General features: G+C 35.9%; 1 protein-coding gene across 4 annotated transcripts; it reads right to left on the bottom strand.

Moving 5' to 3' along the window:
* Positions 1-42,521: 42,521 nt before the first annotated feature.
* brat (tripartite motif-containing protein brain tumor) lies at positions 42,522-235,249 on the bottom strand. Of its 4 annotated transcripts, XM_028310338.1 has the most exons (5): positions 235,084-235,249; positions 234,791-234,892; positions 142,663-142,738; positions 64,201-64,286; positions 42,522-47,731 (listed from the first exon to the last, which is right to left on the bottom strand). In XM_028310338.1, the coding sequence occupies exon 5, from the start codon at positions 47,710-47,712 to the stop codon at positions 45,175-45,177; it is 2,538 nt and encodes an 845-aa protein (XP_028166139.1). In that variant the 5' UTR covers positions 47,713-47,731; positions 64,201-64,286; positions 142,663-142,738; positions 234,791-234,892; positions 235,084-235,249; the 3' UTR covers positions 42,522-45,174. The 4 variants fall into 4 exon arrangements, with proteins under 4 accessions (XP_028166139.1, XP_028166131.1, XP_028166148.1 ...); XM_028310330.1 differs by lacking the exon at positions 64,201-64,286; XM_028310347.1 differs by lacking the exons at positions 64,201-64,286; positions 142,663-142,738; positions 234,791-234,892; positions 235,084-235,249 and adding exons at positions 52,710-52,713; positions 54,831-54,837.
* Positions 235,250-264,079: the final 28,830 nt, after the last annotated feature.

Below are 264,079 nucleotides of genomic sequence, written 5' to 3'. Positions count from 1 at the left end.
ATCAGTCATGACCTACGGTTCCGAAACGTGGTCTCTCAGTATAGGAATTAAGAAGCTCCAAGTTGCACAAGGTGCTATGGAGAGTTACGCTCGGTGTTTCTTGACAAGATCAAATCAGAAACTAAACTAATGTCACTGACATAGCCCCATGAGGGGGCAGCAACTTTCTGGAGGTCACGTAACGGAAAGCGCAGCTTGAGTCGTCCACTCACAAGGTATACAGACGACCTCATAAAGGTAGCAGGAAGGCGCTGTATGACCGCTGCTACCAATCGGTCAACTGTCGAGGGATAGAGATGATTGAAATCAATACGATCATACGTATATTGGAGATGCGCTTCATTAGTCCACACGCAAATAAACAAAAGGCCATGCATGTCGCCCCGGGGCGTCGTGCCGACATCGCAAGCGGCCTTCGACCGGCAACGGCTATGTAGCCGACATTGTCGGGATGCAAATGACATTTCACAACCATGTCCTGCCAAATTGACTAACTACATTCAAGTATTAATGAAAGATTATTGATGTATCTGAGAACTCAATACTTTTCTTTTTATTTTCATACTTGTAAGCCTATTTTTGTGACTCGTTGTTACCACAAGCCCCAAGAGATTGTTCCCTACAAATAATTTTCCGATCTTAGGTATTTACAGTTATATCCTCTTTTCCTAAGTTAAGAACATTTTAAAATAGAAAATTATTTTGTCTGAGTAAAATATGAATTTCTCTAAGTTTGGCCTAAAGTAACCTGAAATGATCTGAAAGAAGCAACTGAAAAGGAAATTCATTGAGGCATCTAAATTTTTTTTAGTCCGATTGCCGCGGACTATACCTACAAGAATTTAATANTAAACAAATAAAGAAATTTTGACTTTGACTTTGAGCCTTCAGGCTATTAAGGGTTGCAGACCAGCTTTCGTAGCGAAATTACAAGCGCAAGATCATTTTGTTTCTTATAAAACTTAAACTTGGCTATATTCAATCATTAAGCTGCCCAAAAGTTCGCTACAAAAGACTGCTAAAGTATATTATAAGCAGTCGCTTACAGCTGCAGTCTGCAATGCTACATAAAATAAAATAATCATCGTCCAAAATACCTCAGTACCTAAAGAAGAAAATCTGCAATCAGTGTGTGTTACCAGTGATCAGTCATGACCTACGGTTCCGAAACGTGGTATCTCACTATAGGAATTAAGAAGCTTCAAGTTGCACAAGGTGCTATGGAGAGTTACGCTCGATGTTTCTTGACAAGATCAAATCAGAAACTAAACTAATGTCACTGACATAGCCCCAAGGATTAGCAAGCTGAAGTGGTGAGGGGGCAGCAACTTTCTGGAGGTCACGTAACGGAAAGCGCAGCTTGAGTCGTCCACTCACAAGGTATACAGACGACCTCATAAAGGTAGCAGAAAGGCACTGGATGCACGCTGCTACCAATCGGTCAACTGTCGAGGGATAGAGATGATTGAAATCAATACGATCATGCGTATGTTGGAGATGCGCATCATTAGTCCACACGCAAATAAACAAAAGGCCATGCATGTCGCCCCGGGGCGTCGTGCCGACATCGCAAGCGGCCTTCGACCGGCAACGGCTATGTAGCCGACATTGTCGGGATGCAAATGACATTTCACAACCATGTCCTGCCAAATTGACTAACTACATTCAAGTATTAATGAAAAATTATTGATGTATTTGAGAGCTCAATACTTTTCTTTTTATTTTCATACTTGTAAGCCTATTTTTGTGACTCGTTGTTACCACAAGCCCCAAAAGATTGTTCCCTACAAATAATTTTCCGATCTTAGGTATTTACAGTTATATCCTCTTTTCCTAAGTTGAGAACATTTTAAAATAGAAAATTATTTTGTCTGAGTAAAATATGAATTTCTCTAAGTTTGGCCTAAAGTAACCTGAAATGATCTGAAAGAAGCATCTGAAAAGGAAATTCATTGACGCGTCTAAAGTCCTAATTACCTACATAATATTTTGAATTTTTTTAGTCCGATTGCCGCGAACTATACCTACATAATTTAACTGGTAGATATCTATTAGACTGAGCATTAGTATTAAATAAGTACCAATATTCGACGGAACATCTAACTAAAAACGTGGCAACTTATAATTGACTAGCGGCCGCCCGCGAATTCGTACGCGTGGATCCCGTTTTACCCCCTTAGGGGTGGATTTTCGTAAAATCTTTCTTAGTAGATGCCTATGTCATAACATCTACCTGCATGCCAATTTTCAGCCCGACCCGTCCAGTGGTTTGGGCTGTGCGTTGATAGAGTCAGTCAGTTGGTCAATCACCTTTGAGTTATATATATTTAGATAGGTGCCATTTTACAATAAGCATTTATAGTAGTTTGATGTGCTCTCAACTGTATTTAAAGGTACTTCAAACCGGTCGATCAGTCTGAGACAAAGTACACCTACAATGTCGAAGTTTGATTTTCCACGATTCATTACGGAATAGCCCGGGGGCAAGTTTAATTGACTTCTGAGATTTTTAATTACAAACTCTGGATACACCGTCGTACTTTGTGTTTGAAGATTTTTACAATTGTGGAGGAAAGTTTTCATTCCAGAAGTAAGTTTCGCTGACACTTTTTTATTTCATTATCTACTTCGGTGAACTGAAATTAATGAGGGATGTTTAATTTAAAACAATGTTTTTGTCATCCTTCTCGTGTGGGTTGTACTTAATAGAGATCACAATACACTTAGGATGGGTTCCACCATCTTAATTTAACTTTGACAAACGTCAAAAATCTGTCAAACTCCATACAAAAAACACCGGTTATCGTTATAGTTACGGTTAAAGTTTGGTGGTGCAACTCAGCCTTAGACTTAAAGGTGCTCCCCTCACCTGAAGCATTTGCTTGTAATGTAACATGAGAGTATTACAGTGCGCAACCTATAATGTTACAGAGTCGAGCATTACATTGTGAAGGAAGAGAACCGAGCATTACAGAGCGCAACTTGATTACACAATGTGTACTATTTTGATACAGCTTGTACTCGTACCTAACAATCGAATTTGAAATTTTACATTGTAATGTAAAATACAATGTAGGCGAATGCTCCAGGTGATGCTCCTTAAACACGTAAGGTAGTAAGTATACCTGAAAAAGCTGTCGGTGATTCAATAAAGATTATTTTATTTTAATTATTATTTTATGTTAAACATGATTAAGCTCGATATCACCATAGGATGTCCACTGCTGATCATAGGATTTCCATAACGATCGGTTGGTAGTGACCTGCATCCAGCGCCTTCCTGCTACATTTATGAGGCCGTCGGTCCACCTTGTGGGTGGCACAAAATTATAAACAAGACCTAAGATCAAGGAAGTAACTGCGAACTAGTTAATCCTGATGTTAAACTTGTAGTAGGTACTTTCAAAATTACAGCAAACAAAGGGAAACAAAGGAATGTACCCAGAATCACCTACAATTATAATAGACGCGATTTTTTTCCATATTAATCGTTTGTTCCAAACTGCAGAATATTTGATTCATCCTTATTTTATGATTAAACACCCAGCTAAATTAAAAACATAACAAAACCCCGACATCTTTACCGTGAAATCCGTAAACGCAATTAAGTCTAAACTTCACTTAACACATCTCTTCCTGCTTGTGTAACAACGACCTTATTTCCTAGCGAATAAGGGCGATGATTCGAACAGTTGTGTTCGTTCGCAGACTCTTTGTTGTCTCGTGAGGGATGCATTTTGTTCTATTTGTCTCTGTCTGCGTGTCCGCGTGTGTGTGCGATCGATGCAATTAGGGTTGACAGTTTTGGAAAGGGTTAGATTGTTCAATAACTGAGAGTAGTTATAATACCTAGGCTAGGTTGCACCATTTTAATTTAACTTTAACAAACGTCAAGAATCTGTCAAACTCCATGCAAAAAACACCGGTTACCGTAAAAGTTACGGTTAAAGTTAGGTGGTGCAACTCAGCCTTAGTAATACGATAAAACGTAACGTTTACTTACTAAAATAATAAGTAAATAAGAAAATTTGCCGGAGCAAAATAAAAATAATTATTTAAATTGATAACAATTTATTGTAAGTGAGACACAAAAAATTTAAAAAGAAAAAAAAGGGATGGGTCGTTGGGCCGTTTGGTTGGTATGGATTAAAAATACTTAATAATACGGGATTAGCGCGCTAGTCACCACCACTCGGCTCAACCCCCTCCGCACCCGTCGGGCGCAGCAAGCGTCTGGCACTGCGGGACAGCCGGTGCCAAACACCTCCTATGAAGTAGGGTAGCCCTGGACCGTGGTGGACGGCCTCGGTAGTGTACATATCGGCCAGTCATGGTCGGGGAACGACTCTCAGGCACCATCGTCACCTTCAACGGAGGAAAAAATCCGGCGACAGCCGCTAAAGCAGGACACAGCGCAGAGCTCGCCACCGAGCACTGCCCAACCAAAATCTCGATCAAGTGTGGGTCCAAGTGTAGCACGTGGCAGTGGGTCCGCAAAATTACGGGGCTTCCGGATTTATTCCAAAATGCGTGCCCTGCCCGTTTATCATGGAATGGCACGGTTCAGACCTCTTGGAATCGGGACACTAGGACACCACGCACACCAGAACTTCCACTCGCGAGCACGCCAACCAAGCAAAAAAAAAATATTTTATTAATGGACTAATTATGTTTCCTGATTGTCTGAAATGTAGAAATGGATGTTTCAAAAAGTGTTCAATTGTAATTATGTGGTTAACTTTAACACTTGAATAGACAAGCTATGAAATTATATTGTTCATAACTAACAATAATAAAAATGACAGTCCAAATTACAAATTTCGCTTTACATCTCGGTTTTTTTTTCAGATTCAGCCTGAATCTCGTGATCTCATACAGCATAAGCCAAGTTAATATGGTAAGAAAATGACACACAACAAGATTTAATTGGATAAACACTTCGGGCGGCGGTCCGCCTCGAGTGCCAAGCATTAGGGGGTGACAACAGTCGCCCCACACTTAGCCCCCAGCTATTTATGGGGCCAAGCCATGCTACGCCGCCACTATACTCGTACGTAGTGTTTTGTCAAATTGAATTCCACAAAAACAGGAACCAGGAAATGTTCAAGCATTAGTGGCAACCCTAACTGCGTGCTATGCACTTATAAGATCGGCGCAACACAGATTAGGGCCCAGGGGAGCTATAGACTGGCAGACGGCTGCCTGAAGCCTGGTTTATTCAGGTTTTCTTGACCTGCGACTTTGAGAAAAGGCTTCAGTTACAGTCTATCTACATAGATCTAGAGATCTAGACAATGTAAAACCGCCATTTTGATTTGCTTTGGATTGAATTTCAAATATTTCGCGGTCGTGAAACTCATAAAGTAAAAATAATTGTTAATCTGTTAGTCATTTTAAACCATATCAATATTCAAATGTCTGAAATGTGTGTTCTAGTGTGTGGTAAATTGTAAATCATACGCCTCCTGTATAGGAGTGTGCCTCCTATTCAATGAAATAATTTATAAATTTATTTATTTAATTTATAAATGTCTGAAATAATAATACTAAAACAACGCGCATTGTTAAATGTATTTTACCAACAAAAAAAGTACATATTTTTCTCTATGAAAGCCTTTTATCGACACTTATGTTAAATACATAGTTAAAGGTTTTTGATTGTGATTCTTACGCCCTGCACACTATAGACTAATTTTTATGAGGAATCAGCAGACAAAAAGTATGTACTTAACCAAAAACTCTCAGCAGGCAATTAGTAACTCTATTATGCCCCTAATATAACCAAAACTGTTTGTAATAGCATAGTTAATACTTAAATCATGCAACGAGATCCCGTTTGGAAATCAACATAGACCCAGACGAGGTATGGATCGCTTTATGCTAATCTAAATTCAGTCCTCCTTTGAGATACTTCAACAGACGGACTTTCAGATGAGTCTTGAAGTTCCCGTTAACGTTAAGGAGTACTATTTTTCCTGATAGACCGAGAGAAACTTACGTAATCAATGTGTTTTGTAAAATTTTATTCCACGAAAGGAGTTATGAAATGATGAAACTAAGCGAATCTTTCATTAGGTTTCTTTTTAACTTAATGGGTTTCGTTTTAACTTAAATTGGTTGGTTGATTTGAAGGAATGTTAGTTTTGTATTAATAAACATTGCGCTACTTTTGTCAAAACTTTTTTTAAAGCTTAAAACGTTATTAAATCGAATTTCAGTTGAATTATACTAAAATGTAATTCTGTTTTTATTTCTTTATTGACTTTAATAACTTTGGCTTTAGTTTTATTTCTAGAGATGTCACAAAAATATTTATTTCAGTTATAGATTTTTTCAGTAATTTAATTTAGATTTGAAAATGTACCAAACAAGACTAAAGTCAAAAAGCGTCTGTTCTGTACCTACTTACTTGTAGTTATAAAAATCGCCCGTTCATCGAAAATGCACATCATAATCTGACAGTTTGGTGAATGAAAAGCGAATATAAATGAAAAAGCTTAAACTGCGCAACTCGATGGCGAGATAACATGTTGGTTTAAAACGTTGAGCATCCCGCTATATTCAAGTGTTTTGAGCTCATAATATGAAGCGAAAATAGCATACTTGAGTCTATACTCAAGTGAGCTTTTGCTCATGTTATGAAAATTGGCACAAAATAGCATAGGTACTCAAGTTCTTCACTTTCAATAAATTGTACACGAGTGTATTTTTAGGCTGGGTTGCACCATCTTACTTTAACTTTGACAAACGTCAAAAATCTGTCAAATTCCATACAAAAAATACCGGTTATCGTTATAGTTACGATCAAAGTTAGGTGGTGCAACTCAACCTTAAAATTGAGTGTCATAATTATGATAATTTAAAAAATGCAGGCCTCTTCTTTTAGGCAAATTCTCATGTCATCATCGTCATCAGGCCATGTAGCCTCTACTGCATGAACATGACCCTCTAATTTGCTAGAGGTAAATTAAAGGTTTGACCTACACTCCCCTGAAGGGTTCGGGGGCCTGATGTTCATAAATGTTAAACGTACATGTAATAGTCTCTATAACATTAACGACATTATACATACAGCAACATACATCGCACATAAAGTGCTCTGGTATTTACAGGTACATCAAGTTAAACGCAAATAAACTTTATCACAAAGCTTCAGGAATCTAAATATATAAAAGGAGAAACTGACTGACTGACTGACAGATCAACGCACAGCCTAAACGGCTAAACGTAGGCACTTGAAATTTGGAAGGGACGTAGCTTAGGTACCGTAGAGGTGCACTAAGAAAGGAATTCCCGAAATTCCCACGGGAACGGGAATTAGCGGGAAAAACGGGATTCACGCGTACGAAGTCGCGGGCGGCCGCTAGNTTCAGGAATGAGGAATAAAAACACGGTAGATCCTAGTGATTAAGTCAGAGGCTTTGCTCAGCACCGGATGCTATGGTAGTACAAAGACAGTTTCGTGGGGCCACTAAATACATTGATTAGACAGCATTATTGCAAGCAAAGATTAAGGCGTAATATATTATAAATAACTCATAATTATGTATTTATATTAAAACTAGCTTTCCGCCCGCGGCTTCGCCCGCGTGGAATTTTGACTGTCACAGAAAAACGTTATCGCGCGCGTCCCTGTTTCAAAAGCCGGGATAAAAACTATCCTATGTCCTTTCCCGGGACTCAAACTATCTGTATGCCAAATTTCATCAAAATCGGTTCAGTGGTTTAAGCGTGAAAGACAGACAGATAGAGTTACTTTCGTATTTATAATATTAGTATGGTATAGAATATAGATTGGTCGAACGATGAAGGGATCGGACTGACCGACTCGACGTCTGAGGAAGGCTGGTTCGAATACCGCCGCTTGACTATTGTGGTGAACCCACTCGTAATAGCATATTTAACTTGGTGCTTCTATCATCATCATTATAATCGTTTCAGCCACAGGTCCACTGTTGAACATAGACCTACCCCATTAGCTCTTTTTAGTTAAAATCTCTCTTTAGCAAGAATAACTTGTTTTATACTCACCATAAACTGTGACAGGTGTGCGCTCTTTGTAGTCTCAATAAAACAAGACCACCAGCCCGCAGCTACAGTGGAAACTGGTACTTAACGATCTACTTCCTCAGAATTGATTGCTCTCCCATCAGATATGTTACCATAAGCGACCCACACAAGCTCTCACTCGTGAGAATTCAACCGCCAACACTCTCATAATCTCATTAAGCCTTGGGTCACGAAGAGGTAGGTATCTCACATTCACACTCGTAGAGGTGTGGCCCCCAAAATGCCTCAAATTTTTACCAAACTGTTAGACTGACCGCCGACGCTATGGCCCGACATTATAGGCCGTTTCTTTTCGAGAAATAGTTGGGCCTATTGTCCAGAAAGGTAGTCCTAACTTCAGCTGCCCCTCAGGCATTCCTTTCAGGCCTTTGAAGTTTATTAAAGGCTATACGTGTGTCGCCCTAGGTTAAATATTGGGCAGCCAAATTCATGGCATAATAAGGCTATTTTCATTCATTTGTACCTAATTAGGGACCAGTAAAATGGAATGAAAAAATTACCTATTCTAAATGATAGCAATCTCTACATTGCTAATAGGAAACATCCGACTGCATCTACGAAGTACTACGGAATGTCTACGCCAGTCTAAACGACTACGTTCGCACTGGCTACGTCTGTAGTTTTACTACGAGATATCGTAGCATCAATTTTCTCACTTTATTCACCTTTTGTATTGTTACTTAGCTTTGTAATTAAAATTCAACGCTTAGTTGAAAGCACTTGACGTAATGCATATTTCACTTTGACTGTGTTTGAAACTAAAGTTTCTTAGTTAAATATTGATCATTCACTAGCCTTTTGCGAGCAAGAGTTGACCCTACTTAGAATTCCGTTGGTGCAAAAAGGACAAATGCGTCGTCAATAAAAGCACAGTATAATCTAAAAGTAACAATTAGTGTGCCATTTTATCGGTAAATTAATTACAATCACATAAGTATTTTTTAATAAAGTTGCTTTTTCAAAGAGCTTATTCATAGCTTTTTAATTCTTCTAGTCTATTATTTTATAATAGTAAATTCCATGTCTTCCTTCAAACTAATGAACTTAGACCTTCTCTATTGATTGATAGGTATCTATATTTATACGGAAACAAACATGTCACCAAATGATATGTCCATTAATATCCACAACACCTTTTCTATTTTTAACTCCCTTGATATATTTTATAGACGCTGACAGGTGATTTTTCATTTCCTCGTCATGCTTCCTTCTTATAATTGAATAAATATTGTTGACTTCATTTCATTGGCCTGGATACATAGTGTAAGCCTAGGCCTCTCACTAGCTAGGTGGACCGACGATCTGGTGAAGGTTGCGGGAGTAACTGGATGCGGGCAGCGAAAGACCAGTTGTTATGAAAATCCTTGTGGGATGCCTTTGTCCAACCGTAGACGACATTTGGCTGAAACAAACGAACATAAACATTGGTTATAGATCGTTTCATCCACGAAGACGCGCCCCACCATTCTTCCGCTAATGTTTGAATGTTATCGGTACACGCTAAGTCATCCATGAGTGCACACGCACACTACAATAATGACGCTCGGATTGCTCGGATCAAACTCCCCGCATCCCGCGCTTCCCTCGACCAAAAATTGGTGGGGCGCGTCTTCGTGGATGAAACGATCTTTATACGATGTTTTAGTACAAATTCAGTATAATATGTCAACTATTTTAAGCATATTTTGTAACAAATATTCCTTTTGTCTCTGTTTGTTTACCCCATTAAATAAATACCTATGTAAACAACAACAGAAACGTCTGCAGTTAACCCAAACAGCTGTTCTTACATCAGACCTCTATAATCGAAGACCTGCTCAATAACAATTACGTCATTAGTTACCGAACACCGCAGTTGTAACACAGATACAACAGTAGGCTTGCTCTTGTGACGTCATGGGTGGATAAATCTTTTTACTTGTCACTTGTCAGGCAGTTGCTTGATTATTAACAAGTATTCATTATAATTAGCTCATAAAGGTAGCAGGAAGGCGCTGGATGCAGACCGCTACCAACCGAGCGATATGGAAATCATTGGGGAAGGCCTATGTTCAGCAGTGGAAGTCCTGTGACTGAAATGATGATGATGATGATGATTCGTTAGTTTATGTTTGTGTCTTCTTTACAGGCCTGTGTTCAGCAGTATGGACGTCCTATGGCTGATATGATGATGATGATTTTCATGTAACTTGTTCTACGTAATGCTCACGGCGAGTGAGCATTTACATGTAAACTTTTTTCGTCAAGTATCCCATTAATAAAGTACTAACATTTTTTTCCCTGTTCAAAGATAGTGACCATAGTTTTAGGCTGTGGCTGAAACCTATGATTCTTTTCTGTATCATCATCATCATCATCATGTCAGCCATAGGACGTCCACTGCTGAACATAGGCCTCCCCTAATGCTTTCCACGTTGATCGATTGGTAGCGGCCTGCGTCCAGCGTATGCTTTTCTGTACCTATGCTGCTAACTATTTGTTATTTTTCTGCATGCCTACTGGTCCTGCCTACAAGTGTACAGTGCCCCAGTTTCAAAGGTAGGAAATTCACAAATTCTCGGAATTTAATTGTTTGCGAATATATACCTATAAACGGAGCTGTGTTTAGTTTGACAAATCCGCTCGTTAATTGGAAGGCGCGATCGCTTTGTTAAGCCCAAGATATGGTCACAGGCGACAGCGATTTTGGAAGAGTTTGGTGTCAAGTTCGATGGTTGTTTGAAGGCCCTAAAAAGAAAGAAATGAAAAACATTCAGATACATTATTAGATTAAAAGATGACAACAAGCCTAGGTAGGCAGGTCTATGAAACCGGAGGCTTAAACTGAAAACTTATGAAATTTTGTAGAAATAAAAAAAAAATAGTTTCTTAATGTAAAAAATAAAAATAAAATAGGCCTATTTATTTATTTAAGCTTTCATGCCATATAATTGGTCTACATACGGCGAACTTAATGCCATAAAGGCATTCTCTGCCAGTTTACCTTCGGGCCAAGCAGAAAAAAATCGTTTGGCGGTGCTAGAAATTAAAGGAAGAACAGAAATAAAATTTTCTACATGCATAAATAAATAGTTATCGCCTAAATTATGTATTTTTTTCTTTGTTGTTTTGTGTGTGTTGTGTTTAATAAACTGTTATTATTATTTCAGAAAAACAGCATATTATACTTTGCACGTCAAAAATTCACCCAGTATGTTTGTTCATGGACACATAGACCCGCTCTTTTCTCTTTAATGTGTGTGCTACCTTAACTAGCGGTTGGAGCCTCCTCAAATAATCGTTTTGCGTTTATAGCTCTCTGTTGAATTTCGATATATTTCGGTGGAGTTTAATGCGTATTTACTTTTATGAGTTATGTACGTCCGTTCGTCCGTAGCTCCAGACTATTGGAGTGTTGCCAGTACTGGGAGACGGAAAAACGACTGGCAACACTGGATGCAACTCGATAATGTCTGGATTCAATAATGGCCGCTTGATTTATAAGTTTTTCTGTTTCTTCTTTGGTGAATAAATCGATAAGTAGGTAAATAGATTGTTTTATTTCTTCACCCGATGAGCAATACCTTAGTAGGTATTGCTCAAATTTACTGACAAGTTGAATTAGTACCTACTACTCTAAGGCTAGTGCCTTAGAGTAGTAGGTACTTGGAGTAATTCAACTCAAAATTATGTACATTACTCCGTGTTTTTTATAGGAGTCAAATGAAGTTGTTACATCATTTCGTGCTGTAATTATTTTTAAGAATATCATCCTGTTATGTCCTTCTGCCTATTATTAGTCGTATAGCTCAAGCATTAGGGTGTTTTCTATCTACAATATATACTCATATGTATTTAAAAAAACATGTATTTAAGTATGTTTACATAAATAATAATAATAATAATAAATTATTAGTTTGGGACTAGAGACGCAGTGTAAAATCGTCGCTTGCCTCTCTAACTGACGTAAATGATATTTTGAAAAATTTTCAGTCGATTAGACAGCTCGATTCGTCTTGCAAAATTAATTATGATGGTGTAGATAACTCAGTTTCGAAAAAAATGTCAGATACGTCAGTTAGAGAGGCAAGCGACGAAATGTCCAATGATTTCCTTACATTTTAATCTCTATGTTATGTATCTATTTGTGGTGTCTCAATTTGTGTTGTCTTTTTTGTTTTAGGTACACAAATAATTTTGCTTATTATTAGAAACGTTAAATATTTTTGTTTTTTGTAAACCCTGTTACTTTGTCAAAACTGTTTACGTGACATTGGCGAAATCATGGTTCTCAAAACCAAGCCGTTGCCATAATAAAAGAAGAAGAAGAAGAAGATGTCCAATGATATTTATTAGGCAAAATTAGACAATACTTTTGTTTACGATTAAGTATAGTATAAAAAACCATGAGAAGCTCTACAATTGCTTTGAAATTCCACACAGCTCCTTCAGTCTAAAATAGACAAATGGTGCAATTAAGACACTGTTCGCAATTGCATCAGCGCGATAAAAAGGTTCGTAACTACAAAGAATAAGCTCTAGAGAAGGACAAAGAAAATAATTAGACAACCGCTCGCTGCGACACGACGGCGATGCACTTAGCCGGGTCATTTCTCGAGGCAAAAACGGTTATTATATCAAATGCAGACCGACCTGCTTGTGGTATTAGGGCTTGTTCCAGCAGAGACATCCCGTTATTCTCAGGATCATGTTTAGTGTACATATACAACTTTTAGCCCGACGGATTAGCAAGCTGAAGTGGCAATGGGCAGGGTACATAGTAGGCAGAACTGACGGCCGATGGGGCAGCAAGGTTCTGGAATGGAGGCCGCGTACCGGAAAATGCAGCGTGGGACGTCCACCCTGCATTTTCCGGTACGCGGGTACCACAAGGTGGACCGACGACATCATAAAAGTAGCAGGGAAGCGCTGGACGCAGGCCGCTACCAATCGATTAACATGGAAAGCATTGGGGGAGGCCTATGGCTGAAATGATGATGATGATGATACACGTTTTAATATTAACGTTCACATGAACATCCCACTTGCAGTGTCTCGCAAAAAAACGATCCGTTCACGGATGTGTACACGACAGTCCAGTTTTGCGGATTGTAAATGCTAATATTATCATTTTAGCATGGTTATGTAACCTATCAGAAGCTCTACAATTAAGCTCTATAGAGGATAAAGAAAATAATTAGACAACCGCTCGCTGCGACACGACGGCGATGCACTTAGCCGGGTCTTTTCTCGAGGCAAAAACGGTTATTATATCATTTAATATAGCAGGTCGGTCTGCATTTGACCGACCTGCTTGTGGTATTAGGGCTTGTTCCAGCAGACATCCCGTTTTTTGCAGGATCTGGTTTAGCAGTAAGTCTAACTGATCTCACTCGATTATTTCTAAACTATACAACATATCCAAAAACTAGTTACTGATACTGAAAGTGCTTCATGAGCTCTATCAAACGGTATCAATAAATACGTTACAAAATAAACAGGATCTATCCGAAAATTCAATGTTTCCAGCTTCCACCCTGTATGTATTTAAAATTATTGTTCACGCGAACATCCCGCTTGCAAAAAACCGAATCGTTCACGTGTGTTCACACGACACAGTCCAGTTTTGCAGATTGTAAATGCTAACTGTATTATCATTTTGGCATGGTTATGTAACCTATCAGAAGCTATAGAATTAAGCTCTATAGAAGACAAAGAAAATGATTAGACAACCGCTCGCTGCGACACGACGGCGATGCACTTAGCTGGGTCATTTCTCGAGGCAAAAACTGTTATTATATCAAATGCAGACCTGTTGTGGTATTTGTCGAAGGATAAACAGTTCTTGCCATAATTTAACGAATTAAAAATGCAGTAATGAAACGACAGGCACTTTACGCAAAATTATTTGGTGATATTACAGTCGATGTGCTCGATTTTCACACTAGAAGGGATGGCCGAAGTCAACCAATACCCATAAAGAACTAATACAAGTTATTAAGTAGGTATTAAAGACTTAGTAAGTATACTATCACTGATTTAGATACCTTCTACACCTTCTATCCATCATTCCCTCATACTTTAGAGCTGATATTACTACATATATCTGCAATTACATCATGTTAAAGGTATAAGCTGTATGTTTTTCAATTAAAGAAAATAAATAAATACACAATTATAGATATAATATCAATTCAAATCTACGATGTTTGACAACGAGGGGTTCTGATCCTGATGTTACTTTGAATAGCTACATCAACATATTTGTTGCAAAATAGTACCTATTAATACTGCATAAGACACCAATGTTAAACTTGATGTGCCTTTGTACATACGCTTCAAAAGGAGGCTTCAGCAGGGGTGAAGCCTCGTTACAAAGTATAAAGCTGATCCTACAGGGGCGTATTCATAACCCAGTCCATATTACTAAACACAAAAATTGCCGTAGAAGAAAATCTTATTTTCAAAATTTAGGAATTCGGTAGCTTTAGTTTGTACTTCTACTACTCTACTACTTGTGAAGATAACCTGTCTAGTCTTTTAAAGTTAATGGTACATATTTATTAGTTTAAGATGAATAACAATAGTGCATTAATTACGCAAAGCAATTATTTAGATCATTAATTAGGCAAATGCAATTATTTACAGACGACCGGTTTCAGGAGAATTCAATATCTATACCGCACATGACAACGGTTTGAAACGTTTATAAATGTAATTTTTAAGCGTTTATAAAATGTAAATGCATAAGCTAATCATCCTGATTTTGAAATCCGCTGCAAGTACCTAAGGTGGTGTCAGAAGCTAGCTTGTGTTATGAATAAGGTTCTCATAAATGTCGGGTTGCCGGAAGTAATTCTTGCGACACTACCCCATTCTTAGATAACATTAAATTTCCTCACAACAGAAAATTCAATCTCACATGCGCTTGGCATTTTATGATAGTTTAGTTCAGTATGAAATCTGCCTTTAAACTTTAAGATTTTATGTTACAAAGTAATGTAAAATAATAATAAATTAAATCGGTTTGTGAAAATTGATGTTAGTTTTGAATATTAAGGCTGAGTTGCATCACCTTACTTTAACGGTAACTATGACTATAACCGGTGCTTTTTTTATGGAGTTTGACAAATTTTTGACGTTTATCAAAGTTTAAGTAAGATTGTGTAACCCAGCCTAAGAGCTTAGAGTTCTCTCTTAAAACCTGCGTGTGTTTTAACAGCAAAATAAATGTAAATTATGCATTATTTATGCTTGCGTAAATTAAAAACAGGGTAATAAACATTATAATTATAGTATTTACCTAGCCTAAGTACCTATATGTATACTTGAACCGAGAAAAGTGGCTGACATTTGTCAATTAGGTTCATCCTCTGCTTTTCTTCAGCACTGTCCCACATTACTGTCCCATAGCAATTAATAGTTGTACCTACTATATTGCTGCGTAATAAGAGATCTAATGCCAATATGATAAAAATATTACTTTAAATATCGCCTGAAGCAATGTATTGTTGTTTACACAATAGTTATATTTCAGACAGAGACTTTGTAAATCTGTAAAGTCTGACAATACATAAGTATATAATTTTCTAAATAACTCATTTTTACTGAATAAATGCTTATTATTTATCTAACATCTCTATAATTTTCCCTCATTATACTCCAGTTAATTTTCAATTTTCTGGTAAGCTATTTATATGCTAATTTTAAATCTGACGTAATAGGTGCCTCACTCACCGAGTCGCCCCTAAAACGCTGAGTATTAAAATGGTGACAAGCTACCAACTAAAGTTGCTGTTAATCATGATTTTCACGAGCAAACGTAATGGCATATCTAGCTTTATTGTGGTACCTTATGTTGTTGGAGTAATTGTTAATTCGCAATGAAAATGTATAGTCTGATTATGTTAACTGTGCATTGAATATGGGGGTAATCTAGAACTACTGTGCCTATTATGTATTATGTAGATATTTATTTATTTATTTATTTATTTATTTATTTGTAATAGGTATACAAACAGTTTACAGTCTAGGCTTGTAAGATTCTATTTAGAAATTGTCCTATGAAGTTTGACTGTGTATTTTATATTCACTTTGGTATCACAAATAGACAGAGCTTTAGGAATGTATAAAATAGAATAATAATTATATTTTTGCTAGCTTAGTTAGCTTTGATGTAAAATAAGTAAAGAATATATTAGGCCCTTTGTATGTATTGAAGGTAGGTACATTAGCTATTGTCTACTCTACAGTTAATGTTTCATTCATTCTAGGACTAGTCCTAGAACCTCGATCGATTATATCAATGAAAATAAGATCAATATTAACTTAAATCTCATTCATTTATTTATCCACCCCTGCTACATATTTTCTAATGTACTAGTGTGTGTTTATAATACTATAAATATCGACCAATCACAAGCAATTTCGCTATTCACCTCTTCATACACCTGATTTGTCGAAGTACCTATAATTTTCTCCAAATCAAATAACATAGCCATCAAGCGACCCCTTCCAAGGTACTACACGGAGCTCAGCTAATTTCGTTCAAAAGTCGCCGACTGATTTATTGGGGCTTATCAAGACAAATTTGCTCCGCGGAGTTGTTAGATAAAATCTACTAAGTTATCGAATAGGCACTCGCTTCGTTGACTCTCGTGTGGTATACTTGCGAACGTTTACGGGAGGCGACTTTTGATTTCACGTTCAAGGTTGTTTTTTAAGAATATTTGCAATTTGTCTTTTGAGTTTGATAACACTTTTTTTATACATTACTTTGCAGGAACTATTGTAAAAGTTACGAACAGTTAATAACGCCCGTATTCACAAACATTACTATGAGGTCTCACAGAGTGCGTGGACGCGCAGGGTGACACATGAACCAATCACCACAGAGCTGCAGAGCTCTATTCAACGCTGTGCGTTCGATTTTCTGCTTCACTTAAGCAAGCTTCGTTTGTAAATACGGGCGTAATGTTTCAATTTACGCACATGTAACGACAGTTAAACAGCCATGCCACATATTTTGACTGAGGTGTGCGTGTATTAAGAAAGTTAGAAACTTAGCTCTAAGATCTGTGTGCTTGCTTACCATGAGTTTACGTTAGGCAAGCTCGTTAGCGAGTGCGTCAAAAAATCTATGAAGATTTTTGTTTTTGAAAGTAGCCGCTAGGGGCGGTGTAATAAGTTATACATGTCATGTCTTTTTTTTACGCAGTTCTACCACCTAATGTAAAGTCATGGTAAGCACACTCATAACTTTTTCATCATGCGTGCTATAAGTAGGTCACTGATTAAATGTAAATGTTTTTGTGGGATTCTTTATTTCTGATTAAGCCCGTAATTTAACTACCTAGATTAACAGATTTTAGTCCGATACAGCAAACATAAGTAGAAACGTGTCGAGGCGCGAACTTTGGCAATTATCAACTATCTCGTTAAGATCCCGATCGGCAGAATTCCCAAGTTTCGCGCAATATTTACTGAAATCGCAATTAACCAAGAAATAGTCGACTCCATTTCAAACTAATTTAGTTTTCGAATGCTCTTTCGGGGCCGTAATATAAAAGTTTTATATTGCAACCGCTGAGTTTGGATTCGATAAGTTTTTGATATAAGGTGTATTTAGAAGTTACATTACTTACTTGTCATAAAATCTTCAACTTGTCTAACTTTTGAAAGATAACAATAATGATACTTAGTTCTCAAAATGTTGTGATAGTAAAATTTCAACAAACTATAGTTTATAGTACTTTTCAGTAGTCATAGCAGTCATAGGTTCGACTCCACTTGAGGTCAAGCTTAATAATCTCAATTAAAATACTGCTAATGGCTTTAAATCCACAAAGATGAAGATCCCAGACAAAGAATCTTCTCTCATTTAAAAAAGTGTGCTACATATTAATATTTTAATGCAAATTCCGTCATGAATATTCATACGGTGCCAGTGCAATTAGACTGATGGACTTCCGAGCATTATGCTAAATCCGCTCCTTTATGCCAAAAATGTCACTACATTTTGGTACAAGTGCCGGGAAATTGGTATAAATTCTATGGCGAGTGGCAAAGGGTTAAGTTGTGAGTTGAAATATGACGTTCTTTGGTTGGTTCTTTTACTAAAATCTTGAATTTAACGTGTTCCTTGCGTTCCATTATTAATTAAAAAAAAATTAAATTTTCTGAAAAATCTTTTTATTGTTCATTCCGTTAGCGATCACGTTCTTTTAGCTAACGAATAACTTTTGATAAGATCGCTTCCACGGATGAAACGATTATAGCACTGTACCATTCAATTGCCTAGACATTTGAATACTAATTCACTCTAAATACCTACTGGTAAGTGGCTAATACGCAATCAAATATTGATATCTACCTGAACTGGCCAACAAATAGATAATCGCGTTAATGAATAGCTTAGATATTGATGCGCTTTCGATGGTGATCAATATATTCCATTACATTATGGTAAATCTGATATTATCAATTAGATGAACATTATATTAATCATGCTGTAGAATATAGAGTTTAAAATTACCTATGTGGTTTGTAACGTTTAAACTTAGGTAAGTAAAAAGCCTAGAGGAGGAAGAAAAGTTAAGCAATTCAAACTAGATCACTGACTTAGTTTTTGCTATACATTTTAACACATAAAACGGGACTATTCCTACCTCTCGTTCCCAATGGGAAGTTATGCGATGGGAACTTCCCATCGCTGCAACTCCTGTGTAGGATCTACAGCTTGACCGCCAATAAAAACCCAACCAGGAACCAATGAAGGTCAAGTCTGTCCCGGGGGAAAGTTAAACTGTCATTGAACGAAATTAATCAGAAGAACATACGAGTTCGAAGTTAAGGTTAGACTTTTTCGATTTTGACACACAAAGTCTAACACTAATGAATATGTATGTATGATGACATTAGATGTGATTTTTGCTTCCCTGACTGATTTTTCACAGATTTTTATTAATACTATCCGATCCATCTAGGTTTATTAATTAATCTAAGCGGCTAATAAGGTTTACCTATAGAAATAAAGATGATTTTCCACAACAAATGGAAAAGAGCCGAGTATATCCCGTAGCTTCAGAGGATTTACACGTACTTTTGTAAATATACAGAACTTTCTGTTATTGCTGAACATAGATAACACAGACACCCTGTATTATGTTGAGATGACAGATAGCTACTGTTCAAAACAGAGCTTTACGACTTCGAACATAAGTTCTTTTATAGCTGAAGTTCATCCAGAACTTCTTACATAACTAACGCCCGTATTCACAAACATTACTATGAGGTATCACAGTGCGCGTGGACGCACAGGGTGACACATGAACCAATCACAGTGTTCTATTCAACGCTGTGCGTTCGGTTTGCTGCTTCACTTAAGCAAGCATCGTTTGTGAATACGGGCGTTAATCATGTAACGTGAATTGCACAGGTTTGCTGGACGTCGTGACGTCAGACGTTTTGGAAAACATGTTGTGTAATCGATGTCCTTTTGATTTGACCTTTGTTTGCTCAAGAATAGATGCTATTTTAGGTTGAATACGTAAGCTTTTCATGGCTCAAGAATTTGCAACATTGTTACTATTGTAAGATTTTTCAAAATATTTGGCTTGTCGTAGAAATTCGAAGGTCTTTTAGTTTCTTGTACGCACGCAATAACAAAGTCCCAATATAGTCTCGGAATATTGCGTTGATTGGGAAAACAAAAAAATATAGCTGGGTAGGTATATCATAGATATATTTCAAAGAAAAATTTAATAATTGAATTTTTCTTAAGTTAACTCCCATCTCTGGTCTCTCACATTATTAGGTTAGTACATAGTACCTAACTAAAAGTTAAATTACCAAGCATTAAACATTTCTCTCAGAGCAATCAAAAAACTTCGACACTGAATTCCCAACATTGTTGTGATAAAAAAAAAGCAATATTACCATTACCTTTCGAAATCTACTCGCAAATAAACCCAAAACTGCCAGTCATAACAAACCGAAAATCAGGCTGCAAATTCGGCAACCCCTATCGACACCGTCGCCATTTATGTTTAATAACCCCATAGGGTGTGCACAAAAATCGATACGTCTGTCTGGGAGGGTCACCCTAAATCCCTCAGCCCTCCGAACCTCCGTATCTGCATTTGGATTGGATGCAAGCGTAATGGAAGTGCGTTGGGGCGCATGATCCGCACTCCCATTGCGTAGAGGTTAAGGTCAGATTATCGTAACGAAAGAATACACTGGCCCTGCTTAAGTATCACAATTTTAAAATTTTAAAATTTAAAATATATTTTCGAAATAATAAGGACTTGAAAAAGAGTGTAATTACTTTATTAAAGACTGTAAACCCTTGAAAAGGAGGCCGACAATAGTGACTGAGTTTCTTGCGCTGCTTCTTCTCAGCACCACCATTATTGTCCCAAAGCAGTGGTAGGGTTAATACTGGGACGTGTAAAAGTGCTTTTTAAAAGCCTATTTGCAAAAATAAAAGAGGTTTAAGAGTTTTTTATTAGTTTCAAAGAAAACTGGTAAAATTTGCTATAAAGCGTTTCTTATATTATTCTTATTTATTTAGCAGGCCAGTGTATGTAGGTATTGTAGGTATATTCGCTAGTTGCCGGCGGCTTTGTACATACACGTGCCGTGTTTTTAATAATACTGGATGTCTTGATTAGTTTAAAAAAAAAAATTAGGGTCTTTGTAGAGCATAATTGATTCTGGAATGAACGCTCGATTTCTTGCAAGAACTGTGAAGCACTTCTTTCATAAGAAGAAGAATTTCCATAAAAATTGCATTTGTCACTGTGCCGTGAGAATATCACTTTTCTTCAGTGCCTCTACCATGAGTTGCCATCGAAAACTTGTATTCGTATACTATAGTCGATAGAGTTTAAACGTGGATCGATGAAGTTTGCATTAAAATCATACCATGAGTTCAATTTCCGTATACTTTACTCGCTAGCGATAATTCGATGGTTTTGTGATGTTATGTTGGTGAGCATGTTAACGTATCCAACTTCACACTTTATGAATGGATGAATGAAAGAACGAATGCCGCTCCTTTCTAACTATATAGAAAAGATAGAGTAGGAAATAACAAAAATGTCAAAAATAACACTGCAAAATTTAAGTGTCCTAGAACAGTGCTTAAAGCTGAATTAACATGATGATTTTAAATTTGTTTTGTATATTTCTTGTCATTGCGACTTTGACGCAGCTGTTGTCATGACAACAGACAACAAAACATGTTTTGTTGAAGGATTATTGATGAATAATTTTCCACAAAAAAATGGATTTTAACCAGGATAGGAAAATGAGAACCTGCGCCTATCCGTTTAAACCGATTGTAGAATTTATGGAAAGGTAAGTTAAGTAAAAATAAACATACTATTTAGTGGAGGAATTTCGAAATTAAACGAATAANATTATAGACTACATTATGATTACATTACATACGGTTATCACGAAAACCTTTCGAGTTCAAATCGTTTGCGTATTCGAATCGAGATAAAAAGATTTAGTACGAAAACTGCAATAGCGCCCTTGTGAACGTATCGTAAAGTGAACTTAGTCATGAGAAATGGTTGCACGAAATTTATTTTGGGAATCAAAATTGACCCGTTATCCGTCGGTAGAGGTATAGATTTTTCATGTGGTGGCAAAACAAAATATTATTGGAAATTGCTTATTTAGAACTGTATCTATCTATTTAGAATTAGTATATTTCGTACATTCCGAAATCAAGTTTCGAGTAATTCGATCTCATACGCGCAATTGAAGACACCTACATTCAAGTGGTTGATAGGTGCTCTTAATATGTACAGTGATTGGTATCTACATTATAGGTATATACATACTAGGTATGTATTGAATAGATCTTGACAATGTAGTGTAGTAAAGAAACAAATTCTAAGTGCCCTTACACAGAATTTCTTGTACAATAGTTGCTGGGAATCACTCATATAAATCTATCACAACTAGACAATTAATCTGACCGACTAAGAGGTAATTATTTTTCCTAAATTACTCCCAAATTGCGAAATATTAAGAAACACAACATAATAATAGTATTTATTCGTTAAGACTATGAGCAGGTTAGTATAGTAATAGTGCTAAACATAGAGCCTTATTAATGGATTCCAGCGAAAATAGTTCACAGCAGTCCTATTGTTGTTGCAACCTTGATTAGGTCGTCGGTTCATCGGGTAGGTTGACTGCCCCCTACGCGCCGCAGTCTTGACCTTGAACCGTCGGGGTGAAGAGCTACGTGCAGTTTTACTCGTAGCTTACTTATCTATTGAGTTAGGTTCGAATCTGTTTTTGAACAAAATTTCTTTCTTACCAATTTCTGATCTAAATAACTTTTTCTTTTAACTCATAATAACAATTAAACTGTGTACATTATATGCGTTTTGTTGATCGTAAAAATCGCCTGTCAAATATTTTTTAGTTGGTAATCAATTTTGAACTGATTTGTGTCTTTAGCGCCAAATTAACTGATCTTGCTTGAATAATAATTTTAGGCTGAGTTGCACCACCTAACTTTAACTATAACCGGTGTTTTTTGCATGGAGTTTGACAGAATTTGTCGTTTGTCAAAGTTAAAGTGTCTACTAGGTATCACATAGAAAATTACCACGTTGTTAACGTTACAAATATGAGTTGCATCTGTTGCAAGATGAAAGACCTTCAAAATGCCTGTTATTCAATTTTAAAACTTTCGCTAAACTGTTTACCTTTTCGTCAACCTATTTCTTAAACCCATCAAACAGTTGAAGCTGTAATTCTGTCTAGTTTTTACTAAACATTACTCGTGCATCAAACTTTCAATTCAAAAGCGAGCAGACGCAAAACTACAGGCACATATAAAACCGACACGCCATCACTTTCACCCTAACAGAATAAACCGAACTGTATCAATATAACATCAATACAACGCTCGCCCCCAACACTACATACATCTAGCCAAAAATCAATAGCGGCAGACGAACCCCATGGATGGCCCGACTGTCCGTGCAAACATTAATGGTACATCTATTTCGGTGGTATCTAGGATGAGTAATGCTTACTCAATATGGTGAAATTTTGCCAGGTTGGATGACTAAGTAAAACATATTTAATTTTGGAGATATACATTTTTGTTTTTTGCTAATGATTACGAGCAAATGGAGACATAAAATGATATGAGCCAAATCTACACTAATATTATAAAGAGGAAAGATTTTGTTTGTTTAAGTGTTGAATGCTAGGCTTCGAAACTATTGAACCGATTTGAAAAAATCTTTCACTATTAGAATCCTACGTTACCTACTTATCCCTAGTGAATTAGGCTATAGAATATTTTCAAAAAGGTTTATAATAGAAATAGAAAAACCTTTATTTGACACGAAAACACAAATGAAAATTAACAAATAAAAGAAGAGAAAACCCAAAAAAGAAACACATTGAACACACAACATTACATTAAACAATGGTTATTTTGTCTCAATACTTACAAAATTTAATTAAGTCTGGACACAATNCATCTAGGTGTTTGACGAGCCAAAAATCAATAGCGGCAGACGAACCCCATGGATGGCCCGACTGTCCGTGCAAACATTAATGGTACATCTATTTCGGTGGTATCTAGGATGAGTAATGCTTACTCAATATGGTGAAATTTTCCAGGTTGGATGACTATGTAAAACTTATTCAATATGGTGAAATGTACCCAGGTAAAACATTTAATTTTGGAGATAGGTGCATATTTTTTATTTTTTTTGCAAATGATTACGAGCAAACAGAGACGTAAAATGATATGAGCCAAATTATAATGAAGGACAATCTACACTAATTTGAAAATTATAAATAACTTGAAAAAATCGAACTGCCTAAGGCGGGAATTGAACCCACGACCTTACGCTTGCAATTTTCAAATTAGTTTGAGATGCGACTCTTAACGCTAAAAATTTAATAACAATCTACACTAATATTATAAAGAGGAAAGATTTTGTTTATTTGTATTGAATAGGCTTCGAAACTATTGCAGCGATTTCAAAAATTCTTTCATCATTAGACTCCTCATTACCTACCTATCTCTGGTGAACATAGGCTATAGAATATTTTTAAAAAGGCAGTAAACCGCCTACTACTAAATACTTACAATCCTACTAATATTATAAATGCGAAAGTTTGTGTGGATGTTTGTTACTCTTTCACGCAAAAACGACAGGACGGATTTTGATGAAACTTTACAGTATTATTGTTTATAACCCAGAATAACATATAGGCTATAATTTATGACGGTCTGTGACAAACTAAATTTCACGCGGGTAAAACCGCGGGCAAAAGCTAATACTTAATTAGGTCTGAAAACAAANGACACAATCTAGAGCGGAATAAGTATGAAATATGTAGGACCAATGGCAAATTGAGTGACTTATTGAGAGTCTTGGAGAGTAACTTAAGTACCAATCCAGTATATTAAAATCTTGTAAGGTTTTTCAACCTTTCACGTAGACTACAATGTAGGGACTAGACTTTAATATGATGCCGATATTGATCTCTTGGTAAAAGTTATTTGAGCTTAGGAGCATATTTTAGGTCTTAAAATATAAAAGGGTGATTTTATTACTTTATTATTGGCTGTGATATATGAGAGGAATGAAAATTTGTTGAATTACAACACAAAGGATTATAATCTTTAAGGAAACTTAGCTTTTTATCTCTATTAATACATCCCTCGATTCAGAATATATTATTACATGTTTATGTATTTATGTAGGTACTCGTATTGAACAAACGTTTCGTCATTAAATACCTAAGCTAGATTAAATTTACAAAGCCCAGGCAGATGTTGCGTACTACGTTAAAGCGAAAATAATCTCGAGCAACGTACAAAGGGGGGAACACGCGCCGAAATATTGCATCGCATGGATCAAAGTAACAAATCCTGTTTGATTGACAGGCTGACCATCCCCCAATGTCCGACCCTCGCATTTAGTACATACATAAGCACTAACTAAAAACAAATTAAAAGGGATTCGTCTGCGAGGGGTCGAAAGCTCGAGATCAAAGCTTCGATGCGATGAAGTTATTAATTAGCTTGTCGGAGACACATCCATGGATATACCTACCTTTAGTATGCAGCAGGGATGCAAAGCTTACAGTATAATGACGTGCAGTATAATGTGGAGGGGGTTGTAAGTTTAAGACGAGAGACGGGAACCGTTAATACGGTAATAGAATAGGTATTTACAGTACCTTTTGGTTCGCTTACTGGACTTTACGTCAGAGGAAAAACATTTTGCAATCTGTGCAATAACATCATAATTTGTATTGGTTAGTATAAACTACTCAAAGATTTAAAAATCTTACAAACAGTAAAAACACTATGGGACGGTTTATTAATGAAGTTGAACTATTTGAGGTACTGAAATCAGATGCTGATAAAAGCATTTAAAGTACGTGATTTAAATTACCTAATACAAAACTGAGGTGATGAATTAAATAAAGTTAAAAAAGATTATTGTAACAAATTATGATGTTCTAAATTCATTCCTTCTTCTCTATCAAGAAACCATTCCTCCAAAAATCAATTAAGCGCTGCTGATTAAATAATGCAAAATAAGAACTGTCAAAAAGCGAAATGCGATTTATAAATGTCATTCGATGACAGAATATAATGCACGGTCTCTCACGCGTAACGTAATCATTTATCAAACACGCGTACAATCATTGAATCGCAACATGTACAATTAAGTGCGAAAATATCTGTAAATTTTTACTTCCGCACTTTTTTCACCTATGAAAAATGCAATCTTATTTTACTCATCAATTTATGTACTTAAAGGAATGAGAAAGTTTGTTGGTCTTTCCGGAAAAACTATTCAATAGACAGATTTTGATGAAACTTAATATGCAGTAGATAAAAATGAGCACTTCTTTTTTGAGAGTTTATGGATGATCGATAATTTTCCGAGCCCTCAGATTCTCGCGGCTGACCCACAGGATGACAGACCCAATTTAATCGTTCATGACATAAGTACTCCGTCATTTATACAAAGAAATGGGAAGTTGCAAGAAGAATTATAAGACGACCCATGACCGCAACTACGCAAGAGCTTGAGAAGAAGCGTTCACAACTTTATGATACCGACTGTACTGTGACACACACATAGGGCGAGTTCACATCGCATTAACCAGTAGACAGGGGGCGTCCCGGTCGATACTTTTCCCAGGGGAGCGCGGGACGGGGATCGATATTACGTTAGCGTCCACTGCTGGTACGAAGCTAAGGGGATCGTGGGGACGGGATTTAGAATTGGAATTGAGAATATCGAGTTTATTTTCCAATGATATTAAAACTTGCCTCGTGCAGGTTTAATGTGGACATGGACATATTTTTATTACTTGGTAACGGTAATTGAATGCATGCTGTACTTACGTTATGATTGAAATGGTTTAAAAATTGGACTCTCTCGAGTCAGCTGTTCTGGGTTCGATTCCCAGTTGGAATATAAACACACAGTGTGAACCCCAGTCTTTTACATCCAACTTGACAGAATACTTCGAATGTTACACAATGCAATCGATTGGTTTTATTTATGCACAATTTTATATTTTATGATGTTACCTCAAAGATAATGAAAATATGGAGTAAGTACTGTTTTACATGTTTTAGCTTTTTATGTCAATCCCTCAGTAAAATATAGGCAAATTATTGATTGCATACGCCTTCTTGATCCTCTAAAACGTCATAAGTCCTTCTGTTTGTCTTTAGTGTAGTAGTAGACTATTAGATTTATTCTTATTGTAAGTAAATAAGACTTAGGCTGACTTGCACCATCTTACTTTAACTTTAGCAAACGTCAAAAAACTTAGCCTTAAAGCAACATGAGTTGCGGCGTTATTCAAGGTTTTATTTTATTCATCATCATCATCATCATCTCAGCCATAGGACGTCCACTGCGGAACATGGGCCTCCCCCAATGCTTTCCATGTTGCCCGGTTGGTAACGGCCTGCGTCCAGCGCCATCCTGCTACCTTTATGATGTCGTCGGTCGGTTTATTTAATTAATTTATGGAATAAGGATATAAAAAGCGTGATATATGAAACTGTTAGCGGGTATTCAGTAAGCAGAGCCAGTTTACTGCGGTGTTATTTACGGCAGAAGCTCTCGTTACTGACGATAGGGATAAATGTCTTTTGATATAACGGCACACTTCGAACCAATCGCTAAGGCCCTGTTTTTTTATTCATAGTTAAAATAATTAATTGTTAAATTTTATATTAATAGTTTAATCAAGCTAACCATTGTTCGAAAAACATTTTTTCTGATACTTAACCATTTGTCATTTGACATCATCTGTTAAATTTGACTATTGGTTATTTTAACTACGAATCAAAAAACTGGGCTTAAGTCTTATTAACCTAAAAAATATTTATGGTATGAAAACTTCTGATATTTTTTACACCTAAATCGAACCACTACATTGCTCGAGGATAAAAATAACTTACCTTAATACTGATGCATGTTCTGATGAAATTTCTCTTTTCTTCCCCAGAGAATATGTCGAGAAATAGTTTCTTGCATATAACGAAACACACAACACTTTAAAGGAAATCATATGCTGTTTAGCTAGTTGATTTTATAATAGAAATATATTTATTCAAAATGTAATAACTCACATTAANCCAATGCTATCCGACTCCGTCTCCGAAGCCGCACTTGCACTAGGTTGGTTAGGCGGCGGCGTACGCTTGAGCGGCATCTTGTAGCACGAAGTACCAGGCGAGCAGAGCGTAGCGGGAGTAGGTGATTCACCCGATGCGGGCTGATGACGCAGCGCGGAGTACGCACTGGTTGGTCAGTGAAAGTCACTCCTCCGGGGGCGGGCAGCCAGCGGCGGTGGGCGGTGACACCGTAGCTGATGACTCAGAGCGGCAGCGTACCAGGCGCACAGTACGGTAAACAACTCTTCACAACTTATGCACTCCTATTTTTGCGCACGATTTAAATAGCGAGATTTTTACTAAATATTGAAATTAAAATTTAATAAGCTTTTGTGCACAAACACGTCTGAACTCCTCAGAGGTCCGGGGGGAAGAGCTTAGGTTAATATGCAGTAGATAATAATGAGCACTTCTTTTTTGAGAGAGATTGGATGATCGCTAATTTTTCCGTGTCCCCGGCTGACCCACAGGATGACTGGGTAGGTAGACCCAATTAAATCGTTCATGACATAAGTACTCCGTCATTTATACAAAGAAATGGGAAGTTGCAAGAAGAATTATAAGACGACATGACCGCAACTACGTAAGAACTACCGCCTCGGAAGAAAGCGTTCACAACTTTATGATACCGACTGTACTGTGACACACACATAGGGCGAGTTCACATCGCATTAACCAGTAGACAGGGGGCGTCCCGGTCGATACTTTTCCCAGGGGAGCGCGGGACGGGGATCGATATTACGTTAGCGTCCACTGCTGGTACGAAGCTAAGGGGATCGTGGGGACGGGATTTCGAATGGGAATTGAGAATATTGAGTTTATTTTCCAATGATATTAAAACTTGCGTCGTGCAGGTTTAATGTGGACATGGATATATTTTTATTACTTGGCAACGGTAATTGAATGCATGCTGTACTTACGTTATGAATAGTTTAACCATACTAGACGCTGACTCGATAGACTCCAATCTATGGAGTCTCGAGTCAGCGGTTCTGGGTTCGATTCCCAGTTGGAATATGCCAACACACAATGTGAAATCACTTCAGCATAGAATTTGACGGGTTGCGACCTCAGTTTTTACATCCAACTTGAGAGAATACTTCGAATGTTACACAATGCAATCGATTGGTTTTATTTATGCACAATTTTATGATGTTTCTTCAAATATAATGAAAATATGGAGTAAGTACTGTTTTACGTGTTTTAGCTTTTTATGTCAATCCCTCAGTAAAATATAGGCAAATTATTGATTGCATACGCCTTCTTGATCCTCTAAAACGTCATAAGTTTAGCCCCTTCTGTTTGTCTTAAAGTATAGTAGTAGACTATTAGATTTATTCTTATTGTAAGTAAATAAGACTTAGGCTGACTTGCACCATCTTACTTTAACTTTAGCAAACGTCAAAAAACTTAGCCTTAAAGCAACATGAGTTGCGGCGTTATTCAAGTGTTTATTTTATTCATCATAATCATCATCATCATCTCAGCCATAGGACGTCCACTGCGGAACATAGGCCTCCCCCAATGCTTTCCATGTTGCCCGGTTGGTAACGGCCTGCGTCCAGCGCCATCCTGCTACCTTTATGATGTCGTCGGTCGGTTTATTTAATTAATTTATGGAATAAGGATATAAAAAGCGTGATATATGAAACTGTTAGCGGGTATTCAGTAAGCAGAGCCAGTTTACTGAGGTGTTATTTACGGCAGAAGCTCTGGTTACTGACGATAGGGATAAATGTCTTCTGATATAACGGCACACTTCTAACCAATCGCTAAGGCCCAGATTTTTGATTCGCAGTTAAAATAATTAATTGTTAAATTTTGCTACTAATGGTTAAATATTAACGAAATGTAAACTAATAGTTAAAAATGTACTAAAAGTCAAGCTAACCATTGTTCGATAAACATTTTTTTCTGATACTTAACCACTTGTCATTTGACATCATCTGTTAAATTTGACTATTGGTTATTTTAACTACGAATCAAAAAACTGGGCTTAAGTCTTATTAACCTAAAAAATATTTATGGTATGAAATCTTCTGATATTTTTTACACCTAAATCGAACCACTACATTGCTCGAGGATAAAAATAACTTACCTTAATACCGATGGATGTTCTGATGAAATTTCTCTTTTCTTCCCCAAAGAAGAAGTTTCTTGCATATAACGAAACACACAAATCATACGCTGTTAATCTAGTTGATTTTATAATAGAATATATTTATTCAAAATGTAATAACTCACATTAAATACGGTACAGCACAGCTAACACGTCTTATCGCTCTGACAGTCGGTGAAAAAATTAGTGTATTCTTCTCAAATACTGGTTTCGAATTGTCATATGACGGATAGGTAAATTATTATTACCCTCAAATTTTAAAAATAAATGTATAGAAAAAACCTATTACTTTATTATTTATCGATATTAATATCCATGTTTTTTAATTCCCATTTTTTAAAATAATGCATTTTTAGATGTCAATAAAACACCTCAAATTATAATCACTTTTTATGAGATTTAAAATAAAAAAACAAGCAGAAAAGACCACAACAAGCACGGGAATCATATAAAACTCGAGGAAATAACGGTAAAAAAGTTCAAACACGTCATTATTATAACTGAAGTAGTCGATTTATACAGCCAGATAACTTAAATCTAACAGCTGACAAACGCAGGCCGCCCTCGAACAAGAAATGGGGTATTTCTCTTGCGGCCTCAACTTTTTTACCTGACCACACTGGCTGGTAGGTACTTATACTGATTTTTCTGGCATTGTTTCAATGGATTTACAATATTGTGCTGGTGAGAAGTATCTGAGTTTCTTTTAAATATTTTAATGGTATTACAAATACGTTTGGCAAAGTGATATGAGATAGGGATTCAAATGTCAAGTTTTAGATCCTTTTCAGTTGCATTTCAGTTTGGCCTGTTCACCTGTTGAGTTTTATTTCGGGATATTTATTTTTATTAGGCATAAAGGCTCGGTTGCACCAACTTACTTTTACTGTCATACTCCATACAAAAACACCGGTTATTATAGTCACGGTTAAAATAAGATGGTGCAACTCAGCCTAAGACTTAAATTGCAACTTCTAATACTTAACTAAACTTTATAGACATCATCTTGTTTCACCTCGTTTTGTTGAATTAATTATTAATTTACCATAATAGGCAATATAGCCATTGACCATACCATACCATATTGGACAAACGCAATTCAATATTTAAAATAGATTATAACTATAGCGCCATACTTTAAACCAACAAACGGAAATCTCAATTTGAAATATCGGAAGCGAAAACTCATACTACTTGAATATCTTGAAAATCATAAAATCAACTTCGTAGAAATGATGCGCGTAGTCCGTAGCNACGAAACACAATGTATTTTGCTTTTTAAGTTGATTGTACTTATTGTTTAATTTTTTTGGTACCAAATAAATGTTTTTTCTTTCTTTCTTAATACGTTTGGTAAAGTAAGGAGAAATATCTGAGTTTTTTTTTTAAAATATTTTAATATGTAGTATTGTAATACGTTTGATAAAGTGTAATGAGATAGGGATTTAAATGTCAAGTTTTAGATCCTTTTGCATTTCAGTTTGGCCTGTTGAGTTTTATTTCGGGATATTTATTTTCATTCAGTAAAAAAAGATAAATAATAATAAAGGCTGGGTGGCACCATTTTCTTTAACGTTAACAATAATCAAAAGTCTGTCATAGTCCATACAAAAACACCGGTTATTATAGTCAAGGTTAAAAGAAGATGGTGCAACTCAGCCTAAGACTTTAATTGCAACTTCTAATACTAAACTTTATAGACATCATCTTGTCTCACCTCGTTTTGTTGAATCCCAATCCCAACTTAATATTATAAATGCGAAAGTAACTCTGTCTGTCTGTCTGTCTGTCTGTCTGTCTGTCTGTTACGCTTTCCCGCTTAAACCTCGCAACCGATTTTGATGAAATTTGGCATAGAGATAGTTTGAGTCCCGGGAAAGAACATAGGATAGTTTTTATCCCGGTTTTTGAAACAGGGACGCGCGCGATAAAGTTTTTCTGTGACAGACAAAATTCCACGCGGGCGAAGCCGCGGGCGGAAAGCTAGTTATTTATAATTTACCAAAATAGGCATATTGGACAAACTCAATTCAATATCTATATATATAAAAATGAAACCCGTTTCGCGTTGTCACGGCATCACGTGTGAACGGCTGAACCGATTTCGATAATTCTTTTTTTTAAATGTTTGTGGAAGTCCAAGGATGGTTCTTACGGAAAAAAATATTAAGAAAATCTCTACGCTAAGGCGGTACGAAGTTCGCCGGGTCAGCTAGTTTAAAATAAACTATAAATATAGCGCCATATTTTAAACCAACAACAAACGGAAATCTCAATTTAAAATATCGGAAGCGAAAACTCATACTACTTGAATATCTTGAAAATCATAAAATCAACTTTGTAGAAATGATGCGCGTAGTCCGTAGCGCCGTAGCTGTAGTTCGTAGCGTTTCGTAGAGCATTCTGAACTTTACCGTTACGAAATAGAACCAGAAAGTCGTGAATGAATATAGGATTCTGTACTACGAAATTCATGAAACTTTGTGTGACGTAAAATGTATGTAGAATGAATAGTTTAGAAGATGAAATAATTCTGTTGGTAGCAGTTAAAATGTGCACCGTTTACGCCCGTATTCACAAACAGAAGCAGCAAATCGAACGCACAGCGTTGAATAGAGCTCTGTGATTGATCATAATCATAATCGTTTATTGCTTCATAAGTGTACATAGGTGATGATCTTAAACTTAGTCTCAACTTATGACCCTGTAAGGGTATTGCAAATCTTGTATCGTAGGTACATTACTAAATATTCTACAATAGTTAGTGATTCGTGTGTCATGTGTCACATTGTGCGTCCACGCGAACTGTGAGACCTCATAGTAATGTTTGTGAATACGGGCGTTAGTCTTGTCCTTGTATTATCAGTATACCTACTTAAGTTTTGGTACTTCTACCAATTTACTTACTTTCAGAATCTTTACCTTAGGCAATTGGAGTGTGAATTATTTTAAAACTTACTGTGCTTAAATCCTTTTGGGTCTGGTGACCCGGAAATCGAGCCCGGGACCAGTGTGTGTGCTTAGAACGAGTTTGCATTGAACGTTGTCGCTAGCGTGTCAAAAAAATCTATGAAGATTTTAGTTTTTGAAAGTATCCGCTAGGGATACATAATGACATTTTTTTACGCAATCGCTAGCAACGAACGTTTTGTGTAAACTCGCACTTAGCTCCCAGTAGGTACGGGACTATTCCCACTTCTCGTTCCCACCACTGCAACTCCTGTGTAGCCAGGATCTACAGCTTGACCGCCAATAAAAACCCAACCAGTGAAGGTCAAGTTAGCCCCCAGTAGTAAAACATAACGTAATTTTCAGATAGGAGATAATAGAATGATAATAGTTGGTTATCCTAACTATAGAACTGACATTTCGAGTAGCCCACTTAGGAATCGAACCTAAGCTTTAATAATTGAGTAGTTTAATATTAGAGTTACTTACGAACAAAAAGTTTTTCTCCACTCATCCACGGTGATGACGTAAGTCGCTGAGTGGTCGTGACACGCACGTGTCAAGTGCGTCACAACACAGCAACCGTAGGCCGTTTGTAGACATTGGTTTTTTCACCGGACGGCGGACCGTCAAAAAACGGATATCCTTTGCTGTCAATTTTCTCGCCGGACCTATGTCCGATGGATTTGTACACGTTCATTATAAAACTGCTAAAGCAGGCGAAAAGATCGGGCTGTACTTAGTCCGGTCAAAAAAACGGATGTTTACAAGCGGCCTCAAGTCGTCGCTTGTAAACATCCGTTTGACTTCAAGCATCTTCAAGGCTTGACGCCATATTCTTTGGTTCTATGCGCTTCGTGTTAAATTCTAGATGATTTTGTTTTTGCAAGAGACATTTATAAGGCTAATGTATCTATAACGTGTAAATAAAACGTTGAATTGTAAATATTTTCTTAATTTTATCTGATATTATTAATATTCATATTTGAGACGATGAATCATGTTTTATGCTGGTAAACTAAATTTACTTCTACTACATTGCTTACTATACTTATTTATTTAATTAATAATTATTTGAAACGTTGTCCTACGTCAGCATTTTAGTCAGAAAATGACTTGGCACTTTTTTAAAAATGATTTTTTTAAGTGTGATGTATAAAAATGGTGTAAGCAGGTATGTATTTGACATAAATTAGTGTATTTCTCAGTTTTTCAGTGCCTTTCCTAATTTTACTATAGTTTCAAACTATGATTTACCTTGTAGTGGGAGCATGTACTCGTATCAGGGGTAGTGCTAANAGTCCTATGAAATGAAACGCACACTTCAAACCAGTTTCTTTATTTCGTGTTCATCATTTTAATACAACATACAAGTAAATTTATCATCAGATATTTATCAATTCTTACGAGCTAACTTAAATAAGACCTGAATAACAAGTATGTATGTATGTAGGTATGAGTATTATTAATATGCCTGATCGATCCCTATACAATTAGTATCGAGAATCGTTATCGGTAAGTGTAAACCAACCCACACATAATGATTCAAAAACAACCTAACAAACTCTTTTAAAACCGTAAAGATAATGGAATGTTTTGATAAAGTAAAATTTGCTGTCAAAAAGTGACAAAAGCAGTGAAACCTTAACGCAAAATGACAATAGAACCGAAAAACACAAAATCACACGGAAAACTTAACCGACACAATGGAAGAAAAGTTAATCTCTCAACATTTTAGCCATTTCCTGAAAACAGACACGGGCGGAACGCGCGCTTTTATCTCAAAGACAAATGACTGTAACATCAAATTTTTCACTAACTGCAAAATAGACGCAGACGCACCAACTTTTTTGTTTTGAAGCCGGAAATCCAAAAGTTACTTAAACATTTTCCGTATTAAAACACTGCATGGACCGTACTTTCGGATACATTTTGATATAAGGCCATTTGATAGACTGTGTCTGTTTAAATGACGAATTTAGACCAATAACAAAAAAGTTGACATGACTGAAGTTTCATATAATATATTTCAAAATAAAACAATAGGTACACGGTCAATATCATTATTTCGACAACCATCAACTAACAGAGATTCTACTTATATTTCCATATATTTATTATTTTATATATAGAGAAAACGCCCAAAACGGGAAAGGTAAATTCAAAAGAACATAAAGTTACCTAAGCTAAGGGAAAATAATGACACAAAGTGTCAAACATAGTGACTAGAAAAGAGATATGGTCTCAGCAGCTGGGGAAACAAAAAGAATACACTAATATTAGAATCACGAAATAGTTACCAACTTAACTCATGTAACTACATACAAAGAAACTTAGGAACTAATCTAATCGAAACTTGGTTGACTAGTCCACAAACACACAATAAATTACTTAGAAATAAATAGCAATAAATTAGATGTAACAACGAAAACGCGTAAACACAGTTCGAAGATTTCAAGTATAAAAGACAAGATAGACAACTGTACACAAGATTCATAATGGTAGGTAATGCTGTAAGGTGATAAATCAGTTTATAATGAAAATGAAAAGTGGGTTGATGTATGAGTGTGCATTGAAGACTGAAACAGATGTATCAGTTTGTCTAGTTCGTCCGAGCTGTCGAATACAATCTAATGTAACATGAACACTAAACAACTAAATCGTTTACCACGATTCACAATGCATTTTGTTCGAGAAAGCTGAACCAGGGCTGCTAATGTCCCTCCCGCTGATTCAATGTACAAAATGACAAACACTTTCTTTTATATCCAGCAAATTTAACACCAATGGAATACAACATTTCATTTCAAACTGCAAAGTGGATCGTGACAAAGACATATTTTACCACACGTTTAATTTAAATTCCTACACAGATATAAACCTTAAATATCGATTAGCATTCAAGATCATTATGAAAAAATATATCATTGGAAATATTTTTCAACTTCTCTCCTTAATTTCAAACCTCCCAAGAACAACTTAATTATGCATGTGACAACCGATTTTTATAACTACATGTTTATCCCTAACAACACTTTGGCAACAAATAGCATTTTCTTTAAGTTTTTCTCCTTCAATTTCAACAGTAACGTCAACATCAATCAAGTCAACATTACCTTGATTCACCCAATCTTTTATCGAATTCGTTTTATCATCGTCTTTTAAGATAGAAGACATAGAAAAGTATCGACAGAAGATGAACAACGATGAGGTGACATCGACGTCAATCGCCAAATCGATATTCCCATCTCACAAATTTGGCTATCAAATTGATTTACTTAATAAAACACTACCCCAAATATCAATTTGACGACTAACACCTCCAAAGCAAACTGATAGTTTACCTAAAATGAGAAACAATTATCCAGGACATTTTTTTTTTCTTTTTTTTCTTTTACTGTGATCAGTCTTAAAATTGAGTCATACCATCTAACTAAGAAATGATGAACCCTTATTATTTACCTTAAATCATTGCTAGGCCACGACTAACATCGGAATTTGCGGTGAGGACTCGTTTGAACTGTATTTAGATAGTGGAAGTATAAACTATTTTAGGAGATATAAAAGGTAGTAAGTAAGAGTAGTAGGAGACGATTTTTATCTGTTTTTAAACATATCAGTATCGACGGAAACGTAGCTTTGAAATGATTCGCCGCTTTGGGTGAAGTCGATAGAGTTATATTTAATTTAGATTTCACATAATGTTGTTCTCATGTTTGTGCTTCATTCCTTTTCTGCAACTTCGTCATCAGTACCCACATTCGTATATTACAATAAAATGGAAAAGGGAACGTTTAACTGTCTAAGGAAAAGGCTTCTCCACTAGTAAGGCTCTCGGGGAAACTAATTTACACCATCCTTAATGCATACGTTATTGGTTTTAGAGTAATCAACATTGAATAGTTTTTCATTTTAATATTAATCTTAATACTAAAGAGTACAAAAAATAAAGGAAATATTATGAATATATGAAAAACAACAAGTTATCAGCGAAAACCATCGCATTTCATATAAGAACAACATTGTTTTTTCGTTACAGTAACATTAATTGTATTATCCACTCTTACGAAGTAACGGCGGGAAGGGCGCCGCGACGCCGCACTCTCGCCTCTCGCCTCGCGCCTCGCTCACGAGGCCTCCGACTCCTTTATTCACTACATATCGTGATTGTTTCCCTTCGATTTTCCTCAAAGTATCAAAAATATCTGCTAAAACAGCCCTTTCCCTTAGAGAAAATCTCGATAGAGTACATTTTGAACAGTCTCAAAGTAACTAATGAGTAGGTAACAATTATCAAACGTGTTAAAATGGGGATATGCACGAATCGAAATATTGAAATCAACAATTTATCATTATTAAGGACGTAGTTAAGCAATACCTACACAAAGAACTACAGCAACATCTAACCTAGTTACGATACAATAGTGAGATTATTAGCACTTACATTAAACAGTATGATAATGATTCATATTGAATGTGTAACACACGAGGAATCCTTACGTCTGTACAAAATTCAAATGAACTTACACTTCTTTAAAAAGGATTAACACATTCCTTCAATTTTTAAGGCCACGGCGCAAAATGGTGTTTCAGTAGATTATACAGTTAGATTACTGAATACAATTATGTTTTTAGGTGCCATTAAATCCTAAACGGGCCTTAATTAGGGTGCTCAAGCGAACGTGCTCGCTGCCAATACGTGTTCGAGTCTAAATCCAGATAAAGGTAGAAACCGCATCGATATGGCGGCTGGCCCAGCTCGGGAGCGGGCGTCTCTAGTGATCTTAACCTACGACTAAACTACTCTCAAAGAAAGCACTGCTTGAAATTGATTTTACATTTAAAACTACTTTCGTATGTAAAAAATATGGGTGACAGACTCACACTGTTCAAAGCTCAAGATGTGCCTTAACCACTAAACTAACATAGATAATGGCATATCTAAAAATACACACTACTCCGTATGCTAAGTAGGATATAATTTAAATTTACTCATCATAAGCATTGTGTTCTTCTTAAACCTGGCAGGATGGCGTTAAGTGTGTAAAATCGATTTCTGTGTGGACAATTTAAGCATCGTATAACTAATTTAGGTTTATTCTTACGTGCATACACATATTATAGTAACATTTAAGTATCTAAAAGCAATTCTTTTGCGACTAGCTCCATTCAGAAAGATTCCAAATAGTCGTTCCTCGTTCCTCCATCGTAACTTTCCTACCCATCATTGGTCTATCAAATTTTGTCTATCCCACCCCACTATGTGGTCGATATGTCGCATATCAGCCACAAAACAATTTCCTATTAAACCTTTTATCCTTCAACATGTGAATATCCAAACTGTCTTCAATATTGTCAGTTAGAGCCAAATAAATCACTTCCGAACAATCGTATAAACATCACTAACCATTGCCTATCTCTTTCCTTCAGCAATCATTTAATAATAAGCCTTACTTGATATGTCATTAGCTACACCATCGTTTATTCTATGCAGTTTCATTTGGAATCTTTCCTTGTATAAAATGATTATTAATAACTAAAATCACACATCTTAGTATACAATTATATCTAACACACAAATCAAAGACCGATCTATTCTGCGCAAACAGTTCATCTCTTTCTATTGCCCTCAAGTACCGATTTGGCAGAGTGGGATGCAAAGATTCAAAGAGTTGATCGAAGAGTTGATAGATGTTAATCGAAGCAAATATCGAAATATCAGAATACCAACATCGATTGCTGTGGTACAAGAAGACAAAGAAACGCATAGAATTACAGATATCATACCTATAGTCAATATTGCAATGCATGTTCCGAGCGAAGATCCGTGCCGAGAACCGAAGGGAAATCGTGCAAGAATAATGTATAAATAAATGTTTGATATTCAATTTGAATATTACAGTGTGAATATCATAAACAGACACCACATCATATGCCTTTAGCGGCATACTAAATCACGACAATCTGTAATTTTCCACAATTTATGTTTTGTATTCTTTTCAAGACATAGATCTGCTGTCGGAACACACACAAATATTAATTTAGCATAATTCATCATATCATTATAAAACACCTTACAAACTCCGAAACATCGCTATTTAAAAAAAATATCATCATTGAGAAAATAAATACTATTATTTGCAAACTTTTCAACTAACTTAAGCGATAGTAAAATATTTTTTACAATAAAATGTATCATAAATTCAAACGTGAGTCAAATTTAAACATTCAGCGTAGTATTATTTGAGGATGGATGGTTTGTGCTCATATGTGCTTTGTTACTTTCACCTACATTTACAACAATCACAATTTTAAACCCATGAAAAGAGTTAAACGAGTTCAACCGTTCCCTCTTTCACGAAATCAACGAATTTTAGCTTTCATTCATTACCAAACTCAACTTCAGTCATTGTTACAGTAAAATCATTGAATACATCTCTTTTAAGAAAAAATACATCAAAAATTAAGTGAAATACCAACGTTCTGTGCAATTCACTAAAATATTCAGTTAGCGAATCAATTAAATTCAACAATGACACAACATCGCCGCTAAAATACGATTTTATAAAAGCGATGGTAAAAAAATTTATAATTATCAAAATATGATACATCAATGTGAAAATCAATACAATTCCTGAGCAAATCGACGCGTGTGCGCGTGCGCCGGGTGTGCGCCGTGAAGCTATGTACATTCCGTACGGATCAACGTATCGTCAACATGACTTCTATAAAATTCAACGATGCTCTACTACGAATATAATAAGTGACCAAACTGGTAACCACATACAATCTGACAAGCTAACATTGATACATTAATTTCTACCTTGATGAATACATTAACAGGTGAATTTATTAACTGTCACAAAATTACCGATTTCAAACAATGTTAAAAGTAGACGTACAGCTATCGATATGGTTACTGTGAAACCTTATAATTCGATTCGAATCGGATCTGCCCGTTCGAATGTTTCTTTAACAACAATTCCTAGCCTCGTCTTATGTCCGATGCTCGCCCTAACAACATAGGCTCGTTCTAAATAACATCTTACTAATAACCTATCGTTGATTCGAAATTTCATTATAAAAATACACACTTTTTCACTCTACACTCACTCGGCTCTTCCTTTCCACACTGCAGTCCCCGGCATCCCTTAATCTAGTTAGTAAATGCTACTAACACCGTTAGTCTAAGATTATTTACATATTAGTTTTTATACACTTCCTGACAACCGATGTTCAAATAAAAATACCGAGAGAATTCCGATTGGGAATGATGGGACGAGGCGTAAAGCTGAATTTCATCAATGATCAGTTTCGACTACAATTTTGTTTGACAATGACACTTGGAAATACTAGATTAAGACAAAGATCATAAGTATTAAGGCTTTAAGGAAAACAGCAGCAGTTATTTTTAATATTAATGTAGTATTGATGGATGATATATGCGCAACTGACGTTAAACGAACAGCCGATGATGTTAAATTAGAAACTGAAAGAAACAATTTAGTAGTGTTGAATCTTAATTGTAGTCTTAGGAAAACAGCTGAGTATAAAATTATAAACAATTTGTAAGCCTAGCTTCTGCTTACATTACTAGTAGGTGCTAGAGTTAGTAGTAAAATGTTCCCTATAGTAATTGACTTGGAAATAGTGGTTTGGTTAGCGCATTTTTTAAAGTCCTTGGAAGCAGTGCTGCTGCTGTAAGGAAGGGAGACGGTATCCAAAGAATTTTAAAATTGCCATTATCAGCTACATTTTCGTAGAAAAGTAAAGCTTATTGGGATATTAACTTTACTTATTTTAGAATACAAATAGTCCTTAACTCGAAGTTTTATAGCCTACATTCATAAGAATATGTATTTTATGTAGATATTTTGCAATGTAACTGTGAGGTTGAAAAAAAAAACATGTTACCGCCTATATCACTGAGAACGAACGCCTTGCATCTTTGACTCTTTTGAATGCCAATGATACTCGTAAATGACTAGATTTTATATACAACATTTTAAAATTCTCATGATGATTCGTTCATTCTACAATTTGGATTTCGAATTTAATTAATCTTATCATGTTAAACACCTATTACTGAAACCATTTGATTCACTATTTCATTTAAGTTCATGCTTCATCAAATGGAAAACTAATGAGGTGGTTAAATTTGAACCATTTGAATTAGTTTACGTAGAAACGACCTAGTTTATTTGAATTAAATTTATCCTTTGAAGCTTAAATTTGAAAGTTATTAATAAGACTTGAGACCTTTTAGCACCTTTGTTTTATAAGATTAGAATTTTTAAGAATTTAAATGGTGAAAGAGTGTGTGGTGTAATTGAATTAAAGGTGTGTAAGTTGAACTCTGAACATTAAATGCTTTTCAATATTTTTAGTTGTTTTCTCAGTATACTAATAATAATAATGTTCACGTGCACTACCTTTGTGTGATTAAAAGTTTGATGCGATGGAGACACTAAAATGCATGGTCATTCTAATGTAACGTGTAATTTGGATATTGAAAAAGTTCTCAAATGCTCTTGGTCGATTTTGTGTAATACTTAATTAAATCTAAAGCAGTACTTACGTCTTCATGCCAACATTTGTTCCCAACACCAACTGTTGTGTGTAACTCTATGATGCACTCACACGCAAAACACACTAATGGTCCTACACCAAACTGGATACAAACAATTGTTTTACCTAAACAACGTCATTCTTTAAAAACAATGACGGATTTTGAGATTTTTATCTCGAAATACGTCATTCGCTTCAATAATGTTTCCGCTGTTTAGATAAAACGCTGTATTGTGCTACAGTAAACGACTCTACGGTTAGAGGTGACGCATTTCAAGATTTGTTCTCAAAGTGCGTCATTTTGACGAAGTCGAACCAACCGAAGTGCCGTTTACTGGTTTATGGTAATGAATATTGTAATAACTATTTCTGGATATTAATAGCATGTGTTTAAGTTACAATTGCAGGCAAATTGGAAATTGAAAACTGCGTAAGTAATTATTTTGGTACAATAAATATATTTGAGAGTGGAAGTAGGGTAAAATTTCAAAAATGGATTGCATACAAAATTTAAAGTAGATTCATTACCACAAACGAAATTTGAACAAAAATGCTATCGGCCATCATCACTATAGCAAAACCATGATGACCAATCTAAGGAAATCTACTAAGCACTATGCGGGCAAAAAAAAAAGAAAATCAAAATAAAACACACAGTAAAACTGTAATGAACTGGTATTATTATAAAAAAGCAATTATACAACAAAAATAATTCAAAACAAAACGATGTACCTACATTAATTTAAAGAACAATTGTTTATACAAATAATTAAAAAAATATAATAATTATAACAACAAACATCGACAAAATATATTTAAAGACAAAACATGTTTCAATTTATCAGTCAAGCTTTAGAAATGCAATTTTAAGAATGAAATGTTTTCGTACTGAAAATCATTTTTTCACTTACATATTATGCAAAAAACACAAAAATAATTAATTGTGAACGAAAATTAGTTTGTAATAATAATCATTATAATTGAACCTTAATTCGGGTTAAAATAAAAATAGCTAACTGTCAAATTCAAAATAAAATAAAATACACAGCATTACATAGGCGTGAATTGTGTTGTCATAATTTGCACATCTTATTATAGTAATTTTGATGAACTACACTATACTTAGTTTAAATATAATACGACGAAACGATCAATTAAGTAAAAGCGTATGTTTTTTACCAGGAATACTTCATCACGAAAAATTAAAACTAAGAATTAAAAGTCATTACGACTGATATAATTCATGGTGAAATTTTTCATATGAAGCTATCAATGTTTAAAACTAAATAAATGTTTACCCATATCTAGCGTGATCTCAGTTTTTTACGACAAATTGCAAACTGTAAGCTCATAATAATAGTGTATAAACAAATAAAAAGGTAAATCATAGGTGAACTCATTGGGTATCGGCGCATGCAATCGGACAAGGCAATTCGACGGAAAAAACTGAGAAAAAGCGGACTGTAAAACAGCAATTTGAATTAGCTTACGATCAATCAAGTCCAGTACCAGTGGATTAGGAGAAACACAACAAACATAGGCGCCTCAGGTATTTTCTAATTTACTAGGAACAGAGTGGCCTATAATAAAAATCATTGGTGATAAATCACTGAAATTTGGACTCTAAGACCCATTGTTGTTGTGATTCGCTTAATCCAGTGGGGTATCGATATTTAACTATTCGATCGAAGGCGCGTCAGGGCAAGTGGTGCATGCGCTGTGATATGCAAAGAACAGAAAATAACATGTGAAGAACGGTTACTCTTAAATGCTCTGGGACCGGTGCAGGACGTAACGCAATAATTTCATTCAAATTTTATCGAGTGACAACGATCTGGCATTCATGGACCTTGCACCGACACAACAATTGGAACCATCTAAGATATCCATCAGACTTATGATTAGAGTCGATAAATCAGAGTATGGTACATATTTACAAACAATACTAAATATCACTTATTAAATCACAACATGATTGTATGGCACTTGCAACGCAGGTATTGCATCCGTCCACAGCGCACGACACTCGCCCGACGCGACTTCAATGTTCAACGAGATAATTTATTTAGGAGCATAGGATTATCACCAATCGAAACATATAACCTAAACTAATGCAGATCAAAAATTAAGAAAACGACCCCCGACCCGCTTCGGTCGCATCAGATCTCTTTATTGTCATAGATTCAGCAAAAAATACTAAAAATCATTATTCACTAAGAAAACCAAAAACTAATGAAAATCGAACTAAAATAATTCTGCTAACACACACAAACACACGGTACTGAAATAAAAAAATAGTAGCATAATATTCATAGAATACGAAAAAAAATTAAATGATAAACATGCACCGTATTACTACTACCACTACAGAAATATGTTTCCATATAAAAATATCTTACCAGAATAACAAATTGTATAAAATTATTTTGTATACCAAGCGAGCTATAATACTCCCGTAAGTAGTGAATCGCGTTCAGATGCGGTGCCCTCAATATCTCATTCTAAAAATCTCAGAAACATAATCATTTATAAAAAAAGGCTAGCGAGACGACGATTTTCTAAAGTGCTCTACTAGTTACTACCGTATCCAATCACTTAAAATATTCAAATACTAGATTTGTATAAAAACGAATAATATTATTATCAACCAAATGTTACTAATCGTTACAACAACGTGGAAACTAAGGTCCGTGGGCTCTCAGTGACTAGGCGGTAATGACATCGATAAAAAAAGAAAACTGTCTTCCAACACAATTAACATAACTACAACCATTTCTATTAAACAGTAAGGTACATCATCTAAAATGCTTTATAATACTCAAGTTGCGGAGTTTACAAGAATGGCGGTAGTTCGGTTCAAAATTAATTGAGGTCTATAAAACATTTTGGATCACTCGCCACGTTGTGATGTTTCAAAACTCACTCAACTCCTCCAAGGATCCAGAAGAGCTGCTGTAAGGAACGCCGCAGTCAACTTTGTCATTGATAAAACCCCTAACATCACATTTCCCTAAAATTTTGTAACTACATTAAGAGGGGTAGTAACTAAAGATTGTCCATTATCAGCTCAATCAATTTAACACTTACCTAATAATAATGTAACAACTTCTTACTTAATTTCATAATCATATTTCAATCGACACAGAATAAGTGCTAATTAAAAACAGGAAGTGCCATTGTGCCGAAGAATAATCTTAAAACTAACAACAATACCGCTCGATGCTCTCTTATTACAATAAAATCACACGCTTAACGCCTAACAATTTTTAAGTAATAGTTAAAATATTGGTCCAACAAATGGGCTAAATAATACAAATGCCCTTAATATTCATCCCTAATTTAACGATGTGGGATATGAAAAAATATTATTCAATAGATTAAAAAATGATAAGGGTCGAGAACACCGTTCGCATGTTTGGGTCGATCCAACGGAATAATCTCTATCCTTTAAATAGGTACTCGAATAACAATGTCAATACTATCAACTAATCTCATTACAGTTTCATTTAGAAGTAATGCATACAGAGATCTCATGCCGAAAAATATGTAAAGAATTCCCATCGTTAGTCAATTTGATCACATCGAGACAGCCACAATCAATTAACACTTTCACTTACAAAAATTTTGAGTTTCCTTCACATTGGAATCGTCACTTGAACTACTCAAAAATTGACACATATGGCCAGAAGAACAGTCTGTCACTTTACTTGCGTTTCAAGTTGATCCTACGCTTGTACATCGGTCATTCCGATCTCCTGTGATCAGAGCGGGCGGCTCACATGCCTATGGGCGGCACTTGCACGTAGCGGTAGATGTAGAGCCGGTAGTCTTTGCTGGCCAGCACCACCGAGCCGTCGTCCATCAGCGCCACGTCGAAGCACTGCGCGTGCTTCACTTTGCTCTCCAAAGCGGACACCAATTGTCCGTCCTGCGTGAATATCGTCAAGTTGAAGTTGTTGTGGTTATCTGCGATAAGGATCTCTCCCGCGGCGTTAATGCCCACACCGATCGGGTAATTTGTCACTCCCTCGCCGCCAATCTGGCGCAGGTAAATGCCTTCGTAATTGAACACCTTAACGCAGTGCGCGCGGTTGTCGCTAATGAAGATCTCTTGCTTGTCATTAACGACGACGCCATTCGGGAATTCCAAGTGTTTTGAGCATCCGAATTTCTGCAATACGTTGCCAACTTGATCGAAGATGATAACGCGCATGACTTTGCACTCCACGACTACAATGCGACCTTTATTGTCGACCGTGACGCCTCGGGGGTGTTGCAGAATATTGGCGCCGAATTTGCGCACGAATTGTCCGTATTGGTTGTAAATCTGAATCTGGTGGGTCGGGGACCGCTCAGTGACGATGATGTCACCAGATGTGCGCACTACAGCCACTCGGTTGGGGTACAAGAGCTGCCCATCGCGTTTACCGCATTCCCCGAATTGGAATTTGAATCGACCCTCTTTGTCGAAAATCTGAATGCGATGGTTGTTAGTATCGGCCACAATTATATCGTTTTGAGCATTTACTGCGACACCGCTCGGTTCCGTAAACTGACCTTCCATCACTCCGAATTCACCAAATTTGCAGTGGTAAATCATTTTTTGGCGTTTGATCTGAGATTTTGGCGGAAATATGGCAGTGGAAATCAGTTTGTTTGTCAAGTCCAAGATAGGATCGGGGTGAGTGGCAGCCGTAAGCGAGTACGGATCGGTGGGCGCAGATGGGAACAGAGAGTCGCAACCACCGTTGGACCACTTTTCATAGGGATTGATTCCGTTCAAATTGATATCTCCAATAGCTGTAGAGAATGGTCCTAGACTGTTGGCACTGTTGAACCTCTTCGAGATTATGTTCGACTCAAATGGTGAGGTGGATTGGCTGGTGGGACCAAGAAGGCCATTTGTATATGGGCGGTCTAATACCCCGTTGAGGCTGGAAGGTAGGTGGATTCCACCATTAAGGCTTCCAGAACTGCCATTCACGCTACTGCTGCTAGATGATGAGCCGCCATTCAAGAGAGACCCATTCGTGGGACGAGCAATCGGGGGTTGCTTCGTTGGGCCTACATTAGCTTCTGAGCTTGAACGCACATATCCAAAAGTGTTTCGCACGCCGACTTGTATCGCTTGGTAGTTTGACACAAACTCTAGTTCGCAAGCAGTTTGCATGCTCTGCTCTGGGTTGGAACTCATCAGGGCTTGTAGTTTGGTGTCTAACAGTTTCCTGAACATTAAAATTTCAGCAATGTTGGCGCATTTAGTTAGTCGATCCACAAAATCGCAAGTCTGGTAAATCTTGTCGACAGTTTCCTGAGCTTTCTGTCCGACAACTGTCAAAGCGATCTGTTTTGTCGAGAAAACGCTCTCTAGTTCTTTGAGTAATTCTTGTTTACGCTCTTCGAGCATAGAGCGGTAGAATTGGAAGGTATCATTAATTTCATTTTGAGCTTTGTGGTACTGGACTTGTAATTTTCCAGCAGCGTGTTCAACAGTCTTGACTACATGCCTGATCTCGGTAGCGCGAGTCTTGGCTTCGGTTACAGCTTGTTGCATAAGCTCCATCTGTTTAGGTCCCGCGTCAGATAAATGTTCGCAGTCGTGCAATGCAGCGGGATGTTCAATAATAGTGCATTCTTTGCAGACGGGCACGGAGCAGGTGCGGCAGAAATATTTCAAGATGTCATTCTTGTGTCTCGGGCAGAAAGCGGTTTTGTCGCCGCTTGGTGTAAGGGTAGATCCGAGCATACCCTTGTCATCTTTGAGGTCCGTGAACGCGAGCACACGGTGGCCCTCGAAGCAATGCATGAATTGGTGGGCCATGACGCAGTTGGGACAGAGGAAGTTGGCGCAGTCAACGCAGCGAGCTACGGCGTCGGATTCCTTTGATTTACAGCCGGTGCAGCGGGCTGAAGGCGAGCTTGTTTGGCGAGCGCTCGGCAGAAGATCGGCGTCCTGCTCAACGGCCGCTGCTATCACAAGATTGGGTAGGAGCCCGTGTATGCCTGCAGGAGGCAGCTGGCTGTCAACGCGGCACGTGACGCAGGTAACTTTATCAGGGTGCGTTTGTTCCCTCTCCAGGCAGCCCCGGCAGAATGTATGGAAGCAGTTTAGTACTTTGGGGTCGGCGAATGTCTCTCGGCAAATTGCACAGGTGGTGTCGAGGCCGTCGAATTCACGGAGGTCACATACGGCGGAGTCACTCGCAGGAGGCGAGGAGCCGCTAAGGGTCAAGGGCGATAAGGAGCCACGCTCCAGCGAACCTATAGAGTTGGCACCGGGCAGCGACTCAAGGGACGGGGTGCGTGAGGCCATCTTCAGGAAACCGGCATCCCTGTAACAATACAAAAGAAATGTTAATATAAAGTAAGAAAGAAACAAAGACTTGTAAGTGAATGTGTTCGCATTAGTATGAATGTAACATAACATTTGTAATACGTCAGCATTTTCCCATTTCTCGAACCCCTGACCTAACATACAGTAGCGTTGCCATAAACATGATAAATAGACAAGCTTTGTTCAATATTTTCGGGGAATTTGTGAGCGACGGAGCATAACATCGGAAGGAGCGGCGAACGGAGAAAATATCAATAATGGCCGTCAGGCGGTTCGGGAACTGCACGCTAGGAATGTTTATATCGTGATGCAGTTTGAGCCAAGGGCACGGTTGCCATGGCTACGCATAGGGCGAATGTAAGGGGAACTTCGTATTCGAATTAGGGTGAGGGTGGAAATTTATTTTGACTCCCCCGTGTTTACTAATGCTACCTAAGGGGAGATATTTGCGAGGTGAATGCCCTTGTTTTATGGTAGTTTGAAATTACGTTTAGCAACAAGGTGAATATAATTGGACGGGCAGTACCTGATACTTTAAAAGGGGAAAACAATAAAACACACTTGAGACCCTTGTCCCCGTAAAATTAGCAGTTTCGAGCAATTAATGAGTTTCAATGTGTTAAATAAATAAATGCGATACATTTTTCTGTATATTGAATCCAGAAACCCTGACTTAGTCTCTTCAATTTTAATGAGACGAAATAACTTTGTTCCGGCTTTAATACAACCAGAAATAAAATTCGGAAAGTTCCTCTCTCAATAACAGGAGGGGATGACAAAAACTTTGCAACTCCAATTTCATTTAGTCCGTTTCAAACGTTTGCAATTTGGTTAAATCCTGTACAATGCATCACGGAGAGCGTATCTGTCTAATTCGAGCTGAGTGTAGAACAGCCATTTCACTTTGAAAGCAAAACTATCCGCTAAAATGGGATCTGTAGCTATATGTATAGCTGCGATTATTCACCGCCCGTCAACCACCCTCTTGTAGATATTTCGTTCCTTCCCTTAAATTCCTTTATCACTTTCGGCCAGCCTTTGTCACACAGTCGTTGCTGGAGAGTTATAATATGAGGATAATATCGTTTTGTTTTATAGATTTCACTGAATTTAGACTTCTAGACAAAATTTAAGCGTTTTCTTTAAAGCTTCGGACAAAGTGAACCACTTCATCATTCAAAACTATTTTGCTCTTTGAAAGTTTTTCTAGGAAAATTTTTGAGACAAGCATTTTGTACGAATTCTTCATATTTTCAATGCACGTTTAACAACAACCTAAAGTTGAGAATGTATTGGAACAATTCTTAACATTGCGGTAGGTCAACTTGCTTGTATTTAAATTTCGTTTCAGCCAAATGACGTCCACTGCTGGACAAACGCTTTCCCCAAGGATTTCCATAACTGCATGCCCATCAAAATTGTTTTCCTTGATAGAACTGCTAATCAATTTGAACTACGGAGCATCGCTTCTAAATCACGATGTAAGGGTGCATAGAATACCATGATCGATGCGAGCGCAATACATTACGGCGTCCCAAGCGACAGTGGGTAGTCGCATCGCGGATGCGTCGGTGCATACGAATTCGCCACATTGGGACTGCAGCTGCCTAATGAAGATCAGCCGGATTTGTGAGCGCTGCGGTTACTGCGTTCTGCGACGTAAATGATTCTGGTGGAACAAATGCTGGTGAGGGTTCGAAACTTAACACTGTTTTAAATGGGTGTTTTCTTGGGATTTCATTGTTATTGTACGAATATTTGTCTCCTTGTAAATTAAATAAATGAAGTTTGATTAAAAGATAAACCTAATAAGCTGAGTTTTAATGTTAGGTTACCTACAACTTAAGGATACAAATTAGCCGCTATTGGCGATGATGAATAGGCTGGATGAGTCTTAAGTGTTTGCACCAAAGCATAAGAAATATTTATATCAAATGTATTTTAGTGATCTGCAATTTCTTAACCTAACTAGGAATAAATACAAAGTATGTATGTCCCATCTGGAAAGCAAAGCTCCTCTCTACCATTGAATCGGTGGCGTTACTTGTTAATTAAAAATATTAGTGAAGGAGTCCTAAACTGATTTATGATTTAGCCCAGAAATAATGTATTTTCACATAAATGTCACATAAAAGGTGTTTCAGCAATCAAGTTACTAGTATTCGGGAGCGCTCGGCTAATGAAGATACGGATTGTTGCAGTGTGTGCGGTTACGTTTAATTCTGCCGCATGAAAGCGCCGGCTAAAAGGGGAATTAGTTAAACACGGTAGAGCCACTTTTCAATGGATATTGCCACACTATGTGGCTAAGGCCGAGTTGCACCATCTTACTTTAACTTTGACAAACGTAAAAAATCTGTCAAACTTGATACAAAAAGCACCGGTTATCGTTATTGTTACGGTTAAAATAAGGTGGTGCCACTTGGCCTAAGAGTTCTATTATTTTAACATAATATGGACTACTATGATCAGTACCAATATGGACCAAAATTGCTACATTTAAATAAGTCTGAAGAAAATTAAGAGTAAAGGCTTGATATAATGCAATTCGCAGTAGGTATCTGCTTGATTTATTGAAAAGATTTTTTGGTGAAATTCAGCCGATCATTTTTTCCCTACAAACTGATAAACACAAACATCTATGAGGTCTCACAGTGCGCGTGAACACACAGGGTCCCAAAAACCTATTCTTAGACACTACTTGAGTGGCGGAGTGACACACACGAACCAATTACAAAGCTTTATTAAACGCTGTGCATTCGACTTTGCATAGCGTTCACTTAAGCAAGCATCGTTTGTGAATATGGGTGTTAGTATCCCTTAATAGCCTTGATAATAAGGAGTGAACCCACTACAATGTATTGCATTGGCAGTCAACGGTAACCAAGTTTTCTACCTAAAAGCTTTTGCCTTTTCGTTTAGTTAATTAAGTTTTCCGCTTTGCATATGTTTATTCTTTTGCCTTTAATGTTTGCCTTCCATTGTGTGTAATTAAAAAAATGTGCAATGCTCTACTACGAGTATAAAGACATATAAAAGCATTTTCACGGTTTTTGCTGAGTGCGTGAGTTAAGCAATTATTAATGTGGTTCATTCCAAAAGTACGTTTATTCAAATACACTCCGTATTTTCAAAATGACAGCGCATATGGAACTGAAGCGTCGAAGGAAAAATCTGGAAATATCGTTAAATTTTCAGTAAAAACTACCATCAATTTCAACTTAAACGCTCCGAGAATACTGTTCAAATTAATTCCAAGCTGTATCTTACAGAAATTTGAAATTTCTAGTACATCGACAGTATGTTACGGAGACAGCAATCGGGAGTGTAGCGCATTTGCATCAACTGCGTTTAAAACTTTAAAGCTTCATACTTACTGCAAGCGAGGCTATATGAAACTACATAAAGAGATAAGCAAGACAAGTTATTCAACGATAACAATCAAAGTACCTACTTAATTATCATTTCAGAAGAAAGAAAAGATATTATCTATCTCAGAGTCATAAATCACTGAAAATAAACTTGCCGCTCTAATTTTCAGAAATTATTTTTCACTAGCTTTCCGCCCGCGGTTTCGCCCGCGTGGTATTTTGTCTGTCACAGAAAAACTTTATCACGCGCGTCCCTGGTTCATAAACCGGGATAAAAACTATCCTATGTCCTTTCCCGGGACTCAAACTATCTCTATGCCAAATTTCATCAAAATCGGTTCAGTGGTTTAGGCGTAAAAGCAAGACAGACAGACAGAGTTACTTTCGCATTTATAATATGTAGTAGCATCTTTTACAATATGTTCCAGATTGAAACGCATCAGTTTGTGTGTGAACTCAGCGGTTTGCAAGGTGATGTATGGAAGGCAGCATCGACTGGCACGGACTAAAGCACATCAAGCTAAACCCAGTGGTCTTATCTGGTTGTAATAAAGGCTATTTTGCAACAAAAATGGATACTCTGATGTGCTTTCGACTGTACAAGTACATATGTCAAGGCAAATACCATTTGACTTCGCTCGCGTATGCAGCGAATATGGCGGTAGTTTATGAAACCAAATATTATGAATGCATTGCGAGTCTGAATGGGACGATTTATTCAAGAGTATGGCAAAGATAGATGCGATTTTAGAAAGAGAAAAATATATAGTTCTTATATCCAATTCCTATTTCTATTGTATTTCCAACTTCATAGATAAAATAAGACAAACATAAAGGTAGGTTAGGTTAGGCAAAGTTACCTATTGTTAACAATAAATAAATACAATAGGCCAGAAATTGTATCAGTTTTTCTACCGTAACTCTATTAATTATGAATTTCAACTATAATTTCTTATTTAATATTACCTTCTGAATCTTGAGCTTATTATTATTTCATTCATAAAATGTCTAGTTATAACAAATTCATTAAACAATAAAGAAAAAGTTCTGTAGTTAACAACTAAATTGTTTCAATATTCTATAAACCATTGTTCTGTGGAATAACTTCGCGATCAATACTAAAGTCCGATAAAACGATCTTGATTAGAAACAGAAAGGCGAAGTTCGAAAGTAAATACAAATTTGGGTCCGTAAGTAATGACTATTGGTAATTTTACAAGGAAAACCCAATTTAAGTTAGGCATTTGTAGAGTGGGTAGCACTATAGTTGAAAATTGTATGGTATTGTGCCGACAAATCTCTGGGGAAGGTGGTCCCTTGGCGGGAACTGATCTAGCGAAAACTAGAAGCGATTAAATAATAAGTGCCTCTAGACTACGACGCTTTTTAAACCGATTTCGCTTTGATAACTGTTTCGTAATTAAAAGGATAAAGTGATAGACTCCTAGACTGCATCTCACTTAACACCAGGTGCCATTTCGGTCAAATAGCTGCCTTGTTATGCATAAAAAAGAGCTCGAATCAAAAATCAATGTTCACGAATTGTCTCCAGACACAGAGTAAAAAATAATGATGAAATATTCATAGCTGAACACAATCGCAGACGTTTCTTCGATAGCACTGCCTGTTAAATCGATATAAAAATAATTGTAAAAATTAAATCATTGCTTGATATATTTTCTCAAACTCGCATCATTGTGACCAAGAAATGACAGTTTTATGTAAATAGCTTTCAAGAAAGTTGCTTGATGCTTACAATGAGAAGATTGGTAGTCAAATTACTGATGTAGGTATAATAAAATACTTTATCGTAACTCAATATTTTTATTTTCTATCTAACTTTCTGTCTAATACATACAGTACATAAACATGAGCACAGAATAAAACATTAGCAAGCCAAGTCGCTTCCAGTATACCTAAGCCCCGGCATAGGCTCGTTTCGTTCGGACCCCATTAATTGCGATTGGGTCGAAGCAGATTACGGAACCCCGAAAGGTTTTCCGAACTGTGCTAAATCACCAACGGCTTTTAGCGAAAATACACCCCAAATGTACAGGGATAAAGTGCACATTTGTCCGTCTGCTGTCCTGACAATTGAAATGTAAAAGCCTTGCGGTCCTCAGCTACGCGGGAAGGTGGAGGCACAGCTAATAATGAACAGTCTGACCAGTTTGAACAGTTAATAGAAAAATATGCAAATAACAATGCGCCAAACAAAAGCTAAAGATCTGTCAGAATTTAACGTAAAAAGCGAGATTGATATAAGATAATATAAATAGGTAGGTACTCGTATAATGTACAGTAGGAACTGTACAGAACACACATTTATTTTGTATTAATTTACCTCAGGGAGGACCTGCGTGAGACGCAGAGGAACAATTTATGTATTTTTCTAAAACGTCAATCAAATAGATTTTTTAAACTTTTAAGTATTAAAGTAAAAGATTTAACAATCAGACCTCTACTGGCTCATCTCTAAACAGTTACTTTATGTGCGTAAAGGAATACATTCATTTTCGATCGTGTCTAACTGCTTTCGTCAGGCTGTGGTTAGAAGCTAAGACTGTTAGGAAGCTGTATGTAACTAATTCCGTACATTTCTCATTGGTTGCCGAAATAATTCATGCTGACCACTAATGTGGCGATCTTTGCACTGCCTCCATAGGATATTAATGAATACTAGTTTCTTAGATTGTATGAATTAGATGTATGGGAAGTAGGTACTTCTGGGTACATCTGGAATTCGAGCTAAATCTGCCATTGGCGTTTGATACAGTTTAGTAACGTCAAATGCAGGGACAACTAAAAGATATTTAATTACGTCAAAATGTTTAATTAATCTTCTCGAAATTATCAAGTCAATTATTGGACACCAAAATTTTCACAACACTACAGCAATATTGGTTTGAAGTTTTATTAAAATCGGTTCCGACCGAGCTTCCTTTTAAATTATTTACTTTTTCTCATACTTACCGATTTGGCGAAAACAAAAGCACACTTAAAAGTTAAAATTTGTTTTGTTCAAAGCTAAAAGGCAGAGCAAAATCAATCACTTGCATAAGAAAGGCTCGATTTCATTTATCCTAACAATGTTACACGAACTGTTACATTTTTGCCGAAATGAAGCTATTCCTACGGCAACAATGTAATAAAGTCCTCAACTATACGCAGAATTGTAGAGAAGGAAACGCGTCACGCGCAGGGAAAATGGCCGCCCCAATATATCAACACACACGTGGAAACGATTCGGACGTTTATTAGGGATGCGCGTGTATCGATGTTTTATCGAGTGACGACACAAAATATGGCGCGCGGAAATAAGTTTTGGCTTATCTCCCTACAGTGCCGGATGAAAAATAGGGGTGCGATAGTAACGTACTTTGTAACGGTTACAAAACGATGTAATATTGGATCGTCGTATAATCGATGATATTTAAACAGCTTTATTTTGGATGCTGTTCATGTACGCGATTGGACATCAAGCTGAACACTGACGAATCTTATGTAGTTAAAAGTAAAACTGTCTTTGATTGTGCTCAAATAAACAACTTGAGTAGTTGGCGACAACAGCCGTCATCAATGTTTTATTTATTTATCGACTTGGTAAAAAAGTTCCACTGATGCCTAATGAATTAATCACTATAATCATAATCTATTAGTCCTTGTGGTAAAACGATCGATAAAACGGTCTGCGTAACATCTACGAAAAGTAGCTGATATTTTTACCGATATCGATTGAAACAAACCATGTAAAAGGGCATCTCTAGCGTTTACCGGGAAGAAACGTTCACCTTCCGGGATCGGAATGGGAAGATGCGTTTCCTATTCCCAAATGGAAGATTACAACACGCGAACGTTTGAGCAAAGTTGAAGGGAAAAGTGCTAAGAAAGTCTGAATGTACATTTCTTTGCGTCATTCTGTAATGATTAACTGCTTAAGGGCAAGCGATTTTAGAACTTAGCTACAGATTTAAGTCACAAAAAAGAAATTAAATCAATTGGATGTATTTCATTTGAACTTTCTTTCAGAGGCCTCTTTAGTGAATAGTTTGATCGTCAATATTAATAACCCAATCAGTAAAGACTGAGTTAGCAAAACATGTGCGAAAAGTATAGCGAATTTCTTTTCGGATTTAACCCTTTCTTTGCGGCACGATAGTAAAGTTGTTACGACCCTCATGTGGCACCGACTTCTGTTGCAACTGCAACTTACTATCAACGTGTTGAACCTGACGCAAAAGTTGTTCATTTTCTATTGTAAGTTTATCACTAGGTAGCATTTTGAAATACATTTTCATGTTTTTTGTCAATAATATTGCATTAATGTAACTAAAGTACCTATGTTCATTAATCCGTTGTTTGGTGTATAAAGCTTGCTTAGTTTGGGACTAGATAGTGCAGTGTAAAAAAATATCCAAGAACACCCATTTCTGTTTTAGTTGCTAAGGAAAATGTGACATTGGATATATCATTTCATTTGTCAATTAGTGCTCCAAAGGAGTGAAACATAAAAGCAAGGCGCAATCTTCAGAGATAAACGAATAGAACAAAAGGGCCCTTGTCTATGAGAGGAAACAGATGGGGTGAGTCACTTAAGCCGGCAAGACGTGTGAGTGTTAAGAGAAATATATTTTAACTAGCTTTCCGCCCACGGCTTCGCCCGCGTTGAATTTTGTCTGTCACAGAAAAACTTTATCGCGCGCGTCCCTGTTTCAAGAACCGGGATAAAAACTATCCTATGTCCTTTCTCGGGACTCAAACTATCTCCATGCCAAATTTCATCAAAATCGGTTCAGTGGTTTAGGCGTGAAAGAGAGACAGACAGACAGACAGAGTTACTTTCGCATTTATAAAATTAGTATAGATAGTATAGATATAGCACTTGTTCGTGAAATCGTGATACACAGCCTTATATTAGAAAAACAGTTAAAATAGCAAAGTTCTAATGAAGCTGACTATTATCCACTCCAGCCAGGCCATGATATAATCTTATCGACAATTTCAGACGACAAAGATATGGGCTTATCGTGCCTTATCGATATAATGCCTTGAAAGTTTATTGTGGCATGCATCCTAGAACTATTGACCATATTAATAACCCCTTACTAATAAAAGTTACACGCGTGTTGAAAACTAGTCGAAAGTGACGTTTAGTATGAAAATGCCATTTTAAACTAGCGTTCAACGCGTGTGTAACTTTTTATCAAGCAGGAGGTAAGTAAGTAGGTATGACTATGTGTCAGATGACGAATTTTGACATGAAGTTTCTCAGTGAATTAAATTGTAAAACTGAAAGAGTAATCCAAACTTTTCTTTTTACAATAGATTACAATTTCCCACCACATCCAAACCTGTCCCTTTAAAGAGCCTTAAGTATATTTATCCCGGCCCTTCGTGACACGAGCAATCAAACACATCTGCCCAAAGGGCAAGGCCATTGTACATTATCCCTGGATACCTTTCTAGTAGGATTGTTACTATTTACATAGACGGAAGGTCGATTCGGACCTTATTGTCCTTTGTTGAAGGAGTAAAACTATCACACTGTTGTCATTTGCATCTATCTTTGTTCGTAGAAATGGGAACAACACTATTGATCTTACAAAGAGACAATATTTAAAAGAAAGACTATTTTTCCACACAGTGGCGGCGTAGCATGGGTTGGCACCAGGGGCGATCACCCCCCCGTCACAAGTCCTATGGCACCCCCCAGGACTTTGGGGTTACCTACCGATTCGAAGATTGAAAGACAATCGCACCCCCCATCCCCCTGTATCAATGCAAAGACCGCAGATTTGCCATGCAGATGTGCTAGTGAGTACTAATCTGCGCGACTTTTGTCACCCCCTGATGCTTGGCACCCGGGGCGCCGCCCCCCCCTTACGCCGCTACTGTTTCCACATGACTAAGTATGAAGAATAAAACTGAAAATAAACCAGAATTCTGAACAGTGTGGTGATGATGCCCAAAATTAAAGTACCTTACCTACCTCACATAATCATAATGAGTATAGCGTGGGTTAACTTCCTTCTTTTGCTCATAATGAGAACATTCTTACATCAACAGACAGCTAGTTATTTAAATTAAAAAAATAATTAATGGCAAATGACACTAGATTAAATCATTGACGTTGTTTTTATACAAAGATTTTTCGTCTTTTTTTGCAAACGATACTGGCAGTTACAGAATTTTATCTGGTTTTGTCATTTGCACCATAGACAATTTCGAGCGGATGAAGCCGTAACGTAATAGGCTTTGTTTCGTTAAAAACCGGCATTTTTGGACCATAATGTTTAATTCTAAGATGAAAATGGCGGTGAATTTTGGAGGGAATAAAGCTTTTTAAAATTCAGTGCTGGACTGGGACACATTTGGACTAATACCTCCGTTATCTTGCGTAACTATAATGTGAGAAATTTTCTGTGGGAGGTAAAGTAAATATTCGTGTACGTACATGAGACTGGGTGTTCAGTCTGATTACACTATAAGAGAGAGAGAGACAGATAGATACTCTTTGTTGCAAAAGACACTTAATATCACTACAAAATATATCACAATTTTTAACTCAATGTGCCACCGTTGGCACGCCACACAATACTAACATACGAGTACATTATTTTGAAACGTGTTCGTGTAAAAATATAGTATTGGATCGAATATTCACGTCTTTACATTTTAATGTAAGGTGAAATGGAAGTCTATTTGTTGTGTGATCGTCGGTGTTGCCACCCGTGCATTATTCAAAACAGGCCGCCACTCTTACATAGCTCAAATACAACAGCTAGTTCAAAATTAAACGAATCTAGCATGGTTTCATTACACAAACAATAGGCTTTAAAGTTTCAATATCCCAGCTTCCAGTTTCTATTAAGTTTCAACAAAAAGCTTAAGAGAAGCTTCTCTTGTCACGTGTCTACGTATTTAATATCAAACAGTGTCTACGTATTTAATACCAAGAAAGACAATCACATATTTTTAAATAATTTTATCCACAGAAAGTATTTCGGATTGTAAATTTTACTTATCAAGAACAGTAACTATACCACGTTTAGCTGGCTGTTACAACTGAAACTGCGGCTCTTGCAAAGTTAAAATTCATGAGGACATGTAGGACAGTGAGCACATATTTTTCACGGCTGGCAACATCTCCAGTTTTATGACGTCACGTATTAAGCTAATGCATCGTGGGAGTAGGATTTTTAATGTAAACAAAAAATTGCCTTCGTGTTTCCAGTTTCCCCCCTTTTTGGTTAATTTTTAGTATTCTGCGGGCTAGCGGTTACATATTCAGTAGATTTTTTTGTCGTTTCGCGGAATATTACCACGTATATACCGCGTATGTTTTATAATTAATGCCTTCAAAATAAATGAGAATGGGTATGACGTTGCGTTTGCTGTGGCATGAAAAATAATTTTAGATAGTCTGTATAGTGTACAATATCTATAAAATACAAGTACTTTACGAATGTTACACCCATGAACTTAATCTAAAATAATCGCCACGACAGGCTTTCTGCACGGAAGGAAAAAACGCAAAAAAAATATGATGAGAAATACTATTTCTTATTCTAAATCACGTGCACGAATGCATTAATATTCTTCAGGATGCATTCAAAGCTTTTTCATGTATTGCTTTGCCTCAAATAGATACAGAAATAGCGGTAAAAGTACTCCTAGAGTCTAGAGGTTCCAATTCGAATATTTTCATACAAAACTAAATAAATGCTATATTAAACGTCACGACGTCACGAGCCGCGCAATTCAGTCGTACAAAGCCTTAAGAATTTCATATTATATCTCTGAACATAAGAGAAATAGAAACAATATTTTCTCTCGCGTTTCTGTAAAGGCTTATTTAATTGAATTCTCTTGAAAACAGTACTTATTGTTGTTTTATTACGTTTGTTTGGAATTGGGTTTTAGTGCTGTGTACTTAGCGGTTAGAAAGCTGTTGTATAAGTATCTTTAAAACAAGTATTTTTACGTTTCCTAACATGTTAAACGTTTTTACTTTTTATAGTTAACATGATTACATGGTGCGATGCGACTGTCATTTGTCGACATGAAACATGTCAAATGACAAAAGCTTCGGCCCCTCAAGTTGCCACATGAAAAATGGCGTCTTTTCTCTCTAAAATGACGTTGCATTTCATCCACAATGTTCGCATTAATTTTTAGTCCAAAATACACCAAACTTCATCCCATCACGGAAGTAACTAAGCGTAGTAAATTTAACTAAGCACCCGTGTTTCCCCCCAAAAATTACGCTACATCTTCCCACAACACATCAAGGTTTTATTAAAACGTAAACTCCCCGATATCAACGTCAAATTCTGCGAACTTCCCCAAAACACCTCACCCCAAATGTATTCTTTAGACTTGCCTTAATCTTAAATATTGTATGACAAGATATAAAACTTGTTCAATAAACTCGAGGAATGCAAATCTTGCGTCCTATATAAATAAATAATGTATGAGGGAGACGCCCGCATCGACGACAGAGTAGTAAAGTGCGGTGGATTCATTTGATACTAAAACGCAATAAAATAAACAGCAGTTGCGTGGGTGTAAAGTGTGAAATGGATTGTGGCGACCTCTTATTGTGTTTTTATGTACAGCGTATAGATGGCGCTGTTTGGTTTTAGAGTCGCGGTAAATATTTCATCAGCACTTTTAAATTGAAAAGTGTAAAATTTTGATTCACAATAGGTTTTAGGTGGGCGTTTTCAAGGCGAGAGTGAATAGGCACTTACAAGGCAGATATGTACCATCCTAGACTGCATCTCACTTAACACCAGGTGCGATTGCGGTCAAATACCTGCCTTGTCTAGCATAAAAAAAAATAAAAAAAAAGTAATTTGTGGTTTAAGATTTTGAAATTCCTGACTTGTTAATTTCAATTTTTACAACCAGAAAGTTATTTAATGAAATTAATTCAAGTTATTCTAATAACATAGCCCAATTACCAAACTTTGCAAAATTGAAACAGGCACGTGACTCTAATCCATAATACACGAATATTCAAATCTCTTAAGCAATACCATGAAAGCAAGCAAAATTAACACTTTGACGTGATCTCAATTATGTACTTATGTTTGATATACATAATTAATGTGCCTTTACTATGCAAATTAAACACTCCAGGTCGACTTCATAACTAGCAGCTTCAATCGGGCCACAGGTCAAAGAGAACACTAACTAAATTAAGATAAGGTTGATTCTTGAATAATATTCCTTCTGTGTCTGATTTATTAAAGTAATAAAATTTATCTAAGTACCACATTCATTTACTATTAACTTATTGGAACGGTAACGGAAAGTCGGTGGTGAACAACTCTTGAAAGTCTTAAATACCAACTTACTTATTTTATTCAAAACAAATAATAATTAGCATAGCAAAAGGGATAATCTTAAGTTTTCTGTCACCTCTTTAGGTGACCAGTTATCCTCGTGTTTTAATACAAATCAATGCCTTTTATAGTTCGCTTCAAATAAATGGGTCGACTGTTCTATTTGGACTACGACCGGGATCTGAAGCGTGACGTCACTCATAGGCAACGCAAATCCTCAAGATCACAGGCAGTGAGTGACAACCCTAAGCAGTTTCATTAGGCCCGGCACTCCGAGGGATTCGCGATTAATATGTTAACTTGGATTCTGTGAACCGTACGATATATGTGTTACAATCCTGAAGTAACATTGAAAATGGATATGTAGTTTAGATATCGCAAAGATGATAAATCTACAGAAGGTATAAAAAACTAAACACTGCGGATTCATCGTTCGTTTCAGCCAAATGACGTCCCCTGGAAAATCCTTGGTGAGGCCTTTGTCCAGCAGTGAACGTCATTTGGCTGAAACGAACGACGTCCACTGCTGGACAAAGGCCTCCCCCAAGGATTTTCACAACGACCGGTCCTACGCTACCCGCGTCGAGGTACTTCCCGCGACCTCGCTAGATCGTCGGTCCATCTAGTGGGAGGTCTGCCCATACTACTTCTGGCCCGTGGTTCGAGAACTTTTCTGCCCCAACGGCCATCAGGCATCATAGACTTAGTTAGATTATTATTATGCTAATTAAGTATTATCCAAGTACGTGGCCTTATTTTTCAGACTCTTCAAATCATTGTGAATAACCATACTGAAATTAGTATAAATATTTGTTGAACGTAATGACTCAAAGTAGATAATTTTTCGTTGAAATGGGAATGATAAGTGATAGAAAAACACAATAAGGTATTAAAAACGTTTAAGCCCTTCCTAAAAAGAAATAAAGGTAACGGCAAGAAGCGTAAAGGGAAAAGAAACCCTTTGTCTTACAATAAGGGCAAATATAAAACTAATAATATACGAGGGTAGTCTTAACTAGCGAAACGCCTGCGGGTACATGAAATCGTGTTTCGCATACTCTTAAGGGTTGAATTCTGGAAAACCCTTTTTGACTTAGTTATGTAAGAAAAAGAATATCGAATTGCGAGAAGGATATAGTTTTATATCTCTTTTCCAACATATTTCGACGGCATATTGTTTACAATGAAATCTATGCCGTCGAATTGTGCAAGAGATGTACAGCTTTTACTGTACAGTTTCGACGATGCTGTTTACTGATTTTTTCTGTGGGTAAGTAAATATGAAGTTAAATTTTCAAAATTAAAGAAAATATTGTTTTTATTTCTATACCGGTAAACGAAGCATCCTTTTAAGCGTACAATGTGCCAGGAGACGAGACAACACTCTGCATAATTTAGATAAGTAAGTTGTAAGGTATGGTGTGAAGTAAAGGCAAATTAACGGAATGAAACAGGATCTTTATTTACAAAGTTTAACCAATGAAATGCTGCTTCTATTGGACATTCATAAAACTGTCCAAGCCGAATTATTTGGTCAAACTAACTTGACATTCTTCGCTCAGAATCACGCCACCCTTTAGCAGCCAACAATATCTCTTCTTATACAAATGGCGGTTCATAGACAATTATTTTCGTGGACGATCACATCACACGCCGTCACAAATTGCTGTCATTAAAATCTGGGATAGCTGGCAACATTGGTAATGGCGGATCCCTCTCAAATCAAATTGCTGGAACAGTTGTATTTAAGATGTACGTAATCAAGGCAATGTAATCAAGGCGTAATACTCGTCTAATTTAATTGTATGGAGATTTGGTGATATGTTGTATTTGATATTTGAGTTTAAATTTGGAATTTGCTGATTAACATGTAGATGATTACATGAATATTTCAGGAGTTATCATTGGATTTGCAAATAGAGGACCTTAGTGTGGAGTCTGGGTGAGGTGGACGAACCTTCGCTGGTTGGGTTTTATCAAGTCGAGTGCCTTACTGTTTGGTTTTATTATATTCAATACTCAATTCTTTATTGCATTATATCTAATTGTTATTTTATTTTGTACTTGCATCGAATAAATACTTCTTTCTTTCTTTCAAGCTGTAGATTCTGGCAACATTGTAAGTACTAGTTGCACTAATAGTCGGCCCCAATAGAAACTCGCAAGTGATCCGAAAGTTTGCTTAGGGATTATCAAGTGTTTTGAAAACTACCAATTCAAAAATTTCGCCAGATTTTATATGTACCTCTATGGTACACACTTGTAGAGAATTAGAAGCTGTACAATTACTTACTTAAATATTGATTAATAACACATTATTATACAAGTATGTAAATAAACGATACCAGTTTTATTGAAAATGAATCGGCGTTTTTAATTACATTTAAAATCAATTTATAGAAAGTGAATTTACTGTAACAGAATCACGCGATACGAATGAAAGTGGATGTATGTGATAACGGAATTAAGGCTTGAAATGTATGTTACTTTTTGAAGTGAATTTTACTGTCAATATAAGAATGTGAAGGCTCGTTTCAATATTTACGTTTTTATTTGTTTTCTTGTTACGTTTGGTAAATTCTGATACAATCATTCTTTCTTTTAAATAACAATGTTTAGGCTGAGTTGCACCACCTAACTTTGACCGTAACTATAACGATAACCGGTGATTTTTGTATGGAGTTTGACCGATTTAAAGTTAAAGTAAGATGCTGCAACCCAGCCTTAGTGTTTCTTCTTTCTTATAGATTTTATTGCCTGTCAATAAAATCTTTAAGAAATTGTAGTGTTCGTGATTCTAAACAACGACGTTTTTCTTTTGTTTTAAATTCTGGCGTAAAAAGCTGTATTTCGGTATGGATTCTTTACGAAACTTGTCTAAGTAGACATTGAAGAAAGCATTGTATGGTTACACATGAATCCCAAAGACAATACAAGTGTTCAAACAGGCACTGCTGCTACGTACGCTGCGTATTACGTGTTACAAACATACCGACAATTAGTTTAGTTATTATAGTCGCTAATTGGCTCTTTGTCAACAGCTAGTTGTTACATTTCTAATCTAAATCACGATGGAATTTGGAGTGTTTATAATACAATTACACGGTATTTGCTTTGAACGTAAATAAATACCTTGGAAGGCATCTCAATCTTTGAGAGAGATGAGGTATTTATGTAAACGAACGACTCCAATCTCAATTTGTAAAATAAATATTTCAAGGATTACAATTTCCAGTTATAAATAAAAGCAATTAGAACGTTTAGCGATGTCTTAGTGATTTTCACGGAACAATGAAGTTAGTTCTGAAATATTATATTCTATGAATTTAATGTAAAGCTCGTCTTGACTNACTTGGCCGCTTTGTCAGTTGAACTGACAGACTATGAAATTATTATGTACAGCCGCGCCAGTAAGTAGTTAGGTACATATTTTATTCCTAAGTAGCACTTATAAAAACGACTTACGCCCGTATTCATAAACATTACTATGAGATCTCACAGTGCGCGTGGACGCACAGGGTGACACACGAACCAATCACAGAGCTCTATTCATCGTTGTGCGTTCGATTTGCTGCTTCACTTAAGCAAGCATCGTTTGTGAATACGGGCGTTAAGATATACTTTGACCATTATTTTGTGAAATTAAATAAGTATTTCAATTAGTCTAGAACTTCATATCTATTTGAGTCTATGATTCGCCTTAAATTGACTTGTTAAAGTCAGTAAAATAATACACTAATTGGTACCTTTTACGAGTCCATATCTGTAAGTGCTATTATTATACCTCTGCCGGAATATATTCTTTTGAATCGCGCACTTCCAAGAAACTTACCTGAAACAAAAAGAAATCTCCATAAATATCAAACGGGAATAAAATATAAAATAGGTCGGTCGTCTAAAAGGTTTTATTAGACATTTTTTTACAGCATTTTTAAGGCGAATCAGCCTGGCACTAAAATTAGGCTGAGGAGTTATTAGAAAAACGGCAAGCATGATTGAATTTTTAAAGCTGGTTCCGTACCTATAAAATCAACGTATTATGGCCAGAATATCGCACTATATTTTTTATTGCAAAATAACGGTTATTAAACTAATAACAAAAGCTAAATAACTTTCGTTTTTATAAAGAAAAATCCCTCCCGGAAACACAAAAGGATGTTGACACTGAGTTTTGATGAGATATTAATTTGTGTTTTAGTTCTCTAGCCTGTCCTAAATTGGAAATTCGTAATTTTGTGGAAAATACCTGCTTCAAAGGACACTGTTAAGCCGTTGGCCCTATTTCTATTAAAATATTTGAGTTGTGACCTCCATTTTTATCTACATGACTAGAAAAACCTAAATAACAGATAAACACTTAAAAGAGTACGGAATAACGAACTCTTCAATTCTACACAGCCGCCTAAAGCCGCTAAAATCCCGCGAAAGATGGCTTAAGCTTCGTTGACATAAGGACCCTCCCAGAGAGTATCCTAAAAACGAAAATAAACCTTTTTAATGTGATATTCATCAGTATATTGAGTTAGTAATCTTTTATAGCACCGTAACGTTCAAGCCGAAGATTTTTTGAACTTTTTTTGAACAAGCCGACTTTGTTTTGTTTGAAATTAAAATTCCGACGGAGTCAGGAATAAATTCGTGTTTAATTAAGCTAAATAGTCTAATTAGGGGGATATTTTTGGGAGTTACGTTCGGGAATATGAAATGAAATTTGATTTTGCGTAATTGGGTTTTTTATTAACACCGTAACAGCCAGGCGGTGTAATGAGACACGTTTTTATGTGGAATGTGCAGATAATATCGTCGTTAACGGGTCTTAATAAGGTCTAATTGGGTATTTAAAACATCACACTTGAATAAAGTCATGATTTGAAGCGGATGAAAGGGACGACGTTATAAAAGATTAAAGCTTTATAGTGTTGTCTCTCTTTTATCCACGTGTAAGGGATATACAAATAAAAAGCGGCTACCTAATATTTTGCTTATATTTGGTTCCTTTTTCTGGGTATACTTGGCTAAGTATGAGTTTTCTTAGCCAAGTACTTACAAGTGTTTGTTGATATACTTGCATAAATTCCGTGTGTACACTGCTATTGGCGGGAGCTACTTCTCATAATTATCCTTCGTCCGTCCTTTAATTCCTTTCTAGCTATATTGTATAGAAAAGTGTAAAAGATCCTTCCATTTTGTAGACAGAGGCAACCAATAAGGTCGCAGCCCGGTCGGACCACAGACAAAAAACGACTACTCATTTCACAAGTCTGTGGCCCAAGGTGAGCGAAGAATCCGCGGGAATTTACAGTCGACACGTCAAGTTACACACTGCAGTATCTTATGCCGTTGTAATACGTGCTATTTTGCGACAAAAATGTAAAGTCTGATGTGCTGTTGTACCCACGGAATGTACGCTTCACATACCAAGTTTGTAGATGTTCGTTAATGTGAGTTTTCCCCGTTCTTTCCCCGGGGATGTGGGGGAGATGGGAACTTCGGAATGGGAAAATGAGTTATTGGGACACGTTGTTGGCTATTTCTGTTGCTTGCTCAAGAATTAGATTAATATTTTTATATAATAATAACAATTTTCGGTTTTCTTGCAAAAAATAGGCTTTTATTAAGAGAACAGAAGCACGTATAATTATATTACACCAATCCATGAAAGAAATAGAACTGTTATAAGAATGGACTGAAGCTAAAATAGATGTTAGCTTAGGCTACCAAAACTAAAATATAGAAACCGTGCGGAAAATGTATTAATTTATGGAAGACGCGACTTCAATTTATTGTACAAACAATATTTCACTCTTATTCAGAATAAATCTGCAAATTAAATTGTACGAAAAAGCTTTATTTAACAGTTCCGAATTCAAAACTAAGTTATCCAATAACGAAATAACGTTACGGTTCAAAACCTCGTTTATAATAACGTGATAGCACTTCTCATTACAGCATGATACTGGTTGAATGGAAACGTATTCTGAATTCAAATCGCGGCCGTTGCCATGGCAACCAGTGTGATTGCACACTCGCGCGCAACATCTGTGCGGTTTGAAGATTGGCACGAAAGATTAAACTGATTCTTACACATGTTATTGGATTACATTTATTGGTGTGAAATTCTGTTATCTATCTAGTTCGCGCCAATAGAAACAGATTTTTTTTTCAAGAAGTAAAACCGAGTAACTAACAGAGAACTGAATATGTACCTATCTGCTATCTTTGATTGTAAGTGGTTATAAGAGTATTAATTAACTAATTTTTTTTACAACATTGCTAGTGTTGTTGCTGTGTTTCTAACTGCTTAAAGTGACATGCGAAAAATAATATTTTGACTGGTATTAAGTGCTACTTTTTGACTTTAGTTTTTCAAGTTATAATCTTATGCAGTACCTACTTAGTATTGCAGAACTTACACAGAATAGTAGGTAACTCAGGCGACCAGTTCTAAATCGAGGTTTCGAAATAAATAGAGTAAGCAAACATGGCTGACTTAAGACTGGGTAACATTGTGAGGGTAAATTCTGAAAGCTGTGTAAAGCGCTTAGGATACCTTTACAAGAAATTATATAATAGGGCTGCCGCTTGCAAGCTTAACAAAGTTTTATGGAACCATTATTTTATTTAAAACTTTATTTTACGGGAACCACAGCACAAAAGGCGAACTTAACGCCACAGGGCATTATCTCCTAGCCAGTCTTGGTCTTTTTTCTTAAAAGTGAACTTTAGCTGTTCTGCATAAAGCAAAATAACTTTTGAAGCATTGGAATCAGTATTCAGTAGTAAGTGACGAAGTTTCAAGACACTTGACTTAAGTACCCCAGCACAGTATATTAATGAAGTTAGTATCGTATAAAACTTGAATATTTGCCAGCCCTGATATAATAAAATCTTTAATATCCGACCGAGGTGGAACACTGGCAATACAGAAACTACAGCGGTCTGTATTAAGACGGCATGAGTCGGATTAACATATTAATCAGAAGCTCCCTAGATGTTATATTCCGACTTTGACTGCCACAAAGTGGAGGCAACCCTGACGCGCAAATTTCACCCCAACTTGTACCAAGTTAAGACTCACCCAGGTACACAGGAGTTTAAATTAGTTATAAAACGAGACACGGACGTGAAGCAAATACTAATCCTAACTGTTTGTTTACGCTAGTTTAAGACAAAGTATTTCATACTTTTTTTTTCGGTATAACGGAAAAAATAAATAGCCCCCACGAAAAAGTCGTTAGTCATTCGAAAAAATCGCCTCACAGAATGACGCGAGTCGCCCAGCTGTTTCCGTCGGCACAGCTGATCGACCGGATATTGGCTGTTAGAGAGACGTCGACTATCTCTTTCACACACGCCGCGTCTGTTGCGGCTTTTAATTTCTCAGTCTTCAGCCTCTTAATGAGCGAGCTTCCTACAAAGCCGTTCCAATTTCGAAATAAGAAAAGAAAAAGCAAATTAAATTATCAAAGTTCGTTATTACGAATAATTTTCGCCGTTTCGTTCGCGTGATGGCAAACTCGAAGTGTTGTAGGCTGAATAATACAGTTCCCGTGCCGCAGATCTCGTGTTTGAAAAAGTGACTGGCTGGCACGCGATTTAAATGCGGCGTTCGAATTTTGAAGTTTAAAAACTGAATGCTTAGTTTAAATAAAGCGTTCTGGAATTCACAATTATCACGAATGCATTAATACTCGTACAAGCTGGTATGGACGGATAGCATTTCATTAGTTCTGTTTGAAGTTTGTTTGCGTTATTGTGCCCAGGTCGGTTATGATCATACAACTTTGGTCGTTATACTTTTGCAATAAGAACTAATATGGCGCACGGTAAGTTGTACAAACCCGGAACACAGGGATTTTAAGTGGGAAGTTTTGACAGCGGTTACAGGCTGCTGTTGGTGAAGTTAAGAAGTTTTAATATTTAATGGACAACAAAATGTTTTCAGTAATGAATTGATGTATATTTCGGCCATTCGAACAAAGAGGAACAAGTCGAGTTTGATGTTATTAAGGCCCGCTCCATAGACAACTGTTAATAAATTCCGAAATATCGCCGAAACTAATTAGAATTTTGTTGGGGAGTTTTGAATATTCTCTCGTTGCAAAGATTTCGTGAACATTGAAACGTGTTACACAGAAATGTGTTACACAGAAATGTTTTTCAATGTGAAAAATATAAAGCAAAAAGGTTTTAATAATGTCGTTAACAGTAGCAAAACTATAGCAATTACTTTGTGATTAAAATAGCAAGGTAAACACGTATAAAACGGAAAAATCATTAATAACAAACAATTAGAGGGGAACAGAATTTCTAATGGAAATTGTAGCGTTATTTTCATATTGTCACAGAACGAGAAATTACATGTTGAATGACCTAAGTGGTTCGCGGAAACAGGACATGCTACAATACCCAATAGAAAAAATAAAACGTCAGCGGTCGTTATGCAAATTTAGTTCTTAGTATATAAGTAATAGGGATTATTAGTGTTGCAATGGCGTGTGTTGCCATATCTTACTTTGAAGTAAAACACGGAATTATTCCCACGACGTTAATAAACGTGTTGCAATATTGTAACGACGATGTGAAATGAATTTCAACTCGCGTTACTCAACTTAATGTAATGGGAATATGGCAGTAAGAACTAAGCTATTTACTTACATTTTATGATTAAAAGACACAGAAGTGTCAAAGATTTACCTGACACTCGTATCGTATACAAACACCTACATTTCTTGTTTGTTTATTAGGTTGCCATTATTAGTTACTTATGTGGGTTTAGAATTATTAAAATTACTTTTAATTATCTTTTTATAACCTTATTTTAAAAAATCATATACATAAACACATTGCCTCACATGTTCAATTATTTTAGCATTACTATAATATCAACGGTGATTCGGTCGCGCGGTCGAATCGTCGAAATGTAAGTAATTAATTACTGTAAACGAATCCGTATTTCTTGGCATTGCAACATTATATCGTATGAACATCGCACGTGAGACGTGACACACTGACTTTTGCAATAATAACATGAACACCTTGTATGTAATTTGAATTGCCTATTAAAACTTGTGTTTAAATGATTACAAAAAATAACTCATCAAAATTGAACAAGTATTGCAAAATACAATCACGGAATCGTAAAATAAACAAAAAACGATCAGTCAACATTCTGCTCCCGATTATAAATTTTTAAAATATTCCTTTTTTCTAGAACACATTTCAAAAAAGAAAACGCATTGTATTTCGAAGGTAGAGTCGCGAAGGAAGTGCGAAGCGACGGTTGCGTGCATAGTGCGATTTTGTAAGTAATCTTTTGCACTAGCACCTGCATTGCAGACATTTGAGAAATAAGCGAAGATTGAAAAACCTAACCTATTTTTAAATTTAATAAAAATAAAATACAGTTCGAAACAGATCAGTAAAAAAAACCAAATTAATTTAAACAGATCACGTTTAAAAATGGAACGCTTCACTCTTTGGCGTTAAATATAACTAATTAAATCTAGCGGTCTTTATACATGACTCGCTAGAGAGGGGTACGTGCCACTTTAAATGTGACCAAATGTCAAATAGGCCAACATCGCCAACATTAAATTGCGAATTGGGCCAACATTTGTTAATGCCATTAAGACCCTCATCGGGTATCCCGATATGCATGATGTATGGTTAGATTCTAATGATTCGATTAAATTGAGGTCTCGAATTCTCGATTCTCTATAATTGGGCCCACATTAAATCTAATGTTGGCCTTCTAAAATGTATTTTATTAGATGCCTTACATTACATTAGATTTTGAATAACTATTTTTAATTATTTTTTTACATTATAAATTGAATAACTTTGTTAGCCAATTGAGCTTACCAAAATAAGTCATCAAAAATATTTGAAATCCTGTAATATTAAACAAAACTTTGTAACTGCATCTGTAAACAAAACCTTGTATCTGTGCGGCTGTTAAAATAGATTTTTCTCGTAAACCTCTATTTCCTAACACAACTAGAAACACCACGATAACACTAAGCTAAAACAGCAACAATTTGTTTAACAGTGGAATTACCGAGTTGGTAACTGCTCTCGTTATAACGTTAACGTTATTTTGCCCGACACTTAACTGGAGGCGCCTTTAAAGTTTAAAGTTGTTCGGGATTCAAGTTTTTACAGCGAGTAACCGTGGTGTATCTATTTCTTCTAATTACAGTGTCATAAGAGAAGTATCATTTTATTATCTAGTATTACATTCATTTATAGCATCGCTCATACTTTTAGATACAGAAAATGTCTCAGATTTTATAATACTTTAGTCTTTAATGAGACAATTTAGTGAATATTTTTGTATTAATAAAAAGAACAAAGGAAATTCAAATTTCCTTTTAAAATCTACATACATTCTTTACAGTGCATAAAGAACCCTGCAAATTAAATGGTATCTAACAAAAAGATCTCATGAATGTTCAACTTCAATTCTGCATTATGAAACACGAATCTGAATTGTCGATGTTATCTTTTAAACAACGATATAAAATAACGTTTTAACGATATAAAATACCATGTTAACGTTACTATCCACTCATTAAAAAGGTTTAACACTATTTTGTTTTTAGTGTCCACATTCAGGTGTTTTATTCAGATTTTATTGTTTTATTCATCCATATGGGTGAGTTTTGTTTGTGTTTATCAACAAAACTTTAACTTTACTGAATTAGTTAACGGTCGGGTAAGCAACTTAGTGATTGAAGTTTTAAGTTAGTTGATAATTAAGTAAATTGAACAATACTGAGTAGAACAAAGTTTTAGTTGTTACTTTATGTTTAGGGCGTTGTAATGTAAATAGGAGTTACGAAAAGGAGGTATCTAGCTTAATTAAAGAACTAATTTATAGCTAGAAGCATGTAAAATAATGTTTTTAATTTTTATACTCATTGGCACATGTGAAATAATTGCACTGCAAAAATCACTCTTATTTCGCGTGGTTTAAGAACGGACTCAAGATCGTCATCTTATTTAAGATGCTGTTCCAAATTTGAATGCACAGGGGTCAATTCTCAAACAAAAGCGAAACTAAACCAAGCAGAAAACAACTTTATCCCTTCATCCCAGTATTATTAGGTGACGTCATTGCGTGCACACGATACGTTTTCAACTTATGGAATTTCGAAGTTTCGAGTGCGTTTCGCGCGGAGGCCTTGTATTGTTCTTTCACGCCGTAAACTCGGTGACGTAAAAACGGATAGAAAAGTTTCAGTAACGTCAAATACGTGGACGTTGTCACGTGATGTGGACGTGTTTGGATGAGTTTTTGGAGAGCTACCAACCGGCACGGTTCTCATGTACGAGTAAAGTTGTAGAATGATGTATCAGTTATGTAATATAGTGAGAACTAGAATGGGTCGTCAACGTAATTTTTGTAATGTAACTAGACCGTTCTTTATCGTAGGAAGTCGATCCACGACTTAATTTCATATGGTTGGGTTTTTATTTGGTTGTCAAGCTGTAGATCCTGGCTACACAGGAGGTGCAGCAGTGGGAATAGTTCCGTAGCTGCTTTCATAGATTGGTTGACGTTATACGTTATTATAATATTTCATCGAATAAAAAAAAGTCATTAACACAAACTAATTACGGATAAAACCTATAAAAGCCTTTCAATAAATTCTCATTTCAAATTCTACTTAACTGTCCTTTATTGAAGTGCATTGTTGTATTGAATAACCATTTGCTGAACAAAAGTTGACTGAAGCGTGCTTAAGCATAATGCCGAACAATAGATTAGCCAAGCTTCAACTTGAACGATTAAACCAGTTTATCTGATAATGGACTCAGAACAGGGACATTCTGGCATGGGGTGCATAGCATAAATAATTTAGATAAGATTTAAAGTAAATAGTTAGGTACTTAACAGTACATATTTATGATGACCAACAGTTTTAAATAGTAGTTTTACATAAGATGACCATCTGTTTCGAAAATTGATTAATTGAAATAACACAGTTACTTTCTGAATTTCATTTTGACCTTATTTAGTTTTGAGTTGGTTGTTACTTTTTATTTTCTTTTATTTTTAAACTTTTTCTTTTGTGTTCATCATGATTGATTAACACTCTTTCGCCAATGAAACTCAACCAGTGTATGTTGAATGAGTAGTCCAGACTCTAGAAGGATAGCTAACTGTCTTGGGAGTTTGGGACCCGCAACAAATTTAGCCAAATATAAAAAAATAGTTTTTTTTTTTTTTNGCATTGTCTTTTGATAGTGTTCTGATAAAAGCATAATTTTAATGTTTCTAGCAAAACTTTTGTATCTTGAATCAAAGATAGAAAGGTGATTATTTTTTTCAAACATCTGCAATTCATAACATATCTGTCGAAAAAAAGGAATCTGAAAAAAGTCAACCCAAAAAAAAGATAAAAATGTTTAAAGCCTACTAGGTCATAAAATTTTAAATCACAAAATTAACTATATCTCCTAAACTAAGCACAATCGTATAATATACATGGGGATGATTTAGGTACACCTTGATGTAAGGAATCTAAATTTTTCTTTTAGACCTCACTGTTTTGGCCACCCTGTATACTCGATGGTACATGTGAAATAATTGCACTGCAAAAATTACTCTTATTTCGCGTGGTTTGAGAACGGACTCAAGATCGTCATCTTACTTAAGATGCTGTTCCAAATTTGAATGCACAGGGGTCAATTCTCAAACAAAAGCGAAATTAAATCAAACAGAAAACAATTTTATGCCTTCACTTCATCCAGTATTATTAGGTGACGTCTTCGCGTGCACACGATACGTTTTCAACTTATGGAATTTCGAAGTTTCGAGTGCGTTTCGCGTCGACCTCCCTTGTATTCTTCTTTCGCGCCGTAAACTCGGTGACGTAAAAACGGATGGAAAAGTTTCAGTAACGTCAAATACGTGGACGTTGTCACGTGATGTTGACTTGTTTGGATGAGTTTTTGGAGAGCTACTAACCGGCACGGTTCTCATGTACGAGTAAAGTTGTAGAATGACTTATCAGTTATGTAATATAGTGAGAACTAGAATAAGTCGTCAACGTAATTTTTGTAATGTAACTAGACCGTTCTTTATCGTAGGAACTCTACTACTTTATTATCCACTACTTTATTTCATATGGTTGGATTTTATATAGTGGTCAAGTTGTAGATCCTGGTTACACAGGAGGTGCGGCAGTAAGAACGAGAGGTAGGAATAGTCCCGTAGCTGCTTTCATAGATTACTCGACTTTTTACGTTATTATGATATTTCATCGAAAAAAAAAAGTCATTAACACATACTAATTACGGGTAAAACCTATAAAAGCCTTTCAATAAATTCTCATTTCAAATTCTACTTAACTGTCCTTTATTGAAGTGCATTGTTGTATTGAAAAACCATTTGCTGAACAAAAGTTGACTGAAGCGTGCTTAAGCATAATGCCGAACAATAGATTAGCCAAGCTTCAACTTGAACAATTAAACCAGTTTATCTGATAATGGACTCAGAACAGGGACATTCTGGCAAGGGGTGCATAGCATAAATAATTTAGATAAGATTTAAAGTAAATAGTTGCGTGGCATACATAACAGTATAGTAGTTGTACATAAGATGATTAACTGTTTCGAAAATTGATTGTACACAGTTACTTTCTTAATTTCATTTTGACCTTATTTAGTTTTGAGTTGGTTTAGTTGTAACTTTTTATTATCTTTTATTTTTAAATTTTTTCTTTTGTGTTAATTGTTAACACTCTTTCGCCAATGAAACCCAACCAGTGAAGGTTGAGAGTCCAGATAGGACAGCTAAACTGTCTTGAAACCCGCAATTTTAAACAGAAGAAAGGAATTTGAATAAATATCGACTGAAAGTACTTATTGCTACTCGTAGCTTTAAAAGAACGAAATTAATTAGAAATATGAATTCGAGAAGTAAATAGGTATCCTTCTAATAGTAGCTTACTAGCTTCAAAAGAACACGACAGCAAATATAACTTGGCATCATGAAAACAATGGTTCCAAAACACGTCCCGTATAGTTCATGTCCCTCGAACTTCAACTAAAGCCTCGGACACATGTGGCCGAACACAGATGCGGTCAGAAGTTGCCCGCATTATTCGCGGTCGCTCGCGCCAACTTTGTTTGATTTGTTTGCGGTGCACGGTCTCTATTCGTTGCAATGACGCTCGTGTGTTATAGGCCTAAGGTCTGATAATTTGAAATGAAAAAGAGGATAATTATTTGATTGCTTAATCACGACGGTTTGTTAATCAGTGATTAGAACTTGTGCTTTTATCACACTTTGCCTAAACAAATTTTAATCATACATTAATATCGCAAAGTATCTAATATGGCGTTATATTGGTTAGTCTTAAAAAATAAATTAGTAATTAAGTTACTTTTATAATTTTACTTACGTATTTTACTGGAATTACAAATGATTTTATACTTGATTTATTAAGTAACATTTGGTTTTCATTTAATTTAAAACTTTTTTGCTACCACCGGTTCGCGCCGCATTGGATCTTACGCTGCCGACCTTCCGCAAAAGATGTCGCAACTGGCTGCTTCAAGAGCAATCTCTGGCACTGGCTAATTATAAGTTCACATAGCAATTTGTAATTTTAGGAAATTGTAATTTTAAGTACCTATTAATATTTATTTACTTATGTATATCTTGGCTATGGCAGAATAACAGGGTTTGTGGGTCTCCTGCAATCACTGAGTCATAGACCTTTTTGTCTCTTATGATTTTTTGTATCTGTGAAAAACTGTAAATGAAACCTGTTTTGAGACAAATAAATACTTTCTATTCTATTCTATTCTATTCTATTTGACGTGTTAATTTTTGCCTTCCACTGCCTGTTAATGTAACATAACGTCTTATACAAGAGCAAATATAAATAAAACCCAGAAATAACCACGTACAAAGCGAAACCTCAATGTATAAAACACGTCCGATTGAATCCCATACAAAATATCACTGGCGGTAGAATACAAAGAATCACATATAATATCTATCCGCGAATTCCGAAGGATCCGATTGTTACAGAATTCCTTTGCCCAAGTTTTATACGACAGAAAGCTAATAAAATTGTACGAACTAGTCCGGACAATGCCATTTACAGAATTGCTCTTAACAGGCTGGTATTTTTACTAGCCCGATACCAAGGAACGAGATATTTGAAACTGTGACTGCGCCTTTTAAGGAACGGATTGAATAATTTGGTTGTAAAGCAACAAAGTTTACAAGGGTTTAATTGGAACGAAAAGAACGTGGTTTTTTAATCTGATATATCGCACTAATTGGGCGATACACTAGCAAATTGTTACCCAGTCATTCCCCCAAAACACTCAAATATACGCGTTGCTCGTACGTCCATAAATTCAACTTAGATCTTGACAGCCTTTTAAAACGTAGTATTGCCAGCTGTAAACCCAATGCTCAGCCCTGATACATTAACCGATTATTTTGCAGCAAGGGCTGACAGCGAGATATATAGCCTATAAAAAAATTCGTCACTGTCATTTCGCTTTAATCCAGGGTTTACGAATCTGACAAATGTTCTGACGCGTCAGCGATTAAGTCCGAAACAAACGTTCGAATGGACGCAAATTCGCCGATTTCTCTGGAAACGAATTGTATTTCAAAAGTTGCAACAGATAAATGCTTCGTGAATCAATTGGGAATCCAGTTTCGTAACCGAGCGATTTCGTAGAGAATCCAATCGTACAAAAACGCGAAGGATTCTTTTGTTGAATCTATTACGCGGGTGTACAGCTCGAAAAAAGCTCAATCAATCATCGGCGATCATCCATCAAACGCATTCAACAAGTAAAAACAAAACTGTTATCGCGCAGCCCTGGGCGAGTGTTGTTCACAATGGGGAAGCACCCTTGCTGGCAAGGTGCGTAAGCGAGTGTGCGTGCGCGTTGGATTTAAGGCAGTGTGAGTGCGTGAGCGCGCAGGGCTGGCAGATGCGGCGTTCGCACGCAGCTGCCGGCTTCCCCTTAAGCTGTAAATATAATACGGCACGCGCTGTGCTTTCACGTAATTATGCATTATTATTACGACCGCTTTTTCGAGCTTATTATTACAGGATTGTAATTTTTGTTTCGGATGCAGACGGACGCCATTGTGTTGGAGCGCCCCGATGCGTGACATACGCGGTCTGTGTTTATATCGCTACAATGAAAAGTAACGTACGACTTACATAATTATTATGCGAAAGCTGGCCATTTTCGCACATTTGCTTCCTGTCGCCGCTTTGTCTTTTTTATGTTGGGCGGGGTTATATTTTGTTCGGAATTACTACAGTCTTAGATCAAGATTGAAATCCTTTTAACGCTAATATAGCTTTTATAAGCATTATTGCGCCGCTCTTATCGCCTGATCCCGCGAAGTTATTTAGCAAGGTACATTTAACCTCAGAAATATGACCGTAAATACGAGTGGCCCGAACCCCAATATAAATTTAGTTAATGTACTACGCGGGTTGCGTGTTCCTTTTCTCCGTATGTCTATCTCTGTCTAAAATTAACGTCGGTAAGCCCCCAAAGTCTATTTCCACAAACAAGCATTGAAAAATGACCTGCCTGCCGGTCTTACGAGAATATATGTTATTTCATAGAGGTAAGAGAAATAACATAATATTCGTACGAGTGCGTAAACGTGTACACGATATATCAGCTGGCTTTGTTTTCTCAAAAATAATACGCTCTGAAAATACTACGTGACGGTGATATTGGAACTTTTCATTTGACGTCACTTTTTACTGTCATATTATTATACAAGTACATATTACATCGTTAGCTTAAGTCTCAAGCCTAGTAACTCCTAAAAAGCAATTCTATGATTCGGGATACTTATAATTTCTTCTTATAAAATAAGGGTTAAGCTATGGATGAGTTCAGAAATTAGTAAAAAATAAAATACAATTAAGAAAATTTTAAATTTTTGTTATGAGATTTGATATTTTAGCTAACGATATGTACGAGTATAAAATACGAGTATATGAATATGAATGTAATCAAATACCATTTTAGATATGTTAAGCTAAATATATCTGAAGGAGCCATGAAACCAAATTAGAGTAACGTTGATAGAGGGTTTGACAAATTACGTCTGAATTTCCTTTTAGCTAATGAATGTGACATTCAAGTGATACATTTTGTGTATAATTTCGGGCACGATTCCAACCCGGAGTTAATGCCTTTTTGGGGATGTCATTTTTCGTTAACATTATCGGGGAAATGCAATTTCATTTGGACACGTCACGAAAAAATGGCGGTTCATAATATCAGCCGTTTGTTTTGGGAACTGTTGAACAAAATAGAAGTTGTTTACTTGTTTTTTGTTAATAATATGACATAACTTTTAAATAAAAGAAACACTTAACACCTGTGCTTTAAAATAATATCCTCCTTTACAATTACGCGACATAAAATGATTATAAGAATTCAACACGAAAGTAAGTAAAATTGTTTTTATTATGTTAAAGGTATAATGGAATTGCTAAAAATATACACCTTGTGGAATAATGGCTTGTAGCTAAGAGCGTTCGAAAAACAGATAAATCGGTCTGGGGGTCTACTACCCTCATTATTGATATCCTTTTTCGTCTTTAGTATAAAGTATTTTCTTAAATAGAAAGTTTCGAGGTAATCTACTAAGAATTATCTATTTCTAAATTGCAATGGACACCGCATCAGATAATTTTTTTTATTGTGACCTTCTTTTCCCCCAAATTATTGTACCCAAGGGTCCTCATACCTTAAGACTGTCCTGCTCTGACTTCTACTAACCCAAGTGAGTGAGAAAGACGGATAGAGTAGAGGGTAGACCATCAGAGAATCCGTAACACAAGCGTTGCGTAATCGTATCGAAATACCCTGAGACATGCTTTTATCAACAACCCATTAGCGATCGGATCGAACGCGGCTCGTTAACGCGAGCGTACATTTTTAATGTAACGCGTATTGACACCTGTTTTATCTGATTATTTTTGAGTTTCAAATATTTATTTATTTTTAATGCAGTCTACACACCAAACCCGGCGACCCTACATATTGAGTTGTCGAATTTTGACATGTTCGTAGAAATTACAAGTCGTAGACTTGATTTTTTTAAAATAAAACCTGTAGCCCATACAGGGTAGAAACGATAAGATCGATATCTTGTATGGTTTAGAAATAATCGAGTGAGATCACTTATCGTTTCCACCCTGTATAGCAGACATCTAATTTACAAGTAATTGCAAGGTAAAATTAAAGTACGTACGACCTCCGTGGTCTTAAATACAAAACATAAAGGTCGTCTACAGGAGCCAACAGGTTGACATTATGTTCATTTTAATTATGTTTGGGTTTTCGTAAATTGTCACATGTTTAATATATTCGCAACGGAGTAGATGGCACGCATGCGAACGATTGACTTGCCCTCTAGACAAAATAATATTCGATATTCAAATTTTGGTATTATGTACGGAGGTAACAACGAGTTAACAACCTGCCGCAAAATTATAATTATCTTCAATTGATTTGGAACCTTAGTCTTATTCCGTGCCTTAGTTTGGTGACAGAAAATTCGCATTTACATTCTTACACGCGGCGTTACATTTTGGAAGTTTTAAGAATGACTTTAGATTTTGGTTATTTTTAAAGATTATTATTAATTTGTTATTACACAAATTACTAATACTCCTGTTAGCCCCTCGAACTAAGCTAAATATGCTTGTATCACGGGTGAGTTTATTCATGAATCAATAACTTTTCCATCCCAACAAATAGTAACATGATTTTGACAGTTTCAGAAAGATAACTTTTATTTTGTACTAGCACCTGATTTCATTAAACATCAATTAATACGAAATTAATAATGGTATAACAAGTTGATTGTAGCCAAGCTGAAATGGCGGCAACTAATCTAAGGTACTCGTAACAAATAGAAGAATGTTTGCTTAGAAAAAGCTAAAGCCTCGTCCTTCAAACAAACGAATAGCAAATGAAAGCCGGGCTTTTAAAAAATTCAAGCCTTAATTAACCGAAATAAAATGGATCTAATACCAAAGCTAGAACCTGTACTGTGCTACGGTCTAAGTAAGTACAGTAAGTACGTTGAATGTTCGAGAATACTATCTATAAGTTTGTGGAATAAGAGTTACAGAATAAAGCACTGAGAGGCATACTTTTTGATAACTTATTGAGTAGCTAAGCTTAAAAAAGCTATAGAATTAATTACACATTATAATGTAGTTTTATCAGTCAAAGAAACAAATTGTTCGCAATAAAATATGGTGTGTTAGAAACAGTACCTACTTTTCAATGGATTTTTAAAAGAGTTTAGATTTGCAGCAAACATTAAAACAAACATTTTTTATTTTATTTTAGCTGTTAGATTCTTCTAAAAACAAAATAATTGCGGTCGACTCGATAGAAAACCTTTACATCGAATTTCAATCGGTCTAAATCCGTTCAATCACAATCAAGGACCTCTATACTATACGATTGATTGCGGAGTCTAGTTAGCGCCATAGCTTCCGAGGGCCCTTCAAACTTGATAAAAACTTGGCGGTATTCGCATCACGCAACGCATATACCGGGGGGTTACCCCGAAAAACGTCCGAAGTTTCGAATGTTGCCATCTCTCTCACGCGAAGAACATCCCAGTGTGAGCAACGGTGACAGATAGAGCCGAATCTACTTTAACGTTTCGGAGTAGCCCTTCTGAGTTGACGAAACTACGAAAATAGAACGGGAAAATGATTTTCGACTTCCCCCCGTAGGAATGGGGGTGAATGGAATGTGAGAAATCATTATCGGTGCCATCGATAAAAGGGATAATCGATTTGAACGTAGTAATTTTGACAATCGTTTTTTTTTTTGTTTTCAAAATGTGTGACGACATATGTAGGTATACTCGTACATACATCCGTTGTCTGATACTCATAGCATACAAGCGTATCGTGTAAAATGTCTTTACTTATAATACTGACTTGATTTTACAAAATGTAATTCAAAATGAATCAAATATTTTTATAATCAAAATACATTGTCACGATATCAAATCTTCCTGGAATCAATATTATCCCTATATCATGTCTTTCTGGATAGCGTTTAATTTAATCAATTCCCAGAACGCCTGAATGAAGTGTATCAAAATAGCACGTTAATTTCAGCTAAAATTTTCATGAACATTAGGTTCTTAATACCAAATATCCGAGAACTGTTCATAAAATAATAGCTTTTGGATATTGAGTTATTATAATAAATATGTTACATTGACGTACAATATCACGGCATTCACGGCGCAACACGGTTCCGCTTCAATATTGGCATGATCAATCATATCCGAAAAACTATACAGGGTTACCTATAAAGTGTATCACAAATTAATGTGACAGTAGGCCAACAAGGCGCGGCTTTGGGCAGGCCTCTAATGATCACGTTTCAATCGATAATGTAAGTAAATTTGGCGAATCTATACTAATATCTATACTAATATTATAAATGCGAAAGTAACTCTGTCTGTCTGTCTGTCTGTCTCTCTTTGACGCCTAAACCACTGGACCGATTTTGATGAAATTTGACATAGAGATAGTTTGAGTCCCGGGAAAGGACATAGGATAGTATTTATCCCGGTATTTGAAACAGGGACGCGCGCGATAAAGTTTTTCTGTGACAGACAAAATTCCACGCGGGCGAAGCCGCGGGCAGAAAGCTAGTGTGTATATAAAGGAGGCTTGAGATACCGCAAAACGGTTTTACCCTGTATTAAACAAATAAGTGTTTGAGAAACTTTTGATAGGGCGCGCATAAATGCGTGAATTAAAAATTATACGACAAAGAATACGATTTTCAATGAACATAGCTATTTTTTTTGTGTCTGTATGTATTAAAAAAAAACCATAACACAATGATTTCTATATCTAATGCATAGCAAAGAGAGTAAACAGCAAAAAGGTAAACATTTCACAAAACAGCTTAAATTCCCCTGAAGCCTGTCTCCCATACAATAGGCTTTTCACCCACACAAAACATGTTAGCAGCAATGAAAAACCACTCCTAATTTGCATTAACTCCGTAGCCCGGACAATGCTCGTTCATATACGGATGCAAAAGAAATCCAATTCTACGTACCTATCAATTAAACCCTTAATTTGTACGCCGGAAGGGTGAAATGGCGCGAATTAAATTGTTTAATTTTCTCCCGCATCCGCCATTTTGAATCGGAATTGTCACTGTCAGTTTTAGCGCCTTTTTGGCGTTCAATTAGCTGAGGAAATGATTGAGTGTATTTTTAATTGGTGTTGTTTCATTGTTTGGGAAACTGGAAAAAGGTTGACAACTAAAAATGTTTCCCGATAACATCAGTACAGAAAACAGAGTTGGCGAAATCACATTTTTCTAATGCCAATGGCGATCGTATCCGCGTGTTACGCACAAAGAATCTCACAAAAACAAAGATTTTATTGCTTTGCCGACGCATTATATTTATCATCCACAACACAACGAACCCAAAGGATTATTTTATTACTCAATTCCAGTCCCTACCCTCGGTTTTATATAGAAAAATCTTCATTATATTTTTCGTTTCATTGTCTTATACAGGTGCGTGGTGAGTGCAAGCGAGAGAAGTGTATGCAGTAGTACATAGGGGATAGAGTGAGCAAATTGGTCGCGCGCACCCTTTAAAATTGCAGTGGCTTTGTATGGCACGTGTCTATAGGGTCAGTCTACAATGAAATGAGTCAGTTACAGAGGGGTGCCGCTGTCGCTTGGTGGAATAATAATTAATCGATAGTTGCAACAGACCATGGGCAGTCATTGAGCTGCTTTTTACTTATTTTAATACACCAACGACATAAAAAAATCCTAAGCCTTATTATTGATATACGAAACGCCCTGTATAACCAAATAATACTTGCATGGTCCCAAAACTATAAACATGAATGGTTGTCAGCCTCATCACACTGGATCATTCGATAAAAAAGGAGATAAAATTTAATGTGTTCTGTGCACTACGACAGCCGCCATTCAAATAATAATAGTATCATGCGATTTCGACAGATGGCGTCGAGTTCAAAGGATCTTTGTAATTCCAATCAATTCGATGCCGATGGAAACGCGACAGATGTACGGAATACGGGAATACCCCCTATAACACACATTGTAAGGGCAAAAATATATTATGTAAAAAGTACATAATTATTGTTTTCATCAATATAAAAAGATACACAAAGCAAAGGATTGTGTTTTATACGAACATTTATGAGCTTGCATAAATATCTCAAATCTAGTCTAATAAAGTTCAAGGGTCTATTTAATAGATGGCAACACTAGCTACGTTTAGTGTAGTTCTAAAAACGAATAATAGATGTCGGTAAACGCCACTTACCGAGACTAAAGAGACGTAACATATTTCTAGCAATCATGGCGTTTAATCAAGAGCAGGTCACGTGCGAGAGTGACGAGGGCCGAAGGCTAGGGGTTAGGTAGTTTACCCAGGGACAATACACAGAAAAATAGACTACTCCTGCCCTGTATACTCATTGAAATAAAGATCAAATCAGCAGTTAATGCGCTTGTGTGTTGACTGTACAACAATAGTCTATGGGAAATTGGGTAGTTTAAGTGTGGGAGTGTTTTATATGGAATTGTGTTATTACTTTGACGGTTAAAGGCAGTTTCGGAAGAGATATAGGGGTCGAAGTTTCTGTGCAGTTTTGGGACTGTAATAATTAAATAACGAACAGACGCGTTAGTTAATCTACAACAATTTAAAAAGCATCAATTACGTTTAGGAACTCGATAATAGATGGCGTTAGTTAATAATTAGCCCAATAAACTGATAACTGGACCTTAAATACCAGAAAATAGAGTTTGTTTTGAAACTATTCAGTACCGGACATAGTATTCAGGAGTTATAAGTCTATAATAGGATTACATGTAAGCTCTTCAGCTATAAATAAGACCTTCCATGGGAATAGAGGGCAAAATAGATTCCACACTGTTAAGTATCGGAAGGGACATTCATTTTCTGCCTACTTAAATTGCAGTGGGGTCCAAGGCATGCAAAAACCATTACTTTTATTGATACCATTGATAAAGTAGAGGAAAAATGGTGGTGACTTTAGTTCTACCATAGGTTTTTTTCCGGAATATCACAATGTTTTTCCTAGTGAAGAGAACTATGAAAAAGGAATACTATTTTTTGACTAAAAACTTTTCAAAGTGTTTCCAGATACTCAGTTTTCCTTAACATTTGGAAATTAATTGGTATTTATAAAAAATAAGATTCACTATTAAGAAACATAAGTGCTACGATACGACAAATGCCTGGATCCGAAGTCACAGAGTGCTGCCACCTATTATATTGCACGTCATTTTAAAAACCCTCATTGTGTACGTGTCTCAATGAAACTAAATTAAAATTGCTGCTTTTTCTTTTACTAGTTTAAGCTTAGCACACAAGGTTTTGTTTTCTATTGTCTCGTTTCACTGGAACACGACAGCTTAAATAGTGTTTTTTTGTTTTCTTTCCGAGCTCAATTAACAATGTGCTAAAAAGGTTGAAAATTTTATTAATAAACAACAGATTTTCTCTATTAAGCAATGAACACTGATCAACTCTTTAAAGACACATTTATTATTTTTTAGAATCAGTTTCATAATTGGGCCTGCCCCGGGCAAAGTTTTTTGGAGTTACGCCTTTGTAATTGAATTTAAAAATGTTCCGGCCGATTTCGAGATGGTTACTTACGAACACCGAAGTTGAAGGGAAATTGGTGACTTACCTGGAAAAAAAGAAATAATTTGTTAGACATTGAACTGCAAAATGTACTACATAAAATATTATAAACCAAACTCTTAGGCTGAGTTGCTTCATCTTATTTTAACTTTATAACAAACGTCAACAATCTTTCAAACTCCATACAAAAAGCACTGGTAATCGTCATAGTTACGGTTAAAGTTAGGTGGTGCAACTCAGCCTTAAGACTCTAGTGACTTAAAAATACAACGCTGATTTTATTTTATTAATATCAATAATATACTCCTAGACCGGCTAGATAAGTCATAGAAATAGAATTAATTAAAATATAAAGTTTTATTTCAAATAAAGAGAAAATAAACGAATATTATTGTGGATTGAAAGCGAAACCAACTTCATTGAAAACAAGTTAACTGCGTCGTATCCTATTAAGCTCTTGAAGCACTCAATAATTCCAATAACAAGACAAATAGAAAATTAATTAAACATTCCATCGAGGCGCGAATTATTTGCAGGAAAAATTAATTACTTTCCAAAGAATTTCCATTATGGCCGCCCGACATGAGCCGAGAAATTTCAAAACTGGGTTTACGTCATTATAGGAAAAAAGAATAGTGGGAATTATTCATAAGTAAGGTTTAGGAGCAATTATAGAAATTATACTTTTTTCATCAGATCAAGTGTGACTGTGAACTCTATGCTCTTATAATGTGAAGTTATTTTAGCTTATCTGTACTTTATGCAGGACTTTCAAATGAAGCGTGCGTTTGAATGCAGAGCTGGACAAAAAAGGACATAATATCTTCAGTTTAAAATATATTGAGGNTATTGAGCTCTTGTGACAGCTTTGTAATTTTGTTGCTCTTTACTTTTCCATTTCCACAAAGACGGGTCCTGCGCCGTTCGCATCCAGGCACTTCCCGCAACCTTCATCAGATCGTCGGTTCACCTAGTGGAAGGCCTGCCCACGCTACGTCTACGTTGGTACATATGTATATTGAAGCAATAAATACATAGATTTCTCGATTAAAATAATATGTTTTAGTTTTAAGAAACCACGTTTGATCGGTAAACCCATTAACATTAAAAGTGACCCCGTCCATTTACTAACAAGCTTTCCGATTCCGAATACTGGACCCTGAAATAGTTTCGGATAGCCAGTTTTTCTGGAAAATTGGCATTAAACAGTCTGGCTCTGGCAGCTTGCCAGACTCCAGGCTTCCTTGGCACTTAAAAGAAAAGGTAAAATAAGTTAGTACGTGGAAAATTTTCCATTGCAACCGCTTTGGGTGGTTGCTTTGTGCGGGTGCGATTGAATGAATGCTGGACCCAGTTTTAGCTTGCGGGGAAATACCGCAGCTTCTAGAAAAGAACAAGGGATGTTCTAAGTTTCATTGTTTTAGAAAATGGCGTTACTTTTCCGTAGTCAAAATAGATACTTGTACAAATAAATTGTAAAATATTATTTCTTACCGTAAATCACAAGTACCTTATTATAAAAAAGATGTTAAACGCCTGATGAACACTGGTTTTAAATTCCATACTTAATGTCACTATAAACTACAGATCTAGCGAGTTTGACGTTTTGTAATAAGACATAAAATTTTGTCCATAGTCCTGATAAAAAGAATAGTTTCAAGGTACTATCGCTATCACTGTACCATTAAATCCAAGGGCTATTAAATATCGACTGGCCATGTCGCATGCGTAATTTAATCAGGTCTAATTCTGTTCGGAAGCGGAGTCAAGCTCCGGTTATTTTCGCATCAAAATTCAAGCTCCATTCGAACGGGGACTTCGCAATTTCGTACCTTTAATAGTGATGTGTGGAGGGTGTTAATCGTTATCGATAAGGAAGGAAACTTGACGTAAAGTTAAGTATTTTTCAATTTAAAAACAAGTAAGGAGGTATTTACTATTAAGGTACAATCAGGTTCATATTAGTAAGTACATAAGAAGAACCCGTTTTTAGAAGTTTGGATGTTTATTAAGAATATTCTTAAAGCCCACGCTTTTGTCCAGCAGTAGACTGGACGGTACTAGTTTGAATCGACATTTACAGATATCATAGATTGATTAAAGTGACGTACCATCGACACTAAGGCTGGGTTGCACCATCTAACTTTAACTTTGACAAACGTCAAAAATCTGTCAAACTCCATACAAAAAGCACCGGTTATCGTCACAGTTACTGTCAAAGTAAGATGGTACAACCCACCCTAAAACTTTGTCATTCCATCCCTCGAAGGTTGAACCTTGGCGATCCCTTTTTTGGAACTATCCAATTGGGGATTATTTGGCGTCACATTCCAACTGTTTGCCGGCTTTCGACTGCCTTTGTTGGCAGTCTGATCCAATATTGGTTCAAACATGGCCAAGGACGGCACCGCGAAAGAAATAAAGTGTATTAGGTTTCATTATTCTTGGAAACTAATGCGGTATTTGATTTTATAGATCAGACATTGGAGCTAGCGATTTGAAGATAGCATCTGAATAAAAAAAATAGGACTACAACTTGTTGTTGTGCAAAATTATATCGCAAACTTCTCTCTGATATTTTATGATTCTATGACAAAAATCTTCCTATTACCATTAGGCGCTGCCACAATGGGCCTTACGCTCGTCTTCACAAACATTACTATGAGGTCTCACAAAACGCGTGGACGCAAAGGGTGACTCACGAACTAATCACAGAGCTCTATTCAACCCTGTGCATTCGATTTGCTGCTTCACTTAAGCAAGCATCGTTTGTGAATACGGGTGTTATAGGTACTACTATTATACTTAAGTATATCTGTGCAATGGGTAACGCTTCTCTAATATTTATAAATAGACTTCATTCCGTCGTAATACAATACATCATCTCATAACCAGATGTCACACCATTAAGACTTCCTTGTACGTCTCAAATTCTAAATTCCATTATAATCTGGACACCACTCAACACTAAGACCCGACGACACACTCAAAACTAGATCCAATTTCTGAATGGCTAAATTTCAATTTCAGATCAATCTCAAAACTCAGAACATATCATGTGTCGAGTTTAAATTGAGTTTCGTATCATAATACGGGTCGAAGTAACTCCATCCGGGCTCTGATGCGCGCCGTGACAAAATCTTATCGATATGATGACGACAAATGTATGGGCTTATCGCGTAAAATCGATAAAATTGGGTTATAAACGCTTATCGCGGCGCGCATCCTAGGCCTACAGGTGTGCTTTATTACGTGATAAAGACTAAACGGGTTACCCAAACATGCTAGTCTATATCAAGTGCTGGAATTGGCTAAAAGAAGTAGACAAAGCAAACGAGGAGGACGTGACATCGCGGCCACACCTGTTGAAGCGTAACCTAAATATACAACCCTACCACAGCATGAGGTTAGTCAGTATGTAAACAGTGGAATATGGGCAGTTTATGTCAGCCAGGCACTTAAGATTCTAATCTTGTAAAAGATTTGTTTTACAATGCTGCTGGACAAAGGTATCCCCCAAAGATTTCCACAATGACCGGTCCTGCACTGCCCGCATCCAGATTCTTCCCGTGATCTTCACCAGATCGTCGGTTCACCTAGTGGGAGGCTTGCCTACGCTACGTCTGTCTACAAAATCGAAAAGATCACTGGGCTAAAATCTGAATTTCAGTCAATTTAGACCCATTTAGAATGATTCTACTACTATTGTTTCGCACTGAAAATCTAAAAACATCGCAGACCGTATTTTAAAGTTTGATATTACTAGCTTTTCATCCTTTATTCATCCTGAATAACGTCAAGAAAACTCGACAGTTTGATAGACAAACAGCTGCTTTGTGCCGTATTTCTATTAGAATTAAAAACAATATTTGAATGTCAAAAGGACTCTTAAAATAACAACGTTACGTAAGTTACTCCGTACATTTATTTTATCAAATACACTACCATTTCAGACTAGAATTTTCTAGAACGTCACGGTGACACAGAGCCTGACAAGTCGGGTATTATATGAAGCTACCGCAGCATCTAATAGGAACCCTACTCAGGGACTTCAGGTGTGCTGTAATACTTAAGTAAATTCTTCTAACGAAGCGCAAATTTGCTCAAATATACGTGGCGTGTGAGCTTTTTGTCAGATGAAAGGGAATTTGCGTACGAAAAGGCTGAATGTTGAATAAGTGTAAATACTAGTTTTTATTGGAAAGCAAACATTATACCTATGTGCTGTCAGCCATTTTATCTTTAGTCTTGAAGAGTATAAACCTTGATATAAATGTGAGCAAAGGAGACGATAACCGAATTTTCAAACCAAGAACATTTCGTATCCATTGCTTAGAAGCCAGTGCTTCTTAAAAATATAAAATAACTTTCTTCCTTCCTTTTATACGTCTTAGATAGACTAAGATGTATAACCTGATATTTTCTATTCCCGCGGTATCCTTTCATGAGCTAACACATAAAAGATGAAATATTGCGATGCAGAGCTATAGAAGGACGCGCCTTTCATTTTCAAGGGAATCTAATCATCTGATAGGGAATTTGTTCACACGAAAATTGTGTTATTAGTAATTCGCTGATCCTACAGTTTTTTGGATGAGATTTTCTTGACTGAGGATTTCTAAATGACGCATTGATCTAATTTCTCATGTCTTCAATCTATACGCTTCATTCTTAGTACGTGATTTACGATTTCAGATCTTCAGACATTTGGTTTTAGAATAGAATATTGCTTATACGTTTGTTTAGTAATAACGTAGGTTACTTCTTTATATTGGGGTCGATAATACAAATTACTCGTTACTAGCTCACGATTAAACTGATTAACCCTTCGACCTCAATTTAAATGTGTAATTAACTAAAGTATGATCGACCATTGACGTCATGTTGTAACCGTAAACATGTGTTAGAAACCTGATTAGGTAATAGAAGATGAGACTGGGTTACTGTTTTTGCAATAAAATATTATTAATAACTATGGATTAAAGCTTTTTTTTGTTGTAAAACTGTCATCATTTCTGGCTTTCCGCTATAGCAAATTAGTTAATATATTTTGAACTTTATTTATTCTAAAACAAATGTAAATGTTTAATGACAAGAGCACCAAATATGGCGTTCCCGCCAAACAAGGTGTTGGCGGCAAACAAATGACACTTGTTGCCAGACGGGTAGGTATGGGCTTGCCCCATTTAGATAAAGGATAAAACAGATTACGAATACCTACTTCCTATACCCGTGCGTGTCACTTTGGTCAAATGAGTTTGCAAGCAAATAACCGAAATAAGTGGGATAAAGTGGAGATATCGATATCAGAACACCGTTTAATCGAATTAAATCGATCAATTTTAAAGAACCAAATCGATACTTTTAAAAATAACTCAGTTACTTAGTCAATACACGTATGGTTTAACAAAATATAAAACGCTGAACGACCTCTTTCGATGCTTTTAAAGAATCAAGGCGCAAGTCGACCGTGCAAATCGCATTATACTCCGCATATCACGGCCGGCGATCCAGTAGGGATACCGGCGATGGTAATACCGGTATACCGATATAGATCGGTATTTGGAAATAACGCGTTACTTTTATTATTCTTTTCCAGTGCGAAGCGCCAGCAGCTTCATGCAACAAATTTTTCAGCGTCTAAAATTCACTGAAAAATCTACGCTAAGCGTAAAGAATTCGGGAACATTGTAGAAAGGGTATTTAAAATCATTATGCAAGCGTCTAAATAGCTTTATTAACCGAACAACAAAAGGAGGAGGTTCTCATATTTAATTTTGTTGTTAAAAGCAAAAAGTTTTGACTATGATACATACGAAAATCTTAAATACCGATGAAATAACACAATTTAGTTGCAGAATAAGACAAAAGGCGGAACTATCGGGAAAGCATTGGAGATACATTACTTGCAGATTGGGTAGTAAAGAAAGATGGCGGAGGACGAACGAGGGTGCACAGACAGCGGAGAGAATCAAGGAAACGAAACGCGGCTCTTTAGCCTTCTTTTAGTATTTTTATGTACAATGTTAGAATTGACTGCACATTTTCATGGCAAAGTAGCACTTGTTACAACTTCATTAGGTTTAACTTGATGTGCTGGAGCTTGTGTAAGTATTAAGTAGTTTACTGTACAATTTATAGTATTAGGACTATTAGAAATTGGGACTCAAAAATGAGATAAATATTAACCTAACAGTGATTCACTAAAAGCTTTGGTCTTCAAAACTTAGGGCAGATTTTTCAACCGTCGGATATCTTATAACTAAATAATTCATTTTGACGTATTTACCATACAGAAACTGTCAATATGCCTATTTTTATTCTTAAGTTAAAAGTTATTCAATGAGTGGAAAAATGGATCAGCCCTTAGAAGTAAAAAAGTTACACAGTACCTTACCTACCTAAATTGTCAAGATAACTTTTTTAAGAAAACTTGATACTGGCCAGGTATTTTCTAAATACCAATACCGGCAAGGTATTTCCCCTCCGAGCCCTATTCTACGGCACCCGTGCGAGTACGAATTAAAATCGATGTTAAGTCGAGAGTGATTCGATTAAATGGTGCAGAAAACGGCCCAACTCGAGAATATATCGGTTTTCAGTTCGGTTATCCTGAAAACCGGTGGGGATTGAAAAACTTATATTGGAAATTCGAATTTATATTCAATGTTAGGTTAATTCGTTTCAATATTTCAATTGAACTATCACCCTTCTGTAAACATTTGAAACGTTGAAATATGCTTAAAAAGAGAGCTATGTGATACGAATAATTTGATTAATTAAAAAGTTTGTTTACTTGGAAGTCGTTTAATAAAACGCTCTTTTGACAAAAAGCGAGACCTATTAATAAATTGAGGAAAGGCAACACAAATCAAGTAGAAACTAAAATAACGCCCAATCCCAAATTATATTGTAAAACGAGTCGTATAAAAACAATGAAACAACGAATGGTGCTTAATTACGCAACGAAAACAGAGCACAATTTACGAAACGAACGTTTTAGAACTTTTGATTAAAACGGTAGCAGTTAACTCGACAGTAACGTTATAACAATAACGTGCTCGTTACCGTTACTTCCTATACTAAAATAAATATATCATGAGCTGCCTTTGATATTCTGCCGTAAAGTTTTAATTGAAAAAGGAATGGCAACTACACATTTAAATTCGAAAAAGGAAAAAGAAAAACCTAATTATAGTCTTTTTCACGTAAGATGATCCATATGACACTTCAAGGTTATCCATATTACGCATACTACATATGCATAATATTTTTGAAAAAATATTTGTATTTTATTAGCAATATAATAAAAAAAAAAACTTATTGTCTTGAAATAATATAGTAAAATCTGAGTTTATTGATTATATTTTAATTAAATACGATGTAAAAATATTTTTTTTAATGTACGCAATGTGTGAAACAGAATAAATTTAGTGCTGGGGTATTTGTTGTTTATCAAAATCGATTATTTCCGCGGTTCATTAATCGATTGCAGTGAATACTTAGTTATTAAAAACATCACAAAAATCAAGTATATTTTTCGATTGATGACTTTAATAAACGCATTGAAAATAAATTAATAGTTTTTAATTTAAAGAAACAGAACCAGTACTTTTTAGGAATCGTTTCTTTGAACACGAAGTCCATGGAATTTGAATATTATCAATAAAAAATTGTTACAATAATATTTGTAATTAAAAAAACATGTTTTTTGTTAAATAACACTTGTACAAAATATTTCTCTAAAAGTAGGTTTTACTAACTCTTAGAAAAAATTGATAGATAAATCGCTATGGTTTAGTTATGTAACATCTCTATAACTTTCAAACTCGAAACGTCATACGAATCATCTTAGGTGAAAAGGACTATAAATGTTGCAACCTACTTTTTTATTGCTTGCCAGTTCGATTATAAAGTTGTAAAACAAGCTTTTATGTCATTTTATGACTACCAAAATACGTTAAAAGCAAAAATATGTTTCAAAATTCAAATAAAACAGCATTATTTTCGTTTAAACAGCATAGGTATTCCCTTCAACCGTATCACCGCGCCGTTTCCTTCGGAAATCGAAAAAAGTAATTAATGAACTCCACAAACGTGTCGTACACGCGCGACTTCTTTTACTTGATCCCTGGCGGTTGAATTTGAAACTAAATGTTTGAATGTGGAGCATGTATTTGTAGGAGCAGTGGCGCCACAGAGGGGTCAAGTTGTGTTGGTTAGGGTGGCTCTGCTGGTTTACGGTCATGATTTAAATACTGCTTTTCCCGCCACACTTATCTGCCATCTGCGACGTGACGCGCCGACTAGGCACGCCCGTTTTGACGTAAATCGCGCTAGGTTTGTCCAAAATTATTTACGGAGTTGTTTAGGCTTTTTATCGTTTCCTTTTTGAGATAAGAAAGTTTTGAGAACACTAGCTTTATGTTTATTGCTGCGAAGATTAGCAAAGCGAAAACAATGTTTTATGAATGCAATTAGATGGTTTTGAAGACAAAAACCGGCTGGTTTGGCTTTTCTTTTTTTGTTTATTCATACATAATGTGTGTGACTCGAAAACTACTCAACTCCTATAAATAAATAGTGGAAACGATTCATTTCCTTAGTATCGTTATAGTAGTACAAAACAAAAAAAACCACTCACCTGAAAATTAAGTTTTATAAATAATGTAATGTAATAAAACCAAATAAATCGATTTATCGATTACTGTTATATTACTTACCAGGCAACACTAATAAAGCTTGGCTTGTGATTGTTTCATCAAAGCCAGCCCAATGAGGATCAGTACTGTTGTAGAAAATTAAATAAAACTAGTAACTACGTTNTGGTTTTGAAGACAAAAACCGGCTAGCTTGGGTTTTCTTCTTTATTTTATTTATACATGTGTGTGACTCAAAAATTACTCAACTCCTATAAATAAATAGTGAATGAATCGTTTCCTTACTATCAATTGACGTGTTCATTCTTACGTTAGATATGTAAAAAAAAAAACAATTCAATTTATTTGAAAATTATGTTTTATAAAAAGTAAATGTAAGGTAAAAATCAAACAAAACTGTTTATCATATCTAGGTGAGAGATATTATCGATTACTGTTATATTATTTACTTAACAGGCAACACTAATAAAGCTTGGCTTGTGATTGTTTCATCAAACCCAGCCCAATTGGAAGATTCGAAGAAACACTTTGGTTCAGTGGAAACTGCTAATTTCACAAAAGAAATGGGTTCATTCATAGGGAATAGCTTTTCGTTAGCTAAAACTAGTTATTGGAAGTTGTTTCGGATTTTCATTGAAAATGGTCGAGGAAAAAGTATCGTTTGCTGAAAAAATATTGTTCACAAACTGGATATTTTTTAATCCAGTTGTGTTACATTCTATTACTGCTCTCGAAAGCTCAGACTTTTTACTGGCGAACGAAATTAAGTTAAAACATAAAATCATGAAAAAAAAACAAGGGATAAGAAGAAGTCCTAATAGCGTTGTTACAGTAAAATAAAAAGAAACGTGTCAGCCCTGGGTATTTACGTGATCTGATGACAATCTCGTTTACGATACGAGTCGATTATAACGTTTCTGTCCAAGGCTTCCGACGAACGAATTATAATCGAGAAATTGGGAGTTGTTTAGGATTCGTAGAAAAATTGAAATTGCCGAGAGAAAATCGAAATATCGAGCGCTCTGAGAATAGCCCAACAAATTCCCGGGATTCACCGGATCGAGCGTGAAGAGATTTTTGGATATTTTTCAATGCTTCAACAAAGTGCTGACTAAATAAAAAAAAGTAAATATTTTGCTTCAAAATGTAAAAAAAAAATACACCAGTAAAAGACCGTACTTTTCAACGTTGCTAAAAAGGTTCCTACGTTTTCAATTCAAAAAACTATTTACACATCAAACTAAACAAAACATGCTTGTGCGTGTAACCGAAAAAGGCGGGTCGTTCTCAAACGAATTCACTTTCACGAAAACGGTAATGCAGTGACAAACGACAACGTAACGATACAATATCGCTGTTAAATATACTCGTGCACGGAACATGTTCATTTTTTACTCTTTATCAGAACGTTAAGTTACTAACACGAACACGGGTTTCCGGGGAAGTTATAACAATTTTCACAGTCAATGGACAAGCCTCCCCCATATCCGAAACGGGGTTGTGAATTAGTGTACGCCGGAGTTTTGTTAATCTGTATCGAATTGGTTCGACGAAATTCGAACAAACTTTTGAATTTGAATGAATTCCATGACAAATGAACGCTTTCAAATAATCAAGATTTTTTGAAGATTTTGAGAAAAATAACGCATCTGAAAATTTTCATTAATTTAAAAGGATATCAATAAAAGATTAGGTTAATTGTAACTACAATTTAATCACATAAGAAGCATAAACATCGTTGTGTTGCGCCTTAAATAAATAAACATTAAAAATTACTGGCACTTATTTTTTGCTCCTTAAACTAGCTACAGGAAAGTGCGTGTTCCTTTACATTACTCTGCATTAGCGTTAGTAGGTATAAGCCCGTTATTTATAGCATCTTATCTGGCTTTATAGCATAACCCCTAAAATATATTAATTAAAAAATGTTCAGAGGGGACGTTGGAAACTTGGAAATTTAAATACAATCCCCTTTAGTAGCTAAGCGCAAAATATAATAAACCATAAACCGACGAAATAAGGCTTTACTTTGTTTGTAAGTGGAGGCTTGGAGATAGGATTAATTTTTGAGAAGTCTTGTTAATTTTTGTTTACGATTATGACACTAAATTACGGCTATGTAGTTTTATGTGTATGAATAAACCCAACAAAAGCTGCAAAGAATAATTTACAAATATACATTTATTATGTACATAATTAACGACAGTTTGCTGTTATGTGCGTGTAGGAGTCGCTACTAAAAATGAATCAGTAGTTCATTCTTACAAAAGATTCAAGCCTGTCTCTACAATTGAAATACAATCTATCAGACTGTACGTACTACGTACACTATGTTTGATTTCAAATAGCGTTTTTAAATCTGATACTGATACTAGAATACTTACAAAATCGCCTGTACCCTCAATCGACGAGAGAACGATAAAAAAACGTTTCTGCATTGCCTCTTTTATTTTTATTTCCAGCCAGCAACAAAAAAGCTTAGAAGGAAATTCACTTGTTTCCAACCCACGTGAATGCGTCGAATTCTAAACCAACATTGTAAAACTTGACCAACGGTTGGCCCAAACTTCCGTATAAAGTTATTTATAAAAACACATTTTCTTTCATTGCTTTCCCCCACTGAAGCCGTCGGTTTATCGGGTTTTACAGCTTGGAATCACGTAAGCGCCATATTGTTAAAATTCGTCGCGTTCACGAATGACCTTATTGGGTGCCAGTTGGTTTACGGAACCTTATTCATGGCCAGATAGATGATAAGGAGTTGTAATTTTTCACAAATCCCAAGTGTTAAGGGAGTCGTAAAGCAGTCTTAAATCATGCAAGCAGTTGGTTTTAGAAAGTAGCAATCAATTTTTTTTCTATAAAATATTCGTTTTCATCTGTTGTATCGTTTATAGAAATAGTTGAACCCTATTGCTACATCTCAATTTTAACTATGAAGCTACTTTTTTCCTGCTACTTTAATTAAGTAATATTAAAAAGTTATTATAACTTAGATATCTCTTTTTTTGTTCAAATAACGTTATTGTCCCAAAACATTAGTCTAGCCAAGTGACAAAGCAGACTTGACATGTATTAAGTGACTAAACAAATGATGCATAAACGACACAAAGTGACAATTCTGGTGGATATTTATTTCTTTGTATCTCAGCCGCGAAGGCACTCGTCTCCAATGTAAAAGGCTATGTCAAACGACGCCTCGTCGGGTTACGAATGGGCGAGCAAATCGCACAGAAGCGAATCCTGAAAGCATTTCAGAATCACCCCGTAAGGGTTGCTATAACATGTTTTATAAATAACTCTGCGCCTTGCTTTAGGCGAACTTTGTATGTCATTTGCAACATTCATGTTAGATAGAGCTTAGATATTACTTGGCGGTCGATTTCGGTAGGCGAGACATTTCAGAATCACCCCGTAAGGGTTGCTATAACATGTTTTATAAATAACTCGGCGCCTTGCTTTAGGCGAACTTTGTATGTCATTTGCAACATTCATGTTAGATAGAGCTTAGATATTACTTGGCGGTCGATTTCGGTAGGCGAGACAATGAATTACTAGCAAAAACAATATTTTTGTACAATTTTTTTACTTTGTGACATTTCACGAAAATAAGCTACCGATTGTGAATTAGATCGGAAAAACTCTAGAGAAGTCAGTCGCCAGTTGAAAATAATTAGTAATATTAAGTAATAAGAAAATAATTTGAATATTCGATTGTGAAGCACAACCGAATTCCGAACAAGAAAACGGCGTCCTTTGATCATAAATAACAATTTTATCAAAATTGGAACCTCAGTATTTATACGAATTCTCAAAACAATTCTTTTCTTTATGGCGAAACCGTTATAATTGTGCGTATTTCAAAAGAGAATATCCCTCGATTTTTTACGATAAAACGACTGAGATTTGTTTGATGGAACGTAAATGTTTAAAAAAAAATAGGGTCCCATTTAATGAGCCCACTAAATTAACATGCCGACAATAAATGGTTATATAACCTTTAACAATAGACGTCAACGGTTCACTGCGCCATCTTAGAATCGGCCATTTTGACTTGAAGAAACTCCCAAAGGACAGGTCGGACCCTTGCGATTGTTCGAATTTCAAAATAGATGCACCTGATCGTGGGAAATCATAGACAAATAGGGTTCGAAATACAAAGTCTTGGGGTTACGTAGACTATGGAGGAATAGTTTAAAAGCTAACGGTAACCGTCATGGATACTATTAAGTTTTTTTACATGTCAACGCGTTGAGATTCTATTGTTGTATAATCTAATTTGTTTGCTTCTTTATTTGACATCAGTGTGGGAATATCAAGATGTTTTTTTTATTTCTCACACAACTTTCAGTGTAACTATTTTTAATACAGTAAAGTTGAGAGGGTCATTTTGATGTTGCGGTGTATTTGACCTTTTTGTAACTTCTTTTAATTTTAATTCATGTAACTAATTGTATTCTCGAGCAAGTGTGTGAAATACATAATCGAAAAAAGAGCCTATCTAACAGAACCTTTTCATTAATATGCCAGACAAGACAAAAAACAAACGCACAACCCAAACTACCTTCAAATAAAAGAACACCCTGCAACCTTGATCAGGGCGTCTGTAGGTGGTATAAGGTCGTTATACCGCGGTTATAACACCAAATTTTCACTATAAATCAGATTACAGGTTTATATTAATTTTAAAGCCAAAATTTAAATGCCCAATTAATAAATCCCGTAATGAAGGCATACCATTTCGATGTTTTCACAAATTGCCGCGGTAAATACCGCACAATATTGAAAGATGTGCGAAATAAAGAGAAATGAACGTATTAAATATTTTAAACGATTGCTGAATTGCCTTCAATTATATTAAGTTTTCGTATTTTAATCTGATAATATTGAGAAAGTATGAAAATATTTGCCATTATTTAAAATATAGAGGTTTTTAAGCTTAATTTTCTCGTATGATATTTTTTTTTCTATATTTGCGTTAATTACAGCATTGAGTATTTCAATTTTAAATCGAATAGGACGAATATTTTTTCACATAATTTTTCCATTTTCCTTATCGTTAATTTTAAAAATAAAAAGAAAATCAATTTATATTTTATTAAAAACAAAACATTTTAAGTCGTGGAGGCTACAAATATGTTTTCAAATATGTTTTAATACTCGCATCATTGCGAATTGCCTACAACCGTTACACTTACCTTAGCACATACCTACAATAATGTAATTACAAATTGACCTATACGAAGGCTACATGATTTAATAACGTAGGTAATTCGTTTAGATCAGAGATCGAGTTGTAACGAAGTTGTGTTAACTAACTTACCTCCAGGGCGTATATTAATGGTAAGCATCGCCCGTGGGCATGTTCCCATCTTAGCATCTTATATGAGTTGTAATACGTGCTATTTTTCAACAAAAATACTTATATAGTCGGACGTACTGCCACTGTGTACAGCTAAATGAAATAAGACAGTACGCAGTATTGCTATACAGTATCATATAGTATTACGCCCGTATTCACAAACGATGCTTGCTTATTAAGTGAAGCAGCAAATCGAACGCAGTGTCGAATAGCGCTATGTGATTGGTTCGTGTGTCACCCTGTGCGTCCACGCGCACTGTGAGACCTCATAGTAATGTTTGTGAATACGGGAGTTAATAAAGAAGAGTTGCAGCTTCTAGGAAAACAAAACTCAGTGCAGAATTGCAGACGAGATTGCGTAGGTATCTAGGTTTCTGGAACTAGATAGCTTTTATATGTGAAATATGTATGAGTCAAAACGAAAGACGATATTTGCACGTATTACGTTTGATTTTTGCAATAATCTAAGAAAATATTACGATCTAAATTGGCACACTAAGAACATTTTAATAAGCCTGAAGAAACAAGAATATCATGTTTCTATACCGTGTTATTTAAGTATACAATATCATAAGTTAGTACATAATTGTGAAATGTAATACATACTTTACGTTGGTAATCTAATAAGGCATACATAATTTCGCCATACATAAACGCCGCTATAATTAAACGTATTAAGCAATTCAATTATCAATAGGTGGCGCCACTTGTGCCGAGCAACTCGCCAGAGTGGCACGACTTGCGATACGTAGGCTTTTATATTTGGGATGTGGTATAATGTAAAAGGCAAAAGCGATTATAAAGTATATATAAATAAAAGTTAATAATAACTACACTCGGCATCAAATAAATCGCACCTCCCGCGACAAGCACTTATCAAACGTATGCATCCCCACTTCCCACCAACGTTAGTACCATTTGAAAGCCTAGTTCTAAATTTCATTTCATTAAAAGAAAGGTTTTTACCCCAAAAATGTGTCTTTACAAGGATCCAGAGTCACTTCTTCAAAAAATAGGTAGTTACGCTATAGCCATTTTTTATGACTATAAAACTGTTAAGTTAGGATTAATCGCTATCCATCTGTTAAAGAGGACACGTGAGATCTTTATTTGGTTTTATAACCATAAAAATTGGTCTAATTGATCCCAGAGGTGAGCCCAAAGTGAGATCTATTTTCAAGTCACATTAATGATATATGTTAATCATTTATTTAGGAATGAAACGTATTTTTCTTTAAGGATATTTATTGGGCTTTCAAATAACACCAATATTGTTGGGGTACCATAATTGTGTCAGAAGAAAATCTTTAAAGTTCGCGTCGCGGAAGGTGCGGTTTATTTGATGTTGAGTGTATTTTTTATTCGATTTTTTAAGTTTAAAAAGAAAACAGTTTATTTTGCATTTATACCATGAAGTTAAAATAGACATTATGGTTTTGATCTTGTAAAATCTGTAAGTTCTAAAATATTACTTTTTTTTTGTACAGAAAAAGAACTATTCTATGTATAGCTTATGAAGATTCGTGTTACGTCAAACATTCTTGTACGTAAATAAAATTTAAAAATCCATAATATTACGTTGTAAAAGATAAGAGACTATTAGCGTGTCTCATAATAAAAACCTAATTGAATTTAAAAAGCAACTATTACTATGTTTTTCTGTATCGAACTTAACGTACAAAATAGCTTCTACAAAATATTCTCTGCCTTAGGCTTGACAGCGAACTCTGAAACACCAGCCAGTCAATAATAGCCTTTATGGTCAGCCCACCCGCTAAGTTTCTACATTTGGCCCACACCCCCCACCTCTTCGTTAGGAAATGAACGTAATTAATTAGATTCATCGCAGTGGCATCTTCGAGCATTCGCGATGACTAATGGAGGTTTCAGCTTTGCCTTCTTTTGACCTAAACGACATGCCAGCGTGGCTTTCTTTAAACCTCTAAATGACTAAGATAGCTCCTTTTAATTTGAAAATTTTCATATAAAAGTTCAAAAATTTTCAGCAGGTTTCAAGGCACTTAATACGCTTCTCAAATATAGTAGGGTAAACTACCAATTAGGGACAACATATCGGCTAAGTACTGCTAATAAGAATATTAATAGTAGGGCAGACTATTACTTCGGGACACCATAATATGGGCTACTGCTGAAAAGTGGCGGAAAAGTAATGTCAATTTTTTTTTAATCACGTAAATACATACATCCACTTTAAATTTTAATCTATAATATTATAAATGCGAAAGTAACTCTGTCTGTCTTGCTTTCACGCCTAAGCCACTGAATCGATTTTGATGAAATTTGGCATAGAGATAGTTTGCGTCCCGGGACCTTTCCCGGAAAAAACTATCCTATGTCCTTACATAGGATAGTTTTTATCCCGGTTTTTGAAACGTGCGCGATAAAGTTTTTCTGTGACAGACAAAATTCCACGCGGGCGAAGCCGCGGGCGGAAAGCTAGTATTGAATATAGGTAGTTACAGTCGACATTAAACATACTTTTTTATAACATGCACCAATGCTTTTTCTTCTGTTAATCAATTAACGTTTTTGGTTAAAATAGTTGCAACTGAGAAGACCACACACAGATTCGTAACATCAGACGGGGCTCTTATCACAAAAATCTAAAGATAACACGACAACTCCAATATTATTACTATTAGCACGTTTACAAAGAGTCTTACCTGCTAAGAAAGTGAGCTTTTAAGCACAATAGAACTTGAAATTACCTCTCACAGGTAGGATTCGTCTTACCAATATACATTTGCAGCCGCTTTAGCGCTGATGCAAAGCGTTTAGGTTGAAATGCCGTTTCTGCAGCGGTTTGGTTAAGTTTGTCGAGATTGCAAGGGCACAACAATTGAATTTAAATTTTCATGGGAATAGTTGGGGGTTGTTTTAGCTTATATTGAGTTTGTGGTATGCATGGCTGAAGTTTGATTACCGTTTCTGATTTGGGAGTGCTGTCGACCTTATTGCTTTTACAGAGTTTACACTTGCAGATGACAGCACATCAGACAAGTAATTTTTGTTGCAAATTCGATTCTATCACAACTGCACAAGACCTTACAGTGTTTAACTTAACGTGCCGTCATCTCTACCTACATAAGAAGAGTTTACAGTTTACACCCGTGTACCTGGAAGACGTAGCGTGGGCAGGCCTCCTACTAGGTGGACCGACGATCTGGTGAAGGTCGCGGGAAGAATGTGGATGCGGGCAGCGCAGGACCGGGCATTATGGAAAGCCTTGGGAGAGGCCTTTGTCCTGCAGTGGACGTCATTTGGCTGAAACGAACGAACTAACGAACACCCGTGTACTTTAAGGCTGAGTTGCACCACCTAACTTTGACGGTAACTATAACGATAACCGGTATATTTTGTATGGAGTTTGACGTTTGTAAGTAAACTCAACAAACTTATCAAAGTAAGATGGTACAACCGAGCCTTAGTATACATTTCAAACAGCGTAATGGGCATTTACTTCAGTACTATAATAATTGCCAGTCACTCAGTTCCATACAAATAAAGCATTAAATACATTCATTCAACTCAGTTTAAAACTGGGAATCGATTCAAAAGCCTGAAATCGTCAGTCCACAGCGCCGTCGCCGAGCATTTGGCGAAGTCATTAATCAAATCAGAGCAAACTCCTAACTGAAATCTGAATGGTAAATCCAGTGGCTGAGGTGAGGTAAGGGATATGGTCATAAGCGGAGCAGGGAGCGGATTTTAAAGAGTTAGAAATGGCGATACTCGATAAATAGTTCAAATTGAAAAAAAAAAGGGTAAAAATAGTTATTTTCGTGAGTGAAAATTATTGATCTACAAAGCACCTTGATGCTCGAAAAAGTTTGGATTAAAATATTTAGAAATAAAAACAAAAGTGAAAAAAGTCATTGTTCTTTAAAATTGTATAAATTATGAAGATAAATGTTTACTACTTATTTAAATACATTTTACAACTATTTAATTTAATAATTTCATTATTTCAGTTAATTTTTTAGGGGTACGTCTTCTAAATAGTTTGAGAATCGCTGTTTTAAAATCACGATTTCACTACATCGATAAATACTAATACATAGACATGTCACTTTGTCATCTTGTTATGATAACAGTAAACAGTAAACCAATACATAATAGGTTTTTGTTTTTATTCCTTTATTCTCGGGTTGTATGAAAAAATACAAATATTTGTTTGTCTGGGTGTTCTAGGAACGAGAACAATGTATTCTTTTTTAGGAAAAACAGGTCCAACTTTTACTTTGACATTTTGGGAATCCCCATTTTGATCTCGAAAAAGAATGAACGATAGCATCAAGTTGAACATGTTATCTTACGAATTCGGTGTCGTTTTGCAATTTATTTTAATGTAGGTCTGCCTTTGACCTAACCTTGCAGGATAAAGAGGTCTAGGTACATACTAAATAAATAAAATACCAATTTAGGTACTCAGTAAGCAAGTGTGTAATAACAAACATGTTCCAAGCAAAGGATGGTAGCAGAAAGGCGCTGGACGCAGGCCGCTGCCGACCGGTCATTATGGAAGTCATTGGGGGAGGCCTATGTTCAGCAGTGAAGTCCTGTGGCTGAAATGATGATAATTAATGAGATCAAGTTTGGTCTTACAGAAATTGGTATCAAAATTAAATATTTTTTAAAAGTATACAATAAATTGTATAATCTCAAATCCTCACGTATAAAAGTCCAGACAAAACCTAAATCCACAATCTCAGAACGAGTGCTCGATGCGATCTCATTTCGACTATTATTGTACCTCGAACAAATTTTTACCAAAGTACGTTTATTCTGCTCTTCTAACGGGTCTAACACAATTGTACATTGTCGTTCTGTTTGTCCACTCTTATCCCAGACACAGCCTAGGTAAAACAGTAGGTATATCCTTAAAAAAATACCCCTTTAAAATCGTTTAAGTTTACGTTCTATGGAGTTAGAAATACAGTCGCAAAACTCGCAAATTATACGTGATATAAACTTTCCCTTTTCACTTTTTGGGACTCAGTATACGCACCGGTATTTAATCTCTATAAATAATTTTGTTTGGAGCGCTGGTCACTGGTCAGGCCTCAAGGAAAAGGGCTACCTTTTCAATTTTTTTCGCTGACATTTAAGAGCCAAATCTTGGTCAAAATTTAATAAAGACATCAAGTTTTACTACTGCCTTCTTAGACAGGGAATTAAAAAGAAAACCTGAATTGAACGTTAACCTATTTTTAATTCTTTCAAGACCCGATCGTTATGTGCCATCAAAACTGGCTGGTCTTTCTTAGCTTTGTACCGGTAGTCGGGAGAACCTGCTTAACTGAATTCCCCTTACATTACTTCAATAAACTCCAAATTGTTAGTTTTGTTGGCGACTGTACTTTGTTCCGAACAGCTTTTAGAGAAATTACCTACCAGCGTTAAGCTTGTCTGTACTACACAGTATTACTGAACTCACACAGTATACTTATTTACGTTGTATTTACTTAAGTATTGTTTACCTAATGTAACATTTAAACAAGTAAATAGGGCAAGAGTTCACATAATATAAAGTAGGCACGAGCATGAACACAAGTTTTAAGTACAATGGGAGTTTAATAATAATAATATTAATCATTGCACATTTTTACGCAGTGGTCGAACAAAGGGAAGCTATTATTATTTAATTTAATGTATTATTTCATAAAAATAGTACGTTAATAATTTATGTATAGTTATACATATTTCAGTATTAGCCCTCCATATAAAAAAAAATCTATTGTGCTCGAAAAATTACCACGTTTTTCAGTGTTTTTGTTTGTTGACTAACTATTTTATACATTATTGTTATTTATCACTAAACTAAACATATGTCGTACTAAAAGTAATGAAATCATAATTATTTTATGAATTTCAAACATTAACTAGCTCAGTTCAAGAGACACCATAAATTTCAATAAAACAAGAAACGATAAACACTCGACTATTCTCGAAAGACTATCCAAAACAAAAGAAAAGTAAAAAAAACAAGCTATCCCACAAATTGTTTACGAATTCACATACGTTAAACTTTACTCTCACTTATCTAAAAGCTCTTCCATTGAGGCAATAGAAGAGATAAGAAAAATGCCCGAAATAAGTCGTGGGAGGTGCCAAGTCGACCTCCGTGATCTTGGCAGTAAATTTGGAGGCTTGACAAGTGGCACAGCCCTTGTTTGGTAGCTTGAATTCAACGAAACCGAGGGTATTTCGACTTTCTGGCTGTTTACAGAACTAGCTAAAGGTCTAAAAAGTTCCCTCAAAGAAATAACGTGTAGTGTAAAATGTATAGAAAATATTTCACAACTTTATTCGTATATTTTTTCTCGCAAAGCAGCACATTTAATATTTGTAAATAAATTAAAACGTTTGGCCTTTTTTGTGGAACTGACCTACGTCAATGTAATTCTATGACGCTCCACGGAATTGTAGTTGTTATTAAAAACAACAATATTTTATACACCGCAATAAAGTATCAAAAAAGTATTTTTTTTAACAAAATTCAATTTTTAACCAAGGACATTTCATAACTCAGCATCCTCCATGAATTTTAAAATAACGAAAATATTTTACAAGTTGACATTTTCGTATGAGTAAATGCTAAAATAAACATAAATTCACAACAGAATTCTCGGCACAAAATTTTATTCCACCATTGTCAACGGGCCGGACCGGCTTAAAGCAAAATACAACAATAAAACTTGTACTCACCAAAGCAAACCCAATCCGTTCATTAAAAGTCAGTCTTCTATACAGAACTATTCTAACGAATTAAAAATTTAGAACACACAAAAATTTAAACTAGGAACACGCTTATTCTATTCGGAAACACTATTAAATTAAACAATTTGGACACAATGACTAGAATTCAAATCGAGCGCGAGTGCACAACCGTCCTCGCCAACGGCCGGATCATAACTGAGGGGTCAAGTTTTCGAAAAAAGTTGAAGCAGGCAAGGCGCCCATGGCCCATGCGTTACGGATGAGATGACTAACAAAAAAGAACCCTAAATATTATCGCCGAACGCGGTTCCCAAACTTTCAGCAACTTTTTCGAAGTCGAGGCGAATCAGCGAAATCAAGCCGATTTCGCTGATTCGCCTCGACTTCGAAAAAAATGTATATTTAAAACATGATCTCATTGAACTAACTAACTGGAACTGATATTGTTATTTTTTGTTTTCGTATCGATCCCACAAGTTTTCAAGGCGATCGGGCTCCGTTCGTTGTACTCAAATTTTATATCTTATACGGCTTAAGACTAAATTAGGTACTAGACAAAACAATTCCGTTTCTATGGACGTTAATGATGCCATTTTTATTCTACAGTCGTAACGTAACGAATAAGTGATGATAGCTTTATATGACTCATATTTCTATTTATACACACAATATAATAGTAAAAATCTATGCAGCGCTATCACTGCATACGAAATATTTCGTGTGTATGAACAAAGGCGGTTACTGATTGTCATTTATTATCTTCCAAATGATAAGCTATACTTTGATGTTTTTAATTTACACGTGCGAACAATTTAGGAATGACTAATTTGTTGATTTCTTGGTATGCAGAAAGGTCAGTGCCTTTGAGGAAAAAACCTGTACTATGACGTGGTTGACATTGAACAGGTCATTTAACGAAAATTTGCAGCTAACCTAACGAACTTTGGATTTAAAACGTGTTTAAATCATTTCAATCACTGGTAGTCGTATACCGATCATTACCAAGACAATTTGAATCCATAATTGACTTGCGTCATTTGATATCTCAATAAAAACGGTTGTAAATCAAATGGCAGCCTTAAATGCTATTACACCGGGCGACGGCTGTCTAGACTGAAAGTTAGACAAAGGCAATACCCAGGACGAGTTTGGAACTTACGGTGTTGTATGCATTCGATCAATGGAAATGCAATTAACTAATAAATTGGATAGTATGCTTATACTGCTGTCGAATGGGAAGTTTGAAATGGTATAATAATGTTTGCTTGATTTATTATTAGTAGCTGGAATTTTTTCGTCCTTTTGATAACTTAAATACTCCAGTAGGCCTAAGATGCGCGCCGCCATAAGCTGTTATCACGCCATTTTATCGATTTTGCCCATACATTTTGAGGTCGATAAAAGTTATCACGGCGCGCATTTTACGCCTACAGTACTGTTACGTCACTGACAAATGTTTATACGACTAGCATTCACATACAGAAGTAACAAAACATAAATAACTCTAAATGTGTCTTTTTAATAACTGCGGGGGATTTAAGACTAATTAAATATAGCAATAAAATAAAATTGTAATGTTATGTGTGTGCTCTGTGGTGCCGTAAATCATAGTTATAACGATTAATCATTATAAAGAAAAAAAACTTAAGTTTTCACGAAAATAAATACGCTTAAAGTATTACCAATGGAAAATATCAATTTTTTATGAAGACACTAAGTAGTCAGTGACTTGAACTTTCGACCGGACGATGAACTTTGTTATTATGAAATTTCCACTTTAATCTTATTTATTGCTTATTTTTCATGAACAATATTAGCGTTTTTGTTTTTACTTTACAACGGGTAGGTAAAGTAATTTTGAAGTTGTTTATGTAATACTGCGTAAATATATCTGATTTGACTAAGTGCATAACATATTTTATACCAGCTATCTTTGGAGTAAATAATGTCTAACCTCGTAACATTATTTTTTAGAATCCAGGGCCTTGCTTTTACCAGATAAGTAAAGTGAAACAGCATACAATTTTAAGTTGTTTATTTTTCAATGATAAATAAATCTTTTTTTGTGCCAATCATTTTTTCAATCAGCCCCTNCATCCCCCAAAAGTTTGAGTAGCAGTGGTTTCGGATTCGAGTTTTGCAGCTGCCGTGTCTGAACGTTTACACACGCATAGGGGGGACGTACTTGTGTGCGTGCGCACACATGTGTAACCATAGGGGTGTGCGTTTTGTTTTTTTGATTAACTGCTCGTTAGGAATTTTTGGTAATAGGAAACGGGATCGTGAGTGAAAAATTAAAAGAATTGGTTTCGTTATAATCATTTGTAAATGTTAAATTTTCGACACCGCAGGCAAAAATATGGTAATAACAAATTGAGCTACCTGGCCCGATTCCGTGACACCAATAATCGGAATATTAAGTTATAATAATAAAATATAAAAATGAATGTCTGTTAATCGTGCAATTTAGATGAAGGATTTTGAGGGTATCAGAGACAGATTATAGTAACTAAGTTTTATTAAGAATAAAATGAATAACATATATAATACTGCTGAGAACAGAATCCAATCCCAGCAGAGCCCCGGTAAAACTATATATGTATAGGTCTAGTGCTTAAAACTCAGTCAGTGCCTGAGGTATGGAAGTGGCAAGGGAGGGTGTTTTTTGTAACGTCAAATGTCAGCGAGACTTCAGATCTCTTTCACATTTTTTTTTATTTATTTATTTTCGTATAGTAGTACAAGGGTACATGATGCAATGAAAAAACGATGACCCCTGCAGAAGTATAAAACTGTGTCGCAGGGATCAACGCCCACCTCCAAGAAACAACACTTACATAATTTTATAAAGTACATCCAAATTAAGAAAAAAGCAAAAAAAATAACAATAAATAAAAATTTTACAAAAAAAAAGACTAAAAATCTACTAGGAACTAGTGAAGTTTAGTGAGTGTTAGTGTAGTGGGTGTAGAGTGTAGTGAATGTGTGTGTGTGTGTGTGTGGGTCTGAAAATTAGAACGATTGCTTGATAAGTGTTTCTGTTTCTTCGTATGATAAAGAGCATAATAATTAGATACATTTGAGTTTGCATTTGTAGGAAGGCAGAGGGTAAATATTTATTTTTTTATTTAGTTTATTATACAGCATGGAGCTTATATGATAAAAATGGTAAAAAAATTATATGTTCTGTATTGTCTCACACATGGTCTGATAAATAAAAATATCTTTATCTTTATCTTTATCTTTATGATCTGTCACGTCATAATATGTCAATTTCACCCCTCCCGTGCCGCTCCCAGACCTCAGGCACTTACCGACTTGAACGCTAGTCCTAGTCATGAATATAAAACAATTCTCCGAGATCTACACACGTATGTTCCAGTGCATTACTATGGAAAGATAAGCCATAATTTAATCGATAATAATGATATTAATATCACGGAAAGTTGAACTACCATTTAAGTAACGCTTATTATAATGGCGGATGGCGTGTTAACGTCCAATTTGAAAGGATTTTGAAGTTGAAATTGGGTCAAAATGTAACAAAGTATACCAGTTTTTGCATTGGCATGACAAGGAGGTGATATTATAGTAGTCGGCACACGAAACCTATCACAAAATGACAAAGGATTTTGCACTTTATTTCTTCAAAATAAAAGTCAAAATGATTGAGCATAAGTAGGTACATTATAATGTGATAGGTTGATATGCTGTACAATGGAGTTAATTCCAAGAAGCTCGGTCTAAGGGTTAATATGGAATTGAAACGGTTAACTTTTAAATTGCTTTTTGAAACAATGTTGTGGTAGCTTTCTCATCGGGTTGAATTTAACTACGTTTAACTACACATCAAGCAAGGTTTTGGTTTAAGGGGTAGATGTAAGTACGCCGCGTTAAAACTCATACCAAGTTACACCATAGTTGAACCCCGTTTTAAAGTGACGTTTAGTATGGAAATGTCTTTTAAACAGTGTTCAACTAGAATGAAACTTTTTAATAATAAGGGTTTGTTTATAAATAACATAAGGGGATGAAAGTTTGTACTTTGTACGGGATATTTAAGGTACAAAAAATACATATTTAACGTCCAAAAATACATATTATGTACATTCTTTTGATTTGCTTCTGGCAAGAAATAAGCGATTACCAGATTGAAAGTACCTAACAACGTCGCGAGCAAGAGCTAGTTAATGTTTAAAATGAAGGAATTATTCATATAGCAGACACGTCGCATAAAGATTTAGCCGCAAATTACTAGGAAATATGATTAAAATAACATTCGCATGAAGACAAATTGAAAATCCCACGTGGAAAATATCAACCACATTCTAGTAAAAACCGAGGATAAAATTAACTCATTCAAAAAGACAAAGACTTACAAGGATCCAGCGATAAAAACAATAGCTGCCATGTCACTTTACTTTGAGCAGTATTACTTATTTAACTTAAGTACGAGTATACCGCACCTGTCGATCCCCACAGTCCATTATCGACTTTAGACCGTTCCAATTAAGCTTAACTTTGCTTTGTATGCAAAACCACGCAGGTAATAGGTATAGATCTGCTATTGGAAAATAAGCTCTATAGTGGTTATAAAGTGGTCAGATAATTGCAAGCAGGTGCATCCATCATGGGACATTGTTGAGGTAGGCCGGATGACAATCACCTATAGTTTGTATTGTACGGGGTCATCGGCCGGGTCAATGACCTCACATATGGTATTTTTACGAGCATATAGAGTGACGTAGAGTAACTATGCTGACAACTTGAAGTCATGTTTAAAAATATCGTGTTTTTAAATTAGCTTTGTTCAGTTATGATTTATTACTCAAGTACTACCTTGAACAAGCGAGTGACGTAATTATTTAAAACTGTAGTTTCAATAACATTGAAAAGTGTTAAGTCACACCATCTTTTTCTTTTCACACTATACATTTCCGGTGCAAAATATTACCTATTACATGTATGTAGATTACATATAAAATATTAGCCCACTGCCCACGTCCAGTTGCAGTCTTTGGTAATTTCAAAGTAGGATCTTACTTTCAAAGACATCAATCAAACATCACTCGTTTAAAATTAGATAAAAGCCCAGTATTTTTTATTATTATCGCAAAATAGTAGCTGGTCTACAAATTAATTCGATGCCAGGAAGTTTCAAAAATATTTATGAATAAGAATTATAGTGACATAAGGCACAACAAATCATCAGTTTTAACATAGAAACTCATACTTTAATAATTAAAATATTCCATGTCTCTATTATAGGAACGCGAGCACTATTTCTATAACCTAGTTCCATGACGTTGTTATCTAGCCCATTATCAGGTAACAACCATATGACAAGCCCACAATCAGGGTTGTCACAACATTTCCCTGGTTATTGACCCCAAATAACGATAGAAACCAAGGGTTGTACAGCACACCACTTTTGTGGTTGGAATAGGAGCGATTTTTCAACAAAAAGGCGTAGTTTGATGTCGTATTCAATATGTTATTTCCTATGACAGTTCCACACGCGATGTCAATTGTGCATTATACCAACTGTCGAGTAAAAATACTGGATGATATTGAAATGAATCGATCACCCATAGAAACTTATGATCATTAATAATTAAGTGTCTTTTTGCTTTTACGTTACTTCTCCAAGAATATAAAATGGATACTTGTCGGAAGAAAAAGAGTCTAATTCAATAAATTTAAAAAAGTGATACCTTCACTTGAACTGCGTAGGTAGTTAGTAGAATCAATCCTTTTTGTTTGATCACTAACCAATGGAAACATTTAATTTTCAGATAGTTCCAGTTTATTTTGTAACCTGTTATTGGTATCATTTGAAAGAGCTCGTGAAGCGCTTTCAGGATCAGTAACCAGTTTTTCGATATATTGTATAGTTTAGAAATAATGGAGTGAGATCACTTATCGTTTCCACCCTGTATACTCGTACAAATTAAGCACATAATTTTAAAACGCTTTTACGCCAATAAAAACAATATATCTTCAACAAATACCTGGACCATAAACATACAGGTAGGTATTCACCCGGTCTATCGACAAAGCAGTTTGTCTATGTCTACGAGCTGGTTAGGGTTGGCGAGAATTTCCCTAATTCGAATTTCGAATTGCGGTCCCATTGTTCGAGTTTTCGTCCGACTGCGAATTTAAATTGATTGCGATGCGAATCATTTTGAGAATGTTTGGTTTTGTGTTTAAGATGAACGCTGGCTGATTAATTTAGACGTTGTGTTTTGAAAATTACTAAGAAATGTTATTGGAAATTATATATATTGATGTAAGTTCGCTTTAGCATAAATGCCTGGCCCTGGCTGCTAAAAACTACAGCAAACTGTATTTACAAAAGAGTTAAAATACAAATTATATTATCGAGCAGTTTAACTTCAGATGGAAGCGAAAGGTCGTGGGTTCGATTCCAGCTTTAGACAGTTCGATTTTTTCAAAATTAACTTGACAAATCTGACGTTCACAAAACAGCGCCACTTACAGAACTAATTAATTACTAACAGAAAAACACGTGTGACCATTTCCAGAACAAATTTTTGAACTTCAGACAGCCCTATTAAGGCGTTCGCAGTCGCTCCACAGACAGCGTTAGTGCTGCTATCTGGCGGAGGAAATTCGAAGATTTTCCTACGCTCCGCGGAAATGGAGTTAAGATCGAGTGGTTCTCAAGGGTTTTTGAGTCAAAGGTACGGAGTTGTAGACATTAGTCGACTGGAAGACGTATGTTTGCAGGAATTGGATGTCGGCGGTACTTCTGAGACGGATTTAGATGGAAATTGAGATTTAGAAAACTTTAGGGCTGAATCAAGTCCTTTTTTGAACTTCGTTCGTTCGTTCGTTTCAGCCGAAAGACGTCCACTGCTGGACAAAGGCCTCCCCCAAGGATTTCCACAAAGACCGGTCCTGCGCCGCTTGCATCCAGGTACTTCCCGCGACCTTCACCAGATCGTCGGTCCACCTAGTGGGAGGCCTTTTTTGAACTTACTATATTATTATAAGAATTGATTAGATTCCAATTTCTAGGTCACATGAAAAAAGTAGCTAAGTACCTACTACTGTTTGGATTTGAAGCAAAAAAATACGATTTTGGGTTTGTTCGATGCATCCCACCGCGCTCGACTATTGTGGTGAGCCCACTCGTAACACAAGCTTATTTAGCTTAACACGAGGGGCTAATGGGACTATTAGTAATTTCGGCAATATAAATTGCTAATAATCTTAAAAAAAAAAAGACTGGCACAAGGGTTCATAATCATCAGATAATTTAGTCTCCACTGCAACGATCGAAGGTGGACCGACGATCTGGTGAAGGTCACGGGAGGAACCTGGATGCGAGTGGCACAGGACCGGTCGTTATGAAAATCCTTGAGGCCTTTGTCCAGCAGTGGCCGTCATTTGTCTGAAACGAACGAACGAAGCAAAACCCTCTCTTTACCAGAGGCAAATGGAGGATTTGGTCTACACTCCTCAGCTGACCAGACGGGTTATTACTACTTAAACTCTATTATAAGAAGTCTTTAAAAGACACTTTAAGGCTAGTTAATAAAATACGTTGCAAAACTTACGTAAGGTGTGCGGTGTAGGCCTTCCGTTTAGTGTTGCGTTACGCTCATCGATACTGCAACACGATAGTTGCGCCACGTATCGATTGCGAGGATGTCGAGGTTAACTCAGTATCGATTAACTGTTTGTTTATTAACGTACCTATTTTATATTAGTACTCTGGCATTTGCAAGTTGGCCCGGTCGGGTCAGTTGAAAGACATCTTCCTGGATTATTTCACATCCATAACTTTATAAGCCGATTTCAGTGGCGCAATTGAAACAGCGGCCTTAACGTCTGAATCTTCTTCAATTTATACAATTATCTTCGAAAAAATAAGTCCTAAACTCGGCAGTGTCAATATTCCTCCATATTTTGAACTTTATTGACCTAAACAGTGAGGAAAATTGATCTTATGTAACTATCTGGAAAACTTGACAAAGTAGGTAATTTCATTTTATCCATAGATTGCAACATTATTATAAAAATAAATTCCGAAATTTTAAACATACTTATCTAGAGTAATGATCAAACAGCTCCACCGAAAAAGCGCAATCGCCACGATTCCTCTGCAATTAAGTCCGATCACTGGTCCAGAGTAACGATAACTTCATTCGAAAAACTTCGTTAAAACAGCGGAATTGTATCAGAAAACTTATTACTGACCTGTCATTAAGGTGCATCGCCACTAGGCGCATTGAATTCGAGCAATCGCTGACGAGCAAACGTTCTTGTCGGTGAGTTGGACGAGATAATTTGCTTTTGACAAAAGAAAATCATAATTTTGAATCAAAATGAAACTTTGAAGTTTAAGGCCATCAGAATAACAGGATGCCATTTTACATATTCGTTGGATAGCCTTTTTACCCGACTGCGCCAGAAGGACGTTTGTGTTTTCTAAGTTGTAGCAGAGTAAATACAAATACCTATATAGTCTTTCAATAATAACAAACAACTGTCTTTGTCAGTTTAATCCACCGAATCCTTGTTTTTGTCATTTTATTTTTCTTAATGAACTACAATTGAAAATTGAAATAACAAGTTTATATATTTTCGTGCGTCTACATGCACAAGTGTGTAACCGCGTTAAACTGAGTTGTGAAGGTAAACAAAAATCGAGTTATGTCCACGTTAAATCGTAATTTATTCGTTCACAATCAGCCCGTGCTCCGTACGCAATCGAATTTCGATGTCCAGAATATGAATTGCGGTATTGGAAAAGTAAATTAACATTGTCAGGGAAATGACAGCTCTAAGAGCCTCATGGCGAATGGAGGAGTGGAGTCGTTAATTTGGAAAATATCGTTGGAAATGTGAAGCGTGGTAAACAGGAAAATAATCTATACTGATATTATAAAAAGAAGATTTTGTATGTTTGATCGTGATAATCTCAGGAACTACTGGTCCGATTTAAAAAGTTAGTATTGTTTTGGATAGTCCATTTATCGAGGAAGGCTACTAGCTACATACCATCACGCTACGACCAATAGGAACAGAGCATTAACGAAGAATCTTGTGAAAACGGGAAAAAGTATAACGATTTTCACGCGTACGAAGTTGCGGGCACAGCTAAGTTTCAAATATTCGTGATTATTGTATCTACGATTATTAATTCAAGATTTAGTCGTTATAAGATCGCCATTGTTACCAAGGATACCAGCAATTTTCGGCACAAACATAAATTATTTTATTTTATCTGGACCCAAAGGCACGGTCATTCACAGCGCGGTTTATTGACCGTAACGATTTATCTTCATTTTCCTTAAGGTAAGAGACCCCCGAAAAAGGATCTTGGATCTGATACATCCGTCTCCCTCACCAGGGTCAAAAATTCCAGCAAGAGTGAGCGGGTCGGTTAGATATTTGGAAGTAATTAGGTGATCGTTAGTTCATTCACAAACTATTCGAATGTTTTCGTGGATTGGAACACATCTGTTAAGATAACTGTCAGGCTACTTGAAGCATCTGTCTGAAAGGTTTTTTACAAGCTAGACTGAAGTGGCGGGATCTATAACAGATGAATAAGTATGAATAATAATAATTGTAGTAAAAAGGCGATCCCATTCAGAATTAATCGGGTATTTTAAGAATTGGGTTGGCAAAACAAGGAGTTCTTAGCACTTAAGTTTCTAACTACATTATAAATAACTTGAAAAACCGAACTGCCCAGGGCGGGAATCGGTCATTTTTCTGTCTTATATCTGAGTTATAATCTGAAAACCTGCTCTGATTTCAGACAAAATCTTTAAATTCATTATGGCGCCCAACTAATTTCATTATACATATACCTATCTACTTACCTACTTAAATAAATACCTAATCAGTGTTCAAATACGATAAATCAAATCTTATTGAACCCTCCAGGTGTTTACCTGTTTAGTTTTTTATCACGAGGAAAGTTAGTTTCAAATGAAACGGTAGGCTTATTATCATGTGAACTCATTCGTTGTCCACTAACCTTGCCTACTAATTGGATTTGACCGAACATCCTTTACGGGTCGAGACATTTAAAGTAGTGTGACGTTGAGGAAAACGACATTGTTTTGTATGTTAATGTGCGTTTTATCAGTAATAACGTTCTCGGAACTATATTTAGTGGGCAAGTACTTAATTACTCGATGTCTGCGACCACGCGTGTTCTTTTGTTTCTAATTAGTTGCATATGAGTGAGGGAGATAGGTTACTCAAAGGTGAGTATAGACGAGAGCATTTACTTGTAACAGAATCACGAGCCGCTCTATGATATAAATAGTGTTCATCTTTTCACAAATCAAACGTCGTACTTTTTAGCTGTATTTCGTAAGAACGTTACATTACATAGAAATCCTCTAGCTAGTCTATACTCACCTTACGATTGGCAGAGAACTTTAGAACAATAGATAAAACAATAGTGAAGTAATCTGTCGGCAATTGGACATTTGTTGAAGACGATAGTGTCATGTATGTATTAGCTTTATTTAGAGGTACTTAGGATACTTAGGTAGTCACAAGACAGAAGTTACTTCAAATTATAAACTATAGATTTGATCAATAAACCGTTTAACAGGTGCCAATAGCGAATTGGACCAATCGCGAATTGAACTAATCGCGAATTTGTAATTTTTTCATGATTGGACCAATTGCGAATATCCTAAACGGTGGACAATGCGTAATTAATTATGGATCTACAATATTTTATAATCATTATAATACAATTATTTTTATAATAAACTCGGCTGTGGTAGGGCTGCGGCGTATTATAAATTGAATATACAAATTTTCGTTATTTAAATCAAGTACAAAAACATTTCGCATCCGAAAATTAAATCGCATCAAACAAAATGAAACCGTAATAATTATGTGGCCAAATTGCCACCGATTTAAACACCCTATATTGTTAGGGTTGAACATTAACTGGAATTCGCCATTTTGCATTTCGCGTGATAACAGCCGTCTCTATAACAAAGGAAAGTTGTAAATCTCCCTGATTGACAAAACAATTACTTAAATTAAAAACCGACACGCGATTGGTGAAAGAAAGACATAGAAGCTGCTTTATAAATTGAACATCACAAGTCAAAGATAATCTAAAGCTTGATTCGAACAAAGAAAGATGATGGCGCACGACAAACGTCCTATAAAGATAGGCTGTTTTTTTTTTGTGATAGGTGGCAGGAGAGATTGTTCCCTTTACTTAAAAGTTATGTCTCCAAACCTTCAAAAGTTCTCTTACCACCTTATACATTTTGATACGGCTTTAATTTTAGCAAACGAAGTGCTGAAGTTGACTGTTTTTGTTTGTTTTTATCAATTTATTGGTATTAGATATGTATTTGACATAATATCAAGCGTATGATCGGGAATGTACCTACCTAGGAGAAAATGTCCCAGCTCATGATTGGGAAAGATATCCGCACAATATTTTATACTGTTTTTTTTTTATTTTGGAAAAAATACAAATAAAAAGTGCCTGTCCAATCATGGGTGTTTCACTTCTACACGTTTTTCTTTCACATCACTGTATATGAATACACTGCCAGAAGGAATAACGGATGTTTAGACAAAAAGTAATAACGCCCTCGAACCCCACCGATCGCTTGCGTGTAATTTATTACTTTTTATTTATTTTGCTGACAACTAAAATGTAGTGGACTTGGAAACCATTTTGGAAGACCGCAATTTGCTTTGTTCAAACAGACAGATTTTGACAGCTCCTGTAGCGGTGAATTTAAGCAGTTCCGACAGTAGTAATTGTTAGCACTTTAAGTATAATTATATTCATACTGAAACTGTTTGTATTACTAATAGAAATAAATAATAGGTTAATATTTTTTGATGAATATGAAAAAAATGCTCTAATACAAGCGTAAACACACCAATATTTTAGCTTTTGTTACAAGAAAATGAATGGGCAGTCTCCGTTCTGAATAACAGCGTAGTTTCATAGCGTCAAATTGGAATACATACTCAATTTCTAGTTTAAACTTGAACCACACTATTTTTACCTTCAAATGCCGCTTAAGACTTGAACCTCAATGTATTAACCCTAAAATGACGCTACAATCTTCGACCTCCACTTTTATCCTAAAACATTAGTAATAAACCTTACATCACTACTTAACCTTCAAATGCCGCTACAATATTCTCTACATTATCATTCTCAAAACAACGAATTAACCCCCAAAAACCGGCTGAAACTGCATCCGTCTCGTGCATCGGAACGTAAACACCGGGGACGATCGATAAGGCGGGGTAAACACGGCGGTCGCCATGGCAACGGGAGATTTCGTCACTTCCGCCCCCGCCAGCCGCCGGGTGGCCATCGGTTAACACTTTCGCGGACGAAGGTTATGTATGGTTTTAATTTCGGAGAAATATGAGTACGATCGGCTGACTACACATGGCATATTTTGCGATGCAATATGTGCGGCGGATGCCAAATACAAAGAAAACTGTTTCTTTTTGAGTTGTATCTTGTATCATATGATTTGGCTTTAAGCAAGTAAGTCTGTTTCATTTCTCAAAATTATAAATAATTTGTACTCAAATAATTTTATTGTTAAAGCCAATTACATCTAATCTAATAAGTAAGTACCTACCTATGGTAAACTAAAAATGTAGATGAGATTTCGACTAATTAATTTCAATCAATCTTTGCACTTAGGATTAGTATTATAGCACTATCATCTTTGAATCAGTAGCCCTAGATGCTCACTACCTATATTTCCTATGTATGACTAGCTTTTGCCCGCGGCTTCACCCGCGTGAAATTTCGTTTGTCACAGATATACTATATTATTCTGGGTTATAAACAATAATACTGTAAAGTTTCATCAAAATCCGTTCAGTAGTTTTTGCGTGAAAGAGTAACAAACATCCAGAAATCCATACAAACTTTCGCATTTATAATATTAGTAGGAAGTAGGTTTATTAGGGATTCGTACAAAAATTACTCAGAAAATTCCAAAAAAAAACTGGGATTTTCCCAACACCCGCGTTAAGTTTGGTCCCTCACCGGTAGGGGCGCTGCCCGCAGGCTTTGCTGAAGCCATTGTGCTCTGAGCCTTGTTTATGCTCACAATGCACATGATAATGGCCAATCAGCCATAATCGGAAATTTAAATCATCATTACCTCTTCGTTTATGTTACGGATTGCTTTTTAACCTCTTTGGAAGATCGTGTACGTAGCGATTGATTTAAGTAGTTTACGATGGTACTATGTNTGAGGCGTTCGGGTGTTTAAATTCGAAAAGAAATCTACCGGATTTATCTTTTTTTTCGCTTCCCAAAGATGCTGAAAGGTATGTTGGCCATGTAGGTAATCAATAATTCTTAGGATAGTATAGGAACCTAACCTACCATGACTACTGCTCAGAATGCGTTCGTTCGTTTCAGCCAAAATGGCGTCCACTGCTGGACAAAGGCCTCTCCCAAGGTTTTCCATAATGAATGCGTACTTACTTACATACGTATGAGTATTAATAATTATATAAAATATAGTAAAAAAGTATAAAAAATAGTAAAAATAATTAATCTATTTATTTGTAATGAGGTACGTACCTCATTACAAATAAGTAGATTAATTATTTTTTAACTAGAGAGCAACCCTAACAGCGTAAGAAGAGTTCAGAGGCACGCGATAGAAAGAGACAAAACTTGTAGGTGAATAAAATTGTAGGTACGTAGTGCTGTGCGAGCTGAATTCCACTGTATCGCGTCGTAGCAAGACTTGCATTTATTTAAATCGTCTTGCGGAGTAATCCTTCTGTACCTGTACTATTACTTATTCTGTGACGCTACGACCAATAGGAGCAGAGAGTTAACGAAGAGTCTTGCGAAAACGGGAAAAAGTATAACTATTTTCACGCGTACGAAGTTGCGGGCACAACTAGTATCGAATATTCGTGATTATTGTATCTACGATTATTTATTAAAGATTTAGTCGTTATAAGATCGCCATTGTTACCAAGGAAACTCCGCCTCATACCAGCAATTTTCGGCACAAACATAAATTATTTTATTTTATCTGGACCCAAAGGCACTCGGTCATTCACAGCGCGGTTTATTGACCGTAACGATTTATCTTCATTTTCCTTAAGGTAAGAGACCCCCGAAAAAGGATCTTGGATCTGATACATCCGTCTCCCTCACCAGGGTTAGAATTCTAGTAAGAGTGAGCGGGATGGTTAGATATTTGAAGGTAATTAGTTGATCGTTAGTTCATTCACAAACTATTTGGATGTTTTCGTGGATTGGAACACATCTGTTCAGATAACTGTCAGGCCACTTGAAGCATCTGTCTGAAAGGTTTTTTACAAGCTAGACTGAAGTGGCGGGATCTTTGACAGACAGAATAAGTATGAGTAATAATAATTGTAGTAAAAAGGGGATCCCTTCAGAATGAATCGGGTATTTTAAGAATTGGGTTGGCAAAACACTTTGTTCTTAGCACTTAAGTTTGTAACTAAATTATAAATAACTTGAAAAACCGAACTGCCTAGGGCGGGAATCGGTCATTATGGCGCCCAACTAATTTCATTATACATATATCTACTTACCTACTTAAATAAATACCTAATCAGTGTTCAAATACGATAAATCAAATCTCATTGAAGCCTCCAGGTGTTTACCTGTTTAGTTTTTTATCACGAGGAAAGTTAGTTTCAAATGAAACGGTAGGTCTTATTATCATGTGAACTCATTCGTTGTCCACTAACCTTGCCTACTAATTGGATTTGACCGAACATCCTTTGCGGGTCGAGACATTTAAAGTAGTGTGACGTTGAGGAAAACGACATTGTTTTGTATGTTAATGTGCGTTTTATCAGTAATAACATTCTCGGAACTATATTTAGTGGGCAAGTACTTAATTACTCGATGTCTGCGACTACGCGTGTTCTTTTGTTTCTAATTAGTTGCATATGAGTGAGGGAGATAGGTTACTCAAAGGTGAGTAAGTATAGGCTAGAAAATTTACTTGTATGTAACAGAACCACGAGCCGCTCTATGATATAAATGAATGTTCATCCCTTCACGAATCGTAATAAAGTTACATTACATAGAAATGGTCTAGTCTATACTCACCTCAACAATAGATAAAACAAATATGAAGTAATCTGTCGGCAATTGGACATTGGTAGAAGATGACAGTGTCATGTAATTATTAGCTTTATTTAGAGGTACTTGGGGTACTTAGGTAGACAGAAGTTACTTCAAATTACAAACTATAGATTTGATCCATAAACCGTTTAACAGGTGGGCAATGCGTAATTTATTATGGATTTACAATATTTTATAATCATTTTCAATAAAATTATTTTTATGATAAACTTGGCTGTGGTAACGCTGTGGCGTGTTATAAATTGAATATACAAATTTTCGTTATTTAAATCGAGTACAAAAACATTTCGCATCCGAAAATTTAATCGCATCAAACAAAATGAAACCGTAATTGCCACCGATTTAAACACCCTGTATTGTTAGGGTTGAACATTAACTGGAATTCGCCATTTTGCATTTCGCGTGATAACAGCCGTCTCTATAACAAAGGAAAGTTGTAAATCTCCCTGATTGACAAAACAATTACTTAAATTAAAAACCGACACGCGATTGGTGAACGAAAGACGTAGAAGCTGCTTTTTAAATCGAACATCACAAGCTCAAGATAAACTGAAGCTTGATTCGAACAAAAAAAGATAATGCCACACGACAAACGTCCTAAAGATGGGCTGATTTTTTTATGTGATAAGTGGCAGACGAGCAGACGGAGATAATGGTCCCTTTACTTATAAGTTATGTCTCCAAACCTTCAAAAGTTCTCTTGTCACCGTATACATTTTGATACGGCTTTAATTTTAGCAAAAGAAGTGCTGAAGTTGACTGTCTTTTGTTTGTTTTTATCAATTTATTGGTATTGGATATGTATTTGACATAATATCAAGCGTATAATCTCGTGATTGGGAAAGATATCCGCACAATATTTTATATTGTTTTTTTTTATTTTGGAAAAAATACAAATAAAAAGTGCCTGTCCAATCATGGGTGTTTCACTTCTACACGTTTTTCTTTCACATCACTGTATATGAATACACTGCCAGAAGGAATAACGGATGTTTAGACAAAAAGTAATAACGCCCTCGAACCCCACCGATCGCTTGCGTGTAATTTGTTACTTTTTATTTATTTTGCTGACAACTAAAATGTAGTGGACTTGGAATCCATTTTGGAAGACCGCAATTTGCTTTGTTCAAACAGACAGATTTTGACGGCTCCTGTAGCGTTGAATTTAAGCAGTTCCGACAGTAGTAATTGTTAGCACTTTAAGTATGAATTTTCATACTGAAACTGTTTGTATTTCTAATATGTAGTCAGAAATAAATAATAGGTTAGTAATTTCTGATGAATATGAAAAAAATGCCCTACAAGAGTAAACAAACACACCAATATTTTGGCTTTTGTTACATGAAAATCAATTTTGAATGGGCAGTCTCCTCTCCGTTCTGAATAACAGCGTACTTTCATAGCGACAAATTGGAATACATACTCAAATTTCTAGTTTAAACTTGAAACACACTATTTTTACCTTCAAATGCCGCTAAGACTTGAACCTCAATGTATTAACCCTCAAATGACGCTACAATCTTCGACCTCTGCTGTCCTAAAACATTAGTAAAAAGACTTAAACCTCACTACTTAACCTTCAAATGTCGCTACATATTCTCAACATTATCATTCTCAAAACAACGAATTAACCCCCAAAAACCGGCTGGAACTGCATCCGTCTCGTGCATCGGAACGTAAACACCGAGGACGATCGATAAGGCGGGGTAAACACGGCGGTCGCCATGGCAACGGGAGATTTCGTCACTTCCGCCCCCGCCAGCCGCCGGGTGGCCATAGGTTAACACTTTCGCGGACGAAGGTTATGTATGGTTTTAATTTCGGGGAAATTTGAGTACGATCGGCTGACTACACATGGCATATTTTGCGATGAAATATGTGCGGCGGATGCCAAATACAAAGAAAACTGTTTCTTTTTGGGTTGTATCTTGTATCATATGATATGGCTTTAAAAGCAAGTAAGTCTGTTTCATTTCTCAAAATTATAAATACATATGTATTTGTACTTAAATAATTTTATAAACTAAAAATGCAGCTGAGATTTCGTCTAGTTAATTTCAATCAATCTTTGCATTTAGGTTTAATTTACATCTATCAAGCTCATTGCCTTATCTAGGGGTTGCCATGGTGCGATTAGTATCATAAAGCTCATGAGTAATACTATTAACTATCGTCTTGTGTTGTGTCTTCTTCAACTATCATGTTTCCTATGCATTCGTCACCATAATGATTTATTAGGGACTCATCGACGGTGAAGTGACAATACCTCCTATCATTTTTTAAGAAATCGATTTTCTTAATACAATAGGCTTAAAGTTTAATTTCGCGTGAAGTTTTTCCATTCGAAATTTTTCATCTAACTGATATTTCTTTTTAGATAGCAATAAATCTTTGTGGAAAGAACTGCTACATGCGCAAGTAATATTTACGTATTTTTTTCTCTCCTGAAAACCAAAAAAAATAAATGCAGTTAGAAGGTATTGTCACTTCTTCACCGTCGTCATGCAAAATATTACCCAGAAAATTCCAGAAAAAAAAACTGGGACTGTCCCAAGTCACGCGTTAAGTTTGGCCCTCACCGGTAGGGGCGCTGCCCGCAGGCTTTGCTAAAGCCAAAAAGCCTTTGTGCTCTGAGCCTTGTTTATGCTCACAATGCACATGATAATGGCCAATCAACCATAATCGGAAATTTAAATCATCATTACCTCTTCGTTTATGTTTCGGATTGCCTTTATACCTCTTTGGAAGATCGTGTACAGAGCGATTGATTTAAGTAGTTTACGATGGTACCTACTTTGTANTACGATGGTACTATGTTAGCCAGCGCTAATAGAAGCTGTCAATTTTGTAAATGTACATATTTAAATAACATAATATGACACACCACAATTTTCCAATAGATATCACTAAAATACCTGGGTTAGTTAGTAGTTTCGCACGAAATTCGTTCGCACGAATGTGATACATACCGACGAAACGCCTTCTAAAAAATATCATTATTGAAAGGAAAAAAAAAGAAACATTCGTGCGAAACTACTCTTATTAACCCAAAATACCTGATATCAAAAAATATACCTATTATCACAAAAATCAACACAAAGAGGGATCGAACTGACATCTTAGCCTAGGCGCAGACCACCGATTTTTCGTCGGCTGATAGTTGGATCGGGCTGTTTGTTAATCAGTATGGACATATGGAAGTGCGTACAATACAGCGATTTGATTTTCATACAAATTAAAATCGGGCCCAACTATCGGTCGACTAAAAGTTGGTAGTCTGCGCATAGGCTTAGTAGGAACAATGTAAAACAACGCCTTTTTCTAGTATGTTTCACATGTCTACACTTATAAATACATGAGATATGTTGTACACATTATTATGTACATTTGGATACGACATGTACAAATGTAAATATGTTCGTTGTTATTTCTATTTAACAATAGCGATCAAAGTCTACTTTTAGATTTGTATATTAATTATTTTCAGTATAATAGGCGTAATACCTACCACAGTTAATAGCAACAGACGCGGTCAGTATAAAACAAAAGAAAATTGTACACTAATCAAGTAATCATGCTATTATTTCGTTTTCGCGGGGTATATTTATGATAAACATCAGCCACAATATAGCGGTAGTTCAGTAGTTTTTGTTGCAGTTAAACTGACACTAAATATTAATATAATTAATTACCTCTGTAACTTGATATTTTAACGAGTAATCAAACTTGCCTCAATTATTATACAAAAATAATTTACCCTACATAAACATACACAAATTAGGTAAATGAGCCATCAAATGAAGACAGAGATGTCTATATTTGATTTGTGATTTTGATTCGTCTACCTTACGTTCTTTAAACTACACGGTATCTCTAAAAATCTGAGAACCATTTATAGGTAAAATGTAAAGCACAAATGCTTGTTTGTTGATCAAATAGCGAGTCTACTGTACCTTACTCTGTATAAAACTGACGGCAGAAATCTTATGAACTCGTAGATGTTTATCAATTTACAAAAACGAACACATTTCCAAAGAAATAAATGTAATTTCTTCTTCCTTGCTCGAATGTGAAGGAAATTGGAACAAATACTTTATTAGAACGTTTCAAACTCCATTTGTTAGGTACGTTTTTTGTTATTAGATTTATTACATCTTATTTCTCAAAATATATTGGGTGAAAATTAAATTTGTACATCAATTTATCAGTTCGTAGAAAAATATTTTTATACGAGTAGAGAAATTGTCTACACTAATATTATAAAGAGGCAAGATTTGATTGTTTGTTTGTATTGAATAAGCTCCGAAACTACTGGACCGATTTGAAAAATTATTTCACCAAAAGAATCCTATATTATTTCTGATCAACATTAGGTGGTACGATATTCACCGGATCGACTAGTAAAAATATTTTACATCTAGATCTAAGCCTCTTGTTCCTGAAGCCCCATAGAACTTCGTTAACGACCAAAAATTCACACCATGATTAAAATCTGCCATAGAAACTTAATTTATCTTCCGTTATAACAAGGACCATTATACCATACAGCTTGCACACTTACGTATCGGCCAACAAAGGTGGTACTTACCTGAAATAAAAAAGCAAATTAATATCAAATCCATTGTATTAAAACGGGGGTAGAAACAAAAACGTTCGTTAATGGCCTAAAACGTTAATTCTGAAGCTTTGTTCCCTTTACAATGGGGCTCTTCCCATGGGTTCTGTAGGGATGATCGATACTCAATGATGGTGATGTCGATAGCGAACGTGAGAAATATCGATAACAAGTGTGCACTTGTGAGTTGTGATTGTTGTGAAGCGATTAAGTGTGAAGAAGATATTGACAAAATAACGTCTAATTAAATTCATTATTCCAGCCATTGTCCGAATAATTATAATGAGGTGAGAACATAATAATATTATATTTTATAATGAACTAATTATACGCTTGTTGTTTTTTCAACCATCTCTTTAAAGGGTTTGAAGTGTAAAAATTACAAATATTAATCCCGTAAATCCTTCCAATTAAGCTAAGTACGAGTATATGCTTGTTTAGGACTGGGTTATTTTAGTGTTAATTAATTGTGACTTTATTAAAATGTTATAAAAAAATTATAATGTGAATCCTCATTATTTATTTATTCCCAGCCTTGAAATTTTATCTTCACCATACAAAAACGGTTTTTACCGAGCGATTTTTATCAGCTATCATCGATATATCGATATCGATGCTTGACAACGCGCAACCCTATTCCCCAGCTGTAGGATCTCCAGTGATACTTGAACACAGATTATCAGGATAACGCTTGTACTGAAAGGTTTAATTTAAACGATTTATTAAATGCTCGGGTTCGGCCTTCCAGTTTAGATTGTCTGTGTCTCTGATAATTAAGTTGGTATCGTCCTTAATAGCCATATTGAATTGTAAAGACGTATTTTAAGCGAGCGTTTGCCTGCGACTCTGTTTTGGGTGGGCTTGTCAAAGAACAGATATTAGAATGAATAATGTCGTTGATTGATTGATGAAGAAGTAAAAAGTTGCAAAATAAGCAGTTGCGAGAGCATATTCAAGTGCATATTCACTTCCCATCAGGTAAGATACAGACACAAAAAGAGTCAGGGCACAGACTACTGAATTTTTGTTGGCCGATAATTTAGTCAGAATCTAATTTCGGACTAATTTACAGACGACAGCACATCAAGCTTGACACCGTGACATCTTATGAAGTGGTATTAAATGCTATTTTTAAAAAAAGGGGCCGCACGAATGTGCGAAACAACCCCTCTTAATAATAATATTGTTTTAGTAGGCGTTTCGCCCGGATGTATTACAAGTATTAAAATCGCGAATCGACTCCTTCGAGAACTAGTATTCGCATACTAATAGTTCTCGAAGGAGTCGATTCGCATGCGATTTTAATACATCCGGACGAAACGCCTACTAAAACAATATTATTATTGTGAGGGGACGTTTCACACATTCGTGCGAACCGACAACTAAGGTGATCCGTCTGCTCGTTTGCCTCCTATCACATAAAAAAAAGCCAAAAAAAAAATTAACAGTCTGATTTGCTGTCTGTAAATTAATGAGATTAGAACCCGACTAAACTATCGGCCCATAAAAGTGTGTAGTTCCCATAGTAATTCTTAGATTTGCTACTAGAATACTGTAATCGGACTCTAATGTTTCTTTTTGTCCGACGAAAAGTATTAATCAAAAGAATCCAACACGGAATAATCTCGGCCATCGCCTAACATGATTTACGGTTGACAAAAAAGATTAAGATTAAGCCCCAGTTTGTCATCCCGAGTGCTGCAGGATTGGAGAGAATCAGGGCTATTCCGAAACGCGATCACATCGTTTCGGGTCTGTCTGTCACCGTCGCTCATGCTGCCATCTCGTTATGCGTGAGAAAGATGGCAACAAACGAGACTTTGGATAAAGTTTTTCGGAATAACTCCTTTCTGAGAGACGCTGAAACGTAAATCGCCTGGTGAAATTGTTAATTATGGTGTGAAAGCGAGAATTTATGTGTCTAGATTTAGCCTTATCAAAACTGGATTCAAATTCAAGTAAAAAATTGATCGTACTTCAGTTATTGGATCAAATATTAAAGAGATATGCCTCAATTTACATTTGACTTAACTATTCTTCTTTAGACTTTCAATATAATTAATTTATGATTACACAAAGTGACACACGAACCAATCACAGAGCTCTATTCAACGCTGTGCGTGCGATTTGCTGCTTCACTTATGCAAGCATCGTTTGTGAATACGGGCGTAAAATATTTGAATTTATGTAATAAATCTTGACACAATACATTAATCCAACGATCAGTCAATTCGAAACATTTAAAATTCTACTCGCAAGCCCCAAATTAGTCAAGCGCATAATTTTATTCATTCCAAAGAAGCTGGCAAGAAATTCATAAGTCTATCCAGCCTTCATTACAAGGGAGGGTAGTAATACAAAATTCACGTAACATTCTGTTAGACTAGAGTTGTCGGATGTCGACATTTTTGCTATCGATGTTTGACTTTGTGGCGTACATGTTTATGTCATGTTCATAACTTTTTTCATAATATTGGTGTCAAAGAAGATGTCTTCTTTATGTATATGCGTTAGAAAATGACACTAACAATATATGAAATAATATCGATAGTGTACGATAAATCGATGAGCATCACTAAAACATTAGTAGCCGGAAATTTCAAGGAAACTGACAATTTGCAAGGATTTGGCCCTAAAGTACAGTCAAGATCACTGAACAATCTGAACTCGTTCTTAGATCACTGTAGTAGGTACTAAAATTGACTGCAATTGTCTACATTTAGTTGTCACATCTCAAGGGACTCGTCTACAGTAATATGGGTAATTCCAATTATGTAGTTGTAATACAGTTTACCACTTATCACTAAACTTAAACAGTTTAAGCGATGTTAAGTGAATGAACTTACAGCAAATCGTTTTATTCTTTTAGTTGGGACTTTATTTATTATTGAATAAAGAGTGTAGGTATTTGTTCAAAGGAAAAATCTTGTTTCAGACAAATTGAAGTAGCTTTGTAAGTAATGATGAAAGTCAAAGAAAGAAATCTTATAACGCTTTGATTTTACTAAAGTTCTCTGACCGAAAACAGTGTCATTAAACCAAAAAAGTCAATATACCCTAACTTTGAAGAACATAACTCCCTCATATAAACGAAGAATGATTAAAGTGCAAATATACTTAATTAATATCATATGATCTCAGACAAGATATAATTAAAGACACAGGCACTTTAGAAGTGTCGCAATAGATCGAAAAGTAAATTAAATACTTTCAGTGTTTGACTGAAACGTTTATTTTATAACTTTAGTTTGCAAAAAACAACATAACTGTATCAACAACCAATCAAAAACAAAAAATCAGGGTTGTTTTTTTTACTATTCACATTTGAAAAATCGACAAAGCAAAGTTCAGTTAGAAATCCAGATATTTTTCAATTTAATGTAATATCATCATTATTGTTTGGCGATATAGGTACAGAGTAAATAACATAAGTTCAATAGGTACTCCATTTGTTTGCAGACTTTTGATTCTCTTAGTTAATTTTGTAGACTGTGTCAAAAGCTCCCGACGTCTATTGTCAAGGTTTGTCTTCCACTATTAAGATGAGTGTATATTACCCGTATTACCATAAACCAGCATTGACGAACGGGGAGATGGGAGTACGTTTGTGGGTACATTTTATTGGGTGTAATGAGAGAGAATATTTGTACAGTTCACACCATTATAAGGTTAAGTTTGTTGGAAAATCTCACTTATTACAACTACCATAAGATAGTAAGATGCCACAGTGCAAGTACTTGTAATAATAGTAAGAGTTGTATGGAGACTATTTTTAACGAAACTTAGAAGGTTTTTATCCTCACCAAGGTTTATTCAAAAAGCTCTAAGAGTTTTCTTAATCATTTTTAACATTAGACCTATCTTAGTCTCGTGTAAATAATGCGGGCTAATGCAAGGAAGATTTATTTTAGACAGATTAGAGACAAGTAGCACTTGTCCACTCGATAAAAAAAAGACATAAAACTAAATGACCATATCATTTAGTTTTATGTCTTTTTTTATCGAGTCTCAAACTCAGCTTTCATACCAAGAAGGACACCTGATTTAGATAATGCCTAACTATTGAACTTAGCAACCAAGTACTATTCAGACCACACTAAATTCTAATTTCTATTAGATTTCACATAAAAACTTCACAATACATTCAAAGGGAAACCAGTAATAGAACAAAAAACTTTCCAAATTATATTCCCGTTTTGTTCATCCACTTCAAACGTTTCGTTAAAAAAGGCCCATTGAAAATAAATAAAAACCAGACGATGTCGGGATTCATTGCTTTGTCAACAAAAAATAATGAATGAATGTATAGGAAATTATATTAATATGGACATCTTGAAAATTGAACGAGTGCCCACTTCAGAAAGCTACTGTTTGACCTTTCATGAGATATGAAAATAAATAGAAAAAAAATGGCGGAACCAGGAATACGAGTACAATTATTGTCAATATAAAGTTCATGGCTGTCACAACAATACGTTTATTGGTTAGTGGGTTTAACTTTGATTTGGAAGTCGCAGGGTTCAATTTCCATCTGAGACAATAATAGAAAATCAGGTCATTTTGACGATTATAACGGCACGGTTAATATGGGTTCTATGGGTACATAACATACTACATACACACACACAGAAATCTCAAAAAAGAAGCAGTCTTCGTGAAAAACTACTCCAAAAATCAAGTCAATTAAGACAGTCAATACAATTAATTACTATACACGAAAGCAATGCAAAAATAATAGACATTTCTTTGTTTAAACCTGGGATTATAGTTCTTTGAGCACGAACGATATAATCGCACAAAAGATATCTTCAGATAGTAGCCAACTAGCCGGTTAATACGCAAAAAAGTAATACTTAATGTGCTGGAATACAAAAAGTAAATATTAAACAAAAACGCCTTAAGCAACAAGCCACAGTGAAAATGGTGTGCAGTAGCATTGGTTAGTGAGTATTGCAAACAATTACTTTTTCTTTTGTCTCAAGGTAACATTTTTTTAAGCTTAGAGCTTTAAAAACACTTTTTGGAGCTTTCTTTTCGTAACAGTTAATAGAAAAATATTAACATAAAAAAACAGAAGCAAATATCTACGTCTATAATGCGGAAGGGTTATGTTGATAATGATGCTATCTTCCAGGATTGTATTAGAAGACTAGAAGTATTAGACTTCTGAAGTTAAAGAAGCTTTGATGTTTAGACAACCGACGAATGGCGATTGCTTGAAATCTCTTCGATGGGTCTACTGCTTATTCTTACACTGTGTCGGTACTTAAGTTGGCTTGGGCTCTTGAGACGGCTGCTGGTTAACGTCTTTGCAATAGACACTACTTGAGAGAAAAGGTGCTCGACTGATTTGTTTTCAGTAATTTGTGAATGGGCTTTTTGAAAATAATATTTTTATTTAAAACTAAAGCACGCTGGAATGTTTCGCATTCTATTTCATTAAACATTTATCATTAGTTTGTTTCTTAAAATAGCCTTAGCTTAAAATCAAATGTTTTTTCATTCTTCAATACTTTGGAGTGTTTTGTTCAAATGAAGGATGTTATTTCATTAAAGTAAGAATTTAAGAGACTACAGACTTTTTATCGAACGATAGTTAGGTTGGGGTGTTAATCTATGAACAAGTATGAAAGTACTCACATTACACATATTTGGTGTCATCCGATTTAATATAAAAATTAGCGGTCAACCAAACTATCGACCAAAAACCGTCTTTAATCTGCGCGGATTCAACTGAATTAAGTTAGCTTTCTGAAATAAATAAAGACTTAAACCATTTGGAAAAACGATTTACGAATTTAGTAAAATTCCTCCGAATGATAATTATTTCCTTTGTTTTAATTAAACAGCAAGGTTTTATTCCGAAAATACGCCCGCCACGGAATCTAACACACGTCGCGTACAGTCCTGTGGTACACCGCAGCGAGGTTCGTGCGATTCTGAATTTCTGAAATCGCTTAAAATGGACAAAATGGTAATATTCGTGCGGCGAATGTCACGCGCCGGTACCTTCCGTTTTTATGTGGTTATCGGGTAATTAATGTTTTAAATTAAGTTTGGGAATTGTTTTTAGGATATCCACAAACCTTATTCAATAAACGCGGATCCGGGATATGCCATTAGTAAACGATTTGTTTATCGTTAAATATTTTGTTAGAACTTTTTACAAAACAACGCTGAAAACTATTCAACTAGCTGTCTCGGCGAACTTTGTACTATAGGTAATTCATCAGAAATAATGTAGGAATTTTTCATATCAGTTCAGTGATTTCGGAGTCTATTCAATACAAACATACATTCGAATGTAGAAAAATTGTTTCTCTACCAAGTCATTACAGTATTGTGTAATGAAGTGCGAGAGAAGATACAGGGTGAGTTATGCGAAACAATTATTTTCGTGTCTTCGTATACACGTTCTTTTAGGTATGTAAAAGCGAAATACCACTCTCTGAGTAATCACGAAATCTCATAAACTGTAACACCTACAAATTCGAAATTTGGCAGGTAGGTTTCTTATAGGGTGTAGTAGACATCCGCTAAGAACAGATTTTACGAAACTCCACCGCTAAGAGGGTAAAAAAGGGCCACGCGTGCGAAGCCGCGGGCGGTCGCTAGTATATAATATACTTTTAAATCATCTTTATCGTAAGTAAATGCTCTATCGTCTAGGAATGCAGGAAGCATACAAAGTGTATACAGACAGCATATCAAGCTAAATACTGTGCCTTATGTAGTTGACATAGAGGCGAGTTTGCAACAAAAATGTAGTCTGTCAGAAACATTAGTTGCATCACGACATTGTGTTAAACATGGCATCCACGTACTACCACGGGAATGGATGTAGACGCATATTTAGAATGACGTTCTATATGGAAGCCTACATTTACATTTTGCAGTATTATACCTATTTTGAGACGTTATTACACTACGTCGTGGTGGGTGAATGACAGATATATGTCTATCATTGGTAAAAGGTCGCAAAATAAGACTAAAATATAGCATTATGATGCGTGTAGAATTGGATTAGTATCATTATGCTACTCACGATTCGCAGTCTTATAATAATAATATATGGACATAGTATAATATGACGTTGTCTCATTCATAAAACAATGCAATGTCATCAGAACAGGTTTTGAATGAACTTTATTGAATAGCAAACGAATAAATCGTATATTTCGCAAAATGAAGTTTAAAATTAGTTCTGCAAGGCACTATGACGTTATTCTGTGACTATGATGAGTGGCGTTCACAATAGATAGATACCGATTACAGTGGTGATCAAATTGAACTAGAATAGTGGCGCTGGTGACAAAGAAAAAAGGCACTATTAATGGCTCAAAAAATACACTCTGCTTTACAACATACTTTATGCACATAGTAAACACTGGCAATTCAGGATTAAAAAAAAAATTAAACAGGGTAAAGAAAAAAGAAACATTTAACTCAACTTGTAACTATCAAGTTACAAAGTTAAGGGTGACCGTAACATACGTATTTTAAGGGGTTCAACGTAAGGCTCTCGCGTTTAAGTGCTGGCCTCTTCATTTCTATCGTAAAGCATTGTTCCGGTCGCAGTATAAGAGCTGGAGTAATTTGCAAACACCTAAGACCGACTAGTGTTAAAGTGTTGCATGCAACTGCAGTCACATGACGCTTAGAGACGAGAAATTATGAAATGTGCATCCAGGTAGCCCCTTTTTATGTCGTTTCAGCCAAATGACGTCCACTGCTAGCCAAATGACGTCCACTGCTGGACAAAGGCCTCCCCCAAGGTTTTTCACAATGAACGGTCCTGCGCTGCCCGCATCCAGGCTCTCCCCGCGACCTTTACCAGATCGTCGGTCCACCTAGTAGGAGGCCTGCCCACGCTACGTCCCCTTTTCATGTATTCTTCTTTGTTCAAGTATTCTACTGCAAACGGCGCTACTTGTAACTTCCATTAAGATATAAAGAGTTATATCTTGAACTATAATGACAGGTCGCGGGTTTGATTCTCAAAATGGATACATCAGGATTGGATCAGCTGATTGTTCGAATAAGATAAATAGATAGAAGAGGCACAATTTAGGCCGTCTTCTGGTTAGGATAGAGATGTAATTCCGTACATTACCGGGCAAGGTAAGCCATGTAAGATAGCTCGTAATATCTAGAGACCTGGGTGTGACTTTATGGATTTAACTACCACTTATAAGAATATGAATAGAGTACCTATGTTACTGAGTACGAAAGTTTAATAAATACATTGATGCCTTTAAAGCTATATTAGACACACGGGGATAGCCTTTTAAAAGCTTCTGTTGTCACTTTCGTTTTCCATTTAACTACTTGAGTCGCGAACAATTCACAAGTAATCAATCGCTGTGAAACCTGCCACTGTCTATGCAGCAGCACGTTCAGTGCTAAGAAAATAACAAATGAAAAACAGAACAAAACAATTGAAGTGCACTTTATGAGACGTATTCTAAAATGAAATACAATTCTTTGGGAAAGCAGACGAGGGAGCATTAGGAGTGTCTACAATACTACCTTTCAGAAGTACTGGATACGTATGCATTAGTGACGTACGTGTGGGGTGCGAAATATATGACACAAGTACCGGAAAAATTATCAAATGAAAAATATTTATTTTTTATAAATGCGACATCAAACACTTAAATGCCCAAGAACCGAACTCGGTGATTGATTCATTTTTCAGTTTTCAGCATTTTTTTTTAAGATAAGCAAAGCATATTTTTTTCTTGAGATTTCCTTGAGCTTTCATTTTGTAGAAATGTGTGTAATACACTCGCTTACTCCTGTTTAGTACCTCACAATCGATACTAACACTCTGCAAAAATCCGCGCATCACTAGTAAACATTTATTTAAAACGCCATTTCGGAGGCGTTCGGCGTTCGCCGCGAATGTGTGCCGCTCAGGAGCACTTAAAAGAGAACGTGCTGTAAGACTCTGGGGCACCGGAGAGGACTTATTGGTGCGACAGGTAGGTAGATTGGATTTAATTGATAAAGGAAACATAATAATTCCATGAATTGAAGATACGAAATGTTTATACTTATACTTAGATAACTGAGTAGGTACACTGTATTCATGTGGAATTAATTCATAATCTAATTATTTTGATTGAATGTTTATCATTTACCTATGTAATATTGTATAGCTTTGTTTCTTAATACAAATAAATAAACTTATATTCCGCGCGAAAAATCTCTAAAAGTCCTGCTAAAGTAAAAGCCGCGGTTTCCGCTGTAATATCTGTAAAAAATACTAAATTTGCTTTTTTAAACCAATTTCAAATGACGACCATATTTTATAACACTCGCTTTATTCTCATTACGGCATATTTGTTCAAAATTAAAATATTAATTAATCGGCCAATCGCGTTTATCACGAGCACCAGAACAGAGCTGTGTAAACAAGAGTATAATTAATTCCGAATTAACTTCGGTTATGGCGTCGCGAGTAGAACGTAATTTATGGTTGAGCGTCGAATGAGCTTGCCTTAATGAGAGTTGAGATTGTCGCGTCAGTGGAATATAAATGTAGAGATTTGATTCTTAATGCAGATAAAATAAGTTCAATTTTGCTTTAATTAATGGTTTAATAGCTGAGAAAGTGAAGTATTAAAACAGTATTTTTATTGATCGGCGGAGCTTTTGACATTAGCAAGCACCTGCACATTTTAAAACAGGCTTAGCAAGTTAAAATTCATTATTTTTCTAAACATTAATGACAACTTAATTAGATAGTTATTACATTTTTTTAACGTTAAGAGTAGCCTCTCTATCTAACGCCCGTATCTCACAGTGTGCGTGAACGCATAGGGTGACACACGAACCAATCATAGTGCCCTATTCAACGCTGTGCGTTCGACTTTCTGCTTCACTTGCAAGCATCGTTTGTGAATACGGGTGTAAACCTCGATCGTGGGTTCGATTTCCACCTTAGGCAGTTAGATATTTTTAAGTTATTTTAGATTTAAAATATTGCCACTTTCTTATAAAACGTAAAAATATTCATCCAGAAAGTAAACGTATATTTTATCATCTCAAAATTATACCGCGCCTTCAGCCGAAATAAGATCCACTGCGATTGTTCAATTGTGCGTCGATCAAGATGTTCAAGTCAAATGTTAAATTGGGGGGAATACCCCCAATCCCTCCCTCCTTCAGTCAACAGTTGGCTGACTGTACAGACAGACATATTTGTTGGAAAATAGCACTTATTTACGACTGCATAAGATACCGCAGTTTAGGTTCATATGCTGTATAAGAGGTGATTAATGGATGCCTTTACAATGCTCATTGAAAATTTTGAAGTGATAAAAGATCGCATCCCAACTAATATTATAAATGCGAAAGTAACTCTGTCTGTCTGTCTGTCTGTCTGTCTGTCTGTTACGCTTTCCCGCTTAAACCTCGCAACCGATTTTGATGAAATTTGGCATAGAGATAGTTTGAGTCCCGGGAAAGAACATAGGATAGTTTTTATCCCGGTTTTTGAAACAGGGACGCGCGCGATAAAGTTTTTCTGTGACAGACAAAATTCCACGCGGGCGAAGCCGCGGGCGGAAAGCTAGTTGGCTATAAGTGAGAGAACTTATTATTTTTAGTGCCAATAACCTACGTTTTAAATTGATACTTAATTAACAATATTATTTGAAAACATTATGAACTGTTAATGTCTTATCTTTAATTCGTTATTTATTTCAATTCTTGTTTAAAATAGTGACCAAATCAATGAAATTACAAACTTATGAAGCGCGTTTGTCCCTGTCACATTCGTGATTTCACAACCCAGTCTGAAACAGATCGCTTACTAGCGATAAGACCTTTTAAAATATGCCTTTGCAGTGGACTTACTATCGAGCCCCGGCTACTTCACTATTACCATTTGCGATATGTGCCAATAACCTACGTTTTAAATTGATACTTAATTAACAATATTATTTGAAAACATTATGAACTGTTAATGTCTTATCTTTAATTCGTTATTTATTTCAATTCTTGTTTAAAATAGTGACCAAATCCATGAAATTACAAACTTATGAAGCGCGTTTGTCCCTGTCACATTCGTGATTTCACATCCCGGTCTAAAAGAGATTGCTTACTAATAATGAGCCGTGTGGTGACGGCAGAGTAGAATACATTTGTCACTAACCCCTACTCTTCCCGCGGGTGTCGTAAGAGGCGACTTAGGGACTACACATCAAACAGAGAATGGGCAGCAGCGCTCTCTGAAAAACATCAATCTTTTAAACTGCGATCTCCAACCCGCCTGCCAAGCGTGGAGATTATGGCAAAACCCTCCACTATAGTGGAGGAGGCTCATAGTCCAGCAGTGGACTGTAAAGGGCTGTTGATGAATGTGCCATTGCAGTGGACTTACTATCGAGCCCCGACTACTTCACTATTACCATTTGCGATATATCAGTCATTTAACTCTGAAAAATGTGCCTTTGCTGTTGACTTACGCCCGTATTCACAAACATTACCTACTATGAGTGACTCACCCACGAACCAATCACAGAGCTCTATTCAACGCTGTGCGTTTGATTTGCTGCTTCACTTAAGCATCGTTTGTGAATACGGGCGTTACTAACTATCCACTCCCATTTGCAGTGTATCAGTCATTAACGTCCGTCTGTATCCGTGATGATGATTAATCCCAGGAGTCGGGGGTCAGAAGCCAGGATTACGGCCCAGTCTGGACACAAAGCGACGGTGTGACTGCGGCTTAATATTTGAAACAAGGCTTTTAGTGATGCTACTTAAGTTTTGATTGAAAACTAAGGTCTAACGCTTAACTTAGGTGTGGGTGCAATACGGGAGGGGTGATATTTGTTGGGTTTCAACACTAAAATTCATTCATTCTTTCATTCGTTCGGTCTTGTGACGTATGTATTTGAGCGCCATCGCGCTCAGTAGCGTTTCGTACTCCGGCCATTACACTTGTGATTGTGTGTATTATTTTAGGGTTACCTACGCCATATCGAATGACAAATGATCGAAAATCAAAATATCGGATACGTTTCATCGAACGATCAAAATATCGAACGATCAAAATATCGAACGATCANTGTTACGCTTTCCCGCTTAAACCTCGCAACCGATTTTGATGAAATTTGGCATAGAGATAGTTTGAGTCCCGGGAAAGAACATAGGATAGTTTTTATCCCGGTTTTTGAAACAGGGACGCGCGCGATAAAGTTTTTCTGTGACAGACAAAATTCCACGCGGGCGAAGCCGCGGGCGGAAAGCTAGTTGGCTATAAGTGAGAGAACTTATTATTTTTAGTGCCAATAACCTACGTTTTAAATTGATACTTAATTAACAATATTATTTGAAAACATTATGAACTGTTAATGTCTTATNATCGAACGTTCAGAATATCGAACGATCAAAATATCGAACGATCAAAATATCGAAAGTCGATATAGACGTTTTTATTAAATTTCATCACGCATCATTTCTGAACTTTCCTTTTTGGGACAGGCTAGGCTTATAATAGGTCCCCATGGACATTATTCTCAAAATTTATAAACTCGAAGAAATGATGCATGATGAAATTTAATAAAAACGTCTATATCGACTTTCGATATTTTGATCGTTCGATATTTTGACCGTTCGATATTTTGATCGTTCGATATTCTGAACGTTCGATATTTTGAGCCTTCGATATTTTGATCGTTCGATATTTTGATCGTTCGATGAAACGTATTCGATATTTTGATTTTCGATCATTTGTCATTCGATATGGCGTAGGTAACCCATTATTTTAAACTGTGCAGAGCTGGCAATAAACTTAATTAGTGAAACACGGCCTTTCAATCAACATCAACAACAACAACTCCGCTGCCCTACAATATTGACCTATTGAGTACTAGCTTTGCCCGCGGCCTCACCCGCGTGAAATTTAGTTTGTCAGAGATCGTCATAAATTATAGCCTATTATTAGTATGGAGAAACATTATTGTATTTTAATTGTAATATAATATTATATAAATAATTAATTTTATAATTTATGAATATTAATAAATATGTGGGTACGACTAACTATTGTAGAATATTTAGTAATGTACGATACAAGATTTGCAATACCCTTACAGGGTCATAAGTTGAGATTTTTAGTTTAAGATCACCATCTATGTACACTTATGAAGCAATAAATGATTATATGATTATATGTTATTCTAAGTTATAAACAATAATACTGTAAAGTTTCATCTAAATCCGTTCGGTAGTTTTTGCGGGAAAGATTAACAAACATCCAGACATCCAAACTTTGGCATTTATAATATTGGTAGGATGACGTGACAGAGCATACGAATCTGAAGCACATTTGAAGTCTCGCTGACGTTTCACGTCCCAAGAATAAACTCAAGCACAGAGTTAAGCGCCAGACTTCATAATCCAAATAGTTATGTACCTAGAAACCAAATTGTAAAACATTGGCATTGTTTAAAACTTTCATTCCTAACACTCAAGTTAAAGTAATTCCTTCATATTAAGCTAAGCTTCGTATCATGAGAGAATACTTACTCAATTATGTGAAGAGCGCTAAGCCTCCTTACACGCCCGCTAGATGGAGTTACGCAAAGGGCCGCCACTAGGGTCATGGGCCGGGGCCCAAGATTCACGAGGTGGTTGGGCCTTATGAGGGTAGGACGAGGAATCAAAATACAATGCGCATTTCCTGTTCCAATATAGCGTACCCTGATAATGAATGCCATACAACTTCGAATTAATTTGTGCTAATGATTATCTAACACCCCTTAGTTAGATTCGAATAAACAACAAAACTTAACTCAAACTTAAACATAATAACTTTAAAGTATACCTACCTATGCTTGATTATATTCCTACTATGTATATTAAATCTCTGGGGTGTTCATTAAATTCTAAACTTATTCCGTAATGTTGGGCCTTGTGTTTTACTCCTTAAGTCAGACTACAGCACACATCACTGTACTAAACACAGGGGCACCATATGTATTTTGAAAAAAAAAATAATAATAATAAGTTGAAGAGCTGTTGACCTGTCTGCGCAGCCCTGCCTTACACTCTGTGTTTGGTGACAAAAAATTCCACAAATATTTTTTTCTTCCCATTATTATACTAAAAAAATACGGAAGTAGCCCCCTTATTCCGGCTCTGTGTACAAATCTGAAGCGAACTCGAACCTCCCGGGGCTTAGGCGTCAAGACGCGCGACTGCTTTAAATCATATTCCTAATGAGCGAAGACAAGTTATTAAAAATTAATCCCCGGAGTTATAAACTATAACGCATTTAACTTGCAAACTGGCGAAGTTGAACCACGATTTATAATAAATTCAGTGCGCGAGAGATGAATATTTGAATTACATGGATCTTCGCGAACTTCCCATGTACAGTCGAAGATGGAGTTAGGTATGTATTATAGTTAGTTATGTGCTAAGTTGCAAACTTGCTAATTGAACTCTTAGCATCTATTTTACTAAGTATAACTTTTAGTACATTATTTTATAAAACGTTTATATCTCTATAACTAGGTACAAAAAGCAAATGAAAATGATTTGATTTGAAAAATTCTTTGCTTACTATAAATTGCTACTGTCCTTCCCGAATACTATAATCCGAACCTTTTGAAGGTGAGAATAAAAGTGAATAGGCACTTATAGGGCAGGTATGTACCTAAACTAAACGCGGTCAAACAGGTATTAGAACAAGGCAGGTGCCTTGTTCTGCTTTAAAAAGAATGTCTTGAAACATCTTCTCTATTTGGATAAAGTTTACGAGCATTCTCAAAATACATAACTGGCCATATTTTTTTTAATTTCATCACAACCTCTTTTGTTTATATCTGTACTTTAAAAAGCAAGAAAATGTTGGAGAAACGTCTTGTCGTGTATGAATTATGAATGAAATGGTGTCGTATCATTACTTTTTGTAGGAGGAATCTGATGGATATGAGGGACATAAAAATACTTCGTATGAAAACAGGCGTTTAAGATTTGGCTCGTAAAAATTTGGTATACGAACAAGTATTTCTGTGTTAGTAGGTACTGGTAGATGTCTAAGTTATAGTAAGTTTGGAAACGTTGTATTTACAGGGTTCGATTGATATTGCCAACTTTCACAGACGATATTTTTAAATAAAATACAATTTTTAAGTAGTAAAAGTAAGTACACGTGTTGTGTACTGTACCCTACCCCGAAGAAAAGTAAAGCTAGACAGCGTCTAATCGATCTCATAAGTAACGAGTAATTTCTAAGAAAATATTCTTACATCTTCAATGTGGTACAAACTTACTTAAATTAATTTGTACGCAAAAGTTCTACACGCGTCTCTCAAACATCTCAAAAGAAACCGAGATAAGAACAGTATAATTCAATTTCAAAATTCATAGACAGATAAAATAAAAGTACATTCAGCGACAAAAGACGTCAATTAAGAACTTAATCATGCGAAATCCGTCTCATATATCGAGTTACCCATTTAACTGGAAACACCAACGGAAAACAGACCTTCCTCTTATCAAATTAGAGTACAAACTTGAGCGGCGGCGAAGTTGGTATTAATTATGCAATCAAAGCCTAAACAAACATGAAAACCCGAAATTTTGTTTGAATAAATTATTATTACTGTTGAATTTCCTAAACAATGTGGGGTAGAAATGGAAAATTCTTGTTCAGAATATGAAATCTAATTAAGCAAAACTCTGGATTCTTTGGGTTGTGTGTGAGCGGGATNGGCACATTAGTACGCTCGCCTTTAGGAAATACACGAGAACCTGATCTCAGCCAAACCCGCTATCCAAATATCAAAGTATCTATGATCAAGAGAGCTAATTTACTAGGATAAACCACTGCTCTAGTGGCTCAAACCCCAACTAACTGCAAATCACCTGATTAGTCTTGACGACAGATACTAAAACAGCAGATTTAAAAAAAACCCAATGAACAAAGGTCAAACAAGGTCACGCCGCCGACGCCGCCGCCGCCGAGGTCAAAAAGTCGGCGCGCCGCCGCCGGGCAATTGTATATCGGCGCCCACCTCTACCGCTGTGTCCTGAAGAAAAATTTTTTTGACCTACTTTTTTCAAAAAAAGTACCATACAATGGTACATATTTATAATCCTGATAAATGTAGCTTTTAGGACATATTTTTTTTATTAGATTATCTCCAGTGGTTTAAAAGTAAACGACGTTTATTTAAAAAAATACTTTTTGGTTTTTGTGAATTTTACTGCATATTTCTATTTTTTTGTATGAAAAGGCAAAAAGTTTGTTCTAGAAATGAATTCGCCATCCTTTAATTATCCGAAAATGACACCACACTTGCCCTTATACCCATAGTTTTGAAGATATGGGCCTTAAAGTGAAGCGTGGCAGAAGGAAACTTGCCCCCCCTCCCCCTGCTACCACAGGGGGGGCTCCCGATGTCTACCGACGGAAATCTACTCAGGAGCACCCAAAGAACAACTGGTGCAAAAATGAGCCTTCTATACCAAAGTGGAGGGGTTCTTGCACTAAATTCCCTACTAGGATGGAAAATAAACAGACCGTTGACTGGATGAAAGGTGCTTTGCGGTAAGTCAGACTTTTATGGGTACAAAAAAGATAATTCGAAACTTAATCAAATAGTGCGTAGAAGCAATTAAGTGAGGTTACATAATTGTACCTTTTAATTATTAATTTTGAGATGTCAGTGCTCGATATCAATTTGAAAGGGGAATTAAGAATTAAAGCATGAAAATTATTAATAGTACGTAATTATTGGAAAAAATCCAAGGTATTTACGATGACCTATGCATAAAATAAGAAGTAGATTTTTCGTAAAATCTAGGTTTAAATAAATGTTGTTTGTATTTCAAGGAGCTCCTAAGAACTTTTAATATTGAAAAACGTAACAATAGTGTGGTCAGACTGATCAGAATATTAAGTAATCGTTATTCTAAGTATTGAAAAACCAATGCGAAGGAAGGAAAACATTTGATTTATTACTAAGTTTTAGGAAAGATATTAAAATTTGTCCTTGTTTGGTTTTTGGGTATATTTGTGTATTACATTAATCAAGTTATGCACAACATAAAACAAAACCTCCTCTTTGAAGTCGGTTAAATTACGGTTCAAACTCGCTATGGGTTCGTAACGTCAAAATGCAATTAATAAGATAAAACGATAGAACCTGAAAACTTCGCTAAACTCACAAACTCGAACGATGTTTATACTTTAATTAATTACCGGCTTATGTAATTAAAACGTAAAACGTAATATAATTCCCCTGTCAAATATCTGGTTGATTGACACTTTTGACAAAATCCAATTTATTTATTGGGCTATCAACATGAGATACAGTATTTGTCAGTTAATCTAAGATTTGGGTTGAACTAATCTGTCGTGGCAGGGGCAATATGTGGGTTGATGGTAAACGCGTATGGCTGTAACTTTCATAGTCACTAATACTTAACCCTTAATCGTACACAAGACAATAAAGGTCAAAATTATATGTTTGCTAATTGTCTGCTTGAGGTTTCAATATGACATAACAGTAGTACTAATGTTGAAAGCAAAAAAAAACTTAATCAACCTTTATTTGTTCTTTCAATCTTCTTTATTCGTCAGTCATCATTATGATTAATCAAGTCACTTAGTCACCACTAATACATATTTTGTCTTATTAGCCAGAAGAAGTGAGGCCTAGTGTTATTTGTCTCCTATAAGTTTAAGTTAAAGTTTTATAGTTACTCTTACAAAACAAAACCCACGGGAAGAGTGATGTGTTCCAGTGTTCCTATTATACTCTGCTGGAATCATACGGCAATATTACGTTAAATCAATCAATATTGTGTTATTTTTCATTATTTGTTAAAAAACTTTCAGAAACTTTCTGTATTTGGTTAAACTGGCCGTTAAATGTATGAAATAAAATACTTACGTTTCGATATCGTTTGAGCGATATCTAATGCATGATGGGCGGCCAGCGCGCCTCGTTCTTCAGTCACTTTTCACAACTGAAACAAAAGAAAATATTACAATTATTATACCTTCCTAATGGTTAAGCAACTTAAAAAGACAATTTTTAAAGATTTCGACTCGCAGAGCCCAGTAGACAATACTATTTATTTAACTAATCAAATCAAATCAAAATTATCTTTATTTGTTTAGACTAATTAAATTAGTTCTTGCAAATCGTCAAATGCTCTTAAGGAGCCTATACATGTCTCATTCTTTTTTTGCCCTACCAGCGCTAATGTTATATCTAACAATATTGTAAAATCTTTATAATATTCTGATCTTGCGAAGAATTGATTTACGACAACAAGTGGGTGTCCCGATAATTCCCTCCTAATTATTGTTTTCCAACAACAGAAAAGAGGCTAAGTACTTCAAGCAGTTCCTTATCGAATATAAAGTAACGTTAATTTCCATAATATCAGTATTCAGTGCGCGATCCGATCCGACCTTGGCGAAAATAAAACTCAAATAACGTACCTACTAAATTATATCATCAATGATAATAAAAGTATTTCTTTCTGATCCAAATTGGCCTCTAATTGGCATCTATTTATTTACGGATAATCTAATAACGTTAATCTGTAACGGTTAATGAAAGAAAAAATAACGTTATTATTATTACGGCAGCGAACTGGCACGTATTATCCGTTCGTAATTCGAATAACCGCCTTGGCCTTGAGCATGGAAAAAAAGAAAAGATGGCTGCAGGTAGCAACTGGTAGCCCAGAGACGGTAGCACTTGAGGCATTGATATATGGTTTAAAATTGAATAGAACAAGTGTGAATAGTCGCGACTGTACGTGATTGAACAGGAATGTTCTAACGAATGTGGAATAGACGGTTTTTTCTAGGGTTGTGAGTGTGACTGTTTAGGGATGCTTTGGTAATAGACAAAGACCACTGAAGTGTGGATTTCATGTCTTTGTCTGACTGGCACTTTCCGTTTCTTAAGTGTACATTATTAGTCAACCTGTGCCTGAGCCTGCTCTGCTAGACATGTGCCCAAGTGCCTATTCACTCTTGAATAGGCCCAGATCGTATTGTGTGAAAGATATTGTCAGGTAGTCCATTTGTATGTTTCTGAAGTACCTAAATGTACATATGTATATTCAAATCAAGTGTCAATCATGTACTCTTTTGAGCAATGGAAATTGATAACGAATCTTTAATAGGTATTTAATTTAATATGTGAATCCGACTCGAACTTGGCTGTTTTTTACTCACGTCAAAATACGAGCAGTAATGTCCTGTCCCTACACGTTTTGACACGCACGTGGTATTGCCGCAGTTCTACCCAGAATCTGTCATTTATCCCAAGACATGTGGGTAAAACTACCTGCATTTGAGGTGTTTTTACTACGGTAGTGGTAAGATAAGCCAAGGAACAAGAATTTGAGATAGTAAGTTAATGCATGACACGTCAAAGGCATTTTTAAAAGGATATGGAAAATAACATAATCAGTAATGTCAATGTTTTTTTTATTTCAGTAAAAAAAAGCTACCTTTAAAAATTAGCTACGAAATGTTTTTACATTATTTAAGGTGCTAATTGTTTTTTCTATTTACTAAAAACAACAACGTTTCACGACCAAGCTAGACTTGACTGAAAAACAGAAAAAAAAACTGTGTTTCGTGTTTTGGGACAGAATAGGTAGTACTATCTTACTTCCTACTAATATTATAAATGCGAAAAAAGTTTGGATGTCTGGATGTTTGCTACTCTTTCACGCAATAACTACTGAACGGATTTTGATGAAACTTTATAGTATTATTGTTTATAACCCAAAATAACCTAGGCTATAATTTATGACGATCTGTGACAAACTAAATATCACGCGGGTGAAGCTGCGGGCAAAATCTAGTCTCCAATAAATAATAAACTCTAATCAAATTATTATCTTATTATCAATAAATATAATGATTTACACGGGATATGACTAGGTAGGTGCTTTATCATTACCGTACCTTACATTTCAGCGACAGCCTAATAAAACAAAGACAAAACCATCGACAAAAGGGACTGATATTCAAATCTTGTTCATTATCAGGCCCAGTCGTTTTCATTAACGCCAATTTACGGTTTTCCTAATTTAATTAATCATTAGTTTTTCCTTGCGGACAGGAGATAAGGAAACTCGGGAACGAAGTAAGAGAAATAAGATGTAATTTCGTGTTTGGGATACGCGAGAAAATTCGAGGAGTTTTTTAGGTAAGTGCTGAATTGCTAAAGCCACGTTAATAATTGGTTTACTAAACTTACTTTACACGTGGGATGAATTCATTTCGTTCGTGAACCTTGTATAGTATATTTCTGTCCATGTTCATCATCATCATCTCAGGTCTATTCCACTTTGGTCACCTGGTCTTGAACATCCAGGTGATCAAAGTGGACTTCCAGCGACAATTTAGTGTCCTTTGATCACCCACGGATACGGTGCCCTGGGTGATCAAAGTGGACTCCAGTTAATTATTTTATCACCTGGGTGATCAAAGGCAGGTGATCAAAGTGGAATAGACCTCATCTCAGCCATAGGACGTCCACTGCTGAACATAGGCTTTCCATGTCTGTCTGTGTTATCATTATGTTATGCAATCAAATCAATCTACTAATAGTACTAGACTTTTTAAAATGAAAACTCTATTACTGTTTTTTTAATCTATTACTAGATTAGTGCTAGATTGTTTGCGATACGGTTTAAATCGATTGAGACAATTACCAATTTTTGGCCAAGGACTTTCAATAAAAGTGGCATTGAAAACTCGCTTACATATCTATTTATAGTAATAAATTAAAGAGTCTTATGTACGGAAAACTGAATATTATGATAAATATGGTGGTACCATAGGTACAAATAGGTGATTACTACAAATAGGTATACTTACGAGTTAAGAACTTTTGGTTACAGAAAATGGTAGTCTCATTACTTTACGAAATACAATATGTTATTGGTACCTACTATTCCAATTAATACCGAAAATTGCTCCATCCACAATAATATCAATTTCATAGATCTCAAGGACATTTGGAACTGTAATTCATATTGTAAAATCAATTTACATTGTCCCGAACCAAATAATTCTAGAATTTCGTACAATATCCCGACGTCTGATACTATGTGATTAGAAATTCAGACTAAATTAAATGTGACGTCAGATGTCATTGATTAAACCTTACACGCGTTACCAGCACATAGCAGCAATACTATGTATAGTCCACAACGTGATTAAAATATTTATTTAATTGTAATAGGTAGTACAGCGCCTGGATGCGAACGGCGCAGGACCGGTCTTTGTGGAAATCCTTGGGGGAGGCCTTTATCCAGCAGTGGACGTCTTTCGGCTGAAACGAACGAACGAACGAATAGGTACAGACAGCGTCAAATATTTGGTGACACCCAAAGCAGCCAAAAAGTTCGCAACACGTCTTTGTTACTATTGGAATAAGGTTGCGTTGTCAATTTTTTGGACACTTTTGGTGTCTCGAACTACTTGACGTTGACTGTACTACATATTTTCCGAATAATGAGCTGTCGACTAAACATAAGTTCAGGCGTAGGAGTTTAGTGATTGCCTATAAAATAAACCAAAACATACTACCATAGTTCCTATAACATAAAGTACGATCTCGTATACCACCCGGCCCACTTACGAGATTATAGCAAAATATTGTCTTACTAATTACCGTTTGTAAGTTACACCGTTCCAACGCCAACTGTGGTTCACTATTTTATTATACCATAAAGTAAATTAACTAAGTTCCAGTGGCCTATGGTGAGTGGAAGAATACGGGTATTGTGTACTCCCTAATTGAAGGGAACAGGGTCGAGATTCGCGTGCTGCTTATGAGCACGTACCATAGGGTGGAGCGTCATTGTATAGTTAAAAAAAAAAGTTACGTAAACGAACTTGAATACCTGCTAAAAGTTGCATGAGAGCAAGATAATAACAAGGATATTTTTATTTTATTTGTAAAATGTATTTTTTAGCCCTCTACCGTCGTTTTAATTTAATTATTTTTTATTGTATGGCAATTTTCTAAAATCTGCCTATTATTAAACAGAATAATGAAAATATAATAAATTTAAATGTTTTGTAAATAAAAAATATTTTTTGTGAATTAAAAAGTTTTATTCGAAAAAACGCTATTAGAAATAATTAAAAAACATATGGAAAAATCACAAAATGTAGATTTTTCTTAATTTTTATTTAGAACATTGCAATTCAATTGGTATTGAAAGATGCCATTATATTGCTCGTTCAGTTGTTTCCAAATCCATCTTTTGCTTTAAAAACATTCACTATTTTAAAATTAATTCATATCAATGAAAGGTTAACTTCCGATTTTTGAATGCTCTATACTCCTGATACTTTGTTGTCTTTTCTTGCTGCCATTATTTGTCTCAAGCTCTCTGATATACATAATTGTTTTTCATAGTACATCAAAGCTAACAAAAGATGCTTAGGGTGTGCAAAAAACGTGACTCTTTGAATAACTCGTTTAAAGTAATTTTCTTAACATTTGATTACAAAGACTTTAATAATGTAATCAATTTCAGTCTTGCTTTGCTTGATCTGATTTAAACTTCCTGTTGCTATTTTTCTAAATTTTTCTGATCTAGTGAAAATGCTCTTTCTAATAATGTTATTTCTCATCTTTTGGACAATATTACAAGTGCTCAAATTACTAGATTTATAAGAAAACTATCGAATAGTTCTTGTATGCATTTTTTACATTGCTGTAGTTTAGCGTTGAAGTTATCTGATTGTTTTGGTTATGTAAAGCGAATGAAATGTGAATACTTATTAGAACAACACTTTAACAATTGTTTTATTCGTTGTATCGTAACATAACAACAGGCTAAGAAGTTTTCCTCTTAGTTTCGACTAAAATTTGAGAAATACAACGGGCTGTTTACCTTTTTTTTTATTTCCGATTAGCGACTCGCCCCTGCTTCGCATAGGTAGGTACAACGTAATGTATTATACTTAAAAATCTTCCTCTTGAATCACTCTATCTAATTTAAAAAAAAAACAGATGTCAGTGGTAACACTGATTAAGGTACAAAACAAATAAGGAGATCCTAAAATAGGTCCCTACGAGTGATTAATTTCGATTTTATTTTGACTTTGGAAGAATAAAATTAGACAACGCAATTACGAACTATCTACTTGATGCATATCAGTCAACTAAAGATAAAGACATAAGACAAAGATAGAAAGAATAAAATAGGTAACTGGACTAATTCTGATGTCAACAGTTCAAGTTGCAAAGTTACGCGCTGACTGTGAGTTTTGCTTATAATCGGCGCTTTTAATAATGTATTGTTTTAAGTTTATGACAAGCTTATAATGATTTACAATTATTTTTTACGATGTATATTATATTTAAAGTTACAAAAATATGTTATTTATCAAATAAAACCTATTCTAAGGTAATTTATGATTTTTGCAATAAAGTCCTATTTTTTCATTTTTATGAAATATTCAAAAGCCAGTAGAGGGCTAAAAAATGGTCGCAATATTTTTTTATTTATTTTTCTCGTAACCGTTGCACCAAGATGCAACTTTTAAGAGGTATTCACAAACGCAAATGTAAAAAAAATTTTTTCGCTCCACCCTAACGTACCAGGCAAACAGGGCCGCAGAGAGCTGTTCTAACTAGCAATCAACATGTGAACTGTAACTTACTTTAACTTGTTACTTAATGAATTGAGGGAAGCACGGTGTTTGACTTCCCCGCCGGTTATGCGTGCCTGGTAGTTGGCGACAACTTTGTATGAAATGCAAATTTGTGCACAACAATATTGTATCCATAGTTACTATAAATGCGACTGTAATTATGTCTCTCAGTTTCTTTACTTTTCACACTTAAACAGTCTTAGTCCAACAGTGGGTCTAGCGATTTTTTAATGACACACGTACGATTATGTCACTTTGACCGAAATTCCCACTGGCGAAGTCGTAGCGCAGATAAAAAGCTAGTATCTGAATAAAAAGGGTAACAAATAGGCTAACTTTTTGGTTGAAAAATCACCCGTATTACACTTACTTAAGATTTCTCGGTGTTTAGCTTCATGTGCTGTGTTATCTGTACATCTCTGCGAAAGAGGCATACATACATACGAGTACTTACATAAGGGTAGATACTACGTATAAACACGACTCGTCACATTCGGTTCGCAGTATTTGTCGAACTACAAAGCCTTTCTATTGGCCTTTATCCCGAACATTCGATTTTAACGCTCGACTGTCCCGATTAATCCCGGTCCGTGTATAACACCCTTAAAAGGAAATATCTGACACTGCAGAGTCGATCCTTCAAAATCTCTTTAGTTATAGTTCCTAAAGCATACCTTTATTTTCGAATTTCGGACGGATTAGCAAGCTGAAGTAGCAATGGGCAGGACACATAGTATGCAGAACTGACAACCGATGGGGCAGCAGGGTTCTGGAGTGGAGGACACGTACCGGAAAGCGCAGCGTGGGACCTCAACAATCACAAGGTGGACCAACGACCTCATAAAGGTAGCAGGAAGGCGCTGGATGCAGGCCGCTACCAACCGGACAATGAGGGCTATCGTTTTTATAATTTAACAGTTGGCACCCCTGGCGATTGACAGGACCTTACTCTACAGTGGCGCCATCTTGATGAGTGCAAATGCGATATTCCTCCTACCTTTCCGAAGTATTTACTTTACTCTTTCCCTCCTACCACTTTAGCGCTCACAAGTTGGCGCCACTGTCTTCGCTAGTAGCAAGTGACAGGACCTTACTCTACAGTGGCGCTAACTGGTGAGCGCTAAAACGATAGCCCTCATTGGAAATCATTGGGGGAAGCCTATGTTCCGCAGTGGAAGTCCCATAGCTGAAATTGTGATGATGATTTTTTTCGACAAACCATAGTCGAGCAAAATTAATATAGACTTTTAAACTATTTTATTATTACCAAACACCCGCAATGCATCGAAAACCTTTATTTCAATAGCGCATTAAGTAAAAGGCGCAATTTTGTTAAAAAATGTACAGTTTGAGGTGTACAAAAGTTTGCTTGAATTTCTAAGCTAATACTTTTAAAGAAAATTACCACGAAGATCGCATTGCAGTGCTTATACATACAATGTAGAAACTAAATTAGATTTGCATGAAATTTTTCACTCAAGCAGTAATTTGGCAAATCTCCATATTTTAGCAAGGCTGCATTTTAGTTTTAGTCGGACTATTTATGTGACCCACATCAGAATAAAAAGAATCGAGTTAAAACCTACTTGCTGAACGACACTAATTACCCACCTTGAAATAGGGGCGGGCAAATCGAATTTTTGCATACCTTCGAAACGTTAACAACAGTTCAAAGATACCAGTAAAACCATTTGGAATTAATGCAAATTAAACTTGGAAACTACTATAAAAGGTTTAAAGTGTGAAAGTTTAAACAAGCGATGAAGTACAGTTACTTTTTAGTTTATGGATGAAAATCAGTTCTTTAATTGATATTAGTCATTCATTGACAACATTTCAGCTGAACATAGCATTTAACGTTGTTTATAAGGGTGCGATTTTACAACAAAAACTGTCAGTTTGTCTGGTTAACTGTTTTTAGTATGTAATAATTATTCTCACAGTAAGATTTAGAATATTAAACTAAATAAAAAATATTTAAATTGTACGTAGGTACGTTGGAAATGTTGGAATACGTATAAATGAGCAAGCTGTTTTGTACGGGCTGTGAATAAAGGCAACTAATTAATTACAAAACTGCTGCCGTATGACTATTTTATTAATTAAAATCTGAAATATTACTATCGGGAAGCCCTTTGCGAACGGGTGGGTATGTTTCGTTTTGCCTTGGAAGGGTTAAAGTTAATTCTGATTAAATTAAATGGGACTTTGTTATAATTATGTTAGCCCGAGGTAAGTAATCCTATGAGGTAGGTCAGAGGTTCCCAACCTCATAAGACCCTTAAAAAGGTAAGCTGACTGTCAACTTTGGTTGACATTTTAATAATTTCTTTTCTAATGCTCATCGGATCATGTTATAAAGCACTAAGATAAGGAAAATAAATAATTGACTTACGCCCGTTTTATTAAGTGACCCCTAAGGTAACACATAACAGGAATTTTGTTTTCAAAGGGGTCACTTAAAAATTAGGGATTGATGGTGAAAACCTTAGTTACAAATTTGTCTTTTTGACAGGTCATGGTCACTTGACAAGATACAACGTTCACCGCCGTCTCCACACACCAGAGAATCCGCTCGAAGTCCAGAATGACTATTATTTATGTAAACAACAGCACATCAGACTTACATTTTTGTTGCAACATCGCCTCTATTCCAATCACATAAGGTGCTTCAGTGTTAAGCTTGATATGCCTTAGTTTGTATGAAGAAAAGCGAGCTTAATAGGCCGACGTAATAACCTTTCAACCGTCCTTTTTGCTGTCGCACCAAATTAATTGAATCGACCTGAATCCTTAAGTATCTTATAAGTAAACTGTACCAGAACCCCCCTTTGTGGATCGGTGATTTCTAAGTTAAGTCATGTAATCGAATTAAAAGTCGAATTCGGGATGAAAGAGGAGTTTGTCGTACATTAAACTCTGTGGAGTGGATTTTAATAGATGAAAATTACATCTAGGGTTGTTAGCAACATTTCTAACGATAATCTCGCGATCAGTTAGTTTGTTTGGTTTAAATAAAAATGACAAAATGACAGAGCAAGCACCTTATCAGGTATATCAATCACCTTATTAACCCCTTAAGGGTGGAGTGCGCACCTAAGTTCTAAAAGGAACCCCCAGACAAATTTGAGACTCCTAGCACGTGCAGTTTCTGAGATTTTGTGATGAGTGAGAGAGTCAGTGACCTTTCGCTTTTATAGATATAGAAGATTATTTTTAGGACTTTTTCACACAATCTGTATTAGTCTCATAGGGTTACAAACGTAACGTAATAGTTATACAACATATCAAAAAGAATATAGTGTACAACATATTACGTCGAATTCGACAATCGAAATAGTCCGATAAGTAATATCCGAAGCGTGTTCTGAAAGTGGAGTGTTTACAGGAATTCCGCCCTTCAGACGAAGGTCAAGCGTACGTTGTTTGCATGAGCAAACCATGTAAGGTATTACACTAGTGTTGTATTGATATGTGTTTCATTATCGATAGGCACCTCGAGACTCGAGAATTCGAGATAGTCCTACCCAACTAAAAAATAATCATTTTTTAAATTACAGGATGGTATTGAATATAACTTTAATGAGAATTGAAATGAAAAGTGGCCAAAAAGTTGACAACACAACCTTATTCCAATGAGGGCTATCGTTTTAGCGCTCGCCAGTTAGCGCCACTGTAGAGTAAGGTCCTGTCACTTGCTAGTAGCGAAGACAGTGGCACCAACTGGTGAGCGCGAAAGTGGTAGGAGGACTATCGCATTTGCACTCATCAAGATGGCGCCACTGTAGAGTAAGGTCCTGTCAATCGCCAGGGGTGCCAACTGTTAAGTATAAAAACGATAGCCCTCATTGTAACAAAGACGTGTTGCGAACTTTTTGGCTACTTTGGGTGTCACGAACTATTTGACGCTGACCGTACCTACTTAGATGTGCCGTCGTCGTTTGTAGTTTAAAATTTTACGAACGAAATTAAGTCGTATGAAATCGTTTTTGCTTGTCACGAAAGTTGAAATTTCTATCGAGATAAAGCTGGTTTACTCGCTTCTAAGAAATATCACTTTATTTTACACGTGTTTGTAATAAAAACTTATCCCACCAAAAACANCGCGTCGGCTTTGAACCCACTGGGGCCAGTAGGTACTTATTATAATATGTACCTATAGTGATATCACAGTTATCCACGCGCCATGAATTTGTATGAATGTACATAAGTACCTACTTATTGTCTAGTAAGTATGTTTGTCTGTCCACTAGCTAGACGAGTATTATAAGCTCTGTTTTAGTCCAAAACTAATACATATCAATGAGAAGACAGTAAGGGTCAAAGCGTTCGTGACACCCAAAGTGACAAAAAGTTACAACCTTATTTCAAATCGTAACAAAGACGTGTTGCGAACTTTTTGGCTACTGTGTCACGAACTACATATTTGACGCTGACTGTTTCTATTTAAAATTGGAATCAATTGAGTTCTACCTTAAATAAAAACAAAATACGAATTCATAACATTTTAGGCACAGAGTAAAGATCCTTTCCTTCCACGTTCCAAAAATAACTGGATGTAACAGTGCGCAAGTAAACGTAATGATGTACTTAGATACTACAATTTCACTTTCATTTGTACGCGTATATGCCGAAATAAGGGCCAATTTGCTTTCCAAAATAACATTTCGCCGCTCAGGGAGATGACGAAAACAGATTTTAGGTTTTAGGCACCTAAATCATATGCGCACTTATTTTATAGCAGTTTTAGCTAAAACTTTACCAGTTTTTGTAAAATGAAAAGAGAGAAAGCTGTATTTAAGTTTTTCTTTTATTTATGCCAAGGAATTGAATTTTGGAGACCACAATTTGTAATTAATTAAGTTATAGACTGCTTTTATTTTTTTATTAAGCATGGTGGTGGTTTTAAAACTAAAAAAAAAAACAAATAATCTAGAAACTTAACATTTATGTAACACCAATGATTATGGCAGATAGATAAATCTGTTTACGTTTAATGTAAACCTATGGTAAAGCTACTGATTGTCGAACTAGCACTGGCTTTGTAATTCCGAGAGGAAACCCCCATAAGCGTCAATAAACCATAATAGGACTTGATTGATTAAAGGTATGTATATCCATATCACAATACATTTATTCGAGGCCGAAGAGAGCCAGCATTGATTCGTGTCGCATACAAATGTAAATGAAGCTTTAGCTGTAATTAAACTTCAGATAGATTTTCAAAAGATCTATCTTAATCTGCGTAGTAAACATAGGTACATCTACGAGCCACCATGGACCCAGCCAACCGTAATTATCAAAAGTAGAGTTAAAATATGTACGATATTCGTGATCATCCATCTATGAATATAATTGGCCCTCACAAAGATGGCGGTCGTCTTGTTAGTTTAAAGGCAAAGTTTCCCTTTGAAGTCAGTAATTACGAGCCTACGGTCGGGGTAGGAAATTCAAAATTTTTGACTTTGACTAACATTGAGTTTTAGGAAGCAACTCCTTATGTCATTGTCTGCAATCAAATCGTAAAGTTTTTTGTTTAAAATTTTTTAAATAGGCAAAGGAATTGTTTGCGTAAATCCTACACAAAAATCCGTCTGTCACACACAATTTTCAAAATAAGAACAATTTCAATTTTTTTTCGTGCTTTTCGAGGCAAAGGAATGCAATCACGCAGCCTATTCGTATTTTCGGTTCCACGGATAGTGTCGTGCGTGATCGACGTCTATTGCGGGTACTTTTTCGTTATTTTTTTTGCTCGTTTGATTCGCCAACCAATCCGCGCTCGTGTAGTGTCGGTTTAATAGGATTGCTTCCGGAACCGAACATTTTTAAATTTGGAAAGTGATACAGATTTTTTGTGACAGCGATCGTTGCGCTTAAAAAGGAATGCTTTGACCGAGTGAAATCAAAAGGACTTTTATAACAAACTAGTTTCTAGCCACAACTTTTCGTTTGAGCTTTAGAATATATCAACGGCATTTAATATTAAGCAATATTCTATTCCGTTTCTATGACTTTGTTTTATACGAACTAAAGTAGTTTCATGTCTTTCCTCTTCTTATTGTCATAAAATTTTGAGATAGGGTTATTTCAGTTATTTGCCACAGGATTTTTCTAAAACACGCCATTCTAGTTAAAAGTTTATCAACTTAATTAGTTGCTTTAAATATTCATTCACAAATTCTTCTGTGACGTCATCAGCCTGTAATTTCCATTCAAAACCTAAAGTAGATACATGTAGTAAAAAGTATGCAGTGTCTACTCCATTACTCGTACAGGCGTCGTGTAAAATTGTATGTAAAATGCAAACGATTGTCATTTGTCAATCCCATGTTTTTAACGTAACAAAACGTGATATATTCGGGCGATATTCGGCGTTACGCGATGTTTAGGATCGCGATTCGCGGTATTACGCGCTCCGAGATCGATATGGAGTGTTTCGTTCGGGTTATGGCGCTTTTTTCGGGAAATCTTTATTAATATCGCGTTATATTGTTTTGGTAAGCACCTCTAGAGAATATAGTGTTCTCTTTTAGGCACTTATTGGAAACTAGCTTTCCGCCCGCGGCTTCGCCCGCGTGGAATTTTGTCTGTCACAGAAAAACTTTATCGCACGCGTCCCTGTTTCAAAAACCGGAATAAAAACTGTTCTGTTCTATGTCCTTTCCCGGGACTCAAACTATCTCTATGCAAAATTTCATCAAAATCGGTTCAGTGGTTTAGGCGTGAAAGAGAGACAGACAGACAGAGTTACTTTCGCATTTATAATATTAGTATAAATACTGGTAGATTCGTTGTTTTTTTGGACATTGGGTAAACTGCCGCTGCACAGGTATCTTAATAGATTCTCTAAGCATCGGCATCAAATGACGAGGGACATTATAGTTCGGTTACTACTTACCCCAGACGTAGTTGCGGGTCCGAATCTCGCCGGAAGCAAATAAAATGGATTTATGATTTAACCAACAAACCTCTAGCATGATAGAGAGTTCAATGAGAAATGAGAAGTCAATGAAGTGTCTTTCACAATAAAGTCTGCAACCAACGAGAAAGAAAACCCTACAATACACGGCAATTGTTTTCTGAAATACGAGTACGAATACATATTTGTTGCAAAATAGCACTTATCACAGTGACGTAAGGTCCACAGTATTTACCTTGATATGCCATCCGTACAACTGCACCGCAGTAAAATCAATACTGCTAAAGATAATAAAAATATATCGCGCTTCTGCTAACAAGTGATAACTTCGTTTCAACACGCGATAAAGTGGAGCGGAGTGGGACATAAAGTTGTCCACAGCTGGGCTTTCTCTAGTGTTGCCTTCTTGCAACAACATGGCGTTTATGTCGAAATGTTAAATTAAATGATACAATTTAGCTTTTTTGAGTCATGTGGATCTGAAGATGCTGATCTGCATTGCATGCAGGCCATTCATAAATTCAAAGCACATATTAAAAGTACCATAATGAAAAAGGGCTACTATAAAGTCGATGATTATTTAAAAGATAAAAATGTTTGGGATGCGTAACTGCCTAGCTCGCATAAATATTTACAACTATGTATTTTGAAAACCTGTAAACCTTTGAAAAAGAGGCTGACAATAGTGTTTGAGTTTCTTGCGCTGCTTCTTCTCAGCACTGGCCCATTTATTGTCCTGAAGCAGTGGTAGGGTTAATACTGGGACGTGTAAACAGGGTGTCCACTGCAAATGTTCGAAAAAATTCCCTGACTTTTCCCTGACTTTCCCTGACTATTTTTTCAAAATTCCCTGACCAACTATTTAAACAACGTGTCCCAAAATTCAAGGATAAGCCGACGCCACAGGATGGACATAGTCATGACTACTTTAGGAAAAACTAAGGAAAAAAATCTATCTCAATTATTTTTTAACTTACACAATAAATTATGAAATTCAACGAAAATTGACACCCCTTATGATATTTTACATTACCACGACCACAATTTTTCAATTATTCCTGGTTTTCTGTTTATATCGGCAACTTTTTAGTGCTGCTGTTCACCACAACTCTTAAAACCCCCAGAATCCTTGCAGTTTTTACACAAAAGTTAATCAAAATATTTTATTTCCTTAAAATTTTGAACGATTTTTACTTTCACTCCACTTTGACTCATCGTTTTGTAAAAAAAAAGTATGAACACTACTGCGGCAAGTTTTTTTAAAGTTGACGCAACTATCCAAGATTCCAAAATGGTACTCTAAGAAACCTAGTCGCAAAAAAAATATGCGTACCATTTTTACAAGCACTTCGCTTGTTAGTAGCACTGGCCCATTTATTGTCCTGAAGCAGTGGTAGGGTTAATACTGGGACGTGTAAACAGGGTGTCCACTGCAAATGTTCGAAAAAATTCCCTGACTTTTCCCTGACTTTCCCTGACTATTTTTTCAAAATTCCCTGACCAACTATTTAAACAACGTGTCCCAAAATTCAAGGATAAGCCGACGCCACAGGATGGACATAGTCATGACTACTTTAGGAAAAACTAAGGAAAAAAATCTATCTCAATTATTTTTTAACTTACACAATAAATTATGAAATTCAACGAAAATTGACACCCCTTATGATATTTTACATTACCACGACCACAATTTTTCAATTATTCCTGGTTTTCTGTTTATATCGGCAACTTTTTAGTGCTGCTGTTCACCACAACTCTTAAAACCCCCAGAATCCTTGCAGTTTTTACACAAAAGTTAATCAAAATATTTTATTTCCTTAAAATTTTGAACGATTTTTACTTTCACTCCACTTTGACTCATCGTTTTGTAAAAAAAAAGTATGAACACTACTGCGGCAAGTTTTTTTAAAGTTGACGCAACTATCCAAGATTCCAAAATGGTACTCTAAGAAACCTAGTCGCAAAAAAAATATGCGTACCATTTTTACAAGCACTTCGCTTGTTAGTATGGGATAAATCTTACAACTGAATTTAAAACCAGTTCTCCTTAATCAATTGAGCTGAAATTTGGTGTACTTGTGTAAGTACGATGAAAATGCAATATTATGGTACCATTGAGCTGGATGGAGTCAGAGTCAGAGAGATAGGAACTCTTAACGAAACGGCGGAATTGCATCTAGTTTGGGTTCGTTGGACTTGTCTTTTCGAGCACTTTAGTGCTAGATGATGTCCAGGGTCCTGATGATGAAGTCTTGAATGATGATGAAGTGAAGATGAAGATGAAGAAGAGGTGGCAGGAGCTGGCCATAGGAAGTCCTAAACGAAACGGCGGAAGCTTATCGAGTTTGGGTTCGTTGGATTTGTCTTCCCGAGCACTTAGGCCATGAGATTGAGAAACAACTAAAAAGTTTAAAAAACTTTTTTAAAAACAAGCTTGACTTCGTTTGAAAATTATAATTGTCTTCATCATCAGGACCCTGGACATCATCTAGCACTAAAGTGCTCTAAAAGACAAATCCAACGAACCCAACTAACAAGCGAAGTGCTTGTAAAAATGGTACGCATATCTTTTTTGCGACTAGACTTCTTAGAGTATTATACCATTTTGGAATCTTGGATAGTTGCGTCAACTTTATAAAAAACTTGCCGCAGTAGTATTCATACTTTTTTTTTACAAAACGATGAGTAAAAGTGGAGTGAAAGTAAAAATCGTTCAAAATTTTAAGGAAATAAAATATTTTGATTAACTTTTGTATAAAAACTGCAAGGATTCTGGGGGTTTTAAGAGTTGGGGTGGACAGCAACACTACTTAAGTTGCCGATACAAACAAAAAAACAGAAATATTTGAAAAATGGTGGTCGTGGTAATGTAAAATATCATAAGGGGTGTCAATATTCGAAGAATTTCGTAATTTATTGTGTAACTTAAAAAATAATTGAGATATATTTTTTTCCTTATTTTTCCTAAAGTAGTCATGACTATGTCCATCCTGCGGCGCCGGCTTATCCTTGAATTTTGGGACACGTTGACTTTTCGGATAGATCCAGTTAATTCTGTAACCTATTACTGATATCGTTTGAAAGAGCTCGTGAAGCACTTTCAAGATCAGTAAGCAGTTTTTCGATATCTTGTGTAGTTTAGAAATAATCGAATGAGATCACTTATCGTTTCCACCCTGTATTAATAGCACTCACAGTGAACTGCTCACTAGTCTGCACTCAATAATCAAATCAATAAATAATTATTTTAAATCCCTCATTTTACAATCACTGGGAAATTTCGGGAGACAGTGTTTTGGTAGACAAAATCTCAATGTTTCCCTGACTTTCCAGGTGACCCCTCTATTTCACTGACTTTCCCTGACTGCTATGAGCTTCCCTGACTTTTCCCTGACTTTCCCTGACTTTCCAGAATGTGGACACCCTGGTAAAAGTGCTTTTTTAAAGCCTACTTACAGAAATAAATGAGTTTTACTGAGTTTTTATTGAGTAGCGTAAACTATATTCGACAATAGATCGTTTCATCCACGAAGACGCGCCCCACCAATTTTTGGTCAAGGGAAGCGCGGGTTGCGGGGAGTTGGATCCGAGCAATCCGAGCGTCATTATTATAGAGGGCGTGTGCACTCATGGATAATTTAGCGTGTACCGCAAACATTAGCGGAAGAATGGTGGGGCGCGTCTTCGTGGATGAAGCGATCTATAGCTACCTTACCTATAATGATAGGTGACCTATGACCAGTTTACGTAAATTAAGAGTACAATTCAAGCTAACTAAACCTATTTGTATTTTATAAACTAGGTACTCTTTTACTCTAAACAATAGAAAGTTTTCGCTTTTGTTGTCTTCAAATTAAATTAAGTCACGATATAAATTTTCAGTGAAGAAATACTGGCTTCAAAATAGAGAGAAATTTTATTATTAACTCAAATGAATCAGCTATTGTCTTGTTACAAAATAAAAATGTCCTTATTTTATTATTTTATCAGCGAACAGTTCCCGCCAGTAGTTGTTCTATTTCGCAACAGATGGCGTAACCGTCATGATAAGGGTTCATAGGTACGTACGGGTAGGATAGATGACAGCTGTTTAGTATGAAACATCATTTAAAACAAACGAACTGCTTTTCATACGAAATTCAAAAGTACCAAAGCTTTTCAAACCAAACTTTTAAATTAGGTTTTGGTTATGATATTAAACCTTCGTGAGAATTAATTAAAATAACATTGTAAATTCGAAGATAAGCCAGCATCACTTCAGTTGCCGTTTTAAAATACCGACCAAAATAGTATGACCTCTGTGAATTCATTACTACACCCATGTAGTACGGACGTTGTAGTTACTGAAAGAAGGGCAAGGGGTCAAGTCGGACTGGCTGTTTAGTCGAGATGTCCACTCTGGAGGGCAACTACGAGACACTGTTTACGTACAATTTCGGGTTTATCTATCATCGTCGATCATGCTTTGAGTGAGGGGGATGGCAACACTCGAAACTTCGAACACGTATTTCGGAGTAGCCCCGCTGTAACGCATTGGCGCGAAATAGTGGAAATATTTTCGTACATTGCTGACGAACCGTTCCATTTACGAATTCAAAATTAGCTGCTACAAAAATGCTTCGGTTTATTCGAAAAAATATGAATTTTAGTAACGTTCCGTTTTACGAAAAGATTTAGGTTGTATTTTAAAGTCGTTTTTTGTAGTTTTGTTACGCTCGCTTTTCAAAGCTTACAAAAAGCTTTATGAAAGCTTTTAAATTCAGCTTTGTGAATGTTAATTCTATTATGCTATAGTTTCTATTTTAATTAATAAATGGTTGGTAGGTATAAGATACGGGGCACATTGTTTCACTGGAATTAATCAGGCAATGTAAATTCATGAGATTAAATCCCGTAACAGTGTAGACTCAACCCAATAAGAGTTTATTAATATCACAGAATTTGGAGTTGCTCAGAAAATTAAATAATTTTATTCAATAAATCAAATCTCATTAAAATTTTAGTTAATTTGAAGAAGGTAGTCTCTTGGTAACTAGCGATTTAACGTTTGATTGATTCAGTTAAGTATTTGAAAATTTGTATTAAATTTTCTTCAACTTACCTATAGAAAAGTACATATTTAGGTTAAAATAACTGATTCTTTGATTTTGTAGGGTTACCTACCTAGTACTGGTTATAGTGTATCTATTCTTAGACTGAAATGCACCACCTTGCTTAAAACCGTAACTATAACCACAACCTGCGTTTTTGTGTGGATTTTGACAGACTTGATGTTTGTTAAAGTTAATTTTAAAGTAAGATGGTGCAACCCAGCCTTAGTGGGTTGTACGGTCGACGGCACTTCGCAGTACACACTGAGGGACCTTATACAGTTGAAATAAGGTCTATTTCTCAATGTATTGGCGACTGTACATAAACATGTACTAAACAGTCGTCAGAAACGTCAATTAGAACAACGTACGTTCCAATTATAAGTTCGCGAAACTATATTACCATAATCCATTGAGTTTTAGCTAACTAGCTCAACTGCGGCGTTCCTTAACACGGCGGGATAAGGTTTACGTTCGTGCTTTAATACTTAAAGGGATTTACTTTGAACTATAGGGTTGCCGGAGTATTTTAGAAGAGTTTATTTTAGAAGTAGAATTTCTCAATTAGTCTATCTGTGTGTACATTATTATAATAGATTACGCAATGTATGGTGGTAAGTATGTTTTTATTCTGCCAAGTTAGTGTCTGGGAAATTATCACATTATGTGTTCGCTTTTAAAAACAATCAGGTATTAACAGAATAATTCCGACAAAATCTTGAATTTAAGATCAAAAATGTATTTTTTTAAATGCAAATAAATTTAAAACATAGTCATCAAGTATAGCATCCTCTGGCAGACAACAGCACTCAAGCTGACTGTGTCATCTTATAAAATTACAACAGGAGCAATTTTCCAACAAAAAGTGAATTCTGCGGGCGACTGCATTTAGAAAAAACTTAAGAAAACCCGTCAATAGTAACCCTGCCTATCTACATGCGGGCACAAAAGTGCTTATGAAGCCCTAACGAGTAGTGCACATGCCACCATAGGGGCGCCTCTGACAATACATTCATTATACGCGCCCTTAAACTACAAACGGGGACCTTATCTTTATTACCGCACGTCTCAAAGTTGCCTAGCGTGTCCTAACAAAGGGTACACAAAGAAAATCAACAGATGGCGTTGATAAAGACTGGGACATCTCGAACGAAGGGCTTTCATTAAAAAAATAAAGGGTCAACTTGTATCACAGTGATAATTTGTGCGTATAGAAAGGGATTCGCGAATAATCCGAGGCTTAGTGTGAATTTGATGTACTTCAAAAATATTGGATTGATTTATTGTGAACAAAGGGTGAGTAATTTTTGTTAGCAGTGGGTAGATATTATGTTGTATTTCAACTAGAAAATTGTTATTTTTCATATTGAAGTAGGTATGTATAATAAACTACGATAAATAAATAAAATAAATAACTGATTCACTGATAGTCATGCGAAAAGAACATAACATAGTGTTTTAATCCTATCACTCACTCGTTATAACAATAACAATCATGACTCGTATCTACGTTATTAAACAAATCCCAACTTCCCAACTAATCCCAACTAATATTATAAATGCGAAAGTAACTCTGTCTGTCTGTCTGTCTGTCTGTTACGCTTTCCCGCTTAAACCTCGCAACCGATTATGATGAAATTTGGCATAGAGATAGTTTGAGTCCCGGGAAAGAACATAGGATAGTTTTTATCCCGGTTTTTGAAACAGGGACGCGCGCGATAAAGTTTTTCTGTGACAGACAAAATTCCACGCGAATCCGCGGGCGGAAAGCTAGTATTTAAGATAAAAAGATAATAGGTACTTATCTCAAAATAATCACTACATTTTTGCCTAAAAATTGGTCAAAGCAAACACGAATTTACTCGATATTTCGAATTTGGAATGATAATCGGAAAATTAGTTCGAAATTAGAGCTGTATCGAGTAGTTTAAATGGAACGACTCGATGGGGTCTGAGTTTGAAATTGGAATGACAGTGATTAAGGGCACTCGTTAAGAGCTTTAGTAATTTCAGTTTATTTACGTTTTTCTTTTGTTTTAGCACATTCGATTTACGAATTTTCATTCCGATTACAATGTTTGTTTGTGTGTAGATGTTTTTTTGTTCTTAACCCCTCCATTAAGTACAATAGGACACACAACAGCAAAATTGTTACCGTGACCTACATTTAGTACAATTTTGTTAAAGTGTTAAGTAATAACTTGAAGAAATCATTATTCCGTAACTGGAATCCACAAGCCACGTTTCAAAAGAAAGGTACCCTGTTGTCTATCTTAATTAAATCAGGCAAAGTTGCAGGAAAAGGCTAGTCTTATCCAACAGCAAATAACGTTCTAAGAAATACTTTGATCCACCGCATAATGACGTAACTTTATTAACTTTTTCAGCAACGCCACAACATCCAAACAAGCATTAGTGTAACAAAAGCCCAGTCTATCCTGATTAACGAAGAAAAGCAACTACAAAGTTCCATTCAGGGAAACCTAAAATACCCTTTGTTTTCAAGGCAAACCCTTATCAGATGGTATTTCAGACTATTTTCAGCCCTAATGCTAACGTAGGCTTGAGAACGGAATAAATTATAGTAGGTACCTACTAATGAGCAATAGTTAAAGACAGTTCAGTAGATTCAATACTAAAATATCTAACTATAGGCAATAATCACAAGCCGTTAAACAAAATAATGGTAATGTTATTTTATTTTCTTAATTATTTTTTTCGGGAACGTGATTTCTCCATCTCGCGGGTTGTTTATTTATATCATTAAAAAGTGTCCTATTTAAAAACAACTGATCTTGTATACACCCTGTATACGTAGATAAATAATAGGTCCGTCCAAATGAACGGTAGTCTTTAATTTTCATTCCAAACTGACAGAAACTGTGTAGGGGCCACAATTAAAATGACATTAGCGCCCAATTTGACGATACTATTTTTATATTATTACCTTTTACTTTCCGGTATTTTCGTTAAATACCACAATACCCTATCACATAGTTGCTTAAATCGGAAGTGTAATTAATGTGTAAATAAAGCATTGTAATATACAGGGTGGTCATAAAAGTCACATTTAGTGGCATAAGTTACTGCTTGGTTGTGGTGTGAACTAGTTCAAGTCTATTTATATCCCGTGTCTGGTATTAATAAACGGGAAAAAAATAATAAAATTTTCATATAATCTACAAAGTCAAAATGGAAATAATTATTAAGACTAAAATCCTCTAAGTTAAGGGCATTTGATAAACATGGCCATTTTCAAGATGTCTCATCCTCGTGTTAGACTGTTAGCAGAACATAAATGACGAAATTATGCAGGAGTCAAACACGTCCCTCAAAGATCCACGGTAGACTGCCAAAACTAAACAAGAATTTGTTTCATCAAATTTCTAGCGCAATCAACTCGTAGACACGGCTCTCAAATATTTGCCCGACTCGAGATTACCACGGAAACAGATGGTGTAACTCAAATTTTGATGAAAAAATTCCAAGCCGCTGTTTATTCTGCCCGGAGGTAATGAGAGGTCCCCCGGGACTAAAAAAGATGTGTCAGGGAAACCCAGCCACAATTATTGGTTCATTTTTGGGATGACACTTGACGCGAGATTGAAATTTCTGTTGGTTCAGTTAAGTTTACAATGGATTGTTTAAATGGTGGCTTCAAGATTAACGCCCGTATTCACAAACGATGCTTGCTTAAGTAAAGCAGCAAATCAAACGCACAGCGTTGAATAGAGGTCTGTGATTGGTTCGTGTGTCACCCTGTGCGTCCACGTGCACAGTGAGACTTCATAGTAATGTTTGTGAATACGGGCGTAATTACTGATATATTATTTGATATCAAAGTTAGGAGGACTAGAGTACTGATATGAAAGAATAAAAAAATTGACACAAGAAAGTCTTAATCCTAAATAATAGTATTACTTTAGTAAGGGTAAGCTTTTAATACAAATATACGTACACGCATGGGTTTCCTTTTGATCTTTATAAACAAAATCTCCAGATATAAGACGTTAAGTAGATTAATAAATAATATTGACGCCATGAGTCTCATGAGCTTTTACTATCTTCATCATCATCATTTCAGCCACAGGACGTCCACTGCTGAACATAGGCCTCCCCCAATGACTTCCACATCGCACGGTTGGTAGCGGCCTGCATCCAGCGCCTTCCTGCTACCTTTATCAGGTCGTCGTCGTTCACTATCTTAATTATGTATTTTTTAGAATTGACAGAGCATATAAATATCAAGTCTCGCTAACGTTTGACATTATAAAATCACCCCCCGTGCCGCCCCCATACCTCACGCACTGACTTAGTTAAGTAGTAGACATATAGTACATTAAATAGGTACATAGAAAGAACTAGTATTAAATAAACAATCTAACTGATTATGAATCTTCAGTAGTCTACAAATGATATTTTTACCAATCCTATTTCCGTAGTTTATAATGTTATTCGAATATAAGCTATAAATATGTTTAGACGTACTGTTAACATAAACACCGACGATAAACAGACTCACGCATTTACTGGCACTGCTGAATACTGAAGACTTACCTGAAAATAATAATAATAATTTAGAAAGAGGCCATATAGAAAACGTAGTTGAGAACTTCGTTCGTTCGTTCGTTTCAGCCGAAAGACGTCCACTGCTGGACAAAGGCCTCCCCCAAGGATTTCCACAAAGACCGGTCCTGCGCCGCTCGCATCCAGGCGCCTCCCGCGACCTTCACCAGATCGTCGGTCCACCTAGTCGGTCAGAGGTCTTACCGCCTCGGTGGGCCTGGGTGGAACAAATCGTGAAACATGTATAATTAATGTATAAGCAATAGTTCGTAAGGAACCAACCAATAAAATAATTGTTGTGGCTAAGTTGGACACAAAAAAGAAAAAAAAAAGTCGGTCAGAGGTTGAGATCTTAGCAACACTAATATAGGTCAGGGTTCGATGCCTACACAATGATTTCTGGGCATTGGTTATTCATAAAACTGGATTCATTTTTACAGAACAGTCAAACAAAAAAATCTTACTTTACAATCGTAAAAAATCTGTCAAATTCCATACAAAAAACACCGGTTATCGTTATAGTTACGGTTTTAAAGTTATTGGTGCAACTCAGCCTAAGGTTTTTTGGTTACTAGTGAATGTTTTCTATATTTTGACAATGAAAAAGGTGGCCACTCCTGTCCACACTGCTCACGCTAGTTTGGAACTGAATAAATAACATTTTTATACTGCAAATTTACTAAAACAAATGCTTTAAGGAAGCAAGTATCATATTTTAACAAAGGAACATTTGATTTATGTAATTCACTTCTATATTCTAGCAGTTAAGAATGAATGAGTAAATAAAATGAATGAAATATGGAAAGAAAAATTAAGATTTAATTCCATAACCAGTAAGGTCTAAAATAATGTACTTCTTTGAACTTTATCACTGAAAGCATAAGCTTATATCTACCCTCGGTTTTAAGAAATTGAAATCTTTNTCTAAGGGTGCGATATGACGACATGAGCTTTCGCTACTTAAATTATTGTATTTTTTACAATTGACAGAGCATTTAAATGTGAAGGAAATCTGAAGTCTCGCTGACGTTTGACGTTATAAAATCACCTTCCCGTGCTGCCCTCTTACCTCAGGTACAGGCACTAACTTAGTTAAGCGCTATAGTACAGACGACAGCACATCAACATTTATGTAATTATACATTTTTGTTGCAAAATCACCCCTACTACAAGTACTTAAGAGCTCACAGTGTTTAGCTTGACGTGCCGTCGTCTATACTCGTACAATAAATACATAGAAATTAGTATTAAATAAACAATCTAATTGATTATCACTGGTCAACAAAATATCAAAATTAAAATGGTGCCGAGATTCTGTTGATAGTTTATTATTAGGTGTGTATTAGTAATAAAAAAAATATTTTTCTTTTTTTTTTCCTACGTGTAGTTTTTGATCTACCGTCAGTTTTAAATTTTAGTTTTAATCGGTACTTTGGTTGCACAGTTTGTAATGTTATCGGTATATTTTTATAAATAAATTTATTTTAATATCATGTCTGCATTGCCAAGAAGTTGCCTCAACGATCCAAATGTAATTTGTTACATTTGTGATGTGTACACAGTTAAGAATTTCAAAAATTTAGACAAAATTTTAATAAAAAGTGCTTATTTTTCTTACTTTAAGTCGGAAATTGTGGTTGTATTCAAGCCGTGGATACCCGAAATTGTTTGTATAATCTGTTGTGATCACTGAGGCAATGTTTCAATGGTCAAAGAAGCCATAACATGAAGTTCATAGTGGAAAAAGTGAGGAAAAAACAAAAAAAAATCCTGGTTTGAGCATAAAAAAATGTTAAAGCAGTAAATTTTTGATGGCCCACAAATAAGAATATTAATAAAAGATACTGATTTCTAAACTTTGATGGACGTTTGGAACGATTTACGTGGACTTCGTTCGTTGAAGTTACTAAAAATTTTTTCGGAAATCACAGTACTAGTAACTACTATGAAATTGTGAGACATGCCCTAAAAACTCAGGATGTAATAATTTAAATCAAAGGGCACTACCTCCACAGTCATCTTGACCAATTCCCAGAGAATCTTGGGTCACTATAGCATGCTATAGCTAAGAACAGGGAGAGCGATGCTATCAAGACCTAAAAACCATTGGAAGAGAGGTACCAAGGCAGATGGGATAGCTATATGATGGCTGGTTACTGCTGGAGGATGTAACGTGATAGTTCCATTACACCTCATTCACAAAAGTCGTGGAAAAGAAAGTTTTTAAGTACTTCAAAATATTATAAACGCTGATTTTGGTGAAATTTTGTATTTTTCTATACATGTCAAAATCTAGAAAACCACACGTAGGAAATCAACAAATTTGCTACTAAAGCAACCAGTATAAGGTCCTTAATCAAAAAATATATACAGTTCCTTGGCACCAAAACCACTGTTGACCAGTGTTATGAATCTTCAGTAGAATCTACAAATAAAATTTTACCAATCCTATTTCCGTAGTTTATAATGTTATTCGAATATAAGCTATAAATATGTTTAGACGTACTGTTAACATAAACACCGACGATAAACAGACTCACGCATTTACTGGCACTGCTGAAGACTGAAGACTTACCTGAAAATAATAATAGTAATTTAGAAAGAGGCCATATTGAAAACGTAGTTGAGAACTTCGTTCGGTCGTTCGTTTCAGCCGAAAGACGTCCACTGCTGGACAAAGGCCTCCCCCAAGGATTTTCACAAAGACCGGTCCTGCGCCGCTCGCATCCAGGCGCCTCCCGCAACCTTCACCAGATCGTCGGTCCACCTAGTCGGTCAGAGGTCGAGATCTTAGCAACACTAATATAGGTCAGGATTCGATCCCTACACAATGATTTCAGGGCATTGGCTATTCATAAAACTGGATAATTTACAGAACAGTCAAACAAAAAAAAATTAAATGCCAAAAATCTGTCAAACTTCATACAAATAACACCGGTTATCGTTATAGTTACGGTTTTAAAGTTATATGATGCAACTCAGCCTAAGGTTTTTTGGTTACTAGTGAATGTTTTCTATATTTTGACAATGAAAAAGGTGGCCACTCCTGTCCACACTGCTCACGCTAGTTTGGAACTGAATAAATAACATTTTTATGCTGCAAAGTTACTAAAACAAATGCTTTAAGGAAGCAAGTATCATATTTTAACAAAGTAACATTTGATTTATGTAATTCACTTCTATATTCTAGCAGTTAAGAATGGATGAGTAAATAAAATGAATGAAATATGGAAAGAAAAATTAAGATTTAATTCCATAACCAGTAAGGTCTAAAATAATGTACTTCTTTGAACTTTATCACTGAAAGCATAACCTTATATCTACCCTCGGTTTTAAGAAATTGAAATCTTCGCTTAAAAATTCTTACGAAAATATTTTAAGTCCATTCATTTCAGCTATAAAACTTTTAATTTACGAAAACGTGTAATTAATATGAAAGTATAAGTACTTTAAAGTTATAGCAACTATATAATTTAGCTAATAGCTTTAAATTTTAAAATCACAAGTCATTGCGAACTAACCAAGGCGAGCTTAAGTATTTTAATTGACTGAAAACACGCAAAGCACTTTTAATGTTTCTTTTGGAAATTCATAGAATTATGGCAAAGGAAAAATATGTGTGCAGTATACTTATGCACTGTATTAAATTATGGGTTAATAAAAGAAAAATACAGAAGCTATCATAGACCACTGAATATATCAATAATGCATTTGATTTACGTGAAGGTTTTATGGCAGATGATTTTATAAAAGAAAACTAAAAACGAAAAGTAAACAAAGCCGTCAACGAACAATAAGGCGTTTAGCTTTTTTTTCAGTACACATTTCAATGCTTAATTTATTATTATTCTGTGCCTTTAATATTTTAATGTTCAAAACGCAACAACCTGTCAAAAAAAAAGAAATGTATCTTTTTTACATCGAAAAACAGGCAACGGCTTTATAGCATTCAGCCCCCCTAGACAAAACGCACTTTTTGATCGAATCGAAAATCGAATCCGTCAAAACCCCATACAAAAAAGGGGCTTTTCGACACCACTTTTCGACTGGTTTGCGATTATAATTTGCACTTTGTCTAGACCCACAGTTCTTCAGACATTTCAATGCGCCTAGTGTTCAAAACACAACAACCTGTCAAAAAAGTCTCGTAACTTTTTAAATCGAGGAAGAATCAAAGGCGTTAAGCATTCTTCAGCCATTTCAATGCTTTGCCTAGTGCTCCAAACGAAACAAACTGTCAAAAAAGGCGCGTAACTTTTTAAATCAAAGAACAGGCAAAGGCGTACAGTACGATGCCACACGTGGCGGAACACACGGCCAGCGCCAGAAATACTCGAGTAAACACCGCAATATGTTCACAAGTAATGAAACGAACACTTGGCCTGGGCTATAAATAGATAAATAAACTATAACGCTGTGTTTGTGTGTGCGCTTTGCGGGGTGACCATGTAATACTGGTCTTTAGGACAATGTCATGATATGTGCAGCTAACAATATTTGCATAGCAAATTAATACTTGTATCTCAATCTTGACACTTAGGCCCAAAACTGCGTTAAGCGGACGCCCGCGCGGTTTCATACGAAAGTCCCCCGCGCGGGTGCCCGCTTAACGCAGTTTCTGCCTTTCCAACAAATTTACTGAAACGAACTTCTAATTCAATACCATGTTTTAAAGACATAATAATCAAAATAGAAATAAATTAATAGAAACGAGTTCAATTAAAATAGATAGGTTTATCATTAAAAATAAACTACATAATAGAAACAAGTTCATTGATAGGTTTACTATTGTTGTACGCGAGTTTCGATAGTGCGAGCTAACTGCAAGATCTAACTAAATGCTAGTAAAATAAGTGCTAGTAGTGCCACTACAACCTCCTTTCTTTGTACTCCAAGGTCAAAGTTATAACTATTTTTCATTATTCCACTTTCATTCAAAACATTTGCATAGTTAATCTCCATCCTAACTAGAGTCACAAAATCATTGTCACTCTACCACCGCGTATTTTGAAGAGCGTTTTTTGTTTTTCCATTTATACCATTTATAGTCTGTGGCAAGGGATGAACTTGAACGCTGGGACGTGTTTATAACTACGGCCATAATGCGTAGGCGCATCCGTGGGGTTAGCGAAAGAAAACAATGTAAAATTGTAAATATAAACCGCAGTTAAATTTTGACGTTAAAAAGCTGTTAAAATACTTTTTGGGGTAGCTGTAATAAACCTACTGTAGTAAATGTAATTTTAAACTTGGTAGTTTAAGCTTCTTATGAATTCTTATATTTCATAATGTAAAAAGGGTTGGTTAGTATCTACAAATTCTAAGGCTGAGTTGCACCACCTAACTTTAACGGTAACTATGACGATAACCGGTGCTCTTTGTATGGAGTTTGACAGATTTTTGAAGTTTGTCAAAGTTAAAGTAAACCCAGCCTTAAAAAGTAACTGACCTAGCTTTTTGAAACCAAACATACTGGAAAAACTACGCATTTTCATTTAATTAATTTCATAATTATTAAAAACTAGCTATCCGCCCGCGGCTTCGCCCGCGTGGAATTTCGTTTGTTACATTTTCCTGAATTTTCTTTGCTATAAACCTCACGGAGCCCGAGACCTTTCCGTCGAATGCAAAACCGTGAATCGGTTCGTGCGTTCTGGAATAATAGCGTCAGGAAGGAAAACCCGACTTATTTTTATATAGTAGATAAAAAGCTTTAATTGTAGGCTTGAATTCTAGTGCTGAACTCAGTCAGTGACATTATTATTATGACGTGAAGATAAATCTGAAATCTCTCTAACATTTTTTCGTTTCAGCTCAGAATGACAACTTCTCAAAATGACAACCGGAGCGCAAAATGTCCACTTCTCGAAATGACAACTTCTTAAAATCTCAACTTCGCATAATGACAACTCAAGAACTAGAACTCTAGAAATAATGAAAATAAAATATCAACAAGTAGTTGTCATTATGCGAAGTTGTCATTGTGAGAAATAGACATTATGAGAAATTGTCTTTTAGCGAAGTTGACATTTTAAGAAGTTGTCATTTCGAGAAGTGGACATTTTGCGCCCCGGTTGTCATTTTGAGAAGTTGTCATTTCGAGCTGAAACGCATTTTTTGACGTTACAAAAACAGACTCCCGTACCGCTCCCATACCTCAGGCATCACTGACTGAGTTAAACGCTAAACCGGCTAGTTCAGTGATTCGTCCCACAACAAGTGCGTCCCACTGGGACGAAACACTGAATTAAAAAAAAAAAAATTTGATCTGGATTCGTCCCANGTCGGTTGAAAACTAAAAAAACGAAAAGTAAACAAAGCCGTCAACGAACAATAAGGCGTTTAGCTTATTTTTTCAGTACACATTCAATGCTTAACTTATTATTATTCTGTGTCTTTAATATTTTAATGTTCAAAACGCAACAACCTGTCAAAAAAAAGAAATGTAACTTTTTTACATCGAAAAACAGGCAAAGGCGTTATAGTATTCAGTTCTTCAGACATTTCAATGCGCTTGCGCCTAGTGTTCAAAACACAACAACCTGTCAAAAAAGTCTCGTAACTTTTTAAATCGAGGAAGAAGCAAAGGCGTTAAGCATTCTTCAGCCATTTCAATGCTTTGCCTAGTGCTCCAAACGAAACAAACTGTCAAAAAAGGCGCGTAACTTTTTAAATCAAAGAACAGGCAAAGGCGTACAGTACGATGCCACACGTGGCGGAACACACGGCCAGCGCCAGAAATACTTGAGTAAACACCGCAATATGTTCACAAGTAATGAAACGAACACTTGGCCTGGGCTATAAATAGATAAATAAACTATAACGCTGTGTTTGTGTGTGCGCTTTGCGGGGTGACCATGCAATATTGGTTTTTAGGACAAATAGCATGATATGTGTAGCTAAACATTGTTTGTAAAACAAATTAATACTGGTTTGTAAATCTTAACACTTAATACGTTTACAATGAGTGATTTTTCCAACGAATTCACTTCTAATTCAATACCATGTTGCAAAGCTACGATAAAAAGTAGTTCAATTAATATTGATAAGTTTATTCATTATTATACGTGAGTGAGTATATTGATGGTGCGAGCTCACTGTAAGATCTAACGGTAGACAAAATAAATGATAGTATCACAACAACGCAACTTTCTTTATTTTACTCCAAGGTAATAAACTATTTTTGACTATTCAAAATACTTGCATAATTAATCTCTATCCTAACTAGAGTCACGAATTCATTGTCACCCTACCACCGCGTATTTTGAAGATCGTTTTTTGTTTTCCCATTTATACCATTTATAGTCTGTGGCAAGGGATGAACTTGAACGCTGGGACGTGTTTATAACTACGGCCATAATGCGTAGGCGCATCCGTGGGGTTAGCGAAAGAAAACAATGTAAAATTGTAAATATAAACCGCAGTTAAATTTTGACGTTAAAAAGCTGTTAAAATACTTTTTGGGGTAGCTGTAATAAACCTACTGTAGTAAATGTAATTTTAAACTTGCCAGTTTAAGCTTCTTATGAATTGTTAAGCTTGGGAAATGTAAAAAAGGTCGGTTAGTATCTTCAATGTCTTCAAAAGCACCTGACATTATGACTGAAGTCTCTCTAACATTTTTTGACGTCACAAAAACAGACTCCCGTACCGCTCCCATACCTCAGGCAGCACTGAGTTAAACGCTAAACCTGTAGTTTAATCTTTATTTCATAATAACTAACCGACTCTTTCTTTGCGGTCCAGTGTATTTTGAATTAAACAAGAATTCAGCTCCAGTGTTTATAAACAAGATTGTTTGTGGTACCCCCAAATTTTGGATTGTGGATTCTATCAATTCGAGGGGATGTTAAGGGTTGCTGCGCATGACGTTGACACCGGTCTGGGTTAGGGGGCAGGTACCCAAATCACTTCGTTTGATAGCAGATGATATAACGCTAGACTTATACTTAAATGATGGGGGAAATGTGGTAAGTGTGTTTCTAGAAAAAATTTAGGGGATGAAAATGAAATGTTTTAAGCGGCCATTGCTGTAAGGTTATTTTAGACTCTGAAGCTTGAGTACTGACTTTTTTATATTTTTAAGTAACAAAACAATTATATTATAAATAAACACGGTAACGTAAGTTTTTGAAATGTCAGTTTTTTCACATAAAACAATAATAATGATCGTTATTAGGATCTTGGAAACATTATTTATTTGCATCAAGAAAGCGAGATTATTGATAACATAAAAATACTTATCCTAAACGAAAGAGCTTTATAGTAAGTCGACAAGGCAATACGGGTCGGTTTTACAGACACATCGCTATCGTGATAAAAAATACTGCTTAGAAATGATTTTTAAAATTTTGGTTTTACGCCAAATCAGAGTTAAGCCCATAAACTATCCGGCCACCAATATTATCGACTCATCGCAGCTCAGTCAACCAAACGGCGATCCAGATAAATTCTTGGGTTTAGATTTAAAGTTGAATGTTAAATCGAGTAAAAGGGTGGGATAATAGCCTATTTTAACCGCAGATAGTTTTGACTGTAGCAAATAGGCTTCACTCAACCTTAGAATGACAAAGTATGTAGATACGTGGGTGTACTGAGAGACTGAGACTGAATATATTATTATTATCTTTAATACTAATAACATAACATAATATTAAAGTAAGCATTTCGCCCAAAATTAATCCATTAAGTTCGGCGAAATTTTCATAACTAAAGCGGGAGACAGCGTATTTTACTTAAGGTGGAATTAATTTAGTTTGAAACTTCTGTCGCCCTTCTATGCCGAAATGTGATCCTAAAATGGGGGATTACATAATAAAATAAGCTTTTTAAGGCTTCTCAATCTGTTTCGAGCATTAAATAAAATATAATCACCCAATGGCCGCCTTTGACGTAACAAAAAAGTGAAACAATAACAACAGTGACGTTAAAACAACTTGTAGCCTTTGAAAAGCCATACAAAGTCATAATTACGCATTACATTTCCAAATAACAACACAAGTACTAATTGTGTAACACTTTGTTTTAAACAAGTATTTGGTGATAACCACTCGATGTATCAATATAACTATGATACGAACCAGAAACTATCCTTTGATCTTTTTATTTGTAAGCCAATGCTCTATACTCTATGCGAAAGAAAAAAGAATGCGGCCGGCCCACGGACCTTTATTGTGATGGTCAGTGCCTCATGCAAAATAAAATAAAAAAGTATGGAACAGGTCGAGACTGCCCCGACCAGTTGGACAAGTTAACCACTTTTCCGATCCCTTCCCTTGACATCTGAAGTTTGCGGCCAACTTAGACATCGGCGTCTGTATTCATAAAGCAACAAAGTCCAGTTTTGTCTGTTTTGTGTCGTTGAATTTATTAGTTATGCGTGTAATAAAGTTGGGCTATGATTTAAAGGCGTTTCGATTTCTTTAGGAATTCGGCTGTCGGGACACGGGTTCGTGTGTAGAATAGTGAGTCTAAGCAAACTATGTATCTATGTCAATGTCGCTGGATCTATTAATATAGTAAGGGAAATTGATATAAATATGGCCTCTTGACTTTGACTTTTTACAACTTTAGATGTGGTTTTGGAACTTAATCCCGAAGGGAAAAACTGTGATAAGTTAATTTTACTCGTATACACGGCATCTTAAAACACTTACAGTAAAGTAATTTGTATCAATTCGAATTAGTAAATACACTATCTAAAACAGCATCGTAGCAAGAACCATCAAAACTGATGGAAATGTTTATTAATTGTAACTTAATGGATATTTGCTAAAACTAATTTCCTCTTTAATTCATTTTTGTATTCATCTACAGTAAAACTTGAAATGCATATTCAATTTAACTCCAGAGTGGAAATTTCATGGCCCTTCGCTATAAATGTATGGCGAGTTAATGAGGTAAACTACAATTAGCAAAGCATATACCCCATCAAAATTTATTGGAAATACAGGAAGAGTGGGAAATATGAGTTTCAGTTAACAGACTTGAAATTATTATATTACAAACATTAAAATAAGTACTAGTCAAGGGTTATTGCTGCCTAGAATAAATCAGGATTATACGATCAATTTATATTACGCAGAAACGGACAGTACGCAAATGGTTGAAAAAGCAAAAAAATATAGTACAATGATACTAGATCCTCGCTCAAATAAAAATAATGCGTTGCATTACTTAAAGGCACTTTATAGCAGCAGAACTAAAGAAAATAGAACAAAGGAAGCCTTAACATACAGATGAATATTTAACCGCATAACGAAGCGTTGAAATATCTTAGCTTGCGTGTTTCAAAAGAAATCCATTATATGAGACAAGAAAAACTTACACTTATAAATAACGAGACATCAACCCGCGGTGCAGTAACCAGACATTCTTTCAAGGCCAGCAAAACGACCAGAAAACATATGGATTAAAAAAAGAAACTGCCGTCGGCCAGTTTGTCGAGAGCCCTTCGGTGGGGCGACTTCCTTTATTTTGCCTTTAAAAATAAGAGCATCGTGGGTCGGCGAAGGCCAGGCTACATTAGTGGGTAACACCGACCAGTTTATGCAGAACCCTCGCGTGCCTTCCAAGTTGTCTTTTTAACCCTCGGTCAGAAGTGCTTGCAAGGGCAGGGTAGGTCTCAGCGCGCTGGCGGTACAGTCACCCCACGAAGGTGCCGTGTGGTCACTGACCATGTACGAGAATAGCGCGGTACCTGCTCCCGCGCAGGCTGTACTCGTGACGTCACACGGTTGTACTCGATTTATGGGTACAAGTACAACACACGAATGCCAGGCTAAAAATACGTAACGATCGAGATGGAAATATTTTTGTTGGCATTTTTATTGGATTGTTAACTTGGGCGTTAATGTATTTTAATTGCGTTGCTAAAATAGCACCTACCTTTTAAAACACGGCTACGTTAACTCAAACGAAATAAGGAATTATTATAACCAAGAAATGCTTTACTAAAATACTACGAATTGTAGTTAAATTTCAGAATTACATGTAACACAGCCAACTAATAAACCCGAAAATTAATTCACTAAAATTCCTAAGCCCGGTAGTAAAACGTTAAAATTCGCCGTATAGCTGTACAAGAGTAAAAGCTCTTAAATGCGTTAAATATGTACTTACACCCTTTTACGAGGGGGCCTCCGTTTAAAAAGGTATTTAATGTGAGCGACCGCGAGCTCTCAGTGACATTATCTGCCACTTGTGAGCGGGGAGTTGTTGAGTAAACTTGCCTAAGTACAAAATGTTACGTTTTGATAACCTTCAGGGGTGACACTGGCAACCTTTTTAGTCTTTAAGTTAAGCGGGATAGGGTGTAGTTTTACTTTAATGACGAACTAAAGTGACTCGAGAAGATTCAGGGACATCATAAATTAACCAACCCGTGTAACTTAAAAACCTTTTGAAGGTATGTCATGGTCACATTATTTTTATAAAAATAGTACACCAATAATGGTTTGCCATTTCTGCTCAAGTTTAATGTAATGTGCATTTTTATCGTCACGTGAAATAAAAATTACCTTCTACAAGCATCAGCGACCCACAACCAAAAATGGGCTAGCTTTATTTGATCTACCGATTTGCTAAGAAAAAAAAACAGTTTATTGTTAATATCAGTCTCTAATATTATAATTTTTCCACCTTTCACTATACATACTTGAATTACTGATTGATACGACTTGTATCACACCGTAAGGGCTGATTTCACCAGCGTCGGATAACTTTTAACTGAAGAATAAACTTGTCATTTTGACATATTTGCCAAACTGAAACCGTCAATGTGCCAAACTTATTCTGAGATTAATATTTACTCTTGTTTGGTTGATTTTTTTTACGGTGTAGTTAAGGTAAAATAGTACCAAATTTTTCACTTGACATGCTTTGTATTTTCTCGGTGCAGGCAGAATGAGCTTCCAATTTATCATGGGCACAGGCAACCCTAGTGTAGTGACGTCACAGGATTTATCACCAACGAAATTAACCTTTAAGGCGACGCAGATTTATATAGGGGAAATGAGCAGAGTATTTTTAAATGTAGGATAGAGATGGAATTACAATAAGTTAGGATATCGATGTAATTGGTCAGCTAATGTAATGAATTAATTAATTATTGTAAAAAAAAAACCGTTATACCAAAAGAAATGTAGTTACTAAAGTACGAGGACGCGAGCGAATATATTTCTATGAGTTTACAATATGTAATTTTGAGTCTCAAAAATCTAGCTTTTCAACCTTACAAAGTTAGGAAATACACTGGGCTTATTTACTTTTTAGTAAATGTTGTTTACCATTTCTTTTTAAATAATTTCTACTTGAAATTATTAAACAAACGCGTAAAAAGTCGCAGGCACAACTAGAGATGGGTTTCCACACGGGTAAAAACCCACTTCACTTTTTACCCAAATCACCCAGTTTAAACCCAATCGGGTGAAATGGGTTTTTACCCACTACCCATCTCTAGGCACAACTAGTATCTAATATAATTAGATGTTCAAAGGAAGCTTTCCGCTTTAGTGCTACCTCGTATAACGGCGTCAAAACATGCCATCTTAAATTTCACTTCCTCAAAATTAAAAATGCTTTCAGGCATTATTTTGGGGGTTCTGAAAGTCGATAAATTACGCTCTCTATAAGGATAAAATACGGATTTCCTTAAATTCAGGAAATGGCTAAATATAAATCTTCGGGGACGAAAGGAAGCTATCTAAATATAATGTGATAAAAGCATAAGTGATAAAAAGGGGAAGTACATTTTGCTAAAAAGGGAAACAAAATAGGGTGAATGTACCACACGTCGTCCTACCGAGTTGTATTAATATTTAAAGTAGAAAATAAATTGAGAAAATTCGTCATTATGTACGTACTGTACTTTCAACAGCACACGAAACAGTTCACATTAATGTCAAGTGAATGACATGTTAAAAGTCATCATTACGAGTATGTAGTTATAAGAAGTATTATGTATAATTATACATTAAAAAAATAATAATAACTAGTTCGTAAAAAGTTATTATAAGCTGACGAAAGAGCATTATGACTTACACATAACTTATTAAATATAACCTCGACAAGAAAAAGTAGACGACTTTGAATTAAGTAGGTATATAAGCAAGTTCTTAACATTTATACCTACATAGGTACATATATTTAAAGGAAAAAAGTTTTAAATTTAATTTCATTTCATGGAATTGTTTTTGCCATAATTTTATAGCTTGCTTCTAACGCCTACGTGGTCCATTGGTCATAAAATCAAACTCTTACGACTCTAGGGTTCAATTTCCAGATGAGCAATTTGAGAATTTTATTTAAAAAAAAATACTTTAAAGTTTTTGATCAAATTCTACGCTCAAACCGTACAATGCTAAGCTTGAAATTGTGGTTCTGACATGACAGGTGCGAGTCTCCTTATCAGCACTATTACGTCATCATTCAAGGCATGTGTCCTTGAGATATAGTTGTATTTGTAGGACGTTACATACTCAAAGGTAGATGGCACAGTCGACAAAACATCACTCTATAAAACTTAGTTGGACAATCGAACTTTTTTTTTTGGGGAAGCTCTTGGCCTGTATCTCACCTGATGGTAAGTGATAACCTGGCCTAAGGTGGAAGCGAGCTTCACCCGGAATCCTCAACCACGGAGGAACTGGCTATCTTAGCTCTTTACCACTAAATAAGATGCTTCAGTGCTAACCTTGATGTGCCGCTGCACATAACACGCCACATTCTTGAATTATATCGTTTAAGCTGTTTATATAAACATTAAGTCCACCACAGACTATCGTATTACATCGGAACAAGAAATCACTGGACATTATGCACAATTATGTATAATAAAAAATAATTCGGCAGTTAAGGTATGCACATTTCGATCACCCAACAGAAGCGTATTACGGCCAATTTTATTGTTGTTATTACCAGACAATAAAAAAATTAAAAACACGTATAAATTATGTTGTATAAACCATTTTAATACTTAAATGAATAATCATCATTATGGGTTATAGAAAAATGTGAGCAGTATAAATAATAAGAGTTTTATTGAATGCATTAATTAATACTATCACCAGGAACGATTGATTTAAAAACGAAGTTGAAAATTCATAGCATGAATTCTTTCCACGTAGAAACTTCAAACATGATCCTTTCCAAGTTTTCAATTTAAAATGGCGGATTTGGCCTATCTATAAGTCCCCACGCGACGCTGGCCAGACGGGGTCTCAGTCGCCTCTTGTGATATCCACGGGAATAGTGGAAAGTAAAGTATGACATCCACGGCAACAGTGGAAAATATTTTATAGTAAATACTGGATAAAGAAGAAGAAGACGCTGCAGTAGTTTTCTACATTTAACAACCTTTTTTGTTGTAGAATCGGGTAAAGAGAGCAGACACTCTCAACGTGAGTCAGATTTTAAATAACAATCAAATATTCCGTACAGATTTGAAAATCGAGACCGGACGAATTTGAAATTCAAAAAGTCAAAGTTAAACCTAAGCTTTTGAATAAGTTCATTTACATATACAAATGAGTCATCTGTCGGTTCGTTACGGCCCGTGCGCAGAGCCGTGTTATTTGGTATGGAAATTATTTTTTGTTCCATCGCCGACTTTGGTCGGACTCGTCTCAAAGACGACATATTAAACAATCGATGTGGAGTGTTATTAATTTTTGTGTCGCCAGGAAGTGGTGTTATTATGCAAGGCGAGATCTTTCAAATGAAACCGAAAAAAACATCAAATTTATGAATTAGCATGGCGGTTTGAATGGCCGGATATTGTACGTACAATAGATTTCTGGAAATCGGAAATGTCAGTGGATTGCCTAAAATGATGATAGGATGAAAGACTTATTGCTGCTGGGGCTTTTGGTTGGACATCGCAGTTAGCCCTAACTTCCAGGTTCTGTTTTATGACGTCACATTCCAGTAAACATTGACATGGGAATTGACATTGTGGTCCTTTTCATTTTAAAACGCCTATAAATGCAATCGGGGCAGGGCACCGACGAGATGGTCGGACGCGGTGAGGAAGACGGTGGGCGGGAGTTTGCATAGTGCGGTCCACACAGCTTATGACCGCAGTCTGTGGAGGAACACTATCTGCTGTGGTCGCGATCCTCATCAGTGAGGGACCGAGGAAGAAGAAGAAGAAATAAATTCAATATTTTTATTTTTAGTGGTGAAGAAGTTGGATATTATCTTCTACTATCTACTACAAACAAGTCTCAGTAAATTGTTAAGACTCTTGAAAAAAAGTGCAATGCTGAACTTTAGCTAGTTTCTCTTTTCTATAATTACTTTCAGTGTAATAGTCTATTAATAAATACTATTAAATTATACATTCCAGATATCCTATTAAGTGATTTACTCCGAGAGACGAAGACAAAGCGGGGCCGAAATCAAAAGACGTATAAGATTAGAATTCAAATATTTTGTAAACATAATCTCCAGATCTGCCCATCTCGCTAAACCTCAAGGACTCGCCTTTGAATAATTAACAGGCTGTTTAAAATCATTTTATAAACTTCGGTATCTCTGCCCAAACTCGAATTAAATTACGCTGCTGGGATGTCGATACCTTTATCGATATGACATTTGACACTGACATAAATTGACACAACACTGTTTACGAAATAGATGCAATAGTAATTTAATTCATAGTTTGGAAATAATGCATTTTTCTCTTTTCTTTTAGAGATAATAGGTAGATAATTAGGACAATAATTAACTTAAATACTTCGAGACCATCGAAATTGACTGATAAGTATTCGTTGTCTTTCTTGATTGCCTTACTTTAGCAGTAATTGCAGTGCCCGTATGTTCGTCTAACAACAATTTCTCAAAATTAACTTTTTATCTAACCCATTAACCCACGCGTCGCCGTTAAGTAATATGTTGAAACCTTATCGCATTAACTTAGCGTGACACATCCTATGAATCAATACCGCGCACGTGAAACTGTATTGTGACATGGGCCTAATTGTTCACATGCCGACGCTCGCGATTATCGTTATGCGACTACGGTAGATTGGCTACAATCGCTTAATTATGCCTATGTTTATATGTATGTACATAAGTACTTGTGTGGTTTGATACCTCTCTTTTCCACCGTAGTAGAGACAGATTAGATTAAAATTAGTGTGCATTAGGTTTCCGATCGTTTTAAAATTACGAATTTACATTTTGATTCTAATGAGTGAGAATATGATCTGTTTTTTAATGCGAACATGTAGGGACTGGAATTCGCTGCCTTTTTAACGCGAGAGTGAAGAAAAGTATACATTGTATAATGTATGCCTTTACGTCTTTTTAATAAAAAAAAACGTGTCAGAAGAATTCAGTTTTAAGTGATATGTAAAACATTTGGTACTATTGATTTAATTGTTCTAAACCAAAAAAGGACAAAAGTACTAGAATGTGGGAAAGACTCGACCCAAAGTACATGTACGAGTAGATTAGCAGCCAAAGTATTTCATTCACCCGAACGAACTGCGCGCAAGCCGTACAGTCACCCTAAATTGCGTCTGTTTTAAGTCCAAGACTTTAAGGTTTATATTAAACTGGTTTAACTGGTTCGGGCTTGTGCAAGTAGGTATTGCAGACAGATCCATATCTAAGAATACGTCAGTCGTTAGCGCTTACGTGAGGGCACGCACGTTGTTACTATGTTGCTAAATATTCTCTTTTCTACGTCTTCCCTTTGCGTTATGGGTGTCGGACGTTGTAAGGGCAAATATAGAATTGGAGGGGATTGTTTTTTGTTTTGAAGAGACTTGTAAAGTATGGAATCAACAGGGATATTACGGTGCAATGACCGCATACAAAACTGATGCTTTCGTGAATGACGATTCTGAGAATTTATAATAAACTAAATTTTCCTTTGATCAGTTTAATACCTTAACATCAGCATGAAAAAACACTGAAATAAATCCATAATTTTCTGTTGGCAACATTTTTTAAACAAATTTTATTTTACTCATATCTATGAGTAAAGCCAAAGAAATTGATTCCCCTCGTAATGAACTCCAAAATCAGGTTGGGATCGTGTCACAAAGGATCAAATTTAGTCCGATAAAAAGAACAAAATACACCCACACACCGTTGATTAATAATCCACACGGCACTGGTGAAAAAAAATAAAAAATATGACACGTCACATCATCCCGTATCCCGAATCAAGGTTCTATTCACAGTGACAATAGCTTTTCGGGCAGGATACGTGACAAAACGGGCTCTATTTTGAGAGGGATTGAGTTCATTTTGGACAGGACCCTTCGGCAGTCCTCGTATAGAGTTATGAACTTTATTTAGTGGAAGTTAAGGGGTGTATTTGTTCGTTTTGTGTCGAAGGAATTCAAGATGGCGGCGGGGAAAGGATGCGTTGTATAAAAAATATGGTTGGTCGCGCGCGGGCGATTCTCTGCGTTCAGGCGTTTTGTCAAAATTTAGTCCCATGATATTTGTAGTGGAAGATTCTAGGCGGTCACACGGAAATAAGGTGCGTTCCGAATTCGGATTTTCTTTGATATAACCATTAGTTTCTGAAATGCTTCGTCATTCGCGAAAATAGGATATGTACGAGTAATGTTATGCATTTAATACGTTTACCCACACAGCTGATTTACGAGAAATTTTCAATATTAAGGATAAAGTTGACTAATATAAGTTCCTTGTACATCTTAAAAAACAAGTAAGTTTGTATCTTTGGAATACACATAACTGAAACTTTTATCTAACTAGCTTTTAAAAAGTAATTAGGTATATTAGATTAGAGCATGACACATTTATTTCTATCACATGGACGGATTTAACCCTAGCTGGAACAAACGAGACTAAAATGTGTGTTAATCAGTGGTTTGTTTACAGTTAGCACAAGGTTGATTTACAATTGCTTCCTAGTTGGAGCAGGTAAATGTATTCATGTCTTTACCACTAGATCATGTCTGACTGACGTATGAAATTGTTGACAAGCCCTGTGCCTCCTGGTCATACATATTCAATAAGCGAGCTTTTCTTGTGTAAACCACCTTATTTCATCATCAAGTCAGTTCTTTAGCACCATAATACGCGTTGCCACCCTATTTTTTAAATATTTTTTGAAATAATGCTACTACGGCTTATTTAATACCAGCTGGCCTATTGCACAAGACCAAAATTAATAAAATTTATTCTATTAATCGCCTATTTTAAATACATTATTTCTGAACCCAACTTTTAAGCATGAATTTGAACTGAACATTTTATGGTGAATATAGTTCTTGCAACTCACAAAGGCGAGTGAGCTTTACTTGTATGTGTACGCTACGTACGTGTACATGCACGAACGATAGTGTAATGTCTGTCAAAACTTTTGAATAACGAACAGTAGCGAGCTACCACACACATGTAAAGCTCACTCGCCTTCGTTAATTGCAATAACCATTCAGATAAAATGCCGCAGCATATTAAACATACTTTTTTGTTGCAAAATTGTACTTATTTATAACTACCTAAGATGCCACAGTGTTTAGCTTGATTTACCGTCGTGTTTATTTTTAGCTTAACATTCAGTGATGCCGTTAAATATTATGACATTACAAACCGACATACACTTTGATATAATTTATTTGCACAGATTATACCGGTCACCGAAACGTCATTAGTGTCATTCGAACAAGACGGAACAATATTAAGTGTCTGAATTGTAGGTCATTTATGTAGACCGCTCATGTAACAACATGTGATGACATAGCCTAGCTCTCGTTAGGTCATAATGAAACTGGAACGTATTATTGACGTAATTTTAATATTATTACCAGATTCTTCCTTCGGTTTTGTCTGCGTGTACCGCGATAAAAATATCGGAAGCTATACAGGGTGGAAACGATAAGTGATCTCACTGATTATTTCTAAATTATACAAGATAACGAAAAATTTTTTAAAGTTTCCAGCTGCATTGGATTTTTTAGATCCAAATGCTGAGCTCCTTCTACGAAAACTTCGTTCATCAAAATAGGATTAGGTATGTGTGAAGGAAGACGATACAAACAGACAGAATCACCGTCAAATATAGATTGTGAGCCCATGTGAGAGAGATTCTGTAATATTGACAATTTGTAATTCTGATAATTTAGGCCTATCTTCCACTAATAATTGTAAGTACCTACATAAGAAGTTGGAGCGTGAACACAAGTAATTAAAAATACATAAACCATTGCAGTTTTTTTACTTATGTCGTGGCAGTTCGAAATAAAAAACACAACATGTAGTAGGTAATTGAATAAAAATAAACTTTTTTAAAAACAAGCTTTTATTCTGAATTTCGAAAGTTTGTATCGCGCATGGAATTTATTCCTCTTTTTCTCTGTTTGCGCTACAAGCTTTCGAAATTCAGAATAAAAGCTTGTTTTTAAAAAAGTTTATTTTTATTCAATTACCTACTACATGTTGTGTTTTTTATTTCGAACTGCCACGACATAAGTAAAAAAACTGCAATGGTTTATGTATTTTTAATTACTTGTGTTCACGCTCCAACTTCTTATGTAGGTGCTTACAATTATTAGTGGAAGATAGGCCTAAATTATCAGAATTACGAATTGTCAATATTACAGAATCTTTGTTGTTTTTAAAAAAGTTTATTTTTATTATAATTTTATTTTACNAGAATTTATTTATTTATTTATTTATTTATTTATTTATTTATTTATTTATTTATTTATTTATTATTACCAGCTTCTTCTTCTTCTTCCTCCGGTTTTGTCTGCGTGTACCGCGATAAAAATATCGGAAGATATACATATAGGGTGGAAACGATAAGTAATCTCACTGATTATTTCTAAACCATACAAGATATTGAAAAACTGTTCACTGATCCTGAGAGTGTTTCACGACTCACGAGCTCTATCAAACAGTATCATAATAGGTTACCGAATAAACTAGATCTATTCAAAAATTTAAAGTTTCCAGCTGCATGGATTTTTTAGATCCAAATGCTGAGCTCCTTCTACGAAAACTTCATTCATCAAAATAGGATTAGGTATGTGTGAAGGAAGACGATACAAACAGACAGAATTACTGTCAAATATAGATTGTAAGCCCATGTTATAGAGATTCTGTAATATTGACAATTCGTAATTCTGATAATTTAGGCCTATCTTCCACTAATAATTGTAAGTACCTACATAAGAAGTTGGAGCGTGAACACAAGTAATTAAAAATACATAAACCATTTCAGTTTTTATACTTATGTCGTGGCAGTTTGAAATAAAAACACAACATGTAGGTAATTGAAAATGACTGAAGCGGGACGGAGTATCGCCCAATACTGATAAAGCTTTCATAAAGAGAATATTTTAAGATATCCAAAGCTATAATTACGGTATAGCTTCATCACTGGAAGGTTAGATTTACACGCACGTGTTAATACCATAATAGGGTAGTCAACGAACGATCTTCGCGCAAGTAAGAATGAACTTTATTACGTTAAAGTAATGTTGATAATAGTTTAACAAATAGCTGCTCGCAATGAGTGAGCCATTGTTATTGAAATTCGAAGAGCCTGTATGTGACAGAATGTTATGTGAGATGTAATATTAGTACATAATGTAAATATGGGAGGAAATTATATTTTTATAATCGTCTTTATACATCGTAAAGGTGGACGGAAAATACCGTTATAAAATACTTAATTTCGTTGGTACTTTTCCGCTTGGATTTATTGAATCTCAATGGTTACTCTCATAATTTCAAATCAAATCAAATCAAATCATTTATTTATTTCGCACAAAGGCCGTCTAAATTATGCCAATGAAGTCAAAAGTACGAGGTAAATTAGAGCCGGAAGATGTAGTGTGGGCCTTCCACTAGGTGAACCAACGATCTGGTGAAGGTCGCGGGAAGTGCCTGGATGCGGGCGGCGCAGGACCGGTCTTTGTGGAAATCCATAGGGGAGGCCTTTGTCCAGCAGTGAACGTCATTCGGCTGAAACATCGGCAGTGGGGACTAAATGACCCGATGACAATGGTGAGCGACGACCTATTGACATGTAGTCGCGTATAACAGAAGACATATTTATTTCTAAAGTATTCATGTCTACATTTAGCAATAGCTAAGCCACGTTGGTCAAAAGTAATTCAATTTCCGATAGGGTCAGTTTAGAAAGGTGATTCCCCAAATTGACGCGGACGTGGGTCGGGCGGGATCAAGTCGCCGCCGGCAAAAAAACCGCTGTTTGATTATCTTACGTAACACAAGGATATATTATGTAGGTAGACCCTGTATTTTGAAACGGAGCTGGAGTATTAAATGTACACTTTTCTGGGCAGGTATGTTCTTAAATATGTACAGCCAGCATCAAATAGTTCATCATCATCGATCCATCATAGCCATAGGACGTCCACTGCTGAACATAGGCCTCCCCCAATGATTGCCACAATGGCCAGTTGGTGGCGGCCTACATCCAGCGCCTTCCTGCTACCTTTATGAGGTCAAATAGTTAGTGATACCCGAAATATCCAAAAAGTTCGCACGTCTCTGTTAGAATTGAAATAAGAGTAAGGTTGTGTTGTCAAATTTTGGCCACTGAGTGTCAAATAATGGCCATGTCACGAACTATTTGACGCTGACTGTACCTACCACCCTAGACGCAAATACTAATGTCATCTGAGTGACGAAGAATATATTGTAAGTATAGGTAGTTGTAATGGTTGTAATGAAACAAAGCCTGAAACAGGATTCAATCAAAATTTACAGGTTCATGTCTTTATATTGGTTGATCAATATTTGGATCTCATAAAGGAATCTAATTTTAACTGTGGCAGGTAGTAAGTGATCACGACATTATTGCATCTTATGATAGTTATAATAAGGTCAGATTTTGCAACAAAAACTTAATCTACTGTGGTGACTCCCCCTACTTAACTAATAACTACCTACACTATGCTTATCTCCGGTCAACAAAGTGATTGTTTCAAAGAATTCGCTTATGAATAACGATTACCATAAAAGGAACAAAAACAGGTAGTAATTACAGAACTAATGCCAACACGGAAGTAGGTATTTCTAATACAGTCAGGAGCGTAAATATGGAATCACTGAATTCAATGTCTGTAGTATAAATTCCTTGACCCTAGTTGGTGGTAGTCGTAATGCAAATAAAATTAATTTATTTATTATATCTAGAGACACAACCACACCAACTCTCCAAGAATAAATTTTTCATCTTGGCCCACGGGCCAAGTCACTGGATTGTATTTTAAATATTTTTTTCTTCCTGTAACTGGGCCCACCTTCAATGTTTTATTAATAAATTAAAAACCAATTCAACAAAAATCTACTCTAGAATCTTAGGCTGAGTTGCACCATCTTATTTTAACTTTAACAAACGTCAGAAATCTGTCAAACTATATACAAAAAATACCGGTTATTGTCATAGTGTTGGTGAACCAAATAAATAAAATAAAATAGTTACAGTCAAAGCAAGGTGCAACTCAGCCTTAGAGTGGAATATTTAAAAATTCAATCCAGTGACTTGGCCCGTGGACCAAGCTAAAAGTGGGCCAAGTTACTGGAAGACTCGAATAAACGCCACCGACTATGTACTATCATTTATTGTATCGGACTATATTTATTCACCCGATAGGCGGAACATAGCCTAGGAGCCTTTTACCTTGGAACTAAAACGGGCTTCTGTAGTAACTGATACAGTGAGTAATAGTAAGTATTACCTATTAGGTATGTCAAGTACACGGCACGTCGAGCTACACACTGGACCTTATGGAGTTGTGATAAGGGCGAGTTTGCAATGAATGTGCAGTCTGATGTGATGTTCAGTACTTCAGTACATAAGGATGTGGTATTCTATATTATACTATGTACTAAAACCACAAGAATCGGTTTCGAGTACCTGTTGCGGTTTAGTAAAAGAAAATTGTTTGTAACTAACTAAATGTACCATTGTATATTATAAATATTGATTACTCGATTTTAAATTGAGAAATTTAAAAGATTTGAGAAATATGGCCGGTTTATCTTCTACTAGCTTTCCGCCCGCGGCTTCACCCGCGTGGAATTTTGTCTGTCACAGAAAAACTATATCGCGCGCGTCCCTGTTTCAAAAACCGGGATAAAAACTAATCTATGTCCTTTCCCGGGACTCAAACTATCTCCATGCCATATTTCATCAAAATTGGTTCAGTGATTTAGGCGTGAAAGCGAGACAGACAGAGTTACTTTCGCATTTATAATATTAGTATAGATTAGTTTCCTTAACCCTTTATAAGGCAGTGGGAATATAGTTCCCACCATATTAGGAACTTTATTCCATTGTCTTCAGGTCCAAAAACAGCTAAAGGCTTTACTAACCTTTCTTCATCAAAGAAGAATCTAATACAGTCGCCCACATAGAACTGATTCTATTACAAAATAGTATACTAAACAGAACTATCTTACATAATACATTCATCAACTTCACACAGAGCCATTGTGTAATAAAAACACAAAAAGATGTAACGCATTGATAACATCCCTTATCGTAGATCTGTCTCGCTCAGTTGTACGTTGAATCGGGGCGTGGGAAAGAGAAGGCTGAGATGTAAAGGACTGGTTTGAGAGTCGGCAATAATATCGACTATGCTTAGTGATTTAATTAAACTAATTTCAGTGTTATGAAATATCACTCTCTTTTAAAAGATAGATTTGGACCTGACAAACTTAACATTCGTTGTAAAGTTCAAATTGAAATGGGAACTCTTTAAAAAAATACTCCTTCAAAGTCTAAACCAGCGAGGCTTCAAAAAAGTTTCGAAAAACTCTATCCCTCTCACACAAAGCAAGATGCTAGAATGAGCGACAGTGACAGTCGACAGGTAGACCTGAGGCTGACAATAGTGACTGAGATTCTTGCGCTGCTTTTTCTCAGCACTGGCTAATTTATTGTCCCGAAGCAGTGGTTGGGTTAATACTGGGAGATGTAAGTTTTTTTTTTTATGTGACAGGAGGCAAACGAGCAGACGGTAAAAGTGCTTTTTAAAAGCCTATTTGCAAAAAAAAAATTAGTTTTATGAGAGTTTTTTATGAGTTTTTAAGATCCAGAAATACGAAAACAGGGTGACAGAATAGTTGTGATCCCTATTGCTTCATAATCATAATAATCATAATCATAATCATTCAATTCAGAGAACAAGTTTCACACTATCTATACTAATATTATAAATGCGAAAGTAACTCTGTCTGTCTGTCACGCTTTCACGCCTATACCAGGGAGCCGATTTTGATAAAATTTGGCATAGAGACAGTTTGAGTCCCGGGAAAGGACATAGGATAGTTGTTATTCCGGTATTTGAAACAGGGACGCGCGAGATAAAGTTTTTCTGTGACAGACAAAATTCCACGCGGGCGAAGCCAGCCGCGGGCGGAAAGCTAGTCATTCAATAAAACAATTGGAAGCACATCAGACTATACACTTATATTGCAAAAAAGCCACTATTTCAACTAATTAAGACACCATAATCTTTAACTTGATACACTGCCACCGTCACAGCTCACGTGTCACTGTTCTGTGCGCAGGAGTTGCATAATGGTGTTATAGAAACAGTTGGTGACTAATATGCGATTAATGCCTACAAGTACGTTTAGTTACACAGACGTTCAATAACATGGCGTTTTCTAGGAATGTGTCGCATGGAGTGGATGCTACCGCTGATAAGTAGTTAAATGATAATATGATTAAATGATTGTCAGGCAAGGTTGAAATTAGCTTAGTCGTAGATCCTAGATCTTAATCGACATGATTGATAGAATGAGTATAAAGTGGCATAACTANCATAAAAATTCCCAAAAAACTGGTTTTGACATTTGTGATATTTATTTAAAGTATAGTTTTGCAAGTCTCAATAATTTTGTTGGACCTAGCTGGCAGAGGCGGATATTGAATGATAAACTCTATGATACTTACGTAGAGTCTAACATCCTCATTTGTTATTTCATCAGCATGCTTACCTGTGAACAAGAAAAAATAACTATTAGAAGAGAAAAATACTTTTTAGTACACCACAGAAAGATTTAGGCACACTAATGACAAGTCATATAAAGGTAGAATTAAAAATTTTTTATATGACTTTAAGCTTAAAAATCTAGTATACTTTATGTGTTGAAGGAAGAAACCCTCAAAGATTAACCAGTCAGTGAGAGCTTAAACACACAAGGCCCGAGCGAGACAACACACGGTGCGGTCACCAAACAACCAGATTTGTCCGGACGAGTCCGGTTTATCCGGATAAAACTATGTAGTTTCATTGTTGAATTTTATGACAGTGCGATAAGATTAAGTTCGCGTCATCAAAAGGATAAAATGAAAAGATAACATTATGTTACTTAGCTAATAAGAAAGATTTAAGAACTTTATTGTAATAAAAAGTATCTACAAGTTAAAAAACACAGAACTGGCATGTTAACTACAAAAAATATGATTGATTCTTTTTTAAATTCAACAGTTAACGACAGGAAAAGAAACAGAAAAAACTTATTTGGCAAAGAAATTAAAATTTGACCTTGAAGAAAAACATTATCCGTAAGTAAGCATAATGTATGTATTCTGTGATCTAACTGGTCATTATTACACAATTTTTAGTACTAATATTATTAAATCCATAAAGAAAGAAGTACCCTCACACCACAAAGTCGTCGTTTCCAATAACAATAAATTTATCAGATCTCCCGTCATTCTTAAGCCTTGCCACGAGTATCCAAGTTCGATTTCCCTTGTGGTCACCTTACTGCCCCTTAATCCTTGTTCATACTACGGTCGCACTGTGGTACATGTTATACCAACACACTTATTTCTGCGTTTATGTCGTCGCAACAAGGTCGAAAGTCGCACAGAAATGTTCAAGAAATTCAGTATAACCGCCACACTCGGACTAAACCCAAAACACAACATAGCTCAGGATTCGGAAGGATTATCGTGTGGTAAATATTTAACGTTTTTATTTATAAAGATTTATCTTATACTAAAGAAGACGCAAGGTGCAGTCAAAAAGTGATTTTGTTTGAAAACTATACTTGAATTTTCACAATCTTCAATCGCATGTTATGACAGTGTCATTTTTAAAGATATTTAAATACAAGATCTAAATTGCACACTCTTGAATAAGCATTTTAATTAATTGTATGAGGTAGGTTAAAAATTGTTTGAAAAATGCATTTGTGACTGTGATTATTATTATCTGTACGTTTTGGACTATTAATTTTAACAGGTGCGTAATAATAAAACAAAAATAATTATGATATTCCCTTCAACATGTGGCTTACCGGAACTTATAAAATTACACATTGTACTTCCTCCATATGACCACATACTTTTTGAACTTGTTCATTTTACTAATTAAACACACACAAAGCAAATCCATATGTCACGCTTCCGGAGTGAATTAATATAAATTAAAACACAATTTCTCCAAAACTAAGTTCATGTAGGCAACAAGGTGACCCAGAAACGTTTGCTGTCTATCATAATTTAATCTTTGCCAGATGCCCAGACGGTTTTACGTAACTACCCTCATGCATAATAACTCCACTATGTTGATAAGAAGACTTAAGTTTGACGTGCACCTCCCAAAGTAACCCCACAATGGAGGTACGAACAGTAGGCGTTATCCCCAAAGGGTCACTTACGCGTGGGCAATGCATGCCACTATAGAACGCCTATACAGCTTAGCTCATAAGGGTGCGTCTTCAGGCTTTTGATTCGTTGAATATCAATAGACCAAAATTAAATCTATACTAATAATATTATAAATGCGAAAGTAAGGCTGAGTTGCACCACCTAACTTTGACGATAACCGGAGTATTTCGTATGGCGTTTGACCGATTTTTGACGTTTGTCAAAGTTAAAATAAGGTGGTGCAACCCAGCCTAACTCTGTCTGTCTTGCTTTCACGCCTAAACCAGCTTGAGTCCCGGGAAAGGACATAGGATAGTTTTTATTCCGGTTTTTGAAACAGGGACGCGCGCGATAAAAAATTTCTATGACAGACAAAATTCCACGCGGGCGAAGCCGCGGGCGGAAAGCTAGTAACCAATAAATTGCAGGACAAGATGTATGTAAGACTGAGATTTTCCCCTGGTTAATTACAGAATTTCGTGTTCCCTGTGTGAAATAGTAACACAAGAGCTTTTGAATAGATAGATATAAAAGTCTTAGTTCTTGGTTTACTTTAAAACTAGCTTTCCGCCCGCGGCTTCACCCGCGTGGAATTTTGTCTGTCACAGAAAAACTTTATCGCGCGCGTCCCTGTTTCAAAAACCGGGATAAAAACTATCCTATGTTCTTTCCCGGGACTCAAACTATCTCTATGCCAAATTTCATCAAAATCGGTTGCGAGGTTTAAGCGGGAAAGCGTAACAGACAGACAGACAGACAGACAGACAGACAGACAGACAGACAGACAGACAGACAGAGTTACTTTCGCATTTATAATATTAGTTGGGATAAAACAGATAATTTTGTAACCATTTGTTATTATGTCGAACGAATACGTGAGAGTCTACTGCATACCTGTGTTGTGCTACATACACTCGCGAGCAAAACTATGGAATCACTTACATGAAGTTGTTTCCACGCGAACTTGTGTACTAACGAATTTGTTAGTAACAAAAAAAGTGGCACCATTTTAAAGATTAAACTTTTATCTTTAAATTGATACCAAATTCATTTAAATCACACCAGTATTTTAAAAGATATCCCGGCTGATGTGAAGAAGTAACAAAAAAGACATGTATGAACTGTTTGATACGTCGCGAGTTGCGGCCTATTTACCCCTATAAAAGCACGCGTTTTTAGATTTTGCTTTCACACGTTGATTCATACACATCTCCGCTTCTTTTGACACTTTACCTGGGATTCTAAACCTTCAGAAGCAGCACAAATCGTTGCACTATTGCAAGAAAGGCTCAGCCAGCGAGCTGTCGCACGTCAGCGCCACATAAGCCAGTCCTGGGTTTCGAAAGTTTCAAGACGCTTTTGGGAGACTAGTGGCTTTATCCCGAGACCAAGTTCTGAACAACGCCGGTGCACATCGCAGAGGGAAGACCGTTTTTTCATGTCAACCTTTCTATGAAATCGTCATTTGACTGGAATCGATGTCCATCAAGAGCTCAGAAATGTTCGTAAGATAGCTGTTAGCGAGTGGACAGTTCGTCTAAGATATAAGCAATAGAATTTGACTCCAAAAAGGCCTGCCACAGGCTCGAAACTGACGGCAGGTCACCGATAAGCCTCCCTTTCAATTTGCTCGTACACATCTCGATTGGAAGTCGAGTAATGGAGGCGAGTTCTGTTCTCCGATGAATGCAAACTGTGTTTGCAGGGCAGCAGTCGAAGAGGTCGGGTTTATAGGCGGCCTGAGGAGCGATTTGCGCAGTGCTGGTTCGCTGAAACAGTGGCTTATGGGGGTGGCTTGCTCGACTTAACATCGAGATGTGTACGAGCAAATTGAAAGCGTGCTTATCGGTGACCTGCCGTCAGTTTCGAGCCTGTGGCAGGCCTTTTTGGAGTTAAATTCTATTGCTTATGTCTTAGACAAACTGTCTACTCGCTAACAGCTATCCTACGAACATTTCTGAGCTCTTACTGGACGTCGATTCCAGTCAAATGACGATTTCATAGAGAGGTTGACATGAAAAAACGGTCTTCCCTCTGCGATGTGCGCCGGCGCTGTTCAGAATTTAGTCTTGGGATAAAGCCACCAGTCTCCCGAAAGCGTCTTAAAACTTTCGAAACCCAGGACTGGCTTATGTGGCGCTGATGTGCGACAGCCCGCTGGCTGAGCCCTTCTTGCAATAGTGCAACGATTTGTGCTGCTTCTGAAGGTGTAGAATCCCAGGTAAAGTGTCAAAAGAAGCAGAGATGTGTATGAATCAACGTGTGAAAGCAAAAATCCTAAAACGCGTGCTTTTATAGGGGGTAAATAGGCCGCAACGCGCGACGTATCAAACAGTTCATACATGTCTTTTTCGTTACTTCTCCACATAAGCCGGGATATCTTTTTAAATACTGGTGTGATTTAAATGAATTTGGTATCAATTTAAAGATAAAAGTGTAATCTTTAAAATGGTGCCACTTTTTTTTGTTCCTAACAAATTCGTTAGTACACAAGATCGCGTGGAAACAACTTCATGTAAGTGATTCCATACTTTTGCTCGCGAGTGTATATTTAAGTCAGGGTATTAATTATTAGTAAAGTGATTAATTACTGTGCAAGAATCCCTTCAGTATTAACGCTTTGAAGGAAGTTGTGTGCAAGGCTTTGTAAGGGTATTTACGGGGTTTTGTTATAGGAATAGCACTAAATTAATAATCTATCAGCCGAAGAAGAACTTTAGTAAACAATGGAATCGATTTGGTGTTTATTTGTTAGTTTATTGGGTGGGGTAGTTAGTGTTTTATTTTACAGTCTCGATATTCTTACTTTTGTTATTTTTTACCGGACAATGAGAACTAAGGAAACGTTACAGCTATTAAAGCTGTATTTGATATCAATCAGATTGCAAAATGTCTTAGTTTGCAGTATGTCTTCACAGCTCATAGATTCCCTGTCACTGAAAGTGATAAGTTTGAATGCTACTTGTAGATATATTATGGTTAATGATCAAAAACCCAATATTACAAAGAACATGCGTTACCCATTCCAATACATTAGAACAAAGTACACATTTCAAAAACAATTCCCTATCAAGTGAATGCATTGCTTTCCCCGAACCGAACGTAAACAAATTTCTTGCACGCAATACTTAACCCTACCCAAACAAGCAAGAAAAACTATTCCATCAAAAATCCCGATAAAACTCATCGACCCGTGTCACTGCCCTAATTTTAGCATAACAAAGCGGGGCACTATGGAGCGAAATTGAGATTTATGGACATAGCGATTTTTTTCACAATTTCTATTTGAAAAAAATACCTATCGATAGGTTACGTTATTCTGATGAATAAATGCTTCACAAGTTTTTCTCTAAAACCAATAGTTTGACTGGAAAAAAATATTTTCCATTTTCGTTGTATGGAATGAAACATAAAGTGGTCGATTTCGACTAAGCCTTGACAGATCTTGCTTTGAAACTACTTAAGCCTTGTTCTATGGCTTGTTGACTGTAATCCTACGCTATCAGCGCGCATCCAAAGTTGCCCGTTCACAAGTTATGAGGTTCTGAAAAATTAAAAAAAAGTAAGTAAAAGTGACTTTTTTTTGGAATATCTTTTAAGATTTAACAAAAATATAAAGATTTTATACGTTAATAATGTAAATTAACCTTAAATTACTGCTAAAAACACATTTTAATAAACTTAAAAGGAATTAAATCAGCGATTTTTTTTTCACAATTTCTGTTTAAAAAAAATACCTGTCGATAGGGTATGTTATTCTGATGAATAAATATTATGAACGTTTTTCTCTAAAACCAATAGTTTGGCTGGAAAAAAATATTTTCCATTTTCGTTGTATGGAATGAAACATAAAGTGGTCGATTTCGACTAAGCCTTGACAGATTTTGCTTTGAAACTACTTGAGCCTTGTTCTATGGCTTGTTGACTATAATCCTAGACTAACAGCGCGCGCACAAAGTTGCCCGTTCAGAAGTTATGAGGTTCCGAAAAATGAAAATTAAAGTAAGTAAAATTGACTTTTCTTTAGATAAGACGACAAGAGAAAGGTTAATTACATTACTAAAGTATATAATTTTCATGTTTTAGTTGAATCTTTAAAGATTTATACCCAAAAAAAGATACTTTTACTTACTTTAATTTTCATTTTTTGGAACCTCATAACTTCTGAACGGGCAACTTTGGGCGCGCGCTGTTTTTGCAGGATTATAGTCAACAAGCCATAGAACAAGGCTCAAGTAGTTTCAAAGCAAAATCTGTTAAGGCTTAATCGAAATCGACCACTTTATGTTTCATTCCATACAACGAAAATGGAAAATATTTTTTTCCAGCCAAACTATTGGTTTTAGAGAAAAACGTTCATAATATTTATTCATCAGAATAACATACCCTATCGACAGGTATTTTTTTTAAACAGAAATTGTGAAAAAAAAATCGCTGATTTAATTCCTTTTAAGTTTATTAAAATGTGTTTTTAGCAGTAATTTAAGGTTAATTTACATTATTAACGTATAAAATCTTTATATTTTTGTTAAATCTTAAAAGATATTCCAAAAAAAAGTCACTTTTACTTACTTTTTTTTAATTTTTCAGAACCTCATAACTTGTGAACGGGCAACTTTGGATGCGCGCTGATAGCGTAAGATTACAGTCAACAAGCCATAGAACAAGGCTTAAGTAGTTTCAAAGCAAGATCTGTCAAGGCTTAGTCGAAATCGACCACTTTATGTTTCATTCCATACAACGAAAATGGAAAATATTTTTTTCCAGTCAAACTGTTGGTTTTAGAGAAAAACTTGTGAAGCATTTATTCATCAGAATAACGTAACCTATCGATAGGTATTTTTTTCAAATAGAAATTGTGAAAAAAATCGCTATGTCCATAAATCTCAATTTCGCTCCATAGTGCGGGGGTAGGACTGTCATCGGACATTGTTTAAAGGAGACGTTATTTAAATATTCGGTCGTCGGGACCCAGACAGATTTTTTTCTTTTTGCTAGAAATCCGACCGTCCTTCGCGTCTCGATGTCGTTTAAACAGAACTACTTTTTCAACGTAAGAAGTCTTTTGTTAATGTACAGACCGATCGTTTAATGCTTCCCATGTCAAAGTAGGCATAAATTTTTGTTGCCTAATTAGTTGGCTTAATCATTGTGAAAGAATGTCCGGGTCCTTCCAGTTCAGATTCAAAAGAAGTATCTTCTGTTACGAGACATAAACTATATGCCTATCATTGAATGCTTATCTGGTGTCAATATTTTAATTGTTTATATCTTTAATTATTAACAAAAAAAAACCACTACGCGTCCTTCCAATTCAGTTTTTTTTAATCCACACCCTGAATGAAATGTCAGTATGTGAGAGGTGAAAACAGTTTTAGAACACAACACGCGTAGCAAACTAAACTGCCCCGTGCCTCAATCTGACAGCCGAAGGCTCATGTCAATCCAAAGATTCCCAAGCAATTTCAACTGTCCGACGAGTACATTCAATTAACAAACGTTACGTGAGGCCGTCAAAATATAAATCAAACTGTGTAAATCTCGCTTTGTTCATCAATACACGTGGAATTTTATGCAGTTGAAATAAATGCGAATTTACAACAAAAATCTATAAATTCAATTAACGAACGTTACGGAGGCTGTCAAAATATAAATCGAACGGTGTTAACCTCGCTTTGTACAGACAACGGCACATCAACTTAAAAACTGAATCTTATGCTGAGGTAATAAATGCTATTTTGCAGTAAAACTATAGAAACATGTGCAGTATTTGCAGATGTTTTTTCAGCAAGATTGCAGCTTATGGAAGCGTCGCATCAGCTGCTTGCAGGTTGTGCGAGATAAGCGAATCAAGTGTTATGCATTTCTTGCACTTTATAGGGTCAAGATTGTATGGAAATAGTCGAGTTTTACTTTGAGAAGCAAGTGTTATGCATTTTGTTGCTACTTGCACTCGAATTGTCGAGTTTTAGTTAAAACTAAGATGTTTTAGATGTCAGCTAAAATACGTAGTATTATCGTAAGTAAACTACCTACTTATGTTGAAGATTTAGCAATGAAATTTTGTTGAAAGACTTCAGTTTCTTTTTTTTTTATTCTTAAAAATGCAGGGGTTTGTAATTCTTGGAGTTAATTAGCGATCATAATCGAGAAAGAAAACGAAAATTAATGATCAGTGTCATGACCACAAACTGCAACGTTGCAAGAATCTTCTCATGCATATTCATAATTTCAAAGATATTTATCACAAGTAAACGTGTGTTACATTATTTCCACCTATTTAATTCACAAGTGACTTACGAAATGAACAAAATATTTTTTAATTACGCAAAACTTGCAACCATTAGCGGTTTCATTTCTTAACAATGGAACGTAGGTGGAAAAAGGCTTGAATTTATTATGTCGTCTTTTCGGGCAACATTATCGATATCGATAACTCGCATCGTCACAGCACTAAATGCGACTAAAAACTCGTCTCCGTCTGGAGACGCGTCCAGCTTATCTGAACCTCCATTAAAGAGCTAATTGCAACTGCATAAGTGTCGTTTTCCCTTGCCCCATTTGCCAAGATAAGGCGGTGGCTCCCCCATTGTTTGGGGGCCGTTGTATTTTGAGTTTTGACAAAGAAGGTGACACGCGCGCGCAGACAATTTCGTTTTATGAATAAGTAATCATAATAACGTTGAAACAACGTGGTAATCGTGAAATAATGTATGAAATTGTTTCGGCATACAATTTACAAACCGTTTGATGTAATTTTTATTTATAAGTTACACTTATTAACCCCTCCACGTTCGAGAAAAAACAAAACACGGCAAAACCCTCAACTGGACTTAACAGACACTTAATTTTTAACGGAATAATGAAGAAAATTCCGACGCCCGGGTCTCTCAGACCCAACCCGTCACTGCCACGCGTCACACTCGAAGTATTGTGATTTAAATTCTGCAGTCCTTCCCCAGAATTCGAGAGCGGTTTAGGGTTAGAAGCAAGCGGTCGGAATTATGCATCAAGTTGACAGCACTTGGGAATTTTTAGCACCCATAAGTTGGAAATAGATTTGCGGGTATTGTGGTAAATACATACATTAGCTTGGAAATACGTGAGGATACGATTGTGCTGAAAATGGCATACTTAGGTATAAGCCGGGAAGAAAAATATTTTAATACTTTTATTGTTTTACATTTCAATAACAGAAAAAAAATTATACATGCAACTGACTTTTATGACTGCAATCATAACAATATACAAAACCGATGATTCAATAAAACTAAAAATATTTTTACATTTACCGACAATACTTAACTTTTGTCACGTACGTTCCAAAAACATTACGATAAAAATGGCACAAGTATTTTGACACAATTATTAAACAAAAAGGTTAAATGCACTGCAAAAATTACATAAGAACCATGTATGTAGTACTCGTACCTACATGTGCACTCAATAAAGAAATTGTAACAGGTGGAAATGACACCATAAAGTTGCGGTCTCAAGGTGTATCGATAATGCACCGTATATTCATAGCCATAAAGATAACGCAGTCGTAACTTCTGTAACCGACTGTTCCTGACGCAATATAGTGCTGATGTTTCAAAGAGCTTTTGCAATCTTTCAAAAGGTACAATTTTGTTGAATATCAACAGTAATGGCGTATGTAATCTATAAATAAAAAATGGTTACGAGGCCGCTGCCACCATCGTATAGAACACCCGATTTGAGTAAATGTAGCAATTTTATTTTAAAAATAAATGCTTGTGGCAGTACATCAGGAGATATATTTTTGACGCAATAAGTATCGCACCTATTGCCACTTCAGCTTGCTAATCCGTCGGGCTATGCCAGCGACTAGTTAGTTTACGGATCTCCTCATTTCTGATTCGATCTCGTAAAGAAACACCGACGACCTTATAAAGGTAGCAGGAAAGCGCTGGATGTAGGCCGCCACCAACCGGCCATTGTGGAAATCATTGGGGGAGGCCTATGTTCAGCAGTGGACGTCCTATGGCTGAAATGATGATGATGATGATAATGATCGCACCTATAACAACTTAATAAGGTTATCACTGTGTCAATAAAGGTTTTTCATTTCTATTTAATTTTCATTGTTTACATCTCTTCGTCGAATTAAATTAGTATAATGAAACACATCAGTTCTCAGCATTAGGGCGACCACACATTACTTGTATTCCTAGAATACTTGGTCCATTGTACTTGGGAATAATATAGCTTCCCATTTACCAAAATACCCAGAAACGGATAAGCAGTTCCAAGAAGCGTTATATCACGAAACAAAGAAAGTATACCTATTTATTTACATTTCCAGTTAAACAGACAACTCAAAATGACTTTAATAAGAAAAAACAGTCAAGTGCGATTTCGACTCGATCATTAAGGGTTCCTTATTGTCTTATACGTATTTTTCCTCTGAACTATTCTTGACCTATAAGCAGTTAAGCACCTTCTTTACTTATTGATTGGATATTGTTCTATCGACATAATTGAGTTTTATTTACTAACAAAAGGAATTTTGCAGGTTTATTATGTCTCCCCCATACAAACTATGTTAGTTAGTGCAAATATAGTTTTATAATGAAAAACAGTGTTGTACGAAGTCGTGTCTGATTTTTCTTTTTTTTATCTATATTTTTCTATTTATTTATTATGTTTGCCAACTAGATCAACAAAAAGTGCCGTATATGTTTCGATTCACTTGCAATTTTTAATAGACATACGACAGACGAACAACGTTCATAAGCGAACCGCTTAAACTCGCGGAGGCCCTAAAGGTTTCTTTCTTTTCCTTTAGAGGTGCGGATCCCTAAAACAAGTATATTAACACGGCATTGTTTCTCACTCCCGATATCGTATTATTTTACAACGGAATTAGGTTTGTGTCGTAATTAAACAGGGAATAGAACTCATCCCAGCCCGGGGTTGGGAAGCCGGGATGATGAAAAGCGTCAAAATTAAGTTATAAGATCAATTTCACTACGGACCCACGCGTCCAGTATTTTGTTTTTGATGGCGCCATTTTGGCAGAGATTTTCTTTTGTCATTTGTGTAGTGTAATTTGAAATAGGGTTTCCAGGAATGGGAAACAGAGAATATTGTTATAATAATAATTACATTAACTTCAAAGAGCGATAATTACATAATTTCGAAAGTTTCTATTTTTGAAGTCATTTAAGTACCTACCTAATTTTTTTTTTTTTAAGATAACAACGAATAGGTAGCGTTGATTTGAGATAGACGTAGCAAAGAATCTCATTTACCTAAAAACAAAATTATGATGTAAAAGCTAATAAGGTACAGTCAACAAAAATTACAAATTATAGTCTAGACTGTACAGTCGGCAGCATCAGACTTGTTGTTTTGCTTCAAAATCGCTCTTATTTCAACTACATAAGATGCCCCAATGCTTACGTTGATGATATACTGTTGCCTGTACAAAAATATTTGCAAAGCTTTTATTTACTCATCCCTTTATCTTAAGTAAAATTATACCCAGATGATTTATACACGTGTTTTATTCCAGACAGAAGGGAAACTCATTTTCTTAGATATTTTCCGGGAAACGTGAAGGTAGTTACACAACAGATGTTTGACGGTAGACTCGCAAATTCCGCTTCATTATTAGAGACGCGCGACGCGACAATCGATAAGATCTTAATTAAATTTGATGTACGGCTCAATAGCGAATTGGTTAATTCCACGGAGATATCCCGTGTTTTGCAGGATTCTGTTTAGTAGTATACGTGTTTTAAAATTAACGTTCACACGAACTTCCCGTTTGCAGTGTCCCGCAAAAAACCGATCCGTTCGAATTTCAAACATACATTCAGTGTGTTCACACGACAGCCCAGTTTTACGGGATTCAGTTCCGGAGAACTGAAACTGAACGGAGAACAGCTCTAGCATATTGTATCTTAAGTTTGATTGTAATACGGGTGAATATTGGCCGCATACTTAAATCTTACTAGACCAAAATACCGGGCAAGTAAGTCAAGCTTAAGTACAGTCAATAAACAGCACTTCGAACTATCCATTTTCAATTTTCATTCCAAAGTAGACCCTATTAAAACTACACTAAGGCCGAGTTGCACTACCTTATTTCAACCGGGACTATAACCATAACCGGTGTTTTTTTATAGAGATTTGACGTTTGTTAAAGTTAAAGTAAGATGGTGCAACCCAGCCTAAGATGTCCCATGGTTGACCTTGATGACTTAAGGTCAAATNAATGTATGCAATTGTTTCGGCATACAATTTACAAACCGTTTGATGTAATTTTTATTTATAAGTTACACTTATTAACCCCTTCACGTTCGAGTAAAAACAAAACACGGCATAACCCCCAACTGGACTTAACAGACACTTAATTTTTAACGGAATAATGAAGAAAATTCCGACGCCCGGGTCTCTCAGACCCAACCCGTCACTGCCACGCGTCACACTCGAAGTATTGTGATTTAAATTCTGCAGTCCTTCCCCAGAATTCGAGAGCGGTTTAGGGTTAGAAGCAAGCGGTCGGAATTATGCATCAAGTTGACAGCACTTAGGAATTTTTAGCACCCATAAGTTGGAAATAGATTTGCGGGTATTGTGGTAAATACATACATTAGCTTGTAAATACGTGAGGAATGACGATTGTGCTGAAAATGGCATATAAACCGGGAAGAAATATTTTAATACTTTCATTGTTTTACATTTAAATGACAGAAAACATTTTATACATGCAACTGACTTTTATGACTGCAATCATAACAATATATTCACAAAACCGATGATTCAATAAAACTAAAAATATTTTTACATTTACCGACAATACTTAACTTTTGTCACGTACGTTCCAAAAACATTACGATAAAAATGGCACAAGTATTTTGACACAATTATTAAACAAAAAGGTTAAATGCACTGCAAAAATTACATAAGAACCATGTATGTAGTACTCGTGCGTTCAATAAAGAAATTGTAACAGGTGGAAATGACACCATAAAGTTGCGGTCTCAAGGTGTATCGATAATGCACCGTATATTCATAGCCATAAAGATAACGCAGTCGTAACTTCTGTAACCGACTGTTCCTGACGCAATATAGTGCTGATGTTTCAAAGAGCTTTTGCAATCTTTCAAAAGGTACAATTTTGTTGAATATCAACAGTAATGGCGTATGTAATCTATAAATAAAAAATGGTTACGAGGCCGCTGCCACCATCGTGTAGAATACTTACCCGATTTGAGTAAATGTAGCAATTTTATTTAAAAATAAATGCTTGTAGCAGTACCTACATCAGGAGATATATTTTTGACGCAATAAGTATCGCACCTATTGCTATTTCAGCTTGCTAATCCGTTGGGCTATGTCAGCGACTTTAGTTTGTTTACGGAGCTCCTCATTTCTGATTCGATCTCGTAAAGAAACACCGACGACCTCATAAAGGTAGCAGGAAAGCGCTGGATGCAGGCCGCCACCAACAGGCCATTAATTGTGGAAATCATTGGGGGAGGCCTATGTTCAGCAGTGGACGTCCTATGGCTGAAACGATGATGATGATGATGATAATGATCACACCTATAACAACTTAATAAGGTTATCACTGTGTCAATAAAGGTATTTCTATTTCATTCTTCACATCTCTTCGTCGAATTAAATTAATATAATTTTGAAACACATCAGTTCTCAGCATTAGGGTAACCACACATTACATGTATTCCTAGAATACTTGGTCCATTGTACTTGGGAATAATATTATTATAGCTTCCCATTTACCAAAATACCCAGAAACAGATAAGCAGTTCCAAGATGCGTTATATCACGACGAAACAAACAAAGTATACCTATTTATTTATATTTCCAGTTAAACAGACAACTCAAAATGACTTAATAAGAAAAAACAGTCAAGAGCGATTTCGACTAGCTCATTAAGGGTCCCGTATTTTCATTCATCTTCCTACGTGTATTTTTCCCTGTATTTGGGTTTTCCTCTGAACTACTTCGCCTATAAGCATCTTCTTTACTTTTTATTGGACTTTGTTCTATCGATATGATAACGTTTTATTTAAAAACAATGTTAATTTTGCAGGTTTATTAGGTCTCCCATACCTACATACTATGTTAGTGCAAATAATATGTATAGCTTTATGCAAAACAGTGTTTTATTTTATTTATTAGGACAACCAACAAGACAAACACGCATAGAAAGTGTTGTACGAAACCGTCTCAGACTTTCATCTTGATATTTTTTTTTATATTTATTCAATATGTTTGTATTTATTCCAACTAGATCAACAAAAAGTGTAGCTTTAGATTCACTTGCAATTGCCAATTTTTAATAGACGAACAACGATCAGACGAACCGCTGAAACTCGCGGAGGCTCTATTCAAGGTTTCTTTCTTTTCCTTTAGAGGTGCGGATCCCCAAAACAAGTGTATTATCACGGCGTTGTTCTCACTCCCGATATCGTATTATTTTACAACGGAATTAGGTTTGTGTCGTAATTAAACAGGGAATAGAACTCATCCCAGCCCGGGGTTGGGAAGCCGGGATGATGAAAAGCGTCAAAATTAAGTTATAAGATCAATTTCACTACGGACCCACGCGTCCAGGAATTTGTTTTTGATGGCGCCATTTTGGCAGAGATTTTTTTTCGTCATTGGCGTAATTTTGAAATAGGGTTTCCTGGAATGGGAAACATAGAATATAATTATAATAATAATTACATTAACTTCAAAGAGCGATAATTACATAATTTCGAAAGTTTATATTTTTGAAGTCATATAAGTACCTAATGGTTTTTTAAAGATAACAACGAATAGCGTTGATTTGAGATAGACGTAGCAAAGAATCTCATTTACCTAAAAACAAAATTATGATGTAAAAGCTAATAAGTAAAGTCAACAAAAATTACAAATTATAGTCTAGACTGTACAGTCGGCAGCATCAGACTTGTTATTTTGCTTCAAAATCGCTCTTATTTTAACTACATAAGATGCCCCAATGCTTACGTTGATGATATACTGTTGTCTGTACAAAAATATTTGCAAAGCTTTTATTTACTCATCCCTTTATCTTAAGTAAAATTATACCCAGATGATTTATACACGTGTTTTATTCCAGGCAGAAGGGAAACTCATTTTCTTAGATATTTTCCGGGAAACGTGAAGGTAGTTCCACAACAGACATTCGACGGTAGACTCGTAAATGCCACTTTATTATAGAGACGCGCGACGCGACAATCGATTAGATCTTAATTAAATTTGATGTACAGCTCAATAGCGAATTGCTTAACTTCAACGTATTGTACACATTAAGGCTGGGTTGCACCATCTTACTTTAACTTTGACAAACGTCAAAAATCTGTCAAACTCCATACAAAAAGCACCGGTTATCGTCAAAGTTACCGTTAAAGTTAGGTGTTGCTACTCAGCCTAAGTTTGATTGTAGTACGAGTTAATTTCGGCTGCATGCTAATCTTACTACCAGTTCACACCTACCGGGCACTTCATACTTAACCCTTCAAGTACCCACGAATCACATTTCAATCAATTGATGCCATATGCAACTTCTTCACTTTTTGATTTATTGGAATTTGTTCTATCATGCGACCGCTTAGGATTTCATGGGTTAAGAAGTCAAGCCAGGCCTGTTCATCTCCGCGAGTTTACATCGAAAACAAAACACGCACGATGGCCCACCTACAGGATACTATTCGACAAGGCCTCACATACGAGCGAACATTGACTGACGCACGCGTATTAGAGTGTATGATGGAAGAAAATAAAGAAAATGGTGTACTAAATACTGTGCAGTATTTAACTGCCTAAATAATAATAAAAACACAGAATGTACTTTTTTTAAGTTGCCTCAAGACACTGAGAGGTAAATAAGTAGTTAATATTATTCATGATAATTCATGCTAAATCATGTATTTCCTCCGCCATTTTCCGCAGTTTGGCACCTCACGTCACATCATTTCACCGAAGTCAGCCCTATAGCTTCGGCGCAGTGCCGAATGCCGATCACTGACGTTTGTCAACAAAATGGTGCTTGACTCTTGAGACAAGCTAAATTACACCATATTGTTAATGACATTGAGCACACATTTTTTTAAATACCTTCGCGAAGTAAAACTTCTGTACGTAGTACTTATTATTATTCTGTGGTCAAGCTTATTAAGTACAGTCAACAGCACTTCAGATTATCCATTTCTGTTCCAAAGTAGACCCTATTATAACTGAATTAAGATGTCCCATGATTGACCTTGACCTGAAGTCGAATAAAAAAATGAGCCGAAAATTCAACCGCCTCTGTGGTCTAGTGGTAAAACCACCTGCTTCAGCCGCATAGGTCCCGGGTTCGATACCCAATGGGGGCAGATTTTTCTGTTCGGTTTGGTTGGTGGTAGGGCTTGCTTTAAGTCCGCCTGGCTAGCTACCACCATCTTACCTAAGTCTGTCGCCATAACAACAATGTTAACAGCATTGTTGTGTTCCGGCAGTTAGAGGTAAGATAGCCAGTTGCTCCGTGGTTGAGGATTCCGAGTGAAGCTCGCTTCCACCTTCGGCCTGATCATCGCTTACCATCAGGTGAGATACAGGCCAAGAGCTTCCTCGTTGTGGATAAAAAAAATGAGCATACTGCTCTTACTTAAACTATAGAAGCTACGAGAAAATTAATTTTCCCGCGTTTCCATTGAGTACTTGATAATACTTGTAATCATTTTTCAATTGTGCCGGCAATACAAAATAGCTCGTTACCTGGAATTGTCTTTCGGTATTGAATTACAGAAAGAAAAGTTGTTATGTCTGTACAACGAATAATTTCGATTTATTGTTTATTTATTTTTATTCTCTTTCTTCGATTGTGTGGGAGGACAATTTTATTTAAATACCTAGTGAGACGTAAAGAGCCTTCATTGATATGGTTTGATGATTCAGATGACTCATGATGATCAGAAAAGCTCGTGGGTTCTATTCCCGCCTTAGGCAGTTCGATTTTTTCAAGTTGTTTATTTAAAACAACAGAAGCAGTTTAACACTAAATTTACCTCGTCTTCTAGACATGTCATCATCAACATCATCTGGTAATTTACTAAATATATTTCGGACGCAGGTCGGCCGTAGTAAGGACAATCTGTTCAGGTGGGGATTCTCAGATGGTTCAAACTTAGAGTGTAAGTGTGGTTGTGTTCCCCAGTCGATGAAGCATATTATGATGTCGTGCCCTGCGTGCCCAAACAACTGCACACAGGAAGATTTCATGAATGCTACTAACAACGCCACTCTTGTAGCAGAGTTTTGGGCTAACACTGTGTAGGTTTGTTGTCGTCACGACAAGAAGAAGAAGAAGGTAATTAATCTATACAGAAGGGCTGTGCCTTCTTTAATTTACCAAAGGCACATGGAGACAAATATAAGTTTAATTTAACCACAATAATTACGCTATAAAGAACTATAGTAAAAGTAAGGGGAAAACAGATAATATTCTCCTGTTTACTTTAGTGTACGCATTAATTGTAATGCTAATAAATGATGATGATGTTTCCAAAAGTCATTACAAGTGACAAACGTAATTTTCTGACGGTACCAGCATGGTTAAAATTAAATGATTAATTTGTGTGTTTATGGTTAATGTTCAAGCCCGCATTTTGTTAAGTTTCGTCAGGGTTGATTGATTGACGATCTGTCAAACTTGACGTGACAATCAACATGAAATAGAAATACGTACGATACCACCATTATTAGTTAAGCTGTTGTTTGATGTGACCAGTTAAGAGCTTACCTGTAACAAAGACAATATTTTTATTAATAAGAGTCATTTTTGCAACTTATTTTATGGTACATATTCTAGTAAATAATATGTTAGTAACTTTAAATCGAATCAAATCGGAGTTCAAATGTATGAAATTGTACAGTCAGTGTCAAATAATTTGTGACACCCAAAGTGGGAATAAGTTGACATCCCTACCTTATTCTAATTATTGTGACAAAGATGTGTTGCGAACTTATTGGGCACATTATGGTGTCACGAACTATTTATATGACACTGACTGTACGAGACAAGCCTCACGTACACCTTGGCTTCTAAGATAAAAAAGTGAACTAAATAGCATAGGCGTGTCAAAGTACATCAGAATGGTCTAAATATAGTCCAATTAACAAACAAGATTTGTCATCATTCTTCAAAACCGAGCAGTTCAACAGTTCATGGAAAATTGCTTCAAAAATCCACTATTCCGGAACCGCCATACAATTCCGTTCCATTAGCATTCCAAAATTAAAAACTGGAAGTAAACTTCCGAGTCAACTCCCACAGCTAGTTGAGAATCGAGAATCTCTATTCGGTGCAACGTCGTTACGCAAAATCGACGAGCCCGAATCGAACGAAAAAGCGTCATAACCGGTCGAAAGACCGATTTTTCCCGCCGAAAATTGACGACTCAGAAAACGAAGTTGCATTCGGCATTGCATAGTCCATAATTACTAGCAGTAATCTCACTTTTATTTTTTGAATTGTCAAAATGCGATATTCCCATAGATTTCGTCAACTAGCAAATGAATTTACAATTTTGCTGACTTAATCGGCTAACTTTGCATCAATTTTAAAGCAACTAAATAATTACGTGTTATTTTAGAAAAAATGTGCTTTTCGCAAAATACATATCGCACCTACGGTGCAATAACGTCACTTATGCATTTTTTTTTTCAAAACTTAACTGAATCAAAAAACCAAGTAAAGAGGTAGATTGGAGTATTTCTCATAATCAGTTAAGTTTTAAAAAAAAATGCATAAGTGACGTTATTGCACCGTAGGTGCGTTGACGCATCTTGAGCGGATTGAAATATTAAAAGCGTATCCATACGATTATTTGTTGCTAAATCCTTATTCCTAATTTTAAAAGTATGGGATTTCATACTTCCCCAACCTGTGTCAAGGTTCTGAATTCTTACGTTACCATGGCACCAGTTATGGCTTTTATTTTCGTCGACGATTTAAGGTTTTTTATATGCAGCTGCAGGTAACCGGAGGAGGGTATTAAGCAGTTAATGCATTTCAAGATGGGTGCGCACGAGTTGGGTCGCACCTCTATGATGAATAAATTGACAATAACTCCGACATCATTTTAAAGATCCCTCTTTTGGTTATAAAACTGAGGGTTATCAATCTTATATTTTGAAGTCAATAAAGTATCTAATTTACTCTTATTTTATAAGATTAAAATCTTATTTCAAGTGAAATTTGTAATCCAATATTGTTTGCATAGACAAAGAACAAATTATAAAAATGAAAATAGATTGTATTTCATGGCTAAAATGAAAAGGGTCTTCGGAGAAGCTGAAGTTTTGCAGCCAACTTAAAACGTTTTAGACAAAAAACATTAAACATCTTCAATGAATGAATAAAACGCATGCCTCGTTAATATAATCCCCTTTTTGATTTAAGATGATTTGTGAAGGTGCCACTTTCTTTCTATATTTTATACTACCTAGTGTATACTGTGGTCGGATGGGCCATATTTGGACTTTTATTTTGGGTCCGACGGAATTAAGCTTCGTTTTTTACGAGACCGCTCGAAGGGGCTAATGCATTCCCAAGATCGATGTGGTCGGTTGCATTTCCATAGCATTAATCATATCGAAACTTTAAAGTTATGGTTTAGGGTTCAATTTTGAATAGCACTTTTCATAGCTATTGTCTTTAATAGACTAAATAAAGGTATTTTTTTATTAACGTTTCCGTGGTCTAGTGGTTATTGGTTTTGGTATCTAATATACTCAATAGACTCAGAGGATAGGCTAAAAAGTAAAGTGGATGAGACATACATTACTAATTGTCTAAACAGAATATATTATTTGATTGAGAGAACAAACAAAGCCAACGTGTCGATTGAGCCATATCAATCGCCAAAGAGTGATCTTTAATATGCAAATAAAAACAAAAAAGATTTCAACATAAATGCCTAAAGAAACATCTAACTAAAACTAAAAGCAATATCTAAAGTGACACCAAAAATGGAACAACTCTCATAAAAGACGTAAAAATAACGCACTTTGTACCCAAAACGGCACATCAATTACAAAAAGCAGCAAAACCGCTGATTCATCAAGCCCAAACTAAACAGCCTGCCCTTAACCCCTGTGGCAGCGGAAACGCGTCTATTTCGGTCTCTTGAAACAAATTGGAAGACCGATTCACGCCCGCATACTCGCCCCTTCTGTTACTCTTAGTTGAGTACGCACTGCTAAATATAGCTAAGACGCACGATGGAAATTGCTTGTGAAGTCTTGGAGACAATCATAAAGAATTGTATGTGTTAGGTACGTATAATGACCTTGAAAATTGGCGTCTAAACAGCCCGAACATGTATAAATATTGATGAAATCTGATATAGTTAGAGATTACACTTTGGAAAGGGGCACGATTATCGAAATAGAAAATTTTCTATGGAAACTAGATTGTTTTGCATGATTTTTTTTATTGTACGCGAGGATTTCGACAACTACAAAAATCATATCCAGAAGAAAAAATACTAGAGATACTTCTTAATAAACATCCATTCTTACAAACCTTGGGTTACCAAGTACCTATTGCTACAGAACAGCTATTATTAGCTCTCACTTTTTACCCAAGGCTTCAGCGAAAGAGTTATTTATAATACCAAGTGCACATACATCAAATCTCATAGTGACAAGCAATTTTATCATCGAGCATTGAGTCGAAGTGATTGATACGGATTATGATAACGTAGGCGTCAGCACGTACGAGCGAATTGAGTTTGACGTACTCGTATTAGCAGTAGTAGACATTGTTTGAATTTTGTCTTTGGTTCTTTGAGGCGATATTAGCTCATTGGTGTCGATATCGGACTAAGATTATGGTGAACTCACTCCTGCCTGAAGGGTTAACTATTTTTTTGCATGCCCTTTAAAATAAGAAAGCGAAATTGAGATTAGATAAAAGTTCAGAATGATGAGTCTGGTACGCAAATACCTGAATCAGTGAGGAATACAATTTTCGTTTGTTCGTTTCAGCCGAAAGACGTCCACTGCTGGACAAAGATTTCCACAAAGACCGGTCTGGAATAAAATGTATTGGCACTTATTTATTATTTTTAATTTTAATCCTATCTTCAGATGTTGACTTGATAATTAAGAGACGTTCTCAGAAATTCCCCAAATTGACGAAACTATAAGGATTAATCCATAAAAAAAACTCAATCCAAACAAGCCTCCTCTTCTTTGATGGTGGTTAATACAAAAATGGCCTCAGTATAATCCCTAGACACAAATTTCTGCTCCAGTCAAGGCTGTATATCCGAGATCATACCGCAGATTTATAACATTACTTAAGCAGCAAGTATGTCTATAAATTCAATACAGAACACTTCCGAAGGTAGACCATCAGCTATAAATCTCAATAAACATGATTTAGTGGGGAAACACCCCCCTCCCTTCCGTAGTTACCCTCCGAGAAACTAGTTTGGCTTAGTTTAAAAAGTAAGCTACGATTTAGTATAACATTTTAAGGTACGAGTAGTAAGTGGTACGATAAAATGAGAGGCAGTAAAATTAGAGAGAAGGTATTGAAAATTTTGACTTAATTGTACCATAAATCCATAACGTATGTCTCAGAAATAAAATTAATACAAGACTAGATCTCTAACTTGGCTTCTGGATTTGAATCCCGTTTAATACTAATAATTACTTTTTTTTATGCATAACAAGGCAGGTATTTGACCACAATCGCACCTGATGATGATAAGTGGGATGCAGTCTAGGATGGTACATATCTGCCCTGTGTTAACCGTTCACGAGTTAGTTTAACATTTGATCGAAGCCATTTTCATAATACAATGTGTGCGCGAACGTACATTTTCTGGGTCAGTTCCTCTCTACAATACACACTCAGCATTAATTTTCCAGAATTTCTTACAAGTGACGGTGTTACAGCAGTTTTAATATCTTGATTAAAATTTTTATTCTGGCTGATATTTAGTATTTCAGTAGTTAGATCCATGACTTGACGCGGAGTCTACGGCTGTTGTTTTGTCCCTCACGAATTTTAATACCAGCACTTTGTTTTTTTTTGGCTCGCAAAACTGGATACAATCCATAAATTCAAGTTGTAGGAAAATATGGTAACTAACTTAGCCTAGATTGATCTTACTAGATGCAAGCACAGCCATGCACATTGCAGAGCGCCGGTACCTACACTACAACTACCACAACGCCACTACTATGACGTGAAAAAAATTTATATTTTTGGTTTAATTGTAAAGTCGCATCTATTAAACCTGTATAAGAACTTTAACATAATGTTTCCTCAAAAGGGTGCTCCATAAGTTTTCTCTAACAATATTTTAAATGCTTTCCATACTTTTTATACGCTTCTGTAACAATATTGATAATAACCTACATCAGTTCATGCATATTATTTCTTTGATAATGCAGCAGGAAACTAAAACACGTTAAAGTTCACTAATAAATAGATATTTTCCTTCTTATTTATTTTCATTATTATTTAGCAAAATAAACACAATTAAAATACACTTGTATCTCGTAGACTTAGTAGACCTACTGTCTATTTTATACTATGGCATGCTCAGTATCTGTGGTAAGACGAGCAAAAAACAATATACGAGGTCAATAACAAGCAAAAATACTAAAACGGAGCTAAGTCTTTAGTCAGACCTTAATTTTCCTGGTCAGTGACCCCAGTCATGTTGGTTTTATTTCGACAAATGCATCGATAGTGTATAATTTACTCGCCCACGGGGGTCAAACACCCACTCTGTGGTCGAAATGGCTAAAAGATGCAAAGGGCGGGTATATTGATTGAGAAATATGAGAAGGTATGCAAGAATGTGACGTCATTTGTCATTACAAGGTTCGTAAAAGAAAAACAGTTGAACAGCTTAAAAAAAATACAAATCTTATCAAAAAGAGTTCGATGCGCATCTTGAATGGCCCATAATATTATTATGAATGTAGTTATGTATTAAAAAGCAGATGACGTAAAATATCCAAAGAATTTAAAGCAGTAAAATCATAAGTTACTTTTCAAGAATATGTTGCCAAGGAAACCAAAGGACTTTTTTTACTTATTTATAAAAACAAATACAATGCATTGTTTTGCAAACAATACAAATCAGTAGGTACACTTCTAACATCGCATGTCACGATATGAATTAGTATCTTATTCGGTTGCAATAGGAATTATTTTGCATTAAAATATTATTCTGGTGTTACATAACACAAAATATCCCGGTCCGCCAGTCAATACGGAAAACGTTCAGGAAAATGCTGTTTATGTTTATCGGACAAAGGATTACAAAAACATACCAATGTGTTACATTCATTGTTACATTGTAACATTGTTACTGTTGACGGTTCGGAAATTCGGCGGAAAATTCCGGGAAATTACTTTTGTAGAAACTGGATTCTTACTTTTAGGGCTTTTAAATTGGCTTCCATCGGATGCTAGAACTTCGGTCTGGTATGTAAAGAAATTGGACGTATTGACATCTTTCTATACTAATTTTGCCCGCGTCTTCGTCTGCGTGAATTTTAGCCAGAAAGATTATAGTTGTTTTAAAACGAGTGTTTTTCCTTTAATCTAAACTGATAATAATCTTAATCAGTTTAGTGGTTTTAGTAAAAATTGGAAGAGGTTACAGACAGACAGAGTTAAAATGAGTGCTTACACTTAGGCTGGGTTGCACCATCTTACTTTAACTTTGACAACAAAATTAATAACCCAAAATCTCGGATTTTCTCTATGCGAAAGTTAAAATGGTGACATTTTAAATTAATAAAGCCTTCATTAAAGTCTATGTAATAAAGTCTTTAATAAATCTATGGGGTGGTTATTATACAGCTCTTAAAGTGTTTTCCGTAACTAAAGCTTCTTGCTAAACGTGTTCCACGTGTTTTAAAGTAATTTTAGGTAAGTTTTTCCTAAACTCTCTTATAATGGTCTGTTCGGTTGACATTAACCCTGAAATAGGTACCTGTTGCTCGCAAACAACCGCCCGTTTAAGAGTTTAAGATACACGTGAATGTAGGGTTGCCACATGGTAATTTTAAGGAGGATTTTGTGTAAATATTTTATGGCATTTTACCTACTAGCTAGCTGACATTTTTTTGATTTTTATCCTGCAAATAACTAAAAATCATCTGTGTTTTCTTTTACGTTGTATTGAGTAATGACTACTTATTTCACTGGCTGGTACGGTTCCACTCTTTGTTCTAAGGCAGTACGCATTAGAGAAAGACACAAGTAGTAAAATATCATCGCTTGAGTTCTAACACCAAGTTAGTAATTTTTGGCCATTTGAAAGCTAAGAAATCGAAAGTAGCACCATTGGATTAATAAGAAATAAGAAACGTTCATGAAACCAATTATTGAGTATTATTATCAGTAGCAAAATAAGACAGTACTAGTTAATTTAAAGTTTCCAGTTTCATTGCTGTCTTGAGGCCATGCTCTAATTTACATGTTAGTTAGAACTATTNGCGAAATTAAGATGAGATAAAAGTTCAAAATGATGAGTCTGGTACGCAAATATCTGAATCAGTGAGGAATACAATTTTCGTTTGTTCGTTTCAGCCGAAATACGTCCACTGCTAGACAAAGATTTCCACAAAGACCGGTCTAGAATAAAATGTATTGGCACTTATTTATTATTTTTAATTTTAATCCTATCTTCAGGTGTTGACTTGATAATTAAGAGACGATCTCAGAAATTCCCCAAATTGACGAAACTATCAAGGATTAATCCATAAAAAATCTCAACCCAAACAAGCCTCCTCTTCTTTGATGGTGGTTAATACAAAAATGGCCTCAGTATAATCCCTAGACACAAATTTCTACTCCAGTCAAGGCTGTATATCCGAGATCATACCGCAGATTTATAACATTACTTAAGCAGCAAGTATGTCTATAAATTCAATACAGAACACTTCCGAAGGTAGACCATCAGCTATAAATCTCAATAAACATGATTTAGTGGGGAAACACCCCCCTCCCTTCCGTAGTTACCCTCCGAGAAACTAGTTTGGCTTAGTTTAAAAAGTAAGCTATTTAGTATACATTTTAAGGTAGTGGTACAATAAAGTGAGAGGCAGAAAAATTTTAGAGGAGGTATTGAAATTTTGACTTAATCGTACCATAAATCCATAATGTTTGTTCCAGAAATAAAATGAATACCAGAATAGATCTCTAACTTGGCTTCTGGATTCGAATCCCGTCGGGGACAAATGATAGTTTAATACTAATAATTACTTTTTTTTAATGCATAACAAGGCAGGTATTTGACCACAATCGCACCTGATGTTAAGTGGGATGCAGTCTAGGATGGTACATATCTGCCCTGTAAGTGCCTATTCACTCTCGCCTTGAAAAGGCCCGGATTGTAGTCTTCGGGAAAGACAGCAGCAGGCAACGAATTCCAGTCCCTAGCTGTTTGCATTATAAAAGAAAGACTATAAAGAATCACGTGTCACATTTTATCTAGACTAGCTATTGGGGCTACAAAACTGTCATATTTTAATTTAACACTGAAATGATCTACCAATTTACTAAAACATTGTATACTAATTAGTATTGAAATATTAACTACAAGTTTAGTCCATAACGTCACTAAACAACAGTTTATAAAGTGGTTAACCGTTCACGAGTTAGTTTAACATTTGATTGAAGCCATTTTCATAATACAATGTGTGCGCGAACGTACATTTTCTGGGTCAGCTCCTCTCTACAATACACACTCAGCATTAATTTTCCAGCATTTGTAACAAGTGACGGTGTGTTACAGCAGTTTTAATATCTTGACTTTATTCTGTATTATTATTTATTCTTGCTATTTAGTATTTCAGTAGTTAGATCCATGACTTGACGCGGAGTCTACGGCTGTTGTTTTGTCCCTCACGAATGTATACCAGCACTTTATTTTTATTTGGCTCGCAAAACTGGATACAATCCATAAATTCAAGTTGTAGGAAAATATGGTAACTAACTTAGCCTAGATTGATCCTACTAGATGCAAGCACAGCATGCACATTGCAGACCGCACGTACTAAGTACCTACACTACAACTACTACAACGCCACTACTAATATGACGTAAAAAAATTTTTTTTTGGTTTTAATTGCAAAGTCGCATCTACTAAACCTGTATAAGAACTTAAAAATAATATTATGTTTCCTCAAAAGGGTGCTCCATAAGTTTTCTCTAACAATATTTAAAATGCTTTCCATACTTTTTATACGCTTCTGTAACAATATTGATAATAACCTACATCAGTTCATGCATATTATTTCTTTGATAATGCAGCAGGAAACTAAAACACGTTAAAGTTCTCTAATAAATAGATATTTTCCTTCTTATTATTTAGCAAAATAAACACAATTAAAATACACTTTTGTATCTCGAAGACTTAGTAGACCTACTGTCTATTTTATACTATGGCATGCTCAGTATCTGTGGTAAGACGCAAAAAACAATATACGAGGTCAATAACAAGCAAAAATACTAAAACGGAGCTAAGTCTTTAGTCAGACCTTAATTTTCCTGGTCAGTGACCCCAGTCATGTTGGTTTTATTTCGACAAATGCATCGATAGTGTATAATTTACTCGCCCACGGGGGTCAAACACCCACTCTGTGGTCGAAATGGCTAAAAGATGCAAAGGGCGGGCGGGTATATTGATTGAGAAATATGAGAAGGTATGCAAGAATGTGACGTCATTTGTCATTACAAGGTTCGTAAAAGAAAAACAGTTGAACAGCTTAAAAAAAATACAAATCTTATCAAAAAGAGTTCGATGCGCATTGCGCATCTTGAATGGCCCATAATATTATTATGAATATAGTTATGTATTAAAAAGCAGATGACGTAAAATATCCATAGAATTTGAAGCAGTAAAATCATAAGTTACTTTTCAAAATTATGTTGCCAAGGAAACCAAAGGACTTTTTTTACTTATTTATAAAAACAAATACAATGCATTGTTTTGCAAACAATACAAATCAATAGGTACACTTCTAACACCGCATTTCACGATATAAATTAGTATCTTATTCGGTTGCAATAGGAATTATTTTGCATTAAAATATTATTCAGGTGTTACATAACACAAAATATCCCGGTCCGCCAGTCAATACGGAAAACGTTCAGGAAAATGCTGTTTATGTTTATCGGACAAAGGATTACAAAAACATACCAATGTGTTACATTCATTGTTACATTGTAACATTGTTACTGTTGACGGTTCGGAAATTCGGCGGAAAATTCCGGGAAATCACTTTTGTAGAAACTGGATTCTAACTTTTAGGGCTTTTAAATTGGCTTCTATCGGATGCTAGAACTTCGGAGTTAACATTTCTATACTACTTTTGCCCGCGTCTTCGTCTGCGTAAATTTTAGCCAAAAGACTATCGTTTCCCTTTCAATAACAGAGTGTTTTTCCTTTGGTCTCAATCTCAAATCTCAATACTTTTCATCTTAATCAGTTTAGTAGTTTTAGTTGGAAGAGGTCACACAGACAGAGTTAAAACAAGTACTTATAATCTGTTGAATTATCATAGTAGTAATTCTACAAACAAAATTATCAACCCAAAAACTAGGACTTTTCTCTATGTCAAGTTAAGATGGTGTTACCTATTTTAGATTAATAAACCCTTCATTAAAGGCTATATTGTAATAAAGGCTTATTTAATCTATGGGGTGGGTCCATTATACAGCATAATTAACTCTTAAAATGTTTTCCGTAACTAAAGCTTCTTGCTAAACGTGTTCCACGTGTTTTAAAGTAATTTTAGGTAAGTTTTTCCTAAACTCTCTTATAATGGTCTGTTCGGTTGACATTAACCCTGAAATAGGTACCTGTTGCTCGCAAACAACCGCCCGTTTAAGAGTTTAAGATACACGTGAATGTAGGGTTGCCACATGATAATTTTAAGGAGGATTTTGTGTGAAAATTTAGGGCATTTTACATACTACTAGCTTGTCTTTGTTTCTTTCTGAAAATTACTAAAAATCTTCAGGTATTTTCTTTTACGATTCACTAATTGGTTCGGTGCCTCTCTTTGTTTCCAAACTGCTTAAGAGGTATTACAAAAGGAGAACATAAGGGTAGAGAAATTACTTATAGTCGCTTAAGTTCTAACACCAAGTAAGTAATTTTTGGCCATTTGAAGCTAAGAAATCAAAAGTACATAGCACGAAGCACCATTGACCATTGGAATAATAAAAAACGTACCAATTGAGTATCAGTAACAAAGTGGTCAGTACACTATTTAATGTTAAGTTTCCATTTTAATTGCACTCCTAAAACGTTGCTATTTCTGATTTACTTGGTGTTAGAACAATAAGCGATGAGATGAAAAAGAGGGATTGATCCTTTTGGATGCTGGTAAGTGATAACCCTACACNCCCTACAAGAACGTGACTCATGACAACGTCATAGGGTTAAAACTCAGGTACCAGAACCTTCGTTCAAAAACCTCAGGTAGGCGTGCGACCGAGATGAGAGATACCCCTGTCTCTTACGAGACGCGTATAATTAGTTTACGTCTTCACAATGCAGTCAGAATATTAACGTCAATCTTAATGCAGACGTGTTCTCGTAACAATAAGGTCGACAATGCAATGATTAAGTTGATTTTTGTAATGGTGACTTTTATGTTTTGTGAGGGTGGTTGCTTGGGTTGTTCGCTTTCTTTATTTTTAAAGTTTTTTGTAGAAAGGAGCCAGAGGAAATCGTTTGAATTGACTTCAATTTTCTTATGAACACTTGTGAGGATTATGTTATCGATTGATTGAAGATAGATAACGGTAATGTAACTAACTTTAAATACCGTAAACGTTATAATTGTAATGAAAATAGATAAAATAGGATTTATTATGAAGACACTACACAGAATTAATACTTTTTAAATTAAAATACGGAACCCTAAAATTACTAATTCTAAAACATGATTTTCCAAAAATAGTTTTGTTTTTGTGATCTCAGTAGTGAACATAAAAGAAGAAGAAGAATGTCTTTTACAGAAACGAACGTCTCTTAAAGACCTACCTATGATAAGAAGTATTTCTAAGAGAATCCTACGGTCTGTCTTTACTCTCTAATGAAGATTTCATTCTTAGTATATTGTGTTCACATTGAGAATGTAACAGCAACCGACATCTATAGGTGTTACGTGTAAATAAATATGAGAAGCTTCATTCGCCTTTGAAGCGCGCTCACCTGAATCAACGGAAACAAAACACGCTCGAAAGGTGGCATGCATCCGTTGCCTAGCAACGCGCAGTGCAGTTGTTTCATAACATGTCAGATTCGAAATTTGAATTAATCTTGTTCAATTCTGCATGAAGTTTACACCACATTGTTTCGTTCTTAATTTAATTTAACGTTCGAAAACAAACAGTTCTAACTGAATGCGTTTATGTATTATGTCAGTGCTCATTTGTTTCACAACTAGCCAGTGACACGTTCGAATTTAGAATTGGTTGGATAACTTTTTGAATAACAACGTCCTGTTCTAGAACTTTTAACGAGATGATTCTTTGAAATAAATTCGTAATAACAAAACACTATCGGAGAGAATGAATTTGTAGCTGACCCGTTTCTGAATTCAAACAAAACTTACCTATCTACCTACCTACAACTTTATTTTCCATAGTAATTAAGTTATTATTTATTAGCACCTTGTTATGTTAACATGTAGGTATTTACTGTTTATTTTAGACGATGATGATGCATTGTCACTTAAAAGGCAACCATTTAACATGCGGGCACGATTTGCTTAAAAAGGTTATCGACACGAGAAGACAACTGAAACATTTCACCTTCACATAATAAATAGGTCACGTGACGATCTACATTCGCGCGTGAAAAGTAAGAGTTCACTGCATCCATTCGCTTCTCAGAAGTTCAGAACATGCGAATAATAGCAACCCATAAACACTTAATATTTCCGCGTATCAAACGCGGGTCGGTGACCTTTACCTGCCCACCCCGGCGTGCCTCATGAAATGACGTAGCACACGGTTACTGACCGTTTTGTTTACTTGTAAGTATATTATCTGCCTAATGTATCCGCGATTTGCACGAGTTTGTTTGAGGCTAAGTTTCTGTTTGTAAGTGCTCGCCGCTTCCATTTCGGCCAAAGATTATGCAATGGTCCGAAGTGCGAAGTCCGAATAGGCAATTGACAGTGGTGTTGTGAAATAAAAAAGGATAGAGAAGAGCCTCCACGACACACACTGGCTTGCCTAGTGTGGAGTCCAACGTTACGATTTTGTTTATTTATTTATTTAATCATTAGTTGAAATTCTTCTTATTCTTTGATCATACTGGATGTAGGAGTAACAAACTAAGGTCCCTTGGGTAACTTGGGTTCCATAACCAAACAAACATTATAACCGCCATGGCCGTCTGACATAGGTCAGCCGATATTATTTATCCGACAATCGCACATTTATCCTTCTCTTATCTAAAACCTAACTAGGGATTTACATGGTGTGTGTCCAATTTCAAACTCAAACTCACTGGACCACTGTGATGTGATTAGGAGACCCTTGAAGGTACGTTAAGTTTCAAATCGATTAGTCCGTTCAAAACATCAGCTGTTCATGGCGGTTAATGCATGACGTTTGACAGGTTGTAAGTGTAACAGTACTTACTAATAAGCTTTATTTGTAATGTATTATGTATTATCCGAACATCTGCCGTAGGCGCGTCATCGCCAACAGTTGTGGATTGTTCAATGCCCTACTTAACCACAAAGGCTGTATTTTACTTTTACGCCGCAGGTAATGTGGCTAATTTAACACTCAAATGGGCAAATGTATGGAAAAATGTAAACATGACTCCTACATGAATAAATTTTGTAAACGGTCAATGCTCGAGATATACCTAAAGTATGGAACGTCATACATCATACATACACGGTATGACAAAAGAATAACATTACTTTTAGACAACATAGTTAAAATATACAAAATATTTTAAGTTGTTTGTCAGAGTTATCTAACTTTAACCAATTTGGAAATGTAGATCAAAAATCAAACCTGCCGAAAAAACTGGTTGCATATCGAAGTTTTATCGGAAATTGTAAAAACTGTTCGATTTTTCAATCTGACCCGTCATAGACATATCCATTTTATTCGGGCGCACTAGAAAATGTTTGAATTTTTAACGGTTTAAAGAGAGTTATGTTTTTTTTTCCATTTATGAAATAGACCCCACGTTTTATTTAACACTAGGATTTTAGTGGATTTATTAATGTCACGTGAAATACCGATGAACGATCGTCAAAAGGATTTAATCGTGACAAAACATGGCTACCAAAAATACAAAATCAAACACGAACTACTCAGAATCGTCAACATTTTTAGTTCTTACATAACTCGGAAGACACCTATCATTCACCAGGTTCCGTATACGATGATAAGTCCGTTCCAAGAAGTTCCCTGAGTTATTAATGCGTTTAATCTACCTAGAAATAAGATTTTTGTCGGATTTTCCGGAAAAGTGAATCACATTAGTAGACTCATTCATAAAGACAAACGATCGCATTAAACGAGCCGCTGATTCTGAGAGAAGTTGATTAGTTCTTTAGGATCAAGTGGATAAGGATCAAATTGATAAATCTAAGCCTTAGCTGTTTAGGAAATATTTGTTAGGTAGAATATACGCATTACTAGTCTGCTAATGTTTTATTGAATGATTATTATCATAATATACTGACGTAACTTAGTACGTTTTTAAACATTATTGTAAAGTAATAGCATCAAGATTTAAATCATTAAATAGTTTGCACAGCTGTAGCTTGAGCTTCTTCTTACCTCTTTTGTGTTTTAATGCGTAAATATAAGTTCATATTCAATAGTAATTCTGTTTTATTATCTACGGACATAATGAAGCCTTGCATGGGCACGTGCCCTGACCTACGGCAGTAATGATTTAATTGACTTTTATTTTAAGTAATAAAAAAAACATCAAAAAATATTTGTTCAAAATACTGCATCTGTATCTCTGTCGATCTTTAATCTTTGACATAGCAACTGCTGACCACGTGATCACAATTTGTCAGCTAAGAAAACCCGTGCGATCATTCTGCAAATGGATAAAATGCGATACGATACAAATTCGATATTGTAACATGAATAATCACTGTCGACAGCGTTGTGGTATTATAGTATATTAATCAGTGACGTCAAAATTCGATTATGTGAGAATAATTAGCGCTTTGATTGACTGTAATTGACATTCGAATCGGTAATGAGATGAAAACATACGATAAATCAATAAGTTCGGGTACTGTTGGTAGAAAATTGGAATCGTCTATCCACGGTGTTGATATTTTTTATCAATACCAAAACCAGATTTATCATGTCGGGGAACCATTCATTTGCTTTAACCGCCATAAGATTAATTTTTGGTTTAAACGGTAGCCTAGCCTAGGTTCTAGGTGGCTTTAGGTTCAGTTGCTATTCTATACCAAAGTTCATCTTTATAGGTAGTTGAAAAGTTGATTTAGAACAGAATCTGGAACATTACGATAAGTTTAGAGGCCAGCATTGCAAAATATGACACAAAACCCTTTGTTAAAAAAGTGGCATAATTTAAAATGGGTCATAATGTGGCTGGTATCCAGTAGGTATCAAAAGAATGGCCGGTTTGTATTGACGTATTTACTGATAAGAAATCACATGTGTGTAAAGTTATGTTTTCTTTGCCAACCGTACATCGTACGACAACAATATTGAACAGATGTTACAGTAAATGGCAATATACATCTGTTTATGTTATTTCCTCGAGGCTTACTCATCCGTTGTTTATAATAGTGGCTATTATTAAATTATGAACCACACGCGTAGTCGTCAAGTATATTTTTTGGTGTAACAGCCAATAAACACAGATTCAGTGCGAAATAAGTTATATTGGAAACCTAAAATATTAATTATATTGTAGTAGTAGTATTAAGTTTATTTGATATTACAAAACAATTTTGTTGCAAAATCGCACGTATTTCAACCAAGTAAACTAAGCGTTACTGTCACCCTCGTTAAATAGATTAAAATAATATTTTGTTATGTGTTGGTATCCTTTTATGCCTCTATGCCTAAAATTTTTTAAAAGGTCTACCTGTTTAATCTATGACTATCACAAGAAGCAAGCTTCTTGGAATAGAATGCACGAAGAAAAAAACTAAATTGAGGCATTTGAACTTAAAAAACACTTAAATGTGGTGTTGTGGACATAATGACTAAATATTTTATGGGCACTAAAATGTGACAGTGGGCGTCCAGGACAAACAACCACGCAACGTTTGAACCGAGTAATCACGTATTTAGATTACGTTGGGTTCCGTAGAAGTTACTTGACAGGCAAGGCAATTTAAGTAATATCAATTTCAAGTTGTATTAATTAGTTCAAGCTTCTGGGCTTTGGCTAAGATCAAAGCAAGACTAGTCGGAGATTAAATTTGAGAATCATTTGTCACTTAGTTCTGTAATTCCGTTTTAATTTATCTTTGCCTATATTTTTTTTTCTTTAGAACTCGGACGACTTACGTTATGTAACTTGATTAACTCTTCAATAGAAATCAAAATCGATTGTTTTTCCAACCAACCGGTTAAGTTATTAACCAACCGATCCCCGAAATCATACAAAGCGTGAACGCGAGCACGCACGGCGTACAAATAAAGAATTATTTATAACGCGTATAAAAAACGAGACGCGACCACGTCCGCTGCGCCTCCGGTCAGATAACGCCGGTTATTGTCGCTACACTGCACGACACATGGACTATCTTCTCTGCGGAGACATTTTTTGGACGGGTATGGAACGAGAGAACTATGGGACTATGTGAGAATTATGAACCACACAGTCCGCAGAATTTCCAAGTGTGCACGAAACATTAATGGCCGTTAAGACAGGAAAGTTCTTGAGTGACGACAAGAAAGAGGCAGTCCTCCCATACGGTGGACCCGAGCCCGACAATCTGGTGAAGGTCGCGGAAAGCGCCTGGAGTTCTGGACCGGTCCTTACTTAAATTATTGTAAGAGGCCTTTGTACAGGAGTAGACGTCTTTTGGTTAAACGAATTATTGATGGTGAAAGCCAAATTATAAAATTAAAAGGCTTGCAAATCAACACGCAAGTGATGGCGACGATAAAAGGTCAATATGGTGAGAAAATCACATACGTTTGACAAGTCAGCGTAGTATGCAAATATGGCCGACTATTGACAAATTGGAAATAAGTCAAAAGGTTTATTATAAAAAAAAATGGTCCTGAACTTCGTGACGTGACGAAAAACCATTTTTGACTTTAGGAGATTTACCGAAGCTAATTTGAATATCACAACGACAATCTAATATGTAATATGAAATGACACTCGCGCGCGTTTTGTGGCTGCGTGTGTCACAGCAATTTCTCGCCCAGTGTGCGCTGTCGCTAAAAACTATTCAAGCTGCATTTTTTACATATTTTTTATTAACACTACTAATATACAGTTTCGAAATCCAAGGCCTCATTATGCTTTTATGAGATGCACGTAAAGAAAGGACATATCCCAAGTTCATATTGTACACGTGCAAACACACAAAAAACCAATACATTATAGTTGCATACAAGGGTATAGTACCTATCTACGTATATAAGTTGTACTAGCGACCCGCCCCAGCTTCGCACGGGTGCTAAGTATACCTTTAACGTTCCTCTTGAATCCCTCTATCTTTTAAAAAAACCGCATCAAAAGATCTAAGCATACATAGGGACAGACAGCGGTAAGCGACTTTGTTTTATACTATTTTGTAGTTTGATTTGGAAAATGAATGTGAAATCATGTGTTTCCTCGAAAGCAAGTATCATCAACTCTGCTGATTCACAACGTTTACTAGCAACGTGAAAAATATCGAGAATGACGAACAAATACATGACCTATTCGATGGTGCTGTATTAGGAAAGTCCCTATGACGCTTAAACTTCTTTTGTTTATAGTCAGGAGTTGATGCTTCTAGATTCCCTCTTCAAAGACAGTGACATTCCCTCAGGGCAAACTTGGCCTTCACTGGTAAGGTTTTTATAGTCAAGCTGTAGATCTTAAACAGGAGTTTCTATGATGAGACCAGGAGGTGGGATGGGAATAGTCCCGTAAAATTCCCACTTCATTTTTTTTCTTACAAAGAAATCGCAACAAGCAAAGACATCAAAATCCTTGCAATGAACAACCCCATCTGGATGATACACGAACGAAACATAAAAACGTTTAATGACGAACGATAAAATTTCCCTCCTAAATTGAGAGATGGCAACGTTTTATTGTTGAGAATACGAGTTTGGTACGAGTCTACCCGAGTTATAACCGATGCAGTTTAAATGCGAAAAGATTTACAGCAGAAACATGAGAAATATGAACAATTAACTGACCAGCCGGGCTAGGAGGGGCGCCGCGTGATATACTTTATCGACGTGATATTGTATGGGCAAAATCGATAAAATGGCGTGATAACCGCTTATCGCGGCGCGCATCCTAGGCCTACTGGTGAACTTCGTACCGTTTATGTTCATCAGGGATAATGTAAAATTCTAACGGTGAAAGATTCTTTCAAATAGGTCCAGTTTAGGAGTCTAATCAATATGTACAAATGAACCAATAATCGAATCTTTCCTCTTTATAATATTAGTGAGATTATTGAATAAGTAAAAGAAACCATTCCAATAAGTTGTAACATCAGTAGGCGGAACTACAAGGTTATGTCCATCAAGGGCAAGAAATGCTATTTTAGTTCTAATGGAAAAATATTATATTTACTTTTGTTGATCATTGATATTGATTGTTTCTTAATATTTAGTTAGTGGCACTGTCATCAGCATGACTGTATGTATTTAGACGACAGCACATCAATCTAAACACGATTGTATCTTATGTAGTAAGTAACTGGCAGAAAATGCCGAAAGGCATTAAGTCCGCCTTATGTACACCGTTCTATGTGCATATAAGTTTTAAATAAATAAAAAATAAGTAATAAGGGCTGGTTTACAGCAAAAATGTATAGGCTAATGTGCTGTAACTGTTGGACTATACAATCATGGCTAGATTCGTGCCAACTAGCCACTCTTCCGTTTTCCGCGTAAAAATATAAGCCAATGTCATTGCCGTTCTCTTTAACAAGGTTGATGTTGCGGACACTTCTTGAAATCGGACACACGCTTAAACGTCCAACTAAAAAATACTGCGGTTAATTTAATTTAACCCACATACTATTCGGCTAAATTGTATGATCTCATCTCAAGGTTTTCATCGAATTCAGTTCAATTTGTAAATACACAACACTGTATCAAGGCTAGAACGCAACCGCTGAAAACTATTTTAAATTCCACGCAAACATATTATGGCATTAATAATGAGTGGATGTATAAAAACTATCATAAATTATTCAGCTTGTATAAAATCTAATTATGGATTTAAAAGTCTGCCAAGGATCTGAGAGGAGGAAATTGTTGCTAAGTAGGTACTCAGTAAAAAGATACATTGTTTTTTAATATTTTAAAATTTACGAATGCAAATGCTTGTGTCAAGTCAAGGAGACAAAAATAGCAATCTAAAAATATTTCCATTCAAGAACAAACTTAGTAGTTAGAACTCTTACAGGTGATTTCTTAGAAAACAATTACGAAAAAGTTGTTGTAACAGGAAAAATACGTCAAAATTTTCGCGGGGCTGGTTAGTCGTGCNTCTTCTTTAGGTACAGAGACATTTTTTGGACGGGTGTGGAACGAGAGAACTATGGACTATGAGAGAATTACAGCTCGCAGAATTGACGAATGCCCGTTTTCACCATCAACCCCTAATTTTTAAATGACCCTTAATAAAACAATATTCCTGTTATGTGTTACCATAGGGGTCACTTAAAAATTAGGGATTGATGGTGAAAACGGGCAGAATTCGCTTATTGCCACTACACTGCACGACACATGGACTATCTTCTGTGCGGAGACATTTTTTGGACGGGTATGGAACGAGAGAACTATGGAGTATGGACTATGAGAGAATTACAGCTCGCAGAATTGCCAAAGTCGGTTATTGTCGCTACGCTGCCAGACACATCATATGACTGACCCGAGGACTAACTTCTGCGCGGCGAAATTTTTGGCATAGGCACATAGTCCCATGGTTCCCATTTCCACATGGAAATTACAACTATACAGCTAGCAGAATTGCAAACCATAATAAGGAGCACATAAGAGTCAGTTATGGTTGCTACGCTGGCTACGCTGCACGACACATGTCATGACTGTGGGCTATCTACTGTGCGGAGTTTTTTAGGACGGGTATGGAACGAGAGAACTATGGGACTATGAGAGAATTACAGCTCGCAGAATTGCCAAAAGTCGCTTATTGTCGCCGCTACGTTGCACGAACTCAAGATGCATTTTTTATTAACACTTCTAATATACAGTTTCGAAATCCAAGGCCTCATTAATTATGCTTTTATGAGATGCACGTAAAGAAAGGACATATCCCAAGTTCATATTGTACATGTGCAAACACACAAAAAATCAATACATTATAGTTGCATACAAGGGTATAGTACCTATCTACGTATACTATAAGTTGTACTAGCGACCCGCCCCAGCTTCGCACGGGTGCTAAGTATACCTTTAACCTTCCTCTTGAATCCCTCTATCTATTAAAAAAAACCGCATCAAAAGATCTAAGCATATATGTATAGGGACAGACAGCGGTAAGCGACTTTGTTTTATACTATTTAAAAAAAAAAAAAATATCCTTGGACATTTTACACTGCGCCTCTAGTCCCAAACTAAGCAAAGCTTGTACTATGGGTACTAGACGACGGGATAAACATACTTAAATACTTTTTTTTTTTTGTAAATACATACATTGTATATTATACATTTTGTAGTTTGTTTTGGAAAAAGAATGTGAAATCATGTGTTTCCTCGAAAGCAAGTATCATCAACTCTGCTGATTCACAACGTTTACTAGCAACGTGAAAAATATTGAGAATGACGAACAAATACATCACCTATTCGATGGTGCTGTATTAGGAAAGTCCCTATGACGCTTAAACTTCTTTTGTTTATAGCCAGGAGTTGATGCTTCTAGATTATCTCTTCAAAGACAGTAACATTCCCTCAGGACAAACTTGGCCTTCACTGTATAATAAGTTATGTATTTACAAAAAAAAAGTATTTAAGTATGTTTATATCCGTTGTCTAGTACCCATAGTACAAGCTTTGCTTAGTTTGGGACTAGAAGCGCAGTGTAAAATGTCTAAGGATATTTACATATAAGGAAGGATATTTACTGGTAAGGTTTTTATTACCGGACAATCTGTAGATCTTAGACAGGAGTTTCTATGATGAGACCGGGAGGTGGGATGGGAATAGTCCCGTAAAATTCCCACTTCATTTTTTTTCTTACAAAGAAATCGCAACAAACAAGCAAAGACATCAAAATCCTTGCAATCAACAACCCCATCTGGATGATACACGAACGAAACATAAAAACGTTTAATGACGTACGATAAAACTTCCCTCCTAAATTGAGAGATGGCAACGTTTTATTGTTGAGAATACGAGTTCGGTACGTACGAGTCTACCCGAGTTATAACCGATGCAGTTTAAATGCCAAAAGATTTACAGCAGAAACATGAGAAATATGAACAATTAACTGACCTGGTGAACTTCGTACTCGTACCGCTTATGTTCATTAGGGATAATGTAAAATTCTAATGGCGAAATATTTTTTCATTTCAGTCCAGTAGTAGGTCAGTAACAAACAATCAAATCTTTCTTCTTTAGGTATAATATTAGTGAGATTATTGAATAAGTAAAAGAAACCATTCCAATAAGTAGTAACATCAGTAATGTAGGCGGAACTACAAGGTTATGTCCATCAAGGGCAAGAAATCCTATTTTAGTTCTAATCGAAAAATATGATATTTACTTTTGTTGATCATTGATATTGATTGTTTCTTAATATTTAGTTAGTGGCACTGTCATCAGTACGACTGTATGAATATTATGACGACAGCACATCAATCTAAACATGGTTGTACCTTATGTAGTAAATAATAAGGGCTGGTTTACAGCAAAAATGTGCTGTAACTGTTGGACTATACAATCATGGCTAGATTCGTGCCAACTAGCCACTCTTCCGTTTTCCGCGTAAAAATATAAGCCAATGTCATTGCCGTTCTCTTTAACAAGGTTGATGTTGCGGACACTTCTTGAAATCGGACACACGCTTAAACGTCCAACTTAAAAATAATGCGGTTAATTTAATTTAACCCACATACTATTCGGCTAAATTGTATGATCTCATCTCAAGGTTTTCATCGAATTCAGTTCAATTTGTAAATACATAACACTGTATCAAGGCTAGAACGCAACCGCTGAAAACTATTTTAAATTCCACGCAAACATATTATGGCATTAATAATGAGTGGATGTATAAAAACTAACATAAATTATTCAGCTTGTATAAAATCTAAGTATGGATTTAAAAGTCTGCCAAGGATCTGAGAGGAGGAAATTGTTGCTAAGTAGGTACTCAGTACAAAGATACATTGTTTTTTAATAATTTCAAAATGAAACGAATGCAAATGCTTGTGTCAAGTCAAGGAGACATAAAAATAGCAATCTAAAAATATTTCCATTCAAGAACAAACAGTAGTTAGAACTCTTACAGGTGATTTCTTAGAAAACAATTACAAAAAAGTTGTTGTAACAGGAAAAATACGTCAAAATTTTCGCGGGGCTAGTCGTGTAATATTTTGTAAACTAATAACGTATGTAGTTGTAACCATTAAGTACATGTGAGTATTCTAATTGAGTTACATTTCGCACAATGCGATCTCTAATTTGTCCGGTACGTGTCTCTGAGTCACGTTTTCTCATCTGTGACGTTGTTTTTCCTGTCGCCGCGGACGACCGTGACATTTGGTGGTATGACCGATTGGACGGCCTTCGCGGCGCGCGGTCAACAACTCTGCCTGCGCGCGAGTCGGTACAATACCTTACGCCGTATTTTCACTGCCCGAACGCACGCCATCTCACTCCCACTCGAATTAAAACATCTCGATATCTCGCTCACCAAACGCACTTCACATCGAAACAAAAACGCCGATCAAATATCAGATTCCGAAGAAAAAATACTCTTAATGTAGGTATGTTTTAAACTAATTACTGACAATAGCGTTCTGGCATTCGAGGCACAGGAAGCGTATCTACGAACAGATCAACGATAATGCGAGACGAAACAATTTGTAGCTTGTAAAACAATAGCGCATTTTTTTTGTAAAAAAAAAACGTTTTATATACGTATTTTAATTGTATCGGGTGATGCATGATGTCAGACCCGAAAATACTTTGATAATAATCATAAAGCAGCCATTGATATTTGGAAATTTATTAACAAAATGCGTCGTCCTAACGAGCTTCAGAAGACATTAGACGTTTTATTGGGCGTGTAAAATTGAAATTTGTGTTCCATATTTGAGTGCTACATTACGGCCTTATTAATGACTTTTGAAGTTCGGCCACACACGACAGCACATTAGGGATCATTTGCCACGGATCTAAGCCACTTAGCCGCAAACGCTGCGTTTAGTTAAACACTAAGAAAGGTCATAAAACACTCACGGAAGCATTCAAGGAAATGCACCATTCACAACAATATAAACAAGGTTAGAACGAGTGAAGGTGATTCGCGTGATTAAAGAAATATCTTTCATTGCTAAGCCATGTTTAGATCTAGTGGCTAATGCGCCATAGCTGCGGGATGACTTACACGTACCTGTTCATCATTTTGAGTCATTAACAAACATATTTGAGCCCACACGTTTGGAGCTAAAAGGCTTATGTCACTAATGGTTATCACACTAAAAATGGTAATTATTTCGACCATTATGAGATTCGACGCGGTGGGTCCAAGACAATGAGGTCGTGAGCCAGCCGACTATCGTCAGAAGAATAATACTTTTAGATGATTTAACAGACAAGCCTCGACGTAACATATAGAGAAACGACGCGCGTTGAATTTAAATATTAAAGCCGTTGTAAAAGGGTCTTAGGCAAATTGAATTCGTGGCATACGTCATGTTTACATTAAAAACACGCCAAGGGAAAAAACTAAAATTTGGCAATGTTCCCTAAAATAAAATTGGATGAGGGAAACGCTCTTGTTACAATGGAAATTTAAAAAGCGCTTTTGAGTTTAATCTTAATACGGTTTTAGTTATGGCACTGTTTTGCGACATGGAAGTGGGTACATGAGGAAAACATGCGTCGCATTCGGATCAATTTCCAGTTATGTTCGGTTTCGGTGCGGACACTTTGTGTCAGTCATTACACTCAAGAGGCACCAGCGAAACATTCAACAAAGGACGATGACTAATTTTACTCGCAAGTTATGAGTCAACGCGCTAGTACTAAATCGGTCCAAACGAGCCATAAGCCTGAGAACCGAGTTGCGTGGCGTTACGCTTCTTGAACAAAGAAAAAAGGGGATGTAAAGACACGGCCAATGACTATACTAGTCTCTGAGAATATGTCTGCCCACTATAATTTGAGTTACCCATCCTCGCTGGGGTTCGGCGGATGCTCGACATAGAGGGAGTGGAAAGGTGAGCGCGGGGGTCTCGGTTCACTGGTGCCAGTTACGTAACAAATCAAAAGAGGGAAGGTGCGTAGAAAAAGTGTTTCTTTGGTGACTGATGACTACGATTCCCATGTCTTTTTGAACGATTAGTCCGTAATTAGTCGGCCGTAATAAAGATCGCATTGGTTTTTTATGAAATGAGAACGGGCAATGGAGGCGTGTAGGTGAAAAGTTAACGCCAGGGCACCGATGTTATTTATTCGATCGTAAAACGCGAGACCAGCTGAGATGTTATGACATCAGACAATTAAATGAAATTACCAACCCACTTTTATGTCTACGTGTGGCGTTGGGGCATCATGAAGTTTAACTATTTGGAAATGTTACAACGATATTATCAAATTGTAATTTACTCGCTGTTGTTGATAACATAAGAGTGTTAATTCTTAAACCGATACAAGATCGTGTTTATGTAACAAGTAAGCAAATAATGTAAGTAATTAACATGTAATTGACTAAGTAATCCTATTTAGAGAACCTAATCTCATAATAATGGTCCGTTGAAAGAGTCTTAGAAAATTAATTGCGACTATAATTAAATCGCCAGTTAATGTAGGTCCAATTTAATGCTATCAGGAAAATTAGTGGGAAATAAATCCGTTGGCATGGCAACGCCATTACGCAGTCACACTCTCCGACCCTCGGCTGGTTAAAATTGAATGATTGCCTTTAATTGTACAGCTCCGGAGCTTTTTCGAAAGGCCCGAGGATGTGGTTTAACCGCCACATGTCGCAAAGGGAAATATCGGTTGAGTTCACGCACTGTGACAATTTTTTTATGACCTGCGAAGTGTTGGTTTTGCTAGAGCATTGCGTGGCTGTAGTGAACAGATATTCAGGGGTAGCGGGTTCGATTCCCCAACGATGCAAAATATTTTGTGCATGAGCTTAAATATGTATAACTTCTTGTTGTTTTCTATGTTATACTAATATTTTGTAATTCAAAAAGTATTTATTTAATAATATTTAAGTTTGTATTGTTTGGTTTTATTTTATTATTAATTGCAGCACTGGATTCTATTTTTCCTAGTACTTACCTACTTAATAAACAGAACTGACGTTTAATTTTATTTCGTTCAATTTATTTATTGGAATTCAATTGCTTGTTCGCTGTTAATAATAATAAAAGTTGTTTTTTACATCAATAATTGACAAACTGAAAAAGAGTATAATAATTCAATTGCTAGTTAATTTAAAAATATAAACTTTTTTTTAATAGGTAGGTAATTTTGAAATGAACCTATGTTGAATTTTACTAAACTTCAGGTGTAGGTAAGTAAACAAAGGCCAAATGCCCTTCTAAACAGTTGAAGTTACCTACAATCACGTAAGCTGCAAACTTTATTTACTACCCTTAGGCTGGATTTCACCATGTTACTTTAACTTAAACAAACGTCAAAAATCTGTCAGACTCCATACAAAAAACACCGGTTATCGTTAAAGTTAGATGGTGCAACTCAGTCTAAATGTTCATTAAACCCCTTAATAAATGGTTTAACTGAATATTTTTAACTTCCTACGAACTTCAGCTTAATCAATCAAGTCCGTGACAAGGAATTAGCATTTCATTAAACTGTTTGGCACCAAGTTCTTGGACTAAAGGATATTTGTCGTTTATCCTTATCTAATGTAGGCAGATGAGAGGGACCGCAGATGGGTAGTCTCAAGTTACGAAAGTGGCTGGCATAGTTTTATTCCAGTATTTGAACTTCAAACCGTTTACTTGTTATTATTTCATAAAAACGTAGCTCATCCCATAAGATGTTTATATTTACTTGTAAGAAAAAGCAGTTAACACAATCCTATCGCCGTCCTTTTCATACCCTAAGGATGCGACGAAGACAACATAAGAAGGTTCGAGAACTAAGGTTCAATACCTCTAAAGAATTTTGAATTTTATCTCGTAAGTTTAATAATCTTCATAATAGGAATATTCCATACATCGAAAACGCATAATGAATTTAAATTGAAGCGAATTATTATTTTATTGTTAATAATAGCAAATAATTGCCTATAAATACATGTTATGTATTTTGTAGTTATTGTTATTCACGCGAAATTGAACCCTGGGTTAAAGCCGTAACGCGTTAATTTTATATTGTTTTTATGTTATAATAATGCAATGCTTAAGTAAGTTACATCGCAATTATCCACTCGGATGATTTCGATTCTTTTGCCGAATGAACTTTGATAACAATTAATGATGACAGTGTTACCAGCTTCAAAAATAATAATGTTATTAATAGAGGAATGGACAGACTTAGGAGTCTTTAAACAACAGTAAGTTTTGGTATAAAAATATGTAGGTAGGNTGTAGGTACCTATGTCTTTTAGAACAATATTGTGGTTGTTCGCTGCTTTTCAGAGGCAGCGGGTTCGATTTCCGAACAATGCAAAATATTGTGTGCATGAGCAACAATGATAATATTTGTTGTTGTTTTCTATGTAATAATATTTTGTAAGCCAAATGTCCTTTAATGTCCTAGGTAGGTATAAAAACTTTTTCTTTGTTTTTAATAAAAACAGCAATATACTCGTACAGATAATGCCATTAAATAGATTGGTTAGATACCTAGTTTTTAATCCAATTTTGTTGTTGTCTAAAGAGATTAGACACGTCTTTTGTTTATTTCTATCAAACAAGAAAACAAAAACTACCTATCTTAGATTATTGTAAAAAGTAAGAACCGAAAATGTCTTGTGAAGATAACGCTAGGTAAAAAGTAACTTGTAGGTGTTATTAACTATTTATTTTGTTTAAGCATTTAACATGTCTTACACAATGCACCGTGCAAGAGGTTAATAAATGCATTATTTCCTAACAAAGGCTGACTGGTATTCGTGCCTAGGTCTTAACATGACATTAATAACAACATCTGAGGAAAACTTTACGGTAATTCACGGAAATAACCCACTCTATTATTTATAGAATTAATAAACACATCTGTGAAACAAAAGGATCTCTAAATGACCTACAATAACGACTGTTACAATTCCTTCAGTTCAAATCGAGAACCAGTCGGCCAAGACATTCAAATGGCCACGAGCAACAAGTAACCGACTTTAACTATCAAAATGCCGAAGAAAAGGTTACGAATTATGTAAGCCAGAGCACAGTTCACAGCTCGATACACAACACAATGCCTTAATTGCATACGAGAACGCCATTATGCAACTATCGTTAGACAAGAGTTGCACAAAAAATTAGACCTTACATACTTACTACGCTCTATTGAGGTCGTTGACCCAAATACGGATATCTACGCGCTCGGATTTGCAAACGCTTATTCATGCAAAAGCGTTAATTCGATTTTCAAATCGATACAACGCCGGCAACGATTTAAATCACAAAACTACGATGTTATTTTAAAAACCGTGACCCTGTTCGAATTTTAAAAACTGAAGGTACACTTGAACCAATGTGTAAGTTCAAATATTGTACGTACCTGTAGATACAAGCTGAATGAAGCACGATCGTTCACCTTTAGACAATGTAAACCTTTGTTTCCACACAAGTCAACGTCTCCCAATCAATCCCAACAGTTAATCTGGAAATAGAAACGACTTATTAAATGTGGGTGCCGGTAAATGAATCATACGACTACCCGTATTTAAACCCCGTATACCGAGGGGAGAGAAAAAAAAAGAAACACAACATGTCTACACCATTAATATAACTACAGACGTAAACAATGAACATGTGTGGTGCGCAGCGGGCGCGACTTCAAAGGATACGCACCGTTCACGTTAGAAAAAAGCACATCCACAGTTTTTGTCCACACGTAAAATTTTATAGCACAGTGGGTGATCGCCGGTTGCTCCGGAATGAAACTATTTTTCCGATCGAATCGCAACGGGCGGCGAACGTCCGTCCACTGAGACGGTCGGCGCGAGACTGGCGAGAGTAGCGCCCTCTGGCCCGCGCCCCGCGCGCCTGTGTGCGTCCCTCTTGTGTGTGAGTGCGCGGCCTCCCTACGCCCCGTTCCTTTTATTTATTTTCAAATATGGGGTGTATAAATTTTACGGTGCATTCGTCAGTTACGATGACACGTCGCCGCTCCCGCTTGTACTTAGAAACACGAGCATAAAGGCGGTTTTTAAACGGATACGTCTTTTAAACGGCCGTGAACCGCGCAGCGGCGGCGGTCATTGCCACGGACATCGATATAAAAATATTCACGTCACAAAATAGGTACGTCTGTTACGTTTAATTCTTTAAGTTTTTAATTAAATTATGGACGAAACTATTACCTACTCGATGAGAGAGTTCCTTGACAATGACATACATAAAAATGTTATGAGGAGGCGTAATTAAATTAGTGCGTTCCTAAATAGATTTTGTTTGTTTTGTCGTCTTATTTTGTTGGTCTTTAAGTCGACATTCGCGAAGCAAGTTGCGTACAGTTTTGAAGTTAATAATGACCAAAAATAAATGGGGACGGGAGAAGGGCCATGATTATTTCTGTCAAACAAGGTCGTGTCTGAGCGCGGTGCATCAAGTTAAGAATTGTTAAGATTTCATTCCGTCTTTTCAAAATTCGAACGACAAGTTTTTAAAAATGAACGTATTTTTTTTCATTTCCGTATCACATTTATTTTATGGCTAACATGTAATTTTATTGTCTGTGCCAAGTTAATTTTTCGAGAAGTATTTATGTAGTTGAACTGTACCACCTACCTGTAACTCAATAATACCAAATGTTCATAAAATATTATAAAATTAATTATATTTCATTTAAAATTTTAGATAGGTAGGTACTCCATATAAGATTTAAACTAAATAAACACAAAAAAAACATAACATATGATTTTATTAAGGTCAGTCAATAACGAATCACTGACAATGTTTGCCCGCGGCTAGATCCAAACCCTCGACCCTCACCTCCAAACCAGAACGATTCACTAGGTCAAGTAGGTCGGGCGGACAATGACAAAATGTGTTTTACAATTTAGATTTGAGAATTGAATTTATAAAAACAAATAAGTAGTAACTTACACCTACGCTTGGTTAACTAAAAGCAGAACATAAAATTTTAATGATGCATTTACTAAGTTTACTATGGGTTCATTGAAGTTCGGGTCTTTAAAAATAAACCAACGGGTTTTAAAACTAGCATAGTTCAGGCAGTCAGTTGTATAATAAGTGCATTTAAAAAATATAGGTAGGTATAGGATTAAAACTTAAAATGGGTACTCGATTTTGGATGAATTTCTTCTGTGTTCGTCAGACCATTTGCCCCTTGCGGTTTTCAAACTGCCAACCTCTCTGGCTTCGTAGTCGTACATCAAAACGCGAATGTTTTATTAACCAGACTGTTATCATAAAAGCGAAAGAGCCAATGTTTTCGTTTCGTTCGTGACACAAAAGTCCCTTCGATTCCCGAACAAAGTCCTAACTGCTTTGTTACCATGAATAGGGACTCCATTATATTCCTGAAAGGTCGTTGGATTGGTTTATAAATTGACACTGTAAACACACCGTGTGTGGTCTTAGGCTATTGCCCTTCTTGCCGAGAGCGTCCTAATACAGAAAAGTTCAGTAAACATTTCTGGGATGATCTCCCGGACTAGGATGCGCGCCGCGATAAGTTTGTATCACGCCATTTTATCGTTTTCACGCGATAAGCCCATACTTTTGTCGTCTAAAATCATCGATGAGATTTTATCACGGCGCGCATCGCAGCCCGGCTGGTTCCGAATAATGCCGATATTTCAGGCCAATTGAGTAGGTTTCCTGGGAAATATTGGGGAATATACGTTGATGTCCCGGAGTTGTAAATACCGGAGATTTCTGGGAATGTCATAGGAATAAGTAGGGCACATTTTCTTTGACACATAGGAGAAGAATGTCTACAAAAAAAAGGTAACACGTAGGATACAGGAGGCCTTAAAAAAGACACAAGATTAGTAGGTACTTACTTACACGCGCGTCGAACGCTAGTTTAAAGTTACTTCTAGCTCATTTTGCTTTGCTTTGCTTTGCTTTTTGTGTGCTTTTATAAGGGAAATCAAATGTATTTTTTATTACTTAGGTATTTTATTTAAAACATTGTTTACAGTTTTTATCTGCAATGAGCTGATGCACACAAAACTCATGGTACCTACTGTTATTGTGTTAGTTGTGCTTCAAGTTGCAGCAAGAGGAAGTTTTATTTTTGACACGGACTGTGTGGTTTAGGTAAAGAATTAGTGAACTGACGATTGACAACTTTATGGAAGTGTAATTAGAATTAACATAATAGGTATTATCTCTTGGGTTTTGTTGATGCATTTCGGTGGCTTGTTCTAGTGGTACATACTGACTGGACTATATTATGCTAGAGGTCACGGGTTCGATTCCCGCACGTAAACATTTTACGTTGCATCCTTTCACTATCTATTAGACTTTCTGTAGCATAGGATATACAATTATACATACGCGACTTGTACCATTTAAAACTAAATTCAAATCGTTCATCAATCAGCTAAGTGATCTCCTGATTTGGGATATTATGACTAAAACGTATCAAATAAATGGATAAATAAATGTCGATTCCGTTCATTCATATTATCACACAGCATAATTTATACGTTCGTCACATTTTGCGGTATCATGGTTAGAATGAAAATCGAATATTTCCATTGATTAATATTACAACTGTTTCCGCGAAAAGGTTAATTATTAGTATTTACCGGTATTACCGGTAACGCTTCCAAAATACATGTATTGAGCTTTGACCAGCGAAATTATTGCTCACTAGCTTTTGCCCGTCGTGGCTGCACCCGCTTGAATTTCGGTAGACAGAAAAGGGAAGGGGGATCCCTTCAAAAAATTGGGATAAGTGGAAGCGGTTCCCCCTTCCAAACCCGGGATAAAAACTATTTTAGGTTATTCCCTAGGTCTTACTCTTAATCTGTTTACCAAAGATCGAAATCGGTCCTATGGTTTAAGCGGGAAATGGTTACATTCAGACAAGAGCTACATTCGCATTTGTAATATAAGTACATATTAGTAGTATGTAGTTCGTTCCAACGAAAGGACATTGACTGCTGGACAATGGCCACAAGAATTTCCGCAACGACCGGTCTTGCACTGCCCGCATTCAGGTGCTACCCGCGACCTTCACTAGATCGTCGGTCCATCGAGTGGAAAGCCTGCCTACACTCGTCTTCCGGCTCTAAAGCCTTGATCACACGTACCGAGCAAACGGGCGAGACAGTGCTCTCGGCCGAGTACTCGGTGTGTATGAACATTACGCCGAGTGCTCGGCGGAGCGCTCGAGTATGTGACTCGCTCACCCAACTGTCTCGACCGAGTAAACATTTTTTACTGTCTCGCCCGTTTACTCGGTACGTGTGGTCAAGGCTTTAGACTCGCTCCAACAATCTTTTAAATTTTAAACAAATGAATGTAGCTTCTCATCAATTCTCATTCCACAGTAGCTTTAATAAACCCTTTAGTCCACGACCTGTAAATCATTGTAAAAGTCCCCCACATTACTTTGTGGTGCAGTGTAAAGTTACTTTACGGTGCCCCCAGGCGTGCAGTAAAGACCTAGGATAGATTAGTGGTGAGGCAAGGTGACAGTTATCGATGAATCCCTCTATCGATATCGGCAGTTCCGGAAAGCTTATTCTCTTTGGGGGTGTGTCGTGCGCGTCGTGTATTGTAGGCTGATAGTTTCATTTGTGAAATAATGGATAGAAATCTTAATTGATGTTATAATGTATGAAGATAATAATAAGAGCATCTAGCAAGAATCCTTTATGTTTTATTAATTATTTCCTTACTAGCTTTCCGCTCGCGGCTTCGCCCGCGTGGAATTTTGTCTGTCACAGAAAAACTTTATCGCGGGCGTCCCTGTTCCAAAAACCGGGATGTCCTTTCCCGGAACTCAAACGATATCTGTGCCAAATTTCATCAAAATCGGTTCAGTGGTTTAGGCGTGAAAGCAAGACAGACAGACAGACAGACAGAGTTACTTTCGCATTTATAATATTAGTATAGATAGTATAGATTCGTGTTAGACGATCCATGTAGATTGATGTGATAAGTTCTATACACTCTCTCCGCGTCAAACTTCACGCTTCTATTTAAACAGATGTTTCTAATCAAATTCGTTATAATTAATAGTCAAACGTAAGACATTATCATCACAGATGATTTATTCTAAACGTCTATAGCATTGCAAATGCAAGAATTTCAATAATTTTAACACAAATATTTAAAAAAAAATACTTACATTAACATACTTACCTCATCATCATCATAATCTCAGCCATAGGACGTCCACTGCTGAACATAGGCCTCCCCCAATGCTTTCCATGTTACCCGGTTGGTAGCGGCCTGCCTCGTACCTACTTAGACCTAATTTTTAAACAATTCTCTAAAAAGTCAAGTCACATCACTAGACGAAATAGACAGAGGACATACATATACTACGTAGGTGTCAGAGGCGACAGTGTCTGGCCGGTAGATTTACTGCCTACACCCTCCCTTGAGTGGCCAGCGCGATGTTTTAGAAAGTGCAAACTCGATTTTCAGTTCGGAGTAATCGAGAGGACTTGAGGTATAATGCAGCTACTGTATTTTCCCGCGATTTTTAGCTTTTCTCCACTCATTAGGTAATATGGAATTGACGGCGAATTGCGATTTTCTAAGGCTGGATTGCACCATCTTAATTTAACAGTAACTATAACAATAACCGGTGCTTTTTGTATGGAATTTGACAGATTTTTGACGTTTGTGAAAGTTAAAGTAAGATGGTGCAACTCAGCCTATGAAATGAACACAAATGTATCTTTTACTTTAACAAAGGATATTGTAGATATATTATGGTGTTTTTTAATATAAGATTTTAAACTTTCGCGACGTTTATTAATGAGTTACATTATGATGTTTTTATTGTTTGAAGTTTACTTGCATCTACGTAATCATAGTAGGTAGAAACTGCGTTTTTGGTACAAAAGTCATGTATTTTGTCATTGCACGACTGTTAACTTGCAACTACGTAATAATAATAGGTAACTGCGTTTTTGGTACAAAAAAAGCATGTATTTTTTCATAGCGCGACTATTATTTGTATTGCGCAGTAGGTAGGTAAATTTATTCCACGCTACTAGAAAAGACTTCATCCTTTTAAACAAAAAAACACATTTTTGAGTTGTTTTTCTTTTCATCCAAGTAAACAACATGATAAAAGTTTATCAAAACAAAAAGTGAACGGTTTCAGCAATCTCAAGATTCTTTCAATATCTAAGTAAAATCTGGCTTTATTATTATTTTACTTAAAAAACGACTACAATGTAATTGTATGGGCTGCATGTAGTGTATAGTAAAAGTACATAATATGGAAATAAAGTATCCTGCATAAAGTGTAGATATTTCATCAAATTGTCGGTACAATCAACGACAAAATAGGTAAGTTATTTTTTACTCTAAAGCTCCCGATAGATTTAACCTGAAAGTAAGTACGGAGATTACATTAAGTCTAAAATAATTGGACAGAGGAGAAATGCTAGGAATTGGTTGAACCAACTTGTCATTATGGAAAAATGGAAATCATTGGAGGAGGCCTATGTTCAGCAGTGGACGTCCTGTGACTGAAATGATGATGACCAATTATTATTTTATCAATGGATAGCTTTTGCCCGCGGCTTCACCCGCGTGAAATTTAGTGTCATAGATCGTCATAAATTATAGCCTATATGTTAATCTGGGTTACAAACAAAGTAAAGTTTCAACAAAATCCGTTCAGTACTTTTTGCGTGAAAGAGTAACAAACATCCAGACATCCAAACTTTCGCATTTATATTAGTAGGATGGAATGAGATCCTTAAACTCCCGTTTCATTGCTCCAATTTTTCTTCACGACAACGGTATCCATGCTTTCGGCTGGTGTACCTAACCATAGAATTATTTTATCTACTTGTTTGCAATACTACTGTAAAGTAGAACCTACCTCTAGTTATTATTGTTTTGTTTATCCAAACGTTTGGCGCCAATATTGACAGATCAGATTGCATTTTTGTCCCACACGAGTGCTCTGTGTACAGAGGTTAGTTGTTGAAATTGTTGTGCAAATAAAAGTATGAAATGTTTGTATTGAATAAATGTTTTCGCTTTGAAAGATAAACGTAATTAATAACATCTGCACATTACACAGAAACTTTAATGAAAGCATTGTTATTTATTAAATTAAAGTACTTTAAATTAGTTTATATCTTTTACGTCATTACGTCCGAATTTGGCGTGGATCAAGCTTTTAAGTTTTACTTTTTAATATGATCAAATAATATTTAAATACTAGCTTTCCGCCCGCGGCTTCGCCCGCGTGGAATTTTGTCTGTCACAGAAAAACATTATCGCGCGCGTCCCTGTTTCAAAAACTGGGATAAAAACTATCCTATGTCCTTTCCCGGGATTCAATGCTATGCCAAATTTCATCAAAATCTGGTCGACAATCTGGTGAAGGTTGAAAGAAGGTATGGAAGATCCTGGATTCAGGCTGCGCAGGACCGGTCGCTATTGAAATCCTTGTTTTTATCCGCCATTTCTTTTGCATATTTTCTTCCACCACTTTTCCTCTCGCCTGTACTTATAAGATACGCATCGTGTATAAACATAATTACGCACACACGCGGAGTGGACCCGATTTGTTTCCCGGGGTCCTTAACGCATTATTTATGCGTCCATTTACGTTACGACGACGTCACGGGACCGTGACGTGATTTGTAAAGGTAGCCACGCATTGGGAGCGCTCGCGTGTAAGTTTAGATTCGAGCGAATCGTTGGTAAATACGGTGCTCTCAGCTCTACATCATACATTGTAAGACTTGCAAGTAGATTGGGTAAAACGACGCGTATTGGAGGAGCTCTGTGTCCAGTAGTGCTGAAGATGATGACATCTTCCAAGGATTGAAACGGTTATCCAAGTACTTAAAATTTGGTATTTGAAAATACACTGTTAAGAATGAAAAATCAAATCAGGGATGTACGACGCATACTGTTACTGCAGTTACCTACTGGCAATTAGGCTTCTCATCTGGATTATTTTTGAAAGATTATTATGAGTAGTTCGTTTCAAATTGTAACCAGTAACTGCCTCGAACGAAACATTAATAATCCTCGACTCCACCAATCAATACAATAACAAATCGTAACCTTAACAGTTTGAGCTTATAAGCGAACGTTACATCACACGTAAACGCTCCTCTAAAGGACCTTTGATTTATTTTTCGTTACATCGAAAGGAAGGGGTGAGAAGTGGAAGCGTATTACGTCGCGATGGAGCGTCGCGAGGCAACGGACCGCGTCGATTTCGCTGCGTCAACTAGTCAAGTTAGTTGGAACATTTTTTTGGTCGCAAATGGTCTCTAAGTTTTGCTTACTAGTGTTATTACTTACTTACTCCAGTCATTTGAGTAAATAATAATAAGAATAAGAAAGTCTTTATTCAGCACAATATGGTGGACAATATCAGATTTACTCGCGTGCTCCAGTCATCCAGTGGCGTAGCGATTCACGCCCGTATTTACAAACGATACTTGCTTAGGTGAAGCAGCAAATCGAATGCACAGCGTTGAATAGTCTGTGATTGGTTCGTGTGTCTGTGTGCGTCTACGCGCACTGTGAGACCTCATAGTAATGTTTGTGAATACAGACAAAAAGAGTTGTGTATCTAATAATGGTAAACACCAACAAATTACATAATTATTATGTAACACCATAAGATGCCAAATGCCAATGCTTTCTTTAGGAAAATTTAATGACTAGGAATAGTGCTAAAATTAATATAAGTAGGTACATCTAGCTAAACAAATTTTGATATTATAGAAATAGCTCACCTTCATTCTTCGTTTGGTTAAAAGAAAACTAAGTAGGAAATTCTGTATAACATAGAAAAATATTGAAAGTGCTAGTGAGCTGAACACATTTAAGTAAAATTCTGTCCCAAAAAGAAAAAATATAGGACTAAAAATATCAGTCTCGCCAACTTTTTACTTATTTTAGGTAAGTACATTTTAGTTTTAAGTACAGAAAAACTTAGCTTAACCTGCGACGCTATGACCTGCTCAAGGGTAAAAAGTTCTTGATCCAATCCAATTACTGTTCAGATTAATTTAGGAAACGAACAAAATTAATCTGAACCTTCAAAAACCGGGGTAATAACTATTATGATTTTCGCTGGGTTTCGAACTTTATAACAAATTATTTAATTTTGTTAAGTTTAAGCGTGAAAACGACAGATACAGACTTAGTTCTGCACCGAGGTTCCTTGAAGCGCACCCATTTTGAGGCGCGCGCACCTAATAAAGCGCACCTAAACTATTCTTGGAAGCGCACCTGTTTACTAATAAAAAGATTTTGAACTTTATGTCTACTAAGTACCAGAGCAACATAATAAAGGTGCGCTTCGAATAGTTCAGGTGCGCTTCATTATGGGAGTCAGCGTCAAATAATTCGTGAAACTCAAAGTAGCCAAAAAGTTCGGAACACGTCTTTGTTACAATTGGAATAAGGTTGTGTTGTCAACTTTTTGGCTATTTTGGGTATCACGAACTATTCGACGCTGACTGTACGTACACTTCAAAATGGGTGCGCTTCAAGCTATACCTCCTGCGGCTCCTGCATTTATAATATTCGTAAAGTAAAAAAATATGGACGTATGGCTTATCAAGTAGCCGTCAGTTGCCGGTATTCATAGGCTTCATTATTTATTGTCTGGCTTTTTCCCTACCCCCAGATTGAGCGTAAAATGTCCGACGCACTGCACTGCAATCGAGTGGCAGTGATTTCATTTAACAAACCCCCCTCCCCCCTCCCGTCTCGGCGTCTAGCCGTCTGTCTGGCCTGCCTAGGGTTACTACACGATAATTAATTGTAGGAAAAGTTTAAATATAATAGATATGGTAATCCTTAAAGTGCGACACTCCAGACAACACATTTTTGCCGCAAAATCGCATTTGTTGCGCTAAATAAGTTTTTAGTAGTGTTTAGTTGATTGAAACGAATGGAATGCATCATTTGATGCCAGGTACCTACATTTACTTCCCTGTGAATCACGTTTAATCAAATGTGTTTTAAATAAAAGACTCACATTATCTCATTAAATTGATCGACGACGCAGAAAGTTTCATGCATGCTTGATTCATGAATTTCTATATTTAGACTTGAACCATAATCTATTCTTGAATAGCATATTTCGTACATTAAGTACTTAGTTGGTATTAATAAATGAGCATAATTTCAGAAAAGTGGCTTGAAAGTCAAAAGCGTGTTTAAAATGTGTCTAGATGATATAAATTAAAATAATTTCTACATCATTGCTGCGCAGGATATGTAAAAACTATAACAAAAGCACAATCTATAAAATCGATAACTTTCATGCTGGCAGCCCTAGTATATAAAGGTATATGCCCACCACGAGGAAGGGTCCGGTTGCTAAGCGATCAGCTATGCAGACAGGTATACAGGGTGATTTTGTTATCAGTATCCAATATTTTTTAATAAGCTCTATAGAACAATTTAAAAATACAACTTTATCTTAATTATTCTTAATTGCGGTATTTTTGGCGAAAAAAATTATTGAAAATCTAATTCGCGGGTACCCAATGTCCCATATCTTAATTTTTAAAGGTTAAGGCTTATTCTCTCTAAGATGTATATTAAGCTTTGGTAGTAAACTGTGTATACGTATTTTTCTATGAACGAAGCAAAATTATCCACGTGAGGCAATTTTGAATTAATTTTATAAATAATTAGATATGAGAAAAAATAGTCATTGTTTTTTTTTACGTAAATCGATTAAGTTACTGATTCTGAGTCGCTCCTAAAATTTTGGATAATGATAACAAAATCACCCTGTATGCATAGAGGGGACAACACCGCTAATTGATTGGGGCTCGCCAGATATGAAATTACGAATCAATTTGCAACGTGCATTTCATTTAGCAAAGTAAACAGCAACATCTTATGTCGTTGATATAAGTGCTATTTTGCGTCAAAAATGCGTAGATTGAATGTGCCTAGGTATTATGAAAATGAGGGTTCGGAGAGGGATTCAAATTACAAGTACATGGGTATTATTTTAGCTGCCCAAATTAATGAGGTATTGTCTGGATGCTTTGATAGATTGAAATTCAAACTTTTGATGTTGATTGTAATTAGGTATAAGTTTTGTCTGGAGGGTTTGGGGTAGCTACTTTTAGGATGACAACTTTGCTTAGGTGATGGTGTTTTAAAACTGGCTTGTGAAATGAAATCGGTTAATAAGCATGTACCAATAAACTAAGCAATACAACTAAGTGCTGATTTTTCAAAAAAGAAAAAAAAAATCATTTTGACATAGTGAAACTGTCAATGTGCCAAACTTATTCTTCAGCTAAAAGTTGTCCGATGATAGAAAAATCAGACGCTAAAGCACTCATAATTAACTTACTTGTGTATTAATGTGTTAATTGCCAGAATTAAGCCTCTTTAAAATGCTCGGTTACCAAACAAAAAAAATTTGATTGCCAGTAACAAAAAATAGTAACGGCTACAATATTTGTTGTTTCCCATTCATTTTCTATTTTGTTAACAGAATTGCCCGCAGGACACGCAGGGGGAACTAAGTTGGAATACAAATAAAAATGCAGGAATCCCCATTTTATTTGTTTCTATTTTCTATTTTTCGCCCGTTAATTGAGATCAGAGGAATATGTCAGCCATTTTGCAGGTAGTGACGTCACTGACGTCCCTTTGATTTTGCCGATTCCCCTTCCTCACGTTACTGGCTAACTTTTTTCGGGTGTTACGGCAAATAACAAGCTTCAGGAAAATAGTAAAAAACATTCGGCTATTTTGTGTTTGACTGTGGCTTTCGGATTTAGGAATCGGTTGAAGGTAAAATTTTAGATTCAGTTTTCGTTACATGGTAACCAAATACTTCTATTTGGTTGCTCGCGCATGATAGCTTTGGAAAGAGATTTTGGTATTAGAGTTGAGTTTAATTCTCGGGTAAGAAAGACTGTTCTGAGCGCTGAAATTCTGGAGACGTATTTTTGAATCATTCGATTTGTGTAAATTTGATTGCAATTTGAAATTGTTTTGAAAATGCCAGACTCATATTCATGATGTGAAACATTTATTTAATAAATGGATTTTGCATTAAGTATTCTACATTACGCAAAAAGTACTTCAAGATAAATACAAAATGGAAGTTATTTATTTACCCACAGATTTTCGTATATTATTATATCTATTTAACTTATTTCTTTTTCTATAAAATAGGTATTTCGATCATTCTAAAAATTACTTCGCCGGCTTTTTAGTCTATGCATAAATCATGTTTAATGTAGTTTGATAAAACTTACACAAAGAAACTAAGTAATAAACCTTTTAAAAGTAATTTCACAGCCATCAAAACAACGAGAAGAAACAAATTCATCATCCATATTAATCTCACTGTGGAATTTAAAGAATTTAAACGAATACAAATAAAAATCATATTTTAATGGGTTCTCTCAATTATGTTAATACAGGATCGGTATGCGAGTCCATTTGTGACGTGTCCGAACTGGATGCTTTTGTTTGGGGATCCGTTTAAGTTTGGAAAAACGTAAAAATATGGAGCACATCAATGAATAAAACGTGAAAAAAAAGCAATAGTATTTCTACATACAAAAAGCATACAAAATATCCTACTTGTCTTGTACAATGTTTGGTAATGGGACTCAAGGAATCGTAAAAAATACTTAAGACTACTTTTATTCCTCCATATTTTATGACATTTCTGTTAACCCCTCAAGGTATGCTAAAATAAGCTTGTGTCAGAAGTGGATTCTATATGCAAGAATTTTACTCAAAATGTTTGAAAAACTTACCTCAATAATCTTCACATTATTTTGTTTGAAATGCTCATTCCAAATCATCGAAAAACCAAACGGAATTCTCTTTAAGAACTTTTTCCTTTTACGCCACATCCCGCTCGTAAATTATGTCGATCACTTAAAACCGAAGATAGTGTCGAACGATTTATACATCACGACAGGATGTTTGGGAAGCGGTGACTTTATGACGTATCAAATAGTTTAATAGGCCAGCGGATATGGTGGCAGCATTATCAATTATAAAAGCGGTAGAATCATTTAACATTAAATATTGTAATTTTGATGAGTAACCGTGAGTCGAATGGGAGTGATCTTTGGAATTTGAGCCGCAGTAAAATCAAGGTAGGATATTATGCCTTATTGTTGTGATATTTTAGTTGATATTTCAGTATCTCATACTCTTAGTTACTATATTATATTAGATACTTAGGACTACATTTGTAAATGCCCCAAATAGAACTTAATAGTACGAGTACTTGTACATCCAAAGGTTCTTTTTGAAAAGTATTGTCGTTGTACATTGCAGAAACCTGTTAATTCCCCAAGATAATTAAAACATCTCGGTAAAATATCTCACATACAATATTACTCTAGTTGCGACAGAAATTAGCTAGGAAGCTTAAAATAATAATTAAACGTATTATGAATAAATAAGCGGAATCAATTAACTCATCTCATTAAGCACGTACCGGAATATAATTAAAACCGCAAATAATTCATTTACAGCATCTAATTTAGAACGTTGACAATGTAGCAAAGCCTATAACGCTTAATTAAAATCTGAAAACGTGCGCGTTCGACCGCAGAATCAATTTATCGATAGCATCGACAAGTGCGGTGTCCCATCACTATCTGGAGGAACTGTACTAAGTGTAGGCACAAAATTGATGTAGTATAGTTTTTGCAACTCACGAAGGCAAGTGAGCTTTACTTGTGTGTTGTGTGTGTAGGTGTGCCTACATGCACATAACGATAGTGTAATGTCTATCAAACTTTTGAAAAACGAACAGTAGCGAGCCACCACACATGTAAAGCTCACTCTCCTTCGTCACGGTAATACTATCTATACAGTATTCCAACTCGGCCATATTTTTGAAATAAATGTCAACAGTCGCGCGGTACGTCACAGTATGACAACATGCGATAGGGCTGCCCACCTACAGTAACCAGTTTAATTACATCTGGCTACTTAGAATTTCTATCTAGTTTTTTTATTGTATTTTTTATTTAGTTAGACAAACAAAATACTTTGTGAATGGAATAAGTTAAAAATGTGTGTTGTTTTGTGATTAGTCAAATCAAAAANCAGACGCTAAAGCACTCATAATTAACTTACTTGTGTATTAATGTGTTAATTGCCAGAATTAAGCCTCTTTAAAATGCTCGGTTACCAAACAAAAAAAAATTTATTGCCAGTAACAAAAAATAGTAACGGCTACAATATTTGTTGTTTCCCATTCATTTTCTATTTTGTTAGCAGAATTGCCCGCAGGACACGCAGGGGGAACTAAGTTGGAATACAAATAAAAATTTTATTTATTTTTTATTTATTTAATAGGACAACCAACAAGACATACACTATATACATAAAATGCAGGAATCCCCTTTTTATTTGTTTCTATTTTCTATTTTTCGCCCGTTAATTGAGATCAGAAGAATATGTCAGCCATTTTGCAGGTAGTGACGTCACTGACGTCCCTTTGATTTTGCCGATTCCCCTTCCTCACGTTACTGGCTAACTTTTTTCGGGTGTTACGGCAAACAAGCCTCAGGAAAATGGTAAAAAAACATTCGGCTATTTTGTGTTTGACTGTGGCGTTCGGATTTGGGAATGTTTGGTTGAAGGTACAATATTAGATTTAGTTTTCGTTACATGGTAACCAAATACTTGTATTTGGTTGCTCGCGCATGATAGCTTTGAATTAAGAGTTTTTACTTTTTGGTATTTTAGAGTTGAGTTTAATTCTCGGGTAAGAAAGACGGTTCTGAGCGCTGAAATTCGTACGTAGAGACGTATTTTTGAATTATTAGATTTTTAAATCGCATGCGATGTGTGTGAATTTGATTGCAATTTGAAATTATTTTGAAAATGCCAGGCTCATAACTAATGGCGCTGGCGTGGTAGTTATTTATTTACCCACAGACTTTTGTATTATAACTTTTTAACATAATTTATCTTTCCATAAAATATCCCGATCTTTCTATAAAATGACATCGCCCGGATTTTTAGGCTATGCATAAATCATCTTTAATGTAGTTTGATAAAACTTACACAAAGAAACTAAGTAATAAACCTTTTAAAAGTAATTTCACAGCCATCAAAACAACGAGAAGAAACAAATTCATCATCCATATTAATCTCACTGTGGAATTTAAAGAATTTAAACGAATACAAATAAAAATCATATTTTAATGGGTTCTCTCAATTATGTTAATACAGGATCGGTATGCGAGTCCATTTGTGACGTGTCCGAACTGGATGCTTTTGGGGATCCGTTTAAGTTTGGAAAAACGTAAAAATATGGAGCACATCAATGAATAAAACGTGAAAAAAAAAGCAATAGTATTCCCACATACAAAAAGCATACAAAATATCCTACTTGCCTTGTACAATGTTTGGTAATGGGACTCAAGGAATCGTAAAAAATACTTATGACTACTTTATTCCTCCATATTTTATGACATTTCTGTTAACCCCTCAAGGTATGCTAAAATAAGCCTGTGTCTGAAGTGGATTCTATATGCAACAATTTTACTCAAAATGTTTGGAAAACCTACCTCAATAATCTTCACAATATTTTGGTTGAAACTCATTCCAAATCACGAAAAATCCACACGGAATTCTTACTAACAACTTTTTCCTTTTACGCCACATCCCGCTCGTAAATTATGTCGATCGCTTAAAAGCGAAGATAGTGTCGAACGATTTATACATCACGCCAGGATGTTTGGGAAGCGGTGACTTTATGACGTATCAAATAGTTTAATAGGCCAGCGGATATGGTGGCAGCATTATCAATTATAAAAGCGGTAGAATCATTTAACATTAAATATTGTAATTTTGATGAGTAACCGTGAGTCGAATGGGAGTGATCTTTGGAATTTGAGCCGCGGTAAAATCAAGGCAGGATATGCCTTATTGTTGTGATATTTTGGTTGATATTTCAATCTCATAATATAACTAGTGTAATAAAATAGATTCTTTTGTTGGTATTATTGCTAAATAGGTACGTTATTTATTTTTGTAAAAGTTACAGTAACTATGAAACTCGGCACATTATCGTCAATGTCTATAGTATTTTCTTCATTTACCAAAAAAATCTCGGTAAAATATCTCACATATCAACATTACTCTAGTTATAATTAAAAGTAGACTATAACTAGACAGAAATTAACTAGGACGATTAAAATAATAATTGAACGTATTATGAATAAATAAGCGGAATCAATTAACTCATCTCATTAAGCACGTACCGGAATATAATTAAAACCGCAAATAATTCATTTACAGCATCTAATTTAGAACGTTGACAATGTAGCAAAGCCTAAACGCTTAATTAAAATCTGAAAACGTGCGCGTTCGACCGCAGAATCAATTTATCGATAGTCATCGACAAGTGCGGTGTCCCATCACTCGTTAGCTGTACTAAGTGTGGGCACAAAATAGATAGTAACAGAAGACAATCACCTGTATGTAGGTAGGTACCTACTTCATTTTGAATACACACACACAGATGTGTATTTCAAGCGTCATTTGCGCTCGCACTTCTTCTTCCTCTTCCTCGGTCCCTCACTGATGAAGATCGCGACCACAGATAGTGTTCCTCCACAGACTGCTAGATGACCTAAGCTGTGTGGACCGCACGATGCAAGCTTCTGCCCACCGTCTTCTTCACCGCGTCTGACCATCTCGTCGGTGGACGTGGAGCACTTCTGCCTTCCATTTGTCCCAAGATAATTTGTTTCTCCAGACAATGCATTGGAGACCGCATAATGTGTCCAAAGAAACAGAGTACGGAAGAATAAAATATTTGAAAATTCAGTCCGTGGATCAAGCTAAATTTAAAGTTACTTGAAATCTCTTTGTAGGTATGAGTGTGGATTGTCTTCTGCTCCTATCAATTCTGTGACAAAGTGTGGGGCATGAGTGGGGCGTTCGCTGTTGGGGACTGAACAAAGCCCCCATTATCGGGACCCGCATAAAAATATAAGTATTTAGTGTTGGACAGGATGTGTGCATGTGACTTGACAGATGGTGGTAATTTGAGACCACACAGCGATGGAAACGACGAAAACTGGTAGCTGTGTTTTATTGTTTCGTGGAGGAAGATTCTGTTTGGAATAACGAGTACTGTTCCAGAATCCAGATAATGTATTAAGTGGCAATATAGGTAACCCTGAGATGTTTAAGAAAAAAAAAATGATTTTTTGACTTTTGACTGTAGGTTACTAACTACCATAGCATTTGTTTTTATAGGTGTTACTTTAGTTTTTCCGATAAAGACCAACGATGTGAAATTCAATTCAGGGATTTGATTTCAAATTAGTATTTTTATCTCTGCATAAACATCATTTAGTTGCCGTACGTCATATTCCCATAACGCATAGCAAAGCTAATTCACAAAAATATATTCACCTAATTAATTTACCGAATCTCATAAAACTGTTGGCAGTGAACCTGTTAATGCGATAGTCCCACGCATGTCCGCCCCGATGCACTGCGTTGCGCGCCCGTCCGTGACGTTTGTATACAGAGAGACTTACATTAAAGGGTGACGCGTTTGTATACAGAGAGACTAATATCGAAGGGTAAATAACGGTAGATCAAGCTATACACTTTTACAGTTTTATAGTCGGGTTTCAGAAACGCGCTAACTGCTCGCTGATCGTCAGCGCTGACAGATCAAAATGTATGTAATGAGGGCTATCGTTTTAGCGCTCACCAGTTGGCGCCACTGTAGAGTAAGGTCCTGTCACTTGCTAGTAGCGAAGACAGTGGCGCCAACTGGTGAGCGCTAAAGTGGTAGGAGGACTATCGCATTTGCACTCATCAAGATGGCGCCACTGTAGAGTAAGGTCCTGTCAATCGCCAGGGGTGCCAACTGTTAAGTATAAAAACGATAACCCTCATTGAAGGGAACGTTCCTGAGTGACGCTGATCGCTCGGCGCCAACGCTTCATACATTTCGGCTGTCAGAGCTGACTGTCAGCGTGTGTCAGCGTGACTCTAAAACCAGCCTAACTCAGTCAGAGTCTGAGGTATGGAAGCGGCACGGGAGGGGTAACTTTGACATAATTATGACGTGTCAAAGCATACAAATTTGAAGTCTCGCTGCGTTTCACCGTCACAACGGCCGTTTGGTGTAGTGGTTCAGAACGGACTACTATGCCGAGAGGTCCCGGGTTCGATTCCCGGCCGGGCAGAAATTGAAATGATGAATTTTAATTTCTGTGACGGGTCTGGGGGTATATATGTATAATAGTATTTAATAAAAAAAAAAATGTATATAAGTAGTATATCCGTTAACCTAGCACCCATAACACAAGCATTGAGTTGCTTACTTTGGGGCTGGCTGGCGCTGTGTGAAATTGTCCAAAGATTTATTATTTATTATTATTATTTATTACAAAATCACCCTCCCTGTGCCGCTCCTATACCTGAAACACTGACTGAGTTAAGCGTGAAACATTTAATAGGATATTTGGAACTCCTATGTAAATTCTGATTAATTTCGTTGCGGGTCCAATGACAGTTTAACTGTCCCCACAGACAAACTTGACCTTCACTGGTTGGGTTTTTATTGGCGGTCAAGCTATAGATCCTACACAGGAGTTGCAGCGGTGGGAACTAGAGGTGGGAATCATCAGCATCATCATCATCTCAGCCATAAGGACGTCCACTGCTGAACATAGGCCTCCCCCAATGCTTTCCATGTTACCCGGTTGGTAGCGGCTTGCGTCCAGCGCTTTCCTGCTACCTTTATGATGTCGTCGGTCCAGCTTGGAGGTGGGAATAGTCCAGTTATAATTTTATCGAAACGTTGTCGATGAAAAGCGCAAGTGCGCTCGCGCGTGTATCAACAGCTGACAGCCTTTGTTTACATTCACAAATCGCCAGTAGAGCGTTTTAGCGTAAAATGCTAAAAATAGCACGAAATGCAGTCGATTCGATGCACAACAAAACATTATTTGTACGACGCCATGTGAAACTAAACACTGATCTATCATATAAGTATGTGGATTTAAAATGCGATTTTACAATAAAACTGTAATAAGCTCAATAACTTACTGGGCAAATAAATTGTTTCGTCAGAAAATATTCGAAAAATCAAGTCAAAAAAGATCTACCTAGTTAGTTTCATAAGAAGAGAACGTACTATAATATTAGTTAATATTAATATTACCTAGTTAACTTAGTACTCAATAATATTGAACATTGAGGCAGTGATTAAGTCAGGTTTTTCTTGGGTAACTAATAATTTGTCTCTCTCTAGGCATCATCATCATCATTTCAGCCACAGGACGTCCACTGCTGAACATAGGCCTCCCCCAAAGACTTCCACATCGCACGGCATCTACTCATGTGATTTTTTATTTAAAAGAATTCGATCATCCTGTGACATTGCTACAGTTTTTTTAATCCAAAATTAATGTTATTAATGAAATTCAAATTCAAATTCAATTAAGAACTACTTGCAAGAGTAGACTGATAACCTTTTAAATAGCTAAGTGAAAGTTTTTCTATGAATTATTGTCTTATGTCTTATGGCGAAGTTACGAGTACACTATGCGCGAACTTGTTTCCAAGCGCAAATACGCGCACGGAAGTATGGGCGTTGCACGGCGAAACGCACTGAACTACGCGTTTACACTTTCCGATTCGATAAGGTTCGGGCATAGTGTAACTGCACCATTAGTATGATGACCATGGCGTCACGTCAGACTCGTCTCGCCAACTTCCGCCTCTGGACAATATCCGGCGATGGTGAACAAGTGTACAGTTTGTTTGGTGCCTATTCGACGTATCTGTTATTTGGTTATTTTAGAGATACGTTTTTATACATACAGGGTGTCTATCATTTCCTTAAGTTTGGCACGCTCTTTACGGGACACCCTGTATAATAGCCTGATGTAAAGTTTAAGGAGTGTCGCTTAAAAGAAAATGAAAGTTTCCTGTTACAGTTTTTTTAAAGAGATGTTTTTTACTCCTATTAAATGACTTGGATTTGTACTATGTACCTTACTTCTTATCTTTACGTCGCCTTTTTATGACAAAGAGTAAATACGAGTATCCGTGTCATATTTTAAAGTATATTTCTTAAGTTTACATTTAAAAATAATTGTTTAATGTCAATGTTCACTTTAAAAGTTTACAAATAAAAGGACCTTTTTATTATTTCGCAAAGGCCCATTTGCAACATGGTGCTGGATAAGAGGCTGGAAATACAAAGTTGCCATTAGAGAAAGAAAAAGAAAAACAAACAAGAACCTCTGCCTTTGCAAACAAAGAAAGAATACAAAAAAAAAATGAATATTCGAATCCGTTCCAATGGCCAGTATCAATTTATAGGTTCCCTTTTTAGTTCAAACAGTGTTATTTGTAGCGTAAGAGGACTGCACTCCTTGAGGGCACGCCTCGATACGGCCGACTTGCCTCGCTACTGCCTCTTAATGACCTGCGACAACTGACGATGTTATTGTGGATATTCCAGTCAGAATGATTGAATATTCGACCTAAAGGAACGTGCTTTTAGAGTGCATTTTAAGCGAGACGATAGCAGAGCAAAGAAAATGTTGTAGGTTTTCAGGTGGATCGTTTTGTACTCATTCATTGTAACTAGGAAGGAGAGCCATACTGTGATCAATCCTAAATTGAAGTTTTTAATCAGATACCTAGTTACATAATCACCTAAGGATCTTCTTATGAATGACTGATGTCTTAAGAATCAGGCCTAGATCTTTACGTGAGCTAATCTAGTTTAAAGAGTTTTTTCAGAAGACAGCGTTAGCGCATCTGTTCATCTCCGTTTCAAGCCCGGTTTCCACCAAAACAGAGCGGACAGGAGAGGATACGAGAGGAGATGTGTTTGTCAGATTTCCGCACCGAAGCTGAGCGGAGAGGTGATGTGGAAATGAAGAAACCAGATTGGTTGATCAAAAGGCGCTGAATGCAGACCGCTATCAATCTGAAAATATTTGGAGGCCCATATTCAGCAGTGTACATCATGTGGCTGAAATGCTGATGAGGATTATGAATGATGATGATGATGATTTAAAACACATCTTCTCTCCCCTCACTTTGGTGGCATTTTAATTATTGTTCTACGTATATTGAAAGTTTTTGTCCAGTCTTGCATGCTTACATTATTTATACAAATATGCCTATAGACATGTCCATGCTAGTCCACCGCGGGCCAAACTAGCTGGAACGGGTCCCAAGTTCAATGCTAGGCTGTTAAGTTGAGGGATGCTCCAGTGACTCGGCCTTCAACTCCTTTTTTTTGAGTCGACTTGATAGGATACCTTAGCAAATTATAATATAAATATTATAATCATCATTTGAAAACAATCCCAACTAATCCCAACTAATATTATAAATGCGAAAGTAACTCTGTCTGTCTGTCTGTCTGTCTGTCTGTCTGTTACGCTTTCCCGCTTAAACCTTGCAACCGATTTTGATGAAATTTGGCAAAGAGATAGTTTGAGTCCCGGGAAAGAACATAGGATAGTTTTTATCCCGGTTTTTGAAACAGGGACGCGCGCGATGAAGTTTTTCTGTGACAGATAAAATTCCACGCGGGCGAAGCCGCGGGCGGAAAGCTTTTATAAGTCTTCTTATAAAAATATTCTTTCCAAACTTATGACTTTATTAAACGCTACGGCTTCATTTTATCTGGGTGCCATATTTAAGCACAGTCCATTTTGTGGCTAGAGCAGCTGTTATACAATACAATACAATACAGAAAACAGAAAACTACAACCAATATCACCATACGCTACTTACTTAAGTAATAAGTAAACACCTTGATTCATGATCGCCATCGCCGCGGCCCGATCGTAAGCTAATGACAGTTCGCGTGGACTGTCAGGGGTCGCGCGACCTGTCATTGGCCTATGATCGCGCCGGCGATGGCGACCTACACGCGTTGGTGTGGTTGAAGCTTAACAGACAAATTAAGAAAGTATTTATGAAGTAAAAATCCCAACAACAATTGTTTAAATTATTTTTATGCTAACATTCCCTTATCTTTTCAATATAACAAAAGGCGTGAAAATTTTCCTTCGCTGTCATTATAGTCTTAAAATAACTAAAGAGTCCGCAGTCCGTATTTATGAAGTTAGAAAAGAGATAAGCGTTCATAAAAAGCGTTTTATTCGCCTCGGAAAGTGTTCATAGGGCAGACAATTATCAAGTCTGTCGCCTGCTAAGGTTGTCAACGTAATGGTTTTCCAGTTTTATGGGAAAACTCCACGGAAACGAATAGAGATAAAAAATTATGAAAAATAGAACAGGGAGGAGAAAAATAACTAAGATATTATACATTATGTGCACGTTAAGTTACAGAAATGATACGCGCAGATATGATGTACAGACGAAAGCACATACAATTACATTATGTATAATAGTAAGATCCCATAGATAGTGTTTGGCTGTTTGTACTGCAGTTGTCCATAGGGCAAGTTCTAGATTTTTTAAAGCTGGCAGCCCTGTCAGATCTATTAATAGATAATATTTAATTTTGTGGAAATAATTTGAGAAGAATTGAATAATATCTTGATGTTAGTTAGTTTAAATCATTTATAGCTATTGGCTTAACTTTACGCATAATAGGGTATTTGCCGCCACCAATCAATTGACGTACTTTTTAAAACTGTCAAAACGAGACTCTCCCATAGATTTTATATGGCAGTACTACCTAGTGACGTCACTATTTTGTCAACTCAATTAAACTACTTTTTTCGATTCCAATGCAACCAAAAATCTTAATCTGTTAGTAATTTAAAATTAACTAAATTTTTAAGACCAGAATGAAGTGCCTTTTTTAAAAGTTGTGCTTTAGAATTATTGGGGAGTGGTGGCAAATACCCAATTTTCTTATTCTTAACTTAGTGTCCTAGCCATTTCCACTTCAACCTTGATCTCCATATCTCTCGGCTTTGACGTAGGTAGAAGCTTCCTCAGCTTCATTTATCAACCTAAATCGCACTAGTGAAATTCTAGTCAGAAGGAAATGGGTGGGACTAACTTCAGTTATGTATAAACGAGAACAGTCCATCTATCCGACTAAGGAAATAGTAACATATATTGGATTAATGCCTAATAGAACTTATTATTTTCGGAAGAGTATAAAAATATTACGGAAAAATTGATTAAAGAAAACTTTAAAAATTAAAATAAATAGACCCAATATCGTAACAAATGATAAGAGAGGCCCCGAAAAGTAAAATGGCTCTTTCAATGACGTAACAAAATATTAATACTTAGCGATGTGGTGAAAAATTCATTTATTGTGTTACTTGCGACTAAGGTTGAGTTGCACCACCAAACTTTGACCGTAACTTTTTCGATAACGAGTGATTTTTGTATGGAGTTCGACAGATTTTTGTCGTTTATTACAAATAAGATAGTGCAACCCAGCTTAAGTGACTAAACCAAATATGCAAGTACCTAAGTAGGTATTAATTTATCAGATGTATGTACCTCGTAGGGCATATCTTTTCTTATAACATTATCTAGTTACTCAATAAAATTAAACTTATAATACAGTTCGTGATACAGTGCACATGTCTAAACTATCATTAACTTTGTTTAACCTACATCACCTGCAAGAAACTTAAACCAAAACTTACCCAATCCCCAACCGAGAACTTCCCGAAGTAAATTCACTTGACCATTTATTATTTAACTTTATCATACACGAATTTGAACTTTTTATAGTGCTGGAAAAGTTCTGCATACTTTAGTTCGTACACGGCTAAGTAATGAGCCTTGTATAACCCCTAGTTGTAGTTTCTTGTTTGTTAAACGGAATTTTTAAAGAGTTATTTCAATTTTGTTTGAAAACTAACGCTACCTTGTTCTACTGACTGACTACGACAAAATTATTATTATTCTTTGAAGAATATTGTGTTAAAATCTACGAAAATCCATTCCAGAACTAAAAGGACTGCAAAATTTTGTGATTTCGCTGACATAGTCCGACGGATTAGCAAACTGAAGTGACAATGGGCAGGGCACACGCAGAACTGACGGCCGATGGGGCAGCAAGGTTCTGGAATGGATGCCACGTACCGGAAATCGCTGCGTGGGACGTCGACCCACAAGGTGGACCGATGACATCATAGAGGTAGCAGGGAAGCGCTGTACGCAGGCCGCTGCCAATCGATCAAGATGGAAAGCATTGGGGGAGGCCTATGTTCAACAGTGGACGTCCTATGGCTAAAATGATGATGATGATGATGAAAATATTATATACCTATGTAACATGTAGTAGGTTCACAATTGTAGGCAGCAATGTTATAACATAAGCCAAATAACATAAACGTTCGCACATCTCCAGTGCGACGTAAGAATTTTATAGCGATACTAAAACATATTACAATGTAGATAACAACTATAAGGACATAAAATATAAATATTTTAACTGCAGCTGCATCCTATTTGGATTTGAAAAGTTGCAAGTTGCAAGTTGCATCTGACGCATTGCAGCCGAATGTAAGTCTACTCCACCAAAAGGGTCGTAAATTCTGAGCGTGAAGTTTTAGCACTTTCTGGTATTGCTTGTAGTAAATTACATTCAAAGGATGGCATGGATAAGAACTCTTAAGTAAGATACTACACAAGAACTGATAAAAAAACTTAAATACTGTAAGAAATAAATTTAAATGACAGTCCCTTTAAAATTTCAATCTGTCTCTTTACTGAAATTGATCAAAATAATTTCAGCTTAAGGTAGCCTTTCAAACTAAGCGTCACAGACGCAGCGTCTTTAGCTTTGGTCTTAAAGGTAGCCTTTCGAAGCGAGTAGTGACGCGGCGTTGTAGCGTTGGTGGCACAAGACCAAAGCTAAAGACACTGCGTCTGTGACGATTAGTTCGAAAGGCTAACTAAAGTTAGACGTAATGTGAAAACAGACAGACATGTAGGACAGTAACAATGTAAAAAAATACGTGTTATTTATTAAACCACGAGGAAGAAATTAATTTATATCCCTACTAATAATGTTTGAGTCCCGGGAAAGGACATAGGTTACTTATGTATATCCTGGTTTTTGAAACAGGACAAGTCGGATACAGATATCTGTGACAGGCTTTTCACATTGGTGGGCAAAAGCTATTATTGAAATAAATTAACTAGAATTCTGCGTCTACCTAATCTATGACCCACTAAGTGCAGAATCAGTTAGCATCCCATTAAAATTTAATCAACCGCCAACAAACCCGGAAATTGCCTTCAAGGACCTCGGAACTGTACATAATATTAAAGACAAACCATAATTTGATTTCCCCGACTAAAAGCTAGTTACCCACTAAACGGGAGCTAGACCCTTTGAGGGGTACAAAGCGAACCTCCCTTTTACCTATCCAGTGCATTTGATGAGAAAATACAATCGTAATTGATGCAGTGGGCTTGCTCCTATGTATAGTTAGTAATTAGTATATTTAATTGTTAACCCCTAATCTAAACACAGGTAGGTGTTATAGTTGTGGTACGAGTGGGTTTAACGCAACAGTCCAGGGGCGACAAACGTTTAAAAAAAAAGCTCCCACCTCAGGAGCAGTCGATTTTGTTTTAAAAATAATATTTGAAATTTCTATTACAAAAATTACTAATAGTCATGTTAACCTCTCGAGCTAATCTAAATACAGTGTACCTACCATGAGTTTACGTTAGGTGTATTCGCTAGCGAGTACGTCAAAAATTTTGTTTCTTGAAAGTAGCCGCTAGGGGCGCTGCACAATATGTCATACAATTAAATGTCATTTTTTTACGCAGTCGCTAGCGAGCAAACCTAACGTAAACTCATGGTAAGCACACAGGTGTAGGAATAATCCTATCTCCCACCATACAACAGACGTAAGTTTGTGGTACGAGTGGATTCGCCGTAACAGTCCAGCGGCGTTTTAAAATTAAAAAGAAATACTCCCACCTCAGGAGCAGTGTCAAGAGACAAATCATATCATACTCGTAGTAGGAGTTTATTACTGCATGAATATCTTTCAATAATATCATTTATGACAATAAAGTGTCATTATTATTAGACTAATTTTGTTTATCTCAGCTCGGGGCTGGTATGTTTTAAAACCATTTACGGGCATTGCCAAGTAGTATATGGTTATGTACGGTTACGGTTAGTATACGGTATATGGTTTTACTATAATTATTATTTCCAATATTCTACTGTATCTATCTGTCTTATTTAATGCGATCGCAATGTGAAATGGATGAATTTGTTTTGGCCTAGAACTCCAGAGATTGAGTTCTGCTTTGTGCGACTACCCGCGGATTAGCCGTACTTTCTTGGATTTAATTTAAAATGAACTGAACGGATACGTTCGTCGGGAACTTTAATCTTCTACAAGGTATTTTCTATGCGAAGTTTTGTAGTTTGTTTTTATACAGAACCTCGTTTCAAGGATCTATCTATTAATAGGGAATATTAATTGTATTATGTGTATTATGTAATAATGAATATGTAGTAAGTAGGTATGTACTTTGATTATTTTAAAGGCAACAAAATATATATTTTTCTATAAACTGCGTGCATGGTTTCATTTCAAATTATTTTAACCTAACAAGTAATGTAGGTAGGTACCCCAGTGTGATGAGAAAATTACTTACCTAAAAATGAAATTAATCTTGTGTAATCTGATGTCACGTACCTGAAAATATAAGATAATATAAAAAATATGTCCCATATCATCTTATTTTCTATCAACATCCTGAAGATCATGTTTACAATGGACTTCGATTTTGAGTTTCTTAACTCGTAAATACATCAGTGGGCTTAGTGTGAGTTTAAATCAAACGTCATAACTAGTGACTGCGTAAAAAAGTGATATTAAATGTAACTTGACAGATTGTACAGCGCCCCTAGCGGAAAGTTTCAAGAACTAAAATCTTCATATACACTCGACAGCAAATAAATCGCACCACCCGCGACGCGAACTTTAAAGATTTTCTTTTGACACAATAATGGTGCCCCAACAATATTGGTGTTATTTGAAAGCCCAATAAATATCCTTAAAGAAAAACACATTTGATTTCTTAATAAATGATTAACATATACCATAAATGTGACTTGAAAAAAGACCTCAAAGACCAAAAAGACCTTGAGCCCAAAGCTCACCTCTGGGATCAATTAGACCAAATTNATATCCTCAACTAACAGTGCGTAAACTGGCATCACCGTACGTGATACTACATAGTTCTTATTTCTAATCTCTTCGGACAAAGCCCTCGCATAATTATGATAGAACTTCACTTTTTAAGTTCGTTTAATCATTAATTATTATTTCCAATATTCTACTGTATCTATCTGTCTTATTTAATGCGATCGCAATGCGAAATGGATGAATTTGTTTTGGCCTAGAACTCCAGAGATTGAGTTCTGCTTTGTGCGACTACCCGCGGATTAGCCGTACTTCCTTGGATTTAATTTAAAATGAACTGAACGGATACGTTCGTCGGGAACTTTAATCTTGTACAAGGTATTTTCTATGCGAAGTTTTGTAGTTTGTTTTTATACAGAACCTCGTTTCAAGGATCTATTAATAGGGAATATTTATTGTATTATGTGTATTATGTAATAATGAATGAATATGTAGTAAGTAGGTATGTACTTTGATTATTTTAAAGGCAACAAAATATATTTTTCTATAAACTGCGTGCATGGTTTCATTTCAATCCATATTTTAACCTAACAAGTAATGTAGTGTGATGTGTCACACCCCAGTGTGATGAGAAAATTACTTACCTAAAAATGAAATTAATCTTGCGTAATCTGATGTCACGTACCTGAAAATATAAGATAATATAAAAAATATGTCTCATATCATCTTATTTTCTATCAACATCCTGAAGATCATGTTTACAATGGACTTCGATTTTGAGTTTCTTAACTCGTAAATACATCAGTGGGCTTAGTGTGAGTTTAAATCAAACGTCATAACTAGTGACTGCGTAAAAAAGTGATATTAAATGTAACTTGACAGATTGTACAGCGCCCCTAGCGGAAAGTTTCAAGAACTAAATTCTTCACATATTTTTTTAACTCGCTCGCTAGTTACGACGTTTGATGTAAATTCACACTAAGCTCTCAGTTATTAGATTATCGAAATCAAAACTAACAAATTGAAATTTAATTAATGAGTTTTACTTAATTATTTTCTTGACGACTTTTCCCACTTAATTAGCAAGTAAAGATATTAAAACTTAAATTAAGAAATATTTTGTTCTGCCCAGATGTGAATTTCGTAATAATTAGTCAAGATCTCATTATGTTACTAATAATTCTCTATCTTATTATTTCAGTGCTAAACTTGGAATTTCTTGGAATAAGTTCCTAATTGGACTACTTTTTGATTGGAAAGTTTTGAATTTGGACTGTTTATTGAAAGTGTTTGTTATTATTTCGGCTTAATTATTGACAAAGGCTGAAAGGGATTTTAGATTAATGACATTAAAACTTACGTTTCAGCATTGGTAACTTTTCTTCCGAGAAATATAACTCTAACTTTTGGGATTAACTAGTTTAGTAAAGCTTTTAGAATGTTTAATATGGATTTGATCTTAAATTTTGTTTGATAACTGTGTTTTTAAGTGTGCTGAAAGTTTGTTAAGCTGAAATATGTAGTTCAAACTAAAAACTTTTAAAGAACATTATTAGAACAGAAATATCATTCTTTTCAACTCTAATTATGTAAGTGTTGTATAAACATCTTGAAGGACAAAGAGTAGGTACCTACAGTTTGTTAGTTGTAATCTTAGATGAATTTCACTTTAAGAAAATATTAAAAATCAAGTAAATAATTCAATTTGCCAAGTTTTGCTTCTAAACCAAAACAATATCATGTACAAAACAAAAACAAAAAAATTAAAAATATCCCAAAGGGCGGACCCACGAAATATTTCAGTTAAGTTAAAAATTAAGCGGCGACACGACTTAATGAGTCGTCGGCCTAAAATGAGGTCGGTGCCAAAGATGCAAAACAGTAGATGAGCCTCTTAATGGAATTTAAATTTGGGAAGCTTTTAAAGTAGGTATAGCTCACTTTAGTGCATGGTAGATGTCGCTGAAGTTTTCTTTCATGTCGATACGGGATTCGCACCTCTCGTTCCCACCGCTGCAACTCCTGTGTAGCCAGGATTTGCAGTTTGACCGTCAATAAAAACCCAATCAGTGAAGGTCAAGTTTGTCCCGGGGAAAGTTAAACTGTCATTGTACCCGCAACGAAATTAATCAGAAGAACATAGAAAGAGTTCGATTTGTATAGCAGAAGACGATGTTGGTTTATAATATGAAAAAGATTATAATGTGTAAGCCATGATAGTGTGTGGATATTTACCTGATTAATTTGTAGTAGGTACGTACTTTAATTGTAACTCTAACAAAATTAATGAGCCTTCCTAACCTTTAAGCGATTTCTAATCTTATTTCTAAACTTCTGTTGAACGAAGTGTCTTGCAGGGGAAGGTTGAGGGCACAAGAGAGCGCGGCAGGTCGCCCATGCGCTGGACTGACCAGGTCAAAACCGCACTCAATGGTCCACTCCACGAGTGCACAAGAAAGGCTGCAGTGCGGGAGGAATGGCGACGGATTGTGAGGCTTGCCACTGGTCCTGGTGTGACGACCACGACCACTCCTTCAAGACTGTAGTGA

This window comes from Ostrinia furnacalis, unplaced genomic scaffold (genome assembly GCF_004193835.3).
Source record: "Ostrinia furnacalis isolate ACB-3 unplaced genomic scaffold, ASM419383v2 OfSCF0216, whole genome shotgun sequence".
Lineage (NCBI taxonomy): Eukaryota > Metazoa > Arthropoda > Insecta > Lepidoptera > Crambidae > Ostrinia > Ostrinia furnacalis.
This window is presented reverse-complemented; position numbering and strand designations above follow the sequence as displayed.

Coding starts and splice junctions, on each gene's coding strand:
- brat (XM_028310323.1), bottom strand. CDS start 104,974: ATGAACGGATTGGGTTTGCTTTG. Junction 47,732..104,951: donor AACGGATTGGGTTTGCTTTG/GTGAGTACAAGT, acceptor GTATTGTTACAG/GGATGCCGGTTTCCTGAAGA.